At 40.5% G+C, this 288,358-nt stretch overlaps 2 protein-coding genes and 1 non-coding gene across 23 annotated transcripts; all 3 read left to right on the forward strand.

Annotated features, from left to right (window-relative positions):
* Positions 1-87,438: 87,438 nt before the first annotated feature.
* FMR1 (FMRP translational regulator 1) lies at positions 87,439-137,947 on the forward strand. 21 transcript variants are annotated; one of them, XM_045472992.1, is made up of 17 exons: positions 87,443-87,739; positions 97,762-97,814; positions 100,927-101,020; positions 103,541-103,612; positions 103,877-104,025; positions 104,702-104,795; positions 104,881-104,997; positions 107,218-107,388; positions 107,479-107,557; positions 111,147-111,256; positions 112,228-112,362; positions 112,901-112,963; positions 115,282-115,368; positions 117,868-118,063; positions 119,605-119,787; positions 120,496-120,578; positions 133,849-137,947. In XM_045472992.1, the coding sequence occupies exons 1-17, from the start codon at positions 87,689-87,691 to the stop codon at positions 133,885-133,887; spliced, it is 1,776 nt and encodes a 591-aa protein (XP_045328948.1). In that variant the 5' UTR covers positions 87,443-87,688; the 3' UTR covers positions 133,888-137,947. The 21 variants fall into 21 exon arrangements, with proteins under 21 accessions (XP_045328959.1, XP_045328940.1, XP_045328956.1 ...); XM_045472982.1 differs by lacking the exon at positions 133,849-137,947 and adding an exon at positions 123,191-125,602; XM_045472985.1 differs by lacking the exon at positions 133,849-137,947 and adding an exon at positions 123,242-125,602.
* Positions 137,948-148,131: 10,184 nt separating this feature from the next.
* FMR1NB (FMR1 neighbor) lies at positions 148,132-188,712 on the forward strand. The gene is made up of 6 exons (XM_045471226.1): positions 148,132-148,534; positions 168,892-169,011; positions 173,500-173,640; positions 175,016-175,112; positions 186,915-187,066; positions 188,550-188,712. The coding sequence occupies exons 1-5, from the start codon at positions 148,234-148,236 to the stop codon at positions 187,030-187,032; spliced, it is 777 nt and encodes a 258-aa protein (XP_045327182.1). The 5' UTR covers positions 148,132-148,233; the 3' UTR covers positions 187,033-187,066; positions 188,550-188,712.
* A 16,018-nt stretch (positions 188,713-204,730) lies between these two features.
* Positions 204,731-204,858, forward strand: LOC123595546. The gene has a single exon (XR_006711234.1). It is a non-coding gene; the product is annotated as a small nucleolar RNA SNORA70 (small nucleolar RNA).
* Positions 204,859-288,358: the final 83,500 nt, after the last annotated feature.

Consider the following 288,358-nt stretch of genomic DNA (forward strand, 5'->3'; position numbering starts at 1 on the left):
GAAATGGCACAGCAAGGAAAATATCATGCCTGTTAAATTGATTCAAATTATATAAAACCCAGGAGAACATCAGCAAGGCTTTCTTTCTCAGGGTAAAAAGAAAAGGTGGAAAGAACTTAGATATGGGGCCTAGAGCCAAAACTATTATGGACAGACTTTAGGAGAGAATACAGGACTGTCTGCTAGCAAAACAGCCCTGCTATCTGAAGGTTTCTCTGATCCAATGTTTCTAATTAACACGCTAAGCACAACCTTCAAGGAGGAAGAATAGGATGGCCTAGGCTAGAAATTAGGGTAGAAAATCCATGAGACCTTTATCAAGCATCCACACATTAAAATAAGCTGCATTTCACAGTTTATTTGGCAAAAAGCACCCCCAAAGCCTGCTGCTATATCTTAAAAACTCTAAAGGATAAGACCCACCAACACCACTCCTGGCAATGACATTCTGTTGACCTGCTTCCAGCTTAGTCTTCCATCCAAGTCTCAACTCCACCCCATGCTACAGTGATGAGGAAATTTTGTACATAGTGATATGCTTTCATAGGCAAACATTACTGTGTATCTTGGGCAGGCCTTGGCCATTATTGAATGGAACTGATATATAGAGCCAATAATATTGGTTTTGCTTCAACCTCTTGAAGGCAGTAGATTGTGCTAATACAGACATTTTTTTTTTCCTGCATTAAGGCAGTTTCTCAACTGGATGTTTCCATATTTATCTTTATTAAATGCTTTAAGTAACACTCTCTATTTTCCAATGCTGAGCAGAATTATGGGAAAATTAATTAAAAGATGATATTTTTCAAAATACTTATTTCAGTCCCTTCAAGAAATGCATGAGAAGCTGCTCTTCATCTCCCAAGGATAGGGCAAGAATCAACTGTCACATTAAAATCCAGACTGGGCAATCTCCTCTCCGTTTGGAAGTTCAGAAAGTCTATGCAGAGGATAGTCAAATAAGAATGACCAGGAATGATTAGAAGAGCCCTTGGCAAATCCCATGTCCCATCCCAGCTTCTTTCGAGAGCGGGCACCATGGTCCTACAACTAGAGAATGATAACACTTGGACCGGGGTTGTGGATAGCCCCACCCTGGGTAGAGTAAAGGGCTCTGTCAGGGCGCCTGGGTGGCTTAGTCGGTTGAGCGTCCGACTTCAGCTCAGGTCATGATCTCGCAGTTTGTGGGTTCAAGCCCCACGTCCAGCTCTCTGCTGACAGCTCAGAGCCTGGAGCCTGCTTCAGATTCTGTGTCTCCTTCTCTCTCTGCCCCTCCCCCGCATGTGCTCTGTCTCTCAAAAATAAATAAGTGTAAAAGAAAAATTTTACATAAATTTTTTAAAAAAGGGCTCTGTCGTGCTCTTACAGTCCCACTAGTACAGGGTATCACAGTGCTTGATTAGATGGAGCCTCTCCAGGGAAGACTAAAGCAAAGACTTTTTAAAAGCCAAAATGACGTTGTGAAGGGTCTTTTTCCCCTTTGTGTTTCTGAGCTTTGTTTGGAAGTCATCTTCTGAGAGGTGTCTTTGGCCGAGAGAGAACAAGGCAGGGCCCAGATAGCAGATGGTGGGGAGCTGGATCCCTCAGACTGAGTACAGGTTCTAAAGAAGACAGAGGAGAGAAATACAAGTTTTCCCTCTAGGTTGCCCATCCCAACCCATCAAAGAAAAGAAAATGGGGTTTCGTGGAAAAAACATGGCTTAGGAATGAAAACATGCTTAGTGAGAATGTCTCACATGTTTTTGGTCTCTCAGGAGCCTTAAACCTGTCAGTGCCAGACTGGAAGCCCCATCAACAGAAACAGGGACCCCCCCTCCCCAATAGTCCATATTCACACTCTGGAAACCTTCACCCTAAAGTAATACCTTTGTGGCCTGAAGAGACAGTTCATCAAGCAAGGTTCTAACCAAGAAAGAAATCAGTGCCCAGGAAGAACAGAGCGGACTTATTTTGCTGTAACAATATAATACCAATACTAATTCAGAAACACTTGTAGACAGCAACTATAGGTTTTGAAGAAGGCACAGGATGGGATTTTTTAAAATAACATTTTACTGACTCTCAAAGTAGCTGTTACTGTTACTAAACTGTTGCTATTACCCACAATCGCTAGAATTTGCAAACAGACTGTTTTCTGTAGAGAGTTCACAATGTGCCTGATATGGGTAAAGGCAGAGGGTTATTATGAGATTATAGAGAAAACTGTTCGTGATTGTTCACTGTTCAACCTAAGGCCTTGACCAAGTTGCTGAGTTTGTCCTTCAAGTTCACACTGTTAAGAAATGTACAGAAATGCGACTCAAACTGAAGAGATATTCTCACAAAATGTTGAGGTGGATACATATTAGGGTCCAAATGTGTTATAGCACTCCCCATATCTTCTTCTCTATTTTTATTGCCTGGTGCTTTTATCTGAATAGTCATAGGCAGAAGGTTATTGCAAATCATGTTTTCAGTTGCCATAGTGCCTCCTATTTTAAAGGAATAAATGCAACTCCCTAACAAAAATTTTTCCCTCTAAGGAACTGGTAGATACATGGTATACCACACGTCCCACCAGTGTCTGTTCAATGGGGGAAATTTTCAAGGGACCAGAAAAAAAAAAAGGAAGCCTGAAATCTCATTGCCTTCATTCTATTCCATCAGTTGCCATTGTCTTGTCACTTTCTTAGGAACCATGATTAACATTCCTATCATTTGTTGGTTATATGTAAATACCATTAAGGATGTTCGTTTTTAATTTTTAAAGAAATTACAAGTGCACATACAGGGAAAAGTCAGAAACAGTCTGTGTGTGCTGGTTCCTGACCTAGATTCTTCTTCTTAGTCACCTTGCCTAGACAAGGCACCATGAGTCTCCCTGTCTAGCTTGGTGACAGGGCTTGCATGGGTCCTCTGCTTTGAACTTACCACTGAGACCTACTAGTTGGCTAGGGACAGGGTGTCAAGGTGACCAAAAACCTTCAAGAGGCCACACGTTAGTTACCTGATCTGTCTGCTGACTACATTCTGACCTGTCCCTCCAAGTCCCCCAATTCAATTCCATGCTTCTGTGGGAATGAATTTGGGAGTCCTCATGCCTGACTATGCCTGAACTGGTAACTGATATAATTAGCTACTGCTCACCCTGTGTTTCTTTCTGGCACTAGAAGGAAGAAGGTCTATTTCCCACATTCAGACACAGGGCAGTCAGGGAAGGTTTCAATTAGTCTGTGGCCTGGTTATTGTTTATGAATGATCAGTGAGGAAGTTTCTCTCTGCAGCTGAGCACTGCAAACCCCTTGGACCACACAAAGCTGCTAAGGGGGTGCAGGAGACTCTCACTGCACTTCAACTTCCTTAAGCAGCTGACGTCTCCCATCCTGCTTACAAGCATAGTTCCTCAAGAACAATGTAAAGGGACAGAGGGATTCAAGAGGAAAGTAAAGCTTGCAATCATGTCCAAAACCTCTATTTCACAAGTGGAGATTCAGAGGACAAGAGATTAATGATGCCATGTGGCAGAATCAGACCAGTGCTGGAGATAAATTTGCTCAGGATTCCCTTTGAAGGCTGAGGTCGTATCACAGGCATGACTTCTGCTGCCCTGATCTTCACTGATGAATGGTTCCCCTGTATCTGGAATAAATACCTTCACTAACCTATACATGAAGTTTCCAGTGGGATCCAAACGGAGTGGAAAAGGATAAAAAGGCAACGCTAGTTGTGGATTCCTCTGCAGCAAAGCGAAGACCTAGTCACGTGGTTGCCAGCTGGCAACAATCCTCACAAGAATAAATGGATGCCTCTAGGGAAAAGCAGTGAATGCTTAGACCTGAGAATGACCGTAACTAGCAGTATGGGATGGTATGGAAAGCTTGGGCTTCAGAGTCGGGCTGACTGGGGTTCTAGTTCACATTCCGCCACCTGCTAGTGCACTAGTGCTGGCTATTCTTTCTTTCACGCCACTGGCCATGAGGGTAGAGGAGTCAGATCCGATTGGCCAAATACTGCCTTCCTCCTTTTCCACACCATTTGCATCCTACTGGAAGCTCCATCAAGAGCTCAAAGAAAACAATTCTCCCAGACAGGAAAGGACTATTCATCAGTCAACACTGGACATTACCCTTAGATGGCTACTTAACCTCTATGAACCTTGCTTTCCTATTTACATAAGAAGAATACTCAATGAAAAGAGGGCTAAAGGGGATTCTATCTAGGATGTGCCCTTTACAGTCACATTTCAGACTTAGTCATATTCCCAGCAGAGCCAAATGGACTATTTTCTACCTCAAACACATGCCAACTACCTGACAAGAGGTGTTCTTTTGGCATGCGGTAAAGAAAGGGAATCTAGGAGCTGGCTGCTGCTGGTAGGGAGAAAGGAAGTGGTAGCTACAGTTCTATGAATAGGGAGCCACAAAACAAGCCCCACCCTTTGAGGGTGAAGCTACTACAAATCGGCATGTGGTAGAGGAGATAAGACACAAGGAGAAGACATATCTTGCTTAAAGCTTGGGGGATTTCTAAAGCATCCATAAAAGCACAGACTATTTCCTGGGAACTAGAATGTAACTGATGTGAAGATGTAATTTACTCAACTGCATGGTAACTGGACTGTCTGAAGCAACCATGTGGCAACAGATGGGTGAGGCCTGCTTGGAGTCCAGCCAAAGAAGCCAGAGTTGGACTGACTCCCAGGTCTGCAGCTTTGCCCGAGCCCAGGGTTCTGATCATTGAAAAACCAATTCTCATCTCAGTCCTAGTGTCATCAGGACATGATAGCTAATGACACTGACCATGGAGATCGGCAGGTTTCCTCTACTCTGAGTCCATGTCCACCAAGACATCTCCTGATAGAAGCTTTGCTTCCTCATGTATGGTTTCCTAAAGGGCACAGGACGCAGTTGTATTTCCATTTAAATGACACTGTCGCACTGTGATCTATACTGTTGGGTCTCTTCAGCGAGAATTAGATTTCTGCTTCAGGCTCCACACTTAATTCTTGACAATCTTGACTCAAAGCCAGCCTAGTTACTATTTCTTGCCTGTTGTTCCTGGACTCTTGCATTTCTTTGTCTAATCAATTGCCACTGGGTGACTATCCGTGGTTTTTTTGTCCTAAAATAGTTTCCCTTCCATTTGATATGTAAGAATTCTAAAATTCTGGGAATTTGGCTAATTGATGCTGGATAAAGGGGAAGGGCCCACATGGATCACCAGGGTGACCGAGAAAGCCCTATTCTTCTCAGTTCCCTACCTGCAGAGCATCATAAGATGACAAAGCACCCGACAAAAATGTCTTTCAATTATTAAACATCACTCTGGAGTTAGGTAGGAAGCATTAATACCCAAACTCCTCTGGTGCTAAAGGCACTGTGACATCCACAGACTTTCTGAAGAGACTGGGAAAGCAGGCAGTTATTTATTTTCTTTTAAGCTTCTTCTAGACCCCAAGGGTCAAGATCACTGAAAAGACTGAGAACCCCATCAGTCTCTTGTGAATTTGGTTAACTGTCAGTCAGTCCCCACAGCTCAATTCCTTCCACATTCACTGACCCCATCAAAGTACTGAACAGGTAAGGCTAGGAACCAGACCAGAGCTATGGTGACCCTGCCATGAATGCCACCCATGAGGCTAACTCTCTCTTGAACTTTATTCTTACCTACCAGAGGAGGAATTTAGAAGGGGCTCTTGGGCTCCACCAAAGGAAACATTGGGATTTCTATAATATTGAATGCAAACGCTAGAAGGAATTTCACAGGACGATTCATCCCAATTTTATAGATACAGAATTTGCAGCCTACAAAAGTGATGTGACTTCCCCAGAGTCACAGGGACCTAACTGCAGAGCCAGTACTTAAACTCAGCTCTGGGGTGCCTCGCTGGCTCAGTCAGTAGAGTATGCAACTCTTGATCTGGGGTCGTCAGTTCAAGCCCCATGTTGAGTGTACAGCTTACTTTAAAACAAACAACAGAAACAAAACTCTCCTGGTTCTTCACCTCATCACACTGCCTCCTGTGCACAGCTGCTCTGAGTGACAGAACCCTGAACACAGTTGAGAGGGAGCAAAGAAGAAAGAAGTAACCGTGAGGGCCTGCAAACCCTGGGCCTTTTTCCAACCCCTGAAACAGGGCCAATTTAAGGATAAGGAATCTGTTTGGGATAACAGTCTCTTCCGGGTAAATTCTTGTTCTTTCGTATTTTTTCCTTACACCTTTGATCCTCCTCCTGTTGAGAAGGGGTGTCTTACTTCAAGTCAACAGTGAAGGGAGAGAAGTGGGACCTCAGATCTCCCTGGGCTCTTCTCATGCTTTTTTAGCCTCTGCAGGAGAATGGCTGCACTGGTCTGGTCCTTGAACTGGTGATCACTAAGATGTAACCAGTCCCGTCTGGCCTTTGGGGTTTATATACCCACCCCTGGAGCCCATTTGTCACAATCTGAGAAGTCCCTACCTACAACCATTTCCTTGGCCTGACCCCAGGCTTCTATTGATCTTCTCGTGGGTGAGGCACCTGGAAATCTCTGAATCTGCTGCCTACCATGTGCAGGCCATGGAGAGCCAAAATCATCTATCTAGCCACCTTTCTCCATCACTCACTAGGGCTCTAAAGAGGGTGTGAGGAAAAAGCCTCTTTGTTTTTAGTTTTCCCTGTGTAATAACCTCCCAACTCCAGTACTTGATCCTATAGAGGGTGGTCAGGACTTGTTTGTCTCACACCACCTTCTACATCAGCCTTCTTTCTCTTCCCAAAGTCTACTTAGGCAGAAGGATTGGGTTTTCTTTTCCCTTTCCTTTTGTGGTAGAGATTTCCCTTAGGTCATAGCCAACTCCCTTTTCAGTGGGCACTAAAGCTAATGACTAAGCCTTAATGGTGGAAGAAACAATCTACACATATTATGGCAGAAACCCCATGATCCGTGTTGGCCAGGCATGGCTCTTGATTCAGAAATCTTGGGATGGCTGCGAACTAGAGATTAGCAAGGAGGCAAGTTTATTGGCTACCTCACAGATAAAAACAGAGATGCTCTGGTACAAAAACAGAAGAATAGACCCAGGGGACAGCCAATCAGTACCCCTCTCTCACTGGTGGCCCTGAATGTATGTCCAGGACTTACAAGGACTCCATGGAACACAGTTGGAAAAGGACAGCAACTGTGCAACCCTGAGGAGGTCCCTTTCCCTTCCTGGACTTCAGCTTCCTCAAACGCAAAATGAGGAACATGAACTAAATAATCTCCAATCTTGTCAAATGTTCTGGTTAATCAAAAATTTTAAAAATACAGACACAGGGGGAAAAAAACACTGCTTAACAATGAAGCTCTGCCAGATGAAACTGTTTCTTCTCTGATGCTTCAGGAGAGGATCTCCAGTGCCTGTGGATCATCAATAGGAACATCAACGCTCATGTACTGGAGCTGCATGAAAATGTGGATTTGTAGGAATTCCCAAGTGACTGAACATCAAATACATCAAATAAATGTTTTGCAGCAATCACTTTCATTTACTTTATCCTGGAACTTGTTTTTTAAAAAATAAATTGACAAGATTTGTATTTGTAAATTAATTTGCAAGGTATGCCCATATAATTCATTTTCATTTTCTTATCCTGGATATTTTTTTAAGATTTACGTACCTGATGTAGCTACAACAACAAAATTAATATACAATGAACTCTTTCTATTGAGGACGTTACATGTGAAACCCCTCTGTGGAAGAAAAAAAAATGCTTGAAATTACCTTTGATTTGAATGTTCAACAAGTAAAATCTTTCCACAATGAACATCTTATTTTTGTATTTTGAGATTTTATTTTGCTAAGGCAACATGGAGCTCTAAACTTGATTAAAACGTGTTTATGGGCTCTTGTAGGGAAGGAAATAAAGACACCTGCAGGAAAATAACAATCGGGAACCCTTTTCTCTGTAGCAAAAGTCATGCTTCATTCCAACCTGTAAAGGTCAGTCCCTGTTGGAAACAACAGTATACTTATCTACAGTGAGATAGCAGCTCCCCCATGAGGCCTCATCCAGAACTGAAAGAAAACCGAAAGATACAAGGAGAATTTCCAGTGTAAGATCTCACCTTGAGTTTGTCCCTTGAATCTCAGGGTGGCCTTTAGTGTGGGGAGGGTGGGGGCTTTGATCTAATGCTCCTTTGGAAATATCCTGTTCTCTCTTCTGTTTCACTACATTAAACTCTCTGGTTGAAAAGAAAGCTGGATTCTGGTGAAATATTAATAAACTGTAGACTGGAACAACTGAAAATGTACATGATCAGTTGACTTTCTCAAAGGTTTCTAAAGGCAGTTAGAAAGGGAAGAAGGGAGTACAAGGATGGGGGGTAAGGGGCGGAGAAGAAAAGAAAGAACAAGAGGGAAGAGGGAAGGAGCTAGAGACGGAGAGAAAGCAGAGAGATGAGAGGGAGCAAGTAAAAGGGGAGGGAGGCAGAGAGAGACAAAATGAGGACAGGAGAGAAGGAAGACAGAGACAGGAGAAGACCAGAGAAAACAGAGGGAGACAGAGAGAGAGAAAAGCCACAGCCAGCAGCTCGGCTTTGCTCACTGGGATGCTTTCTTTTGTCAAAGTCAGTCATCCTCTTAAGGACCTGCTTCATGCCAACAAACTTAATTGATAAAGCAGAAACCCACAGGTTCAAGTTGTGTGGAAGAAACAGTTCTGTGCCGTGTGACTGGTGTGCGAGGCCTTGCTAGTAATGAGGTAGCTGGGAAACCCAAGGTTCTGAAGGTTACTTTTCCAGCATGGAATGAGAGCAAAGGGACTGGCCTACTTGCAGGATCATTGTCTTCAGGCTGCGATAAGGGCTGCAGAATTAATCACCCCACTCCACTCCCAAGCACACTTCGGGAGCAGCACAGTTGTCTGCAAGACACAGTACCTGGCTCCCTTGGCCAGAGCTGGCTGGAGCCACCCAGCCAAATGCTCTCTCTTTAGCACTTGCTCCTTTTTCCAGCTGCACCCAGGCCCCACCCTTCTGATATGACAAGGCAGTACTACGTGGCATAAGCTCCAGCGGGCGTCCCTGGTTGAAGTCAGGGATTGCTCTAGTCTCATAGAGGGAGACCTTAGGAACGACCAGGGGTCCCCTTCTACCCACCCAGTCCCAGCAGGAGCAAAGCTCAGCCTTCTGTCAGGTGGCTTCCTGCTAGCAGACTCTTTCTGCATCCATTCTTGCTTCATTTCACTTGGTTTCCTCGTCAGAAGGTGACTTCAATGTCCGTGATCCCTGCCTAGTATGGGCATTGCATTCTACTTCACTGAAATGTCCTTAAGCCATGTTTCCCCCACGGAAGGAAGGCCCTAGGTCCTACCACTGAATAGTAGCAGAGCTCTGCCTTCTGTCCACAGTGGCTTGCCTGTGACACTACCCTGGTTTACACAACAAATTCTGCTTTGGCCTTCCTCTGGCTACAACCCTTCTGCAGGGGTGAAGAGTGCACAGAGCTAGGAGGATGCATCTCCCTGGAGCCCATGCTGTGCTCTTTCAGCAACCAGTTAGAGCACCCAAGACCCAAGAATTCCCTCCCCAAATGACCTCAGCATGCTTCCTAGGCCTGCTCAGGTGTCTTCTTCTGGTCTGTCCTTCTGGGGCCACCCACACCTAGGCACATACACCCTACATCTGAGGGTTACCAAGGGATGGCCATTTAGAGGGACCTGAATACATGGCCTGGGGCATCCACGTGCTTGTGCAGGAGATCCTTCCTGACGTGGGGCTGAGATGGGTTGGGAAGAAAAGTGCACCATCACCCTCAGGCACAGAGCTCTGAGCTGCCCAAGAATTCAAAATTGGATCCTGCCCTCAAGATTATTATGAAGGTAGATTTGTCAAGGTGGAAGGATCGAACATATTGCATTCAATAGCCTATTAGTGTGATTTATAACATTTAAATATTTAGATAAAATGATATGCAGACCTCCATTTGTACTCTTGTCCCAGGCTTTGCAACTGTTAGGAGTGGGCCTGCCCGAATATGTTGAGTATAAGTGACTTGCCAAAAATGATGTCTATTGTTTTTAATGTTTCAAATTCCTATTTAAATTTTAGTGAATATACACTGTAAAATTAGTTTCAGGAATAGAATTTAGCAATTCATCACTTACATATAACACCCAGTGCTCATCACATGTGCCTTCCTTAATGCCCATCACCCATTTAGCCCATCCCCCCACCCTTCTCCCCTCCAACAACCCTCACTTTGTTCTCTATAGTTGAGTCTGTTTGCCTCTCTTTTTTTTCTTTCCCCATGTTCATCTGTTTTCTTTTTTTAATGTTTTATTCAGTTTTTGAGAGACGGGGGGCAGGGGGGGCGAGGGGAGAGAGAGACAGAAAGAAAGAACGTGAGCAGGGGAGGGGCAGAGAGAGGAAGACACAGAATCTGAGGCAGGCTCCAGGCTCTGAGCTGTTAGCACAGAGCCCATGTGGGGCTCGAACTCATGAACCACGAGATCATGATCTGAGCCAAAGTCGGATGCTCAACTGACTGAACCACCCAGATGCCCCTGTTTTGTTTCTTAAATTCCACATGAGTGAAATCATACGGTATTTGTCTTTCTCTGACTTATTTCACTTAGCATAATATATTCTAGCTCCATCCATGTCACTACAGATGGCAAGATTTCATTCTTTTTGATGCTAAGTAATATTTCATTGTATATATATATATATATATATATATATATATACCACTTCTTTTTTATCTATTCATCAGTCAATGGACATTTTGGCTCTTTCCATAATTTGGCTATTGTTGATAATGATGCTATAAACATTGGGGTGCACATGCCCCTTTAAATCAGTACTTTTGTATCCTTTGGGTAAATACCTAGTAGTGTAATTGCTCTGTCATATGGTAGTTCTATTTTAAAATTTTTGAGGAGCCCCCATACTGTTCTCCAGAGTGGCTTCACCAGTTTACATTCCCAACAACAATGTAAGAAGGTACCTCTTTCTCTGAATCCTCACCAACATCTATTACTTCCTGTGTTGTTAATTTTAGCCATTCTGACAGGTGTGAAGTAGTATCTCATTGTAGCTTTGATCTGAATCTCCCTGATGAGGAGAGATACTGAGCATCATTTCATGGGTCTGTTAGCCATGTGTATGTCTGCTTTGGAAAAATGTCTATTCATGTCTTCTGCCCATTTTTAACTGGATTATTTGTTTTTTGGGTGTTGAGTTTGATAAGTTCTTTATAGATTTTGGATACTAACCCTTTATCAGATATGTCATTTGCAAATATCTTCTCCCATTCCACAGGTTGCTTTTTAGTTTTCCTGATTGTTTCTTTCACTGAAGAATCTTTTTATCTTGATGAAATCCCAATAGTTCATTTTGCTTTTGTTTCCCCTATCTCCAGAGAGGTGTCTAGTAAGAAGTTGCTATAGCGAGTGTCAAAGAAGCTGCTGTCTGTGTTCTCCTCTAGGACTTTGATGGTTTCCTGTCTCACATTTAGATCTTCCATCCATTTTGAATTTATATTTGTGTATAGTGTAAGAAAGTGGTCCAGTTTCATTCTTCTGCATGTTGCTGTCCAGTTTCCCCAACACCATTTGTTGAAGAGACTTTTTTCAATTAGATATTCTCTCTTGCTTTGTCAAAGATTAGTTGACCATATAGATGTAGGTCAATTTCTGGGTTTTCTATTCTGTTCCATTGATCTATTTATCTGTTGTTGTGCCAGTACCATACTGTCTTGATGATTACAGCTTTGTAATGCAGCTTTAAATCTGGAATTGTGATGCCTCCGGCTTTGCTTTTCTTTCTCAAGATTGCTTTGGCTATTTGGGGTCTTTTGTGGTCCCATACAAATGTTAGGATTGTTTGGTCTAGCTCTGTGAAAATGCTAGTAGTATTTTGATAGGGATTGCTTTAAATGTGAAGATTTTTCTGGGCAGTATAGACATTTTGACAATATTTGTTCTTCCAATCTATGAGCATGGAATGTCTTTCCATTTCTTTGTGTCATCTTCAATTTCTTTCATAAGTGTTTGATAGTTTTCAGAGTACAAATCTTTTACCTCTTTGGTTAGGTTTATTCCCAGGTATCTTTCAGGTTTTGGTGCAATTGTAAATGGTATCAATTCCTTGATTTCTCTTTCCACTGCATTATTGATATATAGAAATGCAACACATTTCTGTACATTGATTTTGTATCCTGAGACTTTACTGAATTTGTTCATCAGTTCTAGTGATTTTTTGGTGGAGTCTTTCAGGTTTTCCACATACAGTTTCATGTCTTCTGTGAAGAGTCAGTTTGACTTCTTCCTTACCAGTTTTGATGCTTTTTATTGTCTGATTGCTGAGGGTAGGAATTCCAGTACTATGTTAAATAACAATGGTGAGAGTGGACATCCCTGTGGTTTTCCATAACCATAAAGGAAAAGCTCTCTGTTTTTTCCCTATTGAGGATGATGTGAGCTACGGGTTTTTCATATATGGCCTTTATTATGTTCCCTCTAAACCGACTTCCTGTAAGGTTTTATCATGAGTGGATGTTTACTTTGAGAAATGATTTTTCTATGTCTATTGAAATGATCATATGGTTATTATCCTTTCTTTTATTAATGTGGAGTATCACATTGATTGATTTGTAAATACTAAACCACCTTTGCAGCCTAGGAATAAATCCCACTTGATCATGGTGAATAATTCTTTTAATGTACTGTCAGATTCTATTTCCTAGTATCTTGTTGAGAATTTTTGCGTCTATGTTCATCAGGGATATTGGCCTCTAATTCTCCTTTTTAGTGGGGTCTTTGTCGGGTTTGGGAATCAAGGTATGCTGGACTTGTAGCATGAGTTTAGAAGTTTTCCTTCCATTTCTATGTTTGGAACAGTGTGAAAAGAATAGGTATTAATTCTTCTTTTAATGTTTGGTAGAATTCTGCTGGGAAGCCATCTGGCCCTGGACTTTTGTTTGTTGGGAGATTTTTGATTACTGATTCAATTCCTTTTCTGGTTATCAGTCTGTTCAAATTTTCTATTTCTTCCTGTTTCAGTTTTGGTAGTTTCTATGTTTCTAGAAATTTATTCATTTCTTCTAGACTGCCCAATTTGTTGATATATAATTTTGCATAATAATCTCTTATAATTGTATTTCTGTGGTGTTGGTTGTGATCTCTCCTCTCTCATTCATGGTTTTGTTTATTTGGGTACTTTCTCTCTTTTTTTAACAAGTATGGCTGTGATTCTTTCAAAGAATCAGCTCCTATTTTCATTTATCTGTTTCACTATTTTTTGTTTGTTTGTTTCTGTATCATTCATTTCTGCTCTAATCTTATTTCCCTTCTACTGGCATTAGGCTTCATTTGCTGTTCTTTTTCTAACTTCTTTAGGTGTAAGGTTAGGTTGTGTATTTGAGACTTTTCTTGCTTCTTGAGTTAGGCCTGTATTGCTATATACTTCCCTCTTATGACCACTTTTGCTGTATTGCAAAGGTTTTGGACCATCATGTTTTCATTTTCATTTGTTTCCATGTATTTCTTTATTTCTTCTTTAATTTCCTGGTTAACCATCCATTCTTTAGTAGGATGTTCTTTAACCTCCATGTATTTGTGGTCTTTCCACATTTTTTCTTGTGGTTGTGCAAGTTTCATAGCTTGTGGTCAGAAAATATGCACGGCATGATCTCAATCTTTTTGTACGTGTAGAGGCCTGATTTGTGACCCCATATGTGATCTATTCTGGAGAATGTCCCATGTACACTTTAAAAGAATGTGTATTCTGTTGCTTTAGGATGAAATGTTCTCAGTATATCTGTTAAGTCCATCTGGTCCAGTGTGTCATTCAAAGCCATTGTTTCCTTGATTTTTCTGCTTAGATAATCCGTCCATTGTTGTAAATGGGGTGTTAAAGTCTCCTACTATTATTGTACTATTGTCAGTGAGTTTCTTTTTGTTTGTTTTTAATTGTTTTATATATTTGGGTTTTCCAAAGTTGGGGGCATAAATATTTATCATTGGTAGATCTTTATTATAGACTCCTTTATTATGATATAGTGCCCTTATTCATCTCTTGTTACAGTCTTTGGTTTAAAATCTAGTGTGTCTGATGTAAGTATGGCTACTCCAGCTTTCTTTTGACATCCACTAGCATGACAGATGGTTCTCCATCCCCTCACTTTCAAAGTTGAGTGTCTTTAGGTCTAAAATGAGTCTCTTGTAGGCAGTATATAGATGGGTCTTGGGTTTTTTGTTTTTTATCCATTCTGATACCCTATGTCTTTTGATTGGAGCATTTAGTCCATTTACATTCAGAGTGATTATTGATAGATATGAATTTTGTGCCATTTTACTACCTGTAAAGTGGTTGTTTCTAGATATTTACTCTGCTCCCTTCTAGTCTTTGTTGCCTTTGATCTTTCTCACTCAAAGAGTCCCCTTTAATATTTCTTGCAGGGCCAGTTTAGTGGACATGAACTATTTTAGTTTTTGCTTGTTGGGAAACTCTTTATCTCTCCTTCTATTCTGAATGACAGACCTTCTGGAAAGTATTCTTGGCTGCATATTTTTCCCATTCAGCATGTTGAATATATCATGCCACTCTTCTGGCCTTCCAAGTTTCTGTGGATAGTTCTGCTGCTAACCTTATTGGTCTTCACTTGTAAGTTAGGGATTTCTTTTCCCTTGCTGCTTTTAGGATTTTTCCTTATCTCTGTATTTTGAAAAATTTACTACAATATGTCTTGGTGTTCACCAGCATTTGTTGGTTTTAATGAGAGTTCTCCATGTCTCCTGGATTTGGATGTCGGTGTCTTTCCCAGATTAGGGAAGTTTTCAACTATAATTTCCTCAAATAAACCTTCTGGGGGTGCCTGGGTGGCTCAGTTTAGTGACTGACTCTTTATTTCAGCTCAGGTCATGATCTCACAGTTGGTGGGTTGGAGCCCTGCATTGGGCTCTGTGCTGACACTACAGAGCCTGCTTGGATTCTCTCTCTCCCTCTCTCTCCCTGCCCCTCCCCCACTTGTGTGCCACCCCTCATCCTCAAAATAAATAAATAAACCTTAAAAAAACAACCTTCTGCCACTTTTTCCCTCTCTTCTTCTTCTGGGAGTCCTATGATACAAATGTTTGCTTTATGGGTTGCTGAGTTCCCTAAGTCTACATTTGTGATCTAGTATTTATCTTTCCTTCTTCTTTTCAGCTTCATTATTTTCCATAATTTTATCTTCTTTATCACTTATTATTTTCTCTGCTTCTTCCATCCTGGTGGTCATTACATCCAGTTGTTTTCACATCTTGGTTATAGCATTTTTTATTTCGGCCTGACTAGCTTTTAGATCTTTTATCCCTGCAGAAAGCATCTCCTTGATATCTTGTATGCTTTTCTCAAGCCCAGCTAGCATCCTTATGATTGTTGCTTTAAAGCCTGGATCATATATATTACTCATATCTGTTTCTATTAGCTCCATGGCTGTGACCTTTCCTTGTTCTTTCTTTTGGGATGAATTCCTCCACCTTGGCATTTTGTCTAAGCTTCTGTCTTCTTCTTTGTATTAGGAAAGCCTGTTAGGTTTCCTGAGAGCAATGGCTTTATGAAGAAGAGGTCATATGCTGTTTAGGGCCTGGTGCTTCAGGAAATGTTTCTGATGTATGTTGCGTGCACTCTGCTGCTGTGTTTTGGATGCTCTCTCCCTCAGGTCAATCATCTACAGAGTTTCTCCTTGCCTGCAGTGGGGAGTGTTTGGACCTTGATGAGAGTATGGCAAGTTTTAACTAGGTGTGCTCTGGTCTCCTTGTTAAAAGAGGCCTGATCCTCTTTCCACTAGAGCTGAAGTTTTGCAGCACTCTATAGTAAGTAGACTTTGTGTGTGCCAGGGAGTCTATGCTGGTCTTTTGGGGAAGGGGCCCATCGCACTTGTTCTCAGGCACATTTTCCCTAGTAAAGGAGCACCTGAAGGGTGCAGGGATGTGGGGCTTGGTGTAAGCAGCTCAGGCTTCCACTTTTGGTGCTGTTCTGCTCACTAAAGTTAGTCTCTGCTGACAGGAAGGAGATAAAAATGGTGTCAGCCCTCTCCCTCATCCCTGGAGAGGGGAGTTCACACCTGCCACTGTCGGGAAAGCCCTCACAGAAGAAGGAACAATCTCGCCTTATGTGTCCCAGGCATCCTTCAGATCCTGCCTTCACCATGTCCAGGCCATTTGCCTGCCTGGCTGCACAGTACCCCTGTGGTTTATCTCAGGCATGTCAGGTGAGTTTCACAACTCAGGATGATGTGGACCTCTCCTGGTCGTCTGGAGGAGGGTCTCACCCCTCCAGTTTGTCCCAGAAGGGCAGTCACATCAACACACAGGAGCTTGGATTTTAGAGTAAAGTGCAGCAAAAATCCAGTGTCCAGGTTAGCTGCCCTCAGCAGGTATCCCTGCCCCTATGCTAAGGAACAGGGAAGCACAGTGGTGCCTACTGGCTCTTCTGTCCCCTTAGAAGCAATGCCATCTCTCCCAGATACACTGTAAGAAGGGGGAAATGTCTCTCCCCGCAGATCCCAAGGGATCCTCAGATTTCACCACCCAATCCTGGGTCTCTGCCCTCCTCCACAGGAGCACCACTGCATCTGCCAGGCTCCACACTGGCCATGGCATGGACTTCTAAAACTCTAGTCTTTGACCTCCACTGGTTTTAAAAACTCACAATAATCAGCCTATCTCATTTTCCCGATCAGTGGTTTTGGGGAAGAGTTTTTCTTGTGCAATCCCCTGTGCATTTTTTTGCTCACTCGCTCTCTCTCTCTCTCCTCTCTCCATGATTAGGGCTCCCTCCTGTCTGCAGCACCCACCACCCTTTCCTCCCCCAAATTATGTCTCCACGCCTCCTACCTTCTTCAGCGTGGCCTCCTGTGTACTTCTAGTTGTACAGTTAGTTCTCTCAGTCATCAGATTCATTTCTTGGGTGTTCGATATGATTTGATATTTATCTAGCTGTGTTCGAGGGATGAGGCAAGCATAGGCTCCTCCTACTACTCCACCATCTTAACTCTCCAAAAATGATATCTAAATATGATTTTAACTGTAGATGCAATATTTCTTTTCTTGAATCTCTTTTGTATTTGTAATATACCTTCGCATCCAAGAAATTTGTAAGGGCTCTGTCATGGGCTGATAGTTTGGGGTACTTAGTTATGGCAACCTTAACCAATTAATACAAGGCTCTTAAAGGAAGACATTCAAAATGGAAGTCTTCAGTGTCCTGACATTTATGTCTCCATGTCCCCACATGGAGAAAACCTGTCTCATCCCAACATAGCATAATTTTCTTCTTCTACATTATCTGAAATTTCAAGGATTGCCATTTTCTCTGCTCAGCTGCCTCCACTTGGCCTTTACCATTGACATTGTCCTCCTTTTAGACCGACAACAGTGTACCTTGAGGATATCCAATTAATTCCTTACAAAGACTCCAATTGTGGCAACTAGTTAGGTATATGGTTAATCAACTTCTAGATTCTGTCCTATTGACCTAATCTAAAATGTCTCCCATAAAGAAAGCTTGCAGCCCTTCAGATCAGGAAGCCATTTTTGTTACTGGGAATCTTTTTGGAATTTAGGTCAAGGGGAACCCTTTAGTCAGCTGTTTCTTATCCTTCCCTCTCTTCTGACACAGTTAACATCTCAAAACATGTCACTCAACACTAGAAACAAGCTGCTGACCTGACTGTATGTATCTGTGTCTGAGTTTTCAGGAACAAAATATCCCAGAGAATTCATAATTTGTTTTGCCACTTTGTTGGTTTCTAGTTCTGAGATAGATTGTCAGAGTTTAAACTGTCAGGTGCCATTCTTCCTGCTTTGACAATATAATTCTTTTTTTTTTTTTTTTCAACGTTTATTTATTTTTGGGACAGAGAGAGACAGAGCACGAACGGGGGAGGGGCAGAGAGAGAGGGAGACACAGAATCGGAAACAGCCTCCAGGCTCTGAGCCATCAGCCCAGAGCCCGACGCGGGGCTCGAACTCACGGACCGCGAGATCGTGACCTGGCTGAAGTCGGACGCTTAACCGACTGCGCCACCCAGGCGCCCCGACAATATAATTCTTAATTAATGCTATAACTATCACCAGTCATCCCTTAATTAGTTTCCCTGTTAGATGATCTTCATGTGTGTTCAGAAATAGACGTGGAGGAGAGAGGAGTTCAGGTGCCATTCATATACACTATAATGTGAATGGGGCTTCCTAGAGTTGTTCAACGTCCAACCTGCAACCCATATGAGGTGGCCTTGAGGGGATGGAGTGATAGGACAGGGGAAAATATGCTCAGGACCTCAAGTTCAGCTGCGGAGATGCTGACAACCTGAGACCAACCAGCCAACACTAATTTTAATTATATTTTATCATAAGTTTAAAATTTCACCAGTGGCTAAAAGGCAATGTTAGTTTGAAAAACTATCTTTACTGTGAAACTATCTTTCAACTGAGAGAAAGAAAGTGTATGTGTATCTCCTATTCAGTAGGTGTATACTACATTGGACATTATCTTTTTCAATTTAACCATTGAAGAAAATCAAATTTGGTGACTTAAATGTTAAAACTCATTAGAACCATCATTAATTGATTCATAAACAAATAATATAGTGAAAAGACTGGTTTTGGAGCCAAACAGATCAGAACCGAAATCTTAGATCTTCTATTTAATATCTGTGTGGCCGTGTCACAGTCACTTTGACCTACACATCAGTTTCCTCAGCTATACAATGATACCAGCTTGGCACAGTTAGTATGAGGATAGTCCATAGAGTGGGTGCTGTGTATAGGCAGTGAATAAACATGACTTATTCTATATGACTTTATGCTGGAGCAAGAGTCACAAAGTTTCAGGTCACTAGAGAGGAAAAGGTGTTAGGAGTTCAGTAATTATCAGGTCTGAACTTGTCCAAGGAGCTTTGAAGGATGCGGGAGGAAGACGGCGGCAATGTTAAGGAGAGCACTGGGTTGGTGAAGCCTCATCACACTGACCTCCTATTTGAGACACAGATCACATCACAAGGCTCCTGATTTTCCATCAAGGTCTTCCTCTGTTATTTTACCCAGGGGCCAAGATTATGGCTTTTGAAAAAGATTGTATTCTGGGCTAGGGCTACATGGAGACTGTCAGATTTGGAGGAGGGAGGGCCTCTATAGTCTACCCCTTGTCACCATCTGCCCTCAGTCATGTGTGTACTTTATTTTTTCTGCCATACCAGCCTCATACTGTTCTCATCAGTAGATACCAGGCTATCAATAGATAGCAGACAACAGGCTTTTCCGAAAGGCCAGTTTGCACTGGTAAAACTATCCAGTGGAACTGACAAAGCAGGCCCCTGAAACAAAAAATCTGTCAGGGACCTCAAGAGAACCACAGCTTTATGCTCCATTGGAAAAAAATATATATAATATAATATAACATAACATAACATAACATAACATAGCTTCCTGACAGTAACTCTTTCTTTGTTAAAAAAAAAAAAATCCCTAATCTCAGTCTAGAGCTTCTGAGTATTGGTAGAGAGAAAATCCTAACTTGTCAGTGGAAAGCAAATGAAGTTCAGTAGTTTGTTTTCATTCTCATCTTCTCTCTCACACACACACACATTCTTAGAAAAAACTACTTAGATTATTTGTCATTAGGTAAACTCCCTTACCTACGATATAATTATCAATTGTCCAAAATTTGTTCTCCAATATCAAAAGGTTTAACACAAACAGCATATCAGATGACAATTTTGGTAACAGGATTGCTTTTAAAATGGGAAATGGTATTAGATTAGTTAGACACACAGTTGCAGAATCTTAGAAGCTCTGCATCACAACAGACCTTGCAAAGCTATCTAATTCAATTCTTACATGATGTCTGGATACCAATTACTTTATCCCCAGCAAGGGGTCAGCTAGCCTGTGCATGACTGCCTCTCCAGTGATGGGGAAATCAGCACATTCTGGGGCAAACCAGACCACCAGTCTATTGGTGGCCAGTTTGGATTGCATAAAGTTCTACAAAATTACAAAATCATGACAGCTTCATAAAGAGGAAATGTTGCACAAGTAGAATATTAAAGACAGTTATTAACATTGGAAATAAATCAATTCACAAACTTTCTCTAAATGATGTTGCTTCCTATTACCAAAAGAAATCTATGGTGATATTATTCAAGGTTTTGAACTACATGAAACTATGCACAATGGGATAACAGAAAAGACCAAATGGTTCTAGAAAAAGATCCTAGGCTTAAATGGGATGATGTCTCTGAATTCACTACAGAGGAAGGTCTGCACTTCTCCGGTTAACAACAGCCTTACCATTTGCTCTATTGACTCCAACTCCTACATCTTCTGGAAAGATCTCTACCAATTTTCCTCTGCCATTCAGTCATTCAACACATATTTATTGAATGCCTTCATAAGTGCCAAACACTGTTGGAGTCACTGGTAATGTATCAGAGAACAAAACAGACATTCTCGTGGTATTTTTATCTTATCCTTCTTTGCTTGTTGATCCCACATTTCTACCTAGCTTCTACCCCGAACCTCTACTTTTCTCCTCATCCAAATGTCTCAGAAGACTTGTTCACAATTAGTGCCTCCACTTTCTCACTCACCATTCACTCTCCAACCCACTGCTGTCTGCATACACACCCACCATTCCACTTAAACTGCTCTCCCTCTGGTCATCAATGATTTTGTAATTTCCACACCTAACAGACTTGATCTCTCAACTGCATTTGATGCTGCCCATGACTCCTCACTTTTTCAAAACTTCAAAGTCCCTTACTTCTATAACATTCATCTCTCCCGGCTCTCTGTTTTCTTCTGCCTATTCTTTAAATGTTAACAAATCTCAGAGTTCTTCTGATCTCAGCCAAATTCATATTCTCTCTCTCTCTCCACACACACACACACACACACACACACACACACACACACACACATATACATATAATTTTTTCCAGGGTAATTTCATCCCCTCTTTGGGGTTTAACTACTAGATAAGATCTTTCCTAGCTTCAAACCCATACACTCAACTGCCTGATGGACCTCTGTACCTGGATATCTCATAGGTGCTTCCATTATAAGTAGTCAGAATCTTCCCCCATAAAAGTTCCTCTCTTTTCTGTTTTCCCCTTATTCATGAATACAGCATCATTACCCACCTAGTTACCTATGCTAGAGACTTTGACATTGTTGTGGACCTTCCCATACTCTCAACCCCCAAATCTAATCAATCAAGTGCTACTGATGTTACAGTTTAAATGTTTCTAGACTCTGCACACTCTTCTCCATCCTTGGTATCACTGCTTATTTCATGCCCTCAGCATAGCTTACATATACTTCTGTAATTGTTCTCTTATTAGTGCCCATGTCCTCTAGCCAAAGACCATCAGGAATATACCTGTAGTTGAACAAGTTGGGTTTCTTACTCATTGCAGTGAAGGAGAGAACACCAAAGTTAACGTATGGTGGAATAACCATGGGTTATCTCAGTAAGAGGGTGTTAAAAGAACCAAATTATAGGATTTGGGTTTGGATGGTCTAAGGAAGTAGGGCTTCACTCTGGAATGGATGCTGTCAGAAAATAGGGCCAATTTTATAGTTAGGTATCTCAATAAATATTATCTATATGAACAGACTAGAGCAGAAATAAAGTTGTAATTGGTAAAGAAGTATCAGTCACTCATTTTAACAGAAACAAGACAAAGTTTGGTATTCTATAGGTGGCACAGCAAGCTTATTTTTGTCTGTATTTAAACAAAATAATGAAGTAGCCATGTTTTGTTTCACTTTATCATGGTCTCAGAGTAACTTTGCCTGATGTTAGTATTCTGTAAAATTGTTTATGCCCAACAGGTTGTGAAGGCCAGGCCAGCTTCCAGATTATCAATGGTTTCTCTTTGGTCTTTCTATCCCATTAGTGTGCCTATATTAATTTTTGTCTTCTTCTGATTCATCTTCCACACTTCAGCCACAAGAATGCCATCGAAACTGCAAATCTGATTGTATCACATCTAAACTCCTTCATGAAGTGTTTTCCTAAACCCCTTGACGGATGCAACTCCTGCTTGCTTTAAGAGAGCAACTTGTCACTGCCATCATGGAGGCACATATATTTTGCCTTGTTACATCACAGTTATCTACGTTTGACTCAGTGTAAACCCCCCCCACTACATTCTAATTTTTCAATATGATGAAAGATGTCTATCAGTTATTGTCTCAAAGTCATACCAATTTGGATGAGATCACAAGAATACAAGCTGATAAATCACAATGCTGATAAATCACCATAGATTTTAAAGACTGATGTATTCGATCAAAGACCAGTAGATGGTGTTAAATCATCATCAAAGACATTTTTGCTTATTAAGTGCACATTTCAAATGATGCTAAGAATACATCAAATTAGCTAACCAGACTCATCCCTATCTTCTAGGAACCTGTAACATAATGTGATCAATCTAGACCAAGACACACATATTAAGAGTAGCCATTAAACAGAAAAAACTAAAATTATATATGTACGTATGTTCATACAGAAGAAATAGGGAGCAGTGACAAGGAAAACAAGCATTATGAGATTTTTGTATGGGAGGACAAGTAACCACCAACTTACATTTTTTCCTTTAAGAAGTGATGAGGGCTCTGTTAGCATCCAGCAGACAAGCCAATGGTCAGGTGTTTGGCAGGCAGCAGAGGCCATGTGAGCAGGTCAGCATGAGTCAGGCAGACAGGCAGGCAACACACAAGGGGGATACAGTCGGGGGCTTCCCTGTAAGGTGAGGGGTGTGGAATCTGTTCAGCCACTGCTTGCTTGGGCCTATATCTATGGCTGTAGAACTCAGTGTCCACCATGTGGAAAGCCGGCCTGCCTATGTCAGGCTGGCCTCCTTCTGGAACTAAAGCTCCTTTACTGTAAATATGGACATAGTGTCAGGGAGTGTGTGGATCTGCTCTCCCCAAACTGAGGAGGAATAAACGTTTCATGACATCCTCTTCAGCAATCCAACTGCAACCCTCAAACTCCAGCAGCTTGGTGAGGAGGTCTGGTTCAAAGGGCCTCAACTCAGAGAAATTCTAGAAGATATAATCAGAGTCCATTTAATAGTAAAAATTGATAAAGTGAAATTCAACAAGCATCAGTCCCCTATCATGGACAAGGCACTGTATTGTAAAAAAAAAAATAAATAAATAAATGCAATGATAAGAAAACCGAAGTTCTGGCTGTAAAGGAGCTTATAATCTACCAGAAGGAGTAAGATAAGCTCACAAATAACTACCAGACCAAGTTTGATATGATGAGTATCAGCTAAGAGGTGAGAGCCAAATCCCATGGAGGTTCAAAAGAATGAGAAAGTGCATCCACTTGAGGCAGTCAAAATGTTCCACAGATGAGGGTTCTTTTTATTTTTATTATTATTTTTTTTAACATTTATTTATTTTGGGGACAGAGAGAGACAGAGCATGAACGGGGGAGGGTCAGAGAGAGGGAGACACAGAATCGGAAACAGGCTCCAGGCTCTGAGCCATCAGCCCAGAGCCCGACGTGGGGCTCGAACTCACGGACCGCGAGATCGTGACCTGGCTGAAGTCGGACGCTTAACCGACTGCGCCACCCAGGCGCCCCGAGGGTTCTTTTTAAACAAGGCTTTAGAACAATTCCAATTGCCAATACATTTCCAAATGTAAAAAAAAAAAAGTCTGGTTCAGGTTTGGAAGTCAGAGCAATGGGACAGAATAAATCCATCGCAGGAGAGAGGGGATTAACACAGAGGAGGAAACTGTGAGTAACGCCTGTGTGTAAAGAGGTAGGCAGGGAAGGGGCGCCCGGGTGGCTCAGTCGGTTAAGTGTCTGACCCTTGGTTTCGGCTCAGGCCATGATCTCACAGTTTGTGAGTGCAAGCCCCACATCGGGCTCCGTGCTGACAGCATGGAGCTTGCCTGGGGTTCTCTCTCCCTCTCTCTGCCCCTCCTCTGCTCTGTCTCTCAAAATAAATTAAAAAAAAAAAAAAAAGAGGTAGACAGGGAAGAAGAAAGAGCGGCTGAATGAGACTGAGGAAGAAAGCAAGAAAAGTAGGGGGAGAACAAGAGACTGGTGTCCTGGATACTGAAGAAGGAGAGAATTTTAAGAACTATGAGATAGTCAATAGCATGGTGTCAAAAGCTTCAGAAAGGTTCAAAAGAATGAAGACTGAAAGGAGGCCACCGGGTTTGGCAATCAGGAGGTCCGTGATAACCTCAGTGAGCGCTTCATTGAAATGAATTGACAAATGAATAGAACATATGAATGGAAACTTTTCTTTGAAGAAGACTAGCTTGAAAGAGAGAAAGAATGGAGTGAAGGAGTTCTTCTTCGAATGCTCACAGTTATAAGTTTAGGAGAGAAGGGAGATGATTGCTGGAGAAAGGTCTCAAGGGGGCAGAAAGAAATGGAGTCCAAATGATACTTGGATAAAATAACCTAGAGAGAAGGAACTACAGAAATCAGACTATGAGTAAGTCTAGAAAAGGCAAGAGAGTGGAGTTGGGGAAGCTCATCTCTAGTTGTCTCTTTCATCTCTGATCTCTTCAATGTATGAAGGGGATTAGCATGGCTCTGGCCCCGCAGTCCTGGATTCTAGTCCCAGTTAGGCACTTGTAAACTCCATGGCCCTGTGTATATTTTTGACTCTCTGAGTCCCCAGTTTTTCATCTGTAAAACTAAGAAAACAATTATTTCCTTGCAGCAATCTTTCCATAATAATGCTGCATGTAAAGAAACCTGCAGAGGGCCTAGCACATAGGAGGTACAAAACAAACAAGAGCTGTTATTATCACCATTATTTACAGCATGAGATAAAAAAAAAAAAACAGTTATATTGTAATACGCAAAGTAGAAGAGGACCTCTCACACAGGTTTCCTGGGAAAATAAAGGATGATCTGTGTAAAGTCCAAGTCAGTCTTTTTCCTTTGTAAGGATCACCTTCTAGGATACGCTGAAAACGGGCTTATCTCACATCTGCTCCTGAATCTCCCACCTTGCAGCTGCTCCTCCTTGCTATTTTCAGCTCGGCCATGCGCCACCTCTTTCTTAGATGCTGGTCGCCTCCAGAAACACCGGAACACAGTCGCCCACTACATAGCATGCTGCTCCCTGCACAGGGGCATCAGCAGGAGGGCCAATGCAGGGCAATTCACACTTCCTTGTGCAGCTTTGTCCCGTCAGTCCTCACACCTCCACCCAAGGTGGTGGCAACTGAGTGTTTCCTGAGGAACCGAGAGTAACTAAAGGAGACCGCAGCACAGGAGGGAAAAGACCAAAAACTGTGTTCTCCATATGACTGTTCCCATGGCCCAGGAGTCAAGCTCCCCACAAGTTACTCTTTACAGAGTTCCCATCTAGAACATTCCCAGCTATCAGCCCTTCTGCTCATTCTGTAGGTCCATCCTCCTGGACTGTCAGCACAATAACCTGGGGGACCTTTTGCCCTCTAAACCTGCTCTCCCACTCCAAGATCCTCATGCCGGTACAAAGAGAGCAAGGAGGAGTCATTCGGCCATCCAGCAGGCAATACAAAACCAAACACACACTTCTCCCCTCCCTCCCAAAAAACTCCCTCACACACTGCCATCAAGTCAGATTGAATGAATTATTTGAAGTTGCACTGTGTGTGTGTGCATGTGTGTGTGTGGTGTGTGTGTGTGTGTCTGTGTGTGTGTATACCTCTCCTGCCTAATTTCTTGCCTTTAACCCCATGGTTACACCTGGGTTGACATCTGTCCCCCAGCCCCACCCCCAACCCCCAACACTGTACTTCAATCACACTGAATTATTTGAAGGGCTTCAATATATTATGCTTCCTACTGCCTCTGACCTTTCTTAAATGCTGTCATTTCACACAAAATCGTGCCTGGAAAGAGTTCGAGGGAGAACGAGAGAAAAGGGTGTAGGGAAACAGACAGTGGCACATGTTGCCAATAGTACAGCCTCTATAATGGGCGAGCCTACACATTTCAGCTGATTCTGGGACCTGAGGTATCAGTTATACTTTCACATGTACAGAATTACACACACTATACACACATACACAATACCTATCTATACACAAATTCATACATTATACACACACACACACACACACACACACACACACACACACACACACACAATCTAGCTCCAATCTGAGTAAGAAGAACATTTCCCTAAATTAAACATGGTCTACACAGATCTCTGCCCACAGTAGGAAGAGGCAGTGGGAGACACAGGACAGGACGAGGGAAAGGGGAACAATTGCAGAGCTATTATCCACCTGGCAATGTCTCCACAAACAACCTGCACAACCTTTGAAGTGACCTCTTTCCCGTACCTAGGTGTCACATTCCTAAGTGTCACCAAGCTCTTTTCTCTAAGATGAAGAGGAGTAAAGTAAGGACTTAAGATCCTCCTGACCAAATACACCTCCAATTAATATGTGAAGGAGCTACTGTAGCACAAGGCACACACTAAACATTCAATACATAATAGCTATTACCATTGCATTGTCCCAAACTGTATCACCCACAAATTGAGAAATACGAGCTTCACCTTTTCTAACAGCCCTGTACTTTCCAAAACCTAATTCTCTTAACAAAAACATAAGCCTCCCACACTTCACCATCAAGGTTTTATTTTCCTTTTGTAAAATGTGTCTTATTCATAGGTTGTTTGGGGCTTGTGGATACAAGCCACACGCATCACAGACTGTCAAATACGCTGCTCTGTGCCTGTTCTCTTTATAATAAGGTTTTGTTTAAATGAGTTGTTAAATGTTACTCACATTCTGCTATGCTTAGAGAAGATATAATTAGGTCAAGCCAAAGAAACTGAAACCCTGATATTTATTTAACCTCTTAAGTGAAACCTTTACAGAGTTGAAGCTAGTTTGTTGTTTTTCTCTATATCATTTAAGTTTTTTTGATGATGTATTTTTAATGAAAATAAACATAAGTTTCATCCAAATTGGTTAAAAGGCTCAGTTACAGGATGAAAAATATCAGATATATTGGCTATAATATCAGAAAATTGCCAGGGGCGCCTGGGTGGCTCAGTCGGTTGAGTATCCAGTTTCAGCTCAGGTCATGATCTCACAGTTCATGAGTTCGAGCCCCGCACTGGGCTCTGCTGACAGCTCAGAGCCTGGAGCCTGCTTTAGATTCTGTGTCTCCCTCTCTCTCTGCACCCTTCTCCCGCTCATGTTCTGTCTCTCTCCCTCTCAAAAATAAATAAACATTAAACGAAAAAAGAAAAAGAAAAGAAAAATGCCAGCAAGCTAACTGATGGGTTCAGAACTCAAAAGATATGACCTTGGTTTCTAATTTCCCATTCTTAGTATGGAGCCATATTCCTAGGACTTATGTCATGATCACGTTCTGAGGCTTAGTTTGGGCTTTCACAGAAACTAATGCATTTCCATAAATTCCACATACAGGAAAAGGTGAAAAGGAAACTATAGTTTATTTCATGATTGCTTCTTGCTGGGTTCTTCTATAAGCATTCTCTCATTTAATCCGCACAACAACCTTGTAATACAGGGATCATTATATCAACTCCAGGGCTGAGGAAATGAGCTCAAAGCCTTTAAATAATTTATTCAAGGTCACAGTCTTTGTAACTGATGGGCTTTACAACCAACCCCGAGTTACTGCAGGTATTGGAGAATTGTCTCTAATTCTGATGCTTCATTAATTCTCACAAGTCTGTTCCCAATTAATTCAAGTGAGTGATGCTGGACTAGAGTTCAAAAGCAATTGAATTTGCATGTGATAATTTAAAGCATCTAAAGAAGCATTATTCTACCTTTTCCTAAAAGACTTATACAATATATATACTGTTGTCTCTTTGGTCTTTTCCTCCTGAGGAAGATGTGCTCAACTCTCTCTCACCTGCACAAGTAGACTGTTAATATTAATTGATAACTGGCCTTATTCATAATTATATGAATCTCAGTCCACAATGTCAAATGCACCGGAAATATCACTTTTTGTTTTCTATAATGCAAATTAAATTATATTTTGAGCTCCATTTCACTGGATGGCAAAAATATAATCTCAGTCAATTTGAGGTCTCCCTATTTCCCCAGGGATGTCTGTTGTTACCTTATGGTCTTGACTTTTTCTGCAGCTTCTGCGTCACACAAGAAGGGTCATCCAGCTGCTTGTATGCTAGCAGGACACGAAACCCGCTGACACCGTGCAGATCCCTCTCACAATCATTCCTACTGCCACTCTAGGACTCTGCCTGGGAATGGGAAACGGGGTACGTGCCCCTCTTTTGAGGCCCCACCAACATCTTTAATCAAATTCCCTCCGTTGTTTCTTCCCTCCAGCCTGGAAGAATCTCTTTCTGGTTCAGTAAGGGAGACTCCCGTCCCCCTATTTATTTCCTTCTCCCACCATTTGCTGCCCCCCCCCAAGAATCTTCTAAGTAACCCTAAGGGCTGAGCCTTTTGAAGCACAAAGTAGAGAGAGGACTCGCATACTTTTTCTTTCTGCCCTGTCATAACCACCGCTAATAAGCATAAAGGCAACTGTGTGTTTGAAAAGAGAAATGAGAAAGAGGTAAATACCCGAAGGGAGAAAAACACAGCTTAGTATCTCAAAAATATTTTCCCACCATCTTTACATGACCTATTTAAAGGCACATTCCCCCATCTTTATTAATGATTCTTTTTTGGACAGCGTTCTTCATTTAGGAGGTATTCAATGAATGGTGCCAAAAAGCCACAAAATAGGGGCCCATAATCTCATCTAAAAGATAGGATATGGAGGTGCCTGAGTGGCTCAGTCAGTTAAACGTCTGGCTCTTGGTTTCGGCTCAGGTGTTGATCTCGCGGTTTGGGGGTTCGAGACCAACATCAGGCTCTGGGCTGACAGTACAGAGCCTGCTTCGGATTCTCTCTGTCCCTCTCTCTCTGCCCCTCCCTGGGGTGCACATGCTCATGCACACATTCTCTCTCTCTCTCAAAATAAATAAATAAACTTAACAAAAAAGAAAGGAGAGGCACCTGGATGGCTCAGTCAGATAAGCGTCTGACTTGGGTTCAGGTCATGGACTCATGGTTTGTGGGTTCCAGCCCCGCATTGGGCTCTGTGCGGACAGCTCAGAGCCTGGAGCCTGCTTCCGGTTCTATGTCTCCCACGCTCTCTGCCCCTCCCCCTCTTTCACTCTGTCTCTCAAAAATAAATAAACATTAGAAAAAAAGAGGGAGACAGAAAAGTCAGAGAGGAAGATGAAATGACAAAAGCAGAGGTAGGTGGAAAAGGCAAGGCAAGGATTCTTCCCTAGAGCCTCCAAGGAATGGAGCTCTTGATTTTAGCCCCATATTACCTATTTGGGATTTTTGACCTCCAGCACAGTAATAATTAAGCTACTAATTGTATGGTAATTGGTTACAGCCTCAACAAGAAACTCATACACATATGAATTTTTTTACTGTCTTATTTATTAAATTATTTATGTTGCTATACTGTGGTAAGAGAAAATGACTTGCTTAGTTTCTCCTTGGAAGAATTTATTGTCTTTTCCATTGTAGCCAAATCATCACTAACCCTCATTAAAGTTTTATACTTGCTTGAAAAGAATGTGAAGTCTTTCTTTAATAAATATGTATTACATATATATATTACATATTAAGAATGAATATGTATAAGAATGAATCATTATATATAAGAATATAAATTCATGTATATGTATATATGATACATATATCATTCATATATTATATATAATTCATACATGTAAGAATAAATGTACATATATTTCATAATTCTGGTCAATCTTCTCTAATCTTAATTATGTTTTGTCTACTTGATCTATTAGTTTCTGGGAAAGAAATGTTAAAGTTTCCTATATGTGTAATGGTATTTGCTCTATACATTTCAGAATGATACTGGTAGGTACAGGAAAGTTTATTATGTTGCATCTTCTGGGAGGATAATAGCTTGTATCAATACAAGACAGATCACCATGTCTCATTTGATTGGTTTTTTTTGTATCCCACATTTGGCATTTGGCCTTAAATTATACTTTGTACCAATACAGCCATATGCCACTTTCCTGAAAAAGTAAAAAAAAAACATTTTCCTGGTATTTATTTCTATCTCTTTATTTTCAACTTCTCAGTGTCAGTTTATTCATTTGGCTTTTTTCTAGATGTCTCTCTTTATGATACATAACTAGACTTTGTCAAAAGGGTTGTTTTGGGTTTTTTTAATTTTAATTCCAGTGTACTTAATATACAGTGTTATATTAGTTTTAGTTGTACAATATGGTGATTCAACAGTTCCATATATTTCCATATATTACTCAGTGTTCATCAAGATAAGTGTATTCTTAATCCCTTTCACCATCAGTTTGTTCTCTGCAGTTAACAGTCTTTTTCTTGGCTTGCCTCTTTTGTTCCTTCTTCTTTTATTTCTTTTTTAAAATTTTTTTAAAGTGTATTTATTTTTGAAGGAGAGAGACAGAGTGTGAATGGGGGAGGGGCAGAGAGAGAGGGAGACACAGAATCGGAAGCAGGCTCCAGGCTCTGTGCTGTCAGCACAGAGCCCAAGGCAGGGCTCGAACCCATGAATCGTGAGATCATGACCTGAGCTGAAGTTGGACACTTAACCGACTGAGCCACCCAGGTGCCCCTCATTTGTTTTATTTCTTAAATTCTACATATGAGTGAAATTATATGCTATTTGTCTTTCTCTGAATGCCTTATTTCACTTGAAGTTAAAGTCTCTGGATTCAATCGTGTTGTTGCAAATGGCAAGATTTCATTCCTTTTGATGACATATATATATATACACATATGTATGTATATATATATATATATATATATATATATATATATATATGACTATTACTCAGCTATCAAAAAGATAAAGAAGTGGTAGGAAGTATATATATTTCTTTATCCATGGACCCTTGGACTGCTTCCACGTTTGGCTATTGTAAATAATGAAATAATGCTGCAATAAAAATCAGGGTGCATATATCCCTTCAAATTAGTGTTCTTACATTCTTTGGGTAAATATCCACTAGTGCAATTAGGGTAGTTCTCTTTTTAATTTTGAGAAATCCCCATGCTGTCTTCCACAGTGGTTGCATCAGTTTGTATTCCCACCAACAGTGCACAGGGGTTCCTTCTTCTCCACATCCTTACCAACACTTGTTGTTTCTTGAGTTTTTTATTTTAGCCATTTTGACAGGTGTGAGGTAATATCTCATTATAGTCTTGATTTTCATTTTCCTGATGATAAGTGATGTTGAGCATCTTTTCATGCATCTGTTGTCTATCTGTATGTATGTCTTCTTCGGAAAAATGCCTGTTTATGTCTTCTGACCATTTTTGAATTGGATTATTTGGGTTTTTGTGTTGAGTTGTATAAATTCTTTATATATTTTGGATACTAATCCTTTATCAGATATGTCATTTGCAAATATCTTCTCCCATTCAGTAGGTTGTTAGTTTTGTTGGCTGTTTCCTTTGCTTCTTATGTTGATGTAGTCCCCCTAGTTTATTATTGCTGTTGTTTCTCTTGCCTCAGGAGACATATATAGAAGGATGCCCTATATATATTTCTAATGTCAGAGAAATTACTGCCTGTGCTCTCTTCTAAGATTTTTATGGTTTCAGGTTTCACATTTAGGTCCTTAATCCATTTTGAACTTATTTTTGTGTATGGTGTAAGGAAATGGTCCAGTTTCATTCTTTGGCATGTTGCTGTCCATTTTTCCCAACGCCATTTGTTAAAACAACTGTCTTTCTCCCTTTGGATATTAGTTCCTGCTTTGCTGCAAATTAATTGACCATATAATTGTGGGTTGATTTCTGGGCTTTCTATTCTGTTCCATTGACCTATGTGTCTATTTTTGTGCCAGCACCATACTGTTTTGATTACTACAGCTTTGTAATATAACTTGATGTCTGGAATTGTGATGTCTCTGGTATTGCTTTTCTTTTTGCTTTGGCCAATTGGGAGTCTTTCTTGGGGTCCATACAAATTTTAGGAGTGTTTTTTTCTACTTCTGTGAAAAATGCTGTGGGTTATTCAATAGGGATAGCCTTAAATGTACAGATTGCTTTGGGTAGTATGGACATTTTAACATTTGTTTTTCCAATCCATGAGCATGGAATATCTTTCCATTTTTTGTGTCATCTTCAATTTCTTTCATCAGTGTTTTATAGTTTTCAGAGTACAGGTCTTTCACCTCTTTGGTTAAGGTTATTCCTAGGTATTTTGTTATTTTTGACGCAGTTGTAAATGGGATTTTTTTTTCTTATTTTGTCTTTCTACTGCTTCATTATTAGTCTCTAGAAATGCAACAGATTTCTATACATTGATTTTGTATCCTGTGCCTTCACTGAATTCGTTTATCAGTTCTAGTAGTTTTTTTGGTGGAGTCTTGTGTGGTGGCTTTTCTATAATATAGTGTCATGTCATCTGCAAATAGTAAAAGTTTAACTTCTTCCTTACATATTGGATGCCTTTTATTTCTTTTCGTTTTCTGATTACTGTGGCTAGGAATTCTAGTACAGTGTTGAATAAAAGTGGTGAGATTGGGGGTGCCTGGGTGGTTCAGTTAGTTAAGTGTCCAACTCTTGATTTTAGCTCAGATCATGATCTCATGGTTGTGAGAGTGAGTTCTGTGTCAGGCTCAGTGCAGAGCTTGCTTGGGATTCTCTCTCTCCCTCTCTCTCTGCCACTCCCCCTCTCATTCTCTTTCTCCCTCTCTCTCTCTCTCTCAAAATAAGTAAATACACCTCAAAAAAAAGTGGTCAGAGTGGACATCATTGTCTTGCTCTTGATCTGAGAGAAAAGGCTGTTCTTCCTCATGTAGTATGATGTTCAGTGTGGGCTTTTAGTATGTGGCCTTTATTATGTTGAGGCATGTTCCCTCTAAACCTACTTTGTTGAGTGTTTTTATGATGACTATACCATGAATGAAACCCAATTTAAATGTCTGTCTTTTCTCTGAATAGGGGAATGTAATCTATACATATTTATGTTATTTTAATGTTCTATTTCATATTTTATATTTTCCATGTTCTCTCTTTCTCTTCCTACCTTTCTTCTTCTCCCTCTTTTCCCTTTCTAACTTTACCACTCTTTGTTGACTTGATTAGGTTTCCTTGTTCCTTTCTTCCTCCTGTAGGGATTTGTTATATAGCTTCTTTCTGTTCTTTTAATGGTTACCCTTAAAATTTTAAACATTAAAAATTACATCTTCTTGAGGCACCTTATGGCTCAATCGGTTAATGTCCGACTTCGGCTCAGGTCATGATCTCACGGTTCATGAGTTCGAGCCCTGCATCAGGCTCTATGCTGACAGCTCAGAGCCTGGAGCCTGCTTCAGATTCTGTGTCTCCCTCTCTGTGCCTCTCTCTCTCTCTCTCTCTCTCTCTCTCAAAAATAAACTAAAATTTTTTTTAAAAATTACATTCTTCCTTCATCTTATAGAACTTATCAGTATCTATACACTTCCCGTTAAAAAAAAAAAAAAAAAGATAAAATTCTTGGGGCACCTGGGTGGCTCAGTCGGTTGGGCATCCAACTTCAGCTCAGTTCATGATCTCATGGTTTGTGAGTTCAAGCCCCACATCAGGCTCTGTGCTGACAGCTCGAATCCTGGAGCCTGCTTTGGATTCTGTCTCCCTCTCTCTCTGCCCCTCCCCTGTTTGCACTCTGTCTCTCTCAAAAATAAACATTAATTTTTTTTTAATTTTAAAAAAAGATAAAATTCTTAGCACCCTATCTTCCTTTCCCCTTCCTTGTCCATGTCTCAAATTGTAGTAATCTAGGATTTAGTTCTGAATATTTTTAAATTAGTTGCCAACTGTTAAACTTAAATATAAGTATTACTGGTCTCTTTACATACTTCTGGCTCTTGTATTCTAATTTTCTGCTTTGGATTCATTTCTCTTTTTACTCCAGTACATCCTCGAGTATTTTTGCCAGTGAAGGTTGTAGGTAATAACTTTCTGACTCTCTGCATGTCTGAGAACGTCTTTATTTTGACTCACTAGATTCCTGGTTTGACTAAATATAGAATTATAAGTTAACTATTTCCTTCAGAACTTTGAAGATACTACTACATTGCCTCTTTTTAATTTTTTTAATGTTTATTTATTTTTGAGAGAGACAGAGCACGAGTTGGCGAGGGGCAGAGAGAGAGGGAGACACAGAATCCTAAGCAGGCCTCAGGCTCTGAGCTGTCAGCACAGAGCCCAATGCAAGGCTTGAACTCACGAACTGCAAGACCATGACTTGAGCCAAAGTTGAATGCTCAACCAACTGAGCCACCCAGGCACCCCTCCATTGTCTTATTAAACAAATTTTCTCCTTTAGATAAACTTTTCTTTCTCTCTCTCTTGATGGAAGCCTTTGAAATTTTATCTTTGGAATTATGAAATCCATAAGAATGTGCCCACATGCGGGTCTTTTATTATTCTTTCTGCTCAGCATTGAATGACACATTTATTCTGAAGATTCATGTTCTTTTTCAGCTCAGGAACAATTTTTCTGTTTCATTATTTCTATTATTGTTTCTTCCACCTCACTATGTTATCTCTTATTAAATGGAGAGTAAACTTCCTAGAGTAATTGACCGTATTGCTTAACCTTTCTCTAAAATTTTCATGTCTTTGGTTTATAAGATTTTTTCACTTGTTTCACTTTTTAATCTTTGATTTTATTGTCCAGAACACTAATTTGGTCTTTGGTCATGTATATTCTGCATTTAACCCTTTTATTATGCTTTCCTTATTTTGTAAAAGTGTAATTTCCAAGAACTCTTTTTTTGTTCTCTGAGCTTTTCTTTTGCAGTAAATTCTATTTTGTTTATCGGGTGCAATACCTTTTCAGATGTCTCTGAAAAAGTTTTATTGTTGTTATTGTTTTATTCTTTGTGTGTTGCGTCCATTACTCCTATTTCTTCTGGGATCAGTCTTTGTCTTTCCAGTGGTACTTGGCTGTTGGTTCATGTTTATAAATGAAGGACTAGGCTATAAATACAGGTAGTTAGCATGGTTTTTCTCTGCATTTGTGTAGGTAGGTTTCCCCAACCGGCTGCTCTGGTGAATGGGAGGTAACTTGTGTGAGCTCAGCTCTATATAATTGGACAGGGCATAAAGCATGTCTTTGGACACCTTTGCTTAAAGTAGAGCACTGTTACTGCAATTGCCAACATATTAAAGAATTTCTCTTTTGAGTAGAACTATCTTTCCTTCCCATCTGACTCTCCTGGGCCTGTCACAGAGGCCACAGCTAGCTCAAGCTCTGTTCTACTTCTTGTGACTGCTATATCCATACTAAGAGCAATTCCAAGGTGGCTCATTCAGTTTTGTAAAGTGCAGTTTCCTTATTGTTTTCCCCTTGTGATTAAGTGTGTGGCAGCCTTCAGCTCTGCAAGAATGAGAGTATTGTGGAAAGGGGTTGAAGAAGAAGAGCAACTAGTCCTATTATTCTAATGTAGTTCTTTAGTGAATTTTACTGGTGGTTACCCCAAGGATCCCTTCTGCCTCCCAGCATTTACTGAATGAATTTAGACTTGCTTTGGGTTTGTTCTTACTCCTGTATGTGTCTTGGGATGCAGTCTCCTTTCTTCTCATCTATGTGATCCTGTCTGCTTTCTATCTTCTAGGAATCCCTCAAAATTTCTGGTCTACCAGTGTTACACTCTCTTGTTTATAGGCATTGTTACTCATACAACAAATATTTATGGTGCTCCTATACTATACCAGTCACTGTTTTAGGTACCAGGGATACAACAGCAAATAAGAAAGACAAAATCCTCAGCTCTCATGAAGCTTACCTGCTAGTAGAGGAAGACAGAGAACAAATATATCACTAAAATGCTCAGTTTATCAGATGGTGATAAGTGCTCTGGGGCAAATTTAGCAAAGAATAAAGGGACAGAGTGCCTGCTTGGGTAGTGGGGTGGCAGTATAAAGATGTGCATATTTACATCGAATATTAAACATTTAACCGAATACTGCAAATCAAAATGCACACATGACCAATTCTGAAGGCACATACTATTATTCAATTAAACAAATATTTTTGTAAAGGAGATAAAGTGACTAAATGGGCATTCTGTAGTCAGAGCTCTCTTGTTCTGTCACAGCAAATTCTTGCTCATATATGAGGAATGGGAGCACCGCCGATTGAAATAAGATTCAACAGGAAGGTGCCAGATCAAACAAAGAAAGATGTTTATCTGAAGCAGGCTAGGAGGGAAAAGCCAAGGGGTGAGGTCAAGGTCACAGCAGGGAAAACGGTGCCAAATATCAATCTTCAAAAGGCGCAGCTCTGATGGAAGTGAGAGCATGAACCATGTAGTGCATAGCCAGGGAAACTGATCCCTAGGACTGAAACAGGTGCTTGGAAGGGGTCAAGGAACTTGATTCCAATATAAGTCTGGGGAAAGCCAGTGTGGGCTAGAGCCAGGCAGGGCTGGACCCCTTACATAAATAACATAGTCACTTCCTGTCTTGATACATTACTGTATTGAAGTCTTCCTGTCACTACTTATACAGAGTTGCATGACAAACTATGGTAGGATTAAAGCAATGCTCCTTCTCTATCAAAAAAAAAGAAAATCATTTGAAATCCTGAGAGGATTAAGAGCTAATAACAACTAATAAGCATAATAATAATGAAAATTTGGGGGCACTTCCTATGTACATTGTGATAAGCATTTTACCAGGTGTTATTATATTTAATCTTCAAAAAATTCTAGGACATAAGTAGTATAATTAGTTCTATTTTAGGATGAAGAGACTTGCCTGAGGTCATGAAGCTGCTGTGGGGTCAAACTGTGACTTGACCCTGGCCTGAATGACTTCATACTGCATATATATTCTTAACCATAACATACTGTCTCCTACGTCCTGCTAAAACGGTACCTCTGGTAGCTTCACTTCACCATTTAGAGCCCTCATACCATGTGCTATTTTCAAATTAGATTAAAATGGATTACTTTTTTCGATTTTAATGAAGGCAGATATGAGAATGTTAATTCTGACAGTGAGATGTTTTCCTAATTACACTTCAGTTTAATAATATCAGCGTGGCTGAAATTTGAGCTCAACTTGTCTTTGCAGGTCCTCTTGTGGTACAACTCAACTACTACAGTTTGGATCCTTCAGCTATCTTATACTTCTGGAGATTTTCCAAAAGTGAATTGTAAAAGAAACAAGAGCAAAGTCAGCATTTACAGGCCTGGAAATTTTTCTCTAAGAAATATGTTTCTGACAATTTTTTAAATTCACTTTTTTAAGTTATTATGTTAATAGCTAAAAAGTAATTCATAATATATCTGTCTTTCGGATGCTGTTTGTGCCAGATTCTCAGTTCCAGGTATGATACCGCTAGAGCTACACTGTCCAACATGAGGGAAATGTTGTAGATCTGTGCTGTCCACTAGTCACTAGCCACACGTGGCTAGCGAGCACCTGAGATGTGGCTAGTCCAACTGAGAAACTAAATTTTGTGTTTTATTTCACTGTATTTGATTTTAATTAATTTGAATTTAAAAATTGAAGCCATGTGGGGCGCCTGGGTGGCTTGGTTGGTTAAGCATTTGAGTTCGGCTCAGGTCACGGTCTCACAGCTTGTGGGTTCGAGCCCCAGGTTGGGCTCTGTGCTGACAGCTCAGAGCCTGGAGGCTGCTTCTGATTCTGTGTCTCCCTTTCTCTCTTCCCCTCTCTTGCTTGTGCTCTGTCTGTCTGCCTCTCTCTCCCTCAAAAAAAAAATTAAAAAAAATAAAAATAGACTGAAGCAATGTAAAATATTTTTGCTACATTTGCATTATTTTATTTCCTCTATTTTGATAGGACGACATTTCACCTCGGAATTGAGCATCGGAATTGAGATGTGCTGCAAGTGTAAAATATATACCAGGTTTCAAGTATTTAATATGAAAAAAAAAGAATGTGGAATTCTTATTCATAATTTTATATTGACTATATATTCATATATAAGTATATTGCTTTAAATAAAATAATCACATTAAAATTAGTTTCACCTGTTTCTTTGTACTTGGGTGATGTGACTAGTAGGTTGTTTAAACAATATACATGGCTCATTTTATATTTGTAGAATGTTGCAATATTAAGGACTTTCAACACACACCCTGTTTTGCAGACAGAATCTATGTCTGGGATATTACACCTGCAGCAAGGGTCACAGTCAGGCCTGATCTTCATCATAGTCCCAGCAGCAGCTCTATCAGCTTTGTATCCCAACTGGGTTGCAGGAACGCAACACAGGATGCCATGACAAATTGTCAATTTGGCTGAAACAGCATATTCTCATGAAAAAACAATATTGAACTGTGCCTATTTATATAAGACCTTTTAATAAAATCTCACAACCCCCAAGTCATAATGGCGAGATCTGTCTTCCTGGGGCACCCTTTTCTAAACGTTGCACTGTCCTCATCTCCCCTATTTGCTGTGGGGGTCAGAATACCCCTGGGACCAATGTCAGCTTCTACAGTCTCCTCCGTAACTCTTTGTAAGCGGTCCAGGGATCCTTACTCAGATGCTATCCAGGGCTTGCCCTGAGCATCCGAAGACCCTGCAGTGAGTTATGTTACCCACACATGGAGAACCCCACTCAAGCACCTTTCTGTAAGGCAGTGCTTCCCACCTTTTTGAAACTAGGGCACACATAGGAAGTGATATTTGCACAGTGCAGTGGGGTAAAGTGGACCACATGGGGGGTATCTCTAAGAGGGGGTTGTTTAAAAAAATACTACTCTTTCTTGACATTATATAATTAGAAAATATATTAAGAAAACTAAAATAGCAAGCACTAGGAAAGAAATTAAATACTGAATTTGATGAAAATAATGACAATTTTAAGTTTCCTTTTATAAATACAATTTTCCATCTGCTTTGCAGCAAAGTTTTGCAGCGAAATTCCTCAAAAGAACTGTGTATACTCTCTCCAATCCTTCTTTCAATTCTAATCCCTTTTCCTTCTTTCATAAGTTTGTTTTATTAACTCTCCCTGCCCCATCCACCCTTTTCCTCCCCATAAGCAACTATGTGTATTATTTTCTTTCTTATCCTTTGGTGTGTCTTTATAAAAAGAAAGCATTTATGAACACAGAGTCTTATCCTCCCCCACCTTCTCTTATGCCAGAGGTAGTATGCACTGGTTCCGTAGACGGTTTTATACACTTAGCAACATATCCTAGAGATCTTCCAATATCACTGCGTGGAGATCAACCTCATTATTTTTTTTCTGCTGCATCCTATTCTATCTTGTGGGCGTTCCATAGTTTCTGTAAATAGCTTACAAGTGGCAGAACACTCGGGCTCTTACTATTACCAACAATGCCAATAGATAGAGATATACACATAAATTCATACATATACAAACTCTGTACATGTGAAAGTATAACTGATACCTAAGGTCCCAGAATCAGCTGGAATGTGTAGGCTCGCCCATTATAGAGGCTGTACTATGTGCACCACATTGGCAACATGTGCCACTGTCTGTTTCCCTACACCCTTTCCTCTCGTTCTCCCTTGAACTCTTTCCAGGCACGATTTTGTGTGAAATGACAGCATTTAAGAAAGGTCAGAGGCAGTAGGAAGCATAATATATTGAAGCCCTTCAAGTAATTCAGTGTGATTGAAGTACAGTGTTGGGGGTTGGGGGTGGGGCTGGGGGACAGATGTCAACCCAGGTGTAACCATGGGGTTAAAGGCAAGAAATTAGGCAGGAGAGGTTTACACACACACACACACTCCCTCCCCACCCTCCGCAACTTCAAATAATTCATTCAATATGACTTGACAGCAATGTGTGTGTATAAAGGAGAGCAGGAAAACAGATGTAAGCACAGGTGTGGATATGAGGATAAAAACTGAATAATATATAATGTATTTTTTAAATAGACGAATGAACTAAAAACAAAAAGTTAAATGGCTACCTATAGAGAGACAGGAAACATGGTGGAAGGGACAAAGATAGAAGCTATACTTCTCTGAATATGCCTTGATTTGTACATTTCATTTCAAAACTACAGAAATATTTTACGTAATTATAAGACAAAAATAATTTTAAAAACAACCCATAAAAACTGAAAGCAAAACAAAGAAATGAACCTAACTGTATACCGAGTCCATGGCCAAACCTGGCAGAGAGGAACTGTACTATTCTGTTTCTGTGTACTTTTGAAATTTTCTCTGGGAGGGAGGGAGGGAGGGGAGAGAGAGGGGAAGAGAAGAGGGGAAGGGAAGGAAGAGAAGAGAAGGGAGGGGAGGAGAGGGGAGGGGAGGGGAAGAGACAAAGGCTGGCAAAGAGATGGCAGTAAAAGATAAAGAATGTGGAGCCAAAGAAACCTTTAAGCAGGAGGGGATAATCAAAACAGTCAAACGTTGTCGAGGTCAAATAAAATAAGAATTGTGAAGCATCCACCTCACTGAGCAATACTTGAGGAGAGTTGATTAAAAAAACATTACCTGTAGTTTGAAAAGGGCAAATGTGCTTACAATACAATAGAAGGTAAAATCCAGAATGACTTGCATAATGCAGGATGTGTGGGTGTGGTTCTTTTACTGGTGGCCTTCCAAGCTTCCGGAATCTAACCAGACCCCATTCGTCTTATCCCCTCCCCATGGACAAGTCTGACTCCATCAAAATGAGGTGAGCTCCTTCCCTGAGCCTCCAAGTTTCGAAAGGCCTGTGGAAGTCTCTGAAGACATCAGGAAAGAATAAAGTAGGGAAGATCAGATCTGCTCGAGTTGTAGTGTGGCATATTATGGCTGTCGCTGCTGGCATTTAACATATTAATATCATGCTTACTTAGTACCAAGCACTATTCTAAGCACTTTATAAACTTACTTTAATCCTCTTAACAGCCCTATAACATGGACACTATTGATGAACTTTTAGGGTGATGCGGGGTTCGTGGGGTCTGGAGCCGACAGCCAAGAAAGAATTCTTGAAGACCTCTTTGGTGCAAAAAAGGTGATCTTATGAAAGCAAGGGGACAGGACCACTGGGCAGGGCAAGAAGAGCTGCACTGTAAATATGGGTGAGGGTGGGGGGAGTGACCATTTTATGGAGTCAGGGGGGAGGGAGTTTCCAAAGAGACTTTCACAAGCTAAAGACTTACTGAAGGCCTAGCTATTGTTAAACTAAAATTGTTTTTCCCTCTAGCAAGACATTAACATTGAGACAGTAGGGAGTTCCTGGACTTTGGGCTATGATAGGATTGCCTTTTTCTGGTAAACTGGTGGAGACTTTAATCAGTGTAACCAATTGTTTTTTGTCCTTCCTTGTTTTTGGGTAGCCGGGAGTGTCCAAAGAATATCATCCATGTACCACCTGGGGGCGGGGGTGGGGGGAGGTGGGGGGAGTGCAGCGGGCTAGCTTGTGTTTTGGCCCTCAGCCTGCCCCAGGCTCCCTCATCACTACTATTATGAGTTTTTGCTCTGGATCTATTACTTTCTCACCATGTGACACTGATGGAGTCATTTCTCGGCGCTGAGCTTCAGTTTGCTTCTCTGTACCAGGAAAGCTTTTGGACTGGGGATTTCAGAACTTCTTTACAACTTTAACATTCTATGAGCTGTGGTGGTGATAAATCAGCACTAACCCAACATGGTATGTGGGGGGGGGGGGGGGGGGAGGTGCGTAAATACTGACTTTCCCCCTTTTTTTCTTCCCCCAGCTTAGAGTCCTATTACCTTTATTCTGGCATTCTCCCTACAGAAGGCAGTAAATGTTTAAAACTATAATGCCTGGCTTTCAATGGATGTTTCACAAATACTTGTTGGCTAAATTAATGGGTGAAAAATTAAATTATCCTAGCCCCCATTTCTTAGAGACCCTGCTATGACACTTCTCCATCCAGAGAGTGCTGAAATCTTAGCTAAGGATATGTGTGTATAGGCACATACCCACGTGTGTGTTTCAAAAGCCATACTGCATTCCTGTCTGGATTCTTTATATTCATGAAAAAGATTGTTGTAACCATTTCAAAGCTTTCAGTAAAGAATTTTTCTGCAGCAAAAAAATCAAGGTCAAACACCAAACGAAAAGATTTGTGGGAGTAGTCAGAAGCAACTTGAGGCTCTTAAGAAAGTTGACTACATAGTCTCAACCCTAAGAGAAAGCTGCACGTCAAGCTCTGCTGTTGACGGAATCAATGAAATGGCTGTTCCTTCAGGCCCTGCATGGGTTTGTTAAAGCATTCTTACGTATGTTTGCTTTTGATCAACCAACAAATAATTAAAACTGGAATCTCCATCCCTTCAATGTTCTCTTATGAAATGACTGAGGTAAAAGAAAAACGTAGGGGCCCCATACCTTATGAAACCGAAACTCACAAAATAGATATATTAAGAGATTATTCATGTTACCCCACCCCCCCCCGGAAAAAAAAGATTCACTGCAAACAGAGTTCCTTTAAACAACATGCTCCCTCAGTGCCCTTCAATGTGACTGGGCTTTCCAAAATTGTATCTACACAAAGCTTTTGAGGAATACATGTTTTATAAAATGAGGCTACTCTCTATCCAACATTTATCAATTTTAAGCCGTCACTGCACATTCATGAATTTTAACATTAATTTGGACTAAAAGCTCACTTTGGAGAAGTGAAAAGTACCATCTCCCCACTCGAAGCTTTCTAGTAAACACACGACAGAAAGTTCCCATTATTGGGGGAACCTAAATTCAGTTTAATTCAATACTTGGTTGTCTCACGTTAGAAGCATTGCATTTGATTTCACAGTTGCACATTACCTTCTGGGTGAGATTTTCCATGAGTACATTTCAGTAGAACTCCTTCTAGGTCAGGGTTATCAGAAACCCTTGGAAATTCCTCTTTGCTCTCCATTAGTGTTTTGTTTTTGTTTGTTTTTCCAACGTGGCAGTCATGATTATCTTGACATCTCTTGGAATTTTTTCTTTTTGTGGTATACACGCAATACCAGGACCAGTTTCTGTTATAGGCTGTAAGGAACTATTAGTTTCTGTCATAGATTGTATAGATTGAAAAGGAACCTGCATGCCATGGTGGGGAAGGGAAGGGAGATTTAAAGCAGGAACATTTGAAAATGAGAAGCAGAAAAAGTGCTGCTCCTGAGGGAATAGTCTTTCTCATGGCATGCTGCCCAGAAGCTGCTATTCCTTCCTGGCTAAAGCCACAGGGAAGATGAAAAGCGGAGTCTGACAAACAGAGCCGAAGGATGGTGGGGAACAGAGCTCCATGGAAGTCAGCAGTTTGCAAAGCTGGGGTGTCTGGTGTGAGAGCAAGGCGAGCCAGGACGCTCCACTGCTCACAGGGGTCAGGGATGTCAAAAATGACCAGAAAGCAGTGTTCGAAGGGAGGTGCGACCCCATGGTCACGCCACCAAGGGTGGAGTTTCTCGGGAGGATCCTGAGACCTACAGCCCACCTTTGGGGGAACAGAGCAGCACTGAGAGATTATATCAGACAAAAGATAGGAACACAAGGAAGCCTGCACCCAAATGACAACACAAGGCACAGATGTGCAGAGGCCAGGAGAAAACCCTATAAATGACAGTAGTCATGAGCACAGTGGTAACAACAGCAGCAGAGAACTGGCAGATAAAACATATGATTTTGCATCACAATCACAGACACTGGGAAATGCAGAGGGAATCTGAGAGCCCCGGATGTCCACTAGCAAGTAAGTATTAATGAGGTATCCAAAATAGGCATGATACGTGCCACCAAAAGGAAAAGAAGAAGACCAAGAAAAACAATAATAAAACCAGAATGGAGACCTAGCCTACCACTTTAATGTTTCCTGATGTGGCTGAGCATGAGAGAATGAAGTCCAGTGGGGTCACGTAGGATAGACAGAACCAGGACCTAGAACAAGGTGTGCCTGCAATGGTGGGCATGGCATTCTGGTAAAAACAGGTTGCCAAACGACCTTCCCAGTGAGAACTCCCTCCCAACAGATAGACAGATAGATGCTGACCGCTCCCTCAAAGCAGCCCCACCCCAGCTGGCTCTTTGCTAGGTCATGATTTCAGCTTCCAGCCACTTCAGCCACCTCCAGCCTGCAGCTGAACTCATTCCAGGCAAGCTGGTGCCAGCAATTAACCCTGTAGGTCACGGTTTCCCTCGAGGGATGTGACACCTGGTTCTGCAGTTTTAGCAACATCCCAGGCTGAGTTCCCCTGCATTCCATTGGCTTGCTTATTAAGCCCCACGTCTACGAAAACTGTCAGAAAATTTTCAAGCTGGTTTCTCATGACCAAAAACATAATCCTATAATCCTCAAAAAATATTTTGCACAGATAAACAGTACAGTGTACTATCTGACACAGCCAGGCACCTGCAGGCCAGCCATCCCCCAGAGCAGGAGCCTCCTCAAAGTGGTTCTGGTTAGTGGGCCCCAGCCAGTGCAGTTAACCCTTTCGTGCCAATCATCATCCTAACCCTCCCTCCCTTGGAACCTGGGTAATGTTTTTAAACCTTTCCCAGTAGGGTGCAGGTTACACGCAAAAAAGAATAGGTTTGTCTGGAATAGGTGTTAATTTTCAACAGAGTATTGTCAGTTTGACCCAAGTTCCCAAATGGAATACTTTGAAGATAATATTTCCCTATGGAAATCCCAAATATAGATGTTTTCCCTCCAGATAATTAAAGTTGAATATGAGTCTGATTTAAAAAAAAAAAAACAACCTCCCCTGCTTAATGAAAGGTTTGGGTCTGTTTTTGGTTGATTTTTTTAAATTAAATGTTACTTAAACTTTGATCCTAGGATGTTTTGAATTTTGAAATTTTACACATATACCTGAAAGAATACCGACAATGGAGCAAAAGCCCTTACTAAATATGGAATGAGTACAATATTCCACTTGCCTAATAGCATAACTTCCAGCAACTTTAACCAACTGAAGCTCAAACAGGACCTGAACAGCTAAATGAGAGTACCTGAACAGCTGTAATAAAGGGCATGGACTTTACTGTGGAGTAGACAAAAAAAGCCACCCTCTGGCTTTTGAAATAGAAACTATTATATTTGGATTTTATGTGATATTTAACCAATTTCCTTATCTGGTTTCCCCTGGTAACCCTCCTTTCCTTCTAAAATTACAGTCAAATTAGACACAATGAGCGGGTGAAGGAAGAACACTGTGACAAACAGACTCGCTGATAAATGAACCCCAAACAGAGGAAAGAAGTCACTAGAAGCCACAAGAGCCTCAGCAAACAACCCTCTGCACCTGAGTGATCCCCAAGTGCCCTGACAGGGCTACAAATACAGTACAATCCAGGATAGTCCAAGTAGTCATCAAGAAAGGGTTAAATCAGGCTCAGTGCTCTCTGTTGAACAAAACACAGTATGTACATAAGGCAGCTCAGAGGTTTTTCAACTTTAATCAAGAAAAGAAAGGAATAAACTTCATGTGAAAAATTCAGTCACAGAGAATACCCCATTCCTTCACAGAGAACACTCCAGCCCTTGTAGAGCTCTATGAGAAACAGGAAGGCTGGTTCTCACCTATTGAGCACCTTCACTCAGTGCCTGTTCTCCGGTTCAAATCCAGGATTCTCAGGCTCCAAATCCTTTCTTTATTCAACAACTCAATGATAAAAAGAATGTCCAATTGAAAATGGGCAAAGGATTTGAACAGACATTTCTCCAAAGAAGATATAAAAATGGCCAATGGGCACATGAGAAGATGCTTAACATGAACAGCCCTAATAGGAATACAAACCAAAACCACAATGAGACACCACTTCACACTCACTAGTGGGGCTATAATCAAAAAGATAGGTAATAAAAAGCATTGATGATTATGCAGAGAAACAGAAACTCTATACACTGCTAGTGGGACCGTAAACCGGTGCAGCTGCTTTGTAGAACAGGCTGGCAGTTCCACAAACAGTTAAACATAGAATCACCACTTGACTTAGCAATTACACTCCTAGACATAAGCGCGAGAGGAAGAATAACAAATATCCATACGAGAACTTGTACGTGAATGTTCATAGCAGCATTATTCATAGTAGCCTAAAAATGGAAGCAATCTAAACATCCATCAACTGATAAATGGACAAATAAAATACAGTATATCCATACAGTGCTCAGCCAGAAGAAGGTATGAAGTACTGATCCATACTACAATATAGGTGAACCTCAAAAACATCATGCTAAGTAAAGGAAGCTAGTCACACAAGATATTTTAAGATATCGCAACAGGCAAATTTGTGGAAACAGAACATACATTAGGGGTTGCCAGAAGCTGGGGGAGTTAGGTGGAGGGAAGTGGAGAGTAAATGGCTAAGTGATATGGGTGTCTTTTAGGGGTGATGAAAATGTTCTCAAATTGATTGTAGTAATGGTTTCACAATTCTGTGAATACACTAAAATGCCTGAATTGTACACCTTAAATAGGTGAATTACACGGTATGTGAATTATATCTCAATAAAGCTGATATATATGAAGATACGATTTTTGCCTCCAGTAGTATATCTGAGGGATCGTTAACACAGTTTATTTGCTACTGAAGTTTTAAAATTGCTTCTGAAACACTGTTGGTTTTTGAGTAACACTTGATGATGCACTTGTGCTTCTTTAAGTGTGTGTTCTTTCAAAGATGATGAGTAAAGCCAAGATTTCATGTTGTTATTTATTTCCAGCAACAGGAAAAAAAATATTTAGTAATTCTATTTCATGGTATAATATATTTAGACTAAGGCATTGAGGTAAATCTATCTTGGCATATGGCATCTTTTTTCATCACACTTTTAATTGATAAACTTATTGCTCTATTATAAAACAATGCATAATCAGCATGGAAAATATGGAAAAATGCAGAAAACATAAGAAAAAATCCAGTCAACGCTATTCCCACCCACAAGATAACAACTGTTAACATTTGGTTTATTTTTTTGCCCTTGTTTCGCAATGCATGCTTTTTTCACATATTTGTGATCACATGGTATTCTTCACCATTTATCTGTCGTCTGCTTTCACAAGAGCCTTGTGGAACAAATCTAGTAAAACTTGGACCAGAGCACTGATCTGTCTCTCAAGCTTCTCCTCCCCGCTGTCGGCCCCACTTACCTTCTTTTTCCTGGAGCTCAATAACACCACCGCCCAAAGCTGAAGATAATGAAGCCATTAAGAAGAAAAGCTACCAAACAAAGCTTGAAGTGCCCATCATCTTGAAGTGCCCGTCCATCATCATGAAGCTTACTGTTGTCTCTCCCAGGCTTACATATAATGAATCAATACCACAGCAACAGTTCAATTTCATCTTTATAAAGGAGGTCATGTATAGAAATGGAAACTCTACAGAGACTTAGTTTTCTTGTAATCAAGTACTTGGCCCCCTCACCAACTTTACAGGAGATCTGCCATGATGTTGCCATCTCCTCGATAGAGGACCTCTTTAACGTTGTTAGAACACCATCCACAGTGACCTGTTCTCCAGAAAATGGAAGGCTATTTCTCCATTGTTACGGCACGATCATTTAAACTGTAGGATCATTCCAGGCCAAACATTGTACTCTAAAAGCCAATGATACAAATTGTATCTCTAAGCAGTGGAGAGCCTGCCTAAGGCATCAGGAAACAGAAGCTCCATCTATTCCAAAGTTCCCAGCCAGCAAAATACAGGGAAGTCAAGAGCTTGTAGATACAAGGTTCATAAAGATACTGTGATGGGAAATGCACACTTACAGTGCACATATACTGTGTTGGGGGAAGTGCAGTTGGATCCAACAAAGCCCAAAGACCTACAACTGAAAATGCTTTGTGAAGGTAAGACCCACACGTGCACTGCAAGATTTAACAAGGCAGCACCTAAAGAAGTTGTTGAGGTGTTTGGTAGACACCAGACAAAAAGAGACCTGTTGCTAATACCCTATGAATCATAAGGCCCAATTTCTCTATTATGTGCTCATTATTAAAGTGCCTTAGCCTTTCTTTTATACAGATGGAAATAATATGTGTGTTGCTTTTTTTTTTCTTTTTAAGGAATAAGTCACCTTAAATTAGTTGTTTGGATCTAGCTGTGATCAAAAGAACTATTAGGACAAAAGCAGAAAGAAACAGATTATGCAAAGCCTGTAACATTAGTCACTAATAGCATCCTGTGGGAGAACCAAATGTAAAAAGATGGGTACATGGTATGATGTCAAATTAACCTATTTTTTTTTTCAAGGACTATTGTACTAACAAAGGCAAAGTGAAAATGTGTGTACTTGTAAATCCAAAGGTTGAATGTTATGAACAAAGGTCTCAATTCATCTCCTAAAATGACCTGAAGTTGAAGAAGACAGTGGAGTAGACAGGAAAATATTTGATTAAAACATGGGAAGAAGCACAAGTCAACTCTTGAGGAAATACTGTCACTGAAAGACCAGCTCAGGAGGAATAATTAGTTAAATGGATGTTGTTGTAGTTCTCTACCTTTGTGTTGATGAACAAGCACTTCTAAAGTGAACTAAAGTCCTAAAGAACAGGTGTTATATGTGACATATGATATCTGAAGGTCAGTAAACAAGTGGCTAAACTCGAAGGTCTTCCAAGGCTAATATGCATCAATGGAGCCATGAGTCTAAATACCCAATAATCTATCCAACACAGAAAAGACAAAGAAACATGGGAAAATATGGCATCATCATATAATATTTTTTCTCAAATTCAGTCTTGCAGTGTCACGATAACTAGAAAACACCACGATGTCACTGTGTTTCATGCTGGGGGTGGGAATTTACAGGTTATTCTTTAGGCCATTCTGTAGTTTCCATTTGGAGCCGAGAAAAATGATTTGGGAAGTTCGTTGTCAATTTCAGTTTGTCATCTTTCTATATCAAAGACAGATGGGATTGGATGCAAACATATGGGAGGATATTTTTTTCTAAGCCTAAAATGTCTTGGATATTTGTATATTTTCTCATTATTATACAGGGCTGCGCTGTCACTTGGCTGTCACCTTAAAGTAATTTCATCTGGGACACAAGAGTGCCCAGCCCTAGGTTAATGAAGAATACAAGAAACAGCTTTATAAAGTAGGCTGGGCTTTTCTCTGCCCTTCATAAAAGCTACTTTTGACCACTGTGCTAAAGCAGTCTCAGCTATATTCTCTCTCAGCAAACTTCAGACTGTACATCAGGTTCATGGGGCATTTATTTCATGGCACAACCGCTTGCAAACCTGATCTCTGTGTGGTCTTTCCATTTGTATATTCACACTTCTTATTTCTGAAATTAAACCAGCGTCTTTCTCTATATTCTCTCCAGCCAGCATTTGAGGTTTGTTTACCACAAAACACTTCTTGCCTTTAAACATGTCCCCAAGAGTCTACCTTCCCCAGCTGCCACCACTGGCCACCACTAAACACTGTGACAGAAGGTACTTTCTTCCACAGTTGACAGGACTGGGTGGTTCTGTCCATCTTCAGTGGTGGTAGATTAAATGTGTTTCCTCCTAAGAAATCAAACAGGGTACCACTCCAGCTTTTTAAAATTCAAGTGAAACCATGAAAGATCAAGAAGAAATTATGAAAGAATATTCATCTTTTCTCCAAATGGACCAGGCTTTTGTAAGCACGAGAACAAAAAAAGAAAATAAAAAAGACGTACGGACCTAACAGATAACATCAACCTTCTGTATGTTGAAACAAAATTAAACCACAAACAAGAAGCTGGAGAACTATATTTTCCAAACAAATGTGACATACATACACCAAAAAAGAGTTGAGAGTGTTAATATCCAAAGAACTTTTATAAATCACAAAGAAGAGACAAGCATTCTAACAGATAAATAGGCCAAGGACCATGCACTGTTGATGGTCTAATCAGCAAGCATTCCTGGCACCACCACCCCTCTCTTGCCTGTGTCACTGGCAACTAGGGGTAGTAATGTGACACAATCTTGCAAGCAAGTATCTATCGAAAGACAGGGGCATTTCTAGGAAATTTTGTGTGCTGTTGATTACAAGTACGGATGTCACCCATATTCCTTACCTCATTCTTTCCTGCTTTGGACAAGGATGGTATGGCTGTGGAGCTGGGGAGGTCATCTTGCAAATGTGATATCACTGAGCTACTGAACAAATACCACCAGCAGCTGGTTACTTCCAGACTCCTGTGTGTGTCAAGAAAAAATGAACCCTTATGAGTGTTAGCCACTGTTAATGAGGGCTTCAGACACTCCAAGCCAAAAACATTCCTCATGGATGTTCTTCATTTGATTAAGGAATTCATACATAACAGGTGGGATAGACAATAGCATAAACATTGTTTCACCTCACAAATAATAAAACATATTAAAAATAAAGGAGCAATGTCAAAGACATTATGGTAAGTGAAATCAGCCAGTCACAAAAGGACACATATCTTGCGAATCTATTTATATGAGATACCTAGAAAAGTGAAATTCATAGAGACAGAAAATAAAATGGTGGTTTCCAGGGCTGGGGAGAGAGGGAGGGGAGAGTGGAGAGTTAGTGCTTAATGGACACAGTTTCAGATGGGGAAGATAAAAAAGTTCTGGAGCCAGATGCTGGTGATGGTTGCCCAACAACGTGAATGTACTTAATGCCACTGAATATACACTTGAAAATGATGAAAATGGTAAATTTTATGTGATACATATCTTACCTAGTAAAAATATAATAAGAAAAAAGTAAAATAGCCATGCAATAATACAATTTTTCAGTTTTAAAAACTGACTGAATTCACTTTTTTTTAAAAAAATTTCATTAATGATGGTATACAGTATTTCTGAGTGTGGAGAAACAAGGTTTCTCACAGGCTACTGTTGGGAGTCTGAATTCGCCAAACCACTTTAGAGGAACTATGGTAAACTGTACCCAAAAATCCTATAAATATTCATATCCTTTGGCACAGTGATCCAACTTCTAGGAATTTAGCCAATAAAATAATCACAAATATAATGTCTGAAGTCCAAAGATGTTCATAATAGCATTTTTTATAATACTGAACTATTTGAAATGACCTATGCGTTGAGAAAGAGGTTTGTTTAAACACATTGCTATCCATCCCTTCCATGGAATACTGTATTGGCATGATGAACAATAGTGTAGGTCAGTGGCTCTTAAACTTGGCTGCATTTTTGAACTGCCTGGGGGAGATCTTATAATTCCCAGGGCCATAATACCTCATACCCATTCAATTAGGACTTTTGGAGGTGGGACCCAGACATCAGTACTCTTTAAAGGTCCCCCCACCCTGACCCATCCCTGAGATTCCAAAGTGCAGCCAAGCTTAAGAACCACTGATGCAGAATTCTATTTATTGACATGGATACAACATAAATATTCACTAGAATTTCTTTCATGATAAAAGTAGATTATAGAACAGTCTGTATAGCGTGAGCTCATTTAAAAATATAAATGTGTGGGACTTCTGAGTAAAGATGATGGATTAAACACCCACATTTGCTTTTACTTCTTCCTAAAATGCCACTAAAACAACAATAAAAGATTTTTAAGAGGTCCAAACTGACAAGGAAAAAATAATGGGAGAAGAGAAAACAGCAACACAATTTTGGAAGCTAGAAAGCATTTGAGTGGTGACTTAGTAGAACCAAGAAAGCCAAATCCTGAACTGACAGTAGAGAAAGCTAAAAAGTAACCCAATTTACAATGCAGAACTCTTACCCCTAATGATAACATGATTAGGGGAAGCAGGTACCTCTGGCAGGATGAAAGGAAAGGTCACTTGCAAGTGTACTTAGAATGCAGTTAAAACTCCAGGTCCCTTCCCCAACCCCAGCTGGAGCTGAAGGTTTTATTTTGTGGAGTGTAAGACAGCAGGTGTCTAGGTGGGGGCATCATACCCAGTGGCGGGCTGAGGGCACTATAACTGAAAGCAGAAGTCTTCAGTGAATGCCAGGTCTCCAGCTTTCTTCTACTCAGCCCCTATGTTGAAGTCCTACCTCTAGTACCTCAGAATGTGACTGCATTTGGAGACAGGTCTCAACGAGGTAATTAGGTTAAAATGTGGTCATTAGGGCAGGCCCTCGTCCAATCTGACCGACGTCCTCACCAGTAAACTTGAACACAGACACATACAGAGGGAGTGAAGTGAGTGCAAAGAATGTGAAGACACAGGGAGAAAGTGCCCATCTACAAGCTAAGGAGGGAGGCCTGAGAAACCAATCCTACTGACAGCTTTTCTTCAACTTCCAGCCTTCAAGAATCGGGTGCAAAAACATTTCTGTTGTTTAAGCCATTCCAAGTCTGTGGTACTTTGTTACAGCAGCAAAGTAATGCAGTACTATAGCAGAGCTCCCCCCACCCCAGTGGCCCAGCGCGGCACAGTGAAACTCTAAGTTGTCAAGGCTGACCCATAGCCTCAGGGTTTCCAATCAACTTTTGGTCCCCCACTCTTAAACCTTAGCAGACATCCAAGGATTATCAGACACCTGTGGAACACTTTCGACATGAAAGATATAATCCAAAGCAAACAGAAAAGAAACAAAAAAGATTTAGAGAAAGCACGGACTACTCATGAATGGGGGGAAAAACCGCTTCTAAGGTACTGACCGATACTACCACGTGGATAAACTTTGAAAATGTTATGCTAAGTGAAAGGAGCCAGACACAAAGGGCACATAGTGTGAGGTTTTGTTTGTATGAAATATCCAAAATGGGCAAACTCAGAGAGACAGAGAGTAGATTAGTAGTAGCCAGTAGATGGGAGGAGGGCGTAAGGAGAGACTGCCGATGGGTATGGAGTTTTGGGAGGGAGTCATAAAAATGTTCTGGAATTAGATAATGATGACAGTTACACAACTCTGTGAATATACTAGAAACCACGGAATTTTATACTTTGAAAGGGTGCGTTTTATGGTATGTAAATGATGTCTCACTAAGCTGGTAGATAGATAACCTATATAACAATATCCTCAGAGATGTATGAAAAGATAGCACACACACGTAATGCAAACAGGGTGCTATAAACAAGAAACACTCAAAAAAAAGAACCAATACAAAAACAGTTCCTGGAAAGTAAATTACATTATAGTAAAAATTTTTTAATTCAATATAAGGATTAGAATATAAAATTGAGAAAATCTCCTACAAAGAGCAGCAAAAAGATAAAGAAACAAAATGACAAGAAAAAAAGTTAAGAAAATTAGAGGAGCAGTTTAAGAGCTACAGCCCACAATTATAATGGTAGGGCAGTAGAGACAATAGAGAGAAGAGGGAAAATGTATTAGTTACCTATTGCTGCATAACAAATTCTCCCAAAACTTGGTGGCTTAAACAACAATAATCACTTACTATCTCTTGTGGTTTCTACAGAACAGGAATTCATAAAGGCAGAACGTGGACTGTTTGTGCTCCACAATGTCTGGGCCTCAGCTGGAAAGCTCCAAGGCTGGAGAGTGGAAGCATCTGAAGGTTCATTCATGTCTAGTGGTTGATGCTGGCTGTTGACTGAAGTTCTAGCTGGGGCTGTCAACTGGTACACCCATGTGGGCTGGGCTTTCTCACAATGTGGTGGATAGATTCCAAGAATAAGTGTTCTGAGAGAGAAGAGAGAGAGAGAGAGAGAGAGAGACAGACAGACAGACAGACCCAGGCAGAAATCATATCTCCTTTTATGACCTAGCCTTGGAAGTTGCACAGTGTTACTTCTGCCACATTAGATTGGCTGAGGCAGTTACAAAGGTCTACCCATGCTCAAGGGGAGGGAATATAGACTGTACCATTCCTTGGAGGAATACCAAGGTCACATCGTAAGTAGAGTATGTAGGATGGAGGCTATATAGGCATCACCATTTTGGGGAAATACAATCAGCCACAGGAGAAAAACTTCAAAGAAATATCAAAATATAAGAAAAATTTCCGGAACTGAAGGATATGACTTTCCAACTCAAAAGGGGTCATTAGGTGCCGAATCCAATAGATGAAAATAGAACCACACTAAGTCCTCTCATTGAGAAATTTCAGAACATTGAAGTCAACGAAAAGATCCTAAAGCTTCTGTTCAATTTTTGACTGCCCTACATCTTTTCTCTTTGAAAACTTCCACCACCCCACCTGGGAGATTATCCATCAGCACACAACTCTGCTTCCCTTACTTCAGGAGAATGCACTTGCCCTAGGTTAATCAATAAACCTCATATTCCTGAGCATGCTGGTTGGTTCAGGGATGGACACATTTCACAAAGTCAAGTCCGGCCCTGTTTCAGGGACTGATACAGACATTGGTTATGAAAGGGCCACTTCCGAGATTGTAAGGACCAGAAACAATATAAGCCTACAGCTGCCAAGGGCTATCTTTGCAGCTAAGTGTGAGAGGCCTGCTTAAGAATGAAGCCAACACTAAGGGAAGTAGAGCCAAGAGATGGAAAGAGAAAACAGAAATTACATGATATTGTTTGAATGCCTAGAACTAGCTCTACTATTGGCCGTCCAAGGTTATGTAAGCCAACAAATCCCCTTTTTTGACATAAGTTTCTGTCACTTCAAAGCAAGAATCCTGACCAATTTAATAACGCATTGCATCAGTATTTCAGAGAATAACCATATGAGAGGGTAATCTCTAGAATATGTTAACTTTGTTTCCCAAGGGTAGATTCCAATAGTAGCAAGCATTCCTAGGACATTCAAGAAATTCAAGTAACAGCTATCAAAGATTTGCCCCCAGGACTTATTCACATTTCAGTAAGATCTTTCAAGTGAATACAGAAAAGTCCTATTAGTCTATCAAGTAATTCTGTACTTGTACTTCAATATTAGTGATGTGTGTGTATAAGTTAATTTTTTAAAGGCAGCGTTATTTTCAGAAATGACATATATCCTAAATGTGAACTCTAAGATATACAGTACAGATGAAGGCATGATAAAAAGAGATTATAATTCTGATCTGCTAAGTATCACAAATCCTTTGGAATCTCTTAAATCTTCCAAATGTTATTTTATAACTGTTACAATTTACTATTCATAGTCTGTACACACACACACACACACACACACACACACACACACACATTCCCTTCAAGGTATATTTTCAAAATTAAAAGAGAAAAATGTTTTCAAAGACTGTTGGTAAACAATGAGCTTATGTGGTACCCAGATTAGTGTGAGGTTCTACTTTGGTGTAGAAAAGGGATAGAAGGAAGAAGGATAGAGAGAAGGAGGAAGGAACAGGGTAGGAAAGGAAAAGGAAAGAATAGGGAGACCTTGGATTAACTGTTAATTATAAACATAATTTCAAATCGTCAGGTGTAAAACTACACGGCAGAAGATTTTTGCATAATTATAATTCTACAAGACAGGTTTCCAAATAGAGGTCTTCTAAGCTTGGTATAAACAATTAATAAGTAAGTATATATTTCCCCACTATAGTAAATCAGAGGAAAGTAAGTTTTCAAAATCAGTTAGCCTGACCTTTGCAGTTTAAGGTAATACTGTTTCCAGAATGAAGAATCAAACCCTGTATTCCTAGACATATCTGAGGCCAGTTTAAGTGGATTTAGAGACATTCAAACAATTAATCCAGATTTTTGGTTTTGACTATCTGATATTCACCATGGAGGATATAGAGTTAACTATGATTTTTCAGGAAATTTAAAAACCAAAAAATATTCGAATCACCAGACTATGATTCTTTGCAACTGACTTTCAAAAAGAGGTAAAATACATGAAATTACTGGTTCTGTCACCATTTTGTGGATAAAAACGAAGATACTTGAAAGCACATTTTTCCTGTGACCTATAGAAACTAGACAGTCGTTTTGTCTCAGACACTGCTTAAGTATTTGACATATTTTTGCTTAAGTATTTTACATATTTTATCACATTAAAATAATTTTTTTAATGTTTATTTATTCTTGAGAAAGATACAGAGACAAGTGTGAGTGGGGGAGGGGCAGAGAGAGAAAGAGGGAGACACAGAATGCGAAGCAGGCCCCAGGCTCTGAGCTGTCAGCACAGAGCCCGACGCGGGGTTCAAACCCACAAACTGTGAGATCATGATCTGAGCTGAAGTCGGACGCTTAACCGACTGAGCCACCCAGGTGCCCCTTTATCACATTTTATTGTGACAAAATCCTATGTGGTGAGTACTATTACTGTCTGCATTTTTGAATGGAGGAAACAGAGGAAGAGAGTTACTAACTTGTCAGAGGTCTGACAGCTAGTAAATAAATAGAAAGTCCAGGATGTGAACCTTCAGCACCATGGCCCCACAATCTTAACCACTTCTCTCTGGTGCCTACAACTCATAACTGGTTTGAAAATGTCCCCTGGAAAGAGCTGATGACTCAGAAAACAAAATTATTTCATCCTGACAGAAAGCCTCATTTAATATGGAAGTTGAAATACCAGCCACCTAATAAGATAAAATCTCCTTCTCTTCGGTAAATACTCGGATCAAACCATTTTTAAGAATGTAAAATATAAGGAATTCTCATTGTTATAAATATCCAATTCATGAGAATAAGAAAACATCTGGGTCTAATTAATCATTATAAACTTTGCATTTTCGTATTCAAAAAGCAATCAAATATGCTCTGTCCATAATCAGCTAAGAGTGAATTATGGTAATTCATGCATATTAGCTTATCACAACACATAACAAAAAGCAGCTTTCCTTGTCTTTGTTTTTATTTTGTCAAAGTAATGAATGTAAATGGTAACAAACCAAAGGGTACAGAAAATCCTAGGACAAAAGGCTGCAGATCCCCTCCCACCACACCCTTCCCGACCCTAAACCCACTTCTCAAAAGCAATCCATTTTTCCTGTTTCGGCTTGTAGCTCTCTGGAAGTATGGGGAATATGTTTAGACATTTATTTCTTAACTTGTATCTGTTGAGTCCCTGATAGCCCTGAAAGGAAAGGAGCACTTAATTCACAAGGTCCCTCTGGCCTTTTCTCATCTCCCTGATTGTTGATCTTTGTTATTTTTAGTCTCTCTCTGGTTACCTTGGTAACTTTAAATACTGAACTTAAAGCTCCATTTCTAGTTCCATCAACTTTTGATAGTATCTCTTGGACAGAATGTAAATACAGGTAATATTGACAGTATAGAAGGAGGAATGTGGACAGGACTGGCTTCCCCGGTATGCAATCTGTGCAATCACACAGAGCCTAAAAGCGCTAAGTGCTTCATTTAATGGTCTGCTGTCACTGCCTTGAAATCCTTAAGTTATTAATGAAAATCTTAAAAACAGAAAGGGATGCCTTGTTCATGGTCAAGTGATCTATAATGTGTTATAACTGCAACGGAAAATCTCAACATTTTTTAAAAGTACTCAATGGGTGCATTCTAAGATGTGTATGCTTTAGAATATCCAAGGCTTGCCTTTGCTAGAGCATATGTCAAAAATGATTATAAAGCAATGTTAATGTGATATTGGCATAGGGATAGAGAAGTAAAAGTAAAACAGAATAGACTGTGGAGAAAGAGACCCACGAATATATAGAAATGATACATGCCAGGAGTGATATTACAAAGACAGGACAGATTATTCAGCAAATGAGTCTGAGACAACTGAATAGGCTACCATATGCCATGCTCAAAAATCAGCTGCTCATGGATTAAAACTCTAATATGAAAACATAAAATTGTAAAAAATTTGAACCAGTAGAGGAAGGTATCTTTATAAACTCAAAGTAAGGAAATATTTCTTAAGTAATACACATAAAGCAATGTCAGAGAAACTATTGATAAATATGACTCCATTAACATTATTAACTTTTGCTCATCAACAAAGAAGGTAAGTGGTAAACGAGGAGAAGGTATCTGCCACAAATACGCCTAACAAACTATTAACATCTAGAATACATAAAAACCCTTACAAGTCAGGAAGCAAAGAAAAAACAGCCAAACAAAATTGGGCAAAAGACATGACCCAACACTTCACAGAAGAAACATGAATGGCACATGACCATTTAAAAAGATGTCCCACTTCATTAATAATCACATAAATATAAATTATACCACAACTAGATATCATTTCATATCCACTAGGCTGTCAAAACTTAAGAAATCTGACATCAAATGTTTGTCAGGATGCAGATAACTGGGAACTGCTTGTAGAAGTACAAACAGGTGAAACACACGGGAAAACGATTTGGCACTATGCTATAAATTGAAATTCAAAAATTGCAAACAGCAATTCTACTCTGAGAATTCTACCAATTCTACAGTTATATATGCCAACTTCATACCCACACAGTTTATAATAGCAAAAAATAAAAAGGGGAAAAATCAGGGGCGTCTGTGTGGCTCAGTTGGTCAAGCGTCCAAGCATCCAACCGCAGCTCAGGTCACAATCTGACAGTTTCAGTTTGAGCCCCACATTGGGCTCTCTGCTGTCAGCAGACAGCCTGCTTAGGATCCTCTGTTCCCCTTTCTCTCTGCCCCTCCCCTGTGCGCATGTGCTCGCACGCTCTCTCCCTCTCTCTCAGAAATAAATAAAACATTTAAAAAAGGAGAAAAATGTCCAACAATAGGCGAATATAGACAAATGGCGGTAAATTCACAGTGAAATATTATGCAGCAGAGGAAATGAATTCCCTTATAACCACATGCAACAACATGAATGAATCTCATGAAGACAATATAGAGTGAAAATAGCAAGTAACAAGGCTACTTCAACATTGCATTTTTATAAAGCTCAAAAATAAGCAGAGATTTGGATAAACCCAAACACAAACTTCAGGGTAATAGCCACCTCTGGGGGAAGGCCTGAAGATGGAAGAGGGAAGGAGTACGCAGGTAGATGTACCACCCAGAGCCCTGGCTGAGACAGTTAAGCTTTCTGGTTCTCCCCATTTCCCGGGACATGAAATCTTTCTAGTTCACTGTTCACTTCAAGTGCCTCACTCAGCTTTACATGAGGGTCTCAGTTCAATTCTGCGGGTTATGCAATCCCATAGGCTTGTCTCCTGTCCTGCCTAAAGCCTTCCTTATGGAGACCGGCGTGCAGAACAGTGAGAGATTCAGCTCCAGCTCCAGCCCACCCCTCTGTTTTTCAGCTCCATTTGGTCTGTTCCCCAGGAATTGCCCTGACTTTCTTTGGACTTCAGATATGCTTTCCTTTAAAAAAAAAATTTAACATTTATTTTTGAGAGAGAGAGAGAGAGAGAGAGAGCGTGAGTGGGGAGGGGCAGAGAGAGAGGGAGACACAATCTGAAACAGGCTCCAGACTTTGAGCTGTCAGCACAGAGTAGGATGTGGGGCTTGAACCCCATGAACCATGAGATCATGACCTGAGCCGAAGTCCGATGCTTAACCAACTGAGCCACCCGGGAGCCCCAGATATGCTTTTCAAAGGATTTTTGTAATAGTTTATCCAACATTCTCTGGTGGATTTTGCCATGGTACACCTTAAATCACTTTTCCAATCTCTTCTATGCAATTGATCTTTTCCAGTTTTCTACTGCTACTTTGGTCAATTTTGGTCATCATATACTACAAAAAAAAATCAGTAAAATCCCTCTATGTTTTTAGCTCTACTGTCAAACTCCTGTATGTAATATTGATTTATAATTCTATCACCATGTTACTTATGAGTTTATGTCTCCTTCCTGCATACAAATTTTACTGGATTTTGTTTTTTCCACTTTTTTTTTCTTAATCCATCTAACAAAAGGGTTTATCTAATTTATACGTATTTTCAAAGAACACATTTTTGGATTTTTATCATATATACTACAATTTTTGTTTCCTTATTAATTCTACCTTTTGCTTTTCTTAACTGATTTTTCATAGTTTCCCTAGTTTCTTTGGTTGTTTTTTCTTTTTCTTTTTTTTTTTTTTAATGTTTATATATTTTTGAGAGAGAGAGAGAGGCAGAGCATGAGGGAGGGAGGGGCAGAGAGAGAGAGAGGGAGGCACAGAATCCGAAGCAGGCTCCAGGCTCTGAGTTGTCAGCACAGAGCCTGACGCAGGGCTCGAACTCACGGACCATAAGATCGTGACCTGGGCCGAAGTTGGACACTCAACCGACCGAGCCACCCAGGCACCCCAGGTTGTTCTTTTTCTAACAAATTTTAGATGAGTACTTAGTTTATTTTTCATCATTCTTTCTTAAAATGAAAATATTTAAAGCCATGAATTTTCCTCTGAAACTATATGTGAATTACTCCCATTCCTTTCTAAATAGTTTTCAATTTTGTCTAAATAGTTTTCAATTTTCTTTTTTTTCTTTGATCTACAGACTATTTTAAAATGTGTTTTTAAATATCTAACTTGGTAAGAGTTTTTATATTATATACTTCACATTTTATTTAAATTGGATCAGTGAATGTAATCTGTAAAGAAACTACTTTTAAAATTGTGTTTCAACTCTCTTTTTGGACCAACTCATGATTTATAGTGTAAATATTCCATTACTTCTTTCCTTACCCCCACAAAATAGCATGCTTACCAACCCAAACACAGCTATTAACTCAAGTCTATTTATTATGTTATGCAAGTCCTCTATGTATCAGACAGGAATTGTGTTTAGCTGTTAAAGAACCAATACGACAATAGCTTATACACAGTAGAGATTCTCTCTCTCTCTCTCTCTCTCTCTCTCTCTCTCACACACACACACACACACACACACACACACACAAGCAAATTTGGCATAGATAGCCCAGGACTGACATGGCAGCTCTACGTCATTAACATTCTGGGTTCCTTTTATCTCTCTGCTTTGCAGTTTTGAGTGCTATCTTCCATGCTCAAAGTTGCTTCATGGCCAAACAATACCTGTTGCTGTTCTAGCCATCACATCCAACATTCTAGGCAGGAAGAGGAATGGGGAGGGGTAAAAGAAATTTTATATTTGAGGCAGCCTTCCTTAAAGAGCTTTCCTAGAACCCCCCACCCAATGATTTCTGTTTATAGATCAATGACCACTCCTACTTTATGTGTTTGGCAGCTATGTTATTTACTGTATATAGGTTTATGCTTATGTTTACCTTGCCTTTTATAATTACATAATGTCCTTCTTTGTCCTCTTTGGTGCTTTTAACTTTATATTCTGCCCAATTTTCTTTTTATTTGTATTGGACTAATATTTTTTGCCTATTCCCTAATGTCAAACTTTATCACTTTATTTAAGTGTATTTTGGGGGTGCCTGGGTGGTTCAGTCGATTAAGCATCTGACTCTTAATTTTGGCTCAGGTCATGATTTCATGGTTCGTAAGATCAAACCCTGAGGTAGGCTCTGTGCTGACAGTGTGAAGCCTGCTTGGGATTCTCTCTCCCTCTTTCTATGCCCCTCCCCACTCATGTGCCTTCTCTCTCTCTCTCTCTCTCTCTCTCTCTCTCTCAAAATAAATAAGTAAACTTAAAAAGAGTATATTTTTAATCTACTTGATAGTCTCTATATTTTACTGAGAGAAATCAGTCTATTCAAATGTAACGTAATCAGGGAAATACAAATCAAAACCATGATGATACACTATCTCACACCTGTCAGAATGTCAAAAATTAACAACATAAGTAACAACAGATTTGGCAAGGATGAGGAGAAAGAAGAACTCTTTTGCACTGTTGGTGGGAATGCAAATTGGTGGAGCCACTCTGGAGAACAGTATGGAGGTTCCTCAAAACGTTAAAAATAGAACTACCCTAAGATCCAGCAAATGCACTACTAGGTATTTACCTAAAAGATTAAAAAATACAGATTCAAAGAGGTATGAGAACCCTGATGCTTATAGCAGCATTATCAACAATAGCCAAACCATGGAGAGAGCCAAAAAGTACATCAACTGATGAATGCATAAAGAAAAGGTGGTATGTATGTGTGTATATATATATACATATATATATATATATATATATATATATATATATATATCCCCAATGGAATATAAGCTATAAAAAAGAATGAAATCTTGCCATTTGCAATGACGAGGATGGAGCTAGAGAGTATTATGCTAAGCAAAATAAGCCAGAGAACGACAAATACCATATGGTTTCACTCATGTGGAATTTAAGAAACAAAACAGACGAGGGGTGCCTGGGTGGCGCAGTCGGTTAAGCGTCCGACTTCAGCCAGGTCACGATCTCGCGGTCCGGGAGTTCGAGCCCCGCGTCAGGCTCTGGGCTGATGGCTCAGAGCCTGGAGCCTGTTTCCGATTCTGTGTCTCCCTCTCTCTCTGCCCCTACCCCGTTCATGCTCTGTCTCTCTCTGTCCCAAAAATAAATAAACATTGAAAAAAAAATTAAAAAAAAAAAAAAAAAGAAACAAAACAGACGAATATATGGGAAGGGAGAAAAAAAGAGAGGGAAACAAAACATAAGAGACTTTTAACCACAGAGAAGAAACTGAGTGTTGACAGAGGGAGGTGGGTGGGAGATGGGCTAGATTGGTGATGGGTATTAAGGAGGGCACTTGTTATGATGAACACTGGGTGTTGTATGTAAGTGATGAATCAGTAAATTCTACTCCCGAAACCAATATTGCACTGTATGTTAACTAACTAGAATTTAAATAAAAATTTAAAAAATAAAAATAAAAACCATGTAAATTTTTATGTGTTTGGTTTTGTGTATTGCATCTTGCTTTATATTTGCTTTTTTTTTAAATCTTTTTTAAGTGTTTATTTATTGAGAGAAAGAGAAAGAGCATGAGCAGGGGAGGGGCAGAGAGAGAGGGAGACACAGAATCTGAAGCAGGCTCCAGGCTCTCAGCTGTCAGCACACAGCCCAACGCGGGGCTCAAACTCAGGAACCGCGAGATCATGACCTGAGCCAAAGTCGGACGCTTAACCCACTGAGCAACCCAGGCACTCTAATTGTTATTTATTTTTTATGGCTGATGCTATTTTTCCTTTCCTCTAATACACATATTTCATTACTATTTATTTAAAATAAGGTATCAAAATGCTCCATTTCCTCCTCCATTTTTCATCATGCCAGTAAGATGAAACATTTAGAATAATTTCACTCTACCCTACCCTTTTAAAAGGGCCTTTATTTTATTTATTTATTTATTTTTTAAATTACACTCTTTTTTTTTAATGTTTATTTATTCTTGAGACAGAGACAGAGCATGAACAGGGGAGGGGCAGAAAGAGAGGGAGACACAGAATCGGAAACAGGCTCCAGGCTCTGAGCTGTCAGCACAGAGCCCGACGTGGGGCTCAAACCCACGAACTGTGAGATCGTGACTTGAGCCGAAGTCGGACACTTAACCAACTGAGCCACCCAGGTGCCCCAAAAGGGCCTTTCTTTTAAAATACCTTTATTTCAGGGCGCCTGGGTGGCTCAGTCGGTTAAGTGTCTGACTTCGTCTCAGGTCACGATCTCATAATTGATGAGTTTGAGCCCCATGTAGGGCTCTGTGCTGACAGCTCAGAGCCTGGGGCCTGGAGCCTGCTTCTGATTTTGTGTCTCCCTGTCTCTTTGCCCATTCCCTGCTCATGCTCTGTCTCTCTCTGTCTCAAAAATAAATAAAACATTAAAAAATTTTTTTAAAAAGGCCTTTATTTCTACTCACCTCAGTCTTCCAGCCTAAGATCTACATGTGGTGCTAAAACAATCCGATATCCATTTGAAAAGAAACTGAAGCACAACCCATACCTCCCACCTTATACAAAAGTTCAACTGAAGTAGATGACAGACTTAAATCTAAAAGCTAAAACTAAAAAACTAGAAGATAACATAGGAATAAAGCTTTACCACCTTGGCCTAAGAAAAGATTTTTTAAGGTAGAACACACAAAGCACAATCTATAAAGAATAAATAAATAAGTTGGATTTCATCAAAATTAAAAATTACTGCTCTTCAAAAGACACATTAAAATAATGAAAAGACGAGCTACAGACTGGGAAAAAATATTTGCAAAACACTATATGTAGCAAAGGACATGGATCCAGAGTAATAAAAGAAACAAATGTACTTTTTAAATGTACTGTTAAAAAGATTTTTGGGTAATTTATCAAAAAAGATGGGGGCGCCTGGATGGCTCTGTCGGTTAAGCATCTGAGTCTTGATTTCAGCTCAGGTCATGATCTCACGGTCATAAGATCGAGGCCCATGCTGATCTCCGCACTGAGTGTGGAGCCTACTTGCGATTCTCTCTCTCCCTCTCTCTCTGCCCCTCCCCTGCTCTCTCTCTCTCAAAATAAATAAACATTAAAAAAAATTTTAAGATATACAAATGGATAATCACATGAAATCAACTTGACTACTCATAAGGGAAATACAGATTAAAAACCAACTGTGTTATCACTACACACCTATTAGAATGAGTCTTTTTTTATTATTTTATTTTTCAGAGAGAGAGAAGCAGGGCATGAGCAGGGGAGGGGCACAGAGAGGGACCTGAATCTGAAATAGGCTCCAGGCTCTGAGCTGTCAGCACAGAGCCCGATGTGGGGCTCGAACTCATGAGCTGTGAGATCATGACCTGAGCTGAAATCAGTCACCTCACCGACTGAGCCACCCAGGCGCCCCTAGAATGACTCTTTTTAAAAGTAACAATACCAAGTGCTGGCAAAATTTCTGAGCAACATGTATACATTGCTGGTCAAAATGTAAAATATTACAGCCACTTTTGAAAAGAGGTCGGCAATTTCTTATATAGTTGATTACACACTTACCATATGACCTAGAAACCCCACTCCTGGGTATTTACTTGAGAGAAACAAAAACTTGTATTCACACAAGTATCTCCACGCAAATGTTTATACCAAGTTTATTCATCATCTCCCTAAGCAGGAAACAACACAAATGGCCTCCAAATAGCAAATGGATGAACAAACTGTGGTACATGTACATATACACAAAATGCAATGCTTCTCAGCAATACAAAGTAATGAACCACCAGTACATGGTTGAATTTCAAATGCATTTTTCTAAGTGCAAAAATTCAGGATCAAAAGGCTACATATGTATGAATGCATTAATATGACATTCTAGAAGGGCAAGAACGTAGGGAAAGAAAACAGAGTAGAGTGTTTGCCAGGGGCTGGGTGTGAGAGCGTCAGGTTGTAGTTATACAACGGTAACCATCTGTCAAAGCTCACAGAACTGTACACTGAAAACAGCACATTATGCTTTATGTAAATTACACCCCAATAATAAAAACAACCCAAAGAAACAAGATAGCCCAGTTTTGCACTCTGTGGTTTACCTCATGATCAACATAGTGATAAATTGCAAAGTCCATCCCTTCTAAGCAATCTAGTGAATACAAACCACAGAAGATTCAAGTATAGAATATGGTTTTACCAGACCCATAGCAGGCCAAGTAGGGGTTGAAATTCCTACTCATACTTGGGTGGGACCACGGCCAGTAATACTAGCAGTTCTCATTTTGCATGTCCAATCAGCACCTGCTTTCAGCAGCAATCTGGCTTGGGGCTAGGGCTCCGTCAAGCTTCTCTCTCCAGAGTTCAGTTTTCTGAACAGTTTTTCGTTTTTCTAATTCTACATCTTCCCTGTGCCTGTGCTCAGATTCCTCTCTGAGCTCTGGAGGTGAGGACAGCAGCTTCTGTTCCACCAGGTCCTGTCTGACTTCCTTTGCCTGTTTGAGTGACATCCTCAAGTTTTTATTTTGTTTTAGATTTCAATGTGTTTTTTTTTTTTTAACTTCTAGTCAGTTAACATAAACGGTAAAGTTGGTTTAGGGGTAGAATTTATTGATTCATCACTTACATACAACACCCAGTGCTCATCACAGTAAGTGCCCTCCTTAATGCCCATCACCCATTGAGCCCATCCCCTACCCACCTCCACTCCAGCAACCGTCAGTTTGTTCTCTATAGTTAAGAGTCTCTTATGGTTTACTAAGTTTTTTATTTAATTCCAGTCAGTTAACATACTGTTATATTAGTTTCAGGTGTACAATACAGTGTGATTCATCACTTCCATACATCACCCCGTGCTCATCATGACAAATGCCCTCCTTAATCCCCATCACCTATTTAACCCATCCCCCCATCCACCTCCCCTCTGGTAACCATCAGTTTGTTCTCTATAGTTAAGAATCTGTTTCATGATTTCTCTCTCACTCTCGGTTTTTCCCGTTGCTTGTTTTCTTTCTTAAATACCACACATGAGTGAAATTGTATGGTATTTGTCTTTCTCTGACTTGTCTTTCTTTGACTTAGTAGCATTATACTCTCTAGCTCCATCCGTGTCGTTGCAAATGGCAAGACTTCTATAGATATAAATATAAATATAAAGATATCCTGGCTATTGTAAATAATGTTGCTGTAAATACAGGGGAGCATGTATCCCTTTGAATTAGTGTTCTTGTATTCTTTAGGTAAATACCCAGTAGCGTGATTGCTGGATCAGAACACAGTCCTATTTTTAACTTTTTGAGGAACCTCCATACTGTTTTCCACAGTGGCCTCACCAGTTTTCATTTACACCAACAATGCACAAGGGTTCTTTTATTTTCCACATCCTCACCCAAACTTGTTGTTTCTCGTGTTATTGATTTACCGTAGCTTTGATTTGCATTTCCCTGAAAAGTGATGATGAACATCTTTTCAGGTGTCTGTTAGCTATCTGTATACCTTCTTTGGAGAAGAAGATCTGTTCATGTTTTCTGCCCATTCTTAAATTGGATTGTTTTTTGGGTGTTGAGTTGTAGAAGTTCTTGATATATTTTGGATACTAGAGCTTTATTGGATAGTCATTTGCAAATAGTTTCCCTCATTCCATAGGTTATCTTTTTGGTTTTATTGTTTCCTTTGCTGTGCAGAAGCTTTTTATTTTGATGGAGTCCCAATAGCTTATTTTTGCTTTTGTTTCACTTGCCTCAGGAGACCTATCTTGAAAGAAGTTGCTATGGCTGGTGTCAAGATAGTTATTGTCTGTGTTCTCTCGTAAGATTTTTATGGTCTCAGATCTCACATTTAGGTCTTTCATCCCATTTTGAATTTGTTTTTGTGTATGCTGTAAGAAAGTGGTCCTGTTTTCCCAACACCATTTGTTGAAGAGACTGTCTTTTTTCCATTGGATATTATTTCTGGCTTTGTTGAAGATTAGTTGACCATATGGTTGTGGGTTCATTTCCGGGTTTTCTATTCATTCCATTGTTCTATGTGTCTGTTTTTGTGCCAGTACCATACTGTCTTGATGACTACAGCTTTGCAATGTAACTTGAAGCTCTGAATTGTGATGCCTCCAGCTTTGCTTTTCTTTTTCAAGATCACTTTGGCTATTTGGGGTCTTTTGTGGTTCTATACAAATTTTAGGATTGTTTGTTCCAGTTCTGTGAAAAATGCTATTGGTATTTCCATAGGGATTGCATTAAATGTGTAGATTGCTTTGCATACTATAGACATTTTAATAATATTTGTTCTCCCAATCACTGAGCATGGAATGTCTTTCCATTTATTTGTGTCATCTTCAGTTACTTTCATCAGTGTTTAAATTTCAGAGTACAGGTCTTGAACCTCTTTGGTTAGGTTTATTCTTAGGTATCATATTATTTTTGGTGCAATTCTAAGTGGGATTGTTTTCTTAATTTTTCTACTGCTTCACTGTTAGTGTATAGAAATGCAACAAATTTCTGGACATTGGTCTTGTATTGTGCTACTTTACTGAATTTATGAGTTTTGGCAGTTTTCTGGGGGAAATCTGTCAGATCTTCTAGAAATAGTATCATGTCCTCTGCAAATAGGTGAAGTTTTATTTTCCTTACAGATCTGCATGCTTATTGTTTTTATTGTCTGATTGTTGTGGCTACGACTTCCAGTACAATGTTGAATAAAATTTGAGAGTGGAAATCCTTGTTTTATTCCTGACCTTAGGGGAAAATCTCTCAGTTTTTCCTCATTTAGGATGACATGACCTGTGGGTTTTTCATATATGGCCTTTATTATGTTCAGGGATGTACCCTGTAAACCTACTTTGTTGAGGGTTTTTATCATGAATGGATGTCATACTTTGTTAAATGCTTTTTTTTTTTTTTTGTATCTATTGAAAGGATCATATGGTTCTTATCCTTTCTCTTATTTATGTGATATATAACATAGATTGATTTGCAAATATTGAACCATCCTGGCAACTCAGGAATAAATTCTATTTTATCATGGAGAATGATTTTTTTTTAATGTATTGTTGAATTTGGTTTGCTAGTAATTTGTTGAGGCCTTTTGCATCTATGTTTATCAGGGATATTGGCCTATTTTTCTCTTTTTTAGTACTATCTTTATCTGGTTCTGCTATCAGGATAATGTTGGCCTCACAGAATGAATTTGGATTTTTTTCCTCCCTTTTCTATTTTTTGGAATAGTTTAAGAAGAATAGGTATCGATTCCTCTTTAAATGTTTGGTAGAATTCCCCTGGGAAGCCATGTGATGCTGGGCTTTTTGTTTGTTGGGAGTTTTGTGGTTACTGATTCAATTTCATTGCTGGTTGTGGGTATGTTCAAATTTTCTATTTCTTCCTGTTTCGGTTTTGGTAGTTTATATATTTCTAGAATTTATCCATTTTTTTTCAGGTTGTCCAATTTGTTGTCATATAGTTTTTCATAATATTCTCTCATAATTGTTCATACTTCTGTGGTGTTGGTTATTTCTCCTCTCTCACTTGTGATTTCATTTATTTGACTCATTTCTCTTTTTCTTGATAAGTCTTGCTAGAGGTTTATCAATTTTATTGATTTTTTCAAAGAACCGGCTCCTGGTTTCATTGGTCTACTGTAATGTTTTTTTTTTTTTAAGTTTCTATATCATTCATTTCTGCTCTAATCTTTATTTTTTCCTTACTTCTACTGGCTTTATGTACCATTTGTTGCTCTTTTTCTAGCACCTTCAGGTGTAGGGTTATTTTGTTTCAGATTTTTTTTGCTTCTTGCTGTAGGCTTGTATTGGTATAAACTTCCCTCTTAGAACCACTTTTGCTGCATCCCAAAGGTTTTGGACCATTGCATTTTCATTTTCATTTGTTTCCATATACTTTTGCACTTCTTCTTTTATCTCCTGGTTGAACCATTCGTTATTTAGTAGCATGTTCTTTTTTAAAAATTTTTTAATGTTTTTATTTATTTTTGAGAAGAGAGACAGAGCATGAGCAGGGGAGGAGAAAGAGAAAGAGGGAGACACAGAATCCAAAGTGGGCTCCAGGCTCCGAGCTGTCAGCACAGAGCCTGACACGGGGCTCGAACTCACAAGCCGTGAGATCATGACCTGAGCTGAAGTTGGACACAACCAACTGAGCCACCCAGGTGCCCCATAGTAGCATGTTCTTTAAACTGCATGTATTTGTGTTTTTTTCCATATTTTTTCTCATGGTTGACTTCTGTCATAGCATTGTGGTCAGAAAAAATGCATGATTTCCATCTTCTTGAATTTGTTGAGGCTTGTTTCATGGACTAATATGTGATGTATTCTGAAGAATGTCCCATGTGCACTTGAATGTGTATTCTGCTGTTTTAAGATGGAATGTTCTGAATATATCTGTTAAATCCGTCTGGTCCAGTGTGTCCTTCAAAGCCATGGTTTATTTGTTGATATTTTGTTTAGAGCATCTGTCCATCCATGAAAGAGGGGTATTAAAGTCCCCTAGTATCATCTTATTATGGATTAGTTCCTTTATGTTTGCTATTAACTGTTTTATGTATTTGGGTGCTTCTCTGTTTCGTGCATAAATATTTACAATTGTTATATCTTGTTGTTGGATTGTCCCCTTTATTATAAAACAGCGCCCTTCTGTGTCTCTTAATACACTCTTTGTTTTAAAGTCTAGTTTGCCCAATATAAATATCGCTACTCTGGCTTTCTTTTGACATCCATTTGCATGACAGATGTTTCTCCATCCCCTCACTTTTGATCTGCAGGTGTCTTTAGGTCTAAAATGAGACTCTGACATCTTTCACCTTGGCTGACTCTGGCTGTACCTGTAGGAGGAGCTCACTGTGACCTGGGAAGGTGGGGAATGGGAGTTCTAAGATGTCTTGCTGGATCTCCTCCTACTCTCTCTTTTCTTGTGTGCTCAATGCAGAACTATTATTGTACTGTGAATACAACAGATTTCCATTTTGTCTGATAGTGCCCATTTAAATACCCCTGCCATCTTTCAAACCTACACTTCCCCAGCTTTTATTAAAGGGATCATACAAATTCTGTATGTGTCAGCTCTGATACCTCAGGCTCAACCTGATATTTTAAAACATTCTAAGGGGAAGAAAACAAAAGCAAACAAACTAGTCTTTCCCCAAGTCTTGTTGCCGTGGAGAGGGACTATTCAATAACAACAGTCTGGATTTATTGATATCTGCTCCCTTGTCCCCAATCTCAGCTCTATCACAGTCCAGCAAGATCATCTTCCCTCATACAGAAAATTATGTCTGAAGTAAAGTAAGATGCTTAATTTGTTAAAATTACAGTCATTTTAATCCTTTACATAAAGTACTTCAAGGCCATTTCAGTGCAGTACACTTAGAGAGCACAGAACATCATGGAAATGTCAAAACTTAAGGCATCAATTGCTCAGACCCATTAAAAGTTGCAACATTTTCTGATTTACCTGCCCAAAATGCACGCATATACTCAGTCATCTTTTGAATGAAATGTCAGATAGAACATTGTTTTTTGGGCTATTAACCAATGGACATTTTATGTCATATTTACATATACGTTTCTGGGAGGAGGGTCAAATTCCATGTAGAAAATGATTTCTGAATCCTGGTCCTTTGACCATCACTTAAGAGCAAAAGAATTCACTTACATAAATCACAGAGGTCAAAGATTCCAGCTGCCTTTTAAGGGGAAGGGTTTGGTACACATTTTACAAGAGTTACTTTTAACAACAACAAGTTTTTTTTTCACTTGAAGCCCATTTCCTCCTTAGGCAGTTTTCAGGGAAGGTTAATAAAAACAGGGCTTTTTAAACTTCACTGGTATCACAATTATCCATCCCCACATTTATTTAAATCCCCTGGTTTTGTACTCTCTGAATTTCAGGCCATTTCTACAAGGAGAGCAAAGTCCAGGAAAGTTAAAGTGTTTTCATCACTGCTGTCACCACTTCCCACTTCTGAAAGCCCTGGGTACTATCAAATCCCTGCCTGAAAAGTTAGCAACTGCTCATCTGTTGGGGTCTCAAGCTGGTCTTCAAGACACCCCTAATTTCCTATGTTAACCATCTGTAGTAACAGGACCTGGAGCATCCATTTGATATACTTCACCAGGCCCCTGCTTGAATGTCTAATCCCCCCTCCATTCAGGGTTCCAACTCCCTTGTTATTAAAAAATACAAACAAGAAATAAAATAGGCTAAAACAAAACAAAAAAGACCACAGAACCCTTAAGATACTACCAGTTTCCTCGAATGGGAGAGAACTAGAAATTTTTGGTAAACAGCACTAATGGCTCCCATAGTATGGGAGTATATGCAGTATAATTTTCCATGGCTTTTCTTTGGCTTCTAAGTTCAACCTGGGGGTGCAGCTTCCAGTGGCACTTTCCATGCAGGCAGGGTACCCCCAGATCAGAGAAAGTAGCCAAATTACTGCACACCGCTGCCCCTTTATTCTCCAACTCACATCACATTCTGGACAATTTGAATAATCTAGGTGCTTTCCTTTAAGGCAAGGTTTACGAACACTGAGCTCTCCTGATTCTCAACTGGGACTTGACCTCAGCCAGGGCAGGGAGCAGACTCTGTGCTGCAGTGCTCCTGGGCAGTACTTCATCTCCCCCCCACCCCCTACTTTCCAGTGTCCTAGAAAGCCCATTTCTCTTCAGCAACTTTTCCCACCACCCCGGTTGGGAACCTGGTGACCTCCTTCAACCCATAGATGCTGGTCTTTCTTCTCTCATGTCTTGACAGGTCAAGAATATGGAAGCAGATAGAGTACCAGTCCCTGGCAAGAAGGCACTGAAAGTGTCTCCGTTTTGCTCTGACCACCAAGCTTTTCCTGGGATATTTAGCATTCTCCCCCTAAGCCCAGGGCTCCTGAATGATGGTCACCAGGTGTTGCTGTAGTCCATGGAAGAGACAGTACCATAGCAGTTCTCTCCACTGGAGCTCATGCAGAGTCCAAGGCTTTACCTATACTCAATAGCTGCAAGTGTCAGGATCTGTCTCAAGAGAGGGAGAGAGGAATCTATATGCTCAGTGTCTCCCTCTCCACTTACAAGACATTGTAACTCGACTAAAATGAGGAAATCTTTTATTCCAAGCTATAAGTTGAGTTTCAATTTTAAACCTCTACCTGATTTTCCTCTAGGTTTATTGCAAGCATTTTCAGAAATTCATTATGGTAAAGAAGTTTCCGATTTAAAAAATTACATTTGTAACATTTTTTTGGTGGTCTTCATACAGTGTTCTTATGAGAAGACTTAACTGCCAGTGATTAGACTGACACCAGCCCCAAACCCTGAATTAAGAATTAATTTCTCCTGAATATCATTATTCATTGAAACTGACAAATTAGTTAATCTGTTTGAAATGTAGCTTATTTTCTTTCTTACAAGACAAGATCTTGAGGAAAGTAGCATTTTCAAATACACATCTTTTAAGCCAAACTGATTTTCATTTCCTTTTTTATCATTCTGTATTTTGGTCAGCATCCATGAGTCAGATTTCATGTACTAAAAGAACCCAGCAAGTAGCAATCAGTTCTAAAGTGAGGTCTTGCAAAATGCATTCTCATATAAACTGTGATTCTCAGGTCATATCAACCTCGATGTAAAAGGAAAGTCACAACGGCAGTTACGTGTTAGTATTTCTCTGCCCCTGCTCCTATACAGTGCTGAGGAAATGTTGGCCTCTTCAGTTTCTCAAGCATACTTCTGGTGAGTACCCTGGTCCTCCTAGAACCAGCCTTCTTGGCTCCTGTGGCATTTTATATTTCTCTCTTTCCCGATACTGATATGTCTTATCACTAAAACTATGCTACCACTGCCAACGAGAAGCATCCCTCCTGATACCTCTGCCCGCCCATGAGACCACTGATGCTTGGGTCCATTGCTAAAGGTCCTGCAATGAAAACATTAATGATGCACACTTCCATGACTGCCAAAACAGCTGGTGTCATGTCTATTGCTTGGAGAAAATCATGGGCCTAATGCAGCTGACACCTTACATCCTCTGGAGGCAAGCTTTATGAGCTCTTTCACTGCTTCTCTTACATCTAGAATTCGGACATGATGCCAGGGATTCTAGAACTAGGATACAATCTGAATGACTGATAGCACACTATGCTTAAAATTGGTCACCCTGTCCGATGGTGGTCTCAGTTCTTGAACCACGTTTGCTTGATCTCTCCACTCCAAATGTAAGTTCTGTCATAATAGGCTTTTCATCCCTCATGAAAACCAGACTCACCGTGGGCCTTTGTCTCATTAATTTTCTGGACATGTCCAAATTCCAGCTGTGAAAATACCTTACGCTCATACTAGTACACATGGATCCCATTCACTCTAATTACAGTTGCTGGTAATTAAATGGAAACAGTTTGCCATGTTAACAGTTTTTCCTCCAACACTGACTTAATTTTTTAATAAAATTTTTACGTTGGAATCAGTTTCAGCCTATAGAAAAGTTACAAAGGATAATACAGAGTTCCTATAAGCCCTCACTCAGTTTCCCTTAGTGTTAACGTACACATTGTTACATTTGTTGCAACCAAGAAACCAACTTCTGTGCGCTACTAACTAAACTATAGATTTTATTTGGATTTCACTAGTTTTTCTGCTACTTTCTTTCATCTCTTCCAGGATCCAATCTTGGATATCAAACTGCATTTTGTCATCATGTCTTTTTAGTCACCTTTGGTCTATTACTATTCCTCAGTCTGTCCTTGTGCCGTTAATTTAAAAAAAAAAAATTAATGTTTGTTTATTTTTTGAGAGAGAGAGAGAGAGAGAGTGTGTGTGTGAGAGCAGGGGAGGGGCAGAAAAAGAGGGAGACACAGAATCCGAAACAGGCTCCAGGCTCCTAGCTGTCAGCACAGAGCCCGATGCGGGGCTTGAACTCACAAGCTGTGAGATCATGACCTGAGCTGAAGTCAGATGCTTAACCAACTGAGCCATCCAGCCACCCCTCCTTGTCCCGTTAATTTTTAAATGGTTGAAATACTTTTATGTCAGTTCTCCAGGAAGAGTCTGAGCCCTGCTCTGCCTGGATTCTAAAGATTATGGAAAATACTTTTTCCCATTAATTCTGAAAAGGCAGGTTTTCCAATTAAGAGAGAACCAAGAAAGCTCTAGCACGCAGCTTTACAATATAATAATTACATATTTCTGAGGTTGGGCTTTCCTTTACTCCTTCAAAACAGGCAACCTTTTCACAGAGGCCAGGCACAAACATCTCTACATTTCACTGATACCCTCTGCTCTGTCAACTAGTTTGCAATTGTCAGCTCCTCAGCTATTATTGTTCCACAGTTGACACAGTGGATGCAGAGTGTGGCACTCACAGCCAGCTGCATACCCAATACCATTCTCATCTTCTCCCAAAAAAAATCCCTCCAGTTTTGTTTAGGGCCGCAATGTGTCTGGCTAAAAGACGGCAATCCTCAGGCTTCCTTGCAGCTATGTGTGGCCATGTAACATCAACCTGGCCAGTGAGAGGTAAGCAGACGTCTATTGGAGGAGCTTTGGAAAAGCTAGTATTTGCCTGATTTTTGTTTTTAAAAGGAGCAGCTGGCATGTGCATTAAATGTAAACTCAAGGCCTGGAAAGAAGCAGCCACCCTGCAAGCATGGGGACATCACAAACAGTAAGTGGAAAGCAGAAGGAGGCCCCATACCAAGTCCACAGTGCCTGCCTCCAGGCTTCTTATTACATGAGAATAATACGTCAAATAATATTTTTAAAACCCTTTCATTAAGTCAATATTTGTCAGGTTTAAGCGATATGTAATCAAATGTAACCGTATTGATAAATGGAGCCACACGTGCGACATGTACCGTGCCAGTACTACTGTAAACGGTGACAGTTGGTAACCTCTTCAAATAACCTCTTAGGAATCACGGGCATGAGAAAAATACCAGGAGATAGAAGATGGACGATATTTCACACTTCAGTAAGGATGTACAGACCTCCAAGCTTAGTCAATTCCTGAAGGAACTCTAAACACGATTCTTACTAAACAATCGTATGCTTCTGAAGGACTTTACTTACTGGTCTCCAGGTTAAAGTTCACTTAATTTTGCCAGCTCAGTGAGCCCAACTAAATGATCAAATCAAGGTCTACTGTAATTTAGAAACATTTCCCTGGCATTAACAGCCCTTCTTGGAATACTCCTTGACGTGTGAAGAACAAGCCAGTTATGTGTGTTGCTCTCCAGAGTGAGACAACGTTCTGTGTGAGTTTGTGACTGGTGATGGCAATATAGGCAGAGGACTACGTCCACAGACTAGTCCTAACATTGTTGATACAATACTTATGGTATGCACACACTAGTTAAGCTTTTCACATAGGTTATCTCATTTAATGCTCACAATGCCCCCAGTGAGGTACACACTATCATTACCCCATTTTACAGATAAGGAAACTGAAGCACAGAGAGATCAAATAACTTGCCCAAGAAGACTGGCTAAGGAAAGTTCTCTTACCCCTAATTCAGATAGTTTGAGAAATCTATCCTTTGGTTAATTTCATCTGTGCATCACTGGGACACTACCATAGCCCCACCTCCTTGAAAGTTACCCTTTTCTCATGCTACTGGTCACTGGCACTTTGAACTTACACAGAATCAACATTCCCTCCACATCTCCCACAACATATATGTATAACGAATGGCAATCGATATTTCAACATTAAGACGAATCCTTGCTTGGGATGCCTGGGTGGCTCAGGCAGTTAAGCACCCGACTCTTGATTTTGGCTCAGGTCACGATCTCATGGTTTATGAGTTCAAGCCCTGTGTCAGGCTCTGTGCTGACAGCATGGAGCCTGGTTGAGATTCTCTCTCCTCTCTCTCTGCCCCTCCCCCACTCACGTTCTCCCTCTCTCTCTCAAATAGACATTTAAAAAAAAAAAAAAAAGACTAATCCTTGCTTTAGTTCTTCGAATACGTGGGTGTCAGCATTACTCTTTCATTGTAGCCAAACTTACTCATGCTCTTCCTAGTGCTTATCTATTAAATGGCTCATTTCTTAGTTTTGTGCCTCAGACTTCATACAGGTTAGGTGCCCCATGAGTTAGAAGTTCATATCTCTATAGGTTATAGAAAAGCCACCTTAAGAAGGCTCAACCAAATAGAGGTTTATTTTCCTAACACAAGAAATCTGGTGGTAGGTGGCTCCTGGCATTGGTTCACTGATGCTATTTGGCCCTCCCCTCATGGTTTCCCTAGCTTTAGGTAGCAAATCCACAATCAAGGCAGATATTATGGAAGAGTCCACACCAGCCAAATGTGTCACCTTTTCTCAAAAAAGCTAATACTTTCTCAGAAACTTCCCAATAGTCTCATGTTTGCATCTTACTAAAACAAAAGAAATATGTCACGTGGCCATTTCAGTCTTGGGGTGGCTGGATACATGCATATGTAGGTTTTCTGGCCCCTGAGGTAGGGCAGACAAGGGAGAATAAGGCTGGGAATGGAAGTGGAGTTAGCCAACCCGGTGCCCGCCACACATTGCATGCTTATTTGTTCTTAATGGATAAAAAGAAAATAATATAATTATCTCATAATGAAGTAGATACTGAACTGACCTTGAAAACTAATAGTTGTACTTGTGCAGGCTTATTGGTGATGTTTGGGCTATGAATAGGGCTCCTGACATTCAGCCTCAAGGTGCAAGAGAAATCCCAACTCAAATGTCTAATATTGAGCTCCGACATATACAGAGCTTATAAGTTGTCACTCCCAGCCTCACAACAAGAAAGATGCTAAGCAAAAAGAGAAGCATTGACTTTTATTAGACCCAGAGAACTCAGGTCACAGGGCAAACCACCAGCCCAAAATGTGGAGAGGCAGGTGAATACGGAGAATCACAGCAGAGATTACCTAAGGCAGAAGCTGCTGGAGCCAATTATTGGTAGGAGCACTGAAAAGGTGGTTTAGATGAATTGCTTGAGGCTGGGTGTAGACTTGGTTGAGAGTTAAAAACTGCTGAGGGACCAATCTTGGGGGGACGCCTATATTTTCATGGGCTTTGACTCCAGGAACCCACCAGGTTCTCACAGTGAAGATCAGAGAAAAATTCCCTCCTGTTTCCTGCAGAAGGTGGGGAAAAGCAATCATTCTAAAATACAGTCTGTGTTCTCCACAACAAAAGCCTGCCCTCCGAAGGAAATTGCTTACCAGAGCCTGTCCTGACCTGAGAGAGGGGCTATATGCCAGTACAAGTCCCCTCTAGCCTTCCTGTATCACCTAAAGGGAGAAAAAAACTAAGAAGTGCTTCTGAAGAAGACACCCCGGGGACTCAGGACCTACTAAAATTTTGGGAGGTGATGATAAGATGATATAATGCTTCCCCTCCCTAACACCTTGCCACCACACCAACAGGGCTCCAGTGTAACAGTGCAGTAGAACTGAGAGAGCTGAGAGACAGACTATGTAAGAAGGAGTTCTTAGGGAAACCCAAAGATAACAAAGGTCACACATACGAAAAACAAGGACACTAGAGGAAACTAAAGCATCTGCCACCCACAGCTGGAACAAATAGTAAGCACAGCTCAGCTCCTACCCGAATTAACATAAAACCTCAACCTAAAATCCTAATTAACTCAGTTCCTATTACCCAATACATCATGCCTGAATTCCAACGACAAGTTGAGAGGCATGCTAAAAGGCAAGAAAAAGTCACGGTGTGAACAGTTAAAGCAAACACAGGAGTAAGACTTAAATATGACACTGGTTTTACCATTATCAGATAGGGAATTTAAAGTAACTATGATTAGTATGTGAAATATTTAATGGGAAAAAGGAGACAACATGCAAGAACAAATCAGTGGTCAAAATCAGATACCATATGCTCAACTGGTTTCCAGCTTACAATTATTGCAATTGTCTCTAATCCTGTTTTTCCTGCCCTTATACTTTAAAAGTTCCAGCATTACAGTTTTAGTGTAAATTTGAGGAGCAAAAATATTTTCACGAGCATCAACAGTAATGTAACAAGCAGGAATGGAATGCAGTAAGAAAAACACAGCATCAGGGGGGCCTGGGTGGCTCAGTCAATTAAGCATCTGACTCTTGATTTTGGATCAGGCCATGGTCTCACGGTTGAGATTGAGCCCCATATTGGGCTCTGTGCTGGGCATGGAGTCTGCTTAAGATTCTCTCTCTGTCCTTCTCCCTCTCCCTCCCCTTCTCTCTCTCCCTCTGCCCCTGCTCCTGCCCCTGCTCAGTGTGCGCACTCTTTCTCAAAAAAACATTTTTTAAAGGAAGAAAATATTGCAGTCCCTTCAATATTACTACCAAAAATGTATAAAACTAAATCTAATATTGGCAACATATAACATAAACTCAATTTGAGTAACACTGTACAAAACAAGTATCCTATAATCTTGAAATGTGTTAAAGGCATGAAAATCAAGGCAAAACCAAGTAACTATTGTAGATACACAGCAATTGAACGTAAAAATATTATTGTAGAACTGGACCCTTTGGCTATAAATAGCTTTACTGAGATAACTGGCCAAACTTGAAAAGAATACCAGGATTAGACAGTAGTATTTTTATTGTAGCATTTTATTCATATTTTATTATCAATGCTAATTCCTGATTTTGATGGTGGTATTCTCTATGTAAGTATTTGGAAGTAATGGCCATCAGCTCAGCAGCTTACCTCCTAATAGCTCAGGGAAAAAAGGACTCCGTATTGTACTCAGAGTTTTTCTGTAAGTTTCATACTGCTTGATAATAGAAATAACTAAAAATGTATATGTATGAAGTATGAAAAAGAATGAATCAGTAGTGCAGAGGGATGAAATCTCTAAGCAAAAGAAAGAACCAAAAAAAAGGATAGAAACTAATAAAAACATATTGTCACAGAAATGAAGAATGCCTTTGATCGGCTCATTGGTAGACTGGGCGTGGCTGAGGAAACAGTCAGTGAGCTTGAAGATATGTAAACAAAAACTTCCCAAAAAGAAATGCAAAAAGAAAAAAAAAACTTCTGGAAGAAGAAAAAAAACCAAAAGAGAATATCCAAGAACAGGGAACAACTGCAAAAGGTGTAACACTGGCATAATGTGAATAACAGGACAAAAAGGAGAAAAAAATATTTGAAGTAATAAAGGCTGAGAATTTTCCAAAATCAATGACACACAATAAACCACAGCCCTGGAAAGCTCAGAGGACATCAAGCTTAATAAATACCAACAAAATCCACATGTAGCACATCCTGTTCAAACTGAAGAAAACTAAAGACAATACTTGGAAGAAGTCAGTGAGGGGTTACTTATGGAGGTGTAAGGAGAGTTACCTCAGATTCCTCATCAGAAGCCATGCAAACAAAAATAGAGTGCAGCAAAATACTTAAATTGTTGAAAGGGGGAAAAAAAACTGGAATTCTGCATACAGTGAAATTATCCTTCAAAAGTGAAGAAGAAATAAAAACGTTCTCAGCTAAAGACAGAGAATTTGTAACCAGTAGGTTTACCTTGCAAAAAACATTAGAACTTCTTTGGAGAAAAGGAAAGTGATGCAGGTCAGAAACTCAAATCTACATAAAGACAGGAAGAGCTTTTGAGAAGGAAAAAATGAAAGTAAAAAAAGAAACTCTTGTTTTTCTTAGTCTAAATTGATCTAATACATGTAACTGTTTTTTTTCAAACCAATAATAGCAACAGTGCACTACTGATTTTAGTATACGAATAAGTGAAATTAAATGACAAGGGAGAGAGAAGAAATGAATTGGAAATACTGTATAACAAGGTACCTGAACTACCCATGAAGCTATTTGGTGTCATTCGAAAGTAAACTTAAATTAGCTGTAAATATATATTGCAAATTCTAGGGAAACCACTAAAAAATGTTAAATAAGCATAATTGATATACTAAGAGAGGAGAGAACATAGAATCATATAAAATGCTCAATTAAACTCAGAGAAGGTGGAAAAAGAGGAAGATAAAAAAAGAAACAAAAAACAAGTACAATGGATAGAAAACAGTTACAAACATGGTAATTAACCAAATTATATCAGGGGCACCTGGGTGGCTCAGTCAGTTGAGTGTCTGACTTCGGTTCAGGTCATGATCTCACAGCTCATGGGTTCGAGCCCCACGTCGGGCTCTGTGCTGACAGCTCAGAGCCTGGAGCCTGCTTTGGATTCTGTGTCTCCCTCTCTCTCTGCCCCTAACCCACTTGCATTCTGTCTCTGTCTCTCTCAAAAATAAATAAACATTTAAAAAAATTTAACCAAATTATATCAATAATCACCTTAAATGTGAATAATCTACAAAAATGAATTAAAAGATGGAGACTGTCAGGCCACCTGCATGACTCCGTTAAACGTCTGACTCTTAATTGCAGCTCAGGTCATGATCTCATGGTCATGGGATGGAGCCCCGCATAGGATCTCCTGCATGGGATTCTCTCTTCCTCTCTCTCTACCCCTCCCCATCTTGCATATGCACGTGCTCTTCCTCAAAATAAATAAACATTTTTTAAATAACTAAAGAATGGAGACCATCAAAGATATAACCTCATGTTTTCTACACAATATCCACTTTAAATATAAATACAAATCAAAAGTAAAGGGATGGAGAGAGATATACTAGACTAACACTAATCAAAAGAAACGTGGAGTAGCTATATTAATTTCAGATAAAGCAGACTTCAGAGCAAGGAACACTATCAAGGATAAAGAAGGGTATTATATAATGATAAAGAGGTCAATTCTCTGAGAAGACATGAAATTTCTCAAGGTCTGTGCAGCGAACAACAGAGTGTCAAAATATATGAGGCAAAAGCTGATAGAACTACAAGGAGAAATAGACCAATGTATTGTTATATTTGAAGACTTTAACACCCTTCTGTCAGTAATTGATAGATTGAGCAGGCAGAAAATCAGTAAGGATATAGCTGAACTGAACAGCTCCATCAATCAACTCAATGTAATTGACATCGACAGACTACTTCATCCAACAGCAGGAGGATACACTTTCTTCTCAGGTTCACATGGAACATTTACCATGACAGTCCACCTTCTGGTCCATAAAACATACCTTGACAGATTTGAAAGAATAGAAATCATACAATGTCTGCTCTCAGATCACAATGCAATTAAAATAGCAATCAATAACAGAAAGATAACTGGAACATCCCCAAATATTTGGAAATTAAACACCACACTTCTAAATAACACATGGGTAAAAGGAGAAGTTTAAGAGAAATTTAAAAATATTTTGAGCTAAATAAAAATACAGGACTTATCAAGATTTATGGGTTGTGGCAAAAGCAGTGATTGGAGGAAGATTTATATATGAGCAATGGACAACTGAAATTTGAAAACACAATACTATTTACTTCAGCACCAAAAAATGAGATACTTAGGCATAAATGTCACAAAATATATATAGTATCTATATGAGAAACACTACAAAACCTTGACGAAAGAAGTCAAAGAAGATCTAAATGGAGAGATATTCCATGTTCATGGACAGGAAGACTCAATATTGTTATCATTTCTTTCCAACTCGATCTATAAATAACACAATTGCTATCAAAATCCCAGCAAGTGGGGCGCCTGGGTGGCTCAGTGGGTTGGGCGTCTGACTTCAGCTCAGGTCATGATCTCATAGTCTGTGGGTTCAAGCCCTGAGTCGGGCTCTGTGCTGACAGCTCAGAGCCTGGAGCCTGCTTCAGATTCTGAGTCTCCCTCTCTCTCTTTCTGCCCCTCCCCTGCTCGTGCTCTGTCTTCCTCTGTCTCAAAAATAAATTTAAAAACATTAAAAATTTTTTTTTTAAATCCCAGCAAGTTATTTTGTGGATATTGATAGATTGATTCTAGAATTTATATGGAAAGGCAAAAGACTCATACTAGCAAACAGAATATTGAAGGAGAACAAAGTCGCTGGACTGATAACACCCAACTGTGAGACTTACTTTAAAGCTATAGTAATACCATACAGTGAGTATGGCATTATTAATGAAAAAATAGACAAATCAATGAATGCAAGAGAGAGACCAGAATTAGACCCATACAAATATAGCCAACTGATCTTTTCCGATGGAGCAAAGGCAATTCAATGGAGAAACAGTAGTCTTTTCAAAAAATGGTACTAGAAGAATTGAACATCCATATGCAAAAAAAAAAAAAAAAAAAAAAAATCTACACACAGACCTAACACCTTTCACAAAAATTAAGTCAAAATATATCATAGGCCTAAATGGAAACTGTAACACTATAAACATCTAAAAGATAACATGGGGGCGCCTGGGTGGCGCAGTTGGTTAAGCGTCCGACTTCAGCCAGGTCACGATCTCGCGGTCCGTGAGTTCGAGCCCCGCGTCAGGCTCTGGGCTGATGGCTCAGAGCCTGGAGCCTGTTTCCGATTCTGTGTCTCCCTCTCTCTCTGCCCGTCCCCCGTTCATACTCTGTTTCTCTCTGTCCCAAAAATAAATAAACGTTGAAAAAAAAATTTTTTTAAAAGATAACATGGGAAAAAATCTAGGTGAACTGAGCTTTGGCGATGACTTTTAGGATACAATGCCAAAAGCATGATCCATGAAGAAAAAACTGCTAAGTTAGTTGTTTTTAAAATTAAAAACCTCTGCTCTGTGAAAGACACTGTTAAGTGAACGAAGAGAAGCCTCAGACTGGGAGAAAATATTTGCAAAACAGAATCTGATAAAGGGCTGGTATCGAAAATATACAAAGAACTATTAAAACTCATCCATAAGAAAACAACCCAATTAAAAAATGGGCAAAAGATCTGAACAGAGATCTTATCAGTGAAGATATACAGATGGCAAATACAGATATAAAAAGTTGCTCAACACCATACGTCATCAGGGAATTGCAATAAAACAAGATTCCTCTAGACACCTATCAGAACGGACAAAATTCAAAACACCGATAATACCAAAAGCCTGTGAGGTTGTGTAGCAACAGAAACTCTCTTTCGTTTCTGGTGGCAATACAAAATGACACAGTGCTTTTGGAAGACACTTAGCAGTTTCTCACAAAGCCCAACATAGTCACCATACAATCCAGCTATTGCACACGTAGGTATTTACCAAAATGAGTTGAACACTTACATCCACACAAACCTGCACATGAATGTTTAAGGCCGTATTTTTCATCATCAGCAAAAACTGGAAGCAACCAAAATGTCCTTCGACAGGTGGATAAATAATCATGTACATCAGAGGATAGAATATTATTCCTCAATAAAATGAAACATGCTATGAAGTCATGAAACGAGGTGCAGCAATCTTAACTGCATGTTGCCAAGTGAAAGAAGCCAATCTGAAAAGGCCCCATACTGTATGACTCCAAGCACGTGACATTCTGGAAAAGGCAAATCTATGGACACAGTAAAAAGATCAGTAGTTGCCAAGGGTTAGGGGGTTGAGCTGATGAATAAACAAGTGGAGCACAGGGATTTTTAGGGTGGTGGAATTATTCTATATGATACTGTAATGGTGGAGGCATGACATCATGCATTTGTCAAAACTCATACACTGTACAACACAAAGAGTGAACCTTAATGTCAACTATGGACTTCAGTTAACAACCATGTGTCAGTATTGGCTCATCAGTGACAACAAATGTATCACAATAATACAAGATATTAATAACAGAGGAAACTGGGAGGGGGTGTCAGGAAACTGATACGGGAACTCTCTCCTATTGCCTCAATTTTCCTGTAAATCTAAAACTGTTCTAAAACACAAAGATTATTAATTTTTTAAAAAAACATTTTGTTTCTAATATCTAGTTCGAAGGAGAGGTCAAAGTGAGGTGAAATTGTCAGAGAAAGCATCATGAAAGAAAGGAAGCTTTAGCTGGGTCCTAGAGGATACATAGGATTTCTAGAATTAGAAAGGACAAAGGGCATTTCAGCTGGGATTGAGGCATGAAAAAGACTCAGAGGGCTCAAATTGCGAAGGAGCAGGAAATAACACAGAATAAATCAATGCAAAGACAACAGGCAGCAATTTAATGGAAACTAGGGGCTAAGGCAAGGCTAGAAGTGCTGAAGCATCAATTCCAATATCAGATAAACATGGGCATGGGAGCAGACTTGATCTGAGCTGAGTCCTTAACATGTATTCATTCATTCATTCATTCATTCATTCATGCATTCATGCATTCATATGCATTCATTCATGCAGTCAATATTTAGTAAGCACCTCCTATGTTCCAAACACTGTAGTGTTTAGGCACTGGGGACAAGCTGTGAATAAAAGAAACAAAAATCTGTTCTCACCGAGCTTACATTCTAGTGAGAGGAGACAGAACTCATCTGGTGTTTTGAAGAAACAGCAAAGAAGCCAGTATGGCTGGAATGGAGTGAAGGAGGAGGTAGAAGGTGAGACAGATAAGACGCCAGAGTATGTAATGCACTGAGTCCAGAATAAATAAGCACTTTAGCTTTTACCCTGAGACACTTAGGGAACAACTTGGAGGGGTCTTAAGTGGCAGAGTGACTTGACAGACACCTGAATAGGGTCACGGTCTCTGCTGTGTTCAGAATAGACAAGAGGGTAAGAGTGGCTGCAGGGAGACCAGAGAAGCTGTTACCCTCATCCAGGTAAGAGAAGATGGGGGCTTGGAACATGGTCTTAGTGGCACAAGTGGTGACAAATGGATTGTAGACTCCGAAAGGATTTGCTGATGGGACTAGGTGTGTGTGAGAAAGGGACAAAATGATTTGGCTTTAGGCCTGGGAAACTAACTTGAAGAAAGGGTTGCCAGTGACTGAGAGAGAGAGAATATGAGAGGAGCAGGCTCACAAACAGAACTGAGTCCGTGTCTGAATTCAGCTAAGCTGTCTTGAAACGGGGCGTTTCAAGAGCTAGAGATCAGAACAGGCTAAGACGGAGTTAAGCGGGCAAGACTAAGAGCACGTACAGGAAGTGAGGCTAGGCAGGTACTCAGTCATCAAACATTTCCTAAAATCAACCACTTCGTGTCAGGAATACAAACAAAACTAAGACATCTTCCCTTCCTGGAAGGAACTCACAGTCCAGTGAGGGAAACTGAAATACAAATAAGTGATCATAGTACATCAAGCATCCCAGGAGAGGTATTTCAACATTTACCGAATCCCTGCAATGTGCCAAGCAGTGTGGTGAGGAAGCAGGAGATATGTACAAAGTTCTGCGAGAGCACAGACACACACAAATTCTTGCAAAGGTTCGTACACACATTCACAAGGGTTTTCACCACAGTGTGACAGCAGGGAGTCGGCAGTAACCAAGATGCCCGGCACTAGGGAAATGTATCAGTAAAATCTATGGAATACTCAGCAGCAGGAAGAAGCAAAAAACTAGGTGTACACACAGCAATGTGGATATAATTTGAGAACACAGGGTTGAGCGAAAGCAGTAAGAAAAACGTTTCCAGTCCAATGCCATCTCTGTAAATGTACAAGCATACACAAAACACTGCAGGTCTTAAACTATCAAGGAACTATACCAACACATTGCAGTTGGTATCTAGAGGAAGAATGAAAGTGGGTATTAAGATGAGGGAAAATAATAATATAAAATAATGTAAATGGGACAGGGGCCTGGCAGGGACTGATGATGATAATGTGCTGCGAATTGAGGAGCAAAGTTAACTGAATTCCCTGCACCTGAGGTAAAATAACTGGCTAATAGGAATCCATCTGATAACCCTAAGGAGAAGGGTGGTTCTGGGAAAGCAGAAGTGTGTGAGTAGAGACATGGAGGCATGAAAGTGAATCATAGGTTCAGGGAACAGCACCAGGTTTAGCATGGCTTGTAGAGGTTGTGAAGAGCCGGTAGCATTTGAAACTCCTGGGTGAACTGAATAACACCCTACACGTGCAGGGTATGACCATTCTAATTAATCTGTCCCCTTTCACTACATCAGGGTGAAAGAGCATATGCTCTGCTCCCATCCAGCCGTCCTGCGGTCTTCACATCTTGTGACTATTCCAATGGGTCACTCCTGTGTACTGTGGCCTCAAGGAATGTGGCCCTTGATCCGCTGCTGTAAAACTGGAGCTCCACCCCAGTGACACTGCTGCTCTGGCTAGGAGTGGGGTGGGAAGTGAACCGGAGGCCCAAGCATGCCTCTAATTCTGGGGCATCTGCCTGGGGGCCGTTCACCCCACCTCCACCAGCTCAGGGCTGCCAGTTAACTCTCTCTGGTCACATTCTAGCTGGAGTCATTTCCCAGCCTTGACCACCCCTCCCCCACTCCAGACTGGGTCCTGTCCCACTATTCTAGGGGTATTTAGTTCTTCATAGCCCTTATCACAGTTGCAACTCGACATTTACTTTTCTGATAATTTAGTTATGTCCACCTATGCCTCTGGATTCCCAGTTAAATGCTGGCAATCTTTTTTTTTTTCTCTTCACCAATTTCTCACTAGTACTTATCACAATGCCTGGTATGTGGTAGGGGCTCAATAAACTTCTCAGTTGGATAAAAGCCTTCCAAAAGAAACCTAGGTCAAAGTGGATACAAGGACAGTGCAGAAACAGGAATGAGAAAAAGCTGGGGTTTGTTGTACTGTGGGGTGGGGGGGGCGGGTAAAAGGGGAGAGCTGCAAGGAAACAGGTGCGCTGTCCCTGGTAGACAGGTCACCTGACTGCTGTACAAACGCCCACCCCGACGCCCTGTACAGGGTGGGTATACAGTAGGGGCAAAATAATAGGAAAATAAACTGTAAAGGAATTAACAAGTGCTTAAGACATTCTTTTTTTTTTTTTCTTTTTTCAACGTATGTCAAGTAAAAGTATGAAAGTGAATTGACGGAAGGGAAGCACGTGGGTCAGTGCCGGGTCTGAGGGAGGACTAACATTTGCAGAGGTCCTGACACAATCCGCTGTGTCTCAGAGGACACAGGATGTATCCATAGGACAGACCAAAATCTCTTGGGGGAGGGGGCGGCGTTATTCTCACCTTCTGCCTCTAAGGGCCACACAAGCCTGGGTCACCGTGGTTGCCACTGTAACTAGTTCAAAGTCGTCTTCGATCTAATTCTTCACCTTTAGGCTTGACCCGTACTCCACCTCCAGCTCAATTAGATGTGCCCCACTTAAAAAAAAAAAAAAAAAAAAAAAAGCCTCCAACCCAAGCCAGCCCAGACTTCGAATAAGTGAATACACTTGATCACTACAGGAGGATCTTTCCCACGCCTCCACCTGACCCTCTACAGGAATAGGCGCTCTGGCCCTCGCCAGGCGCCACGAAGCGGCGCGACCTCAGCCCGCGGTGCGACCTGTCACCGCCCTTCCCGCCTTCCCGCCTCCAACGAGCCCGCGCACGCCTAGCCCGCGCGCAGTACGTGTGGCCCGGCCCCCAGCCGGTTTCCAAGCAGCGCGCATGCGCGCGCTCCTGGGCCCGCGGGGAGAAAGAGGGCGGGGCCGAGGGGGGCCAAGCCCGCGGGGGGAGGGGCGGTGTCGGTCACGTGACGCTGTTTCACTGTTTACACGCGGAGCGGCCGGAGCTTTCGGCCTCAGTCAGGCGCTCGGCTCCGTTTCGGTTTCACTTCCGGTGAGGGGCCGCCTCCGAGCGGGCGGTGAGCCGACGGCGAGCGCGGGTGGCGGCGGTGACGGCGGCGCCGCTGCCGGGGGGCGTGCGGGAGCGCGGCGGCGGCGGCGGCGGCGGCGGCGGCTGGGCCTCTTGCGCCCGCAGCCCACCTCTCGGGGGCGGGCTCCCGGCGCGAGCAGGGCTTTCGAGAAGATGGAGGAGCTGGTGGTGGAAGTGCGGGGCTCCAATGGCGCTTTCTACAAGGTACTTGGCTCCAGGGCAGGCCCCATCTTCGTCCTTCTTTCCCTCCCTTTTCTTCTCGGCCTCGGCGGGAGGCAGGCCTGGGGCCCTCTTCCCGAGCGCGGCGCCCGGGGGTCACGGTGCGCTCGTTGGGATGTTTGGGAGAGAAGAACCGGACTTGGGGCCTGTAGGAAGCCCCTCGAGCCCCGCTGCCTCTCCTATAAGAGGCCCCGGCGCCTATCGGAATGAGAGCGGGCAAGGAGAAGAGCGTGTCCTCTCGGGGGCCGAGGGAGAGCTGGGGATGGGCCAGGGCCGGCGGCAGGTACAAGATCCCGGCGGGAAGGGCCGGTATCCGCGCGAAGTGACGGCGACGGCTTATTTCCCTTTCCTAAATATCCTCTCACCGTGGGATCCGGGCCTGACGTGTGGGTAGTTGCTGAGTAGCTGGGGGCGCTTCCGTCGAGCCGCCTCCTGCCTCTCACAGAGGGTTTGCGATCTCTTTTGGCTTCTCTTTTCCGGTGGTCCAGCGTTGGGACTTCGGAGAGCTCCACTGTTCTGGGCAAGGGGTGTGAAGAAAGAGGAGTAAGAAGCTGTAGTCGGTACCGAATCACAATGGCAACTGATTTTTAGTGACCTCGCTTTGTGGATTTCAGAAGAGATTTTTGAGATCCAAAAGTTTCAGGAAGACCCTGACATATCCGAGTAATGCATTAGAGAAGTTTGTAATCTTGAATATTGGCGGCCCCCTCCCTTGTTATAAATGCGGCCAGATTCAGGAATACAGATGCTTCAGCGTCTGAAAACATTATTAGCAACTCTGCTACTTAAGGAAACAATTTTTAACCCTCCAAAGGCCTGAATATATGCCATGAAACTTCAGGAAATTAACTGAGAGTACATTATTACTAGAGAATTTCAAATCGCGAATAGAAATAATTGTTTTGTGCTCCAAATACTTGACTATCTTTTCTCAATGTGTAATGTTGCAGTGGACAGTATTGTTGAGGTTTTAAATAGGCATGCATAGTAGTAATGTGGGGTTTTCTCTTTTAAGTTACATCATTGCAGATCTAATATCTTACATTTTCAAAAGGAGGATTTAAAACATTCTTAATGTATCAGTAGGGCATCTGTTGGTAGTAGTCACTGTAGATCTAGTAGATCTACACTGTAGATCTATAAATTCTTGTTTTCTCTTGAATGTTTCTCTATAACTCCTGTAAGTAAAATTCCACTTTAGTATTTTGGCAATAGAAGGTACATATGGAAGGAAGTGTGGAAATTAGCTATTGTCATTGTCCAACACATTTCTTAAATTTATTATAGCATAACTGAAACATTTCAGAGAAGACTCAATTGGCTATGGGAAAATTAACAAGTGACTTCATACGTGTGTATTTACCAATTCTGTGGAGATATTTGGGATCAACGTATTTCATAAGTGCATAAAGTATGTAAACACTTTTAGCCAAAAGATAAAACCTGTAGCTATGAAAGGAAAAACCCAACATTTATATTGTTAGTCTCGCCAATATAAAATTGTTTATTTTGACTCTGTAGTCAAAATGTTGGTTTGCATTTATTTTAGTGATCCATAATAATTTCTGCTAGTTAGTGTGGAATCATTCTGGTTCCTAGATGGGTAGTTTTGCTCACTAGTTTTGTGGTGCTGACTGTAGTCAATATAAGCCAGGGGTTAATGGTTGGGCAGTGTTCTAATAGATCTCTGATATTAGCTTAGATTGGACACCACTCTTACCGTCTTTCAGTGGAGTTTGCCTGCTATGAGAAGGCAAGTAGCACATCCTGGTCTTGAAGGATTTATTGTTCCCTTCCAGCAACCTATCATTTGCTGCGGTGATTTTGCTTGCAAGCTGATTGGACTTTATAATAAGAAATGCCCTCTATCTTTGCTCTTAATCCTCCGTTTTAGTTGTGTGTGTGTGTGTTTTTTTTTTTTAACGAATTTGCTTAATATGAAGGTAAATAAAAAGAATGGATTGTCCCGTAGTTTCTTGAAGGGAAATGTGAAACATCAAATACGTGTAGAGAAATTGCTATTACGTTTACTTAATTAAAGTTTATTTTTAAGAAAACTTCAAATGGTCTGTGCTGGTACAAAAATAGTTTCTATAATGAAGAGGTTTAACTTTTCATAGGACTCAAAATATTGTCAAGAATTGTAAAGCAAAAAGTAAATCGAGTTGCTTGTCCAGTGAGATGGACAGAAAAGATGGGAAATAAAACACCAATAAAAAATGAACTATTACGGAGAAATGTTACATTTATGAAAAAGATAGGAACCTGGTTCATCAAGAAAAGCCTTTAAAAACTGAACAACTCCAACAACTTCAGTGTAAGTGAATTCACACTTCTATTTGCCTAACACAACCACCATATTGCAAGGGATGATTCTCCATCTTCTGAGCACATGGTCCAAGTTTACAATATAAACTGGATAGAGTATAGCTGCAAATATTTGGATTCTTTTCTCTGCAAAACAACTAAAGTTCAAGATTCACAATTAACAGAATCACGAAACCAAAACTCTAAGATTGGAGAATTCATTGCTATTTTTCCCTCTAGTGTTTATTCTTAAAAACTTGAAAGTTACATTTAGTAGTTGTCAGAACCACTACTTTTATGCTTACTTATTCTTTTGACTTGGAAAAAGTCTCATGTACAACTTAGAGTCTTATGTTATTTAAGACATGAGGACACATGAACAAATGTCACAAAATCTTTCCAAAGTATCTCCTAAACAAATAATTTTGAAATAGGTTCTTTATTCTAGGGGCATCTACCTAAAATAGTGTAGTGGTGGCTTTTGTTTTGTTTTGGTGTTAAGGGTTTCTTTGGGGGGGGAATGAGAGTTCTAATGTATTGAGAATATAGAACGTATGTCATTGTGATATGAATGTACTAGCATATCCTAAAGTTCTTAGGTTTTGGATACTAGTATGAATATTACTAAAGATGGATAAATCATGTGTTTGAAACATAAGATAGTTTTCTGAAACTATAGTGACATCTGATTCAATATTGTAATATGGTGTGAATATGCTAAATTGTATTCTTATTTTTAGATTTTAATTTAATACATCTTATGTTTCTAAGTTTGGTATCTGAGGACAGACTTTAATGTGGTAAGTAATATTGTTGAACTAGCAGCTATCTTATGACAAAATGTACAATCAGGAAGAGGTATTTTTAATGAAGACATTAGTGGCCCAACATGTCATGTTAGCTACATACATAGCCTGCTAGAAATCAGTGTTTTACTACAAATAAACTTGCAGAAGGCATTATTCATGTTTATTCTGAAGTCTCTACATCTAACTTTGCATTATAGGTGTTCTATACTTCAAGGAAGTGGGTTATTCAGGTCAACCACATTTTTTTTTTCTTCCCCGAGTCTAGCCTTTTTAGGGTTTGATGTCTTTGTGGAAGCACCATTTTCCCCCTTTCGAAGTGTGCATTTTCCAATGCTCACACATTCTAGAAACTTTTCGAAGTGAGCATTTCATGCTCACACATTCTAGAAACCTCCAAATTATTACTTAAATACAAAACTCAGTAGTATAATAATTGGGTTTCTGGTTCCTGTCCACTGTGGGAATGTGTTTTCTGAGATGGCTGTGATCATGATCATGACTGTTGAGAGGTACTGAGAGCTTTCTACGTGCCAGGCACTATTCTAGACACTTTACATCTGTGAATAATTTATTTAATCCTCTCCAACAATCCTGAGGTGCTATTGTTATCCCCATTTTGTAGATGAGGACAGAGATGTACAAAGAGATTAGGTAAGTGGTTTACTACTGAGCCTCATAGCTAGTAAGGGTTCTCAGATTCGTGATTTGAGATCAGATAGCATCATTTCTGAAATGATGAAATTTAGCTTGAAGAAATGAACTGGACTTGATTTCCTGCCCTTTTTAAAATTTCATTATAACCTTCCGATTGTATCTTGTTAGCGTAACACCTCCTTAGTACCACTGTAAGAGTTGCAAGGTGATGTTACCACTTTTTACTGTTCATACAAAGATGCCATGACATATGCAGCTTCTGTATCAGCTTTTTATTAAATTACCTCTTGCATCTTGATATTTTAGTATGTAATTCTTCCTGTGAATTCCTACTAAGGAAAGAGAAAGTTGGAAATCTTTGACCTCACTATGAAATTGCTTTTGTCATATGGAGCATATAAGAACTGAAGCATTAAAAAGTTTGAATACATACGCACACAGGAAAGTTAATATTATTCTCTCTGTGTGCTATCTTAGAGTCAAGATGAATCAGAAAGAATGCATTTTTCTCAGAATTTGTGTTAAGTGCCCAAGTAAAGTCAAGTAATCCTGGACATGTGCTGTGGTTGGAGAAGGGTTGTTGATGAGGTTAATTGTGCTTTTCCCTTTCCATTCATTCCTTTATGTTGTTAGGGCCCACATTCAAAGGGTGACAAATGATAACCCCACTCTATATGTGAAGCCTTGGGTTTGAATTCTATATCCCTATGCTCTGGTCCTGTGGGCTTTCTTTAGGAGGGACATTTTGCCGTGCTCTACATTTTCTCTAACGAGAATTACCATCGCACTACATGTGTTGTCTTCAGTGATGGTGTAGTAGCTGTGTTCTGTGGGGGTCAGGGGCTAACACTGAAGTACATACAGGTTGTCTCTATGATAACCACTCTTCTGACTAGTGACTAGTGAATTTACCAAGCGAAGACGTGTGAGTTGGAGGGTAAGAGTTCACCCAAATAGGGATGGACTTCTTAGCTTCATCAGTCCTGGTAGTGTAATGTTTGAATTGTCATTGCACACTTTGGTAAGTATGATTTCTGCTACTGCTTCTTTGATCTAGTTGCCAGTTAAGTTGGGGATCCCATAATGACTTTTTGATTTCTTGTTTCTTCTCCTGATGAGGAGCCTGTATCTGTCTTTAGCACTGCACTTTAGCATCTTTCTCAAACCCTAAAGGTTTTCATTACATCTTTTCTTCTCAGAGTCTAAATAACCTTTCAGTATTTAGTATCTTTGAGGAAATAGTCTTTTCTTTTTGTATCACAATTTTTAAATCTTTTTTCTTTAGTGTGCTTTTGTTGAGATGTAACTTTCTGAACTGCAAGAGTATTTATGGTTCTGCATCTTTTTTTTTTAATTTTTTTAACTTTTTATTTATTATTATTATTATTTTTTTTTTTTTGAGAGAGAGCACGAGCAGGGGAGGGGCAGAGAGAGAGGGAGACACAGAATCCAAAGCAAGCTCTAGGCTCCGAGCTGTCAGCACAGAGCCCGACGTGGGGCTTGAACCCACAAACCATGAGATCATGACCGGAGCAGAAGTTGGACGCTGAACCGACTGAGCTACCCAGGCGCCCCTATGGTTCTGCATCTTTCATAAAATACACCCCTCTCTGCTTTACCTCTCATTTATTTAGTGCCAACTGTGTGCCAGGCAGGCATTGTGGTAGGCACTAGACATGTGTGATTTCATTACAACACTCTTATAAGGCAGATCCAGTTCCCCTGTATCCATTTGTTACTAGCAGTTGAGGAGTCTGAGGCACAGAGACTACTTGGAGACTTTCACAGCTTATCTGGTAGAACCAAAATTTGGAGCCTAGGTCTCCTTCACAGCAAAACTTTTTTTTTAATGTTTTATTTAATTTTGAGAGAGAGAGAGAGAACACAGGAGGGACAGAGAGAGAGAGGGAGACAGAATCTGAAGTAGGCTCCAGGCTCCAAGCTGTCAGCACAGAGCCCGATGCGGGGCTCGAACTCATGAGTTGTGACTGTGAGATCATGACCTGAGCCACCCAGGCGCGCCCCCTTCAGGCAAAACTCTTAACCACTAAGTTTCCTGAGTCCCGTCCCGTAAGAGCCCTGGCTCTCAGTACAGTGCAGCTCCCTTTGTGCATTCTATTCAAACCCCTTCCGTCTGTCGTCTTTGTAACCTCAGGGATCCCCCTGAACCTATCTTCTCCCCTGATACCAACTTTGGTGTAGATAGGTGGGGATTACTAGTTTTCCAGGTTGGTGGTGGGTAGGGTGGTAATGCTCTGGACGTGTCCACGGAACGAGGGTGTATGAGTGTTGGGGTAAGGGAAGGGTGGCCAAAAGAACGGTTACTGGAGAATGTTGAGCCGCAGGAAGATGGGACCCTGGTTGGACGTGAACAGGTTAGTAAAAGGCCTCAGAAGTCAAGGAGATGTTTCTCCTGGGTGTGAGAGCAGGCCAGATGCAGCCAATAGTTTCTTCTATTCAGCTTGTTACAGCAGCAACAAGAAGGTATTCTGTGCCTTCTGTATTTACTTAATATGCAAACAATGACTAAAAATGACTGATTTTGGAATAGTCCTACAAACATCCACATACAAATAAGCCTCATTAACTAGAAAGCCAAGGGCTAGTAGGCTGTGATGATTATTCAAATCATTTCTGACACTCTACGTCCAGAATTGCTTTCAAAGCCTTTGAAAGCCTTTGGTTGCTAATAGTCACAACAGTTGCAGATCTTCCTGCTTTGAGGGAACGTTTGATTTTTAGGAACTAGGCACATGTGGTGAATGAGTATGATTAAACTGTGCAATAACTTTTTGGCAAAGAGAAAAATAAAAATAACAGCAATAAAGCAATGAGACTGACCTTTAGAGTCAGTAAGGTGGATTTGAAAACAGTCCCCAACATTTGTAAAATGCTTTTAAATCAGTGCCATCCAGTGGAATTTTCTGCGATGTCGGAACTGATCTCTACCTGTGCCGCTCACTAACACAGACACTAAGGCACGTGTGGCAATTGAGCATTTGAAATGTGGCAAGTATGACTGGGAGACTGATTTTTTATTTTATTTAATTGTAATTAATTTAAATATAAATAGTCACATATGGCCTGTAGCTGCTATGGTAGACAGCATAGTTTTAGAATAGAGCAATGGTATTGGAAAGATGCCTAATTAAGTGAGAACAGTTTTTCATTCAGCTGTAACAAGGTTCTCTTGACTGACTAAAGGACTTAACATTTTCTGCATAGTATACAGTAAGGAACTAATGTTAATTGCTGCGGCGACATGCAAACATAAAACTTGAGACAAGAATGAAAACAGAAGCAGGACAGCTGGGTGGCTCAGTCAGTTGAATGTCTGAGTCTTTTTTTCTTTTTTTAAGTTTATTTATTTGAGAGAATGAGCGAGCAGGAGAGGAGCAGAGAGAGGGAAAGAGGAATCCCAAGCAGGCCCGGTGCTGTCTGCGCAGAGCCGGAATCAGGGCTTGATCCCACGAACCACAGGATCATGACCTGAAACGAAATCAGTAGTCATAGGCTTAACGGACTGAGCCACCCAGGTGCCTGGAGCATCTGACTCCTACTTTCGTCTCAGCTTATGATCCCAGGGTCATAGAATTGAGCCCCATATCGGGCTCCGCATGGAGCATCGAGCCTGTTTAAGAATCTCTTACTGTCCCTTTGCCCCTCTCCCCCAGCTCATGTGTGCTCGTGCTCGCTTGCGCATTCTGTCACAAATAAAAAAAAAAAACATTTTTTGTAAATGAAAACAAATCATGCCCCTTCTTGGTGAATAAGGGATCACCTCATAATAGGAATCTTGATTTTAGTCTTTGATGGATTCCCTCCCCTCAAAAGTGGATTGTATTGACTATCAGGTAAAGAGAAAGCAGGAATGGGGAGGGGGGGTTCTGCTATTCCCATTCTAAACTAAAACATCGTGGTTAGTATTAAACTAGAGTTTTCAAAAGATGCTGTAGAAAGTGCTCATGATTTAAATATAGCTGAGGAAACATGATGGGAAGAAAATATGGATTCCTCCCCACCTTTAAATCAGCATCTATAGAAATATATGTGCATGCTGAATTTAGAAATAATAACTTAGCCATGTTGGGTATAGCAGAACACTTGGATTCCATTTTATAGTCCCTCTTGATCTTATAAGGGAACTTTTTTTTTTAGCATAGCTTTGCTTTTATTCTTTTCAACATAATTGCAGAAGACTGGTGTCTCTGTTTATGTAGCTTCCACATAAAAGTTTTTTAGGGCCCTGCTTCACCTGCCATTGTTTTTCTTAAGAGCAACTAATTGATACTTGACTGATACATTTTAATTTTGTATCTGGAGAAGTGTAAGTTTTTGATTAAGCCTTTAGCTTCAAGCCTTGGAAGACTTTTACCAAGACATTTGCCTTGGATCACTTGTTTGTTTATAGTTTTAGGTCTTACATTTTGGTCTCATACATTTTTAGTTTTTTGTATGTGGTCTAAGAGTCAAAAACTTACTCTTCTGCACATGGATATCCAGTTGTCCTGGCAGCATTTGTTGAAAACGCTATTCTTTTTCGCTATTAAGTTGTGTTTGCTTCCATGTCCACAGAGGATTTCTTTCTATCACACCCCACGCTGTTTCTCCAGCTCAGAGTCTTTGTTCCTATTTTCCCTTAGGCCTGGCATGCTTCTTCCATCTTCCGCTCCCTTTTGTGTTGCGGAGTCTTCCTCAGTCTTCCAAGTTTGATAAGAAAACTCACCTTTACTTTGTCTTCCCTGATGAACACAACACACACACACACACACACACACACACACACACACACACAATCTTTTCTCTATGGGTAGGATAGGAACACCTTGGGCAATGATCCATTTCATTGAGTTCTTAGTATGTCCTTTGAAGTCTGAGAGTAAATAAAGTAAGACCTTAGGAAGCTTACTGTTAGTGGGGAGACGAGCACTAGTAATATAGTGGGGTGAGTTTATAGTAGGGGTGAGCATAGGATATGCTGTAGGAATGCAAGGACGGAATGTAACCTAGTCTGGGTTTGCGCATAAGCGGTGGCATCTGAACCAAGACCTAAGAGACTAATAGAGGTAGCTAGATGAAAAGAGGGGAAGGACAGTGGGTAAGAAAGAACAGCATTTACTGAGAAGCCCAAGTAGTTTCGCACTGCTGGATCCGCAGCCTCCAGGGATGTGAAAGATGAAGCTTGGAGAGGTGAGGGGTGGGGGCCAGGTCACGCAGGGCCTTTTACGGCCAAAAAAGGAGTTTGGCCATAATCCCACAGGCAGGGAGAAAGCATGGAAGGAGAGAAACGTGTACAGAACAAGTTTGAGTAAGAAGCTTAAATCTCTCAAGCCATTATAAAATGAATTAAGATATAAAGCCCCTGTAGGTTTCTTTATGCTTTATCCTACTCCTCTAATTGTCAAAACAAAAACAAAAACCTTTCCTGCACCTATTAAAAACTTAATTTTATAGAATTACGGACAGCATGCTGCTTAAAGAATTCTTGATAATTAGTTAGCTATTACTTTAGTTATGTCATTTTATAGAATTAAAGAACAGGCATGCTGATTAAAGAATTCTTGATAATTAGTTAGCTATTACTTTTGTTATGTCTTTCTGCAGATTACTAGCAATTGCGTCATCAGATTTAAAAGATTTAAACCTCTACTTTATATTACTGTTTTTTCCTCCAAGTGCCTATGAGATTGAGAATTTAATTAAACTCTGGTAATTGGACTTTTTAGTGGCATTAGCAGCATATTGCCGTTCAGGAAAATTTAGTGTGCTTGTATATACCTAGATTTGAGATTATACTTAGTCATTTACTATTGTAGTCTCCTAAAATTGTATTAAAGAGAAGAAGATAGGTTACAAGAGATCTATACTGGCTGGCATGTGGTGCTGGATCAAATTTCTTAGTTTTCAATAATTTTAGCCTAAAGTGCACCTCGAGGTACATACTCAATACCTGCATTGTAATTTCCAATTACTTCACTCCTTAGATGCTGACCTCTGGAACAAGCAGTTTTGTTTTCATGTTTTGTTTTAACTAATCCATATTCCTAGGACCTAGCACATAGTAGGTGGCCAACTAATAGATGTGATCCATGAATGAGTCATCCTCACAAACTGAAGCTTTCATTTGAAGCTCCATTTTATTCTTAAACAGAAAATGTTTGGTATCTCTATAAAATTTAACTAAAAACAAATGATCGTTAAGCTTACAAGTTAATGTAACTGGTGTCTTTCTTACAGGCTTTTGTAAAGGACGTTCATGAAGATTCAATAACAGTTGCATTTGAAAACAAGTAAGTGTCTTATTTTAAGGTTCAGGTTCCTTAATATTTCATACTAATTATTCTTTTTGCTCCTCATTTTAAAAAATTTGAGTCTAGTTTGAGTGTTTTTCAGGAATGGATCTTCATGTTACTCACCAGGAAGATCCTGAACAACTCAATATTAAAACCAATGGAATGACTGTTCCTGCTGTTAACCTCAAAGATCCCTTTTGTTTAACCTTGATCCCTGCATCCCAGTCCCCTTGAATGTAAGGAAAGAAACCAGATTCTTCTGTATTAGTAACTTTGAGTTTGAATAGAAATATTTGTGATTGTTACAACATGAAAATGGATTCATGGGTATTGGTAAAATTGATGAGGGTTTTATAATGTTAAATGAAAAATCGATGGTCTAATTGTCTAGTATATGTTATGAGGAATAATCATGTTTACTCATGAACTTATATCTGTTTCATCATGTATTTATAATCAATAATATCAGTGACCAATCTTTTCTGCTAGAAGAGTAAACAGAAATACTTAGGGGCCTAGGAACATTAGCTATACGAAGGTACCTGTGGTATAGATGTTGGCATTTTATAGGAAGAAACAAGTCTCTTGACTGAGTTTTTTTTTTAATACTAATAAAGGGTATTTTCAAAGTAGCCATTCAAGATTCTAAAGTACATATGAACTCTGTAGCCAGAGTGTAGATGTGGTCATGATTTTAGGATTATGTTGAACTCTGAAGAATGGTCCACAATTACAACATTTTGGCTTCTGTGTGCCAAGAGAGTTGATAGCATCTCAAAAGCAGTTTGTAGATCCATAGAGAAAAAGATGAGTGGTTGCTTAGGGCTGGAGGGGATGGGGAGTCCTAACTAAAGGGCATGGGATTACCTTTTTACGTGAAGAAAATATTGTAATATTGACTGGTAATGGTTGCACACACGTGAATATACTGAAAACCGTTGAATTGTACATACACTTAAGTGGATGGATAATTTGGTATGTGAGTTATATCGGTAAATCTGTTAAAATGTAGTATCTGACCCAGACATACTGCAATTTTATCGTTAGCAGATTCTTTGAGCTACCAACAGGACAAAGTAGTAGTAGTCTCAGATGTCTGCAACACATTTAGGGGGACAGGGATAAAAGGATTTAGAATATTGAACCCTATTCTCAGCTCTAGACACTAACCTCAGTCCAGAATATAAATTTGAATAACAGAGTAACTTTTTCTGAAGGCATAGAGCCAAAAGCTCCAGAATTTGCCTCTGCTGCTTCAAGTATCCATGGATTTGCATGGTTATACACTAGACAGCAGCATCACACTTTTAACAGAAGAATCTTTGATAACATGAGAGTAATTTTTTTGTAATTATACTCTTATCTGCTTGCTCCCATCACTAGACAAACACTGTTTCCCATAAAGGAAGAGTTATCTTTATTTGCCACTCTTTTAATTTCTCCTGTAGTCTTTAATCTAAGTGTTAAGCAAACACTCATTTCCTCTCTGCATTCAAGAATGTGTCTGGTTAATGCACTGTCTTATTAGATTAGTTCTCTTTTGTTTTTAATCAGATTTCTATTATAAATCTAAAATTACTCTACATTTGGACCTCCTTATTTTCTTCTATACTATATAGCTGCATAAAAGTTTTTCTTCAAACTATCATTCTGGGGATTTGAAATAAATCACCTGTATTCTTTGTGTTCATGGAATATGTTTGAGATTCACCGCTGGGTTTGAGCACATCACTAGGGTTTGATAGGTCCCTACCAAAGTAGTCTCTGCCCATCCTTGGGTGTTTCCTTTTTGTTTTTCTGTTTAAGAAAAACTAATGTTTTATAGAACTTCAGACTATATCTACTCTTTCTTTCCTTTCAATCATAAAGAAAGTCGTATTGCCATAATACCAGCTTATTTTAGATGTTATGTTTTTACTTTCCATATTTCACGTTTTTGGATAAAGAATTTGAATTTTTATCTCGGTACATTTAGGATTTAAGATAATTCTTCCTTCTTTGGAACCAAGAAAGCTATATTTTGTATTATATGTTTTTGAAAACACACTTAGCAATGAATTTGTGACATGTTAAAAGTCATTAATTTTCAGTATATATAAAAAGGCTTTTCTGAAGTAAAGACAGCGTTTTCTAAAGTGTCATAATTTTCAAATGTGTATAATTCAGAGAAAGGGTTCAGTCTAATATAGACCTAATCAGATTTCCATAAATTCTAACTTAATTACCTACCCTCCTATCTTCTATATGGCTCTTCTTTTTTTTTTTTTTTTTTTAAATTAGCACTTTTCTCAGTAGGATTTTACTAAGAAAGTTTAACAACAAAAAAAACCAGAAATGACTGCAGCAGTTGAATCCCTCCAGTGTTTCTGCAAAGTTTGTCTTTTAATATTTTATATCATTTTGGATATAAAAGAATAACCTGGTGTTTTTCAAAATTGTTCCATATCATCTTAAATTTAAAGACATAGGCAACTTACCAAACTCCTGTAGGCTGTCTTCATCGGGTTTCTGTGGTTTAGCAGACTTTACCAGGCCATGCTGATGCTATCCATGGCAAGAATTGACCACCTCGTGGGATCTAAAACTTAAAGGGGGAAAAGTGAGTTGTGAATTGCTAATGTGCTGACTGCCCCATTTTGCTTGGGAATTAGAGGGCATTTAGGACCAGTTCCTGTGGTCCTTAGAATGTGGTTAAAATTCCTTTGCAAGTAGAAGTATGGTGATGATGTTACTGACACTTACATATACTAACATTTAATTTAAGCATCAAAAGAAATTGCTGTTGTGGCCTTGCATTTAGCACTCTTAGAGGTTGAAATTATTGGAAGAAAGACTTGTTTGGAAAATTGTAATGTTGATCTGTTGTGTTTAGAGGAGTATTCCAAGTAGAACTACGAGGCTGCTGTGCTGCATGCAGACTTTGTTGAAATGTCTCTACGTTGCCATTAGGCCCTACTCAGCAGAATACTGACTATTTTAAAAGCATTTGCTTCTTTACACTAGAAAAACAGAGGTTCACGTTTGGCCAAGAGTTGATGGCAGTGTGGTGGTCATTGTTTCCATTAAACCAGAAAGTGTGTAAAATAATTATGTGTTTGCTTATTTGCAGCTGGCAGCCAGAGAGGCAGATTCCATTCCATGATGTGAGATTCCCACCACCCGTAGGTTATAATAAAGATATAAATGAAAGTGACGAAGTTGAGGTAAGTTTCCCCTGCCTTTGAGGAGTGGGAGCATTTAATTTGCTGGAGCCTTTTGCACCCCTTCTCTTTAACACTGTTTAAAACTACCTTGAAAATTACAGCTGCAATGGACATGTGCTTTTGACAGCCGAGTTGAAACACTATGTGATGCTTAACTGGCTGCTTGAGCAGCATTCGGGGCGCATCTTTAGAAGTCACCACTAATTTCCTTTGCCTGCTAGTACTTCTTTTGCCCCTTCCTTCAATCTCTGAATCTTTATTAAAATAATACATTGTTAGCTGACAACTTTGTCTCCATTTTAAGCAAAATGGATTAGGAAAATTAGTATTACAAAGGAAAAAAAGTCATGCCTTGTAGTAGAGCAGCATTCTAGAATTTAAGTAGCAGCAAATCCTCCCAGTGTATTATTAAAAGCCCATCTATGAGTTTTAGTATAAACACATATAGGGAAAAAATCTTTTCACTGAGCATGCTGTGAACCACGTGTTCATGTGCCATTCATGTCTTTGACTAAAATGTGCTCTGGAGATACACCACGTTAACAAAAACATTGTGTTTATAATTTCTCTAGCCACTGAAAATGCTTTTGGGACTTACAGCACTTGGAGTCTGCTTTATGTTGTAGTTAGTCTGTGTTGTTTCCTTCCTCCCTCTCACACCATCTTAAGCTGCTTCTCTTCGTTCTCTACAATGCCTTGTTAATACTTGCAACTTCGTGAATATTTGTGGTATGAAGGCAGCGGCTAAATAGACATTTATATACAGGTAAGGTAAAGTGTACTAGGTCCTTGAATTCTTATTTCCTGTGCCAGGTACAGGTGGTACACGAAAACTGAAGAGTCTCCTGCCTTTGAGGTTGCATTCTAGTCAGAGTAGCTAATAATTATGGCAGATTAAGTTCTAGAGAAAAAAATTAAGAGGATGGAAGGTGATATGGGGCAGTAATTTTAATTTACAGAATATTCAGGGAAGGTCTCTGGATGTCTAGGCCCGTGTTCTTTTCTCCTTCTAAAGTGGAAATAGAATCAAGTACTATTTATTTACCAAAAATGTACTCAGTACCTACCAGGTATAAGGAGCTGAGCTTGGTTTTGTGAGGTGTCCTAGTAGGAAACACTAACACCATCACTACCTGAGGACCTTTAGCTGTCCACTTCCCCAGGAGATTACAAGCTTCCTGAAGGCTAGGACATTTGGTCTCTCTGTGTCAGAAGTGCTCTAATAAAGTTTAGAGGGACAAAGGAGACTTTTTTTTTTTTCCAACTGAGTCACATGACAGGTGGTGACCAATGAGATACTGTAGCCTCATCGTGTTGCCCAACAGTGATATGTACCTGACTATATTGTATAACCATTAACTTAGGTTGTAAAAAGGACACAAGACCACTGGGTCTTTTGGTGTGTGTATATAAGGAATGCTTGAAATAGTGATGGATTAAGGGAACTTTTCCCCCCAACTTAGTCACATGGCTTGTGGGGACCAATGAGGTGCTGTTCTCAGGATGACCTCACTGCATTATATAACAATTAACTGAGGTTATTCCTCTGGCTAGAGCAGAACTGTGAAGAAGTGATGGGGGCAAAAGAGAAAGGTAGGTTGAGTTAACTTGTCACTGCATTGTGTCACTGTTAAATTCAGTTGCAAAAGGGAGACGAGTTGGAGCCTTGAGTTACTCATTAGCCTTAGGCTCTATACCTCTCCTCACCTGTCCTCTCCTTCCTATCCCCCTTGTCCTCCCTGTTTGTTCCTTCTGCCTCTGAGTATTTGTCTTTCTCTCTTTTCATGTATACTGTGCTGTCTCTTTTCCTGTTAACCTTGATTTGCTAGTGTCATCACCAAAGCTTTCATGCTGCACATTGTAAGTGAACTTTGAGATCACTAGAGAGATAGGTTAGAAGAGCTATCCGGTATGTGAGAGCAGGAAAATGGTATCCAGAGGATTGCCAGCATGGAGTTGTCCAATTTTTGGAGTTGAGGGAGAGGGAGGGGACAGGAGACCAGAGAGTGACCCAGGTTCTGTTTGCTTAGGCCTCAGGAGACATGACTGCCAGGGTGGTATCCTTAGCGGTCAGAGGCCTCACTCATTTAGTGACCATGCAGCCGGCAGCAAGCCAGGGCCAATAACTTCCAATCACTTAGGTACTTATTAGACTAAAACAAAAACAAGTTTGTACATTTTTAGATACGTTTTTGTAGCTCACAAAGTATCCAAGGAAAGCATGCCCAGGTTTATGAACAGCCAGCTTTTCTTGAGTATTCATATGCAGAGAACTGATGATTACTGCCATAGAACAAAGAAAATAGGAAGGCGCTTTGTACAGGGCTTTCCCAGTTAATCAAGTAGTTTCTGATTATGTATCCATGTCTAGATGTAAGGTTGCAGTCTACTTTGAGGCATAAAACATACGGGTTTGAAAGACACCTGGCTCATTTTAATAATTTTTTTCATTGTCTGATAATCTGTAGATTTCTGAATGATGTTAATTATGAAATAATCTATGTTGTAATTTTTGTGTAGGTTTATTCCAGAGCAAATGAAAAAGAGCCTTGCTGTTGGTGGTTAGCTAAAGTGAGGATGATAAAGGGTGAGGTAGGAAAATGCATATTTAAAATTTTTTATACTATTTTCCTTTTCTCAACTCATGTATTCTATTTCAGTGTGGATTTCTATTTTAAAGTAATATGTAACTTGTCATTTCATTAAAATGTTTTCTCCACATGTTCAGTATGTTTCATGTGTGTTAGTTGATCAATTTTTTCCCTCTAGAGAGCTTAAAGATAACTGAATTAGGTATAGCCTATTGTTCTTACTTCAAACATTATGACCAAGCATGACTTTATCTATTTCTCTCAGTTTTATGTAATAGAATATGCAGCATGTGATGCTACATACAATGAAATTGTCACAATCGAACGTCTACGATCAGTTAATCCCAACAAACCTGCCACAAAAGATACTTTTCATAAAATCAAACTGGACGTGCCAGAAGACTTACGACAAATGTAAGTTGGTATGCAAGAAATGCTGAGGACTTACAGGTGATATGCAATTAATTTAAAAGAATATAAAGTTTAAAATAATAGAATTCAAGTTTTAAATTCAGTGAACTTGGGGAAAAAATGGCTTGCATTTGTTTGTAAATTTTTGTGCTTTCCGATTCATATACATTTCCTTCTCGCCTGTAAGTTGGTCAGCAGTTTTTCTTACAGAAAAGAAGCAACCAAACAAAATTGGGTACCCTGCAGCTATCCTCAAAAGTTTTCAACAGTTAACTCAAGAAAATTACTGACTAATCCTACATAACTGAAATAAGAAAGCTTGGCAGAGGAGAGTACCTCCCCTAAATAATGTCACCTTTGGTAATCTAAGACCACAATTAATCTCTTAAGAGCATAACTGGTGTTTTCCTTTCTCTAATCTCAAATGCTTGATTGCGCTGAGTATTACAGAGATGTACAGCAAAGGAACCTTTCTCTTTAATTTCAATTATTGGAGTGGACTAAGTATTTCAGAGATGTACGACAAAGGGACTAAACTTCTAAATGGATATAGCATATTTTGCATGCATTATGTTTACCATGATTTCACAGTTGTACTAGGTGCAAATCTCTGCTTGTATTTATGCCAGTAGTTGCTAATCCTACATCTTAGCTTCACAGTGGATATTTTTATTTCTAGGTGTGCCAAAGAATCGGCACATAAGGACTTTAAAAAGGCAGTTGGTGCCTTTTCTGTAACTTACGATTCAGAGAATTATCAGCTTGTCATTTTGGTGAGTGTTTTTGACTTGGCTATTTTGGTATATTTCATTTGGAGTATTTGCTTTGATAATAATGATATTGATTTATATCCGTTAGTCTATCAATGAAGTCACCTCAAAACGAGCACACATGCTAATTGACATGCACTTTCGGAGTCTGCGCACTAAGCTGTCTCTGATACTGAGGAATGAAGAAGCCAGTAAGCAGCTAGAGGTATGTGGCTTTCCCTAGCGCTGCTTGTAAGGAAGGCTATCTAGAAATGATAACTGTGGAGTCATAAAACTTGAATATGCGCAGGTTGTCCTTTATTTACTGTTTCTTAGCAATTCCCTATATTTTATATTTGGAAAAATTAAATTCTACAAAGCCTAAGCATACTAAAGTTTTTCATGCCTGAGGCTTCAGAGTTAAGTAGCCGTTGATGTATATTAAGGAACTTCTGGTCAACTCACTTTGTCTAGAAGTTCATCAAAGCTGCTAATAAAATGAGGCAATGCTTCTTCCATATAACATGTTATCATATAAGTACTAGAGAGTATTTAAATATCTAACATATTCCTTTCATTATGTATGTTTATCTCTGTTTAAAAGGGTATAGAGCTTCTTCATTCTAATTGGTTGTCACTCTTTAAAACTCCTGTCTTCAGATTCCTGCCAGAGGCTATTTCCCTAACTTACTATTGCGTCTCTTCAGGTGCATTTTATCTACTTTTATTAATCCTCCAGTAATTTCCATCACCATACATTTATTTTCATTGATAACTGTCTAGTATTTCCATTCATTACCATAGAAACTAAATGGATTTTAATGTCCCAATTCGAGGTATTGTCAGATTCCAGAGTTGCTCATCATTATTCATTTCATTAGAGGGAAAACACCATGCAGTTAAAACAATAAAGAAAAAGAGTTCCAAATTGCATTTTAAGAGAGAAGGTAGTTAAGGCTGTATTCTTGTAAATAGCCTGTGAAACTTGCCACCTTCCCACTTGATGTGTGATTGCTGAACTCTTACAGGAGAGGAGACATTCCTGTCTCCTCTTGCTACTTTGTTGTCCTTACGGCCATGGAGGTCTGTTTAATTGGTTTTTACTCTCATTCTTTATTAATGTCCCTGTGTTCACCCATTTGTGGTTTCTTTAGCAATTCTCTCATAACTTTTAGGCAAGAAAAGCCTCCTTATTTTCATTGTGAGTATTATGGAAAACATACTCCTGCCTCTTCTTAAACATCTAATTCTTCTTAAATGATCTGTTACGATACCTTTGGCTTACCATTTATCAGAAAATTATCAGTGAAAAGAATGAACCAGGTGAATGAACCAGGACTCAGAAACAAGACTTCTTGAAAAGCCCTAGGAATATTTGCTACATTTTGTTACTTTAATCTACAAAATGGATATTATACTTTTAAAATTGTTTACAGTAGTTACACTCATACATTCAAGTTAGCAGGTACGTTGAATCCTGAGAAATTCGTGTGCATGCCTATCTTTCCTCACTACTAATATTAAAGAGATCCACATATTCAGATACGAAATTTCCATTTTTCAACATGAGCCACTAATATGTTTGGTTTTCATTAATGGCATGCTAGAACTAAACATTAAATTTTGATAATGCTGTTTAAAGAGAGCAATTATCCACAAGTTTGGGGTCTCCGTGTAACTAAGTTCAGTCATGACTGAAGATTTGAAAGAATTCATCATACTTGTGGATCCAGATCACAAGGTCTTACAGACTCTGATCTCTTTTTAGGTTGCACGTGCATATTGCAAGATAAGTTGTAAATCTTTGACATTCTACAATCATTTGATGCAATTTTTTATGATTCTTTTCCTCAGGTTGGGGAGGTGGGGGTAGGAGAGTATTGTTTTAATGTCATCGCTTCATCAGAGGGATATCTAGACCACAGTATTTAATGATAAGTTACAGAAATGGTGCAGTTTCCAGGGAAAAAAAGAACAAAAAAATATGTATATGTACTGATATCCTTCAATAAAAATGAAGTGAATACAATTTTCTGAAAATATGTTAAAACATCTTTTTTTACTTAAATAACATTGAGTCTGTCAGATCCAGTGAGCTGGTTTTTATTTGGGAACATTTGATCTGCTTCTTAAGTATAACATGGTTGATGTCATTGGTTAACTAAGGCAGCCCTGCAAAAGGTTTTCAAAAGTTACCTTGGAAACTTGTCAACAAGCCCTTTGCTATTAACAAAAATCTCTCAGATGGCATTGACCTTCAGTAACCCAAAAAGTATTTATGCTGTTGCGGGGAGGGTGGGGTGGTTCTCAAACCTTGAAAGTTTACAACTGAAAGTAATTTATAGGCCCCTGATACGTAGAGTCAAGATAATTTACATGGCTGACCTAAATACAGTTGTCTTAATAGTTGATAAAGCATATTAATCAAATGTGCATTTCTCTTCAGAGTTCAAGGCAACTTGCCTCGAGGTTTCATGAGCAGTTTATCGTACGAGAAGATTTGATGGGTCTGGCTATTGGTACTCATGGTGCTAATATTCAGCAAGCTAGAAAGGTACCCGGGGTCACTGCTATCGATTTAGATGAAGATACCTGCACATTTCACATTTATGGAGAGGTAAAATTTTACTAAGTAGCTTTTTTCTAAAATAAACAATATTTCATGTGGCTCATCTTTTGTCTTAAATCTGTTCCCCTTTGCTGTTAGGATCAGGATGCAGTGAAAAAGGCTAGAAGCTTTCTGGAATTTGCTGAAGATGTAATACAGGTTCCAAGGAACTTAGTTGGTGAGTCAGAAATTACGTTGACATACACTACAAAAGCAACAGTTAAACGATTTAGTTATACCGATAGAATTTCATGTTCACCCACTTGGAGAGTCATTTAATTGAAGCTGTATCTTTGAAGTATGATCTGTTGTTACAGTGTACAGAAAATATTTGATAAATATGCTCAAAACTGAGAAGGTGTGCAAAAGATACTGCTTTGCTAGTTCAAACCTACTAGTGCCTGGAAGGATAAATTTTGCACAGCCTCTTCAGTGTGTATCTTCTATATCTTAAAATTAAATATATTTCCTTAAAACAAATGATATTTGAGGACTTTACAAGTTGGAGGAGATTGGTATTTGATCTCTGATGGGCTATGAAATGATGGCATTCTTAATTATCTCTGAGTTGAAGATCTGAATGTAGGTTACTTAAATCTAGTAAGTTGCAAAGCTAAAAGTAACTCCGAAGGTCTCCGGGGCTTTTTGCAACATTAACACTAATTCTCCATTTTGAGTTTGAGTGCTATTGTTTGATTACTATGACCATCACAAGTACCAGCAAATACCAGAAACTCTTCACCAGTGCTCTCAAATGCTGCAGATGTCTTTAGCAGAACATAATCAAAATAAGGTGCAGTTTTTATCAAGAGCACTACCTACGTTTTTAATTTATACATAAAATTGGGACATACTGCCTATACATTTTTTATTTCCTGAACTTGATATCACAACCGATTATAAAAAGTAATGCCAGGTCTTTGGAAAGTTTAAAAAAGAAGAAAATAAGGATTTCCTATGCATTTTGTTCTCATAGTTTCAGTCCTGCTTAGCCTGCTTTTATTTTTTGTCAGCATAGAATTATAAACATCTTCCTATGCCATTAAAAACACTGGGAATAATATTCTTCTCCTGAAGAAAATTTGTTAAAGGATCAAGACTGGTAAAATTAATGCAGAATTATTAATTCAACTGTGTTGGACACACAGCTAAAGAATGTGATGTTATCGAGATAACTTGGACACCAGTTTTACGGATAGCACTGTCCTGATTTCCTAAGAATAAGTAGGGTTTTTAATGATACTTCTTTTCCTTTTGTTTACAATTTTTCAAGCAATTGCATACATTTTGTAATTAGAAAAGTTCTCTTAAATTTAGGAATTCTTATAAAATATAGCCAATAGACTGCTTTTTCAATAATTACCAAACAAAAACTTCGGTGTCAGATTCATTGAAGTGCATTTGAGGAATGGCATGATGCCTGTAGGGGAAAGTTCTCGGGTGTTGGATTTAGATTTCGGTCCCTCCTTCACTTTTTGGTACCTATTTAACCTTATAACTAATTCAGCCCCCTTGACTCTTATTTTCCTTACCTCTAAAAATGTCATAATAGTGTCCACCTCACAGAATTGCTTTGATAACTAAACAGGAAGTTGTAGGAAGAAAGCTAGAGATAGATATACATTACCTTATAAGGTCTGCACGTAGTAGGGAACTCTGTAAATATTACCTCTCATTGAGAACAATTCCATCCAGTTCAGTAGAGCAGAATTGTAGTAAGCTGTCAGTTGGTATTTGGAAATAACTGTGTGATGCAGAATTGCATTATCTGCTATTAAAAGTAGGTTCTACCTGTGGTCTCACCTAAAGAGAAGAGGGTCCCAGAACTGACCTTTCAACAGAAAGCAAGCCTGCTGAAGTATGATCAGCCTGGGTTTTGTTTAGTTTCTAGTGAGTACAATAAGACAGTTCTGTTTTAGAGATTGTCTACTACAATACTGGGAATGTTGAGAGTTTTCAGAAAGCATTTTTGTAAAAGATTTGGCAAGGCAGATCTTTAGGGAGATGTCTAATTAGTATTGAATGAGTTTTCTTGGAGTCACACTGTATATGGTTTATGATCTCTATTTTTCACAAACTCTAGTATGTACACAGATTGTCAATTCTTTTCTGAAAATTTGCTTGTTTTTCACCCCACTTTGACAGTGAATTCGTTTAATTATTTTGTTAGCTATAGTTAACACACAATACTCAGGATGGTTAAGATATTAATAGCAACATGTGACAAACTCATTTTTCTTTCCTAACTCGTTTAGATATTTATTAAAATCAGCATTCATTCACGAAAATCCAAATTTTCTAGATTAAAAATGAACTGTGGGATGACTCCATACAACTTCTCTCTCCCCCCACCCACCTCTTTCATTTGAAGAGAAGAGAAGCAGAAATAATTGATGAAAGGACCTACCTATGTCAGGAATCCTGATTTAGTGTCAGTTTTGTTCCCTGACCACTGACCAGTCAAAAGAGGTTATGAGGGTGAGTGAGGCTGCAAGATACGGCTAGAGGGCCAAGGTTATGCTGATTAGATGAACCACAAGATCCTATTGTGAGGCCTTTTCCCTAGGTTCTGATATCTAGGATTAACTCCAAGCAAATTTGGGCTTCCAGTTTTTCCCCTATTCCTGCCTTTGCTGAGGTGGTAGAGCAAGCACATGATGGAGCTGGCCAGTGGAGGGGTGCCTTAGGTGCCTCGGGAGGGCTGGCTCTTAGAATCCCAGGTAATTCACATGTCAAATTCTAAGACCAGTACTTCTTCCATTTGTAGTGTCTTGCTTTACACTAATGCATGCTGATGGCTATGAAAGCAGTTGTTTCCCGGTTAAGGCTATGATTGATTCAGTTTTACAAAATGAGGGGAAGAGTGCCTGTTAATTACTGATATTTGACGTCTTTGGAGTTTTAACAGATGTTTTAATCTCAAACTGGCTTAAGTTTTCTCATTGTGATTTTGAGTTTACTTAAAGTGTGACTTCCTAATCTTTCATTCTGTGACTAATAAAAGATTAAGAAATTGTACCTCACCTTTTAATATACTGATAAAATCTATGAGCGATGCACAGAAGTAATATCATGTTAACACATTGGCCTCAAGAATGTGCACTTCTTTTAGGTGTTTGTATAGCTGCTTAAATCACTTTGAGACTTGGAGTATCTTTTATAAATGTGCCATATGAAATTCTAAAAATATTTACCATGGGCAGAAAAGCAGATTTAAATCAGGTACAGATAGAACTGAAATTGTTGAATGAATAAGCAAATGTATTTTCTAGTATGTGTCCTTCCCCTTAATTCCTTTCACAGAATTTTGCAGAGTGATACATGCCACTGTAGCAAGTTTCAAGTATACCCTTTTATGCAAAATAAGACCCTATCTTTGAACTTCCTTAAAGATTCAAAATTACCCCATCAGTTCATGAGATGTAAATACCTCTGACACTTTACCAAAATAGTTTAAACAGTGACAAGTTAACGAAACAAACCAGTTGAACTCTTTCTGAAAAGAGTTTCTGTTTTGGTTCGGTTTTGAAATCTTACACTTTTTTAAGTTTATTTATTTAGAGAGAGCCGACATGGGGCTTGGACCCACGAGCCGGGAGATCGTGACCTGAACCGAAATCCAGAGTTGGATGTTCAACTGACTGAGCCACCCAGGCGCCCTGAAATCTTACAGTTTTATATATAATGTGATAGTTTACAGTGGAGAGTGCTTACTGGTTTGAGATCGATTGTAAAACCAAACATGAATTATTCACTTCTTCACTTAGGCAAAGTAATAGGAAAAAATGGAAAACTGATTCAGGAAATTGTGGACAAGTCAGGAGTCGTGAGGGTGAGAATTGAGGCTGAAAATGAGAAAAGTGTTCCCCAAGAAGAGGTATGTTGTAGTGCATGTGTTTCTAGTCTGTCTGATAAAAGGTTTCTTTTTAAGTGCATTTACTTTGAGAGAGAGAGAGAATGAGCAGGGGAGGGGTAGAGAGAGAGTGAGAGTGAGAGAGAGAATCCCAAGCAGGCTTCTCGCTGTCAGTACGGAGATCGACTCGGGGACTCGATCTCACAAACCACAAGACTATGACCTGAGCCAAAAGCAGGATGCTTAACCGACTGAGCCACCTAGGAGTGCTGTCTGATAAAAGTTTCTTAATGTTTTATTCAACATATAAATTTGAGGCCTCTGTAATATGCACATACTGGGAATGTAAGAATTCTGACAATTAACCATGCCAGTCATTGTCATAGTTGGACAGTGACTTGGGACTAGTTACTTGAATCCCTTGAAATCTTCTTAATCTTTAAAATGGATGGTCATAAAATATGAAAAAAAAAAAAGAATATGAGGCACTTTTCAAATATTACTTAATGTTGCCGACAGAGACCAAGCTGGGTCACTGGTTAGGTTTTCTGGCTTTCATCCTTTGGCTTTTTGAGTTTGTGTGTATGTGTGTTTATTTTGTGTGCTTTAAATTTTTATCTGGGCGTAGCATCTCTTCCCAGTCTTTAAATGTTATAATCCTCACTTTTATCTTCATGAATATATGCTTTTTGGTAAAAGTACTTGTGTGGGTTGGGGGAGGCAAGGACATACTCTTCTGTGCAACAGTACTGTTTGAAATCCCCCCCAGATTGCCATAATTTTCACATATTGTCGAATCTTCTTTTGTGAAAGGTTCTTTTAGCTGATGCTAAATCTTTTGGGTGTTTTACTGCATAATACTTGCATTCTGTAATTTTTTCTGCCAAAAATGTTTATGATAATTTATATTTGTAAAACATGGTCATTGATACAAAAATGGAGCTAAATACAGTCTTTTAAATTGGTCATTTTTTCCTTTTGTGTTTTTTACCAAGGAAATTATGCCACCAAATTCCCTACCTTCCAGTAACTCAAGGGTTGGACCTACTCCCTCAGAAGAAAAAAAACATATAGATATAAAGGAAAACAGCACTCATTTTTCTCAACCTAACAGTACAAAAGTCCAGAGGGTAAGAAATAATTATCACTTTGAATTATACTCAAAGTAATTTCTTTGACCCAGATGTCACAATTGGTGTTTTAGGTGTTTTCTCTGGTTAGGCTTATAAGGCTACGCCTGTTTTTTTTTTGTTTTCTGTTTTTTGTTTTTTGTTTTGTTTTTGAAATCCGATTGCCAGCTTATATGAGAGATTACAAACCAAAGTGTTACCTACTTCTCAGTTTATTCACAGTGACAAATGTGATGCTATAAACATAAAATATGGGGTTACATTTAGTGATCACATTTTTCTTTTGAGGGTGGTCTTTCATTATTTCATGCTGTATCTCTTGAGATTTTACAGGTTGTGGTAGCTCAAAATGTACCTTCTGTTAGATGCATTAGTTACTACTTAGAGCCATATTTTAGAAACTGGTTTTCAATATTTGAACTGACCTAACTGTTTAGAAATGGGTTTAGAAGTCCTACAGTGAAAGTCCTGCGTTCAGGCTTCTGTGTATCATTTGTTATAGTTAATGACATCACTTGCATTCCTTATACTGCTTTAGGTGTTAGTGGTTTCATCAATTGTAGCAGGGGAATCCCAGAAACCTGAACTCAAGGCTTGGCAGGTAGGAAAACATTCCTTGAAAAATACATTTTAATTTTATATTTCAATGTTTATGCCCCTTGTTAAGAGAGACTACAAATGATCATCAGGGTTGGGGGATGGTGGAAGAGTGTTTGGGGGTATGTTCATCCATTGCCCTGGGGTGAGAGCTCCAATTCCTTCCTGTTGCTTGTAAGGCCTTGCTTTGACGCCCACCTGTCCACTGTCACCTCTGATCGTTCCTCCCTTTTGCCCTCCAGAGCGGCTTGGGCCATACTGAAGTAGAGTTCTCTGAACACTGTTCTCTCTCTCTATGCACTTGTTTCCTCTGCCAGAGCGCTCTTTCCCCTTCCAACTCGCCACCTTGCTTTGACCTTTTTCCTTGTGCAGCTTTCTTTCGTGTACTTGCCACAGGTCCCCTCCCTCCAGAGCCTTGCCCCCTTCTGTGTTCCAGTGTGCTCATCCCTCTCGCAGCGCATACTACATAGACATTGACTGGTGAATCTCTTTGGCCACATCATGAGTTCCTTGAGGACAGGGCTCCCTAAGTGGCCAGAGAGACCTGTTTATGGGGAAAATGTTATGACTTACCAGAGATTAAAAGCAAAAATGCCATTTTATAAAGGGACATATAACCACAAGTGGATCGGATATTCCTCTCTGCTGGGGAGCCCAGTTCTTATGCCAGTCAGGGAGTCCCTTTCTCCGGGTGTCTATATTGAAGGCCACCATTGTGCTCTTGCCCATCTTTGTTTTAATTTACTATTCTGGTCCACTAGTGATGTGCTCAAATTAGAGTGGCACTTGGGTACAACAGTTTGGACATGGGGAAAAGGGAAAACATTGTAAAATTATTTGCTGCAAAGTTGATCAGACTAAATCTGTGACATAAGGTTTTAAGGTTTATTTTGGTCATACATGATCCAGAGGGAAGAGTGTAGCATTTCATTATATGACAATTTGGAAAATAATAAGATTTAACTGCTTCTGTAACGACATCAGTTGGGGAAAAAAACAGTCAAAAGTGTTTTTGAGGAAAGGAGATCTGATTCATAGTCCTGATTATTTCAGTAGTCTATGTGTTACTCAATGCAAACAAAAACCCATATGAAGCCCATGGGTCTTCTGTGGCACCTGACTCTTAGGTGATCATTGCTACTAGGAAGCGGTGCCTTGCCTACCAAATGAAGGTCATTCTACAAGCAGTATTTCCTAATTGTTCAGTTTTGTTCCCCGTCAACAGCCAGGTTCATGTGGAAGGGAAAAGAAAAAAACCTGTTCCAGCCTCACATACATTTAAGATGCTGTCTACTGAGCAGGCAAGCAAAAGCAGTCACACCTATCAAATGAATGCTCTTTTTCAAAGAGTGATACTTACTAAAGAGACAGCGTCTTGGCTTTTCATACTTAGAAACTTTGCCTAGAAAATTATATCCTCGTCAAAGCCACCGTATGGTTTACTATAGTCATGTGTGAATATCAGCAATCATATGTATTTCGTCAGTAATAAAATGAAGTATCGTCAAACTTTGAATGTGATAATTGCCAGGTATTAGTTTGCACGACACCTATAACTTGTGACTAGAAAAAATTTTTTTCTCATTTGTACTGATGGGCTAGAAGTATAAAATTTTAATATACTCCTTTTTAAAAACATATCTCTATATGAAAATAGTACCATTGAGAAAAGATCAAATTTTCCATATGATTCTACCTTTTACTATTTTTAGAGTACAGTATTAAAATGTATTGAAATGCTAAATTTTGTGCTCATCAATCTGCCTCTGCCCCTCCCCATCCCGCACAGAATAATTAGTTCCTTTTAATTTATTCTAATTCTTTTTGTTTGTGTTTTGTTTGTACTCTTGACTTGGTTAGCAAAATTGATTTAGTTTTTACTTCTGTGCCCTAGTATTTAACTTAGAATTTCTCTTTAAAGAATTTGATCTAGATAAAACCTGTAGTATGTTAATTATTTTATTTTATTTTATTTTATTTTATTTTATTTTATTTTAAAGTATTTGTTTTGTTTATGCATCTTCTGTCAGAGCTTGTATACTTTGGAATTACATAATTTGTGATTTTGCCAACATTTAATAGTAGTCTTTAAAACACAATAATCTGTTGCACTCAAGAGGTTGCCATATTGATTTATCATTACAGCAGATGTGTAAAATGTACCAACTACTTTTGTTTCTAGATGTTGCTTTATATTTTCAACAAACATTTGCGTGCCTACTGTTTGTCAGGCCCTGTGCTAGGAATTTAGTCATTATTTGCATTTTTTCAGATTAATCCATTATTAATATTATAGGATCATTGTTGCCATTTATTTTTCAGGGTATGGTACCATTTGTTTTTGTGGGAACAAAGGACAGCATTGCTAATGCCACTGTTCTTCTGGATTATCACCTGAACTATTTAAAGGTGAGAACAAGAAGAATTTTAACTTGTGATCCTTTTGTGCTAACATATAAAAACTCCACAGTCTATCTTTCATCAGTGAAGGTTCATTCTAGCCTGTACATTACGATGAATGACCTGTAAAAGGTAATAGAGAAAATACTCACTTTGTTTTGCTTATTATATTATATTCTTTCTGAAAACAAAAATCAGTTTTCTGTCATCATAAATCTAAGGACCGGTATCCCAGTTCTCAGTGAATTCCCTTATTTCCCATTATTCTTCTGTTTAACCCTTACACTCAATTTAGATACTCCTGTACATAGCCTTTTCATTCAGTTGATCCTTTCTAGCCTTTGTGACTTTTTTCCAGGCCAAATTTTGTGTCTGTAACACTTGGCTTTGTTTGTCCCTTTTATGTCATTTATCAAGGAAATCCCAGTGTTTTATGAAGTCCTATGTTTAAACGTTTACCCCTTGCATTTTTCTCTATGCTCCGTTATACAGAATGTAAACAATTTGTGTCTTGTAGATGCTCGTTGTAGTTAGTGTTTGTACAATTATGCCTCCTAGATTGCCAACTGGAAATCAGGAAGTAGGAGGCCACAAGGTATAGTGGAAAGAGCACTTTAATTGGCAGTGTAGTGATTTGCTTCTAGTCTGTCTTCTGCCATGAACTAGCTTATGTGACTTTAGGCAAGTCACTTCTCCCTATACCTGATGGTTTTTAAAATTTCTTTTGGCCTGAATGTTCTATAGTTCAATGAAATGGAGTCTTACCCATGTCACTGTTCTAATTTCTTCTTTATATCCATATACATCAAAATTACAAGTGACTGATACTAAATAGTATTTTAAAAATAATCTAACTTCCTATTTTATTTATGATGCTATCTTAACATTTTTGCTGATTTCTTGAAAGAAAGAAACAGTTTTGACTTGGATGCAAATAAGGAAGGAAAAAGTGCAATAGCTAGGCATTGCATTCCTCCTTCTGGTGGTCAGTTACTAATTGAAAATGGGAAGGTTTCATCCAGCAAGGTTTGCATGGGTAGGGTACCCCGTTGGTTTGCTTCTTTGTTTTTGTTTTAAAGTGTGTTTTATTTGTAATCTGTTGTATGTGTTTCTTCATATTCTTAGCTTACAGAATTCCAATGACCTGGAGAGTTAGGGTTGCATTGTAACCAATCCCTTGTTCTTTTGACTAATGTTCTTTTTTAGATCTTTTTACTTACTCTTCACAATTGAATATCTTTGGTTATCAGCAGCTGTCCTGTTGCCATTCTTTCCATCACCAGATCTTCCCTTGATTGGGCCTGGCATCTCTCACCAAAAGGTGACTGCTTTGCCCCAGTGGGATAACCTGGACCACCATTCTGTTTTGCAAGATACACCCACCCATTCCATGAGCTATAACTATACTCTTGGAGTAAGCCACTCACGCAGTCTCTCCTTTGCTCAGGTCCTTTGTAAAACAGAAATTCTGGTTCAGAGCACAGATCAAACTATCTGCCCTTTCCTTTCCAGAAGCTTCCACAAGCAAGATTAAGAACTTAGCTTAACACAGGGGCTTATCCAGTGACTGTCCACGTAGACAGTCCCTGTGATGGCCTGTGCTTTACTCAGACACCCGGTATCACTAGAGTTATGGATCCAGTTCCCTAAAGCCAGTAAAGGAGATGTGTATGGGTAGATTGAAGGACAAGGGTTAGAATTGGGACTTTATCTGGATATGACAGAACCCAGCATATCCGAAGCACTGTGTGTAATGGTCTGTCAGTGGACCCCGGGTGTATATTTTGATCAACATCAATACTGTTCATTGTACTCGTTCTAGCAGAGCTGCAGTCTTTAAGAGGTTTCAAGGCATGATGTTAAGACCTAACTTGTTTGGTCAGCTCTTAAATAGTTGTCCCCCCGCCCACCATATAAGGCATGTGAGCATTTTTCAGTTCATTGGAAATAACTTTTCCTTAATTGTACAATTGCATCCAAAGATGTACCATAGGATATTTTCTTTGAAAGCAGACGATAGCTCAAACTCAGTGCTTCATAAATTAAGATATTAACTGGCAAATATATTTCAATTAAGATTGTTTACAGTGTGTGATTTTTAAGGTTAGCTGGGTAAGCCTTAACTGTCATTTGCCTGTATTTTAGAGTTGCTTTATTCGATATCCTGTCATCAAGAAGTCCCCAAACTAGCGTATCTGTGCCTTAAGAGATTCTATTGGATTATAGCGCCAAATCAAACAACGTCAAATTCTATTCAGTAGAATTTTAATGCTGAGTATTTTTGTTGTATCTCTAATCATGGTCATCAATAATCTGTTATCTATAGTAATTTTTCTTTGTAAGGAGACCATTCAATTTCCTGATAATTCTGTGTAACAGTGTTTACTATAAATTTAGAGCTGAAATTGAAATATTTCCAGTATATTTTTTTATCTGATGAAAAGGAGAAAGGTATTATTAAGTAAAATGTCAAATTATTTTTACTGTTATCTTGTATATTTTAAATAGGAAGTAGACCAGTTGCGTTTGGAGAGATTACAAATTGATGAGCAGTTGCGACAGATTGGAGCTAGTTCTAGACCACCACCAAATCGTACAGATAAGGAAAAAGGCTATGTGACTGATGATGGTCAAGGAATGGGTCGAGGTAGTAGACCTTACAGAAATAGGGGGCACGGCAGACGCGGTCCTGGATATACTTCAGGTACAAACTAAGCATTTTACTCAGTAACTTTATCTGTTCCTAGACTTAATAGCTGCTAATCTCTAATATTCATTAGAACCCCATTATAACGGTTTCTCACTACATGGTTTCCAATTCACAGTGGGTCAAATTGTGTTGCAAGAGACCTAGACTTAAAAACTGATGATACCACACACAGTTTACAGGGCAGGTGTGAGTTCTGTCCACGTTCTGACCGGGGATAAATCTGCTTTAAGCCCTTGTGTGTTGATGACTTTCTTAAGGCCTTTCCTGATTTTATTACTGTATAGCCAAAATTTTTTTCATTTGTGTGCTGTGGCTCATTTTTTGTCAGGCATGTGCTGGTCATACTTGCTGGATGGACTGTGTAAATCAGGGCTCTGCATCCTATGGCTCATAAGGTGATTTTGAGTGTCATGGCCAAAGTCAGCCCTAGGCACAGTCAAGAAGCAGGCAAAGTTTCTCTTTGCCTTCCCAGCTCTTCTGTCAGTGCTTCTTTCTTCTCTCCCAGTACCTTTCACTGAACAACACTGTCCCCACCTGCCAGTGCCTACTGTCTTTCTTGCTCAACTGTGTATCTACTATGTAACTTGCTAATAATGGTATAAGGTATAATCCATCTCACAAATATTTGCATTTCAAAAAGGAACTCTTTAAGATGGAAAAGCCTTCAAGATCCACAGGAAAGAAGCTATAATGGTGAAGCTATAATTGGTCATTAGCTCCAACAGAGGAAGAGAGAGAGGTAGTAGAGTTGATATTCTGGAGTGGGGGAGAGAGACACCTACTCCTAAGGCCAACCTTGAACCTAACCCTTAACCCCTCTCCCAACAGTGTGTTCTTTTTGCTGTTGGAGTCCCACCTCACCGTGGAGCTCTTTTCCCCCACTCCCATCCCCTATATCATTAACCCACCCCTCATGCATAATGAGTTTATCTTAATAATGCCTTTATTAATGATAAATTATTCCAGTGGGAGTGGGAGGGAAGGTTGTGGACCAGGTGAGCACATCCCCCTTGAGCTAAGTTCAATCCCTGATTCCACAAAAGACCCTTCCCTGAGACAGTTGCCATGGTGGTCTTTGCCACCCTCTCAGAGGTGAGCAAAATGTATGCATTCCCCTCTGTCCCTGGGCCAAACCTTGTTAAAAGGAACTCTCTTTATAGAGGTTTTGTTTATCAAGGTATTGCATTTAACTGTTGTAGACAACTTTTCCTCCAGAGAGCGCAGATGTTTAAAGGAGCACAGCTGTTTAATGATGTGGCATACTCAGGTTTGAACTTAGATGGTTAATAAAATACCTTTTATTCTTCTTAACGAGAACCAAAAATGTTTAAAACCAAAATTACGTCAAACATTGTGAAACCCTTCATTTTGAATTTAAGATAATTTGTTTTACAAAATGGAAGGTGATAATACTCTTTGGGCTTATAAATTTGGGAAGAGTATTGGATTACCCCTGAAACGTCTCTGGAAGCTTCTGTTAACCTAACTTTTTTTTTTAAGTCGGACAACGGTATATAACTTTTAACTCTCGATAGGAACTAATTCTGAAGCATCAAATGCTTCTGAAACAGAATCTGACCACAGAGATGAACTCAGTGATTGGTCATTAGCTCCAACAGAGGAAGAGAGGGAGAACTTTCTGCGCAGAGGAGACGGTCGACGGCGTGGTGGTGGAGGAAGAGGACAGGGAGGAAGAGGACGCGGAGGTGGCTTCAAAGGTACAGAGGTTTCCATTTCCTTTCTTGTAATTTTTTTTCATTTATTTATTTTGAGAGGGAGACGCGGCCAGGGTGGGGCAGAGAGAAAGAGGGAGAAAGGATCCCAAGCAGGCTCCACGCTGTCAGCATAGAGCCTGATGTGGAGCTCAACCCACGAACTACAAGATCATGACCTGAGCTGAAACCAAGTCAGACGCTCAACTGATGGAGCCACCCAGACTCCTCGGTTTTCATTTCTTAATAAATAAAGGTGAATTGTCACAACTGTCTGAAGTTCTGTGAGAAATCTTGCTGATTCAAGGATATGTTACTGAAACCCCATTTCTCCTGTTTTGTACTGGTCACCTGACGAAAGGCTCAGCGGTGATCGACAGAACATTAGACAGCCTTCCTATGGCTTGTGTGGAATAAATATATGAACAAACACTGGTAACTAGTTCAGCTTCTTTGGGGATTCTACACATAACATCTGATCGTTAGCACAGGTTGACCAATAACACAGTGGATGCAGAATTGTAATGCCTTTGAAATATCGTCTCCTGGCTAGCATGCTAGATTTCTAAGCATTGTGTGGCTGGAATCACTAGGTTGTTGATTATATATTTTCGATTCTGGGGTCTGAATAAGTTGAGAACATAGGGATAAAGAACTTCAATATAAGCATGCCAAAGTCAGTAACTGTTGATCCTTTTGAAAATGACCCTATAGGAAACGACGATCACTCCCGAACTGATAATCGCCCGCGTAATCCAAGAGAGGCTAAAGGAAGAACAGGAGATGGATCCCTCCAGGTAAAGCTGTGCGTCTCTTTACCTCTAAATTATTTGAATTGCTGCAGTTTGACATGTAGAAGTTGGTTTTGCTTGATTTTTAAACATGTTCAAAAGTTGCAATACTGGTACACGTGAAGTATTTTCCTTTCAACATCACAACTGTGGGCAATCTTAGATCTTTGTGACAAGTGTTCAAAGAAGATTTCTCTAGAGAATATGCAGTCTTAAGCATTTGTGAAGACTTTGAGAGCCCATTAGAACCACATTACCACATTGGTGGTTCCTCCCAATTCCCCTGAGCAAAGGAACATCCTGGAATGTAATGAGAGAGAAAACTGAGCAAGCCCTGTGGATCCCTCCTCCCCTGAGGTGCAGGGCTAGGGGGTCCTCTCTAGAAAGTGAGGAAAAGAAGGTGTCTGTCTCCTAGCTAATAATCGTGACAGACAGGGCTGATCATGTTCAGCTAGTACATGCTGAATCTGTCAGCTGCTTGTTCATAGCCAGCCTCTATCCTGAGAATCCCACCTCAGTGGGTCATCACCTACACTGAACCCATTGTTAAATTTTTAAAATTACCCGAGCTTGTCTCGCACTGTTCCTGAGTGCTTTGTGTGCATGTTATCTCCTTTAATCTTACAGCAGCCCCCTGAGGTAGTTTCATTTGTCTATTCTATAGGCGAGTAAACTTGAAGCTTAGAAAGATTCAGTCCTTTGCCAAGAGGTCCCATAGTTAGCGTACAGTGGAGTGATATTTGAACCCTGGTGTCTCATTTCCAGAACCCATATTCTCCTCTACTTCTTTAACTCCTAATTCATCTTTTTTTTTTTTTTTTAAGTTTGTTTATTTATTTTGAGAGAGACTGAGACAGCACCCAGCAGGGTAAGGGCAGAGAGAGAGGGAGAGAGAAAACCCCAAGCAGGCTCTGCACTGTCAGCACAGAACCTGACGTCAGGCATGAACTCAATGAACCGTGGGATCGTGACCTGAGCCGAAACCGAGAGTCGGATGCTCAACTGACTGAGCCACTCAGATGCCCACTTTAACTCTTAATTCTTAATCCAAGTAGTTACGGTTCCTTATTGACTACGGATTGGTTTGGGACCAACACCCAAAATTAGTGAGATGCTTTTTAACAGCAGAAACTTCATGACAGAATAAGACCTAAGTAGGTGTTAACTATTGGCAAGTACTTAAGGAGCAGCGTAGAAAAGACCTTAGGCCTAGATAAAGAGGTTGCTGGAATAGTGTACATACATGGGCTTTACAAAGATGTCAGGCATTTATGTGCCAGTCTTGTCATTACCCACTTAAAGTGACATGTTGGATGAAGTTGGTAATCTGATCATACTAGTTAAAAAGGGTGCATATTCATAATTATACTTCAGAGTAAAACAGAGCATCAAATAAAAAGGTTGCATTTTTGTGTAGGGGAATAGATCCAAATCAAAGTAAACCCTTGACAACCAAACACTTCAAAATATACACTGAGGGACGCCTGGGTGGCTCAGTTGGTTAAGCGTCTGACTTCGGCTCGGGTCATGATCTCACGGTTTGTGGGTTCGAGCCCGGAGTTGGGCTCTCTGCTGTCAGCACAGAGCCTGCTTGGGATGCTCTGTCTTCCTCTCTCTGCCCCTCCCCAATGCTCGAGTGTGCGCGTGTGCTCGCTCGCTCACATGCACGCGCTCTCTCTTTCTCTCTCATAAATAAACATTAAAAAAATACACACCGTAACCAACAGTTAAATGCACTTTGAAATTACGGCAAGCCATTCTGACATATGTAGCATTTGCACTTGAAACAGATCGATATTTCTAGTATTTTAAGCCCATTGGTCAATATTATCTTCTTTTTATACAGCATCTGGAATTCTGTTAGCAGTGTTTTAAGTGTTCCGTGTTGCTACTTAAACTGTTATATAAATCTTAGAATATCATTTCTAAATTACCTTCCTCTTTACACGCATCTTGGGAGTCCAGTCCTTCCACGCGTTAGTGTTATCAGATTTCCCTGTACCGTTACTATTCTTCAGACAGAATTCAAATTGTACAGTCATCTGCCCTGCCTTACTGAACAAGCTATAAGAAACCAACACAGATTTTTCTACTGTAAGACAGTGGGAGCCTCAGTAGAGAAAGTTGATCAGACCCATGGTAGATAATTAAGGTGTAAACCAAGGCTAGTTACCACCTTCGTCGAGTTCTGTCCTTGGTAAAGGTGAAATAGGAAGGCATCAATTTGTGTCCCTCTTGGGGTTCCACAAACCCATTCTTTTGAACTCTGGTATTATAAGTATGTATTATCGTAATTGGTAATAGTAATTCATTTTAATTATTTCTTTCTCACTGTTTTCTTCTGCTTAGAAGAAGACATGGTAGGATTGTGAGTTTTTGTCTAACTTTGGATGCAGTGAGATGACCAGTGTGTTCCAGTTAAAGAAGAAGAGTGTTTTAAAATCGTAAACTAAATAAAGCTCCTACCTGACCTTAATTTCTTGCACTTCTTCTATTCTCACCCACATTTCCCCTTTTAACACGTGGAACTTACACTTCAGGCTTAAATTTCTTGTCAGGCCAATTACAGATTACAATAGGATATGGTCTGTGTATATAACAACTATAACTTGTTTTAGATCAGAGTTGACTGCAATAATGAAAGGAGTGTCCACACTAAAACATTACAGAATACCTCCAGTGAAGGTAATCGGCTGCGCACGGGTAAAGACCGTAACCAGAAGAAGGAAAAGCCAGACAACGTGGATGGTCAGCAACCGCTTGTGAATGGAGTACCCTAAACTGCATCATTCTGAAGTTACATTTCCTATACCATTTCCATAACTCTTATTCCATATTAGAAAACTTTGTTAGGCCAAAGACAAATAGTAGGCAAGATGGCACAGGGCATGAAATGAACACAAATTCTGTTAAGAATCTTATTTTTTTTTTTTTTGGTATTGGCCATAAGCAACAATTTCCAGATTTGCACAAAAAGATACCTTGAAATTTTGAAACATTGCTTTTAAGTACACTTCAGCACTTCAGGGCAGGATTTTAGTTTGGTTTATTTTTTAAAGTACTGAGCAGTGATATTTTTTTTTGTTAATTTGGACCATTTTCCTGCATTGGGTGAGAACTCGCCAGTACATTTCAGTTTTTCAGAATAAATAGCTTTTTTGGTAATCACTTCCGTTTTCAATCTCCTATAGAAGTCCATGAAATACTATGTCATTTCATGTCCTGTGTCAGTTTATGTTTGGTCCACTTTTCCAGTATTTTAGTGGACCCTGAGATGTGTGTGATGTGACGTTTGTCATTTTCATTAGCAAAAAAAAAAAAAAAAAAAAAAAAAAAAAAAAAAGTTGTATGATCTGTGCCTTTTTTATATCTTGGCAGGTAGGAATATTATATTTGGATGCAGAGTTCAGGGAAGATAAGTTGGAAACACTAAATGTTAAAGATGTAGCAAACCCTGTCAAACATTAGTACTTTATAGAAGAATGCATGCTTTCCATATTTTTTTCCTTACAGAAACATCAGGTTAGGCAGTATAAAGAATAGAACTTGTTTCTGTTTTTGTTTTGTTGCACTGAAGTTTGACAAATAGTGTTATTGAGAGGGATGTGTAATTTTTCTGTATAGACAGGAGAAGAAATAACTATCTTTTCATTTGAGAGGCTAAAATGTTTTCAGCTAGGAACAAATCTTCCTGGTCGAAAGGTAGTAGGATATGCCTGCTCTTTGGCCTGATGACCAATTTTACCTTAGCCTTTTTTATTTTGTCCTCCCCAAGTTTTGTGAAGTTTTTCATATTTTAATTTCAAGCTTATTTGGGGGAGATAGGAAGGTCATTTTCATGTGTGCATAATAATCCTGTGAAGTACAGGTACTTTGTCTAAGAAACATTGGAAGCAGGTTAAATGTTTGTAAACTTTGAGATATTAGGTCTAATGTATAAGAGGATTTGGAAAGCAGACTAGAATTGGTTAACAAATACTTTTCTTTAGTTTTTTTTTTCTTTTGTTTTTTGATGTGTTGGGTTTTGGTTGTTTTTGAGTCATTTTTATGAATGAAATTTACTGAGGAAAAATACGTGAAGGACCTTCACTCTTAAGATGTTATATTTTTCTTAAAAAATAACTCCAAGTAGGGGTACCACTGAATCTGTACAGAGCCGTGCAAACCGAAGTTCTGCCTCTGATGTCTTTTGTGAGTTTGTTTCTTTGAATTTTCATTTTACAGTTACTTTTCCTTGCATACAAATAAGCATATAAAATGGCAACAAACTGCACATGAGTTCAAGAATATTAAAAAGTCTTTTAAAAGTATTGCCAAACATTAATGTTGATTTTTAGTTATTTATTCTGGGAATGTATAGTATTTGAAAACAGAAATTGGTACCTTGCACACATCATCTGTAAGCTGTTTGGTTTAAAATACTGTAGATAATTAACCAAGGTAGAATGACCTTGTAATGTAACTGCTCTTGGGCAATATTCTCTGTACATATTAGCGACAACAGATTGGATTTTATGTTGACATTTGTTTGGTTATAGTGCAATATATTTTGTATGCAAGCAGTTTCAATAAAGTTTGATCTTCCTCTGCTAAATTGATGTTGATGCAATCCTTACAAATGATTGCTTTTAAAATTTTAAGATAGGAAAAGAAATCTATAGAAAGTGTTGTTACAAAATGTAACTGTTACCACTGGAAGTTTCACATGTCATAGGAAGTTAGCTGTTCTCTACCAACATTCAAGAACTTGATCTTGTTCAATAAGGTGGAAAAAAAATCAAAATGGTACAAAAGCACATTGTGCCATTACAATATGCACTAAGTCTCTTTTTTTACAAAGGCTGAATTCAGCAAGGCGCTAACTTGCTTAAATGTGAATTAACTAACTTCTATAACTGTAATTTGATTCACATGTTTTCAAATGGAGTTGGAGTTGATTCGTATTACAATATTTGTGTGCTAAACGTGTATGTTTTTCAGTTCTAAGTCCTGATGTTTTTAAAATCTTATTAAAGTTTCAAAAATCTGAAGATTGTTTATCTAGATGTAAATTTTTATTAAAAAGTTGCACTTATGAAAAAGCAAAAAATTAGTCTGACAGATGTTTGCTCCTGGTCTTAAATTTCTAAATATAACAAAACTTAGCACTGTCGGGGCGGGGGGAGTTATTTATCATGCAAAGCATATATGCCTTGCAAATAATGTTTTATGTGCCCTTAAAAGGCAGAAGCATGGCTATTGGAAAATGGTTCTCCATATTCCCAGTTAAAGATTTCAACACATTAATTACATAGGGTACCACCAAACCATATTAAACACATACTCCTGTCTGTGCACGCATAAATATATCCTTCCATTTGGGAAATACTAAATGTGTCTATGTCGTTTAAGAAAGAAAGCAAAACTTTGGATGTCAGTATCTCCATAATAAATGACAGGTTTGTAGGTAGAATGTGCCTGAATTGGCTATTATGGTCACTTCAAAAAACTGGCACAACCTAGAAAATAGGGTAGAAATGGAGAGGTGATAGAGTCAAATCCAAAAATGATTTAATAATGCAGGACAGTGCCTACAGTGATGTCCTGCCTCTCCCCCTCACCCCCCGCTCCCCTCTGAAAAATCTTGGTTTTCTGCCTCTCTGGTTCTCTGCTACCTGTGCTGCCCAGTTCTGGGCTCTTCCAGGGCCAGAAGAGCTGAACACAGTACATTAGATGTGGTGTAGGCATAAACAATCCATGAGTGATTTCGTTGGGATTTTCTGGTTTCACCGTGGTTTTCAGTGCTACCTTATGAATAGCCTGTTTACGGCATCAGCCTTGAGACTCAACTTGGCTCACTCAGGCATTTCTCTCATCTGGTCATGATCTTAGAGCTCCTGGTGGGTAGCAGTACAGTGCCCTTTAGAGTCAGTATATTGACTTGATCCCTGTTGAGTCCATTTGTCCCTCATGCCTCCGGTAACCAGTTATTTTGAAATCGCCATTAGCAGATGCTAGTCTTAATTGCTCAGAAGGCTTAACAGGTACCAGCATTTAAATCTTGAACATCTTTTCCACTGTATGTTTGTTTCGGACTGTTTAAAAATTTTATTTGGGGCTATTTAGAAATTTTCTCTGCCATTTCTTTCTGAGAACTTGCCATGAAGAAATGGGGAAATCCTTTTTTTTTTTATGCTAAGGAATTTTGTTCATGGGAGAGGCATTAAAACTTTGCAAGTTGCACCTGCTAAATGATTAAAGCGTAAGCTTCAAAATTTAGTGCTTGAAGGTTTTCCCACCAATTTGTGTATACCATACACTGGATTGCAGGGATAGGTTGAAAATTGGGAGGAAGACTGAGTGTCAACAGAATATGATTACACAGAATCCTGGGAATTGGGGCGTGTGATGATCATTCAGTGTAGTTTGGAACTTGGATGGCTTATGTGGAGAGGAAAAAAATTCCAGTGTTACTTCTTCAGGTATAAAGTCACTTTCGTAAATACTCAGGGCGTCTTTGTCAGATTTTCCTGGAAATCAAAACCTGTAAGATACTGCATCAAAGAACAGAGTATGTGTACATGATAGAAATGGACATAGGCAGTTATTCTGTGGAAAAGGGAATTGCTGGATAGATTCCACACTTAATCAGGGCATAGACTAACTCTGTGATAACTGAGTAAGCCATTTCATCTTCATGTTTCAGTTTTTCCGTGGGTTAAGTAAATGGTTGCTAAGGTATCCCAGCAGCAAAGTTGTACATGCATTAATACGTATTTGTGTTTTATATGGAGAAAGCTACAGAGAGTCAGTGGTAATGAACCACCCACCAGATTTCATCTGGTTCTCATTAAATAGTTCCTGAGTAATTACTATATAGCAGGCATTTCACAGGCTTCTTGGGGATACAGGAATAATTTCTCGGACCTTCAAGAAGCTCACTGTCAAGTGGGAGAGCTTGAATGAATGGGCAGTTTCAGCATATGGTACATTAAGTGCTAAAATGCACAGCCCAAGGTGGGAGCACATAGGGGGACCTGCCCAAATTGGGGTGGTGTGGAGCCTTAGTAAAGAGCTTCTCAGGTGAAGTGAAATCTTTTTATTTTTATTTTTTTAAATTTACATCCAAGTTAGCATATAGTGCAACAATGATTTCAGGAGCAGATTCCTTAATGCCCCTTACCCATTTAGCCCATCCCCCCTCCCACAACCCCTCCAATATATATACTACATCTTCTTTATCCATTCATCCATCCATGGACATTTGGGCTCTTTCCATACTTTGGCTATTGTTGATAGTGCTGCATAAACATGGGGGTGCATGTGTCCCTTCGAAACGGCACACCTGTATCCCTTGGATAAATACCTAGTAGTGTAATTGCTGGGTCATAGGGTAGTTCTATTTTTATTTTCTGAGGAACCTCCATCCTGTTTTCCAGAGTGGCTGCACCAGCTTGCATTCCCACCAGCAGTGCAAAAGAGATCCTCTTTCTTCGCATATCCTTTTCCTCGCCAATATCTGTTGTTGCCTGAGTTGAGAATGTTAGCCATTCTGACAGGTGTGAGGTGGTATCTGACTGTGGTTTTGATTTGTATTTCCCTGATGATGAGTGATGTTGAGCATTTTGAAGTGAAATCTTCCTTAAAACAGATTGGAGGAGGAGTTAGCCAGATATAAGGGTGCTGTGGGCATTAATCTAGGCATGAGAAAGTCTGTGTTCGGAAAGCTTCCAAGAGTTCTGTGTGGCTAGGACACAGAATTTGAGGGAGAGAGAGGTGAGACGAGGTATTGTCAGGGACGCTTGTGATGCCACGTTAGAGGTTGGACTTTAGGGAGCCTTGGAAGAGTCTTAAATGTTCAGATTTCCACTTGAAGTGTGGGACAGACAGGATTGCCCCATGACTCCGGAAGCCCCTGCCAAGTTCCCTTGTAACCAGCTAGCGGGAGGGACTGGGCCCAAATAACTTCCAGGAGGCTCCTCTGCCCCACAGCCCAAATCCAGCTTCCCACAAGGTCACGGGCGCTAGCGGTGTGTGTTCCCAGACACCTCCCCTGACAGCTGGCAGTTTTAAGCCCCGATTTGATCCTCTGCAGACAAAGCCATTATCAGGCTTGCCCTGTGAAAGGGTAGACTCCCAGAGAAGAAATAACCTTCCCCCGGAGTACAGCCCCAAGGTGCAGCCAGCAACGCCATGACCTTTACATGTCACTGCAACAGAAAATGGGCATCCGTGTGCCTCTTCTGGCTGGTAATTTTCCCTTCGTAAAACTTCTTCCTTCTGCGTGGTGTTGTGCCGTGTGCCTTCACCCGCTGTTTCACAGATGGTGCCCGGCATGAGGCAAACACCACTTATTCCAGCTCTGGCTTTTTGGAAACTGCAAAAGGGATCATCTCAGCCATACCCGGATAGAGACAACCTTCCCAGGGCTAGCAGTGGGAAGCCTGGCTGAGCAGAAAGCACTGGTGAACGTGGCATTGCCGTGCTCACTTACGGCCGTTCCGTGTGCCTCACGGGCCCTGCAAAGTCCTCCGTGCAGGGCGGTTTGAAACCATTTGGTTCCTCTGCACTCCCAAGGCCGCCAGCCCCGTGAGCCAGAAGAAGAAAGAAATCGGGGGGAAAGAGCCCTTGGCTCCATATGCCATTAGAATAGTTGGTGAGGCATCTGACTCTGGTTTCCACTCAGGTCGTGATCTCGCGGATCGTGGGTTCCAGCCCCATGTCCCGCTCCGTGCTGACAGTGCAGAACCTGCTTTGGGTTCTCTCTCTGCCCCTCCCCTGTGCGTTCTCGTTTCTCTCCCTCTTATACTATTTTAACAAAAAGAATAGTAGATGCAATCTGACCTCCTAGATGTGACACCTGTCACTGTGCAGTGTACCACCCAGGGGCCTGTGGGGGGTGGGCCTGAGGTACACTGACAGGCAAATGGACTTGTGCCAACAGTCATCCCTTGAGGCTTGTGCCGCTTACGTGGTGAAGAAGCTGCACCCATGCGGTAAGTGACACTGAGTGGCCAGCATTTGGGGTTTACCGCAGGATTCCCTTTTGCCGAGTGAATTGGCTGGTCTGACCGATGGGGAGAGAGCAAGCGTGCCTGCCCTGTGCTTGAATCGGATGCTCATAGAAATCAGTTTCACACAGCCACAAGGAGGAGACATTCCTGAGGCGCTAAATGCAAAGTGAGACCCCTGCTGAGGTCACAGGGCTTTGAGGCGCTTTGCTATCCTAGCATGGTTATATGAAAACCCTGGGCACCCGGCATAACTGGTGACCAAATGACTTTAATTCAGGGAGTGCTGGAAAAGCTGGTGGCGTCTTACCCCAGGAAGACCTCCCTAATTTTACTCCTGCCAGGGATAGTCCTCTGGGGTCTGAAGTAGGCCCCATCCAAAGCGGGGGAGATGAGATAAGGGGCCCTGAAGGGGCCCCAGGTCTCAGCAAAAGTGGAAAGGCAGGAGAAGAGCACTCTTTTCAGAGGCTTCCTCAGGCTGCTTGTGATGGCTCTGGGTCTGGATCAAAGGGGTCCCTAGATAAGGACATAGATGAGAAAAGCAGAGGCTAGTGGGCTGATAAGTAACCCACATCACTCTGAGGAGGTTGCAGAGAGAACCTGGGGAGGCGTGCAGCAAACAGTAACTGATCTGAGATCGGGCATTAAAGAGGACCCTATGGAGTAGAGAGCTGATGCAAGGAGGTCCTGGGTGGGGGGATTCCTTTTGGAGATGCAGGCCATTCGTTTTCCCCACTGGCTGGCTAGCAAATCTGCAAAGCCTCTCATGCGTGTCCTTGGAGAAGCCTCCAGAGGACGACGCTAAGTGGTGAGTCCCATCTTCATGCGGCTGAAAGAGACTTTCAAAGACTCCCCATCTCCCACAGGCCTCTGTGCCACCCCAGAGACTGATTTCCTAGTCCAACTGCTCGAGGACCCTTCAATTCAGATTTGAGTTCATTCAAAAGCAAACTTGGCCCCGGGCCCGGTCCTCTGCCCTCTTCAAGGGGATTGTTGAATTTCTGTCCTGGTCCAGGTAGCGCGGAGCAGAGGTATGGGGAGGATTCAGCAGACAGGGACCTACCAGACACTGGAGGCCGAGGATAATTGTTTTGGGACCGGATAAGGGCACGGTAAATGAATTTCCCCGGCAGGATTTAAGATTGGTTGCACTTACAGCCAAGAGACTCAGCCACAATCCCTGCAGATGCCACCGGTCCCTTTGTCGCCCTGCATAATAGGTATGGGTATGCTGGTGTGCCGACCCGCAGAGTGGGTGTGAGTACTGCCATCTTTCCGCGTGAAGGCAGGACCTCTCGTATCCCAAAGCCTGCCAGGATCGTGCAGTTGAAAGAGTATCACATATCACTAGGTGAGAAAGAAAACACAAGGCTTCTCCATTGCCAGGAGGGAGCGGGAGGCCACACTGTCTTCCAATTCCCAGCCCTCTCTAGCCAGTGAGGAAATCCAGTGTCGGTGGCCGCTGATTGCAGATCGTTGTGGTCTTAATAGCGGCCACCATGGCACTCAAAGCATCTGATATGCCAACGGGTGGCTGAACTGAGTGTGGCCATTGCTGGCAATCGGTGTGTGGCCTTAGAGCTGCACTGTCCAGGTCTCTGGCCACTAGCCACATGTGGCAGCTTCGTTGAGTGCTTGAAACATTGCTGGTCTGAATTGAGAGGTTCTGTTCGGTGTAAAATATACAATGGATTTTGAAGACTTAGTCTGAAAATTATCTTACTAATTTTTTATATTTAAATACTGAATTGTTAATATTTTGGATCTATTGGGCTAACTAAACTATCTCCCTAACATTAGTTATACCTGTCTCTTTTTATTTTTAGTTTTATTTTTTTGAGTTTATTTATTTATTTTGAGAGAGAGAGCAAATAGCGTAGGGGCAGAGAGAGGAGAGAGAATCCCAAGCAGGCTCCGCACTGGCAGCACAGAGCCCGACTCTGGGCTCCCAACTCACCAACTGTGAGATTATGACCTGAGCCGAAATCAAGAGTCCGATGCTTAACCAACTGAGCCACCCAGGCACCCTTCTTTTTATTTTTAAAAATAGGACTACTAGAGGGGCGCCTGGGTGGCTCGGTTGGGTGTCCAACTCGTGATTTCAGTTCAGGTCATGACCTCACAGTTCATGGATTGGAGCCCCACATCAGACTCTCCCCTGGCAGTGCAAAGCCTGCTTGGGATTCTCCGTCTCCCTCTCTCTCTGCCCCTCCCCCACTTGTGTGCACATGCTCTCTCTCTCTCTCAAAATAAATATATAAACATTTCAAAAATAAATAAATAAAAATTAAAATAGGACTACTAGAAAACTTTAAATTACATATGTGGCTCATTATTTTTGGACGGGATGCCTTAGACATTGCGAATATCCTCTTCTCCAGATCTCTCTAGGAAGAAGGGAAGTTATTTTGCTTTTACCTGGCAGAGCATGAAGTTTGCCTTTACTGTCCTGCCTCAGGTATTTTGAACTTCCCCAGTAATACTTAAAAATTGCAATATATCAGTAATGAGTTGGGCAGGTCCGTTCCATTATATGGATGAGTTTTTTACGGTGGCCCTCACAGCTCTCTATGCATGCTCTCTAAGCACAGCTGTTCACAGGTGGCAAGGCCTTAAGTGAGGACGGAGACCGGGACCAGGCCACTTGAGTGAGCAGCTTGGGGGCTTGAGCGGCTTTCCAAAGAGCTATTCCACAGCCTAATAAGGAACAACTGTTGGCCTTGCAAACAGTAGCAACGCAAAAGGAGCCCTTATCACCTGTTTGGCCCCTTTGGGTATTAGAAACAGCACATCCTGCACCCAGGAATGTTATTTCAGAACCTGTACTAAGCCATCAGACTGGGAGCCAAATTACATTGGAGACCCCTTGCAGTAAAGCCACAGAAGCAATACAGGCAGCACTAAAACAGTACCTGCCCTTACCCCACCCCCAACTCATTCTGATTCCATAGAGTTTTAAGTATCTGTGGCCTGTCTTACATCTGATGCCCCTGGCAGTAAGACTCTGCCAATATATATAGATGGGTCATCTCTCCACTACTGAATGGTCCGTGCCTTTTGAATGACAGTTATTGGGTCTGGTGGAGACAAATTGTCTCACTGAAGAAAAAAAGTGTGATTCTAAACTCCAACATTCCCATCCTGTGATGGGCTGTCACTACACCAAATTCCATCAGATTAGGGGCATCAGCGAAGGTCCAGTGGGGAAAATAGAAATCACAGCGGTGCTTTTAACAGAAAATTTAATATAGAGCATGGTTAAGCAGACATTAAAGGACTGAAAATTCAAAACAGTACCATTAAGGTGACACAGAGGCGGGGTCTGTAGGCCTGGGGGAAGGAGATGAGGCTCAAAGGAAAGGCCCACAGAATTGAAACCCAGACCTCTAGGAATGGGTGCTGTTGGTTGGTTCTGGAACCTTGGTAACTCACCGGAAGACCCCCATGGGGCTGGGACCTAGAGCACTGAGGAGGGAGTGCCAGCCAACTGGTTGACGCTGGTGTCTCTGAGGAGACGTGATGATACCGGTTCTGAGAGAGGAGGGAAATCTGGAAATGGAATTCAGCTGCTGCTAGTGGAGCAAGCCGTTCCTGCCAGAGGGAAGACCCATGAACCGTGGGCTTCCAGTCTCCCTCTAGAGCCTCTTATCGGCCGAACCTAATAGGCAGTACTGGCAACAGAGAAATGTGGTGTGCAGGGCCCCGGCCCCGGCCCCGGCCCCAGCCCCAGGCTCACGGAGCAGAGCAGAGCAGAGGACGGAAGGATAGTTTGGAACTGAAAGACAGTAGCTCAATGATCGCTAAAGTACAACAAGCTGAAAAAAATGTGAAATGGAAATGATACATCTGATTGGGGGTTAAACCAACTCAAGAATAGGTGGCCACCCACTCGATAGGTACTGAGATGCTCCCATTATCTGCTTTGCCCGAGTTACTGGCTTCATAGAGGCCTCCATTTTGAGACTTGGTACCATCCAAGGAGACGTGTTTCGCTGATGGCTGAACAAGTTCAGGAAAATACTAAGCCATCGGTTATAGTGACAGTAAGTGTGGACCACCCATGGCATTAGTTGCTCTGCACAATGGGTGGACCTAGAAAGCACTGCTTTCAATGAATTCTCTTCAATGAATGGAATATACCTTTTCATAGACTTACAGGCTGTGGCTCATGGCCTCACTCTAGTCAGGCCATTAGGCGACCCAGGATGAGACTGGTAAAGTCATACCCGATGAAAAATACAAATCACCCACAAGCTCAATAAGTCACATATGTATTTGTCTCCTAGGAAGGGCCACATCCCGAGAAAAGCAAAGCATCTGCATGAAGTACGTCAACTGAGCCCGTGAGACATCAGTCAAATCCGTGATGACCTACCAGATCTATGTCCAGACCCACCACAGTAACAAAACCACCATGAAGGGCTTTCATTTGCCTTACAAAGAAGCTACTGGCACTCCCAGAGCCTGCACACCCTGGCAGCTTCGTAAGCATTTAATTCAGGGTGAACTCGGTCATGCTGCAGAAGACAGGACTGACTCATGCTGGAAGATACATCCCATAGGAACTCCTGCCCTTACATCGTTTGAACATGCTCTCTAGGTATAAGGTTGCATTTCACATCCTCCAGTCAGATAGCCTTCATGGATTTAAGGCTGTGACAGACTACCTTTGCCACATGCCAGAGAAGGTCAAGAGAGACTTCAGACCATGATGCGGATCTGACATTTAAGATAGAAGAGGAAGGAAGGAGGGTTGGGTAGGAAGGATCTTAGACTGTGATACAGTTCCAAACAAGCTTCAACCAGGCTGATGGGAAGTTCTTGAGCCAAAGTCACCTGTTCCGGGGATTCTTCCACTCGTAGGAATGGATCTGCATTAGTACCTCCACTGTGCTCAATTATTGGCTGGAAATTGTCTACAGGAAACATGACCTTGGCACAAACAGCAGTGGCTCCAGAAGGGTAGCAACTGGGGCTGTCAGGCAATTATGCTCGCCACAACAGATTGAAGTGGCATACTTGTGGTGGCACCACACTACATAATAATAACCGCCCCCCTTTTTTTAGACCTGCATTGACCGCAGTGAGTAGCTGGAAAGTTTTTACTGAAGAGATCCTGGAAATGTCGATGAATACAAATTTGAAACGGGATCCGGTATCCTTTCCCACTGGGGAGACAGCTTTGACACTGGGTTTGTCACATACCTCTTCAAGCTCAGGACACTCCTGTGGTTCTTATCCTCATGCAATAAGTCCCCTTTACACTGTAGCCATCTTCCTTGATTTCAAGAGATCGCCTTTGGTAAGGGAATCGTTAGCCCTGGGTCTGTCTGGAGCTTTTCACTCCAGGATGTAAAATAAGGCCTGGTTCTTTCCTGAGGGGAGTTCATGGACCCCAACTGGTTGGGCGTGGACAGGTCCAACCCTGGGAAGCAAGTAGAAGATCGAGGGGCAAAGTACTTCTCTTTTCCTAGTCCAGATATGGACAGACTACACCTGTCTGCGGCAGTGATCACAGCGCCAACTATCACAACACTAGATATGTCACCCCCAATTTGATTTGGCTATGAGGGATCTTACCAGCCCCTCACTATCAAGCAAGGCCTCTGCTGTTACTTCTACCGGGCCAGGGGACTCAGCCACTCTTTGCCTCAGCTTTCTATACACATGTGTCCATGGCCTGTGATGTCCTTGCTAAATGGGTGCAGAGATTCACCTTGGACCCAACTCAAAGCAGCATTTGTGTTCTTCTCACCCACTGTCGAGACTACTTTTTCTGTGTAGTAAGACAGCCTCCCTTTCTCTCCCCTGCCTCCTGTTTGGATCCAGGGTTACCTGCTTCCTGAGAATAGCCATGCAACCCTTCAGTAATCAAAGATCCACTGGGCACAGGCTATATATGCCCAGCTTCTGGTGCCATTAGCAGGATCTACCTGGGGGCCTTGGGGGCACAGTTTATCACCACCTTACATGGGTTGTCCTCCCACCAAGAGGTGTTTCTAAGGCTCACCTGAGGAGATTACCAATGAGTTAGCTGGGGTTTCGCTCCTAAAGAGATTCTTGATTCCCTATCTCTGTTTGTGTTGGATACCTGCATAACTTTGTGTTATTTACTGACTAGGCAGTGTGCACTGTGGCCGCCAGCTCCTGCTGTTTCTGGCTGAATACCTCAATGCAAGTGAAGCTGTCCAACATTAACTATAGGAGCTAGCCACAGGGCTCTAAACCACCGCCTCCCATCTAAGGCCTCCAGTTCTCATGCTGAACTTTGTATTATTATTTAGGACCCTCTTCATTTTACAACGTCTTCTTTGCCACTGTCACCAACTCCAGAAACCCCACTGACAAATCCAGTTGGTTTCTGGGCCCAATGGGAAGGCAGGTTTCACTGTGGGATAATGACAGAACATGAGATCGCATGCTCATCTTGCTAACACTTAGGCTCGTAAGTTATCCCAATCAAACCTATTCTTGTGCCCGTTGTACATGACTCGTGCTTTCTTTCACTCACCTTCCAAAGATGGATTAAAGGGAACAAGACTAGGGGCAGGGAGGCCAGGCTGTTGGAATAATGAGCCAACGCAGTGACAGTGAGAATGGAGATGGTAGGATCCCTAGCATAGTTAGGAGATAGGATCAGTGAGACTTGGTGTTTATCATGTGTGGGGAAAGAGAAAGGGAGGAAACTAGGGTTATGATTCACACAGTTTGGGCTTCATAGTTTTAGAGGAATGAGGATTTATTCATTCAACTAATGTTGTTTAAACATACGCCATGAGTCAAGCCGTGTATTTGATGCAGGAGATGCAGAAGAAAAAGACACTGGGAAAAGAAAAATCAGCATAAAATAATAGATAATTACAGGAACAAATGGATATCGTGCCTCCTCATATGATGCACTGAGAAGGGCACAATTCATTCAGTGGTGTTCCTGTTTACAAAATTACTAAGCTTCATCTAATAATGTGGAAACATCAGACAAGCTCAAACTGATGGACACGTTACAAAATAAAAGGCTCGTACTTGTCACCATTATTGAGGTCACAAAGGACAAAGAAATACTGAGGCACTGTTTCCGATCAAAGCATACTAAAAAGACATGACAGTTAAGCGCAACATGTGGTCCTGCACTGGATCTTGAACCAGAAAATACTGTCATCTTCTGTTACAAAGGACATTATTGGGAAACTGGGCTATGAATAGGGTCTGCAGATTACATAATAGGACAATGCTACTTTCCCATTTCTTATCATTGTACTGTGATTGTATAAGAGAGTGTTCTTGTTTTTAGGAAATACAGGAAGTATTTAGGAGCAAAGGGGTAAGGTATGAACTGAAAGAAGTTTCAAGCAGCAGCACAGCGGCTAAGCACGCTTGGACTCTGAGGTTAGACTGCGGGAGTTCTAGTTCCAGCACCGTTGTTTACTACCCATGAGGCTTTGGGCAAGTTACTGAACATTCCTAGAGATGGCGTGAGAGTGAAAGGAGCACATGTAAAGCACTCAGACCTGTGTCTGGCACGTATGCATAATCAATGCTGGCTGCATTTAAGCTATTTTGCCTCTGTCCTGTAACTACAGAGAGAAATGGGGCCTGGCTCCCTAGTTCAAGGAGCCGCGGTCTAGTGGAAGAAATAAGAAGGTTAACAGATAAAAACAAATGCATGCAGTGCGTGTTCTGCTAGGGATTTGAGCGGAGGGTAACTGAGGCTGGGCAACGAATTCTGCAGGAGGAAGTCAGGAGAAGTTTCACAGGGGGGCTTGTGGTTTGAAACGGATCACCAGGGGCGAACAAAGAGTTTGGCAAGGATGCGCTTTTCCCACTTTTGTCAGGCCAAGGGCCTCATCGGTGCAAAAGCAGAGAGTTGTGGAAAGGGCATTATGTACTAGGGTGTGGTGTGGGTGATGTGGAAGGGCCAGCACTGACTGCCAGTCAGTTGACACAGGTTCAGATCCCAGCTTCAATAGCACCTGCAGCCTCGCACAAATCACACAATCTCTCCGAGCCTCAGTTTCCCCGAAATAGGGAGATATTAACATTCACCTTGGGCCTGTTAGGAGGATTAATGTCATGTGCTTAGCACAGTACCCCGTACATAAAGGATAGCTGTTAGTATTAATGCTAGTGTTAGGCATTTCTAGGGTTCACCACCTTTCCTGACTCCTCCTTCCCTCCGGGCACAAGCCTCCTCTGAGTGAAGGCCGGCCCTGTTACTTCCTTTGGCCGCTGAGGTGAAAGCAGAAAGATACGTGTCCTTTCTGGGCTGAAGCGTTGAAGAGCCAGGATGCTGTGATTCTCCACGCTCTGTTCCCCTGACACACTGTTACCCGTGTTGGGCACGTAGTGTGAGCAGGCAATAAACCTTTGTTCTTTAAGGTACCACAACTTTGGCATCTTGTTATCTTTAGCCATCCTCATAAACCTTGAAGGATCAGACTTTTCGAGACCCTTTGGTGTTCCATGCCAATTCCAGTTAGGGGAAAATAGGCATTCTCGGTGGACCACCTTGGTGCCGGGATGATAAAAATGGATAGAAGATCCAGAAGCATGTGTGTTTAACAGGAGAACTGAAACTCAGTGTAAACAAAGAAAACTCATCCTATCTTGCAAAAGCTCAAACAGTGAGTGGGGGAGGTGTTTCACATTCACGCACCATAGGATTAGTGGTGTTGTGACCTGATCTTATAGGAAAGTTTCAGAAGGGTAGATATAAGCTGGTCCGTCAGGAAAAGTCTCATGAAGAAGTGATATTTAAGCCGAGGCGCAAAGGAAGAAGAGCACAGGATGGAAAAGCATGTGCAAAGGCGGCAGACAGCATCGGGCGTCTGGGCAAGTTAGGTGTGGTCCTAACGTGAAGGAAAAAGTACAACAGCTGAGGCCGGGGTGGCCAGCGAGGTGCGGAGCAGGTGAGCGCTCAGGAACCATGAACCAAGGAAAGGAATTATGGGTTGTCAGACAATAAGCAGCTGTTGAAAGGTTTACTAAGCAGGAGAGCGACACGATCCTCTTTCTGTCTCTACAAGTACACAGTGGTCACAGTGTGGCAAATGGATCGGCGCGGGCAAGACTACAGGTAAGAGAGACGAGTTGAGACTATCCAGGAGTCCAGACGTGACGAGGGGGAAGCAGTGGAAACAAGAGCATTGTGGATCTGTACCATGAAAAATGCGTACAAGGTACAGATTTATTTTAAGGAATTGACTCCTGTGATTGTGGGAGCCGGCCAGTTCAAAATTCATAGGGCAAGGCCAGCAGGGTGAAAATTCAGGCCGGAGTTGATGTTGCCATCTTGAGGCAGAATTTCTTCTTCAGAGACACTTCAAATTCGCTCTCAGTGTCTTCCGACTAACTGAATAAGGTTCACCCAGATTATTGAGGGTAATGTCCTTGACCAAAAGTCAATTGACCGTAGATGCTAACCCACAGTTATGAAGTACGTCCACAGTGACACCTAGACTAGCGCTTGATGGAATAACTGGGTTCTATAGCCTGTGGCCAAGTTGACACAGAAAACTAACCGTCACGCATAGTTTCAGAGTTAGAGGAGAGAGCTTTTCTGGATCGAATGAATGGGGATTGAAAAATATGGAGGACTCAAAGAAGACTCCCAGATTTCCCACTTAAGCAACTGGATAGAAAGCAGTACTGCTGACTGAGACAGCACATAGCGGAGAAAGTGCAAGTTCGTGATGGATAATCATTCAGTTTTGGATGTGAGAAGTTTTAAGTGCTGTATGTTAGCCAGACAGAGATGCCTAAGTGGGATTCAGAGGAGAGATCTAAACTGTAGTTTTGTAAATAATCAGGACATGATGGCAAGTCAGTTGTAGGAGTGTATGTGATCCTTGGAGGTGGGGTGGGGGTGGGCAGTGTAGAGTGAGGAAGGAAAGAGAAGGCCTAGCAGAGGGCTCTGAGGAGGGCCCAGAAGAGAAGGATCCAGAATCGTAAATGAAAAACAGCAGTCAGACAGGTAGGAAAATGAAGAGGCAGAAATCTGGGAGCTCCAGAGCTCCAGAGCCTGCTTCCTGAAGGAGGGAACTGACATATGGCCATCATTTATACTGTAGCCAGGTATCTCAGTAGGAAGAATCATTCGACTGCAGTGAGTTGTGGGTTAGAACCATGAGACCGTATTGGTTGACAGAACTCTTAGGAAACTTTTGCTGGTTAAGGGAAGAAGTCATGCGGGTCAAAGCTAGGACTGTTTAAGTAGAAATAGAAGGGAGGAAAGGGACCGAGCAGTATTTTGAAGCAAAATCAACAGGCCTCTCATCAGGACATGAGGAATAAACAATCCAAGATAACCCAGAGGCTGTAAATCGAAGGAATCAGAAGAAGGATGAGAACGTGCACAGGCAAAAGGAAGTCAGGTGGAGGCATTGGTTTGGGAGAAAAAGATCTAAAGGTCAGGTTTGTACATACTTCTAGGTGTGGCAGGATATTTATCCCGGACTCGCAACATGCCGTATCTCTCATATTCGTCCATTCCTCGGAGCCTCTGTTTGGGCTCCTCCACGAAAACAATCTTTCACATCTTGTTTGCCTGAACATTTTCTATTCAATCTTCAAAACCTAAATTAAATGTCACTTTTCAGTTGCTTTCACTGACAACTTTAGGCTGAATTACTTGCCCTGTCTTCTGTGTTCCTATAACACTCTGTTCACACTTTGGTTTTTAAGAGCATTCATCGCATTGTGTTATACTTGTATTTTACATGCCTGCTTCCCATGCTAGAGTGGGGCTCCCAGAGCCCAGGGCCTCTGACTTACCCCATCTGGTTCTCCTAGAAGCAACAACATTGAACTTGCTTTGTTGATCTCCAGTTTGGAGCTTAGGACAGAGGTGAGGCTGGATATATAAAAGTTAAAACATCACTGACACAGAGTGATCACCAAAGAAATGAGAAGAAGTATATCACTCAGGAAAAAAACCAGCACAAATAGGTAGCAGTGGGCTAAATCTCAGGGAATGCCTACATTTAGCCAATGGGATAAGGATTAGGACATGAGAATTGTGCTTTGTCATAGCAATTATCCAGGAAAATATATTTATTCAGTGGATACTATGTGCCACGCACTGTTTAGGCACTAAAAATACATCAATAGACAAGATAAGCGAGATTCCTGCTCCCATAGAGCTTATAGTACCATAGGGACCCATGGCTTCCCTCAGAGAAGGAGGAAAGTTAACAGTTTCAAATGTTGCAAAGTGTTTGAGGAAGACAAATACTTCGATGGCCTTCAGAAGGCGAAGGAGCCACGTAGCCAGTTCCTTTCCAAGGGTAATGGCCAAGAGTTGTGACGGAATGGAAGTCAGAGAAGTAGAGGATAGAATTTTCTGAAATTTCGTAGGCCCCTGAGATGCAGAAAGTGAAACAGGTGGTATAATCAGATGATGGGCGCTCCAAAACAGAGGAGATTGACCACAAGCATTGAAACCGAGGTCTGAGGTAGCACAGGGATCTGAGGAGTTTACTGGCTCCTTCTCTTCACCCGGAAATGGAAGGAACAGTACCTACCACAGAGGGTTTCCAGGCCAGCGATGCACCCGGGAAGGCTTAATCAGTAGGAAGCTGAACTTCAGCTAATTCAAGGGGAAGGAAAGCAGAGAAAGGGAAAAGTGGGAGGATTCAGAGTAGTTTCTCTGTGTCAGGACGGAGGTTAGTGGAGAGGCGCAGGAGGGCCTACGTGCCGAGGCACAGTGGAAGGAGCTGGTAGCGTGCCGGTCGGCAGTGGGAAGTGCATGGGTGCCGGTAGCCCCGATCGGCTGGGTGTGAGGCCGATGAAGGTGGTAGTGCCTTGATCAACATCCAACATGTGCGGATGTGCCTTCCCACACGACAGAAACCAGAAAGCTAAAAACCACATTTCCCAGATTCCCTTGTAGATGGGGTTTTGGATGTGATTTAGGTATGACCGATTAGACAAAATTATGTTGTGCTTGAATTCCAGACTGAGCCGGATGGGGAGCAAAGTGGCATGCAGGGCACTCATTTTGCTGGTGAGGGTCTGGAGTCAACAGTTGTGGCAGCAAGTTCCCGATCCCCAGATCCCACCTAAAGTAGTGTTTTCCTAGAACCAACAGTTCTGGAAGAGACTTCCTGAGGCCCAATGTCTCAACTAGAGGAAAGGTAGCAGTTCCTTTCATTGGATGACAAACATATCTCACACCAGATATGCTGGAGTAGGTCACTTTTTTTTCCCCTAACACTTCTCTCCTCTTTATTTTTTTTTAAATGTTTCTTTATTTGTTTTGAGAGAGAGAGAGCAGAGCAGGGGAGGGGCAGAGAGAGAGGGAGAGAGAGAGAATGCCAAGCAGGCTCCCTGCTGTCAGTGCAGACCCCAATGTGGGGCTCGATCCCAGGAACTGTGAGATCACGACCTGAGCCAAAATCAAGAGTAGGACCGTTAACTGACTGAGCCCCCGAGGTGCCCCAACACTTCTCTCTTCTATATGACACAATTACTTTCAGTAATAATCATTAAATGAAATGAAAAACCATAAATGGCCAGGAAAGAAATGCAGGAAGTGTGAAAAACTTCTTTTTTTTTTTTTTTTTTTTCAACGTTTATTTATTTTTGGGACAGAGAGAGACAGAGCATGAATGGGGGAGGGGCAGAGAGAGAGGGAGACACAGAATCGGAAACAGGCTCCAGGCTCTGAGCCATCAGCCCAGAGCCCGACGCGGGGCTCGAACTCACGGACCGCGAGATCGTGACCTGGCTGAAGTCGGACGCTTAACCGACTGCGCCACCCAGGCGCCCCAAAAACTTCTTTTATTGAACTTCATATCTATAATCAGGCCAGAAAAATTAATAAATTATAAACTAAATATTAGAATTAAAGTGCAAAAAAGAGAGAAGAAAAACAATAGGTTAATACTTCTTAATTACATTAATAACTTTTTTGGAGAAAAAGGGGAACAAACTTACATATATATATTGGCCTGTTGCAGTAAGGAATAATAGCATTCTAGTTTAACAAAAATCGAGTAACGAGGAACAGCAATGCACAAAAAAGGATGCATGTCAATTGTAAAGATTTTCAAATTCAGTAAAATCGTTCACGAATGAAGTGTTATTTCATTTATGAGCTAACATTTCCACCTACTAAACAACCCCATTGTATCTCCCAGTTGATATTCTATTTCAGTATTATAAATTTTAAATACACTTAAAAATTCCAAGTAGTAGGGGCATCTGGGTGACTCAGTCTGTTAAGCGTCACACTCTTGATTTCCACTCGGGCCATGATCTGACGGTTCCTGGGATTGAGCCCTGCGCTGAGCTCTGTTCTGGTAGTGAGGAGCCTGCTTGGGATTCTCTCTCCCTCTCTCTTTTTCTATCCCTCCCCAGCTTTCTCTCTCTCTCAGAATAAATAAACATTAAAAAAAAAAATACCTCTGAGTGGTATCACAAATGACAGAAACAAAAGAAACTCAACTTCTGTGTTCCTAAAACTTTTTTTTTAATTTTTTTTTCAACATTTATTTATTTTTGGGACAGAGAGAGACAGAGCATGAACGGGCGAGGGGCAGAGAGAGAGGGAGACACAGAATCGGAAACAGGCTCCAGGCTCTGAGCCATCAGCCCAGAGCCCGACGCGGGGCTCGAACTCACGGACCGCGAGATCGTGACCTGGCTGAAGTCGGACGCTTAACCGACTGCGCCACCCGGGCGCCCCCTAAAACTTTTTTAAAAAAATGTTTTATTTACTTTTGAGAGAGTGCAAGTGGGGGAGGGGCAGAGAGAGAGAGGGACAGAGGATCTGAAGCAGACTCAGGGCTGACAGTGGGGAGCCCTATTTGGGGCTTGAACTCAGGAACCACAAGATCATGACCTGAGCCAAAGTCAAACGCTCAACTGACCGAGCCACCTAGGCGCCCCTGTGTCTTTGTTTACAGTCACTGGGCTATCATTGCTTAAACACACAAGTATTGGAGACATGAACTGTACCTGAAGTGAACTTGAATGATTTTAAACTGTGATGAACTTCTTCTCAAAAATGAGCATATGTTGTTGGGTCCAAGAGGTGTTAGGGATTGCCTAACTGAAAGTTCTCCAAATTAACTTCCATGTAAATACAATGTTGATTAAAGGATATGTAATGAAAATGTGCCCAATTGAAGCTTACATATTCATTATTACAACTCAACAGTGGTCACAACAATTTGTTTAGAACATAGTCCAATAAGTGATTTTTTTTTTCAGAAAATAAGTCAGACAGAGAAAGCAAATACTTTGTGGTATCATTTATATATGGAATCTCAAATTTCTAAAAAAAAAAAAAGTCAAACTCATAGAAACAGAAACAGAGAGAGAAAAGTTATTGGCAGGAGCTGGGAGGCGGGGGAATTAGGGAGAGGTTGGTAAAAGGATATAAACTTTCAGCCATAAGATGAATAAAGTCTGAGGATCTAATGTAAAACATGGCAACTATAGTTGATAACACTGTATCATCTAATTGAAATTTGCCAGGCGAGTAGAACTTAAATGTTCTCACCAAAAAAGAAGAGGAAAGAGAAGAGAAATATATAAGGTAATAGGTGTCTTAATTAACTAGATAGAGGGAATCCTCACAGAGTATATCAAATCACCGTGTGTACATTTTAAATATCTTAAGTTTTATCAATTGTACCTTAATACAGCTGAAAAAGAAGAAGTTTGGCCTAATAGAACAATGAAATCATTTCCTGAAAACCCAGTATGACACCAGCTAGGAGAAAGCGCCCTGAAAGTATGAGGTACTTACTGCCTTGAAGGATGTGTTGTGCACTCTGAACTAGGGCCAGTAAGCAACATACAGTGTGGTTTCACCCGTAACCAGATGCGGGGGGCTAAGAACTAAGGGGTGGTGGCCAGACGTACCTAACGACCCACTTGCAAAAATTTTGCGCTTTGCTTCTCATTCCCACAATTCTGGTTTCAGCTCTTTTAGAAACTCGTTATCTAAGCGAGGGCTATTTCTTCCAGGGAACGCAATCGTGGTTCCACTGAACTAGAAGGTGGGGCTGCCACTTCATGCCGCTAGGCAAAGCAGCAGAACAGGACAAAGACTATGTTGGCTCAGGTGATTTATCCTGACCATCGGTAAGTACTATATACTAGTATACTATATACGAGTATACTCCATGCATAGTGTACAATGTATACTACGTTATAGGAATGAACCGCCCCGTGTTTCCATTTCCCTAGTGAGACGTCATTTACGTTGCTTTCACCGTAACAATGAACGTCTTTGTACATGTCTCCTTCTCCTTTTACACGTGGATGGCGGGACAGATACCTCAAAGTGGAATTTCCGCATCACAGACTATGCGGATATTTAACTGTACAAAGTGTGGTCAAATTGCACTCCAGTGTGGTTGTAACCCACTTACATCTCCGCCAGCAATGACCGAGTTTCTATTTCTGCATATTCTTATGAATATTTATTAATTTTGCCAATCTGACGAGCGTAAAATGATACCTCATTGTTGATTCATTTGCATTCCCCTGATTGCCCAAGGTTGAGCATCTTTTCGTGTCTGTCTGTGGTGGTATTTAAAAAATAGTGTCAATTCTCAATTTTCCGCAAGAACAGTGGCCACATTCTGAGCAGTGCTATGTACCATCTCATGAAGCAGTTCTTGTATTCATGCCCATGCAACAGATTTTCCTCCCTAATTAGGTCTGGGTTGACTAGTATCAAATTTAGCTCCCTTGAGATTATAGAATGAAAAAGGAAAGCCAGTGCAGAATTTTAAGTCTCCATCTGATAATCTTCAAAATGGACACTTCACATGGCTTTTTGTGTCCCCAATCTTGAATTAGTGTTATGTAATCCAGGGATCGCTTAGGCATAATCTTAGGGATTTTGTCCCTCTGAGTTCTTGTTAGTAATTTGGGTTCCTTTTTTTTTTTTTTTTTAATGTTTCTTTCTTTTTGAAGGGGGGAGGGGCAGAGAGAGGGAGAGACAGAGGATCTGAAGCAAGCTCTGTGCTGACAGCAGAGAGCCTCACGTGGGGCTCAAACTCACCAACCGTGAGATCATGACATAAGCCTAAATTAGATGCTTAACCGACTGGGCCACCCAGGCACCCCAGTAATTTGGGTTTCTAATGGTATAATGTGGCATGCTTAGGAGTATTGCCCTGTTGTAGAACTGCCACGTCTCCCCAAATGCTACTGTCAAGGACGAGTCACAGTAAGCCAGAGCCGGAAGGAATCTTCACGATCAGGCTGCCCATAGCCCATAATTTGCAGCCGGGGAAACCAAGGCACAACCTGTGAAGTGGTCAAGAGCTGAGTGCCCAACCCATATGCTCTAACTGAATCCCCTGAGCCCTCCGGGTGGCTGTGTGGTGCCCAGTCACACGGTCACTTTCCACATGTGCTATGACATGAACAGGGCTGCTGTGGGAAGCAACTGTTCATGGGTCTCTCAAGTTTCTGCATCTCAGGGAAGCCTTCGTCTTTTGTCTCTGACCCAGTTGTCTTGCACCTTCTGCCAGCATCTATGAAACTGCAGCAGGCTACCTCGTTACTCCCAAGTAGGGTAAAAGCTCAGATACTTCACAGTTTCTCAGAGTTGCAAGCAGTAGTTTCAGAAGCTCTTCATAGTGTTGTGGGGGACAGGTGTCTTCTGGTTAAATTAGTTTGGGAAAAGCTGAGGCCAAAAAAAAAATATATATATATATATAAGAAATACAAGGAAGGAAAAGCAGGTTCTTTTCCTGTCAGATCCTTTAATAAACTAAAGAGCCTTAGAAGTCGCTCGTGGATGTGGGGGTGGGGTGGAGCAGGCTAAGTTTCAAGAATTATTTGCATAGAAACCTTCCTCCCTCTTTCCCCGTATGGAATGCCTATTAACATTGGAGAGAACAGGAAGAACAATAGAATAAAATCCGTAGAAAACCATTTGGAAAGCCCAAGTAAAATATTGTAAGAATAAGGGTGGAAATGCAGTTGAGAGGGGCAGTTTTCACATCCCTTGAAAACTCGAATGAGGTAAGCTAACAGGTACCAGCCTCAGCTACATGGTCCTTTTGCAGGTGGACCGAAACCTTACAAGCCACTGGGATTTTGCCTGAGGGTGAGATTTTAGCGTCAGAGGGGGGCTTAGAGACCATGCTAACTCTCTCATTTGCACATTGCAGCACCGAGGCCCGGCAGGGAGGCACTGAGGGCCGCCCAATTCATTGGTGGCAAATGATGGGAATAAAATCTAAGTGCTCTGAGGCACTCTTTAGTGTTCCTCACACAGTCTTTGTTCTCATTTTGTCCTGTTCCATTTATTTGTAACTAAACCTTAAAGTCTCTGAAGGCAAATATCATTTTGTCCCACGTAAAAGCTCCTACTACAATGCAACAGCCTATGGAATGTCTACCATGTTCCCTATAGTTGCTACGCACAGCCCGCTCTGCCAGTCCAGCTTTCTGCCATGAAAGGAATGCTCCATATTGGCACTGTCCAATATGGTCACTAGAAGCTACGCGTGGTTACTGAGCACTTGATACGTGTGTGACTGAGGAACTGGTTTCTTAATTCCGCTTTTATGTTTTTAAATTTTTTTAATGTTTATTTTTGAGACAGAGAGAGACAGAGAATGAACGGGGGAGGGTCAGAGAGAGACGGAGACGCAGAACCCGAAGCAGGCTCCAGGCTCTGAGCTGTCAGCGCAGAGCCCGATGCGGGGCTCGAACTCACGGACCGCGAGATCACGACCTGAGCTGAAGTCGGACGCTTCACCGACTGAACCACCCAGGCGCCCCTATTCCACTTTTCTTAAAGAAATTTTATTTTGGGGGGGAGCCTGGGTGGTTCAGATAAGCGCCGGACTTCAGTTCAGGTCATGATCTCACAGTTCGTGAGTTCGAGTCCCACGTCTGGCTCTGGGCTAACAGCACAGAGCCCGCTTTGGATCCTCTCTCTCTCTCTCTCTCTCTCTCAGAAATAAACACTAACAAGTTATAAAAAGTTAAAGCAAAAACAAAAAAAAATTTATTTTTTCAAAGGTTTAGTGCACACACGCATGGGGGAGGGACAGAGAGGGAGGGGAGAGAGCATCCCAAGCAGGCTCCCCGCTGTCAGTGCAGAGGCAGGGCTCGAGCTCACCAACCCGTGAGATCAGGACCTGAGCTACTCCAGCCCCCCTGTTCGGTTTAATGTTAATGAATTAGAATTTTCATTTAAACGGCCACATGTGGCTAGTGGCTACCGTCTTGAGCCCCGCGGGGACTAACTGTAGGGATCGCAGAGCCCACAGCGCGTCACAGGGACTGAACCTGAGGAACAATCAGCAGCCAAGGCTGGAATCGGATTCTCGCGAGGCGTTGCAGCCAAGGCTGGAATCGGACTCTCGCGAGGCGTTGCAGCCAAGGCTGGAATCGGACTCTCGCGAGGCATTGTGCCGTCCGGGACGAGTGGACGCGCACGCGGCGCGGGCCTCGGGCCCCATTCGTTCGTTCCTTCGACGACGTTCCACAAGCGCTAGCGGCCCGGGCCTTGATTGGGGGAGGGCCCCAGGCACCACCCCCACCCCGCCCATACCGTCAGAAAGGGGCGGGGCCTGGGGACGACGGTTGGCACGCGCGGCCGAGGGGGTGCCACGCAAGCGTCACTGCCCGGGGGCTTGTGGGAGACGGGCCTGCCGTCCCGCGTCGTCTCGGCGAGGCTGCCGTCCGGAGCCATGCCTTCTGACAGGAGGTCGTTGCGGAAGAGGACCAGGTCGAAGATAGCCTCGCTGAAGGGGCCTCACTCCAGGGTGATAAGCTGCACCAGGGAGACCCGGGCCAATGCGTTGCACCCGGGAGGCAGCGTCCCCGGGCGCGAGGGTGGCGCGACTGCCACGCCTCAGGCGGGCTGGCGGGCGTCCCTGTGCGCCTTCGGGGCCGAGATGTGCAGCTCTCTGCCGAAGATGTGGGTCCACCGGTGCCTCGGGCTGCTCTTGCTCGCCTCGCTGCTCGGGCTGTGCTACTACGTGACCACCTGTGAGTCCCCCCGCCCCCCGCAGGTCCCCTCACCCCCCGGCCCCCCGGCCCCCCGGCCCCCCCAGCCGCCGCCCTGGCTGGCCGCGTCTGCGCGTGTACCTTCGGTGGGACGGGTCGTACCCACGGAACACGGAACCTGTGTCCTGGACCCAGCTCATCCCACTTCGCGTCGCGTTCTCGAGATTTACGCCCGTGCGAGCAGGCGTCGCCCCTTCTTTCTGTTCAGTGGCCGAATGATGCTAAGTTGTGTGAATATTTCGCATTTCGTGTCTCCGTTTCTCACTTGGTGGGCGTTTGGCTCACTTCCAGGTGTTGGCTGTGGTGGCTAACAGTGCCGCGGATGTCCTCGTACAAGGTTTCGCGGTACCAGTTCTCTTGGGCCTGCCCCTGGGAGTAAAATTGCTGGGGCATATGGGAATCCCGTGTTGAATTCTTTGAGGGAGTCCTAAACTGTTCTACAAAGCGATTGAACCGTTTTACGTGCCCACGAACGATGTGCGAGGGTCCCAAGTTCACCAGCATTTGTTATCCTTCCCCTCTTTGGTTATTACCGTCCTGGTCTGTATAAGTGATATCTTACTATGGATTTCGTTAGTATTCCTGTAAAGACTAATGATACTGAGCATCTTTTCATGTGCTTTTAGACATTTGTATGTTTGGAGAAATGTCTGTTCGTGTTCTTTGGCCATTTTTAACTGGATTGTTTGTGGTTTTGTTATTGAGTTGTAAGAGTTCTTTATATATTCCGGATATGTGAATTGGAAATATTTTCTCCCACTCTGTAGGTTGGCTTTTTACTTTCTTGTTAATGTGTTTGTTTGTTTGTTTGTTTGTTTGTTTTGGTGGACAAAAGTTTCTAATTTTGAGGAAGTCCAATTTATTTGTTTTTTTAAATTATTTTGTCACTTGTGCTTTTGGTGTCATATCTAAGAATCCATTGCCAAATCGAAAGTCATAAAGATTTATTTCTATGATTTCTTTAAAGAGTTTTGTGGTTCTAGCCCTTCTATGTAGGTTGTGGATCCATTTTGAATTAATTTTTGTATATGGTGTGTGTTAGGGGCCCAGCATCATTCTTTCTATATGTGGATATCCAGCTGTCTCGGCACCATTTGTTGAAGAGACTAGTCATTCCCCATTGAATGGTCTTGCCACCCTTGTTGAAAATCAGTTGACCATAGATTTATGGGTTTATTTCTGGACTCTTAAGTTTTATTCTACTGGTCTGTGTGTCTATCCCTATGCCAGTATCATCCTCCTTTGATTACTATAGCTTTGTAGCAAGTTGAGAAATTGGGACATGTGAGTTCCCCAATTCTGTCTTTTATTCATAATGTTTTGAGCATTCAAGGCCCCTTGTAATTCCATGTGACTTTAAGGATCAGCTTTTCCATTTATGCAAAAAAGCCACTGAAGTTTGTTTTTCTTTTAATTTTTTTTATACATCCAAATTAGTTAGCATCTAGTGCAACAATGATTTCAGGAGTAGATTCCTTAATGCCCCTTCCCCATTTAGCCCATCCCCCCTCCCACACCCCCTCCAGGAACCCTCTGTTTGTTCTCCATATTTAAGAGTCTGTTATGTGTTGTCCCCCTCCCTGTTTTTAGATTATTTTTGTTTCCCTTCCCTTATGTTCATCTGTTTTGGATCTTAAAGTCCTCATATGAGTGAAGTCATACAATATTTGTCTTTCTCTGACTGAATAATTTCACTTAGCGTAATACCCTCCAGTTCCATCCATGTAGTTGCAAATGGCAAGATTTCATTCTTTTTGATTGCCGAGTAGTACTCCATTGTATGTATATATACCACTTCTTCTTTATCCATTCATCCATCCATGGACATTTGGGCTCTTTCCATACTTTGGCTATTGTTGGTAGTGCTGCCATAAACATGGGGGTGCATGTGTCCCTTCAAAACAGCACACCTGTATCCCTTGGATAAATGCCTAGTAGTGCAATTGCTGGGTCGTAGGGTAGTTCTATTTTTAGTTTTTTGAGGAACCTCCATACTGTTTTCCAGAGTGGCTGCACCAGCTTGCATTCCCAAGGCCACTGAAGTTTTGATAGGGATTGCTACGAATCTGTAGATCACTTTGGGCAGTCTTGCCATCTTAACAATATTAAGTCTTTCAACCCATAAAAATGAGATGTCTTCAGCGATGTTTTGTTGTTTTCAGGGTACAAGTCTTTAGCCTCATTGGGTACATTTTATTCCTAGATATTTTGTTCTTTTGAATGCTGCTGTAAACAGAATTGTTTTCTTAATTTCCTTTGTGGATTGTTCATTGCTGGTGTACAGAAGCACAATTGATTTTTTCATGTTGATCTTGCAAATTCAGCAGAGCTGCAGGGTACAAGATCAACATGCAAAAATCAAAGTACTAGCCTCCATTTTACCCTCCCTTAAAGCTCTTCCACCTCTAACCTCATCTTACTAACCCCCCTTACCTCACCTCTCAAATTCCTTTCTCCATCACCTCCCTTCACAGAGACCTTTCCTTGCTCACTTCCCCATACCAAGACCTTCCCTTCTTTTATGGTTGCCTCCTCTGCCTCCTTTACTCTCATAATTGACTTCCCTCTTTCACCCTTTTCCTTAAGGAAGTTCTTTTCTTTACTTACACTCCTAAAAGCTTTCTCTTCATCACCGCAGTTCACAAATGTCTTCCCTCCATCATTATAGCTCAAAAATTCTTCTCAACTTTAAATCAAGGTCCTTTCATTCTTCACCTCCCCACAGACTTTTCTTGGCTCACCTTACAGGCCTCCTCTTCCCTCATTCAAAAGCTGGTCTTCTTTATCTCACAAAGCCCTTTACTTCTCTCATACAAGGTCTTCGCTCCCTCCCCTCCCTTTGAAAATACCTTCATTCACATTGTCCTCTCTCTAACTTACCTTCAAAAGCCCTTCCTTCCCTCAGTCAAAATCCTTCTTTTACCTCCTCATTTACCCTCCTCCAGGCCTTCTTCACTCACTGTCCTCTTAGATGCCTCTTTCAGCCCTCCAAAGCCTTCCCCCGCATCTCCCCACTCACAGGTTTCTCCTCCTTCTCCACTCAAAGGCACTGTCTCCCTCTTCCCCAAAGTCTTCTTTTCCTTCATTTTACTCCGTGGTCTTGCTGCCTCACTCTCCTCGCTGAAAGTCTTTCTCAGTTCCTTCTCCAAATATTTCTTGCCCCCACTCAAATACTTTTCCTTTCCCCACAGCCTCTCTCCTTAGCTCCAAGTTGGCCTTCTCAAAAGGGCCTTCTCTACCTTACCTCCTGTGGCCTGCCCTCCCTCCCAACTCCCTCACAGTGGTATTCTGTCTCCTCATCTGTACAAAGGCCTTGGCTTTTCCACAGTCTTTCTCCCTCTCTCAAGCCCCAGCCTCAAGCCCAAAGCCCTTCTACCATCCCCACCTCTAATCTCAATGACTTCTCTCTCCCTGCCTGCTCCAGTGCCTTCCATCCCCCCAGCCAATGTTCTCCCACAGTCAAAGAAGGAGGCAAAAATTGGGCAGGGGCATTGTAAGTAAATGGAACAAAGGCTTCTGTATACTATGTCATAAAGTTGTGGGTTTATAACTTTTGGTGAAGGATGAAATTCAAAGTTAAATAATGTATATCCTGTGCATTCTTTTATCAGCTATTTTACATAAGTTAGGAAAATATGATTTCTGTTCTTTGACAAATATCTTAAGATACTTTTTAAATGATTGCTTGCAAATCATATTACTTCAAATTATTCATTTTTCCTACTATTCATCTAAAGTACCAAAGTATTTCTGAATTACTTTTACTGTATTTGTAAATGTTAGTTACAAATACATTTGAGAGCCTTACAAACTGAGGGCTTTTTCATTCTCTGAAAAAGAAAGTTAAAAAACAAAACTATAAATTGTACATCATTTTTTTCTTAGTCCATGAGTTCTTCATTTTCTGTTTCTATTTTGAGTAGAACTCTTACAAAAAAAGAATACTGTTATTCAGTGTGATTTCTTTATTTCCATGGGGACTTTTTCCAATATAGGTTTAACATGTTTTCTCCTAAAATAATCCATGATTCATTCTTTATATTGTCAGATTTCCCAGATTCTGAGGAGATGATCTATGACTAGATGGATTAAGTATCATTTTGCATTTTAAATGATTTAACTTAATTAATGTAACTAAATGCACTGTGTTATGGGTGGAATTGTGTCCCTTCCTTCCATAAAAAAAAGTTGGAATTTTAACCCCAAGTAACTGAGAATGTGACCTTTTTAGAGAAGAGGTCTTTATAGAGTTAATCAAGTTAAAATGAAGTGAGCACTAATCCAATAGGACTGGTAGGTATCCTTATGAAAAAGGGGATATCTGGACACAGAGTTAGACATTCATAGAGGGAAAGACCAAATGAATAAACACAGAAAGAAGATAGGCATCTACAAGCCAAGGAGAGAGGCTTTTTCTTCCATGCCTCAGAAGTAACCAGTCCTATTGACATCTTAATTTTGGACTTTTAGCCACCAAAACCGTGAGATAATAGGTTTCTGTTGTTTTAAGCCACCTAGTTTGTGGTGCTTTGTTTCAACAACCCTAGCAAACTAATAAACACGGAAGGGTAAAATAATTTGGCCATAGGCTGGAGTTTAATGGTGAAAGCAGGGCATATGATCCTAGAGCTAAAATTTCCCTTCTCCTTTCTAGACAGACCCTTGTGAGTTCTCTTAGATTTAATGCCACAAATGGAAATTGAAGTTGAGGGACTTGAGGTAGCTCAAGTCTGGGATACCTCCAGTTTTGTATTGTCATTTGGGCTCCCAAGCCACTTTGCTTTTCAGGTTATATTTATGTAGAAGGCATATAGGCTAGTGGCATACAGGATGAGGAGACTAGCGGATTCGGGACTGGGAGTTTGATCCCCTCTTCCCCCACCAACTCTCTGTAACCTATTGGATCAGTCCTCACTGCACATCTTTTTCAGGGAGATTAAAAAAAAAAAAAAGATTGACTAATAGGTGGTATTTTCAGAATGCTTTAGCTCCATGGACAAAACCATGGGACTGGTTTCTGTATTATATTAGAATACTTCATTTATCTGCTATCCTTGGGGAGTGAATGAGGCAGTGCACATTGAGAGAGGGTCTGGCTACTGGCCACGTACCTCATTAAGCACCAAGCTTGCTCTTGCCTTAGCCATTTGTGTACGTGGTGTGGTTGGAGGAGCTCTGAACTAAGAGCTAGGAGACCCAAGTGGTCTTGATTCTGACGTTGACTTGCTGTGTGACCTTTGATGAATCACTTTTCCTCTTTAGGTTTCAGTTACCCTGTCTAAAAACTGAGATTTCACTAGATCAATGTTTCTCCTGCCTCAGTCATTTGTATAACACCTGCACAGCTCTTGGTTATCTTAACGTTACCAGTTTTTCATATTTTTTCAAACTGCCTCACTTTTTTACATAAATATATTTTATTTATTTAGTTAGTTAGTTTTAAATATATTTATTTTAAAAGGACACACTAACTGTGTAGCACAATTATAATGGAAAGCTGGTCATATTTGCTATTAAGAGAATTATTTATAAAAATAAATATCCTGAAAACAAGATAATGTTATTAAATTTAAAATTATAACCAATAAAAATAAACAAAGGCATATAACAACATATTTACTCATTTAAAATTTTTTTTTTCAGTTTATTTATTTTTGGGACAGAGAGAGAGAGACAGAGCATGAACGGGGGAGGGGCAGAGAGAGAGGGAGACACAGAATCGGAAACAGGCTCCAGGCTCTGAGCTGTCAGCACAGAGCCCGATGCGGGGCTCGAACTCCCGGACCGCGAGATCGTGACCTGGCTGAAGTCGGACGCTTAACCGACTGCGCCACCCAGGCGCCCCATATTTACTCATTTTACATTGTACTAAGCACTTTATTTATGACTTCATTTAATCCTTCTAATCCTTCAAAATAAATAGTATCCCCATTTTGCAGATGAATAAACTGAAGCATAGAGAGGTTTACTGACTTGAAGCTCACCAGCTAGTATGTGGCAGTGCCAGAATGCAAATTCAGGTCGAGGCCAAAGCCCAGAAAGACTGCAGCATAGGTAGACCCTCTACTTACTAAAGTCCCAGCAGAATCTTCTCCAGCGTGATACCATTAGCCATCAATATGTCATTAGCCACTGCTCCCATTCTGTCTCCTCATCTGTAAGGAGACCAGTTCCTCATCTGAGAGACCTCCCTGCAGAGCAGAGCTGGCAACATAATCTACATAATGAAAAGGTGGGATCCCTTGTTCAAAATGTATTACACATTTCAGGAACATCGAACCAAGAGTAGGGTCCTTCTAAGAGCCAGACTGTAGATTACACAGGTCTCATAGCCATAGAGCCTGCAGCTTTGAGTTTGTTCGTTTTCTGAAATGTAGTTAGATTTTCAGTCTTTTATTTTATTTATTTATTTATTTATTTATTTTTATTATATGAAATTTATTGTCAAATTGGTTTCCATACAACACCCAGTGCTCATCCCAAAATGTGCCCTCCTCAATACCCATCACCCACCCTCTCCTCCCTCCCACCCCCCATCAACCCTCAGTTTGTTCTCAGTTTTTTTTTTTTATTATATGAAATTTATTGTCAAATTGGTTTCCATACAACACCCAGTGCTCATCCCAAAAGGTGCCCTCCTCAATACCCATCACCCACCCTCTCCTCCCTCCCACCCCCCATCAACCCTCAGTTTGTTCTCAGTTTTTAACAGTCTCTTATGCTTTGGCTCTCTCCCACTCTAACCTCTTTTTTTTTTTTCTTTTTTCCTCCCCCTCCCCCATGGGTTCCTGTTAAGTTTCTCAGGATCCACATAAGAGTGAAACCATATGGTATCTGTCTTTCTCTGTATGGCTTATTTCACTTAGCATCACACTCTCCAGTTCCATCCACGTTGCTACAAAAGGCCATATTTCATTTTTTCTCATTGCCACGTAGTATTCCATTGTGTATATAAACCACAATTTCTTTATCCATTCATCAATTGATGGACATTTAGGCTCTTTCCATAATTTGGCTATTGTCGAGAGTGCTGCTATGAACATTGGGGTACAAGTGCCCCTATGCATCAGTACTCCTGTATCCCTTGGATAAATTCCTAGCAGTGCTATTGCTGGGTCATAGGGTAGGTCTATTTTTAATTTTCTGAGGAACCTCCACACTGCTTTCCAGAGCGGCTGCGCCAATTTGCATTCCCACCAACAGTGCAAGAGGGTTCCCGTTTCTCCACATCCTCGCCAGCATCTATAGTCTCCTGATTTGTTCGTTTTGGCCACTCTGACTGGCGTGAGGTGATACCTGAGTGTGGTTTTGATTTGTATTTCCCTGATAAGGAGCGACGCTGAACATCTTTTCATGTGCCTGTTGGCCATCCGGATGTCTTCTTTAGAGAAGTGTCTATTCATGTTTTCTGCCCATTTCTTCACTGGGTTATTTGTTTTTCGGGTGTGGAGTTTGGTGAGCTCTTTATAGATTTTGGATACTAGCCCTTTGTCCGATATGCCATTTGCAAATATCTTTTCCCATTCCGTTGGTTGCCTTTTAGTTTTGTTGGTTGTTTCCTTTGCTGTGCAGAAGCTTTTTATCTTCATAAGGTCCCAGTAATTCACTTTTGCTTTTAATTCCCTTGCCTTTGGGGATGTATCGAGTAAGAGATTGCTACGGCTGAGGTCAGAGAGGTCTTTTCCTGCTTTCTCCTCTAAGGTTTTGATGGTTTCCTGTCTCACATTCAGGTCCTTTATCCATTTCGAGTTTATTTTTGTGAATGGTGTGAGAAAGTGGTCTAGTTTCAACCTTCTGCATGTTGCTGTCCAGTTCTCCCAGCACCATTTGTTAAAGAGGCTGTCTTTTTTCCATTGGATGTTCTTTCCTGCTTTGTCAAAGATGAGTTGGCCATACGTTTGTGGGTCTAGTTCTGGGGTTTCTATTCTATTCCATTGGTCTATGTGTCTGTTTTTGTGCCAATACCATGCTGTCTTGATGATGACAGCTTTGTAGTAGAGGCTAAAGTCTGGGATTGTGATGCCTCCTGCTTTGGTCTTCTTCTTCAAAATTCCTTTGGCTATTCGGGGCCTTTTGTGGTTCCATATGAATTTTAGGATTGCTTGTTCTAGTTTCGAGAAGAATGCTGGTGCAATTTTGATTGGGATTGCATTGAATGTGTAGATAGCTTTGGGTAGTATTGACATTTTGACAATATTTATTTTTCCAATCCATGAGCAGGGAATGTCTTTCCATTTCTTTAAATCTTCTTCAATTACCTTCATAAGCTTTCTATAGTTTTCAGCATACAGATCTTTTACATCTTTGGTTAGATTTATTCCTAGGTATTTTATGCTTCTTGGTGCAATTGTGAATGGGATCAGTTTCTTTATTTGTCTTTCTGTTGCTTCATTGTTAGTGTATAAGAATGCAACTGATTTCTGTACATTGATTTTGTATCCTGCAACTTTGCTGAATTCATGTATCAATTCTAGCAGACTTTTGGTGGAGTCTATCGGATTTTCCATGTATAATATCATGTCATCTGCAAAAAGCGAAAGCTTGATTTCATCTTTGCCAATTTTGATGCCTTTGATTTCCTTTTGTTGTCTGATTGCTGATGCTAGAACTTCCAGCACTATGTTAAACAACAGCGGTGAGAGTGGGCATCCCTGTCGTGTTCCTGATCTCAGGGAAAAAGCTCTCAGTTTTTCCCCGTTGAGGATGATGTTAGCTGTGGGCTTTTCATAAATGGCTTTTATGATCTTTAAGTATGTTCCTTCTATCCCGACTTTCTCAAGGGTTTTTATTAAGAAACGGTGCTGGATTTTGTCAAAGGCCTTTTCTGCATCGATTGACAGGATCATATGGTTCTTCTCTTTTTTTTTGTTAATGTGATGTATCACGTTGATTGATTTGTGAATGTTGAACCAGCCCTGCATCCCAGGAATGAATCCCACTTGATCATGGTGAATAATTCTTTTTATATGCCGTTGAATTCGATTTGCTAGTATCTTATTGAGAATTTTTGCATCCATATTCATCAGGGATATTGGCCGGTAGTTCTCTTTTTTTACTGGGTCTCTGTCTGGTTTAGGAATCAAAGTAATACTGGCTTCATAGAATGAGTCTGGAAGTTTTCCTTCCCTTTCTGTTTCTTGGAATAGCTTGAGAAGGATAGGTATTATCTCTGCTTTAAACATCTGGTAGAACTCCCCTGGGAAGCCATCTGGTCCTGGACTCTTATTTGTTGGGAGATTTTTGATAACCGATTCAATTTCTTTGCTGGTTATGGGTCTGTTCAAGCTTTCTATTTCCTCCTGATTGAGTTTTGGAAGAGTGTGGGTGTTCAGGAATTTGTCCATTTCTTCCAGGTTGTCCAATTTGTTGGCATATAATTTTTCATAGTATTCCCTGATAATTGTTTGTATCTCTGATGGATTGGTTGTAATAATTCCATTTTCATTCATGATTTTATCTATTTGGGTCATCTCCCTTTTCTTTTTGAGAAGCCTGGCTAGAGGTTTGTCAATTTTGTTTATTTTTCAAAAAACCAACTCTTGGTTTCGTTGATCTGCTCTGCAGTTTTTTTAGACTCTATATTGTTTATTTCTGCTCTGATCTTTATTATTTCTCTTCTTCTGCTGGGTTTGGGGTGTCTTTGCTGTTCTGCTTCCATTTCTTTTAGGTGTGCTGTTAGATTTTGTATTTGGGATTTTTCTTGTTTCTTGAGATAGGCCTGGATTGCAATGTATTTTCCTCTCAGGACTGCCTTCGCTGCGTCCCAAAGCGTTTGGATTGTTGTAGTTTCATTTTCGTTTGTTTCCATATATTTTTTAATTTCTTCTCTAATTGCCTGGTTGACCCACTCATTCGTTAGTAGGGTGTTCTTTAACCTCCATGCTTTTGGAGGTTTTCCAGACTTTTTTCTGTGGTTGATTTCAAGCTTCATAGCATTGTGGTCTGAAAGTATGCATGGTATAATTTCAATTCTGGTAAACTTATGAAGGGCTGTTTTGTGACCCAGTATATGATCTATCTTGGAGAATGTTCCATGTGCACTCGAGAAGAAAGTGTATTCTGTTGCTTTGGGATGCAGAGTTCTAAATATATCTGTCAAGTCCATCTGATCCAATGTCTCATTCAGGGCCCTTGTTTCTTTACTGACCGTGTGTCTAGATGATCTATCCATTTCTGTAAGTGGGGTGTTAAAGTCCCCTGCAATTACCACATTCTTATCAATAAGGTTGCTTATGTTTATGAGTAGTTGTTTTATATATTTGGGGGCTCCGGTATTCGGCGCATAGACATTTATAATTGTTAGCTCTTCCTGATGAATAGACCCTGTAACTATTATATAATGTCCTTCTTCATCTCTTGTTACAGCCTTTAATTTAAAGTCTAGTTTGTCTGATATAAGTATGGCTACTCCAGCTTTCTTTTGGCTTCCAGTAGCATGATAAATAGTTCTCCATCCCCTCACTCTCAATCTAAAGGTGTCCTCAGGTCTAAAATGAGTCTCTTGTAGACAGCAAATAGATGGGTCTTGTTTTTTTATCCATTCTGATACCCTATGTCTTTTGGTTGGCGCATTTAATCCATTTACATTCAGTGTTATTATAGAAAGATACGGGTTTAGAGTCATTGTGATGTCTGTATGTTTTATGCTTGTAGTGTTGTCTCTGGTACTTTGTCTCACAGGGTCCCCCTTAGGATCTCTTGTAGGGCTGGTTTAGTGGTGACAAATTCCTTCAGTTTTTGTTTGTTTGGGAAGACCTTTATCTCTCCTTCTATTCTAAATGACAGACTTGCTGGATAAAGGATTCTCGGCTGCATATTTTTTCTGTCTGGCACACTGAAAATCTCGTGCCAACTCTTTCTGGCCTGCCAAGTTTCAAAAGAGAGATCAGTCACGAGTCTTATAGGTCTCCCTTTATATGTGAGGGCACGTTTACCCCTTGCTGCTTTCAGAATTTTCTCTTTATCCTTGTATTTTGCCAGTTTCACTATGATATGTCGTGCAGAACATCGATTCAGGTTCCGTCTGAAGGGAGTTCTCTGTGCCTCTTGGATTTCAATGCCTTTTTCCTTCCCCAGTTCAGGGAAGTTCTCAGCTATAATTTCTTCAAGTACCCCTTCAGCACCTTTCCCTCTCTCTTCCTCCTCTGGGATACCAATTATGCGTATATTATTTCTTTTTAGTGTATCACTTAGTTCTCTAATTTTCCCCTCATACTCCTGGATTTTTTTATCTCTCTTTTTCTCAGCTTCCTCTTTTTCCATAACTTTATCTTCTAGTTCACCTATTCTCTCCTCTGCCTCTTCAATCCGAGCTGTGGTGGTTTCCATTTTGTTGTGCATTTCATTTAAAGCGTTTTTTCAGCTCCTCGTGACTGTTCCTTAGTCCCTTGATCTCTGTAGCAAGAGATTCTCTGCTGTCCTCTATACTGTTTTCAAGCCCAGTGATTAATTTTATGACTATTATTCTAAATTCACTTTCTGTTATATTATTTAAATCCTTTTTGATCAGCTCATTAGCTGTTGTTATTTCCTGGAGATTCTTCTGAGGGGAATTCTTCCGCTTGGTCATTTTGGATAGTCCCTGGCGTGGTGAGGACCTGCAGGGCACTTCCCCTGTGCTGTGGTGTATAACTGGAGTTGGTGGGCGGAGTCGCAGTCAGACCTGATGTCTGCCCCCGGCCCACCGCTGGGGCCACAGTCAGACTGGTGTGTGCCTTCTCTTCCCCTCTCCTAGGGGCGGGATTCACTGTGGGGTGGCGTGGCCCGTCTGGGCTACTTGCACACTGCCAGGCTTGTGATGCTGGGGATCTGGTGTATTAGCTGGGGTGGGTAGGCGAGGTGCACAGGGGCAGGAGGGGCAGGCTTAGCTCGCTTCTCCTTAGGTGATCCACTTCAGGAGGGGCCCTGTGGCAGCGGGAGGGAGTCAGATCCGCTGCCGGAGGTTTGGCTCCTCCGCAGAAGCACAGAGTTGGGTGTTTGCGCGGAGCGAGCAAGTTCCCTGGCAGGAACTGGTTCTCTTTGGGATTTTGGCTGGGGGATGGGCGGGGGAGATGGCGCTGGTGAGCGCCTTTGTTCCCCACCAAACTGAGCTCTGTCGTCCGGGGGCTCAGCAGCTCTCCCTCCCTTTGTCCTCCAGCCTTCCCGCTTTCCGAGCAGAGCTGTTAACTTAGGACCTCCCAGACGCTAAGTCGCGCTTGCTGTCGGAACACAGTCCGTCAGGCCCCTCCGCTTTTGCCCGCCAGACTCGGGGGCTCTGCTTGGCCGGCGAGCCGCCCCTCCGCCCCGGCTCCCTCCCGCCAGTCCGTGGAGCGCGCACCGCCTTGCCGCCCTTCCTACCCTCTTCCGTGGGCCTCTTGTCTGCGCTTGGCTCTGGCGACTCCGTTCTGCTAATCCTCTGGCGGTTTTCTGGGTTATTTAGGCAGGTGTAGGTGGAATCTAAGTGATCAGCAGGACGCGCGGTAAGCCCAGCGTCCTCCTACGCCGCCATCTTCCCCAATCTCCCAGTCTTTTATTTTTTAACGGGAAAATTAAAAATAAAATTCTTTGTGACTGGGAAACATAATTGGTTCTTTACCATTTCTTGCTGCCATTTAAGGAAACTGGCTCCTAATCTTTTGTTTGCTGAGCATGTTAGTGAATGTACAGATGCAAATTCGAGGCAGAGAGGATGGAATTATTCTGCATATGAAAAGCAATTCAGGACGGGGAAAGAGTCTGGAGCCTAATAGGGTGGAAAGGAAGATCTGAGAAGACTTGGGTGAGGGCTGATGGGAGATTTTGGAGAGAGAAAAGGACAGTTGAGTTGCTCCCAGGGATGAAAGAACAGAGATGTTAAGGGGGATTTTATAAAGGTTTACCATGCAGTGAGTTATGTCAACCTTGTTTGGTGTCATGGTAGTTTTGATATGCTAGTCATATGGAAAGACAGAGAGAGAGACACACACAATCGTATGTATTTCTTTCTACACTTTTAAAATAAATACATAAATAGTAAAAATAAATACATCCATAAATATACAACTGTGTTCCTCCTAAAATCAACGCATGTAATGCTGTTGGTATGGGATATACTGCTCAAAGCAACTTGTAAATAATTGTCTTTCAGAGTAGGGAAGAAACCAGTGGTAGAGGGCAGGTTAAACATGCTGCAGAATCTTGGTTCAGGCTGCCACTGATGGTGCCTACCTGCGTAAATGTTTAATTGCTTCCTCTATTTCAAATGCCCGTTGAAATGACTAAGAGATCTATAATGGTTGAAAACCAAGGGAACCAAGAAGGATGCCATCTGCCATCAATATGCCAGAAATTTGGAGGGATTTTTGAAAGATAGAGAGGAGGCCAGGCCAAATACTACTGAGAAAAGTTGCAGCATCCTTCGTTTCACGTCAGGCTAAGGCCAAGCTTGTCTGGTAGGAGCTGGAGGCTAGGGTACTTTGAGTTGGGGATAATCTCTGTCCTGGAGGGACTCCAGAAAGCACACCACCTGTAGAAGATAACCTAGAGTGGAGACTCAGGCCACAGTATGCTATTACTGCCAGCCAACACTTTCTTCAGATGATGCTGGGACAGTCAGTTGGGGAAGGGGAGCGCCAAGTGAACAAATGGCGGTGTCTGGCCCTGTCAGAGCCGCTTGGGATTGTAGTTCCTTTCCTATATGGTGTAGGACAATGAGCCCTCTACTCTGTTGAAGTATGCCTGGCAATACTAATCTCATTTTTTGTACCCTGTGCTGGAAGCACTCTTCCAAGACCTTTGTGTGCCCAGCTTCTTCTAATCCTTTTTTTAAGCTTAAATATTATCTCAGCTAGGCCATCCTCTAGTTAAAGTAGGTCCCCTACCTTATACTGTATTGATACGACTTTCTTTGTAGCACTCACTGCAATTTGTAATTATTTAATTTGTTAGTTTACTTATTTTTTGCCTGTTTTCTCCACAGTACTTTAAGCCCCATGAGGGCAGGGTTCTTTTTTTTTCTCCTTTTTTTTTTTTTAATATGAAATTTATTGTCAAAATTGGTTTCCATACAACACCCAGTACTCATCCCAACAGGTGCCCTCCTCAATACCCATCACCCCCCCCTTGCCCCCCCCCCAGTCAACCCTCAGATTGTTCTCAGTTTTTCAGAGTCTCTTATGGTTTGGCTCCCTCCCTAACTTTTTTTTTCCATCCCCTCCCCCATGGTTTTCTGTTAAGTTTCAAGGGCAGGGTTCTTATCTGATTTGTTCACTAATGTATCCTCCAAACCTAGAATATAGTAGGCATTAAATGTGTATCTATTGAATGAGTAGGAGTTAGGAAAAACAAACAGAACAAAATCGGTTATTTTACATATTGTTAAGATGTGTAATATACAGTGAAGATAAAACTGTCATGAATGAACGTTTATACATAGTGTTAAAATACATAAAACAGATGGTTTTAGAAATTCAAGAAGAAATGGACAGAACCACAATTGTGGTGGGAGACTGTAATACATATCTTTTAGTCCTAGAAAAAAAAATAAGGATATTGAGCATTTGAATAATACACTGTAACTTGATTTAACATGTATAATAAAGTTCATATTCATATAATAAGGTTCATATCATAAAAAAGTACCCTACAGGCTGAGAATACTTACTCAAGTGTATGTGTATGCAAATTGCTCTCATTAAAATGAGAAAGAGAATATTATCATTGATGTAAAGGAGATTTAAAAATTATAAGTGAATATTCCTGTAATTCCATCCTAATAATAATTTTGTAAGTGAATGATTTCCTAGGAAAATAAAAATCTAGGGGCGCCTGGGTGGCGCAGTCGGTTAAGCGTCCGACTTCAGCCAGGTCACGATCTCCCAGTCCATGGGTTCGAGCCCCGCATCGGGCTCTGGGCTGATGGCTCAGAGCCTGGAGCCTGTTTCCGATTCTGTGTCTCCCTCTCTCTCTGCCCCTCCCCCGTTCATGCTCTGTCTCTCTCTGTCCCAAAAATAAATAAAAACGTTGAGAAAAAAAAAATTAAAAAAAAAAATCTAAATTGGCTCATGAGCACAAAGAAGTGAAATGTTATTAAGGTACTATTCCCTCCACAAAATACAGTCAGACTATTTATGGATGAGTTTTCACAAACTTTTAGTGGATCAAATATTTCCTATGCTGTTTAAATAATTTCAGTATAGAAAAAAGATGGGAAGCTTCCCATATTATTTTATGAAGTGAATATAAACCCCATGCCAAATCCTACATAGATAGCACAAAAGGAAAGGCAGACACACTTTACTTAGGAATGTTGATCCACAAATCCTACATAAAGCATTAGCATTTGTGGGCTTTATTTCAGGAATGCAAGAATATTTTTTTTTCTGTTCAGAATTTTTAATTTAATTTTTTAAAATTTACATCCAAATTAGTTAGCATATAGTGCAACAATGATTTCAGGAGTAGATTCCTTAATGCCCCTGACCCATTTAGCCCATCCCCCCTCCCACAACCTCTCCAGGAACCCTCTGTTCTCCATATATAAGAGTCTGTTATGTGTTGTCCCCCTCCCTGTTTTTAGATTATTTTTGTTTCCCTTCCCTTATGTTCATCTGTTTTGGATCTTAAAGTCCTCATATGAGTGAAGTCATACAATATTTGTCTTTCTCTGACTGAATAATTTCGCTTAGCATAATACCCTCCAGTTCCATCCATGTAGTTGCAAATGGCAAGATTTCATTCTTTTTGATTGCCGAGTAGTACTCCATTGTATATATATACCACATCTTCTTTATCCATTCATCCATCCATGGACATTTGGGCTCTTTCCATACTTTGGCTATTGTTGGTAGTGCTGCCATAAACATGGGGGTGCATGTGTCCCTTCAAAACAGCACACCTGTATCCCTTGGATAAATGCCTAGTAGTGCAATTGCTGGGTCGTAGGGTAGTTCTATTTTTAGTTTTTTGAGGAACCTCCATACTGTTTTCCAGAGTGGCTGCACCAGCTTGCATTCCCACCAACAATGCAAAAGAGATCCTCTTTCTCCACATCCTCGCCAACATCTGTTGTTGCCTGATTTGTTAATGTTAGCCATTCTGTCAGGTGTAAGGTGGCATCTCATTGTGGTTATGATTTGTATTTCCCTGATGATGAGTGATGTGGAGCATTTTTTCATGTGTCGGTTGGCCACCTGGATGTCTTCTTTGGAGAAGTGTCTATTCATGTCTTTTGCCCATTCCTTCACTGGATTATTTGTTTTTTGGGTGTTGAGTTTGATAAGTTCTTTATAGATTTTGGATACTAACCCTTTATTGGATACGTCATTTGCAAATACATCCTCCCATTCTGTCAGTTGCCTTTTAGTTTTGTTGATTGTTCCCTTCAGCGTGTAGAAGATTTTTGTTTTGATGAGGTCCCAATAGTTCATTTTTGCTTTTGTTTCCCTTGCCTCCAGAGACGTGTTGAGTAAGGAGTTGCAGCAGCTGAGGTCTAAGAGGTTTTTGTCTGCTTTCTTCTCTAGGATTTTGATGGCTTCCTGTCTTATGTTTAGGTCTTTCATCCATTTTGAGTTTATTTTTGTGTATGGTGTAAGAAAGTGGTCCAGGTTCATTCTTCTGCATGTCACTGTCCGGTTTTCCCAGCACTGCTTGCTGAAGAGACTGTCTTTATTCCAATGGATATTCTTTCCTGCTTTGTCAAAGATTAGTTGGCCATACGTTTGTGGGTCCATTTCTGGGTTCTCGATTCTGTTCCATTGATCTGAGTGTCTGTTCTTGTGCCAGTACCATACTGTCTTGATGATTACAGCTTTGTAGTATAGCTTGACGTCCCGGATTGTGATACCTCCTGCTTTGGTTTTCTTTTTCAAGATTGCTTTGGCTATTCGGGGTCTTTTCTGGTCCCATACAAATTTTAGGATTATTTGTTCTAGTTCTCTGAAGAATGCTGGTGTTATTTTGATAGGGATTGCATTGAATATGTAGACTGCTTTGGGTAGTATCAACATTTTAACAATATTTGTTCTTCCTGTCCAAGACCATGGAATCTTTTCCCATTTTTTTGTGTCTTCTTCAATTTCTTTCATAAGCTTTCTATAGTTTTCAGTGTATAGATTTTTCACCTCTTTGGTTGGATTTATTCCTAGGTATTTTATGGTTTTTGGTGCAATTGCAAATTGGATCAATTCCTTGATTTCTCTTTCTGTTGCTTCATTATTGGTGAATAGGAATGCAACTTATTTCTGTGCATTGATTTTATATCCTGCAACTTTGCTGAATTCATGAATCTAGCAGTTTTTTGGTGGAATATTTTGGGTTTTCCATATAGAGTATCATGTCATCTGTGAAGAGTGAAAGTTTGACCCCTTCTGGCCGATTTGGATGCCTTTTATTTCTTTGTGTTGTCTGATTGTGGAGGCTAAGACTTCCAATACTGTGGTGAGTAACAGTGGCGAGAGTGGACATCCCTGTCTTGTTCCTGACCTTAGGGGGAAAGCTTTCAGTTTTTCCCCATTGAGGATGATATTAGCATTGGGTCATTCATATGTGGCTTTTATGATCTTGAGGTATGATCCTTCAATCCCTACTTTCTTGAGGGTTTTTATCAAGAAAGAATGTTATATTTTGTCAAATGCTTTCTCTGCATCTATTGAGAGGATCATATGGTTCTTGTCCTTTCTTTTATTGATGTGATGAATCATGTTAATTGTTTTGCACATATTGAACCAGCCCTGCATCCCGTATAAATCCCATTTCGTCATGGTGAATAATTTTTTTAATGTATTGTTTGATCCTGTTGGCTAATGTCTTGTTGAGGATTTTTGCATCGGTGTTCATCAGGGAAATTGGTCTATACTTCTCCTTTTTAGTGGGGTCTCTGTCTGGTTTTGGAAGGAATGCAAGAATATTTTAATATTGGGAGATATATTAATATTTAACAATTAATAGTCAGGGGGAAATATAGTGGCAGTAAGTATTAAAAACATTTAATAAAGTCCCACTTCCATTCTTAGTTTTTTTTTTTAACATTTATTTATTTTTGAGAGAGAGAGAGAGAGAGAGACAGAGCGTAAGCAGGGGAGGAGCAGAGAGAGAGGGAGACACAGAATCCAAAGCAGGCTCCAGGCTGTGAGCTGTCAGCACAGACCCTGTCGCGGGGCTTGAAATCATGGACCTTGAGATCATGACCTGAGCCGAAGTCGGACCCTTAACCGACTGAGCCACCCTGGCACCCCACCCCCCGCCTTTTAAAAAAATTTTGTTTTACATTAAAAAAAATTTTCCCCACTTCCGTTCTTGAATAAAAATGAAAAAAAAAAAGAGAAAATTTGTAGTAAACTAGGACTAGAGCAATGTACCCTTAATTTCATAAAAAATATCTATCCTAAGCTAGCAGCCAAAATTATACTTAATGATGAAACACTAGTGCTTTCACATTAAGGTCAGGATCAACTGTAGTATGCCCATTATCATAGCGTTTTTTTTTCTCACCATGGTTTCAGAAGTTCTAGGCAATGCAGTGAGAGAAAAAAAAGAAATGAGCTGTTAGTATTGGAAAGAAAGGAGGCAAAACCATCTATATTTAGTGATAATATGATTATGAAGAAATGAAATGAACTTTCATTTTGAGAGAGAAGGAGAAGAGAGAGAGTGTGTGTGCACATGCAAGAGCAGAGGAATGGCAGAGAGAGAGGGCGAGAGAGAATCCCAAGCAGGCTCTGTGCTGTCACATTTGACATGGGGCTCAGTCTCACGAATGTGAGGTCATGGGCTGATCCAAAATCAAGAGTTAGAGGCTTACCTGACTGAGCCACCCAGGCACCTTGGAAATCTTAGAATTTAGAATGTTTTTCTAAACATGACCTGAAAGGCAGAAATGGTAAAGGAAGAGACTGATAGATTTGATCACATAAAACATTTAAAAATTTTGAACTTCCCAAAACATCATAAAAAATATAAATGTAGCTGATGACCTTGAAAAATATTTTTAACATATGTGGCAGACTGAAGGTAAATTTCTCTACCATACAACCAATTTATGGAAGATGTAAGCTCACCAATAACTTAAAGGTGCAAATTAAACCAAAGGAATACCATTATTTTGGCCATCAAACTGGCAAAGAACAACAAAAAGTCTAGAGTGCAAGAATATTGGTACTTGCCTGCACTACTGGTAGAAGTGTACCTTGGGGCAGCCTTGCTGGAGGGTAGTGTGGCCAAGATCAAGAGCCATTCCCTACCAATTTATCCTAAGGAAATTTTCATAGCTGTTTGCAAATATATGGTTCCAATGATAATCATTGCAGTTTTCTTTCTGTTTCTTGTTTTGATTCTTGAAGTATAATTGACATACAACATTATATTAGTTTTAGGTGTACAAGATAATGATGGGATATTTGTGTATATTGCAGAATGATCACGGTAACTATAGTTAGCATCTATCATCAGACATAGTTACAAAATGTTTTTTTCTTGTGATGAAAACTTTTAAGATCTACTTTCTTAGCAACTTTATGAAATACAGTTTTATTACCTGTAGTAAGCATGCTGTACATTTCATCCCCAGGACTTATTTATTTTGTAACTGGAAGTTTGTGCCTTTAATTCCCTTAATCCATTTCACCTACCCCCACTGCCTGCCTCTGGCAACTGCCAGTCTCTTCTTTGTATCTATGAGTTCTATGCAGTGTTCTTTATAATATGAATATCTTGTGAATAACAAATGTCTTTCTATGGGGAGATGGTTAATTCAGTTGTAATAGAGCCACATAATGGAATACTGTGAAATTATTAAAGATAGTGTTGACAAATATTGAATAATATGGACAGATCCATGCTATGTGAACAAAGATAGATATACTTTCCTCTTATATAGGAAGGAATCGTGCAAAGAAAACTAAATGCAGTTTCTTTGAGGTATTGAGGAAGAAGGAAAGGAAAGTTTTACATTGTCCAAGGCCTTGATTTTTATCAGTAAATAAAGAAGGCAACACATATGCCAAGAGTTTCTGTGATGGGGTCTGATTTAGTTGGGATACATACTGTTTCCAAGTTGTTAATTGATAGGGCCTCTGAATATCAATGCTGTTTGTCAGAGGCAACTTCACTATTGTAATTTAGTTTACAGCACAGCAATGGGATGTGTTGGTAGATGGCTTAAGAATGTTAAAATTAATTAATTTTTTAATTAATTTTTTAAATTTAATACTTAGTTTTTCAGTTTCACAGCAGAATCACATTCTGATTATTAATAGTACCTAAGCTGTTATGAGATTTAAGTATAATATCTTAGCTCTTAGGCTTTCCATAGTTAATTTAAGCAAAAGATAGTTACTGTTAAAGGACCATATATGTTGGGATTAATAATTTCACTTTTTCTTAAGGGTCCTCAAATTCTGTGTCTTCAAGTGAATATAATGTGTGGAGCAGTGAAAATGCTGATGGACAAACTCCAGAAAAAACTTCTGCATGGGAAGCTCTGTTCAATTTTTTCTTTCCAACAAGTAAGTTCTTTTTTTTCCCCTCCCAGTGTCCTCATTTTGTAAAGAGTAGTTAAATGGTTAGGAGGCAGTGTGGTCTATTGGCAATGGAGTGAGATAGACCTGGGTTTTAATCCTGACTCAGCCCTTTGCCGTAGGCAAGATAGCATCTGTGAACCTCAGTGTCCTCAGCTTTAATGAAAATATTTACCGCAAAGAATTGTGAGGATGACCTGAGACAGTATTTTTAAGACATTTCATAAGTGCAGGTTACTCTTTATAGAAATACTTTTCCTTCACAAATATCTAAACCTTACACAACTTACCTTAATGGCATTGCCTGAAATTTAGTCACTGACCCAGTATTGTGAAATTAATGCCTTCTATATCATTAATCAGGGTACTGTGTGGCTCTGATGTTACGGAATATACCAGATGTTTTCCCATCTGTTTTAATGATAAAAAGTTCAGGTTTCAAGTCACATCATCTTTTTGTGATTCTGTATATAATGTGTTTATCAAGCACATGATGACCCCTGAGAATTATTAACCACAAATAAACATGTTTCATTTTCTGCAGCATGTGGTACCCTTTCAAGGAGAAGCTTCAAATAAATTGACATATGTGAATTACAAAGATGAAGCTTTTATTAAAAATCATGTGGAATTTATTCTAACAGAATTTGATATACATATGTAAGCACAAAATTATATCCGTTTGTTTAATTTCAGATTCTGCCACTGAATTCTTCTGTGATCTTGCAGAAATCTCCTCATTTTTCTCTATACTGGTTTCATCAAGTACAAAACAGGCATTATAACACCTAATACTAATGAGAATAGCAAAATAAATGAGCCCCTTAAGTAAATTTTAAAAACCACCATGTTCAAGTTGAGTGAAGTAAGAGAAATTTGAGGGCTGCCTAGCTGGCTCAGTCAGTAGAGCATGTGACTGTTGATTTTGGGTCGTAAGTTTGAGCCCTACATTGGCCATAGAATTTACTTAAAAAACATAAAAATAATAAAATCTTTAAAAAAAGAAAGAAATTTGAGAAGGTGTTATGTTGTGAAGCTAAATGAATGGCTTAGTGAGAGTGCCAAAGTTGGTCATAAACAACAAATGATGATTTAAGTTTTTTTTTTTAGAAATGTTTATTTATTTATTTTTGAGGAAGAGAGAGCACAAGCAGGGGAGGGGCAGAGAGAGAGAGGGAGACAGAATCTGAAGCAGACTCCAGGCTCTGAGCTGTCAGTGCAGAGCCTGACACAGGGCTCAAACTCACAAACTGTGAGATCATGACCCGAGCCAAAGTCGGATGCTTAATCAGCTGAGCCACCCAGGTGCCCTGATGATTTAAGCTTTAGAGCTAATGAAGATAACAGACATAAACTGTTCCATAATTACCTCTAATAACAACATTATACAAACACTGAAGCCACCTTTTCACTCTTATGTGTATCCTGAGAAACTTAACAGAAGACCATGGGGGAGGGGAAGAAAAAAAAAGAAAGAAGAGGTTAGAGAGGGAGGGAGCCAAAACATAAGAGACTCTTAAAAACAGAACAAACTGAAGGTTGATGGGGGGTGGGAGGGAGGGGTGGGTGGGTGATGGGTATTGAGGAGGGCGCCTGTTGGGATGAACACTGGGTGTTGTATGGAAACCAATTTGACAATAAATTTCATATTTAAAAAAATCAAAATTAAAAAAGTAAATAAATAAAAACAGTCTAAATAAGAATATCTGCATTTCCAAAATATTCCTTCAACCTGGCACAGTAAATTGAGTCAAAATCAATTGTATGAGATACCCAACAAAATCAGACGGTTCCATTTTAAGAGAAACATCTGACCCAGGTTGATTCAAATCTTTAAAAAACAGTGATTAATTATTTATAAAATGTATATGCTGTTTCTTTGAAAAGAATAACTACAAGTTCATAAAATGGGAAATACTTTTAACCAATTTATTTCCTCTCCTGTATAATTGAAAAGGAACACTCTTCCCACTTAAGCACTAAAAAAAAAGTCTGCTGTTTTGTCATTAGGCTGTTGTTCGTAAAAGATTTATCTCTTGCACATTAAAGTGATAACCTTGAGACAGATTGACAGGGAAGCTTGAGAGGTCACACAGTCCTTCTCTCTTTGGACAAAATTATATACTTAACACCTGGTAAAAATTTTCTACCCTTTTTGTTCTTCAAAATACAATGTCTCAGTAATTTAAGTCTGAAAGTTAATTTTAGTATCTGGCATAAAGTCCATCAGATCCAACTGCAGTATAAAATAACAGAAGCTCAGGGGCACCTGGGTGACTCAGTCAGTTAAGCACCCAACTTTGGCTCAGGTGTTGATCTCATGGTTCATGGGTTCGAGGCCCGTGTTGGGCTCTGCGCTGACAGCTCAAAGCCTGGAGCCTTCTTCAGATTCTGTGTCTCATCTCTCTCTGCCCCTCCCCTGCTCACACTCTGTCTCTCTCTCTCTCAGAAATGAATAAACATTAAAAAATTTTTTAACATTTATTATTTTTTTGAGACAGAGACAGAGCATGAACGGGGTGAACAGGGGAGGGTCAGAGAGAGAGAGGGAGACACAGAATCTGAAACAGGCTCCAGGCTCTGTCAGCACAGAGCCCGATGCAGGACTCGAACTCATGGACCGCAAGATCATGACCTGAGCCGAAGTTGGACGCTCAACCGACTGAGCCACCCAGGCGCCCCCCATTAAAAAAATTTTTAAATAACAGAAGCTCAGCATTAGATGAGATCTTAATCATCCAGTCCAGTCTCTTTTGTGATTTAAAATCTCTTCTATGATTTCCATTCCTGGAAAGTGATCTTTGAATGATGCCAATAGCAAAGAATTCTGCACATAGTAAGTCCATACCATCTCTAACCGGGCCCTGATCATGGTATTCCAGATGCACTCCAGCCTGGGGAGGGAAGTCACTGTGGGCTGGGTAGAATTGAGAATAGATTGCCTAGTGTATATAACAACAAAGTAGACCAAAGTCTTATATGTCTAAAATGTTTGGGAAATGAATATGCAGGGCAACTGGTAATGCATTAAATTTGTGGCCTTGCACAGGTTACTTTGATCCTTCATTTCTTTATTTCTAGAATGGGGGTTGTAAAACTCATTTTGAGAGTTTGTTATAAAGATTAGAAATAACGTGTGTAAATCAAGGTACCTGGCCCAAGTAGGTGCCTAGTGAATGGTAGCTATTATTATTTTTACCTTAGTTTTGGGAACTGCAAATCTTTAAAAAAGAGGAATATAATAAAATATACCAATAGATAAAAATATGCTTGTAAACATCATACTGTTCTTTGCTGATGTTCAAGTGCTTGAGAGTGATTATAAAACATCAGTTATTACTTTTCTAAGTCTGTAGTTGTTGACAGTATTGAAGATTGAACTGAATCTATGCTGGCCGTAAGCCATACTGTAGAAGTTTTCTTTTTGAATAAAAATCTGGTATCTGCCGTTTTGGTTGTCATTTGTTTCTCTTACAAAGCAGGATGTTTAAAAGAATCAGCTGTTTGAGCTTGCAAGTCTTATTTATTTATTTATTTATTTATTTATTTATGAGCTTGCAAGTCTTATAGATTCTGATATGTATGAATTTATTGCAGTTGCATGAATCTTCTTGTTCATGCCATAAATCATTGCCTGTTCAGAATTATAGAGTCATAACTTAAGGTCAAAAGGAAGAATCTTAAAACATACTGTAGGGCCAATATGGTAAGTGTTCACAGAAAGTAGGTCAATACCAATAGTATCGTTTACCTTACACTCTAACAGTAAAATGAATTTTACTTACATTCATTTTCATTGACACATTCAGTGAGTTCTGTAGCTTAGTAGAATTGAGTGAGAGGATATTCATGGTATTATGTTATTAACAAGGCATTAGTTTTAAGGACATTTGGTATGTTCTTGTTATTTAGCTCCTTCTGTGTTATATTTGTATTACTACTACTCAGCTTATGATCTATAGTCCTTTTAAAACTACCTTACCAATGACCTGTTAACAATTTACATTTTTCTGCCATTTATCTAGAATTGAAAATGTGATGTTAAATAACTTTGTGGTAATTTTTAGCTTAACTCTTTTTTTTCAACATTCATCACCATTTGTACATGTCATTCAGTCTTTAAATGTACCAGTTTGAGGGGCGCCTGGGTAGCTCAGTCAGTTAAGTGTCCAACTTTGGCTCAGGTCATGATCTTGCAGTTCAAGCCCTGCGTCAGGCTCTGTGCTGACAGCTCAGAGACTGCAGCCCACTTCGGATTCTATGTCTCCCTCTCTCTCTGCCCCTCCCCAGCTCATGCTCTGTCTCTGTGTTTCTCTCTCTCTCTCTCTCTCTCAAAAATAAATAATAAAACATTGAAAAACATTTAAACGCACCAGTTTGAATATTTTTCTTTTTTTGTCTTGCAGTAATTATTTAATTAAGGAAAGTGCTTATTAACCATACTGAATTATTTTTCTTGGATTTTGTTGGTAAAAGCATGCATTCCAAAGCAGAATCAGGTGGTGAAGGCTTGCAATGAGCAGCAAGATTACAACAAGACTGAATGCTTGGGATATAAATGCTGTTACTCATCCTTCAAGATCAGTAACATCAACTGTTTTGTCCCATTAAAGGATAGTAAGTTCATCCTCTTACATTTATTATATTTATGTTTTTAAAAATTGAAGAAATAGGTCACAATGGCATAAGTTTAAATTTGGATCTCTCAGCTTAACACCTAAAGGGGGATCCCAGCCCTCGAGCAACACTGTCTGTAAAAGTCCAGAGGTGGGCAGGCCTCAATTCATCAACAGTTTCAGCTTAGCCTTTGATATGACTTTGGCAGTTCAAAATTAGTCTCCTCTTTTCTTTTGCTTTAGTAGATCTCTGTCTTGTTCCAGAGATTCCAGGCTCTGTGAGATCTAACCTTCAGTGCTTGGAAGAAGATACCAGTTGAGCATGCCTTAGCTTATTTTTCTCTTCTCACCTTTTCTTCCTACTTGAGTAGAATTCTTCCCATTTATCTTGTCTTCAAACATAACGTTCAAAGTATGTAACGCTAGACTTGCATGTTCCTTGTTAAGGTTTGTTTATTAGTTTCTCTTTGTTCTATTGTTTTTGAATCAGGTTCTTAAGATTTGTTTTTTCTTTAAAAAGTTTTGAGAACTAGACCATCTGTTTTTGCTCCTGCATTTGGATTGTGGGGACATATTACCAGTTGGTCCCATGATGGACATATTAGATATGATTAAACACTAACAAATACTACAAAAAGGATGCATGCAAAACAATGTCTTAGGTTAATATAGTCCCTATTCAATTTACAGGTCTTTGTTGAACATCTAGTATTAATAATGGAAACTGAAACCTGATCATGAATACAGTATTACAGTTTCAGCACTGTCACACGGTGTTTATAATTCATTCATCAGTTTAGTCTTTATATTATGTGTGAAGAAACATTCAGCCTTTGTGGAGGGAAAAATTGTATCGTGACTTATAATTCCCCAATCATATTAGAATGCATTTCCGAATGAATATAAGAATAAAATATGCTTATTCACCTGCAAAGTCTTGATTTCTTATTTAATGTTTTATAATTTGAAGTAAACATTTAAGAAGCCATTCCTTTAACAAGTCAACTATTCGTAGTTTAATTCCCTCCTTGAGTGCTCTAGGATGTATAACATATGGCCAAGAAAAGAAACACACTTCGGCCATAGGAAGAAATATATAGTATGAGTCATAATAGTCTGTTAAGAAAAACAGTAGGATCATTTTGTTAAGGCTTCCTTAGGGAGGCATGTATTTCAAGTGTAGCTTTTAGTTGTATTTCAAGATTTCATAAACTCCTGCTACTGATAGAGTAGCAAAGATATTTACCTGTCATATAAGAATACTTCTTTTTTTTGCTTCATTCACTGATAGTTGTTTATAAAGGCTTTATGAAAGAGCTCAGATTTTCTTCTCTTGCTTAAGTCATAAAAGTAACAGAATATAATTAAACCAACAGAGCCTACACAGATGTTCCGGATGTTTGGGCTTGGTGTGATCGGCATGATCATCCTGGCATGTGTGCCCATTTTTTGCTGCTCTCTTTGGCGGAGGAGGTAGGCAAACATAAACTTTTATTTGCTGATTGCTGAGTGTATTTGGATATTTCTGTGTAGACACATTTATTCATATGCACTAGAAACACGGGGATTATGTTTGGGTCCCTTTTGTTTAAAAGAAAGTAGCTTAGGAAAAACATAAAATAGAGTTACCATAATATTTTTAAATTTTTTAAAAATGTTTATTTATTATTCAGAGAGAGGGAAAGAGTGAGTGAGCGCGAGCGAGCAGGGAAGGGGAAGAGAGAGAGGAGATACAGAATCCAAAACAGACTCCAGGTTCTGGGTTGTCAGCACAGAGCCCGATGCGTGGCTTGATCCCACGAGCTGTTGAGATCGTGACCTGAGGTGAAGTCAGACACTTAACCGACTGAGCCACTCAGGCGCCCCAAGTTACCATAATATTTTTAAATACATGTTATTTTCTTTTTCCATAAATTTAGACGTCCTCTTGGAAGGAAAAATACATTAGTGATCTGGGAGCCTATGAGTGGAAGTGGTTATTAACTGCAAATCAGAAAGGTTCCTAGAAGTGTTATCACCATCTAGTAAATGGTCATCTACCATTGGGTCTTAAAAGCCTTGGTCTCTCTTCAAACCAGTTTGCATCATGTTTCTTCTTAGCATCTTATATAAAATCCCTGTGGCCTATCAGCGTGATACCTCTAAGGTTTTTTTTTTAATTTTTTAAAAATTTAATGTTTATTTTTATTTTGAGAGAGAGAGAGAGAGACAGAGCGTGAGTAGGGGAGGGGCAGAGAGAGAGGGAGACACAGAATCTGAGGCAGGCTCCAGGCTCCAAGCTGTCAGCACAGAGCCTGACATGGGGCTCGAACCCACGAGCCGTGAGATCATGACCTGAGCTGAAGTCGGACGTTCAGCTGACTGAGCCACCCAGGCGCCCCTATACATCTAAAGTTTTTTAAAAAAATAGCTCACTACTTCCTGGAACGGTGGGTGTGGAGACAGGGCAGGGCCAGGACCAGGGTGGTGTGAGTGAGGCAATTAGAGCACAAAATTTAAGGAGACACTCACTCTGAAGTTTGTGCAAGTGGAGGGTCGGCACTAGCATGACCCTGAGAGTATTTCCTTCAGTTCTCTGGTAAAGAAAAGCTACCAGTTGAAGAGTAAGCATCTTTGATGTTTTTATTCGAGTTAATAAGAAAGTAGTGGTATTTGAGTTACCAAAACGTTGGTTAGATTTCACAGGAAGATTGAGACTATACACAAGTTAACTTATTTTCCATAAAGATCATTAAGTCTTTTTTTTTCTTTTTTGTACCTTTTCCTTGAGTTTGATGAATGTGTTATATTCATCACTGTATTTTCAATCCATAGCACAGTGCGTCATGTGTTAAGGTACTTAATACATTTTTGTTGAATAAATTAATGGTTGAGCGAATACAGAAATATAGTGGATGGCATTGACTAGCCTGGAAGGCAGTCCTATAGTAATTTAAACTTCTCATCACTCACATCATTTTCTCAGACCATTTTGAAGATACAGTAGAGTCATAGCCTTTCAACTCCTCCCATTTGCTATATGACAGTTCTTCTGTCAGTTTTCACTTAGTTTTGTATACTGAGTGTGTAATCCCTGTTCTTAGGCCTCTCCCATTTTCTTTGTTCCCACAAGTAATTGAGAATAGGAGTGGAATTTTTTACCCTTCCTTCCTCAGAGTCTGATTTCAGAAAAAAGATAACCATGAACAAAAATGAAATAATATTTACTAGCAAATGGTGGCTAGGATTATGCCATGCAGTCTAGATGTCTGGTATAATAGGCCAGTGTAATAATTTCATTATGGCTCCTCCACTGTGTCTCTGCCAAGGAGTTTTAAAGGGATGGTCAGGTACGCTGGATTTTTCTTTAAAATTAATTTCAAAGAATTCTTCCCTGATAATATATTTTCTTCTTTATATATAGTAAAAACTGTTCGAGAGATTTGAACAGTGTGAATTGTGTATTTATTGAACACCAAACATTTGGTTTTCTATAAGTTATTTATTTATTTCTAAAATTTATTTGTTTCTTCAGACATCCTGGGTTGTTTTTTGCAACCCCAGAGTATGTGCTTAGTGCTTGCTGCTTAGCTTAATTTCTGGTAACAATGGGTGTGTGCGGGTGGATGGGGCACTGTCAAGATTTTCCTGGTAAGCTGATTTTAGAGGCAAGGAGAATAATTGTGTTCGAATAAAGATCCTATCCTTGATACCAAACAAGGAGCTTAAATGGACGCCAAAGCCTGCTAACCACTCCTTTCTTTTTGGGGTCAAGATATCTCTTTAGAACTATCCCCTTAACTTGTTTCCTGTTCTTCATTTCCAAGAATAAAGAGATAGATAAAATATTACAGTAGGTAGAATAAATGACCCATAAAAGGGAAATAGATGCAGCAGTAAAATCAATATGTAGTGGTTTAAAAGAAAAGGAGGTAGCCAAACACAGTTGTTTATCTAAATCAACTAACTAGGGGCTAAAAGCCAGAAGCAGATCTGCAGTAACATGATCTGGGCCTATTTGTTGGAAGAACTCTTGAGACATTGGAAGAAACTATTAAGCTCCTCCTCCTGCTGGGTCCTGTCCTTTACATTAAATATACGTTCCTTCAGATGTTGTAGCTCTCCCCTCTCGGCCTCCAGTTGTAAGCCAAAACAAGTGATGTTTTGACATTCCGTAGCTCCTACAATTTGGACGGTGTGTTTTATTCACAGATCGCCTCAGGAGCTAACAACTGGCAAGGGTTAGAGGGATGGAACATGAGAAGTAATATGAGCAGGTGGGAGAAATGAAAGCAGTTTGGGGGAAGAGGATAATCACTTTCCAGAGCCAAATGTATTTTATTCTTTTGGTGTCTAATTCGTGCTTTCTACAGTTGAGCATATTTTGTTATTGCTTGTGCTAGGCATTGTGGACGATACAGAAATGTCTGAGACATAGGCCCTACTTTCAAAGAGCTTAAACCTACCTTAAAATAAGCCCCAAGCATGACATGTTAAATAATAACATATGATGGAATATAATTAAGGATTAAGAGAGTGGTGGCAATAACTTACCAAAGTTTTGAGGCAGTGGGGATCAGGATGAATGGGAGAGGGCACAGTGGGCTCTGTGGTGGAGGTACTATTTGAGCTGAGTTTTGAAGGGAGGACAAGATTTGGAGGGGGGGCTCCCGCATAATTCATTACATCCAGATGGAATCTCCTCACTATAGACCCCTTAACTGCTTGTCATTTCTAAGCAGAAGTGGCAGAACTTTGCCCCTGGAATAATCTGTAACGTAATCTCTAGTTTGCTTCTACTTGACTCAAGTTCGGGTGAGGTGTGAACCAGGTACACCGAGAACTCAAGCCAGCTTGAATTGGTTGCACATGTACAGAAGAGAGCAGACAGCACTAGTGAAAGAAAGGCTTTCTAAGAATTTTCTACTAATAGCCTTATTAAACGTGCATATAAGATGCGTTTTGAAATTCATTACATCTTCAAGGTTATGTAAGATCTATTTTTATTCTCATTAATAGGGATCAGAAACCTTGTTAGGTTTAAGTGTCACTGGCAGGCTAAAGACTTACATAGAGATGAAGGAAGGAGGAGATCAGGTGGATGAGGATGAAAGGAAGCAGGGGAGGGGGCTCTAGTGGGAGAGAAGAGAAGAGTGGTGGCTGAATTGTTCCCGTTACAGTAATAGAGTGCCAATAATTATAGTCTCAAGTGCCACATTTAGTTTCTAATCTTTATCTGTTTTTAGATAAAGTTTAATCTTTATACATAGACCAGTTAAACATCTGTGTATTATATAGTGATATGATACTTGAGTGTGTACATAGCTTTGGTAAGGTGGAAAACTCAAATATTATAATACAATACCTATTAAACTCAGATGGAGTGCATTTTCTTGTGTTTCTTTCTTCCTCAGATTGGATTTGCAACTTTGAATTAAGAAAAAATCCAGAACTCAGTCTGAAAATGACAAAACTATGTTTTCTTTCAACTAATAAAAAGCCATGTTTTTTTAAGATTGTAGATCATCTGATACACAGATGATGTAAATAGCACATCCCCCATACACTTTCAATGTTGCAACTTGCCAGATGGCTGTTACTGAAAATTTCTACATTTAGACAAATCCTGCTGCGTGATTCTCTGTATTATAACGTGGTTTTCATTATGCAGATAGTCTTAATACCACTTACTTTTTAGAATGGGAGGTAAAGAATTGGGAATAAATGTGTCAAAGATTGCCTAAAAATCATCACCCATTGAATTTTAAAAATAGGCATTTACATTTTCAAATCTCCATGTTTGTGTGTTTCATTATACTGTACAACATAATTAGTAATGTTATTTTGAAAAGCTTTATGCAATAATTAGCCAACTGCTGAAAGGTTTGAAGTTCCTAGGATTATATACATGTGAATTCAGAGAAAGGAAATAAAGTCTGTAAATTTTAAAAGTATGGCTAGTCTGTAAGAACTTTGATAAAATATGATCAGATGAGAATGTGAGCAAACTGGAACCCTGCTCTAACATGACTCACTATAGATTTGAAACTCACATAAAGCCAGTTCTTCTTGGACCCTGTTCAAGGTAATTTAGTTACTGAAATAATAAGAGAATCTCATTATATGCAGATTATATGTCTGAAATGTTCCCATAAGAGAAGTCTGGAGTAGTAGGTACTATTAAAAAGAACATTTTGTTGCCAAGTAACTAATAACCTCAATGCAAAATGCAGTGGCCTTTTCTCAGTTCCCATCCAACTTGACCTTTTGGTCACATAGAACACTGTTGATTACTCCCTTCTTGAAACTTTCGTTCCTTGGATTTCATTGTTCCCTTTACCATTCTGATTCTTCTCGGTTTGCTTTTCTTTGTTGTCTCAACTGTGGTTGTTTCCCAAAGTCTTATTCTCATCTACCAGAGAATATTACAGGTATGTAGCAGAAAGAACATGTAAAAAAGATCTATGTTCTAGTTCTGCTTTTTTTTTTTTTTTTTTACCAGTTTTATACTGAGGTTAACTTCTTTTGGTATTGGTTTTCTCATAAAATTAGGGTAGAGAATTGAGTTAGATAATTTCTAAGGTTCTTTCTTTTTGGCGTTTAAAAAAAATTTATGGGTGGGGGGGGCAGAGAGAGAGAGAGAGAGAGAGAGAGAGAATCTTAAGCAGGATCCATGCTCAGCACAGAGCCCTATGCAGGGCTTGATCCCACGACCCTGGGATCATGACCTGAGCCAAAATCAGAAGTCAGACACTCAACTGACAGAGCCACCCAGGCGCCCCTAAGGTCCTTTCTGATCATAATATTCTGGGCTTCTCTGAGTGAATGAGTCTTTTAAATCTGAATCCTGAAATCCTTACCTCTACCTATTCCATATTTCCAAATGCCCTCATGAATTAGATGTTCTGTTAGCACCTTAAATGCAACATGTACAAAAGCAAATTTATCTTTTTTTTTTTCTCTCAAACCATCTCCCCTTGATAGCTGTCCATTTCTTTCAGTGATTTTTTTAGTCTCCCAGGCTAGAAACCTTTGAGTCATCTGTGACTATTTCCTTTTCGTTATTTTTAATATGTAATCTGTTCTCTTAGTCTACCTGTAATTTTTTGGTTTCCTTTGGAATGAGTCTGAGATTTGCCTCTTCTCAAATTTATTTATTGTTACATTTATTGTTACCTTAGTCCAGGTCTTATGGTGTCAATTTCTGTCCTGGGTAAGTGGTTTTAGGAGAGGAGCAAAAACAAACAAACAACAACAACAACCTCCCCCCCCCCCCACCACCAAGGTGTATTATTCTTCTAGGGCTGCCATAACAGAATTTCAGAGACCAGGCAACTTGAACAATAGACATTTATTTTTCTCACTGTGAGAAATCATGTATCCATGATCACAGTGCCAGCTGATTTGGTTTCTGGTGAGGGCTCTCTTCCTGGTTTGCAGTTGGCCATCTTCTCACTGTGTACTCACATTGCCTTTCCTTGATGCATGTGAGAAGGAGAGAGAGAAAGAGTAAACTCTCTTGTTTTTAATTTAAAAAACTGAAAAATCAGTTTTTATAATGACATTAATTGTACTGATTGGGGCCCCACCCTTATGACCTCATTTAAACTTAATTACTTCCTTAGAGCCCCCTATCTGCAAATTTAAACACACTGGAAGTTCGGCCTTAAATATGTGAGTTTTAGGGACACAGGCATTCAGTCCTATAACACAAGGCTAGTTGGCATCCAAGGGCATAGAAAGGATTGAGAACTGCAGAGGACATTGGAATGAGGTGTTCAATCCAAAGAATTTAGACAAGAGAGACTGTAAGTAACTAGGATGGGACTGCAAGTAGGGTTTGGAAGATGGCTAGGAGCTGAGTCCTGGAGAAGGTTCCTGGTACTTTGATAGGAATATATGACTTTGCCCTTAAGAAGGAGGGACTTTGTAAGGGTACTTGCCAAGCCAATTTGAACATATGCCTGGACTCCTAATCTACTCTCCTTCTAATCTATTATGTAATATCCTGCCAGATTCATCTTCAAAAGATAGTATATTATTTCATTTCATTATATTATTCAGGAACTTCTAATCCATTCAAGAATATCTGGATTCCAGACCTTGTGTTAGGTGGTGTGAAGGACAAAATGGTGATTCAGATCATACTCTGCTCTCAAGAAGCACATAGTCTCATAAGGACTATATACAAATCCCCAAAATAAAAAGTCACACTCCATAAAAAAGTTAAAGGTAAAAACAATTAGCATGTTGGCCTTTTCTGGTTTATGTAAATTTTTCAAATACATTGTCTTATATGACCTTCAAAACAGAGGTGCAGGGAAGTTTGGTCTCTTGCTCAAGATTACATGATAGAGCAAGGATTACAATCTATCTTCTGAGTTACTTGCTTTTTCTAGTATAGAAAACAGGAAGAAAAGAAATGCAGATAAAAACACAATGGCATTTTGTTGCTTCAAGCCCACTCAAAGGGCTGTGGCTTTCAAAGTTTTCTATTTTAGACTCATTCTATAATTCCAATACCATTTCTTATAACACTACATGTATCTTTTGCTCCATCCAGGTAGCTATATTTGTTTTTCTTGGTATACCCCAGGCTTTATTCTTGCCTCTGTTCTTTTGCCCACGTTGCTCCCAAATCTTAGGATTGTTCTTCATCCTCTTCATTCATTTGAATTCTTTCTTTACCTTCATATTGCAGTTGCCCCAACTCGTCCATGAAGTGTTCTGCAAAGGCTCTTGACCCCAACTTTTCTCTTTTCTCCCAGCCTCCTTCTGGACTTGTGTTCTTAACCACATAGTCTAACACATAATTATCCTTTGTTTCCTGTTATTAGTTTTCTTTCTCTGGCTAAATTGTAACTTCTGTGAGGACAAGGGGCTAAGCTTCATACTTCTTTGAGTCTAGAGCTGTGGTTCCCCAAATGGGGTCCCTGTACTAGTCTCACCATCATCCCCTGGGAGCATGTCAGAAATAACATGTTCTCAGGCCCTACCCCAGACCTACTGAATCAGAACTCTGGGGTTAAAGCCCCAAGATTTGGGTTTTAACAAGCCCAACAAGTTATTCTTATGTATACTCAGGTCTGAGAACCATAGGTCTCTAAGACTGTTTGGTAGGCAACTCAGTAAATAATGATTGGAGTAATCTAGGCAGTCGTTTTGGTGGATTTTCTATCTTTTTGATGTTGCAAATGATAAATTTTTTGTCTATAAAATTGATGTTATGTTCTTTAACTGTCTTAAAGAATTTGTATTTATATCAATGAATTAGAGTTTGTTAAGAAACATGGAAAAGCCAACCTATTACCAGTATTTATCATATTCTAGTCTGTAGATGGGTTCTATGGAAGTAACCTTGGGAATATTTAATAATATAGATTCCTAGGCTGTACTCAAGAGAATCTGATATAATAAGTGGGGGATTTGGACCTGAAATGTGTATTTTCTAAAGCACCCCAAATGAATCTGATACATAGTCCATTTAGAACTACACTAGACTCTCCACTTCAATCCTTTTTACATTCATTCTTTCTGCAAACATTTATTGAGCTCCTACTTTGGTCTGGGAACTTGCTAGGTGTTGTGTTCTTCTCTATCTGATCATTTCCCTGGGCAGCCTCACTGTCCATGTTATGAGCCATCTAAGCCCATAGCTTCAGAGTTCTCTGATGTACTCAATTCTGAGTAATCTTTCCTGTATTCTGTATTGGCCAGCCACTTTCATGCCCATATCCTGAATCTTGTCATTCATCAAAAATTGAACCTCTGAGGAGGGCCTGGGTGGCAGTCGGTTAAGCTTCTGACTCTTGATTTTGGCTCAGGTCATGATCTCACGAGTTCGTGGGTTTGAGCACCACATTGGGCTCCTTGCACTGACAGTGTGGAGCCTGCTTGTAATTTTCTCTCTCTTCCTCTCTCTCTGCCCCTCCTGACATGCTGTCTCTCACAAAATTGGTAAATTCCACAAAAAAATTAAAAAATTGAACCTCAGTGTCTGAAATTTTAAACTTCAAATCTCAAACTATTCTTTGACCATAGGTGCTTTGTCTTCTAGGTTTTTCCCTTCTTTTACTCTTGCTACACCTGTTCTCATTGAGACATCCAGGTTCTTTAATTCTCTGTTTTCCCCTGGTTTTCTGTCTTTTAGCATCGTCTGATTTCTTTATCCAGCCTGGATTCTATTGTCTGATGCATGAATCCATTCTTTCCAGTTCCTTTGTTTCATTAAAATTGAATCCACACCATTTTTCTGTTTCTAGATCTAGGTTCCTGGGAATTCTTAGAGAAAAAAATCTCACAACTATATAGATATGCATCACAAGAAATTCCCATTGTTTCCACTTAGTGTTTCCAGCCACACCACTCTGCTTGATGTTTACAAAGAACATGCTTCTTCACCACTCTGATATTTTCACACAATGTACCACCCACTGATTGAAATGCTCTTATATTATCTTCCCATCTCCACTCTTCTTTATCTGGCTCACCCCACTCTGAATGCAGGCCTAAGCTTAAAGTTCATCTCCTCTAGGAAGCTTACCCCAAACCTCCGCCCCAGACTGGGTCGATCTGTTTCTTGTCTGTTGCCTGTTTGTTTCCTACCAATCTCTGCTTACCTCTATTTAGATTATCTCGATGTGATATAAGTATCAGTTTATATATCTCTCTTCCATTCTAAATTTTAAGCTCCTTGAGGGCAGGACCCATATATTATTCATTTTTATGTCTCTAGTATTTAGAATGGTGTTTGTTTCAGGAATGAGCAAGTGTGTTAATGAGTGAATGCATATGAGATAAGTCGATCTGTACACTTCAAGTGTGAGTATGCTGGCCACAGTATGACATTTTATATAAAAAGAAGTAAATCACCTCTAGGACTCTGGACAAATCATTTCAACCCTACTTTCCCCCTTGGGCATTCTCATTAGATATTGAGTAGAATATCTAACTTTGGATCTCAATAATAAATGTTAGAAGGCTGAACCTAAAACCTAGTTCTCTGCAACCTAGACTAGTACAGTACATTTTGAAATAATAAGGTCATGTTGCATTTTTCTTTGTCAGTTAAGGTGAAATTTAGGCCATTAAATTTAAAATAAAATCTTTGTATAAGGAAAACATAGTCATTTTATTTATGTGAAATAAAATATATTGAAGTCACAACATTAGAAAAAAGTGTAAGTCCCCAATTTCTTATCTAAAATTCTGAAATCCAAAAGGTCTGCAAACCTAAAGCTTTTTTCGTCTTTTGGCAGCAAAACCTGAGCTGACCTGACCTGAGACATTTTTAGTCCTTGCTTGATGCTTAAAATGAATATTCATATATTTTGTTGTAGAAATATTACTCTGTTTGATCATGAGATGTTGCCCCAGACTTCATGGGAGTATCATGTAATATTCAGTATGTCATGTCATATTGCCTTTCTAAAACCCCAAATATTCTGCATTCTGAAACACATCTGGCCCCAAGAGACTGAGAACTACAGAGTTGTTTCAGCTATTACTATTTTTTTGATACTGAAGTTAATAGCTCTACCAAGAGGCCATAGGTAAATCATAAATACATTTTTGGCCTTCACCCACTATTTCATTTATGCCTGGATATTTTTTTATGATTGAGAAAAAAGTATTTATTTGCTCCATGTCTATTCTTACCTAGTAGAGCTCAGTGACAACCTAGTAATGCAATTTGAGGGGAGAAAAGTGAATACTACCTTCAAAGTCATCATTTCAGGGGCAGGCTTAGCAATCTCTGGGCCCCACATGCTAAGAACCTGGTTGCTCTGTATAGCTAAGTAGCACCATCTGGAGCCAGGTGTCCTCTTCTGTACACTACCTAGCTTTGAGCTGAGGATAGGACTATGTATCTGGCATTCCCTGTTGGTAATATCATATGCAAATGTTTCTTTCTCTTTTGGGTTTCCATCCATACTTTTGCTTTGAGCATTTTCTAGTTTTTCTCCTTGGCTTGTGCTTAGGTCTTTAGAAAGTGAAAGCTCTTGGGGCACCTGGCTGGCTCAGTCAATACAGCATGCACCTCTTGATCTTGTGGTTGTAAGTTTGAGTCCCACATTGGGTGTAGAGATTACTTAAAAATAGAATCTTTTAAAAAAAGAAAGTGGAAGTTCTTATAAATATCAACTAACATTTCCAGAACCTCATTGGGTACCAGGCTCTCTGGGATATATAAAGTTACAAGGTAAAGCTCTAGCCTGAAGTTATTTCCAAGCTCTGAGGGGGGAAAGGGACAGGTTTGCATAGTGAACGAAAGATTGCTTTTTAGATTTAGGAAGGTCTGGATTTGAATCCTGGCACCACCAAAGAGTATTCTGATGACCTCGTGCAAGTTACTTCCCTTCTCAGTGCCTCAGTTTCCCCACCTGAAAAATGGAAATGCCTCATCAGGTCATCATGAAGATTAAATAAGATCCTGCCATGAAGTGCTTATACACAGGTCTTGGCACATGGAGAAGTCTGTCACACTTGTTGTTATTAGTCATTATCTGCTAATGCTGCAGTGGTCTAATGGAAAGAGTGCATTTTAGAGTCAAACAGACCTTACTTCAAATGCTAGCATCTCCATTTACTATCTGTGTGTGACCTTGGGTGAGTTATCTTACTTCTCCAAGCCTCAGCTTAATTATTTGGAAAGCAGGAAACACAATATCCATCTTATAGGGTTGTTGTGAGGATTAAGTGAGATCAAGTATGTAAAACACCTGGCCAAGTTCTTAGCCTGTGATATATCGGCTTTCTGGCACCCCCAACCCTGACTGTACAAATTCAAGGAAGTACAAGATTGAATTCCAAACGATCGCAATAGTGAATAAAAGTGCAAACTTGTAAAGTTGTAGAAGATAATGTAATATGAGCTATTACTATTTAGTTTTGATATTCGTAGGAGGGAAGAATCCCTATAAGCTAGGAATAAAAGGGAAGGCTACCTAGGCAAATAACATAGAAGCTAGGTCTTGAAGGGTGAGTAACATTGATGTCAGCAGAGGGAAGGTAGGACAGCATTCCTGTTGTGGAGGATCAAATGATCAAAATGACGCTATACAGAGTGATAGTAATGGTGACAATGATAAATATGAGTGAGCCAGGTACAATGTTTTCTATCAGATTTGCCGAATATGGTGACTTAAGCAGTCAGGTGGGAATGTGTAAAAAGAGTTATGTGGGTAACTAGCCTTTTCCCTGTACCCCATCATTGTTTTCTTTTATAACCCACCATTGTTATTGTTCTGTCACTGTTGAGGAACAAGGTTTCACTTTGAACTTTTAATTTTACAGCAAATGGACCAATCCTTTAGGAAGGAAATTCAACAAAATTGTAAAGGGTGCGAAGAAACAAAAAAAGAAACTAAAGAAGGATGCTGAGATATTAGGGACAGCAGCAGAAGATGAGTAAAGTTTAGGTGGTGGAAAGCAGTGAGAGAACAAAGGTAACTGGTGGTAGGATATAAAATTGAAGTGTTTAATATTTGATTATTGTTACCACCATCTTGGTTCAATGATGTATATATTTTTTTACCCTACAAATGTTTAGACCACAGGATTATCAGGTTCTGAAACCATATTATCACTAGGGATATTTGGATGCAGGAAAGGTGGGCAAGAAGTGTGCCAAGTTGTTTGGGTACAACATTATTTGGTTCAGCCCTTCAGAAGAAACAAATGGAATCTTCTTGCTTTGACTCTGAGGATCCATGAAAGATACCTTTGCTAAATAACAATGGTTATAGTTCCCCATATGTATTGACCATGGTACATATCCGGGGGAAGGAGGTTCAGGAATCTGACAGATCTGCAATTGAATCCTGGATTCTAGCTGTTAGTTTCAGCTCCCTGTTTCTCAAACTTAAATAATTCAGTATCATAAGTGATTGAGAGAGTGGATCCCAGAATCATACGCCAGGGACTACCTGGCCCTCAGGCTTACAGATCCCCCAGGCTTGGCCTGTGTTTCCACCTCCCAAAGTAATTATGAAGATCCAACTAAAAATAAAATGGTTGGTAAGAAAAGAGGTATACTTGGGGGAATAGAATATTGGAACGGGGGTCAGGAGACTCAGGCCACTAACTAGTGGCATTTTCATGGGCAAGTAAGTTAACCTATCAGCAACTTGATACCATCAGCTGAAATTTTTGGTGTAGCTTAAACAATATAATGTATGTGAAGATGCTTTGAAAATTATAATACAATACTCAAATTTAAATTGTTAATTTCTAGCCTCAGTTGCAGAGAAGAGGAGTGGAATAATAGACTGTTGATCTTAGTGTCCGGAGACTCTCGTTTTACTCTCAATTCTGTCATTTTGTACCATGGGAGCTTGGGCAACTCCCTTAGCTTTCCTGGGCTTCAGTTCACCAAGCTGCAAAATGAGAAGTTTGGACTAGATGAATAGGAAATGTGACTTATCTAAAAAGAATTGAAATCCTTACAACAAGGCAGTTTATATTTATATATATGTGTGTATATACACACACACATATATATATATATATATATATAAAATGATTTATGTAAGGTAATACATAAGTATATATAATAATAATCATACGTGTATATGATTATACATACCTATATATTACTGCTTTGTATAAGTTTAATGCAGCACATGCATGTGCATATGTATGCACACACAGACACACATATATGACATAAATAGACAAAACAATCTCTGCCATTTACTGGGGCATGGAAGTTCACTTTGTTATTCAGAAATTTTCATTGTATTTGCCACAGTGTATTTTGTCTTTACACCTCACAGGTAGTACGCTGGCAAACTGAAAATACATAAGTTAAACATAACATTGAATACAGTTTGAGAACTCTGTTGCAGTCATTTCCTGTTCTAACAAAGTGTGATGTATGTATACTAGTCCTTTCGAGTTGTTTAACTCTACTTTACTTTTCTCCTGTAGCATTATTTTCCCACTGAGAAGAATACAAACCATTCCAAGCAGAAGAGACTGTCCCAGTCATCTCAACCTGATGGAGCATTTTAGAAGGACAAAAATTTGTTCTTATTTTTGTCATGTTTACTTACAAATACGAAATAAAGTTGATAGTTCTGTTTTTGTGCATTAAACCAGGATCTGAATTCTTCTTATTAAAACTAGTTTCTACAGAATTAAAAAAAAATGTATGAAAAGCACCGGTGGCATTTCAGGTCCTATGTAGTGATTTTTGCAACTTGGGTTATGTTATCAAGATATACTTCTGTTGGTGTTAAATAAGGCAGAGATTTCATGTTGTTATTCACCTTCTATTCAGTGAGGTGGGGCAATGAGAGGAAGGGCAGGTTTGGCAGGGGAAGATGAATCATTTTGGGATAGGCTGTTTGAAGTGCTTATGGACCATCAAGGTACAGATGACTAGTAGGCAGTTGTATATAGTTTATATATAACTAGTAGCCAGTTATATATAAATCTATGGGTCTGGAGCTCAGGGAAAATGTCTGGCTGGATATAAAAGGTTAGGAACCATCAATATAGAGATGATAATTGAAATCATGATTTCAACCAGGAAGAATAAAAAAAGAAGGGACTGGAATAAACTGTAGAGGACCACAAGCATTTAAAAGATTATCAGAGAGACCTGAGAAGTATGAAGAAAAGCAGGAGAGTGCTGTTGGGGAGGAAAAGTTTTTCTATACTTTTCAAAATTCTTTTGGCTGGTCTAAGAATTAAATTGACATGAGACAAATTAACAGGAGAAATAAAATTTAATTATATACATACAGAGGCTCCATAAAGAATTTGAGGCCTATAGATAGTCAGACAATTGAGGCTTATATGCCATTCAGAGCTACAGAGAAATGTGGTAGGAGTCTGGGACTTCAAAGGGAAGAAGATAATTGACAGGTAGATGAAAAAGAATAAATGTTGGGTCAACAAATGTTTTCTGGGCCATACAAAAACAATGGGATATGGAGAGAAATTTTAACAAACAGATTTTGCTAGGATCCTCCCTGGCTGCCACACCTAGTTCAGATTACACTATAGTTATCTATGGTAATAGCTCCCTTTCTGGAGCAGGTCCTCTATCTAAATTCTTTTAGGCAGTTAGCAGGAAGGCAAAAAAAAACAAAAACAAAACAAAACAAAAAAAAAAAACGATCCTTCTGTTTCTTAAAAATAATCAGCCTAAAATAATCTGCATGCCAAAGAGACACATTTTGGGGTGCCAAATTTTGCTCCCCTACAGAGAAGTGTAATGAATTCCAAGAGGCTGGCATGTTTCAAGGAAGAGGGAATGATCAACAGTATCAAAATTCTGATTCATTTCCACTGGATTTGGCAACATGGAAATCATTGGTGACTTTGGCAATAGCAGTTTCAGTGATGAGGTAGGTAGGAGCAGAAACTAGATAAGTTTGAGTTGCATAGTGACTGGGAAGTGAGAAAGTGAAAGTGTGGACAGCTTGTTGAAGAAATTTGGCTGTGAAGGGAGTCAGAGAAACAGTGGTATAGTAATTGGTAGTTTAGGATAGGGAGAAAATCTTCAAGATAGGGGAGTAGAAGAACATGGAACGTAAAGGCTGGGGGTGTGGGGAAGTTTCAACCTGTCCTTCTGACCCCCAATTTATCCTGTTCTGTTTTTTCCATTGCGTTTATCACCTGTGAACACACCATATAATTTAGTTATTATCCTTCTCATTTATTATGCTTCCCCTGCCAGAATATAAGCTCTCCTAGGGCAGGGAGTTTTATGTGTTCAGTTCAGGGATACATCCCAAGTGCCTAGGACAGTGTCTGGCACATATTAGGTGCTCAAGAAATAAAATACCTATTGTATGATTGGATTGGAAACAAAATATTTTTGTGGTATTCTTCACTTTTGCTATGATTATGGGTGCTTCCAAAGCAAACGGAAGTCTTAGGAAAAAAGCCAAGGTAAACTGTACAACAAATGATGACTAGAGTTTAGTAAACAAGTGGTTGCTTTTAAAGCCATTCCCCAAGAATCTGGTACTGCTGCTCTAAAATTTAAGAGCTGCATTTAGGGAAAACTAAATGAAAAAGACCAACCAAAGAAGTTCTCTGGGTAGAAATAGGAAGTAATAAAACAACTCATAAGGAAACAAATAATTTAGAATGTAAGATTGAAATTTTAGTAAAAGCAGGGGCAATCTGTGAATACAAACATAGTCTGATGCAGTACTTTGAAAGCTATAGATAGGAATGTCTGCAGCTATTCTCTGACAGATTAGAAACTGGGTTGCAGGGGACACTGACAAAGATTACCATTAAGCGGTAATGTGAGGGGAAAGAATGTGAGCTTAGAGTGGCGGTCAAACAACTAGATATGCAGAATAAATGCTGGCCCTGAGATGAGAAGTTGAAGCGATTGTGGGTTGTTGTTATTAAAGATTAAAAGCCAAAAGGATCCTCACAAGAGTAGGAAGGATATAAGGTTGTTCAGAATGCTATCTCCAACACCAGTGCCTGATACACTACTAAATCATGTCTGACATGGGTGACCAGGTCCTATAAGAGGTAGATTGGTAGGTCATAAGCGTGTGACTAACATGCAGACTTTAATAGTCACAGAGTCATTTCCCTGAAGCCATTACCATATCTGTTCCAAATGAAAAGACACTAGCTACAGAAGAAGTACTTCTGATGCAGAGCCTAAACTTAAACTGATTAGGGTGACTGCTTTAAAATCAGAGGTGATACACTTTCTCCCCAACTCCACAGAGACATTGAGACTTTAAACCAAGAATGACCAAATGGTCAAAAACAAAGCTCTTTCTCCTTAGCCCGTGGCCAACCAGACATTGGTAGAGATCTGGATAGATGTAAAGTTCAGTAGTTTGGAAAATGAGGAAAAGATCTCTCTTAGATATCAGCATCATGGACAATGGAAGACATAAAATGTCTTCTTTAAAGTATAAGAATACATGTTTTATTCATTATGGAATTTTGTAAATATTTCTTGACTATGGTCTAAATGATGCACAACTTTCCCTTGGGAGGACTAGGAAAACTGATAATACTTAACTATGGGATTGCCAGGCTGAATTTAAAGCCTCACACCAAGCTGTAATATGTGGGTTAGCTCCTGCCTGCCTCAGATTTCAGCCAGAGGGCTTGCCAAAAAAATGTAGCTGTACATGGGTTGTAACTTCAGGGTAGAAAGAGCAGAGGGAGGTGAAACTTACTTGGAAAATATTTAGGACTTAATGGAAAATTGTTTAGGAATAGCAAGACTAGCTCTAAAATGTGTGGGGCCTAGTACAAAATGAAAATACAGGGCTTCATGTTTACAGTTCTTAAGAATTTCAAGAAGGTGGGATGCCTGGCTGGCTCAGTCTGAAGAGCACCAGCTTTTTTTTTTCAATTATTATTTTTTAATTTTTTAAAATGTTTATTTTTGAGAGACGGAGAGAGAGAGTGTGAGTGAGGAAGGGGCAGAGAGAGAGGGAGGCAGAGAATCTGAGGCAGGCTCTGTCTGCACTGACAGCAGAGAGCCCAGTGCGGGGCTCGAACCCACAAACTGTGAGATCATGACCTGAGCCAAAATCAAGAGTCAGACGCTTAACCAACTGAGCCACCCAGGTGCCTCAGAAAAGCACCAACTGTTGATCTCGGGGTCATGAGTTCAAGCCCCACATTGGGTATAGAGATTAATAATAATAATAATAATATATAATAATAAATAATTTCAAAATGGTGACAGCAGAACATTAACCAAGCACAGGGCCTTTTTAAGAGCTGGGCCTGTGTATGACTGCACAGGTTGTATGCCCATGAAACCAGCCTTCAGGAATAGTTGTCATATATGGCAAATTGAGTTATCATATATGGATCCCTCCCCAACCTTCACCCCTACCAATGCCCAAAAAGTGATAGAGAAGTTAATGGAACTCAGTGTCAAACTTAGCAACTAAAAATCTATCTTTAAAAGCTTTATGGCAAGGTCAGTACCTGAAGGGAAATGTAGGCAATGGCCAGGGCCTACAGATGGCAGAATGATTAGGGTAAGGGTTTGCACTCTTTAGTTTCCCCTCATTGTTCCCAGAGTCAACAATGGGGAGTCAACAATTTTTAAAGATGAATATTTTAAAGATGAATATTACTGAAATTTCAAGAACACATAATCCCAATCGTATACAAATTGATCCATAAAGTAGAATAACAGAAAAAGCTGCCCATCACTTTTATGAAGCTAGTATGCTATGGATACCATGACCAGAAGAAGATAGTGCAAGAATGTATTAGAGAATACAAGAGACCAATTTAACTTAAGGACATAGATACAAAAATCCTACAAGTTGTGTGTGTGTGTGTGTGTGTGTGTGTGCGTGCCCGCGTGCGCATATGCAAACCAATGGTGTATTTGTTCCAGGAGTACAAGGATGTTCCAATCCTCAAATGCATAAGAATATAATTACATTAATGAACTGAAGGAAAAAAATTACATGATTTTCTGAAAAGGTACAGAAGAAAGCAATTGACAAATATCAACACCCATTTATGATTTAAAGAAACCTTAGAAAACTAGAAATAGAAGGAAACTCCCTTAACCTTTTAAAAGTAAATACAATAAACAGTAAGTATTGATGAAGACAACTTAGAGGTGTTCCCTTTAAGGTCAAGAACAGGGCAACGAAGCCTGGTGTCACAGCCACTATTTTGTTTTGTTTTTGTTTTGTTTAAGTAAACTCTACCCCCTACATGGGGCTTAAACCCATGACCCCAAGATCAAGAGTCATACCACACACGCTTCATGAACTGAGCCAGCCTGCCCCCCACCCCATAAAGCTGCTATTTAATATAATACTAGAGGATCTAGCCAAAGAAATCATTTAATAGAAACAAATCTCTTTTAGGGGAGCTTAGGTGGCTCAGTCAGTTAAGCCATTCTGCTCTTCATTTCAGCTCAGGTCATGATCTCCTGGTCATCAGATGGAACCCCCTGCGTCAGGCTTCAGGCTGAGTGTGGAGCCTGCTTGGGATTCTGTCTCCTCTCTCTCTCTCTCTCTCTCTCTGTCCCTTCCCTGCGTCTCTCTCTTTCAAAATAAGTAAATAAATATTAAAACATTTTTTTAATAAAAAAAGAAACATATCTTTTAAAGACTAGATGAGGAAATCTGTCATTTGCATACAGTGTCATCATTTACGTAGAAAATACAAGAGAATTAACAAACAATTGGGACTAGTAAAACAGTTAAGAGTGCTATATCCAGCACCTAGAGTCCATAACAAGTCCATTGCATATCAGTTTCCCTTTACTTATTGCTCCGAGCAAGGATAACCACTGTTCTGATTGTCCAGAACTCAGGGGTTTTCTTGGATGCAAGACTTTCCATGCTAAACCCAAGACAGTCACCTTAGCTATGGCTCTGATTTCTTCTTTCCCCTTATAACCCCTGGAAATTTACTTTGCTTTCAAGCTAGTCTATGTACTAAAATTTGTTTGGGTATTATATTTTATCCAATATTCCTAGATATTTTTAGCATAAGGTATGGCTCTACATCAGCTCAATCTGCTCTTTTGTCAGAATTCTCCTTATTGAACCTTTAAGAATAATGAAATGTTTAATGACATGGGAAAATGTTCATGTGTAGAGTGAAAAAGATTACATAACTGTATAGTTGAGTACTGTTTTTATTACAAAATATGTCATGTATTCATGTCTTTGAAAATTTTGAGACAGCTAATAGAATTTCTACAGACATAAATGACTTCAGTGTCTTTTGAAGGTGGATTATTGTGGGGTGGGTAGGGGAGAAAAATCTGAGGTTGAGCAGTTTGGAAAAGGGGAAGGATGGTAGGGTAGGAAAAGCAAACTGGTGAAGATTGGGACAAGTAGCACAGAGGGAATGTTTCCATTGTAGTGAGAGGGTTTGTATTTTAAACATTTATGACCCATATCTCTTTCTCTTTTTTCACGTTGTATGACTTCTCTCACACTGGAGAGAGAAAGTGATCAACTGTTATTCCTCAGAGCCTTGGATCCAGATTGCATTGTTTTATTGAGCATGCAACTAGGTCCTTGGAGCAGGCATTTTAAACAATCGCTTACTAAGGGGATTTTGTAAAATCTATGCTTCAACCAGGACAAGTTAACTAAAATATATTTGAATGTTAAATATTCTTAGAAAGGCTCTGATATATGTCGGGTTTTTTTTTTTCTTTTTATGGTAATAAAGCAAATAAATAGCTGTGAGTCCAGACTCAAAACAGCTTTGATGAGTTGTCAGGGATTTCTTGGTCATGAAAATGATGGAGATCTGCTCTTGGAATTTTTAGGTATATATGTGTCACAATAGGGAAATCCCATCTGAGGCAGTTTAGTCTTTTAAGAGTTAAACACAGGTTACATAGAGAGGAGTGGGTGTGTATAAATATAAAGGAGTAGCACTAGGGACATCTTTGAGGTGATGGAATAGTTCTGTATCTGGATTGCAGTGATGGTAACAGTGAACCAACACGTGAAAAAATGAAAGAACTATGCACACACATTGTACCAATGTTAATTTCCTGGTTTTGATATTGCACTGTAGCCATATGAGATGTACCTACTGGGGAAAACTAGGTGATGGATATGTGGGAATCCTCTGTTCTATCCTTGCAACTTCCTGTGAATCTATAATTATTTCAAAATAAAAGTTTTAAAAATTAGGTCTTATAGACTAACATCACCCAGGAAAAGCCAACAGGACTCCTAGATATTCTGTCTACTTTGTCTTAGTTGAGCCCCATGGTTGGGAGAAGAGGTTTGGCTGACACACCTGTGTGTTTTCCTGAGTAATGTGTTAGACAATGAAAAGGTAAATATAGCCTGAAAAGCCTTGTTCATCTTCACTGTTATATAAGCCAAAGTGTCTTGCTCCAGTTAGAGAAATGACATTCCAAAACATTCTTCTACAACTGGTTTATTTTGACAGTTTAGTCAATGACCAGTTGATTCACTGAAGGGTGAAAAAAATCACCTAATGAACTGAATGATTGATCAGTCAGAATGTTAAGCCCTTCACTCTGTATAGACAGACATGGGATGCATATTCATGATAAAAATTGGTTACAGAACAGCTTTTAGACAATTTGACTTACAATTTTTTAAAATAGAGGGTCATTCATACTTGGAATAAGCATTAAAAATGACCAGTTCATTGGAAAATGGACTTTAACTGTCTAAGCTAAGTCTAAATGTAATAGCATTTAGAATTAGAAAAGACGAAAAATTGTCTAATCCAACCACCTTACTTACTTATTTATTTATTTATTTATTTAATTTTGAGAGAGAAAGAGTGTGTGAGCAGGGGAGGGGTGGAGAGAGAGAGAGGAAGAGAAAGAATCCCAAGCAGGCTCCACTCTCAGCATGGATCCTGATGCAGGGCTCAGTCCCATGCCTGCCAGATCACGACCTGAGCCATTATCAAGGGTTGGATGCTTAACCAACTGAGCCACCTAAGCACCCCCAGTCACCTCATTTTATATGTAGCAGTTTTTATCTGAGTGAAAACTAAGATTTAGACATATCTAGACATCCATTTTCATTGGTTCCTGACATCAGGCCTGGGGCCTGGTTAGGTGTGTGTCTGGCCACTGGGGGCAGAATCTTAGTGATGGACCGGTGAGTAGAGTGTCTGTTCCTCTGATTGGCTCCATAGACTAGGCCAGAGTCCTATGGAGAGAAGAGCATTCTTTCCATTTCTCCTTGGAACATAGCATGTGTTAAAAAGAGAAGAAATAATAGGCATAATAAGTAAAATATGTGGTATGTTAGAATGTAATAAATACTATAGAAAAAAGTAAAAAGTAGAGCAGAAGAGGAGGGGTTCAGGGTGGCACTGACAGGAGGCACAGGTTGTGCTACTGAACAGTCAGGATAGAATTCATTAAGCAGGGACAATTTGAGGAAAGATTTGAAGGACTTAACTGACCTGGTATCTAATGGAAGTGGATTCCAGCAGAGGGACAGCTACAGCAAAGGCCACAAGACAGGAATGTGCCTGGCATGTTAGTGGAACAGCAAAAAGGCCTGTGTAGCTCATTCAGAGAGCAAGGCGAGGGGTATGAGGTGAGGAGGTGAGAGTGGTGGTCAGGGCCAGAAGATAGATGGGGTCTTGTTGGCCATGATGAGGACTTGGGTTCTCTCTGTATGAGATGGGAACTGGTGTGGGGCTTTGAGCAGAGGAGAGATGGGACATGGCTTGTGTTTTAGTAACACCACTTAGGCTGTTGTGTTGAGAATAGACTGTAGAATGGCAAGAGGGGAAGCAGGGATGCCAGTGGTGAGCCTGTTGGAGCCATTCAGGTAGCTCAAACCACAGTGGAAGCAGGTGAGAAGTGGTGTTAAGAAGGTCTGATTCTGGGGATATTTTGAAGGAAGTGTTGATAGGATTTCCTGACAGATTGGATGTGAGGTGTAAGAGAAAGAGAGTAATCCAGGAAGAACTGAAAGGATGGAGTTGCTGTCAGTACTGATCTGGGGAAGGCTGCAGGAGGAGCAGGTTTGAGGGGGATGATCAGGAATTAGCCATGTTGAATTTGAGGTGATTATTATATATTCAAGTGAAGATGTTGACTAGCTCATTCGATAATAGCAGTCAGGAATTCAGGGCTGCAAGATAACCATTTGGGAATTGTCAGCCTGTAGATGGTATCTAAAGCCACAGGCGAGAATGAATAAGATAAAGAAAAGGACCAAGGACTAAGTCTTGGTACATATCACAGTTGATGTGGGGAAAAAGAGGAGAATCAGCAGACAGGGAGTATCAAGTGACGTAAGAGGGAAACCCAGAGTGTATGGTGTTTTGGAAGTCAAGGGAGGGAAAAGAGGAAGATGTGATCCACGGCCAAATGCTGCGAATAGGTCGATAAGATGAGAGCTTACACTTGAAGGCTTGTCAATTCCGAGGTCATTGTAGAATTTGATGAGGGCAGTGTGGTGGAGTGGATGGAGTGAAAGCCTGCTTCAAATGAGTTTAAGAAAGACTAAGTAGAGGAATTAGAGATAGCAGATATAGGCAACTCTTTTGAGAGGTTTTGTTTCAGAGAGGAACAAAGAAATCAAGCAGTGGTTGGTAGGTGGTGGGGACTGAGATAAAGAGAAGTGTGGTTTTCTTAAGATAATGTATTTCATAATTGGAAAAAAAGGCATTTCCCCATTTGAAGTTTATTGACAAAGGCACAATTAATGCAGATCGTGTTGAATGAAGACATGACGTGTCAAATGGAAAAAGAGGAAGTAAAGCAGCGGTTTTGAAAGTGAGGTTTTGAACAGCAAGATCAGTATCACTTGGGAGATATGTTAGAAATGCCAGTGTTAGCAACCCCCCCACCCCAAGACATACAGAGTCAGAAATCTGTGCTTTAACAAGTCCTTCAGTGTGATTCTGCTGCGCACTAAAATTTGAGAGCCACTGGTGAAAGCATTATTATCAGGTGAATGTACTTCAAAATCATTAACAGAGAATGTTTCCATTTCTTCATTAAGAGCAGAAGGTATACTTTTTGCCTCCCCCTTCCCATCTCTATGTTGTTCAAGTGTCTTTGCCCTAAAAGAAGTCTTTGTCTCTCATGGGAGAAATAAGAGCATATTTGTATGCTGAGGGGAATGATCCAGTACAGAGTAAAACATTGATGATGTAGGAGAGAGGTTGTAAAATTGTCAGGGTCATGTGCTTCAGCAGATGAGAGTGGAGGGACCTGATGCAGAAGTGGCGTGAGACACGGGCAAGCAAGACTCATCTACAATAAAAGGCAAGGAGGCAGAGAGACAACAAAGGCTGTGGCAGTGGGAGTCTCTGGAAGTTCTTATTGCTCTGGTTTTCTCAGTTACGTAGGAAGCAACATCATTAGTTGAGAGTGAGGACGGAGGAGTTTTGGCAAGCTTGGCATCATATTCTGTGAGCAGCACTCTAGAAACAGCTGCTCTCAAACATTGCTTGTGGGAGTATGGAATCATTATCAAATGACTCCTGTGGAGAAAGGTTTAGCAAGATTTTTATCCCTTGACACAGAAGTCTCACTTCTAGGAATTTAGCCTGAAGATATCCCTCCACAAATGCAAAACAACATAGGTACGAGGTTATTTATTGCAGCGTTATTTGTAGTAGCAATATATTGGAAACAACCTCAGTGACCATTCACAAGGGACCAGTCGATGCACTACCGTGCATCTGTAGGAAGAGTAAGGGAGATCCCTACAAGCTCATGTACAGTGATTTCCTGGCTATATTATTAAGTGAAAAATGCAAGGTACAAGAGAGTTTATATAATATGCTACCTTTTGTGTAAGAAAGAAAAGGGAATGAGAATATATACTTATTTTTACAAAAAGACACATAAGGATAAACTGGAAACTAAGAAAAATGATTACATAGAAGGGGTGGGTAGAAATAGGGTAAAGGAAACATGGATGAGGGTAAAAATTCTGAGTATCTCTTAGCATGGTATTCTTAAATAGCCTTACTGAGATATAATTCAATACATAAAGTTCACCCTTTTAAAGTGTACAATTCAATGGTTTTTAGTACATTCACAAAGTTTTTCATAATAACCACCATCTAACCCAGAATATTTTCATCAACCCCAGAAGAAACCCCATACCTATTAACACTTACCCTCTTGACTTACCTTCCCCAGCCCCTGGCAACAACTGATATACTTTCCGTGTCTATGAATTTGCCTATCCGGGATACTTCCTATAAATGCAGTCTTTTGTGTCTGGCTTCTTTCACTGAGTATATTCAAGGTTCATCCGGGTTGTAGCATATGTCAGTACTTAATGCCTTTTAATAGTTCAATAATATTCCACTGTATGGATATACCACATTTTGTTTATCCATTCATTAGTTTTTTGGCCATTTGAGTTGCTTCCAATTTGGGGCTATTATGAACAATGAACTTACAAACTTTCATGTACAACTTTTTCATCTCTCTTGAGTATATATCTAGTATATACCTGGAATTGCTGAGTCATATGGTACTACTGTTGAAGAACTGCCAAACTAGCAATGCATAAGGGTTCCAGTGTCTCCAAATTCTCACCAACATTTGTCATTTTCTGTCTTTTTGACTGTAACCGTTCTAGTGCGTATGAAGTGGTAATGCACCGTGGTTTTGATTTGCATTTCCCATGTGGTTTTTGAGGTTGAGCATCTTCTTAGGTGTTTTTGGTCAATGCTAGATCCTCTTTGGAGAAAAGCCTATTCAGATCCTTTGCCAAGTTTTTAATTGGGTTATTTATCTTTTCACTCTTGACTTATAAGACTTCTTTATGTATTCTGGATAAAAGTCTCTAATCAGGTACATGGTTTGCAAATATTTTCTCCTCTTAAGGAAAGGTTCCATAAGGTTGTCTTTTCACTGTCTTGATAGTATCCTTTGAGGCACAAAAGTTTTTCATTTTGACAATGTCTAATTTGTTGATTTTTATTTGGTTGCTTGTACTTTTGGTGTCATATTTAAGAATGCATTACCTAACCCAATGTCAAAAAATTTACTCGTAAGTTTTCTTGTAAGGCTTTTATACTTTTACCCCTTACATTTAGGTATATGATCCATTTTGAGATTATTGTTCTATATGGTATGAGGCGGGGGTTCAATTCAAATTCATTGTTTTGCATGTGGGTATGCAGTTGTCCCAGCACCGTTTTTGAAAAGACTATCCTTTCCCAATTTGACTGTTTTGTCACTCTTGTTGAAAATCAATTGACCATGAATGTATTCATTTCTAGACTCTCAATTCTATTCCATTAATCTTTTATTTCTATCCTTATGTCTATACCACACTGTCTTTTTAAAAAATATCAAAGTGGATGGAACTGGAGGGTATTATGCTAAGTGAAGTAAGTCAGTCAGAGAAAGGCAGATACCATGTTTTCACTCATATGTGGAACTTGAGAAATTTAACAGAAGACCATGGAGGAAGGGAAGGGGAAAAAATAGTTCCAAACAGAGAGGGAGGGAAGCAAACCATAAGAGACTCTTAAATACAGAGAACAAGCTGAGGGTTGATGGGGGGTGGGAGATAGGGGAAAATGGGTGATGGGCATTGAGGAGGGCACTTGTTAGGATGAGCCCTGGGTGTTGTATGTAAGCAATGAACCACGGGAATGTACCCCAAAAACCAAGAGCACACTGTACACACTGTAGGTTAGCCAATTTGACCATAAATTATATTTTTAAAAAATAATAAACTTAAAAAAAATTTTAATTAAAAAAATTTAAAAAATACTAATCTATTAATTTTTGAGAGAGAGAGAGAGAGAGAGAGAGAGAGAGAGATAGCATGTGAGCATGAATGGGGGAGAGGAAAAGAGAGAGGAAGAGAGAGAATCCCAAGGAGGGCCTGCACTGTCAGTGCAGAGACTGCCACAGCACTCAAACTCATGGAACGGTGAGATCATGACCAGAGGGAAAATCAAGAGTCAGAGGCTTAACCGACTGAGCCACTAAAGTGCCCCTGTACCACACTGTTTTGATTACTCTTGCTTTATAGTGAGTTTTGGTTAGGAAGTGTGAGTCTTCCAACTGTATTTTTCCTTTTCAGATTGCTTTGACTTTTCCAGACCCCTTGTATTTCCATTTGAGCTATAGTGTCTGCTTATTAATTTTTGTAAAAATGGCAGCTTGGATTTGGGTAAGGATTTCATGGACTCTGAAGATCATTTTGGGGAGTACTGCCATATTAAAATATTAAGTCTTCCAATCCCAAGACAATGTCATTTATTTATGTCTTTAATATCTTTCACAGTTATTTCCTTAAAGCTTTCAGTGAACTAGTCCTGTACCTCCTTGGTTAGTTTTATTCCTAAGGATTTTACTTTTTTGTTGCTATTGTAAATGAAATTGTTCTCTTAATTTCATTTTCTTATTTTTTATCGCTAGTGAATAAAAATACTGTTGATATTTGTATATTGATCTTGTCTCCTAAAACCTTGCTAAACTCATTTATTAGTTCTAACAGTTAGTTTTAGCAGATTACTTATTATTATATATATAAAAGATAATATCTTCTATGTATAGACAGAGATAGAAAATATGGTTTTGCTTCTTCCTTTCTAATATGAATGCTTTTTATTTCTTTTATTGGTTAATTGCCCCTTCTAGAACCTCCAGTATAACATTGAATAGAGGTGGAAAGAATGGGCAGCTTTGTCCTGTTCCTGATCTTTAGGAGAAACATCCAGTCTTTCATCTTTGAGTACAGTGTGCAGTTTTTGTAGATGTCCTTTATCAGGTTGAGAAAGATTCCTTTTATTCCTAGTTTATTCCTAGTTTATTGTCAATGGGGTGTTAGATTTTGTCAAATGCTTTTTCTGTGTCTATCAAGATTATCATGTGGTTTTTCACTTATTGATACGGCATATTACATTGATCTTCGTATGTTGAACCAACCTTGCATTCTTGAGGTAAATCCCATTTAGTGAGGTGTATAATCCTTTTTATATACTGCTGGATTTGTTACTTTGATGAGGATTTTTGTGCCTATATTCATAATGGATATTGGTCTGTCGTCTTTTTTATTGTGATGTCTGTGTCTTTTTTTATCATGAAAAAATTCAGATTTAGCCAACTGGACTCAGTTTAGATGATCCAGTTTTGTTGGCAACAGCCAACGCATCATAGTCAAGAGCCAGTCAAACATATGCCTTCTTTTCTCCAATGATCCTGATCAAGGTGTTGACCTTGGCCACATCAATGCCATAGAGCTTCACAGCTTCACAGCCTGGTACTTGTTGGTCTTGACATCCACCATGAACGTGTGTTGTTGCCTTCCATTTTCTTCATGGCTGACTCAGTAGTCAGGAGGAACTTGATGATGGCATAGTGGTCAAGCTGGTCTCTCCTGGGGGTGTTCTTTCAAGGATATCTGGGCTGCCTTCAGAGACACAGTGTCTTGGGTCATCAGAAGATAAGTGACATGTGGATATATATTTTTTGTGACTGTGGACACCTTTCAGCACCACTTTCTTGGCCTTTTAAACCTTTGCCTTGGCTTCAGCTTTGGTAAAAGGCGAGAGATTTATACGATCTGAAGAGAAACCAGAGTATTGGCTTCACCTTTGGGAGGGGCAGGGGCCTCCTTCTTCACTTTCCATACCATCTTCATGAAAGGGCTATGTCTGCTTTTGATATCAGAGTAATAAAGGCCTCATAGAATGAGTTGAGAAGACTTCCCTCTTCTCCTGTTGTCGGGAAGAGATTACGAAACTCAATGAAGCTATCTAGACCTGGGCTTTTGTTTGGAGATAGTGTTGAAATTACTAATTGAACCTCTGGTTTTTAAAGGTGTATTTGGATTTTTGTATTTCTTCTTGAGTTTCAGTAATTTGTACCTTTCTAGGAATTTATCCCTTTCATCTAAGTTATCTAAGTTTTTGGCATCTAATTGTTTATAGTATTCTTTTTATTTATGTATCCTTTTTTTTATTTCTATAAGGTTGATAGTAATGTTCCTTCTTTCATTTATGATTTTAATAAGTTCAGTCTTCTCTCTTTTTGGTTGGTCAGTATAGTTAAAAATTTGTCAGTTCGGTTGACCTATTCAGAGAACCAACCTTTAGTGTCATTGATCACTATTTCAACTTGCTATTTTATTCATTTCTGCTCTAATCTGTATTGTTTCCTTCCTTCTGCTTGCTTTAGGTTTAGTTTGCTCTTTCTCTTCTTGTTTCTTAAGTTGGAAGATGAGGTTATTGGTTTGAGATCCTCTTTTAATATAGGTCTTCACAGCTATAAATTTTCACCTAAACACTGTTTTAGGTGTACTTTATAAGTTTGCTATGTTGTGTTTATTTTCACTCATCTCAAAGTATTTTGCAATTTTCTTTGTAATTTCTTCTTTTTAAATTAATTTTTTTAAGTTTATTTTTGAGAGAGAGAGAGAGAGTCAGAGAGAGAGAGACAGAGAGAGAGAGAGACAGAGAGAGAGAGAGACAGAGAGAATGAGTAGAGGAGGGGCAGAGAGAAAGGGAGACACAGAATCTGAAGCAGGCTTCAGGCTCTGAGCTGACAGCACAGAGCCCAATGCAGGGTTTGAACCCATGAACCATGAGATCATGACCCCAGCTGAAGTCAGACGCTTAACCAACTGAGCCACCCAGGCACCCCTGTGATTTCTTCTTTGACCTTATGGTTATGAAGGAGTGTATTGTTTAATTTGTACTCTTTTAATATAATTTTGACTTTTGAACCATGTAAATATCTAACATATCCAAAGGTAGAGTCAAAAGATATTTAAGAAAAGCAAATCTTAAGTTGAATGCATATAAAAACAAATGTTCCTAATTTTATCAGGTTGATAACTTAATCACAGAAGACAGAATTCAAGTAGATTTTGATTCTGACCAATCTCAGTTGGATATATCCTAAGGATATAAAAATCAGGTGATTATATAATTATGGTTTGTTCCCATACTTTTTATTTTTTTATAATTTAGTTTTTAATGTTTATTTTTGAGAGAAAGAGAGCAAGTCGGGGAGGGGCAGACAGAGAGGGAGACAGAGGAGCCAAAGCAGTCTCCATGCTGAGAGTGGAGAGCACGATGTGGGGCTTAAACTCACAAACAGTAAGATCATGACCTGAGCTGAAGTCAGATACTCAACCAACTGAGCCACCCAGGTGCCCCTCCCATACTTTTAATTTTGTTTCATATATTTATCTATATATTTAATTTTGTTTCATATCTATTTGCTGTCCCCAATACCATACTATCTCATTATAGCTGAATAGTGGGTCTTGATATCTGATTGTGTAAGTTCCTCCAGCTTTGTTCTTTAAGGTTGCTTTGGACTTTTGCATTTCCATATAAATTTAAATATCAGCTTGTCAGTTTTCATAACAAACCTGCTGCAGTTATTTAAAAAATGTTTTAGTTTATTTATTTATTTTGAGAGAGAGAGAGCACGAGTGTGAGCAGGGGAGGGGGAGAGGCAGAGAGAGAGAGGGAGAGAAAAAATCCCAAGCAGGCTCTGCACTGTCAGCACAGAGTCCAACATGGGGCTTGAGCCCACAAACTATGAGATCATGCCCTGAGCCAAAACCAAGAGTCGGTCGCCTAACCGACTGAGCCACCCAGGTGCCCCAAATCGGCTGCAGTTTTTATTGGGATTTCATTGACTCTATAAATCAAGGATGAATTGACATATTAACAGTGTTTCTCATGGGGGCCCAGTGTGCAATGGCTGCAAACAGTAGCCTCCTTGGTAGTGTATGCAGCCTATTGATTGTATGGGTTGCCCTAAGAGACCTTGGAGACAGCCTTTTCCAGTAGACATTGATGTCTGACCTCACGCTATCACCGATTTAGGCTCCAGACAGGTATGAGGTGTGCCAGGGTCCACATTAGCCAAATCATCAAGTCCATCTGTACCAAGCTACAGAACAAGAAGCATGTGATTGAGGCCCTACACAGGGCCAAGTTCAAGTTCCCTGGCTGCCAGAAGATCCACTTTCCAAGAAGTGGGGCTTTACTAAGTTTAATATAGATGAATTTGAAGACATGGTGGCTGAAAAGTGTCTCATCCAAGATGGCTTTGGGGTCATATACATCCCTAATTGTGGCCCCTTGGACAAATGGTGGGCTCTACACTCATGAGAACCTCGGCACTGCCCCCCTCCCTGTTCATGCCACCAATAAATCCTTCTTCCTGTCAAAAAAAAGTGTTAACAATATTGAGACTCTAACCTATGAATATAGTATATTTATACATTTACATAGGTTTCCTTTAATTTTCTGTCAACAATATTTTCTAGTTTTCAGTGTAAAGATCTTACATATCTTTTGTTAAGTTTATTCTTAGGTATTTGATTGTTTTTAGGTGGTACTGTATATTAAACAATTTTTTTTACTTATCCTGATCTATATAAATTAAATTGGTTTTTAAACTTTGGCTTTATATCAACATTGTTAAAAAACACTTATTAATTCATTGTTTTAGATTCTTTTGGATTTCCTATGTAAACAATCATGCCTCATGTCAATGATAGTTTTTTATTTCTTCATTTCGACTCCTTATGCCTTTTATATGTTTTCCTTGCTTGATTTAACTGTCGAGGACCTCCAAGACAGTGTTAAATAGAAGTGTTGCTAGCAGATATCGTTGTCTTATTCTTGATCTCAGGAAAAATTTAAAAAGTAACAATTCAAATAAAAAACAATTTTTTTGGTAGTTACTATTTATTCAGACTAAAAAAAGTTGCCTTTTCTTCCAAGTTTGCTGTGAGTTATTTTTAAAGTCAAATGGGAGCACAATTTTATTAAATGCCTTTTCTGCATCTATTGAAATGATCATATAATTTTCTAGCTTTTTCTTGTTAATATGCTAAATTCCACTAATTGATTTTCTCATAAACTTCACATGGTACAGATGTATTATCATTGCTAAATATCACTGGATTAGATTTATACATATATATTATTGTTTACAATTTTCATTTCTTTCTTAAACCATTTTATTAAGTTATATTTGACATGTTGAAAGCTGTAAATATTTAATGTATATGACTTGATGAGTTTGGGGATAAGTATATACCTGTGAAACCATCACCACCATTAAGACCATAGACATACCCATCACCTTCCAAAGTTCCTTCCTTCCCCCTTCATTATTATGGTTCTGTGATTTTCATTTCTTATAATTTCCCCCAAGTTTTGGTTTATGCTGGCTTCATAAAACATGTTGGCAGATATCCCTTTTTTCTGATCTCTGGAAGTGTTTGTGTAAGATCAATGTTATTTCTTCTTTAAGTGTTTGAAAGAACTTATCAGTGAAGCCATTTAGGTATGAGGTTTAACTTTGTTAAGAGGTTTTTGGGGGGAGGATTTTTTTTAAGTTTTTGAAAATATAATTTATCGTCAAATTGGCTTACATACAACACCCAGTGCTCATCCCAACAAGTGCCCTCCTCAATACCCATCATCCATTTCCCCTCTCCCCCACCACCCCATCCACCCTCAATTTGTTCTCTGTATTTAAGAGTCTCTTATGGTTTACTTCCCTCCCCTTCTGTTTGTAACTATTTTTCCCCCTTCCCTTCCCCCATGGACTTCTGTTAAGTTTCTCAAGATCCACATATGAGTGAAAATATATGATATCTGTCCTTCTCTGACTGACATATTTCACACAGCATAATACCTTCCAGTTCCATCCACGTTGCTGCAAATGGCATGATTTCATTGTTTGGCGGGGGGATTTTAATAAGAAGTTTCATTTCTTACACACATATAGGAGTCTTTCTTCTTGTGTCACTTTTTTTTATTATTTTATTTTTTATTTTTTAAAATTTATATCCAAATTAGTTAGCATATAGTGCAACAGTGATTTCAGGTGTAGATTACTTAGTTCCCCTTACCCAGTTAGCCCATCCCCTCTCCCACAACCCCTCCAGTAACCCTCAATTTGTTCTCCATATTTAAGAGTCTCTTCTGTTTTGTCCCCCTCCCGGTTTTTATATTATTTTTGTTTCCCTTCCCTTACGTTCATCTGTTTTGTCTCTTCAAGTCCTCATATGAGTGAAGTCATATGATTTTTGTCTTTCTCTGACTGACTAATTTCACTTAGCATAATACCCTCCAGTTCCATCCACGTAGTTACAAATGGCAAGATTTCCTTCTTTCTGATTGCTAATACTCCATTATATATATATATATACATACATATATATACATATATATATATACACACACACACATTGTGTATATATATACATATATTGTGTGTGTGTGTGTATATACACATACATCGATGGATGAATGGATAAAGAAGACATGGTATATATATATATATATACCATGTGTATATATATATACATATATACATGTGTATATATATATATATACCATGTGTATATATATATACATATACATATATATACATATATATACATGTATATATATATATATATATATATATATATATATATATACACATTTGGGCTCTTCCCATACTTCGGCTATTGTTGACAGTGCTGTTATAAACATGGGGGTGCATGTGTCCCTCCAAAACAGCACACCTGCATCCCTTGGATAAATACCTAGTAGTGCAATTGCTCTACTGGTTGTAGGGTCGTAGGGTAGGTCTATTTTTAGTTTTTTGAGGAACCTCCATACTGTTTTCCAGAGTGGCTGCACCAGCTTGCATTCCCATTCTTGTGTCATTTTTTATTGAATTGTGTTTCTCAAGAAATTTGTCTGCTTCTGTGAGCACTGCTTCTGACCCCTTCTCTCACTTTTGTTTTCCTGGGTCTCCCAAGTACACTTCCTACCATGTCTCATTTCCATCCTTTCTGCTCTCCATTCTTCTTTCTAGATATTATCTATCGACCTATCTTTTAATGCACTAATCCTGTTTTCAACTTTGCCCAACCTGCTGTTAAATCCATCTGTGGAGGTCTTAGTTTTAGTTATTTTATTTTCTGTTGCAGACTTCCCATTTGGCTTTTTATTATAGTTTCCAGTTCTCTGGGGAAAATTTCTCTCTTGCCATGTATTTTCCTGAACCTCTTCATCACAGTTCTTTCAGAGTGTGTGTGTGATGACTCCAGTATCACCCGTGTTTCTGTTTCTATCTTCTCTCTATTGCTCCTGGTCTTTATTTGTGTGACAGTAAATTTTGATTGAGTGCCCAAAATTATGTATGAAAAATTGTAGAGGCTCCAGATCATGTTATCCTCCTCCAGAGAGGATTACCCCTCTCCTCTGGGCAGGAAACAGAGATTCAGATTGGCTTACTTCAACTAGAGACTTTGCTGACTCAAGGCTAGTTTGCAGTTTTTATATGTCCAGGTTTGCCTCTGGTTCACCCCCACTTCTAGGGTGTAGGCCTCTAGGAATTCCACGTAAGAATCAGGGTTGTTTGCTACAGCTCTTTCTTCTTGACGGGTAATAACCTCCTCTTTTTCTCTCCCCAGCACTGTGAGCTTGTTATAAAAATGCTCTGCCTTGCCGATGTTTTCTGCCTGACTTCTTAGCCTCATTCAGTCTGCACAACTTAAACTGTAAATGCCTCTAGAAGAAAACTGGTTCCAAGTGTTAGATTCTATTCTGCGACCTATCTCTCTAGGATCTTGGTCTCTCAACAGTCTTGGCAACTCCAAACTTTATCGTTGGTCTTCCTAACCCCATGAGTTAATCTAAAGTTGATCTGCCAGCTTCTTTGTTTCATGATCTCTGCCGAAAAGATCTCGAGGGAAAAGTAATGTGCAGAAAGTAAGGCTTATCTTAATGAGCCTCTCTTTTTTCTTGATCTGGTCTCTCAAGTCTTGGCTGCCTCAGTAGTCCCTTGATTCCTTCCCAAAAGATGTTTTTTAAAACCCAACTTTTCGGGGCGCCTGGGTGGCGCAGTCGGTTGAGCGTCCGACTTCAGCCAGGTCACGATCTCGCGGTCCGGGAGTTCGAGCCCCGCGTCAGGCTCTGGGCTGATGGCTCAGAGCCTGGAGCCTGTTTCCGATTCTGTGTCTCCCTCTCTCTCTGCCCCTCCCCCGTTCATGCTCTGTCTCTCTCTGTCCCAAAAATAAATAAACGTTAAAAAAAAAAAAAAAAAAAAAACCCAACTTTTCTAACTTTTCTTATTGGAATATTGATCTGCTAGAAAGCTCCTCTATCACAGAAGTCTTCTGAACTCATGATTAAAATGTGTGTGTATGTGTATTCATGCATTTCCCTTTATCTCTGTACATTGATCAAAAGGATATAGGAGTGGGGCGCTTGGGTGGCTCAGTCGGTTGAGCGTCCGGCTTCAGCTCAGGTCATGGTCTCACAGTTTGTGAGTTCAAGCCCAGCTTCAGGCTCTGTGCTGACAGCTCAGAGCCTGGAGCCTGCTTCAGATTCTGTGTCTCCCTCTCGCTCTGCCCCTCCCCTGCTCGTGCTCTGTCTCTCTGTGTCTCTCAAAGATAAATAAACATTAAAAAAAAAAAGGAGATAGGAGCAAAAACTCTCCAGTAGCAGTGAACACACCTACCACTCAGATCTTGGTTTCTATACATCATTTCCAACTAAGAAGAATCAGGTTTCCTTGAAAAAATAGCTAATTTCAAGGAAAGTACAAGATGAGCCTGAGTATCTTGCTGGACCAGAAATTAAGAAAAAGATCAGAGGGGCGCCTGGGTGGTCTCAGTTGATTAAGTGTCCACGTCTTGATTTTGGCTCAGGTCATGATCTCATGGTTCGTGAGTTCAAGCCCTGCATCAGGCTCTGTGTGGACAGTGTGGAGCTTTCTTGGGGTTCTCTCTCTCTCTCTCTCTGTTCCTCCCCCTGCTTGTGCTTTCTCTCTCTCAAAATAAAAAACTTAAAAACAAGAAAAAGAAAAAGATCAGAGAATGATGGGAACATGTCATAAGGACACAGAAGCCAAACTGAAGGGACACCAACTAGCTAAGCCTGGAATAATTTGAACATCAAAAATTATGATGGTAGGGGTACCTGACTGACTCAGTTGGAAGAGCATGCAACTCTTGATCCTGGAGTCATGGGTTCAGGCCCCATGTTGAGTGTAGAGATTACTTAAATAAATAAATAAACTTAAAAAAATAATGATGGTAATACCTTATAATACATTGAGTTATGAAAATTCATGAATCCATGATAATATTTAAAATCAGAGAATAAAAGAGGAAAGCTCTGTTTTTGTTTTTATTTTTACAGAAGGATGCCAGCTATTAAATGTAAAAGGAATGGTTTAATTAGAAAATTGCTGTTGTCCGACTTCGACTCAGGTCGTGATCTCATGGATGGTGGGTTTGAGCCCCACGTCCGGCTCTGTGCTGACAGCTCAGAGCCTGGAGCCTGCTCCTGATTCTGTGTCTCCCTCTCTCTCTGCCCCTCCTCTGCTTGTTCTCTGTCTCTCTCTGTCTCTCAAAAATACACATTTAAAAACTGTAAAATAGATACATATTTAAAAAGTGAAAATTGCTGTTTTATAACCCTCAAAATATTGAGGGTTATAACCCTCAAAATAATTGGTTGAGGTAAAGATCATCAGATGATGCAAATATGACTGGGTAAAATGTTCCTGGGAAGTCTCAAATTATCACTCCACAGATTACTTTTAATAAAGGGGAGAATGTGCTCTTGCAATGGGAAATTCCAGTGGTCACCACCTTAACCAAGGAGTTAAGCCCGGCAGTGCCAGTAATGGTTTGGCCTGACACCGAGTGCCTTCAGTATGACCCAGTGGGAGGAACACGATGTCATTTGTGTGATGTTCCTGCTGGAAATGTTTTACCTGAATCTCATCATGAGGAAACAGACAATTTTGTAATGTGGGGAATGATGAAGGACAACTGAGCTGGAGTCTTCAAAGGATTTGATGTCATGAAGGACAGGAGTCAGGGGGATTGTTCTGGATTGTAGGACCATAAAGAGATACAAACTAAATGCTCTGAACGTCTTGAGTGTATCCTGGATTGGAAAAACAGAAGCCACAAAGGGCGTTTTGGGGACAATAGAAGAAATTTTAGTAAAGGCTAAATGCTGAATACTGAATTTCTGCTGATTTTTTTGGAGTGTGCAAATGTAGTTAAATGAAGGGATCTTATTCTTGGGAAATGGATACTGAAATATTTCATGGGGAAGTGTCATGATGAAAGTAACCTACTTTTTAAGATTTGAAAAAAAAGGAAATGTGGGTGTGTAGCCAGATGGACTGGGTGTAGCAAGATGTTAACAGTTGGTGAACACAGGTGAGGGGTATTTGGGGTTGAAAATGAAGAAAAGAAAGCCCTTGTAGCTTTTTACTGTTTTTTTTTTTTCCCAACAAAAATCCACAAGATGGCAGTAGAGGAACACTCTTAAAATGTGTTTCTCTGCAGCCTTCTATAAGGTGACCTTATTATCTGATTTGAAAAGCAAGATGTGAAATCCAACAAAGGATTGTTTTTGCTTTGTGAACACATTTATATGAAAAATTATACATAAGTATGAACACAAAATGCTATTTGGCTGTGTCATTCTATGAATTGTTTTTATTCAAATACCATTTTGTTAAATTTGGTCCAAACTGTATCTGAAATGCTGTGTGTATGGGCATTTCTTTCTGGTGAGAATATCCGCAACTTTCACCATGTCTCGGAGTAGTCCGTTATCACCCCCCAAACAGAGAAGGTTGAGGGGTTCAAGAAAGTGGCACTATATCAATGCCTCAATGACATTAGAGTTGGTGGTAGTTTAAACCATTTTTTCTGTAATAAGTTCTCTGAAAGTGTTTGAGTTTAATGCAGTGCCTTGGCAATGAGTATTTGTTAAATGGATTGATGTAGGAATGAACGGATATAGATGGATGCAAGTCAGAAGACCTAGGTGTGACAAAAATAAACTCAAAATGGATGAAAGACCTCAATGTAAGACAGAAAGCCATCAAAATCCTCGAGGGGAAAACAGGCAAAAACCTCTTTGATCTTAGCCGCAGCAACTTCTTACTCAACACATCTCCAGAGGCAAGGAAAACAAAAGCATAAATGATCTATTGGGACCTCGTCAAAATAAAAAGCTTCTGCACAGCAAAGGAAACAATCAGCAAAACTAAAGACAACTAATGGAATGGGAGAAGATATTTGCAAACGACATATCAGATAAAGGTTAGTATCCAAAATCTATAAAGAACTTATCAAACTCAACACCCAAAAACCAAGTAATCCAGTGAAGAAATGGGCAAAAGACATGAATAGACACTTCTCCAAAGAAGACATCCAGATGGCCAACTGACACATGGAAAAATGCTCATCACTCATCAGCAGGGAAATACAAATCAAAACCACCATGAGATACCACCTCACACCTGTCAGAATGGCTAACATGAACAACTCAAGCAACAACAGATGTTGGTGAGGATGTAGAGAAAGAGGATCTCTTTTGCCCTGCTGGTGGGAATGCAAGCTGGTGCGGTCACTCCGGAAAACAGGATGGAGGTTCCTCAAAAAATTAAAAGTAGAACTACCTTATGACCCAGCAATTGCACTACTAAGTATTTATCCAAGGGATACAGGTGTGCTGTTTCGAAGAGACACGTGCACCCCAATGTTTATAGCAGCTCTATCAACAACAGCCAAAGTATGGAAAGAGCCCAAATGTCCATCGATGGATGAATGGATAAAGAAGATGTGGTATACATATACAATGGAGTCTTACTCGGCAATCAAAAAGAATGAAATCTTGCCATTTGCAACTACATGGATGGAACTGGAGGGTATTATGCTAGGTGAAATTAGTCAGTCAGAGAAAGACAAACATCATATGACTTCACTCATATGAGGACTGTAAGACACAGAACAGATGAACACAAGGGAAGAGAAGCAAAGAAGCAAAAATCATATAAAAACAGGGAGGCACCAAAACATAAGAGAGTCTTAAATATGGAGAACAAACAGAGGGTTGCTGGACGGGTTGTGGGAGGGGTGATGGGCTAAATGGGTAAGGGGCATTAAGGAATCTACTTCTGAAATCATTGTTGTACTATATGCTAACTAACTTGGATGTAAAATAAAGAAATAAAATTAAAAAATTAAAAAAAGAAGACCTAGGTGTGAATATGACACTACATGTCCCTCCGCCCTACCCTACTCCCCAAACCCACATACCAAAATCAAATGTATTTAGCAAAATATTTGTGGTCACATAAAGCAATTCCATGCCAAACAGAATCTGTTGTTTGCATCTGTTTATTGTTTTACTTCCCAAAGAAAAATAGTTTATTGGTCAATGGAGATGCTAGCCATATAAAACTTTCTCTTTATAAACAATTATCAAAGGAGTTCATTTTTAATTTTTAAAATATTTATCCCCTCCCCCCCCCACATATATATACATGAGAGGGGAGGGGCATGGAGAGAGAAAATCACAAGCCCGGTTCGTGCTGTCAGTGCAGAGCCCAATGGGGGGCTCGAACTCATACACCGAGAGATCATGACCTGAGCTGAAATCAAGAGTCAGATGCTTAACTGACTGAGCCACCCAGAGACCCTCAGGAGTTCACTTTTTCATGACAACATAAACCAAGCTTCTTGTGACTACAGAAAGCTTCTACTGTCTGGTGAGTGTCACCTGTGCCTCTTGGTTTCCTTCTAAAGTTCCTGGTTTGGATCAGGACTAAGTTTCCACAGATTGCAATATGAGCCACATAACACTCTTCTTTTGATTAACTAACCAAAGAGCAGGCTTTGTTTTCAGTGGAATTGAAAAACAACCTGGCAGATAGCTGTCTTCAAAACTTGTGTATTGACTTGATTGTAGAAGAAAATCCCTGCTAAACATCTCGATCTGGCTATCTGGGTGGTATGCGTTTTTTTTGTTTTGTTTTGTTTTTACTATCTGGGTGGCATGGATTTTTTTTTTAAAGGCTCATGTATTAGAATCAACGAAAGGAAAATAAAATGCCCATTTGAGCTGTGTTGGCAGTGTGCAGTTGGTTTAAAGTATCATTTACTGAATTCTTATCATGTTTTTGCTCTCTCAACTTCATTAATGTTAGAGGATTCCTCGTTGAGGATTATGAACTAACAGTAGTTAGCAATGTGACTGCAAGTGAGAGACGAAATAGTAAAATAGGTATATCTTTAGAAAGGAACTTTTAACTTCTTTCCCCCTGCACCTTCAAAGATGTTTTTTTTTTTTTTTATGAGAACATAGTCTGAATAACTAACGATATAAAGGGAGCATATGTTGGCACAATCCTCTGAGACCTACATATGCTGAATATAATTGTTGCTCAGTATAATCAGTTCTGTCATTCATCTTGAACAGACCCCAAACCAAAGAATGCCAATTAATTAACTTATAAATTATATCCTTTCTACATTCAAAGCTATTTACGATATTAAAAGACCTGAAATGGAACAATAAAAATAAACGTATAAATTTAAAAAGACAAATTGTTTAGAAGGAATGAGATAACTGTATGAGGAATATGGAATGACTTCTCCACAGCAGAGAGCAGAGTTGGCTCTGAGCTTTCTGGTTCCCAAGCCAAAAAGGCAAGCAGGTTGGCTCTGTTGTTTGTATTTATGCTTGTATTTATACTAAAGGAAGAGTATTACAAGAAATTTATTGTATGGTATCTTGGGTAAGCAACATTGAGTGACATATTGGACAATGTTATTGATTAGACGTTTACAAAAGACACAGAAACCTTTGACTGAGTATTTTCTCCATTTACCATCTCTAGAAACACAGACAAAATATCCAGTTACAATTCAATCACTGAAAAACTTTCTTTGGAGAAACTGAGGGTATACAGTACAGGAGCATATTTTCCTGAAGATCCAAACCAATTGTTTTCAAATCTGGCTGCACATCAGAATCAACGGGGAAGCTCTTAGAAATTCAGATTCCATGGTCCATCATGCATCTCCAAAGATTCTCATTCTGAAGGTCTGGGTTTGGGTCCAAAAGCCTATAGTTATTGACGTATCCACTCATGCACATCCTGGTTTGGGGACTACTGATCTATGATACACAATCGGCATAGTGTGTTTTCCTCTAGCATCTATTTTATTTGAAGGTACAAAATTAAAAAAAAAATGTCCTATGAAAACAAGCAGATGAATTATGAATCAGAATTCCAATTTTGCCTTCATTTCTGAAATTAAACATGAGCCTGAGACTTTTAATGCTTGCGACGGTCATTTGGGGCTGTGTTCCCAGACCCTGAGGAGATGGAGTTCATGCCTCAGTACTGTTGAAGTATTTACGGTGTTTAGAGCACCTAGGGAATTGCATCAGTCAGAGTTCAGTGCCTAGAAAATCCTTGGAAGGACTCAAAGATTGAGGATCCGGAGGCACCACTGTAACTGGGACCCAGAGGCCAGAAGATGCTGCTGCAGCCCCTGCCGACAGTGTTGCTGCCTCCACTACTTGTCAGTGACACTCGACCAGCAGTGACGACGGCAGCAGGAAGGTGGTCTTCGCCTCGCTTCCACCTTCCAAATCTTGTGCAAGTGCATCTCAGTGGCTGTATGGAATTCACATCCAGAATCCTGGATGTAAGAGAGCCTGGGAAATTGACTTTTTTGTTTTTCCATCCCCGTGGTCTGTAGGCAGGTACATGGAAGAGGGCAGGAATGGAAACTGTCCAAGGACGCTGTCAAACACAACCATGAGTCAAAAGTGCTTAGCGGCTGGATGTAACTGGCTAAGGAAGGCCCTGAGAGTTACAACAATGGAGATATTGCCGTCCATTTGTAAAGCCGAGTGAGATAGTCTTTTTAGACACTGGCAAAAATGGGAATTAATTTTTCACTTTTATGGAAGACATTCTATAGATGACTCTGTCCCCCAAATGGCATTTGTTATTGGCACTGGCATCTGAGCCAAATATCTTCAAGTGAGAATTTATAAATCACATTTTTTCCCCAAATAATAAGTTGTTTATGAAAAACTTTTCCTTGGGGGTGTCTGGGTGGCTCAAGTCTTTTAAGCATCTGACTCTTGGTTTCGGCTCAGGTCATGATCTCACAGTTCGTGGGTTTGAGTCCCACATCAGGTTCTGCACTGATAGTGTGGAGCCTGCTTGGGATTCTCTCTCTCTCTCTCTCTCTCTCTCTCTCTCTCTCTCTCTGTCAAAACAAATAAACTTAAAAAAAAGAAAAGCTTTTTCCTTCAGTATGTATGTGATTGAATCTGAGTTATATGTGAATTGCTATCCTGTTACTTTGCTTCGCGTGCATGTGTATGAGTGTGTGCGTGCTTCCTGGAAGGCTTTACTGAGGTGGGAGGTAGGCTAGGATTGTCCAGACATGGGCTATTCAAGGCTGACTTTAGCCTGAGTGTATTTGTGTTGGTGTGGTGTCAGAAGGGAAACTTCTCTGAGAGGATCTCTTTAACAATAAATGTTGAGCACTTGTTCTCTGCCTAGCATTGTGCTAAATGCTTGCCATGTATTATTTCTCTAATCCTTACAGCTCCTCAAGGTATGTGTTACTACCCTCATTCTACAGATGAGAAGACAAGCACGAGGAGGTTAAATGACTTTCCAAGGTGACAGAGCTAGTAAATGGCAGAGCCAGAATTTGAACCCAGGTGTCTGAGGCCAAAGCGTCACTGCCTTACGTGACACTGAGGAGAACTGCTGACATCTCTTTTCTATTTTACTCTTATTATCCCCTTAGTTCCTCCATTTTGGCCCAATGTATGACCAGACTCTGCAATATTGAGGGTAATAGTGCATTTAAGGGGGGCAGGGAACATTTTTAGTATGAGTTAAGATACCCACCCAAGGATTCAGGCAGGCCAAAAGTCTCTGGTTTTTATTCTGATTATGGAATAATCGATTGTTCCAGCGCAGATGTAAGACAAGAATCCTCTTATTTCCCCCTCCTTTCATGCAATTTGCAGTATCTGATTATGGGGTGAGGCTATATAGTACCTTCTGTGTATTCCTATAATGCTTGGGATTTAGTGAAATATATTGGGGAAAATAATAACAAGGTAGAGAAATAACATGCATTTGTCCAGTGTCTTGTCTGAACAAATTCTGAGTTAAGGAACTTTCTCTCAGAAAACCATGAGTATTGAGGAATGGCCATTTGTTGCTTGTCATTGGAGTGATGGCAACAGAATTGGAGTGATTTCTGCTCATTCTCTCACTTGTTATCCCATAATTTCACCATCCCAGTTTTGTTTGTGGCAAAGGACCATACATGGTCAAAGAGAGCAATTTCTATCCATGATAACACATCCAACTCAACAATACAATAAGTACAGTTGCCTTTATCCCACAAGCATCTGGTAAAGTGCTTCTCAAATGAGGCACCGTTTGTTTGAGGAGAGATTTTTTTTTAATGTTTTTTATTTATTTTTAAGACAGAGACAGAGCATGAGTGGGGATGGGGCAGAGAGAGAGGGAGTCACAGAATCCGAAGCAGGCTCCAGGCTCCGAGCTGTCAGCACAGAGCCCGACGTGGGGCTCGAACTCACGCACTGAGAGATCATGACCTGAGCCGAAGTCGGACGCTCAACCTACTGAGCCACCCGGGTGTCCCCGAGGCACCATTTGTACTTTGGGAGGGGCCGTTCTTTGGGAAAGGCTACAAGTAAGTTGTTTAAGCGTTTCTGACTTCAGGGTACTAAGTGTCTAGTAGCCTGGAGTCCATTCTGGAGAGGCAGAATGGGCCAGGGCTCTGCCTCATCCATGCTGTGACTCAGAATAGGGAAGGCTGATTTTCTGTGGGACATTTCTCCAGGGAAAACTGCCTGAATCACAGAGAATTAGTTTGCTTAAAATAGAATCACCAGATAAAATATGGGATGCCCAGTAAAATATTAATTGCAGATAAACAATGAACAATTTTTTTGTATAAGTATGCCTGCTAAATTTAACTTGAGCGCCTTGTATTTTTATTTGCTGAAACTGGCAAATAATCAGGCCACCCAAACACAAGGTCAGTTGCAGATCCATTGACTCAATGAGTGGTAGATCTGCGACTTGAAGGCAGGCCTGTTTTTTTTTTTCTTTTAATTTTTTACAATGTCATCTCTATGCCCAGCATGGGGCCTGAACTCACGACCCCAAGATCAAGAGCCCCACGATCTACCCACTGAGCCAGCCAGGTGCCTCAAAGGCAGGCCTGTTTAGAGTAACTTCAGCTTGCATGTTTTCCACTGCTCTGTATTCCGTTATATCTTTATTAAGCAGCTTGTATGTGCAAAAACCAGGCCCTGCAGGATGCAAAGATGGAGGCATCATTCCTGCCTTTAAAATATTTGGCTTCTCCATAATGCAAGAAGACAGCTGGGAAGAACTGTATATCAGGGTTACCTTCTCTAGGGCTTACGGTGTGATAAAGCTGTATCAGTTTATGTTCTAGAAGAATTTTGAAAGTGTAAACAAGGAACTATTTCATGCCTGCCTCTGATGAATCTTGTAGAAACATTCAAGTTATTTTAGGGAGTGAGCTATCCGTAGAGGCAGTACCTTCCTGGGAGTGAGTTCCCGCTCTTCTTTGGTTCCAGGGATAGCTGATTAGGAGGCTCGACCAAGGTCTGAAGCTTATGTTTGTTAATGGGTTACACATGTTGGGCAGGACGGTACTGCAGATGAGAATACAACCCATCCAAGTAGCTTTCTCAAGCTAACCAAGTCTTTGCTAACAATTCTCAGGAGTTCAAAAACTGAAGAAGCACTTTTTAACACTTAAGCCTTCATCTTCGCATTTGCCTTTTTTTAATGAGGCTGTGTATATGAAAGTGCTTTGCAAATTGGGAAAGATATTTAAATGAAATAACTGTAAATACTATTTTGAGATCTGTATTTTATTTTTTTTTAATTTTTTAAATGTTCATTTATTTATTTTTTTGAGAGAGAGACACACAGTGCACAAGCTAGGAGGGGCAGAGAGAGAGGGAGACACAGAATCCGAAGCAGGCTCCAGGCTCTGAGCTGTCGGCACAGAGCCCGACATGGGGCTTGAACTCACAAACTGTGAGATCGTGACCTGAGCTGAAGTCAGACGCTTAATCGACTGAGCCACCCAGGCGCCCCTGAGATCTGTATTTTTTTTAAATTTTTTTTAACATTTATTTATTTTTGAGACAGAGAGAGACAGAGCATGAACGGGGGAGGGTCAGAGAGAGAGGGAGACACAGAATCCGAAACAGGCTCCAGGCTCTGAGCGGTCAGCACAGAGCCCGATGCGGGGCTTGAACTCACGGACCGGACCGTGAGATCGTGACCTGAGCTGCAGTCGGACGCTTAACGGACTGAGCCACCCAGGCGCCCCATGATATCTGTATTTTAAATGTGAAGGGATAGGCATCACAAAAATTAAAGTTACAGAGGAGTTAAACAGGTGAGTAGTTGGTATCATTCTGCATGTATGATTTTGTAACTTGCTTCATTCACTCAGCATCATTTTTGAGATTTATTTGTGTCGATACGTGTAGATCTAGTCCATTAATTTTAACTGTAGCGTAGTATTCCACTGTATGCATAAAACACAGTTCTATTTATCTGTTCCCCTACTGGTGGATGATTAGGTTGTATTCACTTTCTGTTTTGCTGTTGCAAACAGTACTACAATGAATATACTATAATGTACATGTCTCCCTGTGCACGTGCATGAAAGGTTTCCTAGGACTGAAACCTACAAGTGGTCAGTTTGATGCTAGCTGTGCAAATTAAAAATCACACACATATAGAGACCAGACTGAGAACATTCATGGGGATATTTACTGTCGGAACCGTTGCTTCAATAAACTGGAAGACAAGTAATTGTATATGGGTTAATAAAAAACATGAACTTAAAAAAAATAAAAAGAACATTCATGGGAAAAATACACACCAACTTCAAGAAAGTGGTTATGGGGCACTTGGCTGACTCAGTCGGTAGAGCATCTAGCTCTTGATCCCAGGGTTGTGAGTTCAAGCCCCATGTGGGGCGTGGAACCTACTTATAAGAAAAAAAGAGAGAGAGAAAAGGGGCACGTGGGTGGCTCTGTCAGTTAAGCGTCTGACTCCTGATTTCGGTTCAGGTCATGATCTCACGGTCGTGAGATGAAGCCCCGCCATGGGCTGTGTGCTGGGCGTGGAACCTGCTTAAGATTCTCTCTCTCCCTCTGCCTCTCCCCTACTCGTGCTCTCTCTCTGTCAACGACAACAACAACAACACAGAGTGGGTTACTCTGGAAAAGCAAAAGGAGGGAAGACATGGGAGGGGGTTGGGGCTTGAGCTATAACATTTTATATCTTAAAAAACAGAAAGTTCAGAAGTGTATGTGGCAAAATGTTAACTTCTGTTAAATCTGGGTGGTGAGTACCTGAATGATGTATAATTTTGCTTAATATAAATATTTAATAAATGATAATGAGAAATGAAGTTATAAAACTAAAATGATAAGTTGAAGGAATTCAAGACATCATCCTCCGTACCTGATGAAGAGTATAGAATTCTCCTTCCCTTTGCCCAGCATAGGGTCACTTCCTGACGTTCCAGACTCCCAGAAACAGGGTCATGCTTGTTCAAACCGAAGCAAAATATACCAAAATAAAAAAGATGTGCAGAGCTTTCCTAAACACATCCCTGTTGAGTATAGTGACAAATCACACGGGGGAGCTCTGGGCAAAGGGAACGAGGAGAAGGTGCTAAGGGAGGAGGGATATTCTGCCCTAGAAACAGACACAAGCCCTGTCTGAAAGCAGTGTCTAACTAGCTTTCTTAAGCCACTTGCTTTTTGAGCAAGGGTGAGTGTTCTCTTGGGATTGCACAGCTGATCTGAAAATAAAAGGGCAATGGGAATGTTTTAGCAATTCCTCAATCCCAAAGCCAAACCAGATCAAAACAATAGGTAACTAGGGCCCAAATGCTAAATCTCAAGAATAGACATTTTCCTCCCTAATTAAATACAAGGCTATGTCCCTATTTGATGTTACCGGCCAGGAGTTGTAGGGGAAATTACTGAACGCTGGCACATAGATATTTGATTAAGAAATGTAATAACATTAAGAGACAAGAATAGAGGAGCCAAATCATTTTTGTTTAATGTGTAAGAATATACAAAAAATAAATAAAACTTGCTTTTTGGTCTTCCAGTAAATTAAAAGGATTTTCATTGAGGGGCACCTGGGTGGCTCAGTCGGTTAAGCGTCCGACTTCGGCTCAGGTGATGATCTCATGGTTCTTGAGTCCAAGCCCCGCATCGGGCTCTGTGCTGACAGCTCGGAGCCTGGAGCCTGCTTTGGATTCTGTGTCTCCCTCTGTCTGCCTCTCTCCCATTCACACTCTGTCTCTCTCTGTGCCTGTGTCTCTGTCTCTCTCTCAAAAATAAATAAAACCAAAAAATGTAAAAAAAGAGACAGGACTAGAAAGCCAAGGCCTCTATAAGCAGGGAACAAAAATCATATTGGTGCCCAATCATAAGGTGATTTAACATTAATCAGCGGTCACTAAGTAATTAATGTAACCTAGCAAACCAGGGAGTAGTTTATTATGGTTTGCTGATCAATGCCTAATCAATGCAGAAGCCATTTTACTTTAGATAAAACCACATTCACGTGGAAATTTTCTGCTTTATATTTTACTGCCACATGAACTCATCCCCCACTGCATTTCACAGATCAGCTTAATCTACCAATATTAATAACAGAGGTGAAATCAAACACGAGATCCCAGCCAGTCATGCAAACTACTTAACCAGCACAGAATTAAGAAGGAGCCCCGTGTTTTCCTCTCCCTGGAACCCACACACAGCAGAGGGCCTTGTTCTGGTTGCTGATCTGACCACCTAGGAGAAATTTGCTAAAGCGGCTTTTGTGCACGCGGTGGCATCATCGGGGCCGGCCGCTGCTGTGTTTCTTTGCCAACAACTGCTACTGAGCATTTGCCCCCTTCCCTGCTGCTGCCGAGGCCCGGATTAGACGCGGGGAAGCCAGCAGCCCTGACAAGTTCATCTGTTGGCGCGGCAGGCAGGCCGGAGCCACGCAGCACGGCAGAGGGAGAAACCTTAGAAATCATCAGTTTGAAGTCGGAAGGGGAAGGGGAGGAAATTGGACCCAAAGTCAAAGGGCTGGACCGCTCCTGAGAGGGAGCCCTTTCTGAGCAGGCTGGGGACAGAGGGCCACTCTTCCCATGGGGACAGTGTGGGAGGCAGACAAGGTTTTTGGTTTTTTGCTTTTTTTTTTTTTTTTTTTACTGTGGCATAAGGGTTCTCCACCTGGCACTGTGGGCCGATTTCTCCTTGTTGCGGGGGGCTGTCCCGTGCTCTGTCACAGCATCCCTGGCCCTTCCCCTCTGGATGCCAGTCACACCTTCCCCCACTCCACCAGATGAGACAAGCAAGATGTCTCCAGACATTGCCAGCTGTTCCCTCCCCCCGCCCCGCCCCTCTGGTGTAGCACACGATGGCCTTGACAGCAGTCTGCATTGTGGGTTTGGGTGAGGCACACGTGGGCTAATTCACATCTATTAGGAGTTGACTTGTGTCTCCCCCCAAAAGATATATTGAAATCCGAACCCTCGGTACCTCAACATGTGACCTTATTTGGAAAGAGGGTTCTAGAGACGCAGGGTTAAGATGAGGGAGGTCCTGTTAGTGTAGGGTGGGCCCTGATCCATGACCGATGGATGTCCTTATAGGAAGACAGCCCGGTGAAGACAGAGAAGCGCACAGGGAGAAGGCCACGCGAAGATGGCCGCAGAGTGGGGTGAACCCAGGGAAGGCCAGCAGCGTGGAAGCTAAGAGAAAGGCGTGCTAAGATAGGGTGCCCCGCCGACACCTGGATCTTGGATTTCTAGCCTCCAGAAGTGTGAGACAATAAATTTCTCTTGTTTAAGCCATCTGGTTTGTGGTACCTTTTTTATGGCCGCTGTAGCAGATAAATACAACATCCTTGCTAACGTGGGTCTGTTCATGAAATTGCGTCGCAGGGAGGATGTTTTCAGGCAGGGGTGTCACAGGCTTGCTAGCTCTCTCCGGGCCCACGTCTGCTTCCTTGTGCTGTGTCTCATCCCCCCCTTCTATCCCTCTCCCGTATCTTCCTCTCCCGTTATTTCATCCAAACGCAACACTCGCCAGAGGGTTATGCTAGGCAAAATAAGTCGGGCAGAGAAAGACAGATACCATATGATTTCACTCATATGTGGAATTTAGGGAAAAAAACAGATAAGCATAGGGGGAAAAAAGAGAGGCAAACCGGGAAACGGACTCTTAAAGATAGAGAACAAACTGAAGGCTGCTGGAGCAATGTGGGGGGGGGGGGATGGGCTAGATGGGTGACAGGCACGAAGGAGGGCACTTGTTGGGATAAGCACCGGGTGTCGCACATAAGTGATGAGCCACTGGGTTCTACTCCTGAAACCAATATTGCACTGAATGTTACCTCGCTGGAATTTGGATAAAAACTTGGGGCGGGGGAGAAAACCTCAGAAGCCGTAGAGTAAGCATTTTTCTTATTTCCCTGACAACGGCATTAGTCTATGGGAACCTCCAACCCAACCAGTCTTCCGTGCTTGTGGTCAAACAGTGGCAAAATTAGTTCGGATCTCAAGTGCCCGGCACTGCTTCTTTCTGCCCCCCTCCCGAAAAACTGTGGCTTGGCCCCAAAATTGGCTTCAAGTGAGGTTGTGCTCACTTAAGAGACAGAGGAGAGATGATTGCAAGGGCACAGGGTGAGGGGTTGACAGTATAGATTTTCTTGCTTTTAGAATTTGAAGTCTAGGGTCTTTTGCATGTTCGGAACTACCCTGGCCCTTGGCTTCAGGGTCTCCCCAGGTTGGTGTCCTTTGCAGCTTTCAGTCCCAAGACCAGGGAAGACGGGCAGACAAAAGGGAGAAGCCAGGATGGGAGGCTGTGGGCCCCTGGAGTGGTCCCTGCCCCCACCTGGCCTGGGGCCTCTTCGTTTAGCTCTTCCTGTGCCTTGGTAGGGCCAGCTGGTCACACAGAAAAATTTGCTGTTTCAAAGTAGAATAGAAGTGTCAGTGAGAATAATTATGTGGAACAAAGTTCTACTTTCTTTCTCAAAAGTTGGGGTGTAGGGACACGTGATAGCAGCTCCCACATCACGTGTGCTTTCCAGACCTGCCTCATGGCATCGTGGCATCTACCCTTGGGAACTGGAGGTGAGGAGACCCGTTTCGAGACGACATAACGGAGACTCAGGGAGGCGAAAGGGATTGCTCTAAGCGTGTACAATTGCGAGGAGTAGGGATCGATTTGAATCTACTCTGGCAAGGGAAGGACTCTTTTCACGTCACCACACTGGTCCTTGCTGGCTGGCCCTGGCCTCTCCTGCGAGGCCTGGAGGTCTTGACAGTGTGGATAAGTGAAGCTGCCTGGAGAATCTGGATACATTGGGCAGAACACTGACCCCCCAGATGTCCCTGTTCCGACCCCCAGAACCTTACGTGGTGTTAAGGATCAACTTACGTCCCCCACCACCGAAGATATGTTGATATCCTAATCCCAGATATCGCAGAATGTGACCTTATTTGAGAATGGGGTCGCTGCCAATGTACTTAAACGAAGTCAGATCGGAGCAGGGAAGGCCCTTAACCCAGTATGACTGGTGTCCTTACACGAAGAGAGAATTTTGGACCCAAGACCATGAGAGCAGTGAATGCCATGTGATGATGGAGGCAGACATTTAGGTGCTGCAGCTGCAAGCCAAGGAACACCCGTGACTCCCAGGAGCCGGGAGCGGGAAGAGGCAGGGAAGTCTCCTCCTCCGGAGCCTTTGGAGGGAGTATGCCTGATAACACCTTGACTTTCAGCCTTCCAGCCTCTAGACTGGGAGGCGGAACATTTTTTTTTAATGTTTATTTCTTTTTGAGAGAGAGACAGAGCATGAGCAGAGGAGGGGCAGAGAGAGGGAGACACAGAATCCGAAGCAGGCTCCAGGCTCCGAACTGTCGCACAGAGCCCGACGCGGGGCTCGAACTCACAGACTGTGAGATCACGACCTGAGCTGAAGTCAGACGCTTAACCGACTGAGCCACCCAGGCGCCCCGGAGACAGTACATTTTGATGGCAGCCCCAGAAGACTAATACGCATGGGAAAGGGACTCTGCTGATGTGATTCAGAGTACAAATCTTGAGATGGGGAGGTTTTCCTGATTGACTGGGGGTGGGCCCAATATAATCACAGGGGTCCTTGTAGGAGGGAGGCAGGAGGCTCAGAAGCAGAGAGATTTAATGATGCTCTGCTGCTGGCGTTGAAGGTGGAGGAAAGAGCCATAAGCCAAGGAATACGGGTGGCCTCTGGGAGCTGGAAAAAGGCAAGGAGGTGGGTTCTCTATAGCCTCTAGAAGGAACATAGCCTTGACGACAACTTGATTTGAGCCCACTGACACTCATTTTGGACTTCTGACCTCTGGGAATACGGGATAATAAATTTGTATTGCTTTAAAGCGCTACGTTTGTGATAATTTGTTACTGCGGCCATAAATGATGAATACACTGGAAAAGTTGGCAGCCTTACCTGTGGCCAGCACCCAGCACCCGGCACCCGGCACCCGGAACCCGGCACCCAGCTGCTCTCTTGGACACTAGGCTTAGAATGAGGACCTGCACTATCTCACTCACGTGTCCCTGGGTATATTCTATGAAAAAGGAACATAGCATATTTGCAAAGCAGATGTTTCTCCAGACACTGACAATAATATCTAAAAATATAAAAAGAGAAAGGATAGTACAAGATGAGTGAGAAGAAATGTGTGATGGGTAATAACACCCAATAGGTGTAGAGAACTTTACATTTTGAAAAACACTTTCTCCTAGATGATTTCCCTTCATTTTCATGATGGCACCGAGGTGAAGGCAAGATAGGGATTCCATCATGTGCCTGAGAAAACGGAGCTTCCGAGAGGTTAAACTACTTGCTCAAGATCACAAAGCTCGTAAATGGCAGAGCTGGGATTTGAAGAGAGAATTTCTGATTCTAAGGAGAAGCCTTTTCTCCTAAATCATGCCTTCTTTAGCCAACGTAGTAATGTTTGGTTTCAAAAGAATTGTATAGGGGCTACAAATTTGATAGTCCACACAACTCAGTTGCACAAGTTAGCTGACGGTTTCTATAAGCGAATTTAGCTTCTTATGTCCTGAATGTTCCAGATAGCACAACGTGTAATCTCAGCCACTTTTAGGTCTTAGCTCACATCAGCGTCCTCCTCACTCTCTTCTGCGACTGCCTGCTAGGTTACAGGAGGCTTATAAAACTTTATGGCGTGGGGAAGGGGGGAGGCATGCCAGCTGCTGGTGGGACATATACCATCCCCCATGGCTCTTGTCCACTGTCACCTCCACGGAGCACTCTCTGACACAGTTGCATCTCTTCCTGGCCCCCCACCATATGGTCTGTGACATTTTATCGGGCACCGTCCCATTTTCACAACCATATGACTCTTTTGGGCCCACCAGCTCATACTTTCTCTTAGGAGTAAGGGGGCATCACTGCTCTTTCTCTCACACCATTTGGGGCTGTCTCAGGATCTAATTTTGCTCCTGGTGTTTCCAGAAGTTGTCTGCACTCCCATGCTGTGGTGGTGCAAGGAACTCCTACCAGGCTGTCACCTTCCATTCGTTATTTCTGCCATGGGCTTCAAAAGCTGAAACTCAAAAGGGGAACATCACATGTTTTTTCTTTTCTACATCTCTGCAGTGACAGTCCTAACATGAAGGCAATGTAGGTGGAATTCTCTAGCTGTTTGGGCTTGAGTGATGCAAGGACATGTTGGTGTGGGAAAACATCAATGAATATTTCAGGATATTCTACCACCGAGTCACCTTAACTCACTTACCAACTATCTGGAAATGTATTCGAGTTTGGGAAGTTTTGCCATGATTGCATGTGAAAAAATACTGACTTCAGAATAATTAAGTAGGTCATGTTGTACGCACATAATTTAATGACCATTAAATCTTAAGGCAGTTATTTAATTTCACTTAACCTTCGTTGCTATCTGTAAAATGAGGGTCAGATCCAGGTTTTGTGGGGTCCATAGCTTATACTGCTTGGGGGCCTCTCTTGAATAAAGTAATTTAAAGATTATAGAAACAAAATTAGGAATAAGAGGAGATATTTGGTTTATTAGTTTCCAGCTTATCCATTTTGGGGTTAATAACACCGTCTGCATATCTGTCTCAGGATTGGTGAGAAACCCAGAGCTAATAGATGTGAGGATGGTATGTAACCTATGAAGTGTTATGTGGTATGGCTACAAGATTGGAACAAATGTTAGAATGATTAACTTGATGTGTTACATAGAAATTCTTAGTTTAAGTAATTACATGTATGGAATGTTAACTACTCTCTTTTCTTTTTTAAAAACTGTTCGTTTGTTTGTTTATTAGTGTTTATTTTTGAGAGACAGAAAGGGAAACGGAGGATCCGAAGCAGACTCTGTGCTGACCACAGAGAGCCAGATGCGGGACTCAGACGCACGAACTGTGAGATCATGACCAGAACTGAAGTTGGACGCTTTACCAACTGAGCCACCCAGGCACCCCAAAAATGTTTATTTTGAGAGAGAGAGAGCGTGTGCACGTGAGCAAACAGGGGAGGGACAGACAGGGAGAGAGAGAGTCTCAAGCAGGCTCTATGCTGTCAGCAGAGAGCCAGACGTGGGGCTTGATCTCACAAACCATGAGATCATGACCTGAGCCAAAATCGAGTCAGACGCTTAACCAACTCACCCACCCAGGTGCCCCCTGATCTCTTTGCTGAGGTACATTCCATGTTGTCTTGGAAAAGATCATCTGAATATAAAAAGGAAATCAATTAAAAGGGGGCCTTTGAGCTTAGGGTTTAGAAGAAATTGAGCTGACACTAAGAGAAATCAGACTCTTCTAAAATAGGTGTAGAGAAAAGAAAAAGAACAAAGCACTGGTTTGGGAAGTGGCAGTACCTTTTTACTGTGTTAACGAACCTCAGTATTGTTTCAGAATTGGAGTGTGGTGGAGTGAACCTGGAACTGGGGGTCAGAAAAGTTGGATTCAAGTCTTGCTTTGCCCTAATTCACTGTGTGACCTTGAAATGGTGTCTTACTTGATCGGGTCTCATTTTCTTACACATAAAATTAAATGATTTCACTAAATAGTCCCCAAAGTTACTTCTTCATTCATTTGTTAAAATTTTAAAACAAATTGAATTATTTTGATGTAAATGACAAATTCTAATTATAAATCATTTAAGGAATACAAAAAAGTACAAGAGAGAGTTAGAACATCACCTTAAAATAATTGAAATTCAAAATTTAATGACTGTATTAGTCAGAAGATTAGACACAGCTGGAAAACAAATTCATGAATTGGAAGACACACCAGAAGAAATTCTCTAGAATATCATTCAGAAAGACAGCATGATAGGAAATGTGAAAACAAAACCAAAGACGAGAAAGACTGAGTGAGAAGTCTGATGTAATTGGTGCTTTTATTGGAGATAATAGAGAAAAAGGCAATATTAAAGACCTAATTTCAATTTTTCCATAATGCTGAAAGAAACCAATCCTCAGGTCCAGGAAACCAAAATGAGTCCAAAGCAGAAAAAAGTTCTCATCTGGAGATACTGAAGTGAACCCACAGAACATCTAAAAAAAAGAGGATATCTTAGAAGCAGGCAGAAAGAAAAGATAAATCACCCAAACAGGAATACCAACGATGAATAACATTTCTTTTTTTTTTTTTAAACTGACTTCTTGTCTTTACTTTTTTTTTATATGAAATTTATTGTCAAATTGGTTTCCATACAACACCCAGTGCTCATCCCAAAAGGTGCCCTCCTCAATACCCATCACCCACCTTCCCCTCCCTCCCACTCCCCATCAACCCTCAGTTTGTTCTCAGTTTTTAAGAGTCTCTTATGCTTTGGCTCTCTCCCACTCTAACCTTTTTTTTTTTTTTCCTTCCCTTCCCCCATGGGTTTCTGTTAAGTTTCTCAGGATCCACATAAAAGTGAAACCATATGGTATCTGTCTTTCTCTGTATGGCTTATTTCACTTAGCATCACACTCTCCAGTTCCATCCACGTTGCTACAAAAGGCCATATTTCATTTTTTCTCATTGCCACGTAGTATTCCATTGTGTATATAAACCACAATTTTCTTTATCCATTCATCAGTTGATGGACAAACATTTCAATAGCAACAATCTAAGTGAGAAGGAAGTGGAATCATGTCTTCAGTAGACCGAGAGAAAATAATCAGCAACCTAGGTTGTACACACAACAAAAATATTTTTCAAAAATAAGGCAATTAAAGATATTTTCAGAAAAACAAAAATTGGATGTTTATTATCAAAAAACTCTCACTAATGGAAAATTGTAAAGCTATACTTTAGAAAGGAGGAAAATGATCCCAGAGAGAAAGCCTGAAAGATAGTAAGGAATGTGAGTAAAGATGTTGGTTGATATCTATGTAAATATGAAGAAACATGGATGGTATAAATTAATAAAAATAATTTCTACTTTGTAAACTAAAAAATAGTCCAGAAGTAAAATATTAGACAATGATAGTGTATGGCATGATGAACTCCTCTGAGCACCTTACCCCTAAGGTAGATCTGAACTTTAGATCTGGATCAATATCTGTTGCCATTTCTTGAAACCATAGGAAACATGGAGGACTCATGCAACTGGCTGCCCTTTAAACACTGGGCATGGCTCCAAGCTAGTCAGTATAAGCAAATAGTCTTACGTTACTCAGCTCTATACTTTTATGTCATATATGAATTTTTACTTAAAATAGTTCTTGATGTGTTGCTTATTTAGAAAAAACAAAAACACTCTCTGCTGAATATCTCTACTCATCTTTTTTTATACCCAGTTCAGATGACACTTTCTGTAACAAGTGTTCTCAAGCCTCCGTGTCTGGGAGAGATGTCCCTTTTCTGTGCTCTCCCTGTTACCTGCATGGAATACTGTGGTGTAATTTCCTGTTTCATTGTCTATCGGCATCCCCAGTTCCTTGTGCGTGGCACATAGCCAACTTCAGTGAGCATTAGTTGAACAGAGAGGTGCCTGAATGGCTTAGTCAGTAAAGCATGAAGCTCTGGGTCTTGGGGTTATAAGTTCAAGCCCCACATTGGGTGTAGAGATTACTTAAAAATAAAATCTTTAATATATATTTTAGTTGAACAGAAAAATGGATGAACAAATTGCAAGTAACTATTTGTGAGGATATATAGGAGAAAGAATTTGTATCTCATTCAGTAGAACATAGGCTACTCTCAGAGATATTTTTCAAAAATATGTAGGATTTTATAAGGGTGAAAAGGCAAGAGGAATTCCACACAAAGGAAGCATCACGAGGAAATCACAGAGGTAGCAGAGGTAAAGAATCATTATGTAATGGCCAGTTCATATTGGATAGATTGGTGGTTCCCAAACTTGAGGTACAAGATTAGCTGCAAGGCTTATTAAAACCCAGACGGATATGCCCTACCCCTAGAATTTTTGATTCAGTAGCTCTGTGGTGGGTTCCAATAATATGCATTTCTAACAAGTTCCCAGATAATTCTGCTGCTGCTGCTGGTCCAGAGATTACACTGTGAGAACCACTAGGCTGGGGAACAGTATATTTGGAAGGAATGGTGGTAGATAAAGCTGGAAAGATAGATAAGATTGCGGCTGTAGTGTGGATGGTCCTTAAATGATAAGTTGAATATTTTATTTTATTGGTTTTATTGGTGGAGATATTCCTGTATGCGCAATTAATTTGAGCAGAGCGATTGCTTTTAGGAAAATTAATCTTGTAGCAACCGAAAGGATAACTTGATGGAGGTGGGTAGCTGGGGGTTGGGTGGAGATATTGGAGGCAGAAAACCAGGCAGGAGGTGATTTCAATAATCCAGGTTTCAGTAAACCATTCTATATTGCTGAACCTTACCTTTTAAAATGTTAATCATTTTGGATGGAAATCTTCCTAAAATATATTACACACTTTCTGCTCTCCTACAGAGAGAATCCTGTACATAATGCATCCTCTTGATGACTCCAAGTTATCGCTCTAAACATCGATGATTGCACTGGGTTGTAACACAGTGTGCTCTCATGGGTATGGAGGTGTAAAGAGCTTTTTGCCCAATTTTAAATGCCCTAGAACTGCTGTGAATTTTTAGTTTTGTGTCTTCTATTGATAACATTTATAACTCTCCCCTGGCAGCTCCTCTCTTCATTCTAATTGGCTGATTCTAATCTGCAATGGGCTGGAAAACCAGATATAATTGTGTGTAATGTAAGAGTAAATAGAGTGTGGGTGAAGTACTATTCTATGAATAAAGTCTATAAGCTTTGGGGTGTGAACTTTGCAATATAGATTTGGGCTGCTTACAGGTCTTTCAAGGTTCTTCCTTGAAAATCAAATATGGCTCCATTCCACGTAAGTGAGAATGCCAGAAAGATGAGAAAATAAATGTGTCGTCAATGGGAGTGTCATGTGTTTTCTTTTCAAATAGGACTACTTGAAAGACTTTATAAAAGTCCTAATTCTGAGCAAATTTACTTCAAAAATGGGGGGGGGTGGCATCTTAAAAAAAACAACTTGTTTTCAGATCAATTCCCCTTTCCCTCTGATATCCTCTACCCTGGTAGTCACTGAAATTATACTCTAGACCCAAGTCATTTGTGATATTCCTCTTGAGAAGCCACCATAAAAGATGCAGAAAAGTTTCTAATGTTTGAGATGATAAAGAGTGTTTATTAAAGTGATAAGATAAACCATTTTCGTGGTAGACTGTTGAGAGGTAGGAAGGTAGGGAAGAATCCCATTTGGTAGCATATTGAGTCTCCAAACAGCCTGCTTTTCCAGAGGAAGCGGAGTCCTGCAAAAAGTCTTCAGGCAACTGCATATGGGCCCCGTGAAGTTTATTGACTTGTTTTTCACCAAAGTGTAAATGTTGTAGATCCAGATAACAGCAGCTGGGGGAGGGGAAGGGAAGAAAGAATGCTGGATCGAAATATTTATTACCACAGCGACATTGTAAAGAACTTAGGGAACATTTATTCGTAAGTTTGAAAATATATATACTGTCTATATATTATTGACAGAAGAAATTGCTTATGAAGTCATCAAATTTTTATCCTGAAAAGAAAAAGCCAGAAAACAAGACCACAAATGACAAAACATCCTAGTTAGAGCCCAGATGGCTGCATAAAATAAATAGCCATTTCCTTGATGGAAGCATAGGCAATTTGGCTGTGTGAAGCTGCAATTCCAGCAGAGATCCTTGAAACAGATGTTGATATTGCTTGTGCATCAAAACTTTCTGAAAGAGCAAGATGTTCAGGTAGGACGAGAAAAGAATAACTGGTACCTTCAAATCCGTATGTCAGTGTCACAGAGAGACAGTGCTCTCCCAAAGGGAGATTGCCTTGAGCTACCCACAGCAGAACACACAGGAACAAAAACTAGGGAAGTTGGAATTTTTCTATTTCTATTATAGACAGGGAACATCTCCCAGATCTCCATGTTTCTTGTGTTCATTTTGATCCTCTCATTCTGCCTCCCTGTGTAGCTCTGCCTCCCTAAAATCATATCAGAGTCAATACTACATCAGCTGCTCCTTTGGGGAAGGATAAAGGGGCTGTAGGAAGAGAGAAATTCTCTCATCTTATGAGGAAGAGTTGCCTATGTGACAATGGTTAAGACTCTGACAGGCGGAGACAGGTAAGGAAAAGCCACACAGGTAGAGGAAATCGCAGAAGCAAAGACTAGAGGCGAGAGAGTGCGATGTGTTTATGGGACGGTACCAGAGAAGTACAACTAGACTATAGGGTTTGTGGAGGGGAGTGGAACACTAGAAAGAAGACTGAGGAAATTGCGTGAAAAATAATTATTGGCAAAATATGAGTTCAAAAACATTTTTTCCCAAGAAATCTTATAAAACCAGTGATAATTTACTTAGAATTTTCCATCTGACATCTTACTTGGGAAGAAGCACTGAGTTCCAAGAACTCCAGAAACAGTTGCCTTTAGAGGACAAACAAGTATCAGGATATTTATTTATTTATTTTCATAATTTTTTTAATGTTTATTTTTCAGAGAGAGAGAGAGAGAGAGTATGAGTGGGGGAGGGTCAGAGAGACAGGGAAACACTGATTCTGAAGCAGGCTCCGGGCTCTGAGCACAGGGCCTGATGGGGGGCCTCGAACCCATGAACTACAGGACCATGATCTGAGCTGAAGTGGGATGTTTACCTGACTGAGCCACCCAGGCACCCCAGTATAAGGAAAGTAAGTTGTATTTATAAAAAATTCAGTTATCAGAATAAAAGTTTTTATTCATAGAAATCATATATTTTTCTACCTGTCCAGGAAAATATCCATGATCAGAAACAAAAAAGATGTCACTAAAGATGCCTCAGATATTAAAGAAATGAATAGAAATTATTATGAAAAACTGTATGTCAATAAACTACAAAATTTAGATCAAATGGATGAATTCCTAGAAAATATAAATGTACCAAAACTCATTTGATGAGAGTTAGAAACCAAGAAATTGAATCACTAATCAGGAGCCTTCCCACAAAGAAAACTCCAGGCCCAGATGGCTTCACTGGCAAGTTCTACCAAATACTCAAGCAAGAAAAAATTCCAGCTTTGCACAAAAGCTTCCAGAGAACACAAAATGAGTGAACATTCCCTGACTTGTTTCATGAGGCTAGCATAATCCTGATACTGATGGATAAAAAACATTTAGAGAAAGGGAAAATGGAGGACAATCTCCTTCATTGTAACAGATGCAGAAACCCTAAGCAAATATTAGCAAATAGAATTCAGCAATAAAAGATAGGATAAATCATCATGACAAAATAGGATGTATACCAGGAATACAAGATTACCATTAGAAAGCCAAACAATGTAATTTACCACATCAACAAATTAAAGGAGAAAAACCATATGATCATCTCAATAGATGCAGATAAATTGTGATGAAATTCAACATCCTTCATGATAAAAATTCTTAGCAAACCAGGAATACAAGAAAAAACTTTAATCTGAAAAAAGGTATTTATTAAAGTCATACAGTAATAGTGGAGATGTCCAGAATGACAGACTAAGGACCTCCATAAATCTTTCCTTGCCATAAAAGCAATGGAAATTCTGGCAAAAAAAAAAAAAAAAAAAGTAAAAATCAACTTTTTTAGAGCTCTGAAAATTAACCAAAGGATTATAATTTTAGGAGTGTTTATTCAAGAAAAACTGCTGTATCTCAATAAGAACAGCAGGGTTTGTGGCTTTTATTTTTATTTATGTTTAATGTTTATTTATTTATTTTTAGAAAGGGACAGCATGAGCAGGGGAGGGGCAGAGAGAGAGGGAGAGAAAGAATCCCAAGCAGGCTTCCCACCACCAGCACAGCATCTGACACATGGCTTGATCTCATGAACTGCAAGATCACGACCTGAGCTGCGATCAAGAGTGCGACGCTTAACTAACTGAGCCACCCAGGCACTCCTAAGGTTTGTGACTTTTTAAAAAATGTTTATTTATTTTGAGAGAGACAGAAAGAGAGAGAGAGAGAGAGAGAGAGCATGGGGGGCAGAAAGAGAGGAAGATAGAGAATCCGAAGCAGGCTCTGTGCTGACACGAACTGGGAGATCATGACCTGAGTGGAAATCAAGAGTTGATCCCCCAACCAGCTGAGCCACCCAGGAACCCTGGGTTTGTGGCTTTTAAACTTCTATTCTCATCTACCTCTCTACAGTTCCATGATAGCTTTAAAAAACAGTAGCCTCACAACCACTGGAAGCTGTAAAAACCAGCATCCTTGCAGCCACTGCAGGTGCACACTAGTTTTACAACTCCTCAGAAAATTCCATCCCCTGAAAATTATCACTATTTGACCTGTCTGGAAGGGGAGGGGAGAGGGGCTAGAGATTGAGTTTAGTCAACAATGGCCAGTAATTCAGTCATGGAGCCTCTGTAAAAACGCAAACGGAACTGGGCTTGGAGAGCTTCCCAGTTGGTGAACATGTGGAGTTGCTGGAAGAGTAGCACTGTAGAGGGCATGATAGCTCCATGCCATTTCCCCATACCTTGCCTTATGCATCTCTTCTGTCTCGCTGTTCCTGAGTTATATCCTTTTATAATCAACCTGTGATCTAGTAAGTGAAATGTTTCTGAGTTTGTGAGCCACTTTAGCAAATGAATCTAGTCTGAGGAGGGGGTCCTGGCAATCTTCAATCTGTAGCTGGCTGATCAGAAACATGGGCAATAATTTGGGCTTGTGACTGACATCTCCAGTGGCGGGAGAGGTAGTTCTGTAGTGCTGAGCCCTTGACCTGTGGAGTCTGATGCTATCTCTGGATAGATAGTGTCAGAATTGAGTTGAATTGTAGGACACCTGGTTGGTGTTTGGACAATTGCTTGGTGGTAGTGGGGGAACCCCTCCTTTTCATGAATGGTACTTGGGACCTGGACAATTTTAGTGTCAGAAATGGGATTTGTTAGAATGACTCTGGCTCACAAAAGAGGCTCTGGCCTCTCTTCTTTGGGAAGAGAGAGGATGAAAGGGTGGGGGATGAAGAACCTCTGATTCCTAGGTGGCCACATGGTCACCCACGGTATGGAGCAGCAACTGTGCTGCCATCAGTTACTAAAGGTAAAAGTTACCAATGGGCTTTAGAGATAGATCCAGCTTCTGGGAATTAGTTCACTGGATGAGTAAGGAAATGAAAACTAATAAGAAAAGGACAAAATGTCCAATCCCTTGGTTATTGTCTTCTGTAATAGCTAAGCTAAGAATACAAGAAAGTGGTGGGTCCAGCCTTGATGCTAAACCAAGATCAGATTTGGGTAGTCTAAGTTTTGACCACTGGCCTCAAAGCTGCCTAGAAAGGGGAAAAATTATGCAAGGACAACAGAAAGCACCTCTAAAACCTCTGGTCATTGAGAAAATAGTCAATGTAGAGGAAGAACAAAACCAAGGAACTATTGAAACCAGGGAGTATAGTGGGAAGGAGTTATTTCATTTCATGGACTGGTATCATCAGCTACTTGAGGAACCCCTACTAACTTGGATTATGAGAGTAACTAATTTAGAAGCAGTGTCTTTGGTTTTGGATGCTGCAGAGTTGAAGAGCATGTTTGGGTTGATACAGGACCCACAGTTGACTATGGAACAATCACCGGCTATTGTAGAACCAACTACAATGGAGTCACTTACGTCAAAGACAAAATGGAGATGGTCAACACAGGTGCATAAAGGGAAACAGAACCTTATAGGAATTTACAACTCTTCTTGGAAATCAGCTAATCCCAATGCCGTGTCTGTTCACACCATTTCTGGACTTCCTTGTTCCCCTGACTCAGATGCCCCGATCCAAATAGGAAAGAAGACCACTAATTGGCCAATCAGATGAAAAAGCCAAATAACTTCTGAATTTACTCCATAAAAATCCCTTGGTCTGAGAGCAGCCTGGAACCCATTGTTCCCATAGCCTTGGGTTTCCAGGCTTTGCAGGTTGAAAGCCTTGCAATAAACTCTTCGTTCGGCTTTGTTTTATTCAGTATGCAGAGTCTGGTTTTTGACACTATACATGATCCAGACACAAAGTAGGTTATTCCTGAGGGAACAGCCAGCCTGGTGGACTGCATAAAAGCCACTATGCGATCTGTTTACCCTGAAAAGGGAGACTTTCTATCACCCCCTATGGATGCCAAGTGGAATTCTCCAGATGAAGCAAGCAGCTGACATGCTTCCTATGCAAACCACACGAGGCTGGCTTTATGATGACCAGGATATTCACCTGCTGAATATGCCCATTTTCCAGGTCATGGTAAATGCTGTGGTTAACAGGGCCCCTTTGACATGGCCACCCTTTTAACCTTATTGCCGTAAAGCCCCAAAACAGATCTGGAAGTCTTATTAGATTTGTTGTCTCAACTTTCCCTCCTGGGTCTTACAGATGCTAATAAAAACAGATTAATTAACAAGAGAATGGGAAAGGTGGGGGGAGAGTCAAGAGATTCTGCTCACCAAGGTGGAAACGTTTTAAGCAATTGTACTACTAGGTATTTACCCAAATGATAAAAAAATATATACTGATTTGAAGGGATACATGTCCACCCCGATGTTTATAGCAGTATTATCAACAATAGCTAAATTATGGAAAGAGCCCAAATGTCCATCAGCTCATGTATGTATGTATGTATGTGTGTGTGTGTGTATGTATATATAATGAAATACTATTTAGCCATAAAAAAAGAATGAAATCTTGCCATTTGCAATGACATGGGTGGATCTAGAGAGTATTATGCTAAGCGAAATAAGTCAGTCAGAGAAACACAAATACCATATGATTTCACCATATGTGGAATTTAAGAAACAAAACAGATGAACATAGGGGGAAAAAGAAGCAAACCAGAAAACAGTCTCTTAACTATAGAGAACAAACTGAAGGTTTCTGGAGGGGAGGTGGGCAGAGGGGTGGTTTAAATGGGTGATGGGCATTAAGGAGGGTGCTTGTGATGAGCACTGGGTATTATATGTAAGTCATGAATCATTAAATTCTACTCCTGAAATCAATATTACATTGTATGTTAACTAACTGGAATTCAAATAAAAACTTGAAACTACAAAAGAAAGATTGTTAAGAAATAAGGGGAAAAAAGAAATAAGGGGAGGGGTTAGGGGCCAGATTAAATTGGTGAAGGGGATTAGGAGGTACAAACTTCCAGTTACAAACTAAATTAAGTAATGGGGATATAATATACAACATAAGGAATATAGTCAATAATATTGTAACAACTTTGTATGGTGACAGATGGCAACTAGACCCATTGTAGTAATCATTTTATAACATATAAAAATATTAAGTCACTGTCTTGTATGCCTGAAACTAATATATACTGTATGTCAATTATAATTCAGTAAAAAAATAAATAAGGTAAATAAAGCAAATATTCAAAAATAAAGAGGCAAAACAAAAAGGAAACAGAGAGGGGAGAGTCACAGTCCTCACCCCAGCAAGGTGGAAACTTTTAGATGGCTGTTAAGAAATGTGATGAATAAAATGGACATTGATGGGGTTGGGAGAGCCAAAGACACCCACTGCAGGTCCCCCAACAGTAAAAGTCCCCAAACAAGTGTGATCTATTTACCATTGTTTGGAGAAATTTAAGCTGAAAGATAAAAATTAAAATGAAAAACTTGACCAGTAAACACTTGGGGCAGTTGTTAGGCCAATTAATCAACATAAAGGTTGAAAAAAGATGGGGCGCCTGGCTGGCTCCATCGGTAGAGCATGTGACTCAGTCTTGGGGTCATGAGTTCAAGCCCCATGTTGGGTGGAGATTACCTACAAAAAAAAAAAGATTGAAAAAAGGGCCAGGGTTGCTTGGGTAGACCCCTCACGGAGGACCCCCAAGCCTTTTGCACAGGAGTGGGTAAAATAATGGTCAGGGGGTGGAGAAGAGAAGTTTCAAGGACTCTTCGGTAACAGAAGCCCTACAAACTAGGGTACCAAATCCCATTGGTGAAACCCTGACCTGGGCTACAATGACACTGAGAGAATGTTAAAATAAGTGGAAGTGTAGTGGTGAGTCACACAGAGACAGTTGGGACACTGAGGTTTTTCTTTCCAGAAAGCAGCTTTATTTGTGCCAGCAGGGGCTCAGTGGGCTAAGACCCCAAAAGGCTGAGCCCCAAGTGCAGCAGGGTGTAGCCTTTTATACGATTTCTACTTCTTTGTCTCCCATAAATGGTAACATACAGACATACAGTCGAATGATTGGGTGGTCTATGTTACAGTCGTGAGGAATGTCACGTGCACACATAGCCAGGTTGCCTTCCCTTGTCTTGAGGTTTTCACCACATTTCTTAAGGAGAGGCTCTACCACATTCCCCGCTTTGATGCTTGGACCCCCTATTTTGGGTCAAAGAGCATCATCTTGGTTTAGAGGTTTATATTTCCATAACATCACATGTGTGGCTGTTTTTCTTTCAATAATTGCCTCAGTGACGCTGGAGACAGACTGTATAACCAGGGGAGATTGGCAAGGTAGGATCAAGCAAGCTCCCCAAATCAAGAGGATAATACCTATGAGGGTTTTGCATCCCCTGAGACTTGAAAAACATCCTCCAAATAACTCCCCGGGGTCCCAACCTTTCCAGGTCTGGACTGGGACACGAGCAACCTTTCTCATTTGATCTGTGATCTCCTCTACTATGACTTTTCCTTCATTGTCTCTCTGTAGGCAGCAGTTGCTCAGGTTAAACTTTCCACAAACTCCTCCCTCAGATGCAAGCAAGTAATCTAAGGCCAAGCAATTTTGATTGATGGCGTTGTGCATTTTGGCTTGTTCTTTGGCTAGTAAGTTAAAGAGCTCTGGCAGTTTTATTGGTTATAATCTCTACAACTGTTTGCAGCCTGATGATGCGGTTTAGCATGTAAATGGGAGTGCAGTAGCCCTAGGACCTGCCCAGGTGGCAGGTGCCAGGTGGACTCTGCCCAGGTGGCAGGGCCATAATATTGGATTATATGCTCAGGAGGCCATTTCTCATCTTTCTGATTGCCAATTTGTAGGGCATGTTATTTCCTTTGAGTCTTCCTGTCCCCATACCTTGGATTCCCAAATGTTCCCCTCTGGCAAGTGGGAGCAGGAAGAAAGATGGATGAATAGTTCTCAGCACACATGACCCTGACCAGCCGGGGAGAAGTATTGTATAGGCTGTCCTTCCACATATCTGGTATAATCTACCTAGGGCCTGCCGTTTGATGGCTGAGTTGACATTGTCCCAGGCCTCTCAGAGAGGAGGGAAGTTAGACAAGGGGTGGGGATCTGGCTTCAGGTGATCTGGGGACCCCCACCATTAGGTTTCTCAGGTGGCTGAGTTATAAAACCTTGGCCTAGGCACACTAAGCTTCCAACAGAGATGGTGAACTTTCTTCCCCACTGGCTAAGGCAGTTTTTCCCAATAATTGAGGTTTTGAGGAGCCAAACCCCAGTAGCAGGACTGGGGTATTCTGTTCCATTATAAGGTTCATGGAAATCTAATTCTCTAGCCTCCCATGGCCATTGTTCCCCCATGTCGGTTCCCCCACATACGTAGCAAGAAGAGTTCTTCAGAGTCTGGGCTATAGTCTCTGCTAGGGTTAGAAAGAAGTTGCTTACTGTGACTGAAATGGGAGGGGGGCTACTTCTTATTTCTTCATAGAAGGAGTGGAAGATTTGACGGGACATGGTTGGATGGGCGGTTGTGACTCTCTTAGATATATAGCACAGTCCCTAGGTCTCTGCCACGCCCGTGGATCCAGATGCTAATTTGGGTCCCTCATTGCCATTTGGAATCTCCTGGGTTAATAATGGTAGAATTAACAGGGTTACAAGCCTTTGATTGCCAACCTGATGTAGCACCCCTTTCTGAAGGAGTGCTGTTGTGATTTCTTTTTTCCAAGTAGCCCGTGAAACACAGCTCCAGCTGGGGCATAAAATCTCAGGTGTACAGGCACATAAACCATTTTTCTCACACAGGTATTTGTCATTGAGTTGGTATTCCTGCTCCCAGTCTAAGCCTCCACATGGTATATCAAGAGTCCTTGGGTCCTCTATGACAAGTGCCTGCTTTTTTTGTACGACAGATGCCTCAGGGCCAATACCTATAACCGCACATATGTCAAACAGCATTGACACTGATCGTTTTGGGTTAGTAATTTGTGTCCAGCTGACCAAGGCTCCCTGCTCTCGGTAGGATGGGACTTCTAACCAATATTCGCTGGGGGAGTATTGTGGGTCAAAGCAAGTGTATTGACTCTCCCGTTGGCAGATAGAATAGGTGGTCTTATTGTGTCTGCAGGGCCCCAGGATCTTTCCCTGGCATGAGAAGTGGGTATAGTATAGTAAGGCCCAAGTGACTCCCTGGCCTGACCTGGTTATGCGAATACATGGGTCATATGATGAGGATCTAGGTCTACAGAAGGGGTCCAGATTAGAAGCAACCAATACCAACCAAGCATCCTATCCACAAAGGGAAGGTGAGTGCTAAATGAGACCTCTCACCACACTCTCAGCTGGCCAGGGCGGCCTCAGCCAATCCTATGGTGAAGAGTAGAGCAAGAATCACAATGACAACGAGACACAAGGGGTGACAGTGCATCACAGTAAGGAAACAGATATAGAAAATAAGAACAGTCTATTTGTTTTACTGGATCCTGATTCTTCAAGTTTCTGCCATGCATGGAATACTCAGCTTCCGGAGTGACTCAAGCAGGGCTGCAGTCTCCCAGAGCCTCTGGAGTTGTAGAACGCTTCTTACACATGGTCAGCTTGCATGGCGTTGATGGATCAGGAACGCACTCCCATTTTCGAGATGCCGGCTTCACTCTGCTGTGGTGAATCCAGGGACCCACCTTGGCTACCTTTACTGCAGTAGGGGTGGACAAAATGACGGTGAATGGGCCCCTCCAGAGGGGTTTAGGGGTTAGACATTCCACCCCCTCACCCATACAGCATCTCCTGGTTTAAAGAGGTGAGCGTCTATGCTCAGACTCAAGGCAATGGCTCCCTAATCCAGTGGTGTAAAGTGGTTAGGGTAGACCCTAGGGCCTGCATCTGTTGCCCTAGGGTTAGATTGCCTATCTCATTTAGATCCCCCCTTATGCCCTTGATAATGGGGGGAGGGTGCCCATAAAGAATTTCATAAGGGGAGAACCCCATCTGCTTAGTGGGGTGACACCTGATTCTTAACAAGATGATTGGCAACACCTGATCCCAGTGAAGGTGGGTTTCCTGACATAGTTTACTTAATTGCAGATTCAGGGTGAGGTTCATTCATTCCACCTTCCTGGAGCTCTGGGGTTGGTGTGCCCTGTATAACTTCCAGGTAATCTTTACCCCTTTTGCCATTAGCCACACTTCCTCAGCCATGAATGCTGGCTTGTTATCTGAACCCATAATGATAGGGATCCCAAATCAAGAAATGATTTCTTTTAGAAGAAGTCAGGCCACTTCACACACCTTTTCTGTGCAAGTAGGGAAGGCTTCCACCCAGCCTGAGAAAGTGCACACAAAGACCAACAGATATTTACAGCCCTGAGCCTGGGGGAGCTCAGTGAAGTCCACCATCTTTTTTTTTTTTTTTTTTTTTGGACTATCTTCAGCATTTTGACTTTAATGTTAATTAATTTATTTTTTAAATTTACATCCAAGTTAGTTACCATATAGTGCAACAATGATTTTAGGAGTATATTTCTTAATGCACCTTACCCATTTAGCCCAGCCCCCCTGCCACAACCCCTCCAGTAACCCTCTGTTTGTTCTCCATATTTAAGAGTCTCTTATGGTTTGTCCCCCTCCCTGTTTTTATATTATGTTTGCTTCTCTTCACTTATGTTCATCTGTTTTGTCTCTTAAAGTCCTCATATGAGTGAAGTCATATATTTGTCTTTCTCTGACTAATTTTGCTTAGCATAATACCCTCTAGTTCCATCCATGTAGTTGCAAATGGCAAGATTTTTGATTGCCGAGTAATACTCCATTGTGTGTATATATATATATATATATATATATATATATATATATACCACATCTTCTTTATCCATTCATCCATCTATGGATATTTGGGCTCTTTCCACGCTTTGGCTATTGTTGATAGTGCTGCTATAAACATTGGGGTGCATATGTCCCTTTGAAACAGCATACCTCTATCCCTTAGATAAATACCTAGTAGTGCAATTGCTGGGTCCTAGGGTAATTCTAGTTTTAATTTTCTGGGGAACTTTCATACTGTTTTCCAGAATGGCTGCACCAGCTTGCATTCCCACCAACAATGCAAAAGAGATCCTCTTTCTCCACATCCTCGCCAACATCTGTTGTTGCCTGATTTGTTAATGTTAGCCATTCTGTCAGGTGTAAGGTGGCATCTCATTGTGGTTTTGATTTGTATTTCCCTGATGATGAGTGATGTGGACCATTTTTTCATGAGTCGGTTGGGCATCTGGATGTCTTCTTTGGAGAATTGTCTATTCATGTCTTTTGCCCATTTCTTCACTGGATTATTTGTTTTATGCGTGTTGAGTTTGATAAGTTCTTTATAGATTTTGGATACTAACCCTTTATCTGATATGTCGTTTGCAAATACATTCTCCCATTCTGTCGGTTGCCTTTTAGTTTTGCTGATTGTTTCCTTAGCTGTGCAGAAGCCTTTTATTTTGATGAGGTCCCAATAGATCATTTTTGCTTTCGCTTCCCTTGTCTCCGGACACGTGTTGAGTAAAAAGTTGCTGCGGCCAAGATCAAAGCGGTGTTTGCCTGCTTTCTCCTCAAGGATTTAGGTGGCTTCCTGTCTTACATTGAGGTCTTTAATCGATTTTGAGTTTATTTTTGTGTATGGTGTAAGAAAGTGGTCCAGGTTCATTTTTCTGTATGTCATTATCCAGTTTTCCCAGCACCACTTGCTGAAGAGACTGTCTTTATTCCATTGGATATTCTTTCCTGCTTTGTGAAAGATACGTTTGTGGGTCCATTTCTGGGTTCTCTATCCTGTTTCATTGATCTGTCTGTTTTTCTGCCAGTACCATACTGTCTTGATGATTATAGCTTTGTAATACAGCTTGAAGTCCAGGATTGTGATGCTTTGGTTTTCTTTTTCAAGATTGCTTTGGCCATTAGAGGTGTCTTCTGGTTCTATGCAAATTTTAGGATTGCTTATTCTAGCTCTGTGAAGAATGCTGGTGTTATTTTGATAGGTATTGTATTGAATATGTAGATTGCTTTGGGTAGTATTGACATTTTAACAGTATTTGTTCTTCCTATCCAGGAGCATCGAATGTTTTTCCATTTGTTTTGTGTTTTATTTAATTTCTTTCATAAGCTTTCTATAGTTTTCAGGGTATAGATTTTGGTTAGATTTATTGCTAGGTATTTTATGGGTTTTGGTGCTATTGTAAATGGGACCAATTCCTTGATTTCTCTTCCTGTTGCCTCACTGTTGGTGTATAGGAATACAACCGATCTCTGTGCATTGATTTTATATCCTACCACTTTGCTGAATTCATGGATCAGTTCTAGCAGTTTTTTGGTGAAATCTTTTGTGTTTTCCATATAAAGTATCATGTCATCTGCAAAGAGTGAAAGTTTGACCTCCTCCTGGCCAATTTGGATGCCTTTTATTTCTTTATGTTGTCTGATTGCAGGGGCTAAGACTTCCAATACTATGTGAAATAACAGTGGCGACAGTGGACATCCCTGTCTTGTTCCTGACCTTAGGGGGAAGGCTCTCAGTTTTTCCCTTTTGAGGATGATATTAGCGTTGGGTCGTTCATATATGGCTTTTATGATCTCGAGGTATGCTCCTTCTATCCCTACTTTCTTGAGGGTTTTTATCAAGAAAGGATGCTGTATTTTGTCAAATGCTTTTTTTTGCTTCTATTGAGAGGATCATGTGATTCTTGTCCTTTCTTTTATTGATGTGATGAATCACGTTAATTGTTTCACACATATTGAACCAGCCCTGCATCCCAGGTATAAATCCCACTTGGTCGTGGTGAATAATTTTTTTAATGTATTGTTGGATCCTGTTGGCTAATATCTTGTTGAGGATTTTTGCATCCATGTTCATCAGGGAATTTGGTCTATAGTTCTCCTTTTTAGTGGAGTCTCTGTCTGGTTTTGGAATTAAGGTAATGCTGGCTTCATAGAAAGAGTTTGGAAATTTTCCTTCCATTTCTATTTTTTGGAACACCTTCAAGAGAATAGGTGTTAACTCTTCCTTAAATGTTTGGTAGAATTCCCCTGGAAAGCCATCTAGCCCTAGACTCTTGTTTTTTGGGGGAGATTTTTGATTATAATTCAATTTCTTTACTGCTTATGGGTCTGTTCAAAATTTCTATTTCTTCCTGTTTTAGTTTTGGTAGTGTATATGTTTCTAGGAATTTTTCCATTTCTTCCAGATTGCCCATTTTATTGGCATATAATTGCTCAAAATATTCTCTTATTATTGTTTTTATTTCTGCTGTGTTGGTTGTGATCTCTCCTCTTTCATTCTTGATTTTATTTATTTGGGTCCTTTCCTTTTCCTTTTTGATGAAACTGGCTAGTGGTTTATCAATTTTGTTAATTCTTTCAAAGAACCAGCTTGTGGTTTCATTGATCTGTTTTTTTGTTTTTTTGTTTTTTTGTTTGTTTCAATAGCATTGGTTTCTGCTCTAATCTTTATTATTTATTTTAGTTCTACTGGTTTGGGGTTTTATTTGCTCTTCTTTTTCCATCTCTTTAAGGTGTAAGGTTAGGTTGTGTATCTGAGACCTTTCTTCCTTTTTTAGGAAGGCCTGGATTGCTATATACTTTCCTCTTATGACCACCTTTGCTGCATCCCAGAGGTTTTGGACTGTGGTATTATTATTTTCATTGGCTTCCATGTACTTTTTAAATTTCCTCTTTAACTTGTTGGTTAGCCCATTCATTCTTTAGTAGGATGTTCTTTAGTCTCCAAGTATTTGTTACCTTTCCAATTTTTATCGTGTGATTTTGAGTTTCATAGCATTGTGATCTGAAAATATCTATGGTATGATCTCGATCTTTTTGTACTTGTTGAGGGCTGATTTGTGTCCCAGTATGTGATCTATTCTGGAGAATGTTCCACGTGCACTGGAGAAGAATGTATATTCTGCTGCTTTAGGATGAAATGTTCTGAATGTATCTGTTAAGTCTACCTGGTCCAGTGTGTCATTCAAAGCCATTGTTTCCTTGTTGATTTTCTGATTAGATGATCTGTCCATTGTTGTAAGTGGGGTGTTGAAGTCCCCTACTATTATGTTATTATTGTCAATGAGTTTCTTTATGTTTGTGATTAATTGATTTATATATTTGTTGCTTTCATATTTGGAGGATAAATGTTTACAATTGTTAGGTCTTCTTGGTGGATAAACCCCTTAATTATGATATAATGCCCTGGTTCGTCTCTTGTCACAGTCTTTATTTAAAGCCTAGATTGTCTGATATAAGTATGGCTACTCCAGCTTTCTTTTGTCAACCATTAGCCTGATAGATGGTTCTCCATCCCTTTACTTTCTTTCTTTTTTTTAATTTTATTTTTTTAATTTACATCCAAATTAGTTAGCGTATAGTGCAACAATGATCTCAGGACTAGATTCCTTAATGCCCTTACCCATTTAGCCCATCCCCTCTCCCACAACCCCTCCAGTAACCCTCTGTTTGTTCTCCATATTTATGAGTCTCTTATGCTTTGTAACTCTCCCTGTTTTTATATTATTTTTGTTTCCCTTCCCTTATGTTCATCTGTTTTTGTCTCTTAAATTCCTCATATGAGTGAAGTCATATATTTGTCTTTCTCTAATTTTGCTTAGCATAATACCCTCTAGTTCCTTCCATGTGTTGCAAATGGCAAGATTTCATTCTTTTTCATTGCCAAGTAATACTCCATTGTATATATATATATATATATATATATATGTGTGTGTGTGTATATACATATATATGTATATATATATGTATATATACATATCAAATCATATATGTATATATATATATACATATCACATCTTCTTTATCCATTCATCCATCGATGGACATTTGGGCCCTTTCCATACTTTGGCTATTGTTGATAATGCCAACATGTTGGTAAACGTTGGGGTGCATGTGTCCCTTCAAAACGGCATACTTGTATCCCTTGGATAAATACCTAGTAGTGCAAGTGCTGGGTCATAGGGTAGTTTTATTTTTAGTTTTTTCAGGAACCTCCATACTGTTTTCCAGAGTGGCTGCACCAGCTTGCATTCCCATCCATCCCTTTACTTTCAATCTGAAGCTCTCTTTAAGTCTAAAGTGGGTCTGTTGTAAACATCATACAGATGGATCTTGTTTTCTTATCCATTCTGTTACCCTATGTCTTTTGATTGGAGCATTTTGTCCATTGACGTTTAGAGTGAGTACTGAAAGATCTCAATTTATTACCATTATGTTTCTTGTAGAGTTGGAGTTTCTGGTGGTGTTCTTTGGTCCTTTCTAGGCTTTGTTGCTTTTGGTCTTTTTTTTTCTGTCTTTTCTTCCCCCAGAGAGTCTCCCTTAAAATTTCTTGCAGGACTGGTTTAGTGGTCACAAATTCCTTTAATTTTCATTTGTCTGGGAAACTTTTTATCTCTCCTTCTATTTTGAATGACAGCCTTGCTGGATAAAGAAATCTTGGCTGCATATTTTTCTGATTCAGCACACTGAATATATCCTGCCACTCCTTTCTGGCCTGCCAAGTATCTGGATAGTTCTGCTGAAAACCTGATCTGTCTTCCCTTGTAGGTTAGAGACATTTTTTCCCCTTGCTGATTTCATGATTCTTTCCTTGCCTGAATATTTTGTGAATTTGACTATGATATGGCTTGTCGATGGTCAGTTTTTGTTGAATCCAATGGGAGTCCTCTGTGCTTTGTGGATTTTGATGTCTGTGTCTTTCCCCAGGTTAGGAAAGTTTTTTGCTATGATTTGCTCACATAACCCTTTTACCCCTTTTTCTCTCTCTTCCTCTTCTGTGACCCCTATGATTCTGATGTTGTTCCTTTTTAGTGAGTCATTGATTTCTCTAATTCTTAAATTGTGCTCTTTTGCCTTAGTCTCCCTCTTTTTTTCTGCTTCATTATTCTCTATAAGTTTGTCCTGTATATCGCTGATTCTCTGCTCTGCCTCATCCATCCTTACCACCGTGGCATCCCTTCAACATTTCAGGTCCTTTATAGCATTTTTAAATTTTATCCTAACTAGCTTTTCTTCTTTTATCTCCATGGAAAGGGATTCTAATCTATTTTTTACCTCAGCTAGTAGTTTTATTATCTTGATTGTAAATTCTGGTTCAGACATCTTGCTTGTATCTGTTTTGATTAAGTCCCTGGCTGTTGTTTCTTCCTGCTCTTTCTTTTGGGGTAAATTCCCTCATTTTGTTATTTTGAAGGAAGAAAAGGAATTAATAAGGTAAAAAAATTAAAATTAAAAAGTTAAATGCAAAATACACACTCACACACACACACACAGAATCAAATAAATGATGCTAGATCCAGGGTGTTTTCGTCTGGATGTTGAAAGGAGCTCGATAGATTAGAGAAAAATGGGGAAAAAGTAAAAAAAAAAAAAAAAAAAAAAAAAGAGAGAAACAAAGAAAAAGAAAAGGAAAATGTTTGAAAATTTGAAAAACTGAATATAACGAAATAGAATAAAATGAAATGATGGAAGTAAAATAGAATTCGAAAAATTTACAAAATTAAAAATATACTCTCAAAAAATTAAAAATATTTTTAATAAAAATTGAAAATAAAAATACATTTTTTCTCTTTCTGTATTCAAGAAAAAGAAAAGAAAGAAAAAAAAAATCGAATAGCTGGACCAGTGAACAGACTGAAATACAATTGAAATTACATTGTTTACCCCTAGAAGTCAAACTATGAAGCACTTTATAGTCTGTAAACTAATCAGGCAGAGAGACTTGTGGTGTTCCTGAAGAGTGAGATTGGCCCAGTTGGGCGGGTTTAGTGTAATCGCTCTGTTCTCCACTAGATGGCGCTGCTTAGCTTTCTGGGGTGGATTGTTGTGGTACTTGTAGGTGTGTATGCACATGCGTGGGAGGGGTGAAAATGGCATTACCCTACTACCCAGTCTCTAGTATTGGAACTCTGTTTTCCCTGATTAGCAATCGTGCATCCATCCTTTGTCTCCAGCTTCCATGTACTCCCCACTTTTACACTGTCCACGACGAAGCCATCAGGTTGGCAGGCAGCATCTCCCTCCTGAGTTTTATCTCAGATGCAGCTGTGTTTCCCGACCCCTCACTTCTGAGGGACTGTGGCTTTGACCCGTGCTGACCCTCTGCAGGAGGGTCTCACTCAGCAGTGGCTGGGTGCTGGCTGCACCCAGGCAAGTTCACAGGACCATGCTGCTTTCGATGCCCAGAGACTGGCTGGGTGCCAGTCTGCCCCAGAAAAAGTTCACATGATCATGTAGCAGCAGCGTTTCAGGGATTATGGCAAATCACAACACACATCTGGCACCAGGCTTCACCCTTAAAGTCCTCACTCCAACACCAGTGGACGTGGACGTTCTCTGGGGTTCGCTGGGACTTTTGCCTGTGAGGAGGCCTCACTGCCTCTACCAAATGTCCTCCCAGCAGGGAAACCGCCTCTTCCCATGTGGCCTGATGATCCCCCAGATTTCACTCTGCTCCCGGGGATTCGCCCTGCCCACCAGAGCACCGCCAGGTATCAACTGCAGAGTTTCAGACTCTGCACTCCTGCTGTTTATAGTCTTAATGGAATTTAAACTGTCTCTTTTCTCCTTTCTTACTTTTTAGTTCAGTCCCTGTGGCTGTTTCCACTTTTCCACTTTCTCTCCAGCTGCTCTTGTTGGGGGTGCTTTTCCTGTATGCTTCCTCCGATCTCTGTCCTCTCTCCATAAGCTCCCTGCCCTCCGTGGCTTCTCTCTCCCGCAGTTCACCTCTCTGCGCCACATACCTACTGAGTTCTGTGGTTCAGGTTGTGCAGATTGTTGTGTTAATCCCCAAATCATTTTTGTAGGTGTGCAGGATGGTTTAGTGTTGATCTGGCTGTATTCCATGGACACGTGATGCAAAAAAAATTTCCATGCTGTTCCACCATCTTGGCTCCTCCCCCACCATCATATTTTTCAAATGGGGCTCCCCTGATACTTGGCACCCCAGGTGTGGCCTTGGATACCTGACGTACATACCTGATTATTCCTGGCACACGTTTCAAATTGCTCGCATACTGCTTGCGCTACGCTGGAGAGTCGAGGGATGTAGATGTGTCAGCTTAATGTAGTCTTGAGAGCTGTCCAGCCAGTGTGGGTTTCCTGGTGGAACTGCTTGACAAAAGCTAGAGCCAGGGTCTCGGGAATGGCTACTTGGTTGTTTTCAAATTTCCACCATCCACCTGGGAGGTAGCTTCCATTTTCAGTCTTTTATTAAATTTTTTTTAATGTTTATTTATTTTTGAGAGAGACAGAGACAGAATGTGAGTGGGTTAGGGGCAGAGAGACAGGGAGACACAGAAGCAGAAGCAGACTCCAGGCTCCTAGCTGTCAGCACAGAGCCCAATGCGGGGCTCAAAGTCACAGGCTGTGAGATCACGACCTGAGCCGAAGTCGGACACTCAACCGACTGAGCCACCCAGGTACCCCATTTTCAGTCTTAAACTGGGTACTCTCATGTTGTAATTGTAAGTCTTATTCTGCCAGTGGACTAGGGAACAGTACAGCGGTTAAAGCCATTGATTCTGCTGTTCCTTTGGAGGCCACAAGCTTTGCTCCTTGGTCTGCCTTACAGTTTCCCTGTGCAGCTGTGGTGTCTCCCCTTTGATGTCCCTGACAGTGTATGATGGCCACTCTCTTAGGGGCCCACACAGCATCTAAGAGTTCAAGGATTTTCTTACCCTGCGTTATGTCTTTTCCTCCTGGGTTTATTAGACCCTTCTCTTTATATAAAGCCCCACGTACATGGAAGTTGGTGAAAGCATACTTAGAGTCTGTGTATATGTTAACACATATCCCAGAGTCATGAGGTTAATGGGCACCTCTGGATCAAAAGGGGTGTAGAGACGAAATGCCTCACATAGTCTCTCATGCAACTGGCCTGGGCTCTCCTCGGGTCCCTGGAGCACTCATATTTATGGCCTCCCCCCCTTTCTTCCTGCCATTTAGAAGGGCTTCTTGATACCATTCAGTCCTGGTGAGCCCTCCATCTACACTTGAGTCATTTGAGTCCCATTTGAGGTCCTCTCCAGGGAAGTGAGTCCGAGCATAAGCCTGGGTGTCTATTGTCCCAGCCGGGGCATTCTCCTCTAACCATTTTAGGGCCACCTGGGTAATTCGACAACACTCTTCCATGTCAAAGAGGGTCAGGAGGAGTTGGCGGCAGTCTGTCAAGGCAGGTTTATGGGTTTGGATCATGGACTGCATTGGTTCAATCACAGCCTGGGGCTTCTCCGTATAGGAGGGAGTATGGTGCTTCCAATTTAGGAGGTCCGTAGTGGTAAAGGGTTGGTACACAAAAACACGCTGGCCTCCTTGGTTCTGGCCTTCCTGATCATAATAGACGGGTCCCCTGGTTTCCCTCTATGGCATCTGTAGGGCTCCCTGGTGTTGCTGCAGGGAGGGACCGTCTCCATTGGCCTGATCTTCTAGTAGCTTTCTGGGAGGGGCGTATGAGGTTAGGACTGGTGGTCTGGGTGAGCTGGTCACATCCAGAGAGGCCGGTGGTGCTAGAGATGGTGAGGCCTCAGGACTAGGGACACGCTCTGATGGGGTCTCGACAGCCAGGACAGCTAGAGGCACTGGTGGCAGTGAGGGATACAGGGGGGCATATGGCAGTGGGGTCCCCTCAGGCTCTCCCGACAGTACGGGTTTTTCAGTTTTTGGCCAGCATTTGGAGGAAGCCGTGACACGAGCCATCATAACTCTACAGTTCTCTTCAATACAGACTTTTAGCCAAGGCTGCCAGGATAAGACCAGGTCTTGCCAACAGTCAAGGTAAGGACATTGGTTGGGGTGGCCTGGATCCCCCACAACGACCATGAACACTCAGCCAACTAGTTCCTTATCTAGTGAGCCCCTTGAGGGCCAGCCCACCCCAAACGATGGCCAATCAATTTCACAGAATGTCTGCAGCTTTCCAGGAGTTAATTTCATACCATAATCTCCGGAATATCCCTTTTTGAAATTCCTCAACATATACTCTTCAGTAGTCGGTTTACTCTACTTTCCATCCATTTACTCCCCCTAACAGACAAACTTCATGCACAAGAGAGGAAAAAGGGGAAAGGGAGGGACTAATTTGGAGAGGCCGCACACTCACTTCGTCCATTTCCAGCCACTCTCCTCCCAGAGATATTTCAGGTGCCTCTTAGCATTGGCAGGTTCAGTATCAAGCCCTGACCTGGATCAGACTCCATATGAGGTCACCATGGAACCGTGGATCGGGACCCAACACTGGCTTCGGCCCCTTGTTCAGTTTGGAAACTTTCCGCCGATCGTCTCATTCACACACAGTCACGCAGTGACTGCAACCTGCTGCCCAGCGCCCAGCACCTTGGAGTTGTGGTTTTGTTCCTTATGGAACTGCTGGGCAACTCTGGGAGGTGGTCAAGCTCCCCTTCTGCCTCTTAGGGGCAGGTCTACAAAAACGAACCCGGGTTCTTACCAGTCTGACGGGTGGCGTTCCCTGAGCCGGTTCCTGGGCCTCACCGGGTTCCTCATTGTACTTCCGGGGGTCCTTGTCCAGACGAGCCGGGAGGGGCTAGTCTCCTATGGATCAGGTGGTATGCTGGCACCGGGAGAGGTCACCTCTCCCGGTGCCTTGAGGTTCGTACCCAGGTGACAAGGGAGGTGAAACACCCTCTCTGCCTCCTGCGTGAGCCCCCTGAAATGTAGTGGTGAGTCACACCTAGAGAGTCAGGGCACGGAGGCTTTTCTTTCCAGGAAGCAGGTTTATTCGTGCCGGCCAGGGCTCAGTGGGCTGAGACCCAAAAAGGCCGAGCCCCGAGCACAGCAGGGGGTTGCCTTTTGTACAGTTTTTGTTCCTTTGTCTCCCATATATGGTAAAATACAGTCTGAATGGGGGGGGGAGTCTATGTTCCAGAGTCGTGAGGAATGTCACGTACCTGCACATAGCCAGGTTGTCTTCCCTTGTCTTGAGGTTTTCACCACATTCCTTAGGGAAGGGCTCTTTCCCATAAGTGTTGACAGGATTATGAAAGCTGGAATGTTTAAGGAGGTATTATGTATGGAAGTTGTTTCAATTTTACCTGAATATTCTGTAGGAGTGGATATTATGTTTGGCTGTGGAGCATTTCCCCTACCTAGTATTATAAAACCCAAACCTGTTGATGAAGTCCTGACGGGTGTTACAGTTAGGAATGCAAGGATTGATGGAATTAAGGTAAATGTCTATAGGAGAATTGGAATGTTTGAACAGGCTTTATGTGAAGCGTTTGTGTCTCCCTTACCTGATTGTATTATGGGGATGGACATTGTATCTGACTGGGGAGCACCTCCCTTACCTAATATTGTAAAACAGAAGGCATGTGAACCCACCTTTTAGGCACTGTTAATTGGACATGGTAAATGGAAATCAAATTGCCTGAGCCCACGCAGTGTGGAATAGAAGCTGGAGTGTTGGTAGGAACAGATTCTCTGTGTGGTGGCCTTATGGGGCATATAGACTTGGGCTCAGGGCAAAAACCTGTGAGCCCCTCTGAGTGACAGCCATGGGGCTTTGGACTAGAGAATTTCCACTTGAGTGGCATTTACTGCCTTGCCATTGGGCATTATTAATTGAGGCTGCCCCGATGACTGAAGAACATAAAATGGCCTGAAAACCTGAAATACCCACAGTGCCTTGGGTGATGTTAGGGGGACACTGTAATGGGGAACGGCAGTGCCCAGAAGAGTTCCTAAAAATGGACGTTGTCGTATACAGGACTATGCTGCCTGGCGAATGCAGTGAAGATGGTCACTAACAGGGCCCCTCCTTCCCCTTAGGACTGACTCTGGAACTGCAGGAGGAAGTGCCAGATTCTAGCATCACTTGGACAGTGCCCTACAAACAGCTCTCGACAGGCAAAGAGCTGCTTGGTTTGTGGATGGCAGTTCGAGGGTGAACCGACAACACCGTTTGGGAGGCCACCACTCTGATAGAAGGTAAAAACGGGTCCGCCTGGCGGGCTGAAGAGCATGCTGTTTTCCCAGCAGTGATGTAAGAATTGAATAGTGGGAACGGCCCCTGTGTTTAGCTATCTCCTGACTGATGGGCGGTGACCAGCGGTCTGACCATATGGTCAAGGAGGAGGGCAATGGAAATCCGGCCCGCCGAAGGGATGCGCATGTGGGGCACAGCCCCCTGGAAGTTTGAAGGGTATGTTAGAGTACAACATGTCGATGCCCATCAGAAGAACCCCTTGCAGGTTTAGAAGGTGACTGGAATTGACAAGCAGCTATCCCCATGTGCTCGCTTAAGTGGCTACCTGGGTTCGTGAAATGAGTAGACAGTGGGGTCTGCAGCAACGCAGAGACGGACTGCATCTACACGTACTCCTTTTGCACCCTGCGAGGCACCAGATGTCAGTAAGAACTGTTCTGTCTGCCAGCGAAAGAGACAGAGCACAGATGGCCATGTGGCAGATTTCCCGGTGGGAAGACCCCGAGCACAGCTGGCAAGTGGGACTGACGCCGGTAGCCCTGGGTGGCTACAAATGGGTCTTGACAGGAATAGACACTGACCCCAGACTGGGCTTTGCTTACCTGGTGCTACATGCAAATAAATGCTCCGAGTGCCACAAAAGAAGCAGCATGGAGGATATTGCACCAATTTGGACCGCTGAACCTCATTTCTTCAGACCAGGGAACACACTTTACTGTCTGCGATGTCCAACAATGGGCAGAGAGCTATCCTGCTGAGACTACTAGTTTGGTAGCGAATTGGAATGGGCGGTTAAAACAGGGGCTGTCTACAGCAGCGGAGATGATAGCGCCAGGGGCTGGCTTAAACGCCTTCACAAGTGTGTGACGTGGGCGTGAGTACCACTAAAAGGAGTGTCCCCACTGCATAGATTTCCCTGTGGTCCTGCTGGAGCTGGGGAAGAGGTTGGTGGGGAAGGAGCTGGTATCCTTTCTTTCCCGCATCACCTCAACTCCCCCCCATGCCGCCAGCCTCCCACTGGATGCGGTGGGCCAGGAAGGGCTGGAAGCAGGGGCGATCACTAAGAAACCCTATTTGCTTTTAACCTTCATGTCACGATTCCTAGGGGCCTCATGGGGCAGGATGTGCCTTTACCCCTCTGGCAAAATTGGGGCTAACAGTGAAGGAAGCTACAGTGGCTGGTGGTGAATATAGTCCTCTAGTTCTGCACCTGCATAACCTTACCTTATCTGAACAGAAGTGCTCTAAGGGACTCACACCGCTGCCTGCCAACTAGAGCAACACAGTGGCCAAAACTAATGTCCTGCTACAGGTGGCAGAGTTTGGGTGTAAATGGAGTTAAAGAGAAATAGCTGAGGGTAAGGGAATGAGTAAACGGGTTATGTAATGAGGGAAATCCAATGTTAACACCTCAAAAGAGGCTCAGAGCAAGAGGGGATATCGTCTCCGGGCTCAAGTTTACCAGATGCACGAAAGGGTGAAGCCCTGTGTTGCTGACACCACTCCTGCCTTGGGGACCTGACCAGATAGAGCAAAAGCCCGCAAACCTGAGTGGCCTTGTCATGGGAGACATATTCCTGAGGTCTGATTATGGACTGGGTAATTATTAATGACTGAATGAGATTCTAGTAATGTGCCAGCATCTTTTGACCTTTTTGATTGTTTTGCTGTAAGGGATCCGTGTTTGAAAGCCAGGGGGTGGACAGCGAAACTTGATTTGTAAGGAATACATATTTCATTTGGTCACTCAAATGACCAAATATATATTTCTCATACTTTGTTTTTGTCTGAGGTTCCTGGCTCACAGCTCCTAAATCCTTTGTAATTTCCTGTGGTAAGAGCCCGAAAGGTGTCTTCTGTTATGTTAATGAGATGCCTTTTGGAAAGCCCTTAGGTGACCTAAAGCTGGGCGCTGGTTGCCTGGAGAACCAAGCACGTGATTAGGACTTGGAATATTCAGTCCCATCCCCAGACCTTGGGGGGTGGGGAGGGGAGAGGGGCTAGAGATTGAATTTAATCACCAGTGTCAATGATGATTTCATCAATTGTGCCTACCTAGTGAAGCCTCCACAAAAACCCAAAAGGACAGTTTGGAGGGCTTCTGGGTTGGTGAACCCGTGGAGGTGCTGGAGAGTGGCCCCTGGAGAGGCCATGGGAACTGCCTGCCTTTTTTATACCTTGCCCAATGCACGTTTTCCATCTGGCTGTTCCTGAGTCACATTATTTTTTTTAATGTTTATTTCTGAGAGAGAGAGAGAGCATGAGCAGGGGGGGGGCAGAGAGAGAGGGGTACATGGGGTCTGAAGCAGGCTCCAGGCTCTGTGCTGACAGCAGAGAGCCCGATGCAGGGTTGAAACTCACAAACCTGCAGATCATGATCTGAGCGGAAGTTAGAGCTTAATCAACTGAACCACCCAGGCGCCCCTGAGTTGTATTTTGTAATCAACCAGTGACCTGGTAACATGTTTGAGTTCTGTAAGTTGCTCTGGCCAGTTAGTTGAACCTGTGGAGGGGGCTCTGGGAACCTCTGCTTTAGAGCCAGTTGGTCAGAAGTACAGGTGGCCACTTAGAATTGTGATTGGCATCCTGAGTGGAAAGGGTTTTTTTGGAACCTCCAACCTGTAGCCGGTTGGTCCGAAGCTCAGGGAACGACCTGGGCTTGCAAGTGACTTCTGAAGGGTAGGGGGCAGTCCTGGAGGCCCGAGTCCATAACCTGTGGAATCGGATGCTGTCCTTGGGTAGTGTGGGAATTGAGTTGTATTGTAGGACACCCGGATGGGGTCTACAGAATTGCTTGGTGGTGGGGGAACTGCTACCCCCATGAATTGAAATTGGGATCTGGATATTTTTAGTTGAGGTTACTTAGATGTTTGTTAATTCATTTTCTTTCTTTTTTTTAATGTTTATTTATTTATTTTGAGAGAGAGAGAGAGAGAGAGAGAGAGAAAGAATGCGAGCTGGGGAGGGGCAGAGAGGGAGGGAGAGAGAATCCCAAGTAGGCTCTGCTCCGACAGTGCAGAGCCCGACATGGGGCTTGACCTCACGAACCTTGAGATCATGACCTGAGCTGAAATCAAGAGTTGGACGCTTAACCGACTGAGCCATCCAGGCGCCCTCATTTTCTATATGTATGCTGTATTTCAGAAAGATGTAAGAAAGAGCTGTTAAAATTGAGCTAAAAAACAAGAAATTACTGTTTATTGTAACATTAACCTTAGCAAAGTAGAGCTAATGAGGTAATTTTGCTGCTTAAACAGTCATATGGAAAGCATGAGTCTCCATGTCTCTTCTCTGTGGCTTACATATTTCTATTCATTATGTAAGGCATAGTTATATGTCTGTTAGTAAGCATATGCTATGTATATATTTCAAGATACATTGTGTAATGGGAATATTCAAGGCATACCATTCATATTATAATATAAATATGTTAAATATATATATATATATCCATTATATTTCTGGTGAAATACATATACTATAATAGATATGCTATATAAGGATAAAAAAAGGTGCTCCAAGTATTGTTATTTGTATTAGTTGAACTTGCACTGATATATATATATATATATATATATATATATATATATATGAAGGGGGAGGAGGCTAGTGAGTACCAGTAGAAAATCTAGATGAAAACTCTAAAAATCTATAGAGATTTCCTTTGAAAAATTATTTTTTTTCACAGCTCTCTAAACAATACTAGAATGTTCTGATAGTTTTGCAAACCTCAAAAATCCATTCGCGTTATCAAAGCATTTACCTACTCTCTGCTTCTGGTTCAGTGACGTACTCTGACAGTGACCTAGAGGTTAAGACACTCAAAATTTCTACCGGTTGCCAGAGCTGCTACTACGAGAGGTAAGGCTTTATTTATTGCTAGAACCTTTCTACTTAGGAACTAAGGGACACAGGCTATTCCTGGATTCCCTAGATGGCAGTGTAGACAGGTCATACTTCTGAGTGAGGCCTTTTAATGAAGGAATTACTGCTATTAATGTATCTAACCACTGTACTCCGAATCCTACTTGTAACTCTTCTGATTTCCTGTACATATGAAACAGTTTATAAAATGCTCCTGAGGGCAGCCAGGAAGATTGCTAGAAACAAAAACAGAAACATTTTTTTTGGCAGGGGTCCCAAGGGGTTCTCAGGGGAAAGATGTCTTGATGTAAAGGAATTATCCTTAAGATCCTGGCTTGCACTATCTGATTCGCCCTTTCTAGCATTCATAGTTGTAAAAAGTTCAACTGCAGATAATTTTTGCCTGTCCACTTGTAGTTTCTGATCTTCGGTTACTAAATCAGTCCTGGAGACTGAAACACTAAATATCTTTCTCTCACCGTGCAAACCTCTCACCAGGCTGCATCTACCCAGTAACCAAACTGGTTCATTCTAGGTGTCTTTAGAGCACAATTCATCGCCACTGCTTCTGTGTATGTCCAGAGAGAGAATTATCTCTTGGCTAGGGTTAAATTGGTTCAGATCTCATGCTCTCGAGTCTTGATCCCTTAAAAATCTTCTGCACATCCATAGTTTTTCTCCTTGATCTTCAAATAGGTACACATTAGATAGGAGCACGGCCACGGGCAAATGTAAGTCAGGGGACCAAGCCGGGCACATCTCATTGGAATATCTTCTAACTTCTCACAATGCACTGGAGGGAATGCAAATTGTCTAACTGGAAATAGGACAGGTCCTGGGCTCAGCATGCATCCCTCACACCCCTGTACTGGTCAGCCACATTCTCTGCTCATAAAATGTAAATAGGGGCGCCTGGGTGGCTGAGTTGGTTAAGCATCTGATTTCAACTTCAGCTCAGGTCATGATCTCACAGCTCATGAGTTCGAGTCCTGGATTGGGCTCTGTACTGACACCTCGGAGCTTGGAGCCTGCTGTGGACTCTGTGTCTCCCTCTCTCTCTGCCCCTCCCCTCTTTGTGCACGTGCTCCCTCTCTCTCTCTCTCTCTCTCTCTCAAAAATAAACATTAAAATATTAAAAAAAAAGAAAATGTAAATAGATGAAAATGACCCTTCTATGATTCTATGAATTTGACTACTTTAGGTACCTTATGTAAGTGGAATCATGTAGTATTTCTCTTTCTATGACTGGTTTATTTCACTTGGCATAATGTTCTCAAGGTTCATCCATGTTGTCGCATATTGTAGAATTTCCTTGTTTTTATTATTTATTTATTTATTTTAGGTTTTGAAATTTATTTTTGAGAGAGACAGAGTGCAAGTGGGGGAGAGGCAGAAAGAGGGAAACACAGAATCTGAAGTGGGATCCAGGCTCCGAACTGTCAGCACAGAGCCTGATGCGGGGCTTGAATTCACAGACCGTGAAATCATGACCTGAGCTGAAGTTGGACACTTAACTGACTGAGCCACTCAGGCGTCCTGTTTTTGTTTGTTGTTGTTGTTTGTGTTTCATTTCTTTATTTTATTTTTTTATTTTTTATTTTTTTTAATTTTTTTTGACCTTTATTCATTTCTGAGAGACAGAGAGAGACAAAGCATGAGCAGGGAAGGGGCAGAGAGAGAGAGGGAGACACAGAATCTGAAGTCGGCTCCAGGCTCTGAGCTGTCAGCACAGAGCCCAATGCGGGGCTCTGACTCACGAAATGCGAGATCATGACCTGAGCCGAAGTCGGATGCTCAACTGACTGAGCCACCCAGGTGACCCTGTGTTTCCTTTTTAAAAAATTTTTTCAAAGAATCTCCTTGTTTTTAAAGGCTAAATAGTATTCTATCGTCAAAAAGCCAAAGACAGTAAGTGTTGGCTAGGATTTGGAAAAGCTGGAAGTCTTGCACACTGTGGGTAGGAATGCAAAATGGTGCAGCCACTATGGAAAACAGTATGGAAGTTCCTAAAAAAGTTAGAAATAGAATTACCATAGGATCCAGCAATCGCACTTATGGGTATTTATCCAAAAGAAGGGAAAATCTTGGAGAGATATTAGCACTGCCATGTTCATTGCAGTACTGTTCACAATAGCCAAGATGTGGAAAGAACCTAAATGTCTGTCAACAGATGAATGGATAAAAGCGCTCTTGATAATAAGGAGGGAGTGAGTAGATAAGGAAAGTGTTATAGATCTTAACCTCCAAGTCCTAATTATCTGAGTTTTTCAACAGTTAGTTCAAATCCAGGTATTATTATTATTATTTTTTAATGTTTATTTATTTCTGAGAGAGAGAGAGAGACAGAGTGTCAGCGGGGGAGGGAAAGAGAGAGAGGGAGAGACAGAATCCGAAGCAGGCTCCAGGCTCTGAGCTGTCAGTGCAGAGCCCGACACGGGGCTCGAACTCACAGAGCGTGAGATCATGACCTGAGCCAAAGTTGGATGTTCCACTGACTGAGCCACCCAGGTGCCCCTCAAATCCAGGTATTATTGCTAGAAATTCTGTATGGGAATCATGTGCCAACATGGGGCTATGTTGCTTTGGAACAATCTTCTAGAATGGTTTAAAACCAGGAACGACACTAGCAGCCCAAATCAGATTAGAAAGAACATGAAAAGGAGATGGTGTTGCTAAGGCAAAAAGAAGTCCTCAACATCAATTTCCCCTCTTAGTAAACGTTGTGTATTTCAAGTACCATCACCGAACAGTAACACGGCTCTCTAAAAATCATCTCCTGGACTTTCAGGGTTGTTGTGCTTAAGGAGGAGTGCTCTCCAGGAAGAAGTCTTATACTGAGGAAAAGAGGGAACAGATTGTGTTGACAAATGCGTGGCTGTACACGTGTGGCTTCCAGGGAACCAAAGAGGGGCATACTAATACTAGCCATAATTAATTAGCTACCTTCACTGTGTCAGGCACTTTATATACAACATTTCAAATCCCTTCCGCAATCCTCCAAGGTGAATATTATCCCTGTTATACGGATGGAAAAACAGAGGCTCAGTTTTTTTTTTTTATCAGGAAATAAACTTTCTGTAAATTGCATAATTAGTTCATCATTAACAGTGCCTAAGATATCCTAATATTACAAGTGGTTCCCTGTACTCTGCTTATTCCTTTCAGACAGTTCTCCCACCAAGAAGGAACGGAAATAACCGCAATCGCCTCACGGACATCCATTGTCCAGGTTTCTGGGCATCTGCAATCCGAGAGTATGGCTATAACTGTCACTGTTGAACTTGTACTCACTTTCAAAAACACACCGGTCTTCTGAAAAGATAATAGTGAAAATGGTAGTTCAGAGTATTGGGAGCAAATATCACCTGAAAACCCCATGATTTCTGGACCCATTTCCAAGAGAGACTTTCCCTACACAGCAGAGAACACAGATGCCACATGGCACACAGAAGAAAAAAAGGGTAAAAAAGTACTGTGAATAAAAAAAGCCCTATGTACTCACGTCTTAGTTGTCATGACAATTGAGTTCATACATGTAAAGCAGTTAGAATAGTACCCAGCACATAGTCAGCCCCCAGTGCGTGTTAGCCACCACTGTTATCTTCATTGTCACCTTCGTCATCACCACTGCCAGCTAAGCCCAGCGCTCAAGGCTGTGCTGATGTATATATTTTTTCATTTGGCCTCTCCAGCAGGTCTCTTGATTGATAGCACAGAGGTTTCTTCAAGAAGTACGGAAATCTCTTTGGCTGTAGGAGGAAAACAGTGAAAACAGTAGCAGCTACACCCAAGTTGGAGCGTGAGAGGGAAGCAGTGGAGAATTCTTGCTCGGAGTGAGGCTATCTCCATGGTCCTGATACTGATTCTGCACTAGGAACTTGCTGTGCGGTCCTGGGCAAAACATTTAACCTCTGTGAACGTCAGTTTCCTCATCTGTAGAGTGGAGATGGTTACACCTAGTGATTAAACATTTTCTCTGCCCCTTGAAACTCTATGATATAATTATATTGGGTGTAGATCACAGCAGGCTGGATTCGGTAACTGACTATGATACACTCCTTATGCTAGAGAGTGCCAAAATCATCTAAACTTTTTATTTACAAGCCTGGTTTTGTCAAAGAGCCTGAGGAGAATCAAGCCGAAAAAACCACCCAAGTAATTAGAATGTATTGCATCTGAGAACTGTTGTATCAATGGAATAATACCACATATAAGCTTTTGGGACTGTCCTTTCTCAATGAAGCAAAATGCCTTGGAGATTCATCCAAGACATTGTATATACTACTGAATAGTATCCCATGGTATGGATGTACCACAGTTTGTTTATCCATTCATTTGCTGAAGAACATTTGGACTGTTTTCAGATTGGGGCTATTACAAATAAAGCTGCTATGAACATTTGGTACAGATTTTAGGGTGAACTTACATTTTCCCCTTAAGTGGGATAAATTCCCAAGGGTGCAACTGCTGGGCTATATGGTAACTGCATACTTAGTTTTACAAGAACCTGCCAATCTTTTTTTTCCAGAGTGGCTGTGTCCTGAGATATTCATCCCATCAATTGATGAGTGATCCAATTTCTCTGTATCCTTGCCAGCATTTGGTGATGTCACTATTTTCATTTTAGCTCTTCTGATAGGTTTGAAGTAACATCTCATCGTGGCTTTAATTTTCATGTCTGGTGGCTAATGATGTTGAACATTTTTATGTGTTTATTTATCATTTGTATGTCCTCTTCCTTGAAATGTCTCTTCGTATCCTTTGCCCATTTGTGTATCCTGGAGAACAGATTAGTGGTTGGCAGGGGCTAGGGATGGGGTACAAGGAGGTGGAGGAGGAAGGTGGGTATGGTTATAAATGGACAACAAAAGGATCCTTGTGGTGATGGAACTGTTCTGTATCTTGACTGGCATATCACAAAGTGGCAAAAGTATGTAGAATTAAATATACATGAGCACAGAACATGCACACACACACACACACACACAAGTGCAAGTAAAACTGGAAATTTGAATAAGTTGGGTGGATTATATCAATATCAATATCCTGGTTGCAATATCGTACTATACTTTTGTAAAACATTGTCATCAGGAGGAACTAGGCAAAAGGTACATGGAAATTCCATATTCTTCTATAACTGCATGTGAATCTGCAATTATCCCAATAAAAATTTCAATTAAAAATGTAATTAGAGACAGTAACAATATTAAATGCCTTGTTCTTTTGTTCCATAAGACCTTACTTTCTTCCTAAACATTGATAGATTATTCAGTGAATTGGGATCATTTGACATAGCCTGTATAGACATGAAAGGAATAAGCAGAGTACAGGGAACCATTTATAATATTAGGATATCTTAGGCACCGTTAATGATGAACCAATTATGCAATTTACAGAAAGTTTATCTCCTGATGTAGCGTTTTGTATACAAAGCCTATGTCTGCATATTTTACTTATTTATTGCCTGGCTACACATAGTAGGTGCTCAATAAATATTCTACTAGATGGGTGAATGAATGAGCAAATGAACAAACGAATGAGTAAATGTTGTCCCAGAGAAACTTGCCAAATATTGACGGGAACTTCCAGAGGACAATGAAACACGGGATTAGCAATTACAATGAGACCAAGATTATCTGAAGTCAACATGAGTTGCTTTCATTTTTCTCAGATCATAAATATAATATATACTCATTGTAGATAATGTGAAAAACACAAAAAGGTATAAAGCCTTGCATGGGTAATTTAATAATCTCAACCAAGATACTTGTTAACACTTTGGCCAATTTTCCTCCAGTCACGTATTACATATGTGCACACACACACACACACACACACACACTTTTGTGAATTGCTATACTTGCCCCTCATCCTCTTTCCATTAGGGTCATAGTATTTTTCTTTCTGATTTGTATTGCTCTCTATATAGTAAGGATAATTACCTTTTGCCACACTTGTTGCTATATATTTGTTGCAAGTTCATTATTTGCATTTTAATTTTGTTGATGCTATTGGACATGCAGAAGTGTAGCTTTTTGCCTCTAGTCAATGTGTGGCTCTTTCAAAAGTGCACTGCAGTGAAGGGTGTGGCTTTGGGTCAGAAACCGGACTCTGCCAATTGCTACTAGTGGTGTCACTCAGTTTCATTAGCTGTAAAATGTGGATAATGATACCTAAATTTTAGAGTTTGTGAAGAATAGAAATCATGTCTTAATAACACGGGGGGAAATATAGTCTCGACTTTGTAGTTTGGATATAAAGACGAAATTAGAAAAACGCATGTGAAAATTAGCAGAGCGGCTCAAGATGGCAATATAGGAAGACCCTGGAGTCACCTCCTCCACTGAACACACAAAATTACACCTAATAGAACAATTCCCCCTGAAGAAGAACTGAGGGCTGGCTGAACAGCTACTGAACCACCAAAGACAGAGAGAACAGCAAGACAACATGGAGAGAGGTGGATACGCGGTAACGGAACCCCACGCCCAACACTGCCGATGGCAGTTGGGAAGGAGAGTACAGAGGGACCGGGAACAGATCCTTGTATCCTTCGGCGCAGAAAACAAGACACAGTTTAAAAGAGCAACTGGCAGGGGGAGGGCTCAGTGGTTCAGTCAAGCGTCTGACTCTTGATTTCAGCTCAGGTCATGATCTCAGGGTCATGAGATGGAACCTCACATCTGGCTCTGTGCTGAGTGTGGAGCCTGCCTAAGATTCTTTCTCTCCCTCTCTCTCTGCCTCTCCTCCTGCCTCTCTCTCTAAAAAAATAAAATAAATAAAATAAAAGAGCAACTAGCATATAAAAGAGACAACACTGAGGTGCCTGGGTGGCTCAATAGATTAAGCATCCCACTTTGGCTCAGGTCATGATCTCACAGCTCATGAGTCTGAGCCCTGTGTCAGGCTCTCTGCTGACAGCTCAGAGCCTGGAGCCTGCTTCAGATTCTGTGTCTCCCTGTCTCTCTCTGCCCCTCCCCTACTCATGCTCTGTCTCTCTCTCTCTCAAAAATAAACATTAAAAAAAAATAAAAGACAACATTAAGACTCTGCCAAGCAGTGTGGGAGCTGAGGGAAACCTCTCTAGCTCAGAGGGACTGGAGAATGACTTGGTTTAGTTCCCACCTGACCTTATTAGCCTAGACCAGAGCAGGGTCTGGATTCCGTAGTGGTTAGGTCCAGTTGTCATAGTGAGCTCGTGGTCCACAAGCCCATAACAGCCCCCATTGTACTGGGCACAGAAAATGAAGCTGGGGTTTAAAAGGGCTGAGAAGCTATGGGAATGCTCTCCCTGCCTCTACCTGAAACTCAAATAAAAAATCTAACCTTACGCCAAAAGGAACTAGAAAAGAAGAACAAACAAAGCCCAAGGTGAGTAGAAGAAAGAAAATAATAAAGATCAGAGCAGAAATAAATGATGTGGAGACTAAAAAAGCAATAGAAAAAAATCAATGAAACCAAGAGCTGGCTCTTTGAAGAGATAAACAAAATTGATAAACACTTAGCCAGACTCCTCAAGAAAAACAAAGAGAAAGAACCCAAATAAATAAAACAAGAAATGAGAGAGGTAAAGTATGAATTGACATCACAGAAATACAAAGGATTTTAAGAGAATACTATGAAAAATTATATGCCAAAAAATGGACAACGTAGAAGAAATGGATAAATTTCTAGAAACATACAGTCTTCCAAAACAGAACCAGGAAGAAATAGATAATTTAAACAGACTGATTATAAGTAAAGAGAGTGAATTGGTAATTAAAAAAAAAACTCCCCCAAAGTGAAAGTTCAGCACTAGATGGATTCACAAGTGAATTCTACCAGATGTTTACAGAAGACATATCTATTCTACTCACACTGTTCCAAAAAAAGAAGAGGAAGGAAAGCTCCTAAATACATTTCATGAGGCCAGCATTACCCTGATAGCAAAACAACACAAAGATACCACAAAAAAAGAAAACTATGGGTTCATATCCCTGATGAACATAGGTGCAAAAATCCTCAACAAAATATTAGCAAACAGCATGCAAGAATACATTAAAAAGGTTATTCACCACTACCAGGTGGATTTATTCCCAGCTTCAATATTTGCAAATCAATCAACGTCATGCACTACATCAGTGAAACAAAGGGTAAAAATCAAATGATCATCTCAATAGATACAGAAAAAAGCATTTGGCAAGATTCGACATCCATTCATGATAAAAACTAAACAAATGGGGTTAGAGGAAACATATCTGAACATAATAAAGGCCATATATGAAAAACCCTCAGCTAACATCATCCTCAATGGTGAAAAATTGAGAGCTTTTCCTCTTAGGTCAGGACCAAGACAGCGATGTCCAGTCTCACCACTGTCATTCAACATAGTACTGGAAGTCTTAGCCACCAAAATCAGACAAGAAAAATAAATAAGAGGCACCCATATTGGTAAAGAAGAAGTTAAACCATCACTATTTGCAGATGACATGATACTCTACACAGAAAATCTTAAAGACTCCACCAAAACACTACTATAAGTAATAAAGGAATTCAATAAAATGGCAGGATACAAAATTAACAACCAGGAAATGGTAGCGTTTCTATACACTAAAAACAAAGTCACACAAAGAGAAATTAAAAAAAAAAAACAATCCTATTTACAACTGCACCAAAAAGAATGAAATACCTAGGAATAAACTTAACCAAAGAGGTGAAAGGCCTGTACTCTGAGAACTATAAAATACCGAGGAAAGAAATTGAAGAAGACACAAAGAAATGGAAAGTAATTCCATGCTCATGAATTGGGAGAACAAATATTCTTTTTTTTAAAAGTTTATTTGTTTTGAGAGAGACAAAGAGAGGGAGAGAGAGAGAATGAGCAGGGGACGGGCTGAAGGGAGGAGAGAATCCAAACCAGGCTCCCTGCTGTCAGCATAAAGCCTGATCTGGGGCTCGATCCCATTAACTGTGAGATCATGACCTGAGCCAAAATCAAGAGTCAGATGCTTAACCAACTGAGCCACCCAGGTGCCCTGGAAGAAAAACATATTCTTAAGATGTCTATATTATCCAATGCAGTCTGCACATTTAATGCAATTCCTATCAAACTACTGACAGCATTTTTCAAAAAACTGGAACAAACAATACTAAAATTTGTATGGAACCACAGAAAACTGAATAGCCAAAGCAATCCTGACAAAGAACAAAGTTGGAGGTATCACAATTCTGGATTCTAACATATACTACAAATCTGTAGTAATCAAAACAGTATGGTACTGGCACAAAAATAGGCATATAGATCAATGGAAAAGAATAGAGACCCCAGAAATAAACTCACATTTGTGTGGTTAATTAATCTATAACCAAGGAGGCAAGAATATATAATGGGACAAAGATAGTCTTTTCCATAATGGTGATGGGAAAACTGGACAGCTACATGTGAAAGAATGAATCTGGACTATTTTCTAACACCACACACAAAAATAAACTCAAATGGATTCAAGACCTCAACAAGAGACCTGAAGCCATAAAAATCCTAGAAATGAACAGAGGCAGTAATTTCTCTGACATGAATCATAGCAACTTTTTTTCTAGATATATCTCCTAAGGCAAGGGAAACAAAAACAAAAATAAACTATTGGGACTACATAAAAATAAAAAGCTTTTGCACAGCAAAGGAAACAACCAACAAAACTAATAGATAACCTACCGAATGGGAGAAGATACTGCAAATGATATTTCTTCTTCTTTTTTTTAATGTAAGCTCTAGGCCCAACGTGGGGCTTGAACATATGGCCCTGAGATCAAGAGTCTCATATTCTACTGACTGAGCCTGCCAGGCACCCTGCAAATAATATTTCTGATAAGAGGTAAATATCCAAAATATATAAAGAGCTTATACAACTCAACACCAAAAAAAAAAAAAAAAAAAAAAAAAAAAAAAAAAAAAAACCCAAACAATCGGATTAAAAACTGGGCAGACAACCTGAATAGACATTTTTCCAAAGAAGAATCCAGATGGTCAGCAGACATATAAAAAAATGCTCAACATTACCATCATCACTGAAACGCAAATCAAAACCACAATGAGATTATCCCCTCACACCTGTCAGAGTGGCTAAAATGAAGGAATCAGGAGACTATAGATGCTGGAGAGGATGTGGAGAAAAGGGAACCCTTGTGCACTGTTGGTGGAATGTAAATTGGTACAGCCACTGTGGAAAACAGTATGGAGTTTTCCCCCAAAATTCAAAAGAGAAATACTATATGATCCAATAATTGCACTCTTGGGTATTTACCCAAGGAAAATGAATACACTAACTTGAAAAGATATATGCACACCTATGTTTACTGCAGCATTATTTACAGTAGCCCAGACATGGAATTAGCCTAAGTGTCCATCAATAGACAAATGGATAAGGGAAATGCATAGCTATACAAAATGGTGAGGTTGTGCCATTTGAGACAACATGGATGGACCCAGAGTATATTATGCTAAAAGAAATAAATGAGACTGAGAAAGAGAAATATCATATGATTCTACTCATAAATGGAATCTTAAAAAAAATGAATAAAACAACAAAAATCAGAACCAGAACAATAAATAGAAGAAACCGATGGTTGCCAGAAGGGAGAGGGGAAGGGGAATTGGGCAAAATGGGTGAAGGGGAGAGAGATACAGGCCTCCAGTTATGGAATGAGTAAGTTATGGGAACAAAAAGAGAATGAATGGTTTTTTCTTTCTCCCTGCCCTCCTTGATGATATTGTAATAGCAATGTAATGGGACAGATGGTAGTTATACTTGTGAACATAGCATAATATATAAACTTGTCAAGTCACTAAGTTGACACTTGAAACTAATGGAACATTGTGTGTAAACTATACTCAAATAAAATGAATTTCTGGGGCGCCTGGGTGGCTCAGTTGGTTAAGTGTCCGACTTAGGCTCAGGTCACGATCATGCGGTTTGTGAGTTCGAGCCCCGCGTTGGGCTCTCTGCTGTCAGAACGGAGCCTGGAGTCTGCTTTGGATTCTGTGTCTCACTCTCTTTTTGCCTCTCTCTCCTCTCAAAAATAAATAAATATTAAAAAATAAATTTTAGGGGCGCCTGGGTGGCGCAGTCGGTTAAGCGTCCGACTTCAGCCAGGTCACGATCTCGCGGTCCGTGAGTTCGAGCCCCGCGTCCGGCTCTGGGCTGATGGCTCAGAGCCTGGAGCCTGTTTCCGATTCTGTGTCTCCCTCTCTCTCTGCCCCTCCCCCGTTCATGCTCTGTCTCTCTCTGTCCCAAAAGTAAATAAACGTTGAAAAAAAAAAAATTAAAAAAAATAAATAAATAAATTTTAGGGGCGCCTGGGTGGCTTGGTGGGTTAAGCATCCGACTTCGGCTCAGGTCATGATCTCACGGTCCGTGAGTTCGAGCCCCACGTCGGGCTCTGTGCTGATAGCTCAGAGCCTGGAGCCTGTTTCAGATTCTGTGTCTCCCTCTCTCTCTGTCCCTCCCCTGTTCATGCTCTGTCTCTCTCTATCTCAAAAATAAATAAACGTTAAAGATAAAAAAAATAATAATAAAAAAAATAAATAAATTTTAAAAATTGAAAAAATCTTCACTATTTGTAGGGAAAATTAGCATAGTACCTGGCATATGATAAGTGTTCAGCGTTAGTTGTTGTTCCTCGATGGCATTTATCCATGGGAATGTTTTTTCATTCAGCCAGAGAATACCCATCCATGTTTTATATATTTTATCATACACATTTTTAAATTTAAAATTTATGTATGATAAAATATATAAGAATAACTTTAACATTTATATATGATAAACACATAAATATGGATGGGTATTTTTTTAGTTATTTTTAAAAATAACTTTTTTTAAAGTTATTTTAAGAAATAAACACTTTAAAAAATATTAATTTATATTTGAGAGACAGAGACAGAGAGACAGAGAGAGACAGAGCATGAGTGGGGGAGGGAGCACAGAGAGGGAGAGGACAGAGGATCCTAAGTGGGCTCTATGCTGACAATAGAGAGCCTTGATGCGGGGCTTGAACCCACAAGTCTTGAGATCATGACCTGGGCCAAAGTAGGATGCTCAACTGACCGAGCCACCCAGGCGTCCCAAGAAATAAACACTTTTTAAAGTGATTTTTTTCCTACCTTTGTCTCTCTAATCCCTGTGGAATTTGTTTTGGAATGATGCCATAGTTCTCCTACCTGAATTGCTAGATACTTTCCTGGCACAATTTATTGAATGGGTGGCTTTGGTTGGTTGAAACATTCCCTAGCGTTTTTTTTTTTTGTTTTTGTTTTTGTTTTTTTGGTCAGTTCTGAGAAGGAGAATTTGTCTAAACTTTGCTTTGATGTTTGTGGGAGCTGATGCATCAGAATCTGATGTGGGTAGAGGTTTGTGACAAGGCCTTCATGGTAAATTTTCTGCCATGTATCTTAATAAAAATGATTAGAAATGGAGCAACACTTATTTTCTATTCAGAACTACTTGGTAATCATTTGGGGCTTATGTCCGTGAGGCCCCTGCCCCTCCGGGAATATGGCACACTGTGGGAGCTTGCTAGAAATGCAAAATCTCAAGCCCTTCTCCAGACCTGCCAAATCAGAATCTGTACTTTAGCAAGAGTACATGACAGTATGAGAAATACTAAGCTAGATCACACTTTAATGCATACATATAAACACACAACTACACACACATACTTTTTTTCTTGCAAAGTAATGCATATTCATTGTATATGTTTGGAAATTTTAGAAAAATAAAGAAATAAAAATTACATGAAATCCAGCCACTAGAAGTAGCCTCTGTGGATATACTTTTCTAGAATTTTATTCACTAACCTTTTTTAATATTAGCATTACAGTATCCATATCATTGTGCATCCAGATTATTAGCTTGCATTTCTACATGTACTAAGTATTCTTCAAAATCGTGATTTTTAATGGCTGCATGAGAATCTACCCTATGGATAAGGTCCATTTGCTTAGCCATAACTCCATCATTAAATAGCCAGGTTGTTTCTAGATCACTGGTGTTGTGCTGTGAACATTCTTGTACTTGCATTTTCAATAAATATCTGATTAACTCCCAAAGATAGAGTCCTACAGGACTAAAGAGTAGGAATAATTGTAGGCATCTTGACATCTACGGCCCGATTGTTGCAACAATTCACCCTTCACAACAGTGTATAAACGTGCTATCTCTTCCAGCCAGCATTTCTCCAATTCTTTATTTTGAAATGATTATAGACTCATAGGAAGTTGGAAAGTAGTAAGTAGTAGAGTCCCTTGAGCCCTTCACCCAGTCTCCCATCGTATGTAACTGTAATGTAATACAAAGCCAAGAAATTGACATACAGTGGTACAATCCTGGTAACTAGGCTACAGATTTTATTCAGTCTTCACCAGTTTTTATATGTATTCATGTGTGTGTGTGTGTGTGTGTGTGTGTGTGTGTGTGTAGCTCTAGGCCATTCAATCCATATACAGATGTGTGGGGAATCACCACCATGGTCAGGATACAGAACTGTTCTGTCACCACAAAGGAACTCCCTTTATAGTGACGCTCATCTGCCTCAGTCCCCGTCTCCAGGCAATCATTAATCTCTTCTCCATCTTCATGGTTTTGTCATTTCAAAAATGTTATATAAATGCAATCATACAGTATGTAACCTTTTGAAATGGGCTTTTTTTCCCCTCAGAATGATACACTTGAGATCCATTCAAGTTATTTCATGTGTCACGATTTCACTCCTTTTTATTACTGAGTAGTATTCCATTATGGGTACATTATCACAGTTTGTATCAGAGACATTTTTGTTGCTTCCAGTTTTCAGCTGCTATGAATAAAGCTACATGAACGTTCACGTGTACATTTTTGAGTGGACATAAGTTTTCGTTTCTTGGATATAAATACCAGTACAATTGCTGGGTTTTATGGTAAATGGATATGTATGGATATGGTAATGGGTGGAAATGAATATGGTAAATGTATGATATGGTTTTGTAAGACATTAGCATACTCTTTCCTAGAGTACCATTTTATATTCCCACCAGCAGTATATGAGTGACCCAGGCTCCACATCCTTTCCAGAATTTGGTATTGTCACTATTTTCATTTTAGTCATTCTGATAGGTAAGTAGTAATATCTCATGATAGTTCTAATGTCTATTTTCCTTCTGGCTAACCTTGAACATCTTTCCATGTACTTTTCTGTGATCTGTAGCTTCTCTTTGGTGAGATGTCTGTTTGTCTTTTGCAAAACTTCTAATTTGATTGTTTGCTTTTTACTGTTGAATTTTGAGAGTTATTTATATATTCTGTATAAGTTCTGTTGTCTAGTTAATGGGGTTGTGCTGATGTCAGTTTCTGGAATTGGATATTGTAGCACAGTTCTATAAAATGTCACCGTTGGTAGACGGAGGGTTAGGGGTTCAGTGGTAATGTTTTCGGAAGTGGGGTTTGCAGATACTTTCTCCCTGTTTGTAGCTTTGCTTTTCATTCTCTTGATGGGGTCTTTACTCTGTAAAAACAGAACACAAGTTTTTACACAGTTTAGTGAGAAGGATAGACAAGAAATTGCAGGTGGAATATGGAGAGATGTACAACACTCCTATTTACCAGCTCAACTGATACCTCTTTTGGAGTCTCTGTAAGTGGGTATGAAAACTTTCCTTGTCGCCTTAGGATTGTACTGATCTGGACACTTCCTCTGCCTCAGATGGTAGGGCATACTCTGCTTTGAGATTCCTATCTTGGGCAGGAGGTATGTAAAGTATCTCTCCCTCATAAGGCCTTTCTTTGACTTCTTGTCCAGCTTCAATCTTTCTGGCGGATGTTTCTTAATCTCTTGGTGTATAAGCCTTCTGCCTGGCTTTATGCTTCCAGAAGCCTGGGTTCCCAGCCTCTTCTGGATGGCTGGCAGTGGCCCAGTGCCATTCCTTTTTTTGCTACTCTTCTTGTCTTGGCTTCTAAGAATATCTGATCTGTGGTGTCTGCTACCCTGAAGTAGAATTACAAAAGCTGTTGTAACACGTAGCTGCACAGCCTCATGAAAGAGCCATTTATTGGGGTGCCTGGGTGGCTCAGTTGGTTGAGCGGCCGACTTTGGCTCAGGTCATGATCTCGCGGTCCGTGAGTTCTAGCCCCGCATCGGACTCTGTGCTGACAGTTCAGAGCCTGGAGCCTGCTTCAGATTCTGTGTCTCCCTCTCTCTGACCCTCCCCTGTTCATGCTGTGTCTCTCCCTGTCTCAAAAATAAATAAACGTTAAAAAAAACATTAAAAGAAAGAGCCATTTATTGTATTTATTTTTTAATTTACATAGAAGTTAGCATAAGGTGCAACAATGATTTCAGGAGTAGATTCCTTAATGCCCCTGACCCATTTAGCCCATCCCCCCTCGCACAATCCCTCCAGTAACCCTCTGTTTGTTCTCCATATTCAAGAGTCTCTCTTGTGTTTTGTCCCCCTCCCCGTTTTTATATTTTTGCTTCCCTTCCCTTATGTTCATCTGTTTTGTCTCTTAAAGTCCTCATATGACTGAAATCATATGATATTTGTCTTTCTCTGACTAATTTCGCTTAGCATAATACCCTCCAGTTCCATCCACGTAGTTGCAAATGGCAAGATTTCATTCTTTTTGATTGTCGAGTAAGACTCCATTGTATATATATACCACGTCTTCTTTATCCATTCATCCATCGATGGACATTTGGGCTCTTTCCATACTTTGGCTACTGTTAATAGTGCTGCTATAAACATGGGGGTGCATCTGTCCCTTTGAAACAGCACACCTGTATCCCGTGGATAAATGCCTAGTAGTGCAATTGCTGGGTCGTAGGGTAGTTCTATTTTTAGTTTTTTGAGGAACCTCCATACCATTTTCCAGAGTGGCTGCACCAGCTTGCATTCCCACCAACAACGCAAAAGAGATCCTTGCCATGCAGAGGATTCTCTGCATCCTCGCCAACATCTGTTGTTGCCTGAGTTGTTAACGTTAGCCATTCTGACAGGTGTGAGGTGGTATCTCATTGTGGTTTTGATTTGTATTTCCCTGATGATGAGTGATGTTGAGCATTTTTTCATGTGTCGGTTGGCCATCTGGATGTCTTCCTTGGAGAAGTGTCTACTCATGTCTTTTGCCCATTTCTTCACTGGATTATTTGTTTTTTGGGTGTTGAGTTGGATAAGTTGTTTATAGATTTTGGATACTAACCCTTTATCTGATATGTCATTTGCAAATATCTTCTCCCATTCTGTCGGTTGCCTTTTAGTTTTGCTGATTGTTTCCTTTGCTGTGTAGAAGGCTTTTATTTTGATGAGGTCCCAATAGATCATTTTTGCTTTTTCTTCCCTTGTCTCCGGACACGTGTTGAGTAAAAAGTTGCTGCGGCCAAGATCAAAGAGGTTTTTGCCTGGTTTCTCCTCGAGGATTTTGATGGCATCCTGTCTTACATTGAGGTCTTTCATCCATTTTGAATTTATTTTTCTGTATGGTGTAAGAAAGTGGTCCAGGTTCATTCTTCTGCATGTCGCTGTCCAGTTTTCCCAGCACCACTTGCTGAAGAGACTGTCTTTATTCCATTGGGTATTCTTACCTGCTTTGTCAAAGATTAGTTGGCCATATGTTTGTGGGTCATTTCTGGGTTCTCCATTCTGTTCCATTGATCTGAGTGTCTGTTCTTGTGCCAGTACCATGCTGTCTTGATGATTACAGCTTTGTAGTATAGCTTGACGTCCCGGGTTGTGATGCCTCCTGCTTTGGTGTTTTTTCAAGATTGCTTTGGCTATTCAGGGTCTTTTCTGGTTCCATACAAATTTTAGGATTATCTGTTCTAGCTCTGTGAAGAATGCTGGTGTTATTTTGGTAGGGATTGCATTGAATATGTAGATTGCTTTGGGTAGTATTGACATTTTAACAATATTTGTTCGTCCTATCCAGGAGCACGGAATGTTTTTCCATTTTTTTGTGTCTTCTTCAATTTCTTTCATAAGCTTTCTATAGTTTTCAGTGTATAAATTTTTCACCTCTTTGGTTAGATTTATTCCTAGGTATTTTATGGTTTTTGGTGCAACTGTAAATGGGATCGATTCCTTGATTTCTCTTTCTGTGGCTTCATTGGTGGTGTATAGAAATGCAACCGATTTCTGTGCATTGATTTTATATCCTGCAACCTTCTGAATTCTTGAATCAATTCTAGCAGTTTTTTGTGGAATCTTTTGGGTTTTCCATATAGAGTATCATGTCATCTGTGAAGAGTGAAAGTTTGACCTCCTCCTGACCGACTTGGATGCCTTTTATTTCTTCGTGTTGTCTGATTGCAGAGGCTAAGACTTCCAATACTATGTTGAATAACAGTGGCGAGAGTGGACATCCCTGTCTTGTTCCTGACCTTAGGGGGAAAGCTCTCAGTTTTTCCCCACTTAGGATGATATTAGCACTGGGTCGTTCATATATGGCTTTTATGATCTCGAGGTATGCTCCTTCTATCCCTACTTTCTTGAGGGTTTTTATCAAGAAAGGATGCTGTATTTTGTCAAATGCTTTCTCTGCATCTATTGAGAGGATCATGTGGTTCTTGTCCTTTCTTTTATTGATGTGATGAATCACGTTAATTGTTTTGCACATATTGAACCAGCCCTGCATCCCAGGTATAAATCCCACTTGGTCGTGGTGAATAATTTTTTTTTAATGTATTGTTGGATCCTGTTGGCTAATATCTTGTGGATATTATCTTGTTGAGGATTTTTGCATCCATGTTCACCGGTGAAATTGGTCTATAGTTCTCCTTTTTAGTGGGGTCTCTGGTTTTGGAATCAAGGTAATGCTGGCTTCATAGAAAGAGTTTGGAAGTTTTCCTTCCATTTCTATTTTTGAACACCTTCAAGAGAATAGGTGTTAACTCTTCCTTAAATGTTTGGTAGAATTCCCCTGGAAAGCCATCTAGCCCTGGACTCTTGTTTTTTGGCAGATTTTTAATTACTAATTCGATTTCCTTACTGGTTATGGATCTGTTCAAATTTTCTATTTCTTCCTGTTTTAGTTTTGGTAGTGTATATGTTTCTAGGAATTTTTCCATTTCTTCCAGATTGCCTATTTTATTGGCATATAATTGCTCAAAATATTCTCTTATTATTGTTTTTATTTCTGCTCTGTTGGTTGTGATCTCCCCTCTTTCATTCTTGGTTTTATTTATTTGGGTCCTTTCCTTTTCCTTTTTGATCAAACTGGCTAGTGGTTTATCAATTTTGTTAATTCTTTCAAAGAACTAGCTTCTGGTTTCATTTATCTGTTCTACTGTTTTTTTTTTTTTTTTTTTTTTTTGGTTTCGATAGCATTGATTTCTGCTTTAAGCTTTATTATTTCCTGTCTTCTGCTGGTTTGGGTTTTATTTGCTGTTCTTTTTCCAGCTCCTTAAGTTGTAAGGTTAAGTTGTGTATCTGAGATCGTTCTTCCCTCTTCAGGAAGGCCTGGATTGCTATATACTTTCCTCTTATGACTGCCTTTGCTGTATCCCAGAGGTTTTGGGTTGTGGCGTTATCATTTTCATTGACTTCCATATACTTTTAAATTTCCTCTTTAACTTCTTGGTTAGCCCATTCATTCTTTAATAGGATGTTCCTCAGTCTCCAGGTATTCGTTACCTTTCCAAATTTTTCTTGTGGTGGATTTCGAGTTTAATAGTGTTGTGGTCTGAAAATATGCACGGTATGATCTCGATCTTTTTGTACTTACTTAGGGCTGATTTGTGTCCCAGTATATGGTCTATTCCGGAGAATGTTCCATGTGCACTGGAGAAGAATATATATTTTGCTGCTTTAGGATGAAATGTTCTGAATATATCTGTTAAGCTCATCTGGTCCAGTGTGTCATTCAAAGCCATTGTTTCCTTGTTGATTTTTTGATTAGATGATCTGTCTATTGCTGTGAGTGGGGTGTTGAAGTCTCCTACTGTTATGGTATTACTATCGATGAGTTTCTTTATGTTTGTGATTAACTGATGTATATATTTGGGTGCTTTCACATTTGGCGCATAAATGTTTACAATTGTTATGTCTTCTTGGTGGATAGACCCCTTGATTATGATATAATGCCCTTCTGCATCTCTTGATACAGTCTTTATTTTAAAGCCTAGATTGTCTGATATAAGTATGGCTACTCTGGCTTTCTTTTGTTGACCGTTAGCATGATAGATGGTTCTCCATCCCCTTATTTTCAATCTGAAGGTGTCTTTAGGTCTAAAGTGGGTCTCTTGTAAACAGCATATAGATGGATCTTGTTTTCTTATCAATTCTGTTACCCTATGTCTTTTGATTGGAGCATTGAGTCCATTGACGTTTAGAGTGAGTACTGGAAAGATATGAATTTATTGCCATTATGATGCTTGTAGGGTTGGAGTTTCTGGTGGTGTTCTCTGGTCCTTTCTAATCTTTGTTACTTTATATATGTATTTATTATTTTTGTCTTTTTCCCCTCAGAGAGTCCCCCTTAAAATTTCTTGCAGGGCTGGTTTAGTGGTCACAAACTCCTTTAATTTTTGTTTGTCTGGGAAACTTTTTATCTCTCCTTCTATTTTGAATGACAGCCTTGCTGGATAAAGAATTCTTAGCTGCATATTTTTCTGATTCAGCACATTGAATATATCCTGCCACTCCTTTCTGGCCTGCCAAGGTTCTGTGGATAGGTCTGCAAACCTGATCTGTCTTCCCTTGTAGGTTAGGGACTTTTTTTCCCTTGCTGCTCTCATGATTCTCTCCTTGCCTGAGTATTTTGTGAATTTGACTATCATAGGCCTTGTTGATGGTCAGTTTTTGTTGAATCTAATGGGGGTCCTCTGTGCTTCCTGGATTTTGATGTCTGTGTCTTTCCCCAGGTTAGGAAAGTTCTCCGCTATGATTTGCTCACATTAACCCTCTACCCCTATTTCTCTCTCTTCCTCTTTTGGGACCCCTATGATTCTGATGTTGTTCCTTTTCAATGAGTCACTGATTTCTCTATTTCTTAAATCGTGCTTTTTCCTTCATCTCCCTCTTTTCTTCTGCTTCATTATTCTCTATAAGTTTGTCCCGTATATCACTGATTCTCTGTTCTGCCTCATCCATCCTTGCTGCCGCTGCATCCATCCATGATTGCAGCTCAGTTATAGCATTTTTAATTTCATTTGACTGTTTTTTACTTCTTTTATCTCTGCAGAAAGGGATTCTAATCTATTTTCGACTCCAGCTAGTATTCTTATTATCGTGATTCTAAATTCTGGTTCAGACGTCTTGCTTGTATCTGTGTTGGTTAAATCCCTGGCTGTCGTTTCTTCGTGCTCTTTCTTTTGGGGTGAATTCCTTCGTTTTGTCATTTTGAAGGGAGAAAAGGAATTAATGAGGTAGAAAAATTAAAATAAAAAATATTAAAATGAAAAAATATTAAAATGAAAAAATTAAACACACACACACACACACACACAGAAAATCTAATAAATGATGCTAGATCCTAGGTGTGTTTTGGTCTGGGTGTTGAAAGTGGTTTGAAAGATTAGAGGGAAAAAAAGGGAAAAATAAAAAGGAAATCGTTTGAGAATTTGAAAAATGAATACACAGAAGTAGACTAAAGTGAGATGATGGGAGTAAAGTAGAATTTGAAAAAATTTACACAAAAGTAAGGAATATAGTAGAAAATGAAAGAAAAATATTTTTAATAAAAATTAAAAATAAAAATGAGTTTTTTCTCTTTCTGTATTCAAGAAAAAGAAAAGAAACAAAAAAGGAAAAAGAGAGAAAAAAAGAAATCATTTGAAAATTTGAAAAAGTGAATACACTGTAGTAGACTAAAATAAAATGATGGAAGTAAAATAGAATTTGAAAAAATTTACATAAAAGCAAAAAATATAGTAAAAAATTAAAGAAAAATATTTTTAATAGAAATTGAAAGTAAAAATGAAGTTTTTGTCTTTCTGCGTTCAAGAAAAAGAAAAGAAATGAAAAAGAGAAAAAAAAGGAAATCGTTTGAAAATTTGAAAAGGTGAATACACTGAAGTAGACTAAAATAGAATGTTGGAAGTTAGATAGAATTTGAAAAAAATTTACACAAAAGTAAAAAATATAGTAAAAAAATTAAAGAAAAATATTTTTAATAAAAATTGAAAATAAAAATGAATTTTTTCTCTTTCTGTATGCAAGAAAAAGAATTGTAAAAGAGAAAAAGAAAAACGAAAAAAAGAGAAAAAAAAAGAAAGAAAATTGAATAGATGAACCTGGTGACAGATTGACGTAGGACTGAAATTACTTCGTTTTCCCCTAGAAGTCAGTCTATGTAGCGCTTTATATTCCATAAACTAAGCCGGTGGTGAGACTTGTGCTCTTAAGAGCGAAGTTGGACCAGTTGGGCGGGGCTCAGTGTAACGGCTCCGCTCTCCACTAGATGGCGCTGCTAGCCTACTGTGGTGGATTGTTGCGGCGCACGTAGGTGCGTATGCGCATGCGCGGGAGCGGTTAAAATGGCGCCACTCAGCTACCCCGGTCTGTTCTCCCGGGTCAGCAGTCGCGCACCTGTCCTCTGTCTTCAGCTCTCGTCCACTCCCCGCTTTTTCACTCTCTGTGACCAGGCCTCAGGCAGTACCTCTCTCCCGAGTTTTGTCTCAGATGCGGCTGTTTTCCCCGGCCCCTTAATTCCGAAGGACTGCGGTTTTGACCCGTGTTGCCCCTCTGTGGGAGGGTCCCACCGAGCGATGGCCGAATGAGCAATGGCCGAATGTCGGCTGCACCCAGGAACGCCTGCTGGACCTTGCTGCTGCCGGTGTCCCGAGACTGCGGCCGGGTGCCAGCCCACCCCCAAAAAGGCTTGCGAGATAGTATAGCAGCAGCTTTTTAGGGATTATGGAAAATCACAACACACATCTGGCACCAGGCTTCACCCTTAATGACCTTGTTCCAGCACCAGCGAATGTGGCCACCTTCTGGGGTCTGCTGGGACCAGGTGGCTTCAATAGTCTGTACCAAATGTCCTTCCAGCAGTGGAACCGCTTTTCCCCGTGTGGCCCGAGAACCCCTGGACCCCACTCTGCTCCTGGGGATTCGCCGTTCCCACCAGAGCACCGTCAGGTAGGGAGCTGCGGAGTTGCAGCCTTTGTGCTCCCCCTGTTTACAGTCTTAATGGAATTTAAACGCTCTCCTTTCTCCCTTTTTAGTTTAGTTCTTGCGGCTGTTTCCAGTTTCCCACTTTCTGTCCAGCTGCTTTTGGGGAGGGGTGCTTTTCCCATATTCTCCTCCCCCCCCCCCCCAGTCTGTGTCCTCTCTCCGCCTGCAAAGGTGGCTCCCTGCCTGCTGCCAGCTTCTCCCTCCCCAAGTTCACCTCTATGCGCCACATACCTGCCGAATTGTGTGGTTCAGGTTGTGCAGATTGTTGTGTTAATCCTTCAATCAGTTTTCTAGGTGTGTAGGATGGTTTAGTGTTGGTCTGGCTGTATTTCATGGACGCGAGACACACAAAAAACTTCCATGCTGTTCTGCCATCTTGGCTTCTCTCCTATATATACCACATCTTCTTTATCCATTCATCCATCAATGGACCATTTGGGCTCTTTCCATACTTTGGCTATTGTTGATAGTGCTGCTATAAACACTGGGGTGCATGTGCTCCTTCGAAACAGCACACCTGTATCCTTTGGATAAATACCTAGTAGTGCAATTGCTGGGTCGTAGGGTAGTTCTATTTTTAATTTTCTGAGGAACCTCCATACTGTTTTCCAGAGTGGCTGCACCAGTTTGCGTTCTCACCAGCAGTGCCAAAGAGATCCTCTTTCTCCGTGCCCTCGCCAACATCTGTTGTTGCCTGAGTTGTTCATGTTAGCCATTCTGACAGATTTGAGCTGCTATCTCATTGTCGTTTTGATTTGTATTTTCCTGACGATGAGTGATGTTGAGCATTTGTGAAAGAGCCACTTAAACCTGGAGAACTCAAGATAGGAAAAGCTGCAAGATTACTTTCCATTCTTTTTTTTTCTCTAATTTTTAATGTTTACTTATTTATTTTGAGGGAGAGAGAGAGCGTGAGCAAGATAGGGGCAGAGAGAGTAGGAGACAGAATCCCAAGCAGGCTCTGTGATGTCAGTGCAGAGCCCAAGGCAGGGCTTGAACTCTGGAACCATGAGATCATGCCCGAGCCCAAATCAAGAGTCAGATGCTTAACTGAGTGAGCCACCCAGGTGCCTCAATTTCCAATCCTTGATGACAAAGCTGAAGATCCACGTATGCCTGACCCATTGGTGGCCAGGGATGAACACACAAAGGGTACATGAACAAGGCACTGCACCTTGTAGGGTCCTGCCATTCTCTACCTGAAACAAGAGAAAGTGTATGTGAAAGGGAAGAGAATAGAGGGAGACAATGATCATACTCATTCTTTCTGAGTTCAATTATCATGCTTCATAACTAGAACCAGGATCTGCTTTTGTTGGATGAACATGATTAATCCTACAGATGAACAATCATTAATTAGAGGAAAAGACATTCATTCCTCTTGCCTGTCTTACAGTTCCAGATTTAAAGTCATAGTCTGAACTGAAGAAATGTTTAATGAATGCCAGCGTTGTGCTGGAGCCAGCTCATACCTTCCAAGAAGAGTCCATTGCACGTACCTCTTCCCAACTCTGCTTTCAGTGATAGTTGTTGGTAATTTGAAATCAGCCGTGGTAAGAATATTTATGCCCTGAAATTAGCAAACACTACCCATCAGGGCTTGTTTTCTCCCTTGGGGAGTCAGCTGTTCAACATTAACCGGTTCACCACTGGGTGCCTACCAGTGGGTAACTGGGTAGACTCTGGGAGATGAGACACAAGCCTGCTCTCTGGGACCTCAAATTCTAGGAGTTACAATCCCCTTTTGGGGCCCAGACCTCTTCTGTCAGCTCTTTTCTTCAGTAGTCCCACCCTAGCCCACCTTTTCCTTCCTTTGGTCTTCTCAGCCCTTCCTCTTTGCCTTTGGGAACTCTCATTTCATTGTTAAGCAGCTTCCTTATAATCTCAGTATAAGGCAACCACCTCTTGCCTTGCTTTGATTGAAGGTTGTATTTCTGAGGGTAGCCTTTTTTTTTTTTTTTGCAACCCTCTCAAGCAGAACCGATGCCCCCATGCCCCTAGCCTGTAATGGGTCTCAAGGAGTGGCTGCCATTCTGCTGGCTTTGTGTGGCTGTTTCAGACCATTATTACACAACTTTTATTCAACTGCCCCTCTTCCCATACTATCAAGTTAGACCATCTCCCTTTCATTAACCCAAAGAGGGAACACAGGAGGAGGAACAGGTTTGGAAGGGAAGATTTTGACTTCAGAAGTACTGGTGGGGAGTATGGCTGGGACATCCAGGTGGGAGATGTCCAGCGAGATATTGGAATGAAGCTTCCAGGGGTCTTTGTAAGCAAGAAACTTTGTGGGATTTTCCTGGAATCAGTATAGGGGTTCATTTCCTCTTTCTACTTCTTTTCTACCCTCTTTTCTAGCACTGGATAAGTAAAAGGCAATGGTCTACCAGAGATAAGACAAGATGTTCTTTTATCTTACAAATCATCAAATTAAAATGAATTTATATTTAATGTAGTTTCAGTAATATATATTTCATTTTCACTTCAAAAATTGAGGATCCAGTGGTGTATGGCATACAGTTGTGGTTTGCATTCAAATGGTGTCTCAGAATCATTGGAGGCACATATAAAAACAACTCACATATTTGACAAAATATTCCCAGCATTCACAAGAATTCAGTTAACCAAAAAAATCCCTTTCTGACCATTCTGATTGATTAAAGTACACTTTAACGTATAGGTCCAGGACAGCAAAATAAAAGCCCTCACTTTGGCAAACTTGATCTCTTTCCCCACAAGTAACAGGAAGGAAGAGAGGGAATCACAACCTCCACTGAGATCTATCTCCTTTTCTACATGGCACAAGCCCATCCTGAGAACGCATACCACAGTCCGGTACATGTACTTTAGCAACTCACCTCTTGTTTTTCCCTGGAGCACACTGGTTGACATTGGAACACCAAGAACTCGTTGATAGATTTCTTAAGAAGGAAATCCTCTCCTAACAGCTTTATTGTCCCGATCCTACCTATTACTGTCTAAATGCTTTCAAATTCTGAAAGAGCAAGGCAAGAACATGATACAGTTATCAGTCCAAGTACTTCCAATGCACTATTCTGTCACCAAAGTGGTTTTTATTGTTCTTTTATCAGCAATCTAGATTTTATAAAGTGTGTGCTGTATTAACAATAGACCAGGTTGATGAGTCACTTTGCTATCAATCAATTTACTGAGCAATCATCATTAAAAACCACTTAATCTTCACTGTGACAGCTTGTGATAACACCTGGAGAACTTCCATGATTAATTTACAGTTGGCAATCCATAGACATCAAACAGATAGCGCATATAGTAATATTTGCCACAGTTAATGCAAAAAGTGAAGGCAGCAAAACGGTTTCATTATGATGTGGAAATGCACCTTTTTAGGGAGAAATAAATATCTGAAGTGCATTTATGTATCTATCTCATATGTAATTCTCCGTAAATCTTTTGGGTTGTGCATGCCATTCAGCCTTACACAGCATTATGAATATTTAGCCAAATCCTAAAAAATTTTGACCCCATTTTACAGGTAGAGAAATCAAGGCATAGAAAAAAGTTTGTCAACATCCTATAAATAAAGTAGCACATAATTCTACATCTCTGATTCTAAGCAACTTCTGAGTGGTATTGATGTGATAGAAATATAAACAGGCAACAGTAGTAAAGGTTTGGAGGAAACCTGCAGACATTTTATTTTTCATTTCTTTTGCCTAAATCTAGTAGGACGAGACGCAGTATAAAATAGTGGTTAAGAACAGGCCTCTAGCATGACACTGTCTGGGTTCAGATCTTGGCTCTAACATTTCCTAGTTGTGTGGTATTTGATGAGTAGCTTTAATTTCTATGTGCTTTAATTTTCTCATCTGTAACAATAGGGACGATGATGATAATGGTAGTACCTGCATCACTGGATTGCTAAGAACATTAAACAGTCAATATTTAAGGTGCGTAGAACAGTGTGTGGCACATGGTAAGTGGTATATAAGTATTAGCCTATATATACGTGTGTGTGTGTATATATGTATATATATATATATAACGATTTTGCAGATCCCTTAACTCATTGGTTAAGTGTCTACTGACTGACTTGTGTAGCATGTCTAAACTGACTTTATTGGTTTTTTTGCATTGTTCCATCCAGAATAGATAGCCAATCTCAGTTCTATGTAGTCCTCCTTCATTCTCTACTTTTTGTTTTTTTCAGTAAGCTCTATGCCAGAGCCATGCGTGGGGCTTGAACTCACAACCCTGAGATTAAGACCTGAGCAGAAATCTAGAGTCAGATGCTTAACTCAATGAGCCACCCAAGCACCCTGCTCATATTTTCTTATAACTGAATCACCTCTTTCAGGTGCCCCTAACTCTATCAGGAACTATTTTGCCCATTGATGAGTATGACTCTGGATGTCTTCTATTATTTTTATTTTGATTTTTTGGATGCCTTTTATAATGGAATAATGGTTTCCTAAGTTTGTTTGTTTGTTTGTTTAAAAGGCTCATGAGAGATCGCCTAAAGCAGTGTTCTCAAAATGTGGTGCGCATTAGACTCACCAATGGCTCTTACTACAAATAAGGATACTTTAGCCTCACCCTGAAGATTCTGATTCAGTAGGCCTATTGGGGGACTCTGACAGCTATATTTTTTAAAACCCTTACAGGTGATTCTCAAAGCAGAAGGGGTGGGAGGCACTAGGGCCTATACTTCCCTGTAGACAGAACCAGCTAGATATATTGGGTTCAAATACTCAAGAGACTCCTTAATGGGAAGCTAGAGCTTATGCAGTCAGGTGTTATAGTCCTGCATTCTCAAGGGGCTGTGTTATTAGTATCATCACCATTAATGATATTTACAATAGAATCATAAAGTTAACACGTATGTAGCACCTAATTATCAGGCAATGTTCTAAATACATTATATTGGCATACATATATCAAGGTATTTAATCTCCATAACCCTATGAGGTAGAGGCTACCCATCTTATCTTATCCAACAGAACTGCCTACCATCCTTGTTTTCAGAAACAAAAACTGAGATACAGAGAGGATACTAGCTAACCATATTGACCACTTACCCGTTGCCAGGTTCTGGGCTCAGTAATTCTTTCACATGGATCTAATCCTCACAACACGTGACTTCAGTGAAGTGAGTTCTCTTCCAAAGTTCCTGCTGGTGGGTGACAGCACCAGAACAGGAGCCCAGGTTTTCACTGATCTCAAAGTCTATGAGCCTTAGTTGTCAAGCTAGGCTATCAGCTTTTTCTTTTAATAACATGGAGAATAATGAGTGTATAACCGTCACTGATTTGTAGACCCTTTTATGATGAGATAAAGGAGTTGGGAAACATGTCATTTTTTGAAAAGCCTTTGGAAGCCTGGTCTTGAAGAAAGTGGAAGGAGTTTCATTCAATATATTCTGGAGACAGGTTTCCCTAAGCGTGAGTCCAATAACTTCAGGCGGGAACCTCTATCATACCTTCTTCAAAGGAGTCTTTACAGAAATGTTCGTGAAGCCCTAGGTTTTTCAGAGAATGAAACTGAAGGGGAGGAGTTAATCAGAGGGGCTTCTTGGGTGAAAATTTTCACTTCTTCCTAAGTCTTGCAAACGTTCTGCGACAAGCCCCAGAGCACATGAGAAAAGGTGTTTGTGATGCATCTGAGTGTGAAAGGCAATGCATTTGGGTAACAAAATATTGGAATTTAGGGGAATATTTTTGATGTATTAAGGAGACAGATAACCCTTGAACTTGGAACTGGGGATTTGGAAATCTGTCCACGATGCACTAGTTGGGAGGTTTAGTGAAATTTTGACTTTCTCATCTAGGACTCGTGTGATCCTAGAGACAAGAAACTTCTTGCTGTAGTTCTTTGAGTGCCTAGGAGACTAAGCATATGTTTCTCTTGGGAAGTTTTCGATTGTCCCTGCTCTTCGTGTACAGCTGCATTTTGGAACTGAATGGGATTCTACAGACTCAGAAACGAAAACCAATTTCTTTGGGGGTGTATTTCCTGTCCTTCACTACAAATAATATAATAAAGCACAAGCGACGTTAATAAGAAGCAACAATAGATAAATAGATAGGTGGAACAGTATACAAGAAACAATCTACCAATGCCTAGCAAAAATACAGATATAAGTAAATAAATAAGGTAGCAAAGGCCTTGTCCATCTTTGGTGACAGAGATGGGTTCCTTTGCAGGAAAGAGTATGGTGTTTTGGGGAGAGGGTAGAGTTCCTACTCCAAGTGTGACCTGCAGACCAGGCACATGGACCTTACCTGGGAGCTTGTTAAAATGCAGAATCTCAGGCTCTATCCTAGATCTATTGAATCAACATCTGCATTTTAACGAACTCAGCAGATGGTTTGTTCTTACTTGAAGCTTTGGGAAGTGCTGGGGTGGAAGAGGTACGTAAGGTCTCTCTTACGTTTGCTGCTTCATTTTTGTGTTTCCTCAATGGGGAAAATCGTTTTTGTGTGGGGGAGGGGAAATGAACCGCTTGAGTGGTGAATGTAGAGACCAACCTTGGAAAAAGCATAGAAGCATATTACTGTCTCCTTCTCTGGTCCTGACAGTGAAAGAAAAACCAAGCAATGGCTGGGCCTTTCCATTTACATTACTCTACATATTGTAACTAGGAACACAAAAAATCATTACCCCATTCTCCATACACATCTATGGGCGAGGTTTGGTGCATGTGACAATTACTTGGTTGTGACACTTTTGTTCATGGCTGAAAAGTACCGAGAAGCATCCCTAAATTGGCTTCAAACTTGAGGTAGGTGAGGAACTGCTGGGGGAAGTTAAATGAAGTTGGTAAAGAATCATTCTGACGGGATGGGTGTTAAGACCAACTACCTGTGCAATGGTGTGGGAGTCTGGAGCACTGGCTGTAATTGAAAACCAGAATCTCCCTTTTGTGATACAAGTAGACAGTGAAGGCCCCACAGTTGAAAGTATTCTAAAGTTATTTTCAGCCTATACAGGGACTCTGTCTTATAGTACAAAAGCACCAATATAAAACCTTTTGTTTTTATTCAGTTAACTATTGACCAGTGGAGTCTGTGTGGCTTTCTTGTCATGGACCTGAATGAAAATACCAGCTACACAGCTTGGGTTCTGACTGTAGTTAAGCATATAGTTTCGTAAAAAGAGGTTTGGGCGGTCCAAAAATCCAAGGGACAACCACCTGCCAGGGGTGTGAATGGAGCTGTGCTTCCAGATGTAACGCCATTTTGAAGGGCTTCCAGGGATTAAAGAAGACCATGAAACATGGTTTATGTGTATAAGTCCATTGTGACATTGAGACAGTTCCTAAACAGCATCTACAAATAATAGCCGCACTTTGCATCCTCAATAAAATGATATAATTTATTGATAGTCCTGCTAAGTCTGTGACCTCCAGCTGCTCAGCCAAGGCTGCAGTTTCTAAAGAGTACATGAGGGACGAGATCAGAATTTGAATCCAGATCCAGCTTACTTGAGACCTCACAATTATATTTTCTATCAGAGTGATCAGCAATGAATGAATGGCCTTATTTGGTTATATCTCCTGGAAAGAACTGAAGAATCATGTATTTACATTTTGGAAAACCTACCAATCAGCCAATGAGCCAGTCTACCAACTATGCTTCCAATTCACCTGAATACCAATGAAACAAGCAAGCAAGCAAGCAACCAGCCCATCAAATGAATTGAATTTCACAAATTCTTAAGTTCTGTGTACCAGATACTATGCTAGGTGAGGATAGTATAAAATTTAATAAGGGAAGGTCCCTGGTCTTGAGAAAAAGACAGACATTTAAAGAAATAATTTTAATATTAAATGATAAATGATAAAGTAGAGGAAACCATGTCTTCTGCCTGGAAATAGTGGTGAGATGGAGGGACAGGTCCAGGTAAGATATAGAAAAGAGATGACATTTCAACTTTGTTTTAAAGAATGAATCTGAATGGTGAGATAACCTCTCAAACCTAGGTCACAGCATCAGCAAGATCATGGAGGCATCAAAGCTCATGGTTTGTTTAGAGAATAGTGAGGATTGGGGAGAGCATGGAGGTGGGGAAGTCAGATCATATAAGTGCCATCTTCCACATGCCTAAATAGATTAATCTGAGCTCACATTACAACTGCTCAGCACTGGATTTCTCTAACCCAAATACTTGAAAAATTGTCATTTCCCACATGGAAGGATTTAGACCCCTACTAAGCAAAGTGTTTTCATCTGAATATTAAGGGGATTGGGTAGCTAGATCATTTCTAAGGGCTTTTACAACCCTAATGTTTTTCAGTCTCCATGTTATGTTTGAAAGGTAGGCAATTAGATAGAAATGATTAAACCTTAAAGGAAGGAGGTGTATCTCAAGCTGAAAGGTATCAGTAGACATTTCAATCTGTCCTCGATTTCTGTCTCAATGTCACAACTATAAGATATTAGTTTGAACTCTGATCATTCTTAACTTTGACAAAGATGCTAAGGTGTGTGCACTGTCAACTTTTTTTCCTTTGTGTTGTGTTTACTTTTTCTGATTTAAAGAATGGCTTGTAATGAAAATACAGTCAAATGTCTGTGCTATGTATGGCATTGTGCTGATTTGCATGAGACCTTAGAGCTGCATGGTGATTAGAAGAAAGAACTCAAGGGGCGCCTGGGTGGCTCAGCCGGTTGAGCTTCTGACTTTGGCTCAGGTCATGATCTCATGATTCATGAGTTTGGGCCCCTGGAGCCTGTTTC

The sequence above is a fragment of the Leopardus geoffroyi genome, chromosome X, assembly GCF_018350155.1.
Source record: "Leopardus geoffroyi isolate Oge1 chromosome X, O.geoffroyi_Oge1_pat1.0, whole genome shotgun sequence".
Taxonomy (NCBI): domain Eukaryota; kingdom Metazoa; phylum Chordata; class Mammalia; order Carnivora; family Felidae; genus Leopardus; species Leopardus geoffroyi.

What these genes read in the sequence shown, in the direction of transcription:
- FMR1 (XM_045472982.1), top strand. Translation starts at nt 87,689, where the DNA reads ATGGAGGAGCTGGTGGTGGAAGTGCGGGGCTCCAATGGCGCTTTCTAC. An exon ending in CCAATGGCGCTTTCTACAAG is followed by an intron (nt 87,740 to 97,761) that starts GTACTTGGCTCC and finishes TCTTTCTTACAG; the next exon opens with GCTTTTGTAAAGGACGTTCA. An exon ending in ATTATCAGCTTGTCATTTTG is followed by an intron (nt 104,796 to 104,880) that starts GTGAGTGTTTTT and finishes TATATCCGTTAG; the next exon opens with TCTATCAATGAAGTCACCTC.
- FMR1NB (XM_045471226.1), top strand. Translation starts at nt 148,234, where the DNA reads ATGCCTTCTGACAGGAGGTCGTTGCGGAAGAGGACCAGGTCGAAGATA. An exon ending in CAATTTTTTCTTTCCAACAA is followed by an intron (nt 169,012 to 173,499) that starts GTAAGTTCTTTT and finishes TGTTGGTAAAAG; the next exon opens with CATGCATTCCAAAGCAGAAT. An exon ending in TGCTCTCTTTGGCGGAGGAG is followed by an intron (nt 175,113 to 186,914) that starts GTAGGCAAACAT and finishes TTAATTTTACAG; the next exon opens with CAAATGGACCAATCCTTTAG.